Source organism: Caloenas nicobarica, chromosome 1, assembly GCF_036013445.1.
Source record: "Caloenas nicobarica isolate bCalNic1 chromosome 1, bCalNic1.hap1, whole genome shotgun sequence".
Lineage (NCBI taxonomy): Eukaryota > Metazoa > Chordata > Aves > Columbiformes > Columbidae > Caloenas > Caloenas nicobarica.
Window position 1 is genome coordinate 122,780,279 of NC_088245.1, and position 288,358 is coordinate 123,068,636.

General features: G+C 40.8%; 5 protein-coding genes and 1 long non-coding RNA gene across 13 annotated transcripts; 2 read left to right on the plus strand and 4 right to left on the minus strand.

The window, feature by feature from the left end:
• Window positions 1–8,441: 8,441 nt before the first annotated feature.
• On the minus strand, window positions 8,442–28,518 carry CHAF1B (chromatin assembly factor 1 subunit B). Of its 2 annotated transcripts, none has more exons than XM_065638918.1 (14): window positions 28,452–28,518; window positions 27,529–27,659; window positions 24,675–24,807; window positions 23,827–23,944; window positions 22,237–22,340; window positions 19,868–19,964; window positions 18,085–18,169; window positions 17,006–17,099; window positions 16,339–16,408; window positions 16,170–16,261; window positions 14,527–14,689; window positions 12,975–13,397; window positions 11,317–11,408; window positions 8,442–10,833 (listed from the first exon to the last, which is right to left on the minus strand). In XM_065638918.1, exons 2-14 carry the CDS (start codon window positions 27,652–27,654, stop codon window positions 10,712–10,714), a joined length of 1,719 nt encoding a protein of 572 aa, XP_065494990.1. In that variant the 5' UTR covers window positions 27,655–27,659; window positions 28,452–28,518; the 3' UTR covers window positions 8,442–10,711. The 2 variants fall into 2 exon arrangements, with proteins under 2 accessions (XP_065494990.1, XP_065494999.1); XM_065638927.1 differs by lacking the exon at window positions 28,452–28,518 and adding an exon at window positions 28,156–28,237.
• Window positions 28,519–30,939: 2,421 nt separating this feature from the next.
• Window positions 30,940–59,930, minus strand: MORC3 (MORC family CW-type zinc finger 3). Of its 3 annotated transcripts, XM_065653919.1 has the most exons (18): window positions 59,773–59,930; window positions 54,475–54,547; window positions 51,536–51,668; window positions 49,580–49,794; window positions 49,159–49,306; window positions 47,015–47,162; window positions 45,661–45,792; window positions 45,266–45,385; window positions 44,748–44,845; window positions 41,844–41,948; window positions 41,610–41,732; window positions 41,418–41,492; window positions 40,524–40,566; window positions 39,024–39,211; window positions 37,615–38,443; window positions 37,006–37,169; window positions 33,726–33,801; window positions 30,940–33,096 (listed from the first exon to the last, which is right to left on the minus strand). In XM_065653919.1, exons 1-18 carry the CDS (start codon window positions 59,809–59,811, stop codon window positions 33,010–33,012), a joined length of 2,796 nt encoding a protein of 931 aa, XP_065509991.1. In that variant the 5' UTR covers window positions 59,812–59,930; the 3' UTR covers window positions 30,940–33,009. The 3 variants fall into 3 exon arrangements, with proteins under 3 accessions (XP_065509991.1, XP_065510010.1, XP_065510001.1); XM_065653938.1 differs by lacking the exon at window positions 54,475–54,547; XM_065653929.1 differs by having other exon boundaries at window positions 33,004–33,801.
• A 111-nt stretch (window positions 59,931–60,041) lies between these two features.
• Window positions 60,042–67,664, plus strand: LOC135984552 (uncharacterized). The gene is made up of 4 exons (XR_010605655.1): window positions 60,042–60,370; window positions 61,720–63,485; window positions 65,188–65,242; window positions 65,635–67,664. It is a non-coding gene; the product is annotated as an uncharacterized LOC135984552 (long non-coding RNA).
• On the minus strand, window positions 65,746–114,489 carry DOP1B (DOP1 leucine zipper like protein B). 2 transcript variants are annotated; one of them, XM_065626949.1, is made up of 37 exons: window positions 114,427–114,489; window positions 111,425–111,599; window positions 101,659–101,840; window positions 101,400–101,570; window positions 99,206–99,395; window positions 97,920–98,018; window positions 97,053–97,176; window positions 96,224–96,324; window positions 95,655–95,769; window positions 93,584–93,704; window positions 92,071–92,190; window positions 91,368–91,473; window positions 90,698–90,889; window positions 89,157–89,850; window positions 87,347–87,615; window positions 86,425–86,577; window positions 85,311–85,411; window positions 84,431–84,621; window positions 81,090–82,701; window positions 80,346–80,457; window positions 79,694–79,882; window positions 78,914–79,039; window positions 78,159–78,293; window positions 77,362–77,417; window positions 76,154–76,258; window positions 76,004–76,070; window positions 74,498–74,639; window positions 74,014–74,096; window positions 73,675–73,784; window positions 70,970–71,116; window positions 70,479–70,540; window positions 69,031–69,159; window positions 68,408–68,544; window positions 68,010–68,065; window positions 67,381–67,530; window positions 66,768–66,897; window positions 65,746–66,075 (listed from the first exon to the last, which is right to left on the minus strand). In XM_065626949.1, exons 2-37 carry the CDS (start codon window positions 111,560–111,562, stop codon window positions 65,818–65,820), a joined length of 6,873 nt encoding a protein of 2,290 aa, XP_065483021.1. In that variant the 5' UTR covers window positions 111,563–111,599; window positions 114,427–114,489; the 3' UTR covers window positions 65,746–65,817. The 2 variants fall into 2 exon arrangements, with proteins under 2 accessions (XP_065483021.1, XP_065483020.1); XM_065626948.1 differs by having other exon boundaries at window positions 81,090–82,704.
• Window positions 114,490–120,431: 5,942 nt separating this feature from the next.
• LOC135992680 (carbonyl reductase [NADPH] 1-like) lies at window positions 120,432–131,007 on the minus strand. Of its 2 annotated transcripts, XM_065642028.1 has the most exons (5): window positions 130,892–131,007; window positions 130,211–130,587; window positions 129,092–129,411; window positions 125,055–125,162; window positions 120,432–123,264 (listed from the first exon to the last, which is right to left on the minus strand). In XM_065642028.1, the coding sequence occupies exons 3-5, from the start codon at window positions 129,375–129,377 to the stop codon at window positions 122,828–122,830; spliced, it is 831 nt and encodes a 276-aa protein (XP_065498100.1). In that variant the 5' UTR covers window positions 129,378–129,411; window positions 130,211–130,587; window positions 130,892–131,007; the 3' UTR covers window positions 120,432–122,827. The 2 variants fall into 2 exon arrangements, with proteins under 2 accessions (XP_065498100.1, XP_065498091.1); XM_065642019.1 differs by lacking the exon at window positions 130,211–130,587.
• On the plus strand, window positions 130,985–141,611 carry SETD4 (SET domain containing 4). 3 transcript variants are annotated; one of them, XM_065641990.1, is made up of 11 exons: window positions 130,985–131,108; window positions 131,880–131,982; window positions 132,434–132,529; window positions 133,461–133,498; window positions 135,032–135,120; window positions 135,899–136,328; window positions 137,095–137,269; window positions 137,937–138,018; window positions 138,373–138,453; window positions 139,464–139,587; window positions 140,472–141,611. In XM_065641990.1, the coding sequence occupies exons 2-11, from the start codon at window positions 131,913–131,915 to the stop codon at window positions 140,604–140,606; spliced, it is 1,320 nt and encodes a 439-aa protein (XP_065498062.1). In that variant the 5' UTR covers window positions 130,985–131,108; window positions 131,880–131,912; the 3' UTR covers window positions 140,607–141,611. The 3 variants fall into 3 exon arrangements, with proteins under 3 accessions (XP_065498062.1, XP_065498070.1, XP_065498078.1); XM_065641998.1 differs by lacking the exon at window positions 132,434–132,529; XM_065642006.1 differs by lacking the exon at window positions 139,464–139,587 and having other exon boundaries at window positions 140,472–140,534.
• The last annotated feature ends 146,747 nt before the right edge of the window (window positions 141,612–288,358 follow it).

Consider the following 288,358-nt stretch of genomic DNA (forward strand, 5'->3'; position numbering starts at 1 on the left):
TGAATTTATTAAGCACCAGAAAGCAGATTGCATCTGAATTCTGCTGTTAAAACTAAGAGGCAATATTTAAAGTTATTTATTACTGTTATAGAATTATCTCTTTGTTGCAGTAATGATTTATGTAGCAAGAATGTCTGTATGATAGATAAGGTTATATTACTCCTTCCACTGTGACCCTTATCCTCATGGATTTATAGCTCATATTCAAAAAATGACACCAAAATTAATCTTGAGTTACTCAACCAGAACTATATAAGTGAAAATCACTTCTTATTGTAGAGAGCAAGAAGGAAGCAAAAAGGACAAGTAGTCAGTTTAGATGCCCTTCAGATTTGAAATGGCTTGTAAGTAAAGTTTTAATGTTCAAACCCCTGAATTACTTCATCTTATGACTGCTATAATAAATTGTTAATTTCAAAAATTTTATTATATATTTTCTTTCTCGCTCCTCTCCCAGTCCATGCTCTTCAGCATCACAACTAGCTCTTCTACACTGATTGAAAAACATACAAGGAAAGGAATTTCTACAGCTTATGTCAGAAGAGTTGGATTTTCCTTTGTTAGCTAGCTAAAAAAAATAAAATCCTCTACATTACATCTACCAAAAATGAGGTCAAATCTTGTCACATGATAAGATATCTCAGCTCCTGGCAGGAATTAATATAAACAACATGACTTTTAGATTTTCAAATTTTGTAGAAATAGAAAGCATGAATAAACTTGACAATACTCCTAAGTTGTTGCAAACTCCCAATGCCATTTTGAAAATTGCTTCCCTATTTCTGGTAAACCAATGAGTGAAACAGAAACAACGCTGTATTTACCACCAGCTCCTATTCCAGCAACTAATATGTACCAGGTATTTGCAAGGTACTCCAATTTTCTTGGTTGAAGAACACTATCTAGGTACAAAGTGCAGTTATTTTATACACACACTTTCTCACTACAGAGGATTCACTACTCCAAGGGACATATTGCCATGACCAATAACTCACCTCTGTTACTATACTGTCTACTCTAAATTACACACATTGTATCTAGACGAAATATTGCAGCAGCAGACTCTTTTGTGTTATTACTGCATATGCAAGTAAGAAACACTGATTTAGCTCGTTGTTGGCTCCAGACATTGCTGCCTTCTAATAATAGATCATACACCAGAGATGCACCATTTTCATAGAGTCAAAGCTCATATTTAAAATACTGGAGCACACAGCCAACATATCATCCCTCCTCTACGTGCAGAGTAAATCCATACCTTCTTTCCTGTCCTGCTATTTATTTGTAAGTATATCCAGCTGGTGCAACCCCACTGGTGCCAAGAAAAGGGAAAACAAAAACATTCACGAGGCTCCTGCAGCTCCTGGTATGCAGGAGGCAGCACTCAGTGATTTAGCTCAAACTACCATTTTAAACTAGTTCAATTAAACAGGCTAAGATCACACAGATAGCCATAGCCTTTCCCGTTTCAGTCTGGCCCGTTTCCATTTCCCTTAGCAAACAACCTTTAAGAATTCCTTATTTCAGCTTTGCTGAAATCAAAACAAAAATGCTTGCCCAGCTTATTTATTTACTTTCCCTGGCCAAGTACACGGAAGTTTATCCTGAGACAAAATCTGCCTTTATTTATCATCATCATTGTTGTGCCTCAGAATCACATCATGCAAGAGAAGAATCTACAAAAGAATGTCAGCGAAATACGGCCTTTCAAAATTAAGCTTTCCTGATTAATGTAGCTCATAGCAAGAAAAACATTCTCAAGGGAAAATGTTGAAGAAGGACATCCATATATTATAGTAGGCAAGAGTGTGTATGTGTACTTGATATATAGCATGAACATAAAGTGGCTGCAGACAGCCAAATTTTAAATGATTGGAGACCAGAAGGAAACTCCAAATCCGGAGACTTCGGGGAGTTAAGACAAACGCTAATTAGTCTATACAGAAAAGATACTAATAGCTCCCCTATTAAAAGACATAAACAGGTTCTTCTCCTTTCAAGATCACCAGGATCAGGTTTTCACAGTCCCTGGACAAGCCCCGATTTATGACCAGTTTCCAGACAGAAAGAAATCTGTGAACCTTTTTAATTATTCATGCTCTAAGAGGCAAACCCTCTCGGGTTGCAGGCCAAGAGGCCTCGGGGCCACGGCTTTCTGGGGCTTTCAGTTGAGGGAATAAGCAGCCGCATTCTCAGCAATATCACTTGGCTGAAAGCGGCCGTCAGGCTCAAGAGAAACAGCAGCATGCATTGGTTTGGCAGACATGAAAGGGAACCGGCGAGGGAAAAACTGAACTGCTCCCCGTTTGCACATTCCAGCTCTTCTGGTGGTGTCGCAGCACCTGCAGCCCGGGCATGGGAGCGCTCAGGCAGCGGGGCAGGCAGGTCGCAGAAAGATTATTAGAGTGCATGGAAGACCTTCTGATCCATGGAAGGGGTAGGAAGGAGGGCAGCAAGAGTGGTGGCAGAGAAAAGGCCGCCGGGTAAAGGCCTGAGCAGCCCGGTCAGGGCAACCTCAGCACCCGCAAGCCATCTCTCTGCAACAAGCAGTTCTGCCAACTCCCCAAAGAAACAGCATTGAGGAAATGGCAGCCCCCCAAAATCCCGCATGTGAGGAATAACAGAGCTGCTGCGTGGGGCGCTGGGCTAGTCAGAGAGAATGATAATTGGTACCAAATGTGGGGATTTTGCTTCAGAGCTTATTGGCAGAAGTCCTGCCAAGGAAGGGTTGAGAGATCTCCTGAGCAGGCCTGTCTGGACATGGTTTAGTGGTGCACTTGGCAGTGCTAGGTTAATGTTTGGACTTGATCTTAAAGGTCTTTTCCAACCTAAATGATTCCATGAGTCTATGATTCTAAGGCACAGAATGGGCAAAAATACTTGGTGAATGTAGTACTGTTTTGCACCTTGAATGCTCTTTGCCCAGTAGATCTCTCTCAATACCAAAATTCATGTCAATCTCTCTGTTAAGACCACCAAGACCTTTAGCTGGTTGCTCCCACAGCCAAAGGTTCTGCTGGATGTGTATGCAACAAGTCTTTAATGTTTCTGCAGCCTGGGCACGTGTGTCACCTCAATCCAGGATGCTGGCTAATCAAAGGTCAATTGCTTGGAGAGCCTGCAGTGCCAGCTCCTGATGCAAAAGCCGTCAGACTTGCCTGACACGTTGCTGCTGAGTGCAGTAAGAGAGGCTGTGCTCTGTTTCATAGCCAGCAGCATGGGAGAGATCTCTTGACTGAAGTCAGCCTTTTTCTCCTGAAAGAACTATTTCCTGTAGAAGCCTAGTCTCAAGTTCTCTTCTTCGACAGGTGAAGAGGAACCAAAAAGAATCACTTTTTAGAAAAACAAAAACAAAGCAAAACAAGCCAACAAACAAAAACCAAACCAAAACAAGAATAAGATACAAAGACAATGAGAAAAGTCTTTAACTAGACGGAAGTCTGGAGCAGAGGTGAGTTTCTGCTCAGTTTGAGAGCATTCCCTGGATGCTGTCACCTGCTGGCAAGACACTGCAAAACTAAGTGTTTTGTGGCAAGAAAAGAGCCTTCTTTTTCTAGAGGGAAAAATTAAAACCAAAACACAATAATAGGACTTTAACCCAACCTGGAAAACTAGGTGCTCTTGGATCATCACTGGGCTGAGAGTCCTGCACAGGAACTCTCAACAATACCAAACTCCCTCCATGCAACCAACCACTAATCAGGCTTTCTGTACTCTCAGCTTCTCATCCACTTCTTTTTCTCAAATGCCAGTTTCTTCTCCTTTTGTTACCAACCCTCAAATATCTCTCTACATCCCAGCTCAAAAAAATCCACACCTGTGATTCTTCCTCTCCTAGCCATCTCCATTCCTACCTACACCCTTCTCCTCTTCAACATCTAAGGCACTTTCCCACCTCTCATGTAGCAAAGAGAAAATCAGGAGGTACCACTGAGTAGGAGCATTGTCTCACATGTGTCTGACCATGATTTCCTTTTTGTATTCAGCAGAGGGAGCACTCACAGATTTGGGGTTGCTATAAATGTCTATCTGCCTGTTGTTTTAAGAGCTTTGTCCTCATCCTAGGGAAATGTAGAGGGATGAGTCCAGCTGGCAGTCTCAGTGCCTTGTGGATATTTCCATTTTGTCCAAATGGGAGCATAAAGTTTGGAGAAGGTACTTGATGGTGTTCCCTGTCTGTCAAACAAGATTTTAAGTAGTATATCTGTTATATTTGCCCAGACATACAAGTATGTCTGCAAAAATCATTGTATGGTCAGAAGCAGAAGGAGGATTCTGTTTGTGAGAGATACTCACTGATCTATGAGGTGAGTTAGAAATGGGCTGGTGAAACAACCACTGTTTCCATATAACTCTTCATGTTAAAAAGCTGTACCTTCTGTTTGTAGGAGCTTTTAGATACTGACAAAACACTACTGCTCAACACATCAGTCCACAGCCTCTACTTATCACAGAATCATAGAATGGTTTGTGTTAGGAGGGTTCATTAAACATCATCTAGTCCAACCTTGCCATGAGCTCCTAGTGCTTCTGAAAATCTGGCCCTTGTATGTTATGTTTGGGAATGACCTCTCCAGTTTCATATGTGCTTGTAATACTATTTGACTACATATGTTCCACAGTGAAATTTGCTATTGCCATGTAGCAATGATTTAGAGCCTTGGAACTGCAACAGAAAAATCATTTATAGTAGCACGAAGAAAAGAGCATTGTGAAAAGTAGGTAGGTTTCATACAGCAAATCCTGTTATCATGTAACATATGATATCGTGCATTATCAGGTAACTCCAGTCCGCCTCTTCTGCATGATCCTGCAACTGCTATAACAGAAAACACACATGAAATATAATTACTTGGCAGGCCTGTTTTCCTTTATAAGAAATGAAGTTTATGTAAACAGAGAACGTGCATACACAATACAGAGATTCTGTTTTGAATCCATAAGCAAATATCAACCAAATTTTGACAAAAATACAATAGTTAAATAATTACAAGATGTATTAATACAGGTAGCTGGATAGAAGAAAAATTAAAACTAACATCAATAGCACAGGAACATGATGTCTAGCTGTCTAAAAATTAACTATTACACACCAGAAAGTCTTCCCAGGAGCAAGATAGTCATGAATCCTCCTCCATCTAAAAAGTTACAAAATCTGTCTGAAATCCCTAGTGCAATTAGCTGTATGTCCATATGAAACAAGGCCTCACTAGTCTGGTATCTCACAGAAGTATTTGGTTTTTAAGGTGGTATGTTCACAAATATTTTTGTTGAGGAGCAAGAGGTCCTCATGACTTTAACTAGCAATATCTCAACAATGGAAATGACACATAATTGCCTGGGTGGCACTAGCATGACACATGGTAGAAGCAGCAAGAAGTGCTTTTCCAGAGAGAAATAAAAAATGGCACAAAAGGAGTTGTACATCTTTTTGCTCTTGCACACAGGACACATTTCGTGTAAGGGTTGCTTGCATATTGCCTTTAGACTTGTCACCTTCCTCTCCCACTCTCTCTGAGATTCCAGCAGCTTTGTGTGATGCTGCCCTCATCTTTTTCATTTCATTTTAATGGGCTGGAAGACAAATAACATGGTAGTGCAACCTTTTAAAACACATTATGACAGATAAGATGGACACACATGATTAAATTTTTGTTTTGAGTGGGGCATACAAACACTTTTCTTTTTTTGCCAGCTCCCATCCAGAGCGGGAAGTGCTAGTGCTGGTGGTGGCAGCAGCAGTTCCTGGATGTTGAAATGCTTTGTGTACCTGTAGCAACCTATGCATCACCACTTGGGAACTCGAGGCAAGACAATCGAAAGCTGGCTGAAGCTGGAGTTTATTCTAACTAGATGGTCTACACACCTTCCAGTTCCTTCCCATTCCCTCTTCAAAGAGCTTTCCAGCAGAAATGATGCTTAAGAAATCATTTGAAAGTTCGGGGCTGCATGTGGCATTTCAGGTTCGTCATTTTACCTCTCCCAACAGAGAAAAACTATCATGGTATGGCTTACTTTCCTTAGCCAATTATGTCATTCTTGAGAAAACTGACCCCATCTTCTCAGGAGGAAACTTGCAGAAAAAAAAAAAAAAAGATGTTATTTGATGATAACAGACATTTGCTGTATAGATTTACCTGCAACTTGTTTTAAAAGAAAATTGTGCGTTCTTTCCCCTTCCTGCTGCCAGTAGCACTTTTCCTCACAGCCCCGGGAGGAGGAATCCTGTTGGAAGAGTGACATCCAGTGGAGGCTGTGCACTTTGTTTCTACACAGAAATCTCACGGTTTGCACTTCAGCCTGGGCTTTCAGCCCTTCACTGAACTTGGGGAAAAAGGCACATGGTTTAAGGTAACAAACAAACCATTTTTCTAACATGGAAAGATGATTAGACATTTATACAGACACATATATTTTAATATGAAAGTATGTAGAATTGGGACAAATATGACCTTTTAAAGTATCTACTGCCAAGACAGAGAAGTACATATAAGACACACAATCTGAAAAAGGGAATGGATCACTTGCCTGTAGCTTGAACTCTCCAAGATATACAGCCCACATAGATATTTACGCTATCAGACAGCGCAGACTTTATCTGTGCAGCCACTCACTCTCTACCTTTCATTACGCTTCATGCACCGATGCAAAATCCATGTGATTCTGAGGAATTTGGGAAGAAACAGCACACGAAGACCATGTATCTCGGTGACTGCCCATGACTGGTAAGCAGCTTCTCCACCTTATGTTAAATCGCAGAATGGGCGAGGTTGGGTTGTGCCTCTGTAGGTCACCTGGTCCAAGCCCCCCGCACAAGCAGGCCCCTCTGTCAGCCTAGAGCTTGAGGAAACCACTTTGTGTGACTGTGCTCTTTTTTTTTTTTTTTTGGTTTTTCAGGAGACTGGCATGTGGGACACTGACACACACTGGTAACAAATGTGCTGGTGGGCACAGGGCTTGGATACCGGAAATTAGGAGTTTCGTGGTTTCCTGAGTTAAACAGCAGTTTGCTGCCTCTTACAGATGTTACTTCTATGAGTTTAGTTCCCTCTTCTTACTGCTGTGAGGTCAACAGTTGCACATAAGGCATTTTTCCATAATGCTATCTCAAGATAATAGGAGCAGGATAACAATCCTTAGACGGGGTAAGATCCTTACAAAGGGCACTGAGCAAAACATGACTTAAGATGACATCATGTTCAAAGCTGGAATATGAACCCAGGGTTTATCTGAAGTATGAACAATTCAGCTGGCCAATTAAAAATAACATTTAAGTCAAACCTGGACTAAAAAGCACCCTTGAAAGAATAACATCTACATAATACACCAACTTACTGTCCTGTCCCACCAAGTGAGATTAGGGATAGTTAACTCTGAATGCGCTGCATGTCCCATCCCACCAGGTGAGACTGATGAGTTAACTCTGGGTACTCTGCGTGGTAACAGTGACGACAATCACCCAGAGGTCCAATTCAGTCATGAATTTACTAAAATCACTGAGCAGAATTACAGATTACAGCAAATAGTGACTTGGCAAAAGTTTGTAACTGTATCATAAAACTTAGCAAAACTTAGCAGAACTTGCAATGATATTACTCTTATATACCCAGAAATAAGGTTAGGAAGAAAGGGGAAAAGTCATAGATCAAGATATCAGAAGGAAAGTAAAGATACCACCGCTCCATGGGTCGGTTGATCCCGTGGCGTCCTCTGGAGGGGGGGTAGATGCATTCAAGACTTTGGTAATGCTGTGAAACACACCACATCTGAGTCCCAAGTGAGATCGTGTTATAATCTAGTCCATTTGCATGTGAGATGGGAGAGAGCAGCTCATCTCCTCCCTGCGCTCGCTCTTCATGCTAATTAAGATCTTTCTGGAAATGAGTCGGGTCAACAAACTGGGGGAAAGGTCACAGTACTGACCAGAAGTGAGTTGTTTTGTCCGTAAGGGGTAGCTGTTGGTTCGTGGTTTCTTCTAGGGGCTGGTTGTCTGCCAGGTGGTCCATCTTTGATCATTCCAATCAGACCAGGAGGCCTTGACAGCAACACCGTTAATTGTCTTTATCTCAAAAATGTATGCCTTCGTTTCACAGAACCTTGGAAAAGACAGACTGTGTCCCTCCACAGCCATCTATCTTTTCTGCCCAAAGTAGCAAAAAACAAATGTTCAAGGCCTAACACACACCGCTAATGAGTCCTTTGTTTTGCAAGAGATGATGGGGTTTAAACTGATTTACAAAGCGGTAAAGAAGGAGCAGAAATAGTACTGGGCATGTTCTGTCTTGGAGCAGAGCGAGACTGAGAACAAAACACAAACCCATGTTCTATAAACAGTGTGAGAATAGTTTTCAGTGTCTTAAGTATGAATGTTATGTGGGGATGGCCCCTTGGAGACTAAAACAGGGATCATAAAACCCAGGAAATCAACAGTTCTGACTGTCATAGTGTTAAAGACTGTAATTTATTACATGAACGATGGCATCCACTTATAGAAACAGGTTAAAAACCTAGTGCTGTATAAAATTTATAACAAAGTAGTAAATAACAGAATAAACAGCGAAGCTGGAAATCATACTGGCAAGAGAGAACTAAAGGAAAGAAAAAAATCCTATCAGGGAAGACAAAACACCAGGTAGAGCATTCTGACAGATATCATGATGTGGAAATAATCTCCAGTCAAGGAGCCACCATATAAACAAATGCGGATGTCACCTGAATAAGGTTATGGTATGAAATAAAGATGAACACTCTGGCCATTAATTGCATCTGAAGACCACAGAGACCAGGTATGCCAATAACACTAAAATAATACACCTAACGTATTCATTTTCAACAGAAAATGTAGTTTACTTTGAAATACACTATGTTAAAAAAAAGGAATAAAATTTTAAAAAACCCATGAGGATAGCTTTGTAATTAGTATTTAGAAGTGTAGGTGTGAATTCAAAAGATTCTTTGCAATGCACAAAACAAAACATTGCAGTACTGTACTAAGTGGGTCCCTGTCCCACAGAAAGATGAAATACTAAGATTCTTATAACTCAAACTGAACGAAACATAAAATAGCAAGTCCAGTAATGCATATCTGCTTTAGCTATCAATTCAAATAGCTCTACAAACTTTAAGTTAGAAATATCTGTAAACCTTTTTTGGGGAAAAAAGGTTTTAGATGCAGCTTTGATTGGTAATTAAGTCTTTATATTCCTCACTAGAAGAAAAGAAGGAAACACAGGTTTGGGTAAGTCTAGTGAAGCTCCATTCTCATCTCTGTGGTTGAAAGCAAAGATACCATTAGTTTCCTGCAACTCTTTACTTACTAATTTATGTTGAATTGTAGGCAACATACTTCATTTGCTTGAAACACTCTGACATAGGTACTTTTATGAATCACTTCTGAAGCATTTGTATTTCTGCTTTTCTAAAGTATTAGTCCACTTCCTTAGAAACTGACAGAAAACAAACACTAATTACACATCTCAAACCCAACCAAATCCAGGGAAGAATGAAAGACGAAGAGCTTTAACGTGAATTGCAGCTTTCTCCTCCTGTGTGCTGTGGAATTTCAAATGACAAAAGAGTAGGCCAAATGACAAAAGAAAATTCCTATAGTTGCTACTATCAGCTAGAATGACTGTTCACATGTTAAGAGTTATCTTTTTAAAGACAAGTACATAATGTTAAAGAAAATGAAGTGGACAAGGTCAGAATGTTGTGGCTGAGCATTCTATTTCTGGAGGACAAGTTTGCATGCCACAGAAAATCAAGTGTGGTGATGTTCAAATATTTTGGTCTCATTGTTTTCAATCTACATGTCTTAGTTCAGTTACATAGCAAGTATTAAACGCTAAAAAGAAAATAACTTCTACAAGGCTACTGTACACTGGATTTATATTACATTTTATTGGCTAAGGGATTTAAGGTTTGGAAAAACAAAAAGGGGAAAACTTCTAATGCATATGCTCAAACCTTGCTGCCTCAGCAAAATCTCACATCTGCATTTTTTTAAAATACGGAAACTAAACAATGAAGAATTTTATTCTGCTCTTTAATGCCTAAAACAGGTCTTCAGAGGGTTTCTTCCTTTTTCTTTCTTGTTTCTTGCAGTTACAGGTCCTGATTTCTGTTTCAGTCATAGCAGTCATATTGTATGCTGCTGCATGCAGAGCACGTGAACATCAGCTTCCATTCCACATATACTGAAGAGCATGAATTAATTTGCACATTGTTAAAACATGTAAGCCAAGATGCTTGAATGAAACTGTTTCTTGATTTTTTTTTTTAATCTTAAACTACATCAAATCATTATGAATCCATTTAAGTACTTAGAAATTCTATTCTTTTGCCAGACAGGTTGCTGGAAGACATAATACTTCATAAACATCAACTTCAGGACAATGATGGAGACTCTTACGTTACTGAATGACTTTTCAATACCCTGATTTCCTTAAGCTGTGGCTTTTCTTGAAGAATGCTGCCTTCGAGAAGTAGAAATGCACTTAGAAGTCACTTCCCAACTATTTCTTGTTCTGCAAAGCTACATTCCTGAAACCTGTGTCTTCTACTGCCAGCTTCTTTCTTCACAGTGGTATGTCACATATGCACATGGTACTTTAATCAGGAACAGAGGCTTTAACATTTGTGAAAAGAAATGCACTCTCAGATATGGCTACATTGCCTTCAGACTGTGAAGAGTCTACTAGAAGCTCAGTCTTCATTTGTTTGAATTGCAACCGATTTGATCTTCAGCAGATGTAGGAAGAGACATCTCCTCAGTTCTAGGACGTTTAGATGCTGGGGGATTTTGGAGACTGTCATCAGATGGTAATGGCCTCTCTGAAACAGGCAGATAAGAAATCATTTAAGTAAAGTCACATTAACAAAGTAAATAATTTTGCTGAATTCACAAACGATCCAGCACTCACAAAAGAAACTGATTTGAGAGAGCCCAGCATCTTAAATAATAATCTGCTGAAAGTACAAGGGTCTTTAAAACCTACCAGTATGACCTGGTAGACATTGCACTCAAGTAAATTTGCTCTTCAGTGTTCCAGTGTCAGCTAATACACCCATTACTAGAAAAAACATTGTGATATATTGTCACATAAGTAGATATCCAAGAGCAACTGCAGTGAACACATTTCGTATTGTCAAAAGCACCTTCCAAACACAGCAAGACAATGAAGAAGCTTCAGAATCTGACACTAGGTTTAGGTTTGTGCTTGATTCAAGAGCTTCATAGCTTAGAACAGAAGTCTATGATGGAAAGAACTGATTGGCGAAAGACTTTGTTGGATATTACTAGCCACAAAAGCTTACCATGTTCTTGTTCTGAGGAAGAAGGTACAGGAACTGTATCTGTGTATGCAGAGGTTGGTGTATCTGCCTTCAGTGGAATCAAGTTTATTCTCCTTTAAAAGAGTAGAGACAGTTCAAGTGCTTTAAAGCCACTATTTCCACAAATACTTTAAAGATTGACTTTAGATAGAACCAGTTAAATTTAGATGTAGGTTAGATATATTTTACCGTGCTTTTTTCCTTCTTGTAATATGTCGAACTGAGCATTTTCTAAAGTATTTTAAATACCACTATTCATCTTTCTCACGAGAAAGTACCTTTGCATATGTTACATCTGACACAATGCTTCATGTCAATTTTCGGAGCATAGTATCTTAGTCAAATGCTTTAAAATTAAGACTGGCTGCAAAGGCAAGGTTTTAAACCCATTTCTTGGTACCTGGTAAGGCTTCCAGTTCCACTGGAAGAGCTCATCATTCCTCTGCTAGCCCTGCCCATGTTAATACTTCAGATGCATTAAACTCTAGGGAATTCTTTTGCCCACTGAGGTCCACTAACAATTACTGGGACGAAAAACAAACAACCACGACCACCACCAAAAAACCCACAACAAAACAACCAACCAACCACATGTCCTTTCTTTATGTCACATTTTCTATTTTCTTCTGCTGAATCTCTTCTGGATGGCACTTAAAAATTGGCAGAGGATTAACTAAACCATATGAAAAAAAAGTATCTTACAGGTAGCATCATGCTACTACAAGATGACAGTCATGGCATCATTATGATAGGATTAAATATAATTCCTTTCTCTCAAAATGATTAATTAACTCCATCAGTCACCCCACCGCCCTACAAGCAAAAGTCACTTTCAACTACCTACGACCCTTTGATTTGTTATAACAGTTCCAGTAGAGATGAACATCCGTGTGTAGAAAGCCATCATCTTGTAACAATCTTGTCCAATATTTTTCTTTGTGGTTGTTGATGAAATCCAGTATCCTGCTTTTGTATTCACCACTTCCTCCCTAACCACCTACATTAAAGCACTCCTATAAGAAATTCTAATAAACTCCTTTAATTATAAAGTAGCCTTGTTTTGCTGACAAAGTCTAGATCTTCATTTGCATGACTGTTTCACTACTGTTGCACACCAGCTCAGGATCTTATATTGCAGGCTGCATGACAATCAATGCAGGGATTACAGGTAATTTCTAAAAACTTCTAGATCTTCACCTTAGGAAATAACCTCAACCAATGCATCAAGTCCCACATCCATGACTGTGCACACTGACAGCCTGTCTAGAGTTGCACTCTTCTTAAAATATTTCTTCTCAGAAGGGTTTTTAAATATCCTTGTCAGCTGAAGGCTTCAGGTACCATCTTTGTACAGAAAACAGGACCTGAAGACAGACACCTGTTGCTGCCCTATGGACAAGGCATAACAGATTAGCTTTGCTAATGCCTCACTGTTTCAGACAGAAATATAAAAGGATTCAGGAGGCATTTTGACCTTTCAGTTGCAGTACAACCAGAACAAAAAGTTCCATGTCAAGGCTGCTACCACCAAGACACAGGGCTGGGAATTTATGTCTAAATCTCAACCCTTGAAACGTAGCACAAGCACAGCTTGTCTTGGCCTTCGTATTTATGACTGGAAACAGCAATATAAATCTCACCTTGGCGTCTTGCTCCATGCTTGTAAAGTGTTGAGAGTAATCCTCCTGGGCTGGTTTACTTTAGTGCTCTGGCTGGCTGGCTGGCTGATTTTCCTCTCGTCTGAGGATGAGACCGGAACACTTTTTATGCCAACAGGTGTGGAAGACACATCCTTATTGGCAGCTGTGGGTGTTCTAGGTTGCAGAGTTGGAGTGCTGGGATCAGTCACCCTGCTGGGAGGGGTCCCCTCTGTCAGCCTAGAGCCTGGGGAAATCACTTTGTGCGACTGGCCCTTTTTCATTTTTTTCTCTGCTGCCCCAGGAGTCCTGACCTTTATCTGTGGCTTCTCCTTCAGTGGTATTCCCAGTTCATCTTTCTCAAAGGTAACAAATGAGCAGTATCCATCCGTAGAAGAAATAGCAAGAAAAGCTCCATCGCTGGACCTATTTGTGATAATTTTTTTTTTCATTAAGAGGAAGGGTCAGAACTTTTCTTCAACCCTTGACCCACCAATCTATAGCACATGCTGCATCTGTCTTTTCCTCTTCTCTTCCTCAAGTAAATGTATACATTTAAATAAAACTACGGTCAAGTGAAAGACATTCAATTCAAATAAACAAAAGACCCTAAATTTTGGCCCTCACACTTGATTTAATCTCTCTGGTGTCTTCTGTGATCACGTGTAATATGCTGCTGCCAGCACCCACATGCATTTGAGCTGGCACAAAATATGGTTCAATTGAAGGTACACAAATCTTCAGCCACAGTTTCTGAAATACCGCTGAACTCTCCTCATTCAGACCAAAAGAGCAGTTCAAGCTCTTTGGCTGTGCTTCTTGTGCTAAGAGGCAATGCTCAGAATCACCGTAGTGCTCACCTGAATGGGCCCTTCATGCTCATTTCACCAAGAAAGGTCTATCACTGATTAAAACCACTTGATTTTCTACTCTCTTCCACACCCCTCCTCCTAGCAGACAATGGTTTTCACAGTGTCTGAGCATTCACTATAACTTCTGAAAAAGAGGCCTCCACATGGTCCTCAGCTTAGGTATACTGGCTAGAAAGACATGAGAGAAGAAGCCTTGTCCAGCAGAGGGGTGTAACCTGATTTCAAGACTTGGGTTCAATTGGCAGCTCCAGTCCTCACTTCCCACATTAAGTCAGATAAATTACTTTTGTCCCACACATGAAGAACCACTAAACGGAGTTGTGCAGATAAAGCAGAATTTGGCCAGCATACAGACACCCGAACTCAAAGATAGGACTTCCAAAACCTTCAAATAACTTCATTATTACTAGTTACACTGCCTGAACAATGAGTACTTTTCATTAACTTTTATAAAAAGAGCACATCTGCTTGCCCTCGGGGTGTTTGCACATTGTTTCCCAAGTGATAAAAGAACCATAACTCTCCAGTTTACAGGGCAAAAAGAGGGGTCTTGCTGTTCAGACACTGTGATGACAGTGACCACATATGTGCCATGAAAGAAACAAAGACAGACAAGATGTGCAGAACTTCAACATTTAAAAAGCACATTTCCATCACAACAAAACAACAGAAAAATCACCTACCATGAAATGTCACTCAGGGTGTGATAATGTATATTAGAAACATAACCAAAGGGGAAGGACTGCTCGGTATCATAAAAAAGCACAGAATCTTCTGAAGCAACAGCAAACACCAATCGATAGGGCAGATTAAATAGAGTAGGAGCTGATTTCTGACCGATTTCATCTAGAATGCAAAGAAATGAACACATTGAGAACTCTCTCGTATTCAATGCAAGGTAGTAACTGCACTAGCTTAGTCATGAATGTTAAGAAAGATTTCATTATTGATCAGTATAAGATAACAGTTGAGAAAACAGCACTTCTATAAAATGTAAAGTTTGATGTCAAGCATAACATTTCTGTTGCCTGATGTTTGCCCTTGTCTAAACTTAAGTCAGAGAAATTGGCAGGTTTGTCCACCTGGATCACTATTATTTTGTTTTGCAAAGTTTGTCATATTTTCCAACTGAAATTTTTCAGCATATTTATATGGAATTTAGTATAAAAGTCCAAACAAATATACCTTAGGATATAGCGTAAGTCAAGGTCACAATAAATTTCTGTATATTTATTTATGCAGAGTTACACCCTGTGTGATTCAGTCAAAATAATGGATTTAGCACTCTTTCTGTTATCCTGGGTTCAGCTCCTACCTAGTATTTTCATTGCAATGTTAGTTCTTTGTAAAGTCAAATTATTCCAACTTCCACTGGTAGCTGAGTGCTAGCTAGCTAGCTGCTTTCAGAAATTCCTAACACATAGAGCTCCCATTCAGTTCTATTTGATTATGGAAGCTATGCATTAAAATAGACAGATCATTAACATAATGTAAGGTACTCATATCTATAGACCTCCATACTAATGTAGATTTTCACTTCTCTAGGTGTATGTTGCAGTAACTAAACACTCCATTTAGAGGAACTACAAAGACCAGCAACAGACACTCAGCTCCTTACGCTGCATCACACCATTACAATGAATTTAAAGATTATGACGAAAATACGGACACAACAACAGGTTATCTCTAAACTCTGTAAGGAATACTACAAATTGGCCCCCTAAAGAATGCAGCAAAGCTCTGCCTTTTCACCAGAGCCAAGACTGGTCTTGTTAATGAACACTCTTGGACCCACTGGACTCACAGTAAGGTTGGATTTCAATCTCCAGGTAAGTTCTCATGCAACTTCATACAATCCTTTCCCCAACTCAGAACTCCTGTTCTGGCCAGTAACAACAGCACTGCTTCAGGTTTGGCCTCCTTGAATAAACAGCAACAGTTGCTGCAAACTACACCAACTCTCTGGTGCTTCTGTGATGTGGGTAGTTGAGACTAACACAAAGTATTTCACTGGGTTGCTCCTTTAGTGCTAAGCCAAGTTATTTACTTTTACTCAAACGAAACGGTTAAAAGTTAAAGAAAAATATTAACCAATGTTTCTGTAGCCTAAGAGGCCAAGTCAGAATATTTATCCACTACATCAAAAGCTACTCACAAGGTACATAAGGTGAATGCAATGTCTTAGAATCAGGAAACAGCTTCTAAGATGTGGTACAATGCTATCTTAATGGAATGTTAGAAGGCTGGGGCATAAAATTGTAAACAGCCACATTGGCCTTTTCACATATTTGCTGTAAAATCATACATTCTGAAGGATTTACAGTACCTTTATTAAATGTTCGTCTCAACTCAAAGTAGACTGGGCAGCAGCGAACAGCAAGAGTTGCCTTTCCAGGACATGGCAGGTGACCGACAGGCCTTTTATAAAGAATCAGTATTTCAGAAAACAGCATTTTTTTAAAATAAAAAGATATTTTGATCTTATTAAACTCTACCTTTTAAGATTGTTTCTGGAGAAAATATATGTGGTGTTTGTTACATTTTCTCCTGATTCAACACAGCCAGCTGCAAAAATAAAGGTTAAAACATTACTCATCAACTCAAAAAGGTACTGAGTACACACTATGTCCACAAACATTGTACTTCTCAGGAATCAGGCTTGTCATTTGGGCAAGAGCTGTGCAACATGAACACAAAATATTTATTTAGTGCTGGTTTTGTTTCCCTTATATACTTCCCCCTCAAAGCTTCTTTTTGATGTTGCCAGACATCTATAAAAGCAGTGCTTACAATGGCAAATTGATGCCCTCCTTCAAATGTTATTTTTACTATGACTGCAGAATGTTCTTCAGAAAGGATACAGACAGCAGTCAAAAGAAACCACTCATTATTCTTCATTCCTATTTTAACAGAGCTGTATTGTTGCAATTTACATGTTTCAGCTCACAAAAGCATCAGAACTTTTATTATGGTAGAAAGTTGATGTTCTGGACTACTAACGGAAGAGTATTGTGGAGCCGCTACTTTGTTCACTGGGAAGAATGAGGAATGGCATATTTAAGATAAATAAGTGTCCCCTAGCAGTTTGAAAGCAATCTTGATGCACATTCAAACTAGAGCATAATAGAGACAACGTAAGTTATAGTATCCGTTTTCACATACCTGGAGTGAGTAAATAGGAGCCATCAGCAGTAAAACTAAGCCTGCGGAAAAATGACTTCATGCTGTCATCATGAAACATCCGATAGCTCCTAGCCTGTAACATTGAAAATATGATTGTGTAAAGTGCCAAGAACATGTCAGCTGGAATTCAAGTGAGAAAAACATCCAGTTGTACAACCCACCTGATGGAACTTTTATTTTAAAAGATAAATGTTTTAAAAACCACAGCTCCTTCAAACTCGCTTTCTGCTGTGCTGTAAATTCTTCACAGCTAAGAAAAATAGTCCTTGATCCCTCTTCAGCTACTAATCAAAACACTCCAAGAGCAGTCACATTAGACCGGTAATCAAAAAGTGGTAATAACCTGGAGAACAACATTATTTAACGGTCAACGTAAAAGCCTGTTCCTTTGGCATTTAATTTTAAGTCTAGTATTAGATGTTTAAAGAGGCAAGATGGCAAAATGCCCTCTTTCAGGCCTCTTCTTGAGTTTCTATAAAACTGTTACAAATGTTTTCACAAAAATAAAAAAGAAAAGGAATAGGAGGATTTAAAAAGGTTATAGCCAGCTTGAAGGTGTTATTTTACTATGAGTTAGAACTGTTTGGGGGGAAAAAAGCTCTTTGTTTTCCCTCTTAGGGTTAGAGAGAGAATTTCCTACGTTTTCACTAATTCATATTTTTCCTAAAAATCAGACTATGTTTTTGAAAATTTCAGGCTGCTGACTTTAATAAACCTACAGCTACTGACAGACATATTTGAAGGTTTTCCTATTAAGAATTCACTATGCAGATTATTTTTTCCACACAATTTTTAACATTTACAACCAAAGACACTGTGTTACTACTTTAATCAACTGAACTTGCAAGTGTTCTTTCTTAGTAGTTTCTGTAATGTTTAAGGAAACCTGAAGAGATCCCTATCTACAAAATGCAAAGGTGAAATAGAGACAAAAATATCTGATACACAGATAACTTGAATGCAAAAATATTTGCCCCTTTGGTTTCACAAAATAGAACACCACCTACAAAATAGCACCCAGTGTATTCTCCAGTACCACTAGTAGCAAAACAATGTACCTCTCCTTCAGCTCCTGATCCAGATGGCATCTTGGTAACATTGAACGCTACACGCTTGGTTTGTGTGTTGTACACCCGCAGGATCCTACATGATGGAGAGCAGAGTTAGCTACAGCTTCCTCTCACCTCAAGTTTCACACAGTGCTACAGCATCTCACTTCTCAGTCAGGACTGCCAAATACAAATGACAATCACACATTAACTGTAACTCTGATCATGAGACACCATCGGGTGGACATGTTTTGACGGCTAAATAACCAACAAAACACTGACAATTATTTGATTCAGCAAGGTTTGTGAAGAACCAGCCTACGCATTTGTGGAGGACTGAGGGAACTGGTGGACAGCAAACAGCCATGCCATTACTACCTGTGCTGTAATAGGCAGTGTGTTCTTGCAGAGTGTCAACTCACCACAAAGACAATTAGCTACATCTCTATGCTCCAGTTTCCTTTGGAATAAATGAAAACTGGAGTACATCTCCGTACAGGACATTGGAACTCCCCTGACCTCACCTCACTAAAAGAGCAGGCAGCCTAAGCAAACCAAACTGCTCATACCACCACCCTCTCCTTCCTGCCAGCTCTGGCATTCGCCAAGTTACGTTTGTTTGTTAGGCTGGCAGAAAACCAACCTAACACGCACACACACAAAAAACCAGCTTTCTGCTGATTTAATGTTCTGAAACAGCTCCACAAAAAAGTCCTGGGCAGAGAAAATAGAATGCGAGGCTCTGGCAGACAGCTTGCGACAGTTGTGGAACTACTGGCTCTGGATGTCATACAGCTAAGCTGGTCTGCCAAAAGGGGGAAGAGGTCTTCCCACCCCAGGCTGGTGAGTGCTCAGTCCTGGCAAATGGCCTGGCTTCAGTAAGACTCCTGTTGAGCCGATGCTACTCACTAACCTTGCAGAAAAGCATCTGAAACCTGAAGGGGTGGGAGATTTCCCCTCTTCAGATTAATTCATGCCCTCGCTTGCAACTTCACTCTAAGAAAAACACATGCGTCATTCCACTACTTGTGTTTCTCTGCTGTTCGTTTTAATAAAGGCACACAAATCTCATGTAACTGATTATCAGAAGATAGAGGCTCACAATGACCTAGTAGCCATTAACTTACCACTTTTCTGAGCCTATTGCAAATCTTAAATCAAAACTACTTTTCCACTGCTACAGCAATTTTATTTGCAGCGGGTGCCAGATGATATGCATTTATCAGCCAGCTGTGAACCCCTTCAGAGAAGCACATGTGCCGTGAACAGTTTAAGCTCAACTCAAAGTTCTGACAAGGGCCAAGTTTATGAAGTATGTGTTTTGCTTTCCCAGTGACATCACTTACAAAACTGTTGGGGATGGAGGGAGCAAGAAGACAAAAGAAAGGTATCAGCAGAAAAACATTTTAATTGATTTCTTAACCTGTTTATATCTTTGTGTAAAATGACAACGATTAACTTATTAGTTCATTAACAACCAGAGAATGCAGCGCTCTCTTAACATGTATTTGGCATCTCTAATGACCAATATAATGAAAACTTATTTTCTGAAGAAAAAATTCTACAAAATGTTATGCAAGCTTATTTGCTGCTTAGAGAGGACACTCAGACTTCAAGAATCATTTACCACAAGCAGATTAACTGAAGTATCATTTTAATTTCACATCAACCTTCTTACAAAACAATCTGAATAAAATTAAAAGAAAAGCCATGTTTATCTCAGACACTTGCTTTTAATTTATCCTCAAGTAAGAAAGAACACTAAGGCAAAACACTTAGATGAACAGCTCACCTATCACAACTCAGAGTTGCAATGTACTGGCCTAGAGGATCCCAGGTTATTCCTTGGACATAACTCTTGTGTTCATTTAGTATTGAAACCTTCTGTCCTGAAATCACAAACAGTTTCCAGATTCTAAATTCAAATGTATTTTAAAACATTTCTTCATTTCAGAAACAAGACAAAATGTTTCAAAATAATTTTTTTAAACGCACAAACTATTAACTTGGTGGGACCTGATAAGAATATTGGAAATAGCTGCGTTATTTCTAGAATCTTCACAAATATGGTAAATTGTGACACACCAGTTTAAGGCTTGTTCCCTACAAACTAACTCAGATAAGCAGCTTGGCTAAGGCATTAAACATGCAAGATGAATGTATTGCAAAACCAGAAGTATTTCAAAACTTTTTTGAGTTAGAAATTATTTTTTTTTCAGGCTAGTCTAGCTGTTCCACAGCTAACTGAATTTGGCTGAATACCGAGCCAGAAATTCCAGTGTTAAAACATAACTTTCAGCTGAGGCTAGACAGCCAGACTCTCCTATCTAGGGCTGTATAAACTCACCTACTCTGCAGAGCAGGTGGTGAAAAAAATTTTACTATACACATGCTGACTGACAGTTACACATGGGCAGCTTTCAGAAACGATTTTACAGCAGTGCTAACTCACGTTCTTCCACAGCTTACTCTGTCATGAAGATCTCTCAAAGATATCAGCTCTCTAACCCCACTTATGTTCCACAGTTGAATGTCTCAGATCCAAAGGATTGTGATGAGGTAAAGTTACAGATAATCTCACGAAATACTTTGCTTAGAATACTAGGGACAGGTGTGGGTATGTTTCTTTTTTTTTCCTATTAGTATAGTGTTGCTTTATGGCAAGTAAGTACTATAAGCTGACAAGTTTCAAAGACAACATGTCTTGAAAAAGACTACACAAATAGGGTTAAGGCCATGCTACAGAATATCTAAAGTCCTTCTGTTGCAGTACTCCATTTCAGACTGTGGTCAACAACAAATGCCAGAGTGTAAGAACAGACCAAACGCACAATAATATTTCTACGGGATACAAACTGTTGGCAGCTCATAGGGTACCTCAAGGACTTCTTAAAGCCAGTGATGCTCTCTTTGTACTAAACAGCCCTATGTATTTTTACTATTAATTTTCTTCCAAACGTATATATTTTTTAAAATCATGCAAGCTTTTAACCCGGGGTATTACTGGAAGCTATCCTTGAAACTCTTTCCTTCCGTGTTCCTACAACTTCAATCACAAAACCTATGTTTTCCAGTAATGATTTCTTACTTCCAATTTACTAGCTGTCTCTCTGCCTAGAGACAAAATGCCCTCCATGGCATCAATTGCATGATAAAAGAAAGCAGTGAGAATGGAAGACATTATGTATAAGTAACATATCAGCTTAAGAGGTCATCCACCTTTTTTTAGTGATAATCCTAACAGATAAATCCCTTTAAAGTTGTCACAAGCAATATGAGACGCAAGAGACTTTTGGTCATAATACCCATACACGTACTTATGCTCTGAGCACACACACTTAATTAAACACTCATGTATTTATGGTAAAGACTTTTGGAAAGGAGTACATGCGACAGTTCAGATGGGGGAGGTGTTAAGCACCCAAAGCAAGAACACAAAAAACATCAGCAGCAGAACATTTGTATTTTCACGTGTCTGTGTGCTGAAAAAGTAACCTAGACTCCATTTTATTTTTCTTAGACACTAAATATTAGAAATGTGAGACGAAAGGTTAACTTTAGAGAAAGTTCAGTATTTCCATATTAAATAAAAAGAAAGTAATGATTACACTGCTAATAAAAAAACCATCAAGCCATCGTAAAGCAACCTAACCTAGCTGGGTACTACCAGAACTTTTATAGATGGACCTTTCTTGGAGAATACAAACACTTCCACTGCAGTGGGACGAGCATGAACAGAAGTGTTTTGCTGAATGGAGAAAAAAAAAAAAGTGTCACATCTTGCAAAACAGAGCCTGCATCCTACACTGACTTCCTGTTTTTGACTGAGGTAGTTAGTTACCTGATACCAGTCAAGTTTTGCTTGTTGGGGAATGGTGTGGAGTAAGTAATATACAAGATGCTTGTGTAGGAGTTTGGGGGGGAAAAAAAAATGGGGTGAAGTTCACTTCCTGAATACTCAAAGGTAAACAGATAACTGAAGTGTAAATTTTGCTGGCCTGAGGGTATCTTTATATGCTGGGCTATCTGCCTCACAATCCCAGAAGTCTAGCAATTAAGTGGACTGGTCTCTCACAAAAGAAAAGATGCTTTCAACTCTTTCCGTAAATACGAGACACTTCCATCAGGACTGGAGCTGCAAGTGATAAATGTAGCATTTACCTTTACTGACATCCCACATTATAGCTGTATTATCTACAGAAGCAGATGCCATGTAATTTCCATCTGAGGTCCAACAAATATCATATACATCTTCTAAGTGGCCTCTAGAATCCAGAAGAGAAAAATTATTTAAAAATTAACAGCTACTTAGTTTTGTGCATTTTTAGATTAAAAACAGAGGCAAATAAAGCATCACTGAAGTAAAATAAACAGCATGACTTTCAGCTTTTAAAAAAACTTCCATGTTCGGAAGGTGGTAGAACATTTTTAAAAAGCACATCCTACTTCTAATTCAAATAAGACTGCCTTTTCAACAGGTGTTTTTTCACAGACAACGAAAACCCTGCTTTTGAAGGCATTTATAAATTTGTACCTAGAGATCTGCAAATGTACAGTTCTAGGACTTGTACAAACAGAAAATAAGACACTGCACAAAAGAAATTAGGTGTCACTATTCAAGAAAACTTTCCTATATGAGTTTCATAAAAGAAGTAACCAAACATGCATACTCAGCAGAACCACATGAAAAATAGAAAATTAAGGTTGATTTAGATACAGTTGAACAAACATGGCAAGGTACTCATAACCACCTAGACGGGCTCCGTCAAAAACAATTTGTATTGCTTGTTGTTTGAAGACTTATCATACAGTCTAATAAACTTAATAAATATTTGCAACATCAAGTTTAGGGAAGAGGGACTGAGTTTGTTTGTTTGCTTTAAGAGATTGACTAATGTTCCTAAAGGAGCATGATGGTTCTTCATGCAATCCTACTAGCAGTTTTGAAACTATTCTCACATATTCCTTGTAAGTGCTGAGATTTATATTAGTTATGGATAGCAGGGTTGTTTGTTTTTTTTTTTGTAAACACATGTAAATTCTTAATGATTTTATCAGTATAGACAGATAAGAGGCCAAAACTTTTAACAGACACTATGCAAAAAGCAAGGCAGTTACACATTGCTCATGCAAAATGCATTTCAGAATCCAGAATCACTAATTTCTTTCAGATTCCAGCTGAGAGTGAGAACAGAACACTGTTGTATTCCAACTGCCAGCAGTGGTTTGATGCCTTAGCCACTATCAGCTCACACATACTTAGTCTTAGCAGGCATTGTGTGTCTGTTTTATTAACAATTGTACACTTGAAACAAAAGCTGTACAATCCAGCAGATTTTCAACTATTAAAATGAAATAGTTGAAGAAGATTGGTCGAATCTCAGAGATATTAGTATCATCTGGCAAAACCGCATGAACCATTTTATCTACTGATGCTTTTTGCTTTAATAATGATCAAAATTTCCCCTATAAAGCTAGTAAATAAAGCTTCACGTTTACTTTATATATCTCTGCGCTAAGCTTTAAGTGACTGCAAATCTCAGGAACCAATTTCAAAGCATGTCAGTTTTGTCACATAAATGCCAGATCTTCTGCCTCAAGAGAAGATGTAGGTTGGCACTGTATCAAAAAGTTAAAGACAATAAAAGGATGAATATTAGAGCAAGCAAATTTTAGACAGCATTGAAGTCGAGAAAAGCCACTAGGGAATCAAAAACACTGAAGAGAAAAACTCATAAAATATTAAGCTACCTTAAAGTTTTAACAACTGTCCAGTTCTCCTTGTTGAGCTGAGCTTCATCTTCATCCTGAAAAACTAGCGGTTCTGATTCTTTGCTATCATTCAGCTTCCACAATAAAATAACAGCATCTGTAGAATAAATAATATAAAGCTGCTTTCTTTCTCACTATTTTGTTAATGCATTGCATTTAGTTCAACATTACAATTACCTCACATAAAGAACACATGAAAAGCCGTACCTGTTTCATGGTGGGGAGGAGTAGGTGGTAGACTGCTTTAGCCTCCAGTGTGAGCTACTGATTTTAAGCAATGTTGTTTTTTTAAAATTATTTAATTACCTACTGAAAAAAAAGGTGAAGATTCCCAGGTGCAAGATGAGAGTTAAGTGCTTAGCTTTCAATCTGTTTTTTGATTAGAGCTGACTATGGTTCTGTACTACAGGCTTTTGAGAATCTCGCACTAAGGTAACACTCAGCTCAGTTTCATGAAGTACACACCTATCTAGTGCTGCCCTTATGGTGACTGAAGAATCCAGGTGGCCCTGGACAGAGAGGCCTAAATTTACAAATTCCGCCACAGCTTCCCAGTATGACGCTAGGCAATCCATTCAACCTCCTAATCTAAAAAAAGGGGATAGTAATTATTTTATATCTGGAAAACAGAGACTCTCAGAAACATAGCCAGAAAAAAAGTTACTTAGAAATTGCATGACATGCATTAGCTAATTATAATTGGAGTGTATATGTGAGTCCAAAACTGGAAGTGTGAAAGGGGTACAAAAATTCCTGTGTTCTTTTTCTTTTAAATCCTTTCACTCACCAGATGCCTAAATGTAGCTTCTTTAGACATTATCACTCACCATCTCCTCCAGATGCCAGGATCTCACCACTTGGAGAGAAGCGCACAACATTTACAGCTTTCGTATGGCGGGCAAGGTTGGACAAGAATTCCACAATTGCTTTTCCATCTGGTCCTTTTTCCACTTTCCATATCTAGTTACAGAAGCATTACAGACAGTTTTCAGGAACAAGATGTAATATATATGCCCCACTTCAGTAATCCACAATTTACTCCTTGGGCAGTCATTCTGAACTTATTCTCTGAAACTTTCAAATCTAAAGCTGCTGTTGCACCACAAATTTTCCTTCTATAGGATACAGTGGTGTACTGGGTTTATGTGGCAAGGTTTTGGTAGCTGGGGGAGGCTTCAGAGGTGGCTTCTGTGAGAAGACACCAGAAGCTGCCCACATGTTAGACAGAGCCAGTTCCAGCCAGCTCCGAGATTGTGCCACTGCTGGCCAAAGATTGCCCCATCAGTGACGCTGGTGGCACCCCTGTGACAACATATTTTAAAAAGAGTAAAAAACACGGCATAGCAGCTGTGAGAGAAGAGTAAAAAAACTGTAAAAGAAACAGCCCTGCAGACATCAAGGTCAGTGAAGAGGCAGGGGCAGGACATGCTCCACGTGCTGGAGCAGAGATTCCCCCGTAGCCTGTGGAGAAGACGATGGTGAAGCAAGTTGTCACCCTGCAACCCATGCAGGTCCACTGGGGAGCAGGGATCCACCTGCAACCCATAGAAGACCCCACACTGGAGTAGGTGGGTGTGCCCTGAAGGAAACTGCAGTCTGTGGAAAGTCCACACTGGAGCAGGCTCCTGGAAGGAGCTTGGGCCTGTGAAGCCCATGCTGGAGCAGGTTTTCTGGCAGGAACTGTGACCCTGTGGGGGACCCACGCTGGAGTTGTCTGTTCCTGAAGGACTGCAGCCCATAGAAAGGACACATGCTGGAGCAGTTCTTGAAGAACTGCAGTCTCTGGGAAGGATCCATGTTGGAAAAGTTTGTGAAAGACTGTATTCCATGGGAGGGACCCCATGCTGGGTGGCAGGGGGAAGTGTGTGAGGAACGAGGAGTGGCAGAGACAACATATAATGAGCTGACCACAACCATTGTTCCCCATTGCCCTGTGCTGCTTGGGGGAGAAGGTAGAAGAGTCAGGAGAGAAGCTGAGCCTGGGAGAAGGGTGTTTTTAGTTTTGATCTTATTTCTCATTATCCTACTCTATTATGTATTGACAAAAAATTAAATTGATTTCCATAAGTTGAGTCTGTTTTGCCCATGACAGTACCGAGTTAAGTTATCTCCCTGTCCTTATCTTGATGCATAAGCTTTTCCATCACAGTTTCCTCCCTGTCCTGTTGAGGAGGTGGAGTGATAGAGCAGCTTGGTCAGCACCTGGTGGCCAGCCAAGGCAAACCCACCACAAGCTGTATTTGTGTTGCAGTGTATTTTTAGTCTGATTGAATATATTACTGACTATTTCCAACAAATTAAAAAAAACCCTGACCAAATACATCACATCATTATCTCTTCATTCATCGACAACCTCTAGCTTCAAGGAGATTTGACAAGTCTATAAATACAATGATTCAATAGTATGGAATTACAATATCTTGTTAACAAATCTGTCAACCACAAACAGTAACAGTCTGAAAAAAAAAAACCAAAACCAAACCCATGAGTACCACAGGAGGAAAAAAAACACATTAGCTCACTTTAGAAGTCCCCACAAGTTGAAGAGTTTTGCAATATACCCTGAATGTCAATGGATTTACTGGTTTCAAATAGACGATTTGAGCAAGAATTATAATAGCTCCAGTTCCCCACTAATCATAACCACAGCATTAAGACAGTTGCATGATATGGACACCATACCAGCAATACTGGAACGCACAGAGCATAATGACGCTACTTCTACGGCTCTACTTGTGAACTAATTCAGTCATGACAGCAACACTGTTGTGTCCCTATATTGTGGGACTAAGGCCACAGATAGCTAAATCCCATCAGGTGTTTCAAATAATCTGCTCTTGCATACAATTAAGTTCAGAGAAAAACAAAACAACAAAAAACCCCACCAACACCCAACAAGCAGACCTTGATAGGAATATACCAAACAATGAAGCAAGCAGCCTGAATAAAGACCTCCGCAGTTTTGGCAGCTTTCCCTCCTTATGCAATAGTCCTCCAAAAGAAGACGTAGCAGGGGTATCTTTTATGTTAAAGAACACTGAAAAATTTCTGGCCCTAGAACTTGCATATTTGTAATATATAAATGGGGACAGTCCTCATGTGCATTAAGAATCTGGAAGAGAGTAAGCAATTGCTTGATTTTGCAAAGGTGAATCTTACAGCCACATCTTTTGGGGCTTGTGCTACTCAACATTTTCATAAGTGCTTCTCAAAAGGATGAACAACAGATTAACAAAGTTTGCTAACACCAATACGAAATTACTTCAGAGAGTTGCCTGTGAAGCTGAGTGACAAGGGCTGTAGAAAGATCTCATACTGCCGAGTGACTACTTATAAAATGGCAGATAAAATTCAACTTTGATGAACATAAAGGTAATAAATTCAGTTGTTTCTCCCTATCCCACAAGACTTGCCTGAAGTTGACAGTTACTACCCAGGAATATCACCCAGCACTGAATACAGGTAATTTTCTAAAAATAATATTTACATCACTCAGCAGCAGTCAAGGACAGCATGCAGGGGGAACAGTCGTTTTGTATACAGCCATACAATCTCATACTCTTTCCCTAAACCATCCACCATGGGTATCATGTACCAGCCGGTAATCTCACACCTTGGATAACATGCCATTTCATGTGCTGCCCATGCTATAAAACCAAAACAAACAAGTCTGAAACTTACACGAACAGCTGTGTCCACACCTGCTGAGGCCAGCCGATTGATCTTCCCATCAGCTCCGTGCTGGAAGTCTAAGCTGTAAACAGGCTCCTTATTATGCCACGCTATTTCACAAGTGATGACCTTCATGTTTGCTAAAGAAAACCGAGCAAATACCAGGTAAATTCTCGTTTCTTATGACTAAAGCAATCAAAGTTAGCACAGATTTTGCGAGCACTGCAGACAGGTCCCGTAACAATTTCACTGCAGAAATCGACAGAAGGATGGTTTAAGGAAGCCAATTTTTAAGCACGATTTATTACGGCTAAAGTTACTGCCTGGGCACTGCGTGAGAAGGGTAATAAAGCCACGTCTCTCAGCGGCATCAAACGCCGTGACAGAAGCGCAGGGCAGGGTTACAACTAACAGCAAACCCCGGGAGCAGCCCCCGCAGCTGCCCCGGCCCTGCCCGCGCCCCGCTCCTGGCAGGGCCGAGCCCCCGCCGAGCAGCGCCAGGCTCGCACGACCCCCGTCCATCAACAGCTACTTCCGAACCGACAGCCAAGCACCGAGAAGCCCAAACAAAGGCACGGAGGTCCCGGCAGGGGCAGCAGGAAGGCAGAGGCGCAGCCGCTGCTCCGCGGACGGTACCGCTGGGAGAGGCCGCTGCCCAAAGCCCCGGCGGCCTCGGTAAGCCGGGACCAGCGATACCCGACGGCTTGAGAGGATCAGCCACACGGAACACGACGGGCTCGCTGGCGACAGCCCTGCGAGCACCGAGGAGAACCCCCCGCCTCTCCGCACGCCGGCCTCCCGCCCGCTGCCAGCCCGCCCCCCGCTGCGGCCCCTCTCCCCGCAGCACCGCGGGGCGCTGCCGGCCCCGCCCGCACCAACCGCCACTAACGGCCGGGGGCGGGGAAGCGGGGGGCGCGACCCCCGGCCCCTACCTGCGGCGCCGCGCGGCCTGGCCGGGCTGCAGCGCGGGCGCGCGTTTCCCGCCCCAGCGCGCGGTGCCCGCCCCGCGCCTGCGCGCTGCCGCCCCGCCCGCCGGCTGAGGAGCGCCCGGCGGTGCGGCTGCGCCCCCTGCTGGAAGCGGGAGCGGCGGCAAGGCGGTGCCCCGGCAGGCCCCGCCCCTCAGGGGCGCAGCGCCCGGCGCGCTCGCCCCCGACCCGTTTTCGGCCCGCGGTTTGGGGAGGTGCCGGCACCGCCGTCGCAGCACCTGGCGGCCCTGCCCGCCCCCGCTGGAGAAGCAAAAAGTGTGAGTGTGGGGGGAGCGTTGGGGGAAATCCACGGACTCCGCAGCGCTGCCGGTTTGGCGCTGCGGTTTCTTCTGCCTGGGATCGTAGAATCATAGAATAGTTTGGGTTGGAAGGGACGTTCAAAGCCCATCTAGCCCAACCCCCTGCCACGGGGGACATCTTCAGCCAGATCAGGTTGCTCAGAGCCCCGTCCGGCCTGGCCTTGAGTGTCTCCAGGGATGGGGCATCTGTATCTGCCCTGGCCTAAGCTTTCTTCCAATTAAAAAGCCCCGCAAAAACAATGAAACAAAACAAAAACTAAAAAAGCCCAGTGCTCTCCCGCTCCCCAAAAGAAAAAAAAAAAGGCTTTGCTGTATTTGAGATGGTTTTACATATAGTCTGCTTGACGGGCAACCAATCTCCCAAATTCCCATTTGTTTCAAATGCGAACCTTTCCATTTCCAATACTAATTAAAAAATTACGTCAGTAGAAACTGGCATCTGCTTTTCCTTCTTCCCACACCACCTACAGCTTCGCTGCTTCTCGCCGCCTTCCCTGTGCCAACAGGCAAAAGAGCCACTGGCCAAGTGGTTAAAGCCAAAACTTGCACTCCGAAGGCCTCACTGTCTAACACAAGTGTGAAAGCAGAAGAGAACAAATGAAGATTTATTGTATACAGATCAGATTTATTTTATTTTATTTTTTAAAAAAGGAAGAGGACTTGTAACTAGAGGGCCATGAAAATCTCCATGCAAGTATGACTAGGCTTAGAAAGCCAGGACAGTGCAAGTCCTTGCATGTTGAAGAAGTTTCCCCACCCTTGGTTTCCCAAAGCAGAGTCTCAGGCATGAATTCCATAGATTCCTCTTACATAATTTATTTGAAAGGTATAGAGGTAGAGAGCACCTCGAGCTGGGCGCCTCTGGAGAGGCACTCTGAACACAAGAATTCCTTGGGCATTTACACCCTTACAGTCTAAGTTTCCCACCCCTCACACACCAGTTTGGGCCAATTGTAATATTAGGGTTTGGGGTCTCCCTGTTCTACATTGGATCTCTTCATTTTTGTGAGCTGGGCCATTTCTTATCCTTGCAGATGGTTTTTGTCTCTCATTGACCTGCCTGGATGTCAGTCCAGGAGCTGTCTTGTCTATTCTCCCTCCCAGCCACTATTTGCACCTGCAGTTGGAAAGCTGAAAAACTCCTTGGTTTCTGTGGCAATAGCCAAAGCATCAGCAGGTTCTCACATTCTGCTGTTTCTTGTCTCTAGATGTGCCATTCCTTTACATATCTCTAGGGATGCAGCTTCTGATGATGATCACAGCTCCCTTATCTTCTGGCTTGAACCGGCTTTGAGGGTCCACCTTTGCTTAACTAGGTAAAAGTGTATGGAAGTACACCCATATATTCAAACCAGGAATTTCCTTAAAAATCAGTTGACACATACCCTGGATTATAACAGCGCTGCTTTTTCTATATCCAGAACATTTCCAAACCTGGTGCAACCCTGTCCACAACAATACCTTGCCCACTGCTGTCTCTTTATTAGTTGTCTTTATTAGATGATCAAGTACTGGCCAGGGAAGACCAGTCTGGCTCAGGCACAAAAAAAAGCCACAAAAATATCTGCAAGAACTTGAGTCTGTCATGGTGGGGAACTGATCAACCAGCCTAAAGGGAAAATTTCAGAAGGAGAGCTGATCGGATCTGATTAGAGAGCTTACAGCCACCCGAAGAGGTAGGTGGTCCCAACATCCTACCTCTTACCTTTGCGTTCCTGCCACTTCTGCCCTAGTACCACAGACAACAGCTCTCTAACAAGGCCTTGAAAAAGAGTTTTGTCCTATTACAGTAGCAATCCTGTCTTTGCGTAACAGAATTCCCCGTAAAAAAACGACTGTCTGAAGCAGCAGAGCCAGCCAGCTGGTTTGGGGCTTGCTTGGGATGGCTATGTGGTCTGACGGCATGCTTGGTGTCCCCAAGTCTTCTGCTCAAAGCCAGACTGAGCCAGCTTTCTCATAAGACTGAATACTTAAAATAAGCCAAACCCATTAGCCATTCTGCATAGTGTTTATTTATAAACAAAAACATTGCATTTGATCACATACAAGTTTTGATCCAGCAAATTCAGATTTATATATTTTTTTAATTTTTATTGTTTACAAAAAATACATTTTAACAAGTGAATAAAACCCATTTCTATTAGTCCACTGTTCTCCAAAGTGCAAATGTACAGTGTAAATTTGCCATTTTTAATATAGACATATGCTATATTTTGACAGTTGTCTATAAGAAATTCAGCTACAGAATCTGATGAAACATAATAAATAATGATTAAGAAATGGAAAACTACACACCAATAAATGGAAAATATAAACTTTTAAAAAGTTATACAGTTATATTACAGCCAACTCTTCAAAAATCAAACATTCAATTTATCCATTATAAGGTACAACAGTACTGCATTATCCTTATTGGCATATTAGAATAGATAGCATGTTAAAATTGAAATACTGTCCATCGAAAGAAAGTGACTGAACTACAATGAAAACATAATCTAATTAAATCAGGACAAGAGTGGTGCAAAAGCCAAAAAATGTTTGCTTTATAGAAAAAGACACTTCATGGGAATGAACACATTGAACACAATTTCATGATTTTAAAAATTTTTTTAAAAGCAAGAACCATTTTGCTTGATCACTGTTTGAGTGACAAATACCAGCATAAAGTAAAATGTGGACTTGATATCTTTGCCACCTCTCTTCTCATTCCTGATGACTTCAAAAGAAAACCTGTCTGAGAATACTGTCACCATTCTAACAGCGATTTCTCTCTGTACTATTTCTTCCAGGAAGTTTTTCCATGAGCATTAGAGCACAGAACTAGTGGCTTAAAAGTCACTATAAAACATCTACAAAAAAAAAAAAAAAAAAAAAAAAAAAAAAAAAGTGGGTGGGTGGGGGAAGAGGGACTCCCCTATCTTGCCTATAATAAAAGATGTCTAAGCTTTAAGATAGCATTGAACATTTTCACCTTTAGCTCACTCTGTAGTAGTTAACACCACTGATACAGAAACATGCCTCCTTTTCAAAGTACTTCAACTGGTTAAATCAAGAATTTAGTAGTCTGACTTATTCATACTCAGCATGGTATATTCCAATAGGAAGGTAAGTTTTGGAGACGAATCTCAGCCCTCACATCTCAGCCTGAAAGACTCCAAGGCAGACTGTATGTTTAATACTGCAACAATTTGGGGTTGAGATAATGTATATAAGCATTTGCATACATCATAGAAGCTCTGTGTCAATCCTCTTCAGCACTGGGCTTCCCTGAAAAAAGGCCCTTCGGGTTTCAAGAGGTGGTGTTTGATGCCAAGCAGAGGTCGCCCAGGAATCCCACCTAGCTTTGGATATCCCACCCCAGCTTGTTCTCTCCAATGGTCCACCAGGATGCTCCCTGTTCCACCACTTGCCTTTGACTTGGAAAAATGTAGGCAAGAGCTGTGTGTGAAATCTGACCATTGAAGCTGTGTACTGGTACATACTTGTGAACCAGCACTGCTGTGACTTGTGAACCAGCACTGCTGCATTCAAAGGGGAGCTATAGGGTAGAGCTGAAGATCCCTCTGATTGCACTCAAATACAGACAAGTTCTTGGAAGCAGGAAACAACAATCGAGTAGCAAGGGCATGATGCAAATAGGCATGTGGTTTCCATCACTGAAAAGGATGACATACCCTAGCCATAGCCCATGCAGTTGTTTATGTTGCAAAACTATGTACAGATAATCTTCTTTAGTGACATCAAAAAACTCAAATAGGAGCCAAAGATCATCAGTTTTCAGGATAAAACCCTAAAAGAATTTTTCTTCTTTTGGTAGTATGTCCTGGTTTCGGCTGAGATAGAGCTAATTTTCTTCCTAGTAGCTGGTATGGTGCTGTGCTTTGGGTTTAGAGTAAGAATAATGTTGGTAATACACTGATGTTTCAGTTGGTGCTAAGCAGTCAAGGACTTTTCAGCTTCTCATACTGCCTGCCAATGAGAATGTGAGGAGTGCGCAAGAAGCTGGGAGGGGCACAGCCGGGATAGCTGACCCAAACTGCTCAAAGGGATGTTCCATACCATATGACAATTGCTGCTTGGGGATAGGCTGGGCACTGATCACTGGGTGTGAGCAATTGCACTGCGCATCATTTGTTTTGTACATTCTTTTGTTATTATTGTTCTTCTTCTGTCTTCCTTTACTATCTTATTAAACTGTCTTTATCTCAACCCACAAGGTTTTTTTTATTCTCTCCTCCATCCCTGGGGGGCGGGGTAGGTGAGCGAGCGGCTGTGTGGTGCTTGGTTGCTGGCTGGGATTAAACCACAACATAGTAAAACACAAATATTCCTCATATGGCCAAAATTTTCATTTACTAGTTACATTTCTATCCCATTAATGCAACATACAACATTGCTGATAGCAATGAAACAATACTGTAGTACACAACACACTACTAAGGTTTGTTCGGAGAAGGAAATCAAGGAAGGTTCTTTTTTTTGCATTTTTAACATATTCCACTACTTAGATTTCCAAAGAGGAAATAATTGCAAGTATTAATGCTTGTATAAGATCAAACGTCAACAAAAAAGCTTTTGTAGAAAAGTATTAAGATTCCTAATAAAAATATTTGCAAATTTAATTACAAATACATTTTAAAGCAAAATCCTTAATTAAGTACATCACACTTGGTCAATATTGACAGTGTTCCCTTAAGAGCACGTGAAGATAAGACCCACTGCATCTGCGGGAACACCTAAACGCGTAGAGTATGTCAAATATATAAAGTGAAGACGCAGTATATACAATTTTGAACCTACACAAAGATTATAACAGAAGATCAAGTAAGAGCCTGCTAAAATCTTAAGTACTACTAATTTCATGCATTTGTTCTACAACTTGTCCTAAAATTTCATCTACTACATCAATATCATAATTTACTTGCTGCAAGTCTAGATCAGGCATGATTGTAGTCAGAAGTTGTCCAACATTCACTCGAAGAGAGCGTAGTTTCAGGCTGTGAAGAAATAGATATTATTAGATGTAGATAAAGTTTTAAAATACACCGTAGTTTATTTAACAAAGCTGTACTAATACTCTCTACTGGAAAGGCTCTGTACAGTACTTCCATAAACCAACAAAAAACTGATGCAGTTAAAGCTGCATCAAGATAATTTCAAAATCTACCAGTTTTTTCAAAGCTAAGCCTCTTGAGTTTTCATTTTGAAGGCATATATTCCCTTAATTTCAAATAAATACACTAAGGGCTAAACTGAATTCTGCCTTTCCCAAAACAGAACAGAAATATTTCTGAGTGCTTTTATTTAAGGTAGCAAATAAGTACCAGCACAATCCTTTATCCCACAACACCTTCTTATTTCTCAAAACAATGTTAAACCTCAGTATTTTTAAACATTTAGAAGCACAAACTACTATCACCTATGGGAACAAAGAAAAAGAAGAGAGAAGGAGGCGAGAAAGAGTACTTTGTTCAAAGGCTTTAAAATATAAAGAGGTAAAAGTTAAGTAGTAAGGTAAGAGTTATAGTACAGGGAAAACGCTATGCCTCCTCTTTTTGCTTTCTTTCCTGGATCCCCTTGCTCTGTGCTCCTCCTGTCCGAATTGCTTCCAAATCACCCATCCCTTCTCTTGAGCATTTCTTTCTACCATCAGTTCCTTCATCACCTCCAGTTGCCAGTCTTCACAGTGCCATCCCACCACAAGTCCTATTGGGATGTAAGTTACTTATAAGGCCTGCATATATTTGCTAATTATTTTAGGAAGCACAAGTCAGATGCTCTAAGAGGAAATGAAATGCTGGCAGATAAAGGGGAGATTTAGCCACAGAAAAAATTAGATTGAAAGGGGTCTCTGGAAATCATCCAGTCCACTCTTCCCTCCTCTAAAACACATTCAAAGCAGGCCTAACTCAGACCAGGTTGCTTAGGACCTTCTTGTATCTTGAAAATCTCCAAAACCTGAGATTCCACAATCTCCCTGGATTCCTTTTTCAGGGTTTGACTACCCTCGCTGTGAACACTTTCTCTAATATTGAAACAGAATTTCCCTTGTTGCAGCTTCTGTCTGTTGCCTCTCAGCCTGTCACTGTGCTCATGGGAAGAGGCTGGCTTTGTCTTTTCTATACCCTCTCATTAGGCAGCAGAAGAGAGCAATAGGATTTGAAGATGACCCACTCTTTGTAAGGCTATTTCCCTCAGCTTCCCCTTCTATACCAGATGCTCCAGGCCCCTGCCCATCTTGGTGGCCCTTCAGTAGACTTGCTCCAATATGCCAGTGTCATTTATACACCAGGGAACCCAAAACTGGAGACGACAGTCCATGTTTGGTCTCACAAAGACCAACATTAGGGAAGAACCACTTCCCTCAAACCGCTGGCTGAACTCTTGCCAATACAGCCCGGTAGCCATGGGGCTGTCCCACCACAAGAGTGCGCTGCTGACTCACATTCCACTTTTAAGTCCACCAGCCTCACAGGCCATCTTCCAAGCTGCTCGCTTATGAGTAGTCTCCAGCTTGCTCAACTTCATGAGGAAGGTGCAGAACTTTGCAGTTGCCTTTGTTGCATTTCCAGTAGGTTTCTTTCAGCACATTTTTCTAGTTTGTCGAGGTCCCTTAAGAGTACCCCTACCCTCCAGAGCATTAATGGTTCCCTCCAATTTGATGTCATAATTAATTTACTGAGTTAACTTTGCTCCATCATCTAGGCCATTAACGAAGACATTTGCCATTACTGGCCTCGACGTTGATCCGTGAGCTCAGCAGTTTGGCCAATTTTATGACCCACCTCCTAGTCTACCTATCCAAACCACACCTCACAAGCTTTGCTATCGTGGTATTATGGCAGCCCACATTGAAAGCTTTGCTAAAATGAAGGTCCACAGAGCTGGTCATCTCCTTGTAAAAGGCAATGAGGCTGCAAAATCACCACTTGCCCTCAGTAAATCCATGCTGGTTGTTCCTAATCGCCTTGACCATCATGGGGCTGCAGGTAGCTTCCAGGTAGATTTGCTCCATGGTCTTCCCAGGGACTGAGGCTATGCTGACCAGCCTGTAGTTCTGCCCGTCCTAAATATGGGCATGGCAACTACCTTTTTCCAGGCATCAGGAATATTGACTGCAACAACCTTTTGGAGATATCATTGCAAGGCCAACTCTCCATCAATTAGCCAGCTCCCTCTGATGCATTTCATCTGGTCCCATGGACTTGCGTATGTCAAATTTATTAAATGGTCCCTTAATTCAGTCACTTTTTAATCACAGATAATGCTTCACTCCCTAAAATTACCACTTGGCTCAGGGACGTGGGTGACCAGAGGGCAGACCTCACCAGTAAAAAAACAAGGTAAAGAAAATACTGGGTACCTCAGTAATCTGTGCCTCACATACCTCATGTCCTTTGCTACTGAGCACCTGACCCACTGAGCAGCAGGCCCACATTTTCCTTAGTTACCCTGTTGCTGCTACTGTGCTTACACAAGCCCTTCTGGTTCCCCTTCACAGCTCTTGCCAGCTTTGACTCCAGCTGAGCTCTGGCTTTCAATTCCATTCTATGTGCCTAGGTAGTGTGCCTGTATTCCTGCTGGACGGCTCATCCCTGCTACCATCTGGTACGTGTACTTCTTTTGTGTGTTTGCTATTTCTATTATATTAATTGAGAGGTGTAAGCTCTCTGTAAGTTAAAAATAATCATTTAGTTCAAAAATATGCTCTGGACGCAACCTAGATCCATAGGATTGGTCTGCAGCAAGAAGTTATTACTGGAAAGGCAAGTTTCAAAACCAAACTCTTTTCAGTAGAGTACTATTGATCCAAGAAAGAAAAACAGAATATAAAAATGAAGCTCAGCTACACAGCATAAGCTAATGAGCACCTTCTTTCTTGCCTCCTTTATCTCTCCTTGTTCTGCAAGTTGTGTCTAGAAATTACATAACATTTTTGATATTTTTAAGAAGTGTCAGTATGGCATTCTATCGTGCAATGGCCAGCCCTGCTCACACAAATACCTAAATCATAAAAAAATTAAATAAATCACTCAATTAAAAAAGTTTAGTTAGGAGTCAAAAGAGGCAGTAGAAAGGAATTCCAAGCATCATGTTTTATTATATGATTATCAGACACAACCTTCACGAAGATGTTTTGGTTACAATCAGCCAGTCAAAATCTTGCTTGAAATATAGTCTAGAAAGAACAAAATTGATACCTTTCTCCATCAGAATAATTTACAGAGTCTTCTACATTACTGGTGGTAGAATCATTTGCACGTGCTACTGCTTGTGGAATTGAAGCTTTTAACTGTGCGATTTCTGCTTTGAGTTCTTCACATTGACAGGCAATTTGATTTTTTTCCACTTCTAGTAGTTCAACCTGGCAAATAAATAAAAATAATTAAAAATATCAAATAAAATTATTATGAATAAAGACAACTTAAAATTAAATGATTAAAATTTGTATAAGTTGACTGCTTTTAATTAACTTTTCACTGAGATTTTAAGATATAACCACCTAGACAAACTGCTTTAAAATAGCCAGCTGTCAGCTGAACCACTGTATGTGTGCTCCAAGCCTGCTCACTCTTGCCTGGCAGTCAGAGCCACTTGAAGCCTTCCAGTCTCTCCTAAGTTCGCTTATTTCTATCTACAGAAGCAAAACCCACTAATTTAGTATTTCTTCCCCCATTTAAGTGGCTTGATTAGTTAGTGGACCAACCTATACAACACATTGTGTACTAGAACTGCTATGAAATACCCATTAAAAAATAAAAATAATTTAATTGTTAATTTGAAGAATATTACTGTTTTAACAGACATACCTCACTTTTATATCTGTCTCTCTCAATGCTGCACTTGTCCAGTTGCCTGAAAACATCATCCAGTTGTACAGCAATCTCATCTACCTCACTCTTATTTTCACCATCAGCACACTTGCTGCATTCAGTTTTTAAGTTCTGCAGGGTACTGCATTGTTCCTTTAGTTTTGCTATTTCTTCTAAGGCCTGTTCATGGAGAATGGTCACTTCTGCTAAACTTCTTCCATGGATGTTTTCCTCTTCAAATGGAATTGTCTCAGTTGACTGATGGCACATTTCTTTTTTTACATACTTATTAGTCATTTCTAAAATCCTCTGTTCCAGTGTTTCTACTTGTTTGGTTAATGCTTCACATTTGGTTTGGTACATTTCTTTTTCTTTGTTTAATAATTGCAGCTGATTTTTCAGTTCATTTTCAAGATTTACAGATGTCTCAGAAGCATCATTAACATTGTGCTGTTTAGTTTCCATCTCTGTCCTGGGAACTTGAATCTCAGTATCATCTTCCACCTCCTCCTTTTTAACGACTAAGGTCGGGAGCTCTGTCTGTGTCGCTGAGGTCAACTGTTCACTTTTTGATTCTGAAGTAGCTGCACTGCAACCGTCTCCGACATTGCAGTTTTCTTGCTGCTTCTCCTCTTGATGCAAATTAACACTTTCAGTTTTTACTACAGGAACATCAGAATCTGCTGAAGGCTTTGGAGTACTGCTCTCCTCTAAAATAATGACATCTTCATCATCATCACCACCATGGTTGTTGAATGTTTTGTCATTTAATCGAGGTGTCTTTAAAGACACAGGTGTCACAGAACTAGGTGCCTTCCGTTTAACACTGAGAACCAAAATATTAAACTGATTATTGTACTGCTCAAATACTGCAAAGTCATTTGTTTCAAACAGTGTTTAGTGTTTCTATAAGCACTATTAAAAACTACCACACAATAACTAGAAAGGGATGTCTCCTTTCATAGCATTTTAAGATGTGTTGCCAGACTAAATACCTTTCCTGTAAAAACAAGTGGCTGCCACCCGCACACTAAATTATTACTTTCATACATTATTTTGAAACTGACTCAGTATTTGCAGGAACATCCTCCTGAACCCATTCCTTAACCAAGAGAGGTTAAGGAAAACATACAGCTGAGCGTGGTTAACACAACACAGTCTTTTCCTAAACAGACAAACAACTAAGCAATTTTCCTTGCCAGTGCACAGTATTTTGTACTGCATTCACTTTTGTACTTCACAGTGGTACCTTTAATCCACTTGCTGCTTCCTATACTCCCAAAAGTGACACATGAATTTTGGCAGCTATCACCTGAAGATGAGACTGCACTCAACACCATCATTTTCATTAACAAGTTATTTATTTTAGAAATAAATAGGAATCTACTTTCTATAGGTTCACTAACCTGTTATCAGAATCAGAATGAGGTGAAGATACTGATCTATTTAAAAGCAGCAGAGGTCTTTTGACAGAAGCATTTGATATTTCTGGTAAAAGTGATCTTGGAACAGCTTCCTTTCCACTCACAACTGAGAATGTTTTGAAGTCTTTACTTGTAGAGACAGGTGTTTTTAAAAACATTTCATTATTGATCTATAAGATAATTTGGTTAAGAATGAAGAGAAACAGACATTAGTAGATTATTCAGAATAGGTTTAAGCAGTTCTCCTAACTATCTGCCAACACCTAAAATTCTGACTGACATTTCTTACGCATACTATAAGTATTTCCTTGAACCCAGGCTCAGTATTTTGCAATAAGAAAGGTCAACTAGACTCCACGTTGCAAACCCCAGTTTTCCTAACTTACTGATTACACAGCCTCCACCCCCAAACTCTACTGATGTGTGTGAAGTATTTCCTTTGTGCTGGTTTAAGACATATAACGTTATTAGAAAGCAACAAGTTCTGTATCACAATTACAGACTTCCAGCAGATTTCCCAGAGGACTTTGAATTTTGTACACCACCTGCATGCTCCTCTCCATGCACAGACTTGCTGCTGTCAGAAAGCAGCTTTCTGAACTTACAAGTTTTTTCTCTAGAAACAGCTATTTTAAAGTACCATGTTGAATCTCAGACAAGAGCTTTCCCCAAGCTTTATCTCCGTGCGAAGTTTGACCATCATACACAAAGTATGGGACAGCCACCTCTATTAAAGCTGCTCATAACTAAATCAGTTTGTCTCACATGAACAACACTTTACTTTTAGAAATTACTTTTGTACTTGAGTAAAAGTAATGGCAGAAGACTTAATACAATGAAGTATATAGGTTAAAGTGGCAAATGCAAAATCGCTCCTCCAGAAATGCAGTGATCTTAGATTAGCACTTTACTTTGAAAGCAACTTAAGCTAAATCACATGTAGAAAATTTGATTCTGAGTTACAATTTATACATTCTCATCACCCAATTGTATTGATTTGCATCTGCGTTTAATCTGAATTTGAGTGTCTCCTTGCAACAGTACAGCTACAAGTCTGTCCATCCCCACCCCCTGCCTCAGTTTTAAAGGCATCTTTACTTTCATAACCTCATCACATCTCTCTACAACAAATCCACTTTCAACAATTAGATGTCATGCCATAAAAACAGGTATGAGTGACTGACATATTTTCTAGTACTGTTTTATGAGGGCTTTGTCCCTCTCAAACTCTTTCTTAAGTACCACATGGAAAGCAATGGTGTATTTTCCATCGTTGCACAGCAAAGATGGGGGATTTTTTGGTTTACTAATAGTGAGCATAACTTGTAGCGCAATCAAAACAAAACAGGATGTTGAACCAACTGGTTGGCCTCCAGCTAAAGCAAACTCTAACTCAAAGCCTGGCCTATTTGATCAAAGTGCGTATTTATGCTGCCAGCAAGAAGCTACTGAAGTCAGTTTCCCATCAACTTCAAGAGTTACCTGGTTGTTGTACTCTAGTCGTTTCTTCAGTTTTTCCCTGTCTCTGCACAGCAGGAAGGAAAAAAACATGACAGCTTAGATTGCAAGTGTTAATTCATTATAAAACCAAACCAATCACAAAACCTAAAAGTAAACAATACTCATTATCTCAGCTAAATACAATGAAGTTCTAATCAATTCTGGTTTACTGAATGAAAATTTTCTTTCTGCATGAACTCAGAAGCTAGTAGAGCTTTAAGTCAGCTTAACTTCAAACAAGTTCTCTCTCAGATTAAGATTTCTTTTAAAAAAATTGAAAAAAATCTCACCCAAACTCCCACTTTTAGAATGCTAGCCAACATCAGTTAAAATTACTCATCTGTTTTTTCCATACACCTCAGCTAAGAATCCTCTTATTCTTAAATGAATGTATTGCGATATTCAGATGCTTCAACAGGGACCTTAAAAATAATAGTTACCTAGACAAGGTCTCCTAACAGTCCTAGTAGCTTGCTTCTCCAACATTCCCAACCATCCTCATGCCACTTACTACTGTGAAACAACACCCCTCTGAGAGCTGTACTTGAATGGCAACTGCTGCATTGCTCTTCCCAGTAGTTATTAAATGAGACACCTCTTTCATTATAACTTTCGTAATTTTGATTTAGGAGGGCAAGTAGGTTTAAAGTCAAAGAGAGAAATTTGAATGTGATGCCAATATGCTAACAACAGAAATGAACAGCGCTATTCGTCTATTCACTGCTATAATGAAGTCTTGATTTCAGGGCCTCATCTTCTGTTTGGATATATTCCCAGAGAGCTGCAATTATATCATAGGTAAGAGAAAAGGGCATTTAGTTTTCACATTCCATTTCTAGTGTTGAGACACTTGTAAAAAAAGTCTCTAGTACTCACTTTTTCTTGTAAGTTTTTTCATATGTGGGATGTATCAAGTCATCATCTTCTGGTTCTTCTGGCACATTACAGTCCCTGAGTTAAGGAGAGGAAAAAAGAAGTGACAAAAAGAGCTTAACATCCATGCTTATACCAAGTGATAAAATTAGAACTAAAAGCAGTATTTAGATATTCATTGAAATCTAATTTTACCGGAATTGTGGGTCAGGGTTCAGTGAGCAGTACCACTTTTCTGGCAACTGGTCTATTCCATCTGGCAGCTTCCGCCATTTCAGACATCCGTCACATTGTACCCATGTCTGATCAGGCTGTTTTCTGTAGTGGAAAAAAATATAAGAACTTTCACATGAAAAGTTCATTTTCATGACTGAGTGTAAAACAGTAATAACAGTATATAAAATCCTTTTATTTAGAAGTGATACTCACTGTATCTCCTCAACTGGCAAAGCTAATGGATATTCTTCGTTTTTCTTCCTTTTCATTTCATTCCAGTAGTCATTAAGCTTTTCTCCTAATGCTGCTATTGTAAGTCTGAAAAGTTTTTAAAAGACCACCTTAAATAATCAAATCCTAGCACAGAAATAGCCTTTATAAACTACAGTGAAAGAATAAACTTATGAACCACTCTAATATTTCTATTTGCACAACAGTAAGCTTTTTGCTTTTAGAAAACCCTAGAAATGAGGAATTGTGTGAAGGCATGTTTGTCAGCAAAGAAGTTACTGAAAATACGAGTTGGTACACAAAGACTGAAACCAAGAGCGCTCAATTCAGAAGCGCTGAGTGTACAGTGCAAACTCTGAGGCTACCTAACCAGTTCAGCCTCAGCCATAGAAGAAACAAATACAGACCCACCTCTGTCAACCCAGTACCCAGCTGTGTATTTGGCTTATGTTTCTGTACTGCCATTAACTGCAGTTCATGACTTCTCTACGTTGACGTACAACAATACTACATGGAGATTGCAAACATATGACCACTTTAACGTGGTATAAATCTACACACTGCTAAAATAAGCAGGTCAGTCTTGCCCTAGGTTAAGAGCTGGCACACACAAGAGGGAGTGGTGCGGAAGAACAACAAGCCCCACAGGTGAGGTCAAGGTAAGACTGTCTGTTGCCAGCATGCTGAATTTATGTCCGAGGAAAGTGCCTGGGTAACCAGAATCTGAAAGTCAGCCCCTCCCTGCCTGGCTTTTTCTACTTACACCACTCCATCCCTTTCTGCAATGAATTAGTCTGACCTAGAGAGTTTTGATCTAGATCACCTCTGAACCCAAAGAACAAATTTCTGTGCCAAAAAAAGAAGTACCACACAGGCAGAAATGAGCAGCAATGCACGTATGGGATCATCTCTCTTCTGGAGAGAGAAGGAGGACAGGTCAGCTTACACTAATAATGAAATTACAACATCAGTTTTATGTTTGTTTTGGGCTGGAACATTACCTTTTGAAAACCTGTAGCAGTCTTTGTAGAAAAACCTTTATAAAAGATCTTTCAAGTGTAGTATCGTTATGCCCACACTACAAGTACTTTTAGAAAAGAAACAAGTAAAAAGCATTCAATGTTCACTGTGCCAGCCTGTGGGAACATAGTGCAAACCTCGGTCAACACAAATGACTATCCTGTGGCATTCTTGGTTCCTCCCCCTCTGCCAAGAGAACTGTTAGTGCCACCACAGAGGAAATGGTTCCGGGAACATCTATATTGAAAAACCCAACACAAGAGCTTTTTTTCAGTTTGACTGATTTCCCTGATCTGCTTTACCATGTGTTCTCATTAATGGCTCTGCGGGCACAATGGTGGTAGGAACACGGGAACTGCTTAAAGCTCGCAACATCACTGCAAAGAGCAGCACGAACTGTAGGTGCTGTTTAAAAGATACAGGGAGACTGAACTGTAGTGGCTGTAGCAGCTATCAGCCTTGTTGCTGTTCCTTCTCCAGAAGACTGCTGTTTCAACAGCAGGAATCACCAGATTTATCTTGCTATAACCTCTCAATTGCTGCAATTAACAGCTCTGTTTATTACAGCATTCTGGTGTGGTTTCTGGGTTATCTTTATCTGCAGAGCTGCATATAAATCCGCAATTCAGGAAACGCGCTGTAAACAGATCAATTTGCCAGTGGAAGCTGAACCACAGCTGGTTAATGGGCAAAACATGCACCTTGGAAAAGGTAATGACTTGTCCTGCAAAAGTTTACCCCAACTATGTTTGCAAGTCAATACCCTGAATTTCTAAGTCCACATTGAAAGCAAGTGTTAGGGCACATAAAGGGGCAGGCACTTTCCCTCTAAGTGCACAAAGGAGCCATAAACAAGAACACAGGCAAACCTGACAAGGTGGGTAGTGATAAGATCAAACCTGGTCAGTCACACTAACTGTTATGGGTATGTGGAGTGCGAGAATGTTTTTTGTTTTTTTTTTTTGTTGGGAAGATAAGGAAAGGGAAGTAATACAGAGTGGAACAATTCTCAACACAACTTCAGGAAACTTTCCCCGGACAGTTTTTACACCTCAGCCTGAAAATTGGTTCAGTAACTCATCCCCTGTAGCCTTTCTTTCCTCATGTTCCTTCTTCCCCAACGCCAGCACAACTGATTCACAGCAGAGCAGTGTAAACAGACTAGGAAATTCACCTGGCTTAAAACCAAATATCACCTCCAAAAGTTTTAAGTCAGACTAGATTCCCAATCTGGTTCACCGTTTTAACTATAGGAAATACCACACTAGATACTGACTGGTGGGATGCATGCAGATACGTGAAAAAGTGGCAATCCTGAGTTAGAAATAAAAACCAAAACAATGTCCCAAATCACTGCTGCCTTCAGGATGTCATGTATTTTAAATGCTCTATTGGAGCAGAGGATTTGAGGGCATTGAAGTCAACTCTTAGGAGAAATTGAGAAGAAGGGGGCAAAAATATCATACAAAGCTCTTCTAAAAAAAGACCAAACAAAAACGTTCTGAAAAAAAGTTAGTGTGGGATTCACACATCACAATTTTAGTCACGTGCCATACAAATATCCACATTTCACCAAGGTATTCTGTGCTCATTTTACGATCAGTGAGGAGCAGAATTGCAACCAACCACTTTAGGGTCACTCACTTTAAAGTGATGTGTATAATACTCTAGGCTGCACAATGAGTGCAGTATGACCAGTGTAGATGTAAACATCCCACCCCTACTGTTCAGAACAGTCATGCAGTTTAATGATGGAACATATGCTTTTTTTCTTACAACTTAGGGAAAAAAGAAGTCTTTATTGTCAAGTACTTCACAGTGAACAACACTATTCAATACAAAGTCTACCTAAAAATGTACATTTACCTGTATTCATTTGTGTAGTCAAAATCTTGCTTGTTATGAGTTGGTTTTAGAAAATTGCATTCAATAACCCCAACTACACCAACGCCCATGTTGTTTGCCTGTAAGAAATTAAGATCTATCAGGAAAAACAACATCTATTCCATGCTAATACTGCAAGAGTTTGTCAGAGGTAATTATAAACCATATATACTAGGAACAAACAATTTTATGGCTTACTGCTCCTCTCCAAAAAGAGAGTCTCGACACAAGCCACCTGAATAAGGAATCCTCTCTTCCACCCCTCTTTTGGTCCTGAAGAATATGCTCAGGCCTTTATGTATCAAGCTTAGTTTCAAAAACATACATTATATTAAACTGTATGCAGTTTTTATTTTCAACTGCTGCACAAACCAAAAAAGGTGCTTTCATAAAGAATATATCAATATCCTAGTTTCCATGCGTATTCTTTTTAAAAATCAGCATTTGAGTGAAAATTATTTCTAAAGGTGTTAAAACACTTTTGAGCTTTAATGTCTTACCTTTAACTGACAGCCAACTCTTTCATAAGCTTTGATGAGTCTGTTTTTATGGTACATCATTATTCCATAATGATCCTTGTTTCTGCAGTTAAATCCAAAAGTAATTCTTACTGTTTTAGCCTTTTACCAGCTATTAAGGAAAAACCTGGTTAATCTCATGTAACACAAAAATATAGTTACTCTGAGTGTTCATTCTAAACTGGATCCTGGAACCTTCTTTTTTCAAATTGAGATAATTCCTTCAGTAAGTCTTCACAAAAAGAAGAACCAACACAAACAAAGAAACAAAATCATGAGTATAACTGCAACATACCCAGCAGAATCCAGACAACTTACATAAAAAGGTCGCATCATTAAATTCAGTATGCAATGATGTAAATATTAGCAGAGGATACATTCAAAAATTTTGGTCTATATATGTCACGTTCAATGAAGGCAAGACTTTTGGAAACCAGCTGTGTTTTCACTTTTTGTCCTCGCAGAATGATCTGCATTGTTGGCTTCAGATACAATATACTGCAATAAGCCTACAAAACAAAGTAACTCCTGTTACTAAAAAAAACCCAAAACCTTGAGATACAAGTGTTCTACAATATACATTATGTTTAGGAAGACAAACTCAAGTTCTAATTGGATTTTATGAAATGTGTTTTTTTTCAACTTGAATCCGGAAAAGTAGGAAATGCAAGTGTGTATAATAAGCATATGTATAGCACAAGTTAAATGAACGGCAAAGAACAACGTTTATGAATATGACAAGTTAATCAGGTGTCTAGGTGTCTGAAGATGCAATTTTACCACTACAAGAGCTCTCAAACACACAAGTCTCTCGTTTCTTATCGCCTATTGAGAGCTTAAAAATTCTACCACGAACTTTAAAATAACAAACAAAAGCAAGTGTGTTAACTTTGTTCTAAACGACTGCATATTATCATAGCTTGATAATATGTATGCAATCTTCTTAAGAACATGTAGATATGTGAATTTTAATTTGCATTTCATTTATCATTATATTTACAACTTCTAGTAATTGAAGTGAATATAGGACTTCAGAAAGTCTTAAACAATTGAAGGTTTTAGTTGAATAATACTTCTGAATATTATCCACAAGAAGTGCCCAGAACACCTAGTAATTCCAGATGCACTTACAAAAAGCAGCCTTCAAAGCTTATGAATCAATAGTGGAGACAATGGTCCTATCAATTACTGTACAGAAAAGCCTTGTCATCATGCAGGTATTAAAAAAAAAGGTGCTTCCTCCTTCTTAATTCCTCTACCTCTTTTTGAAACCTAGAAGTGACACTTTGCCAACCAATACCTGTGTTTTAAAAGATCTACATGGGCATAGTATCAGTACTAGATCCATATATACCTGGACTACAATGGAATGTTTACTGACAACCACACACACCCATATTTAATTTTTGAAGATACTGACTGCATTTCCTTCTTGCTCCTAAATGGATAACAATGGCTACATTTAACAGTCAAGTTTATTTGCAAGACTACATAAGCCCCAGTAATTTTCTTCTAAATAAAAAGAAAATGTTTACACAAGTTCACAAATACATTCCACCTTCAACTTTCAAAATTGATGTTGACATATTGCCCTAACATTCAAATTCTGGCATTTCTTCTCAAACCCAACCAACACTTTTGTAGTATAGTAAATGATATTAAAACAAAAACATACACCCTCCAGTTTCCAAAATAAACAAACAAATTAATTTTTTAAAATGTTATACATACTCGCAGTGAGTAGTCACTTTCTGGAACAATCTGATCCATTCTCTCTTGTTTTTTATATCCTCTTTTGCCTGTTTCATCTAAGTCTTCTGGAATTCTTATATCGTATTTATCCTTGTCAAAGTCAAACTCTGTTTTTTCATTTTTATCTCTAAGAAGTAAGATTTTAAAATATATATTAATTATGGGCAAAAAAAAAAGACAACAAAAGATATTGTGGTGGACCCCGCAGGTATCACAAACATACACGAGAATGGGAATTCCTTTGAGCCACGGTAGTTTTCCTCACTGATTTGCTAAAATTCACAAAGTTCACAAGTTCCTTTCTGATATCTAAGGAATACAAGAAAAGTGATAGCAAGTGAGACACTAATGAATTCTAACCTAATTCTAAACAGGTCACACTTCAAAACTAAAAGCAGTCAGTATCAGCTTTAAATTCTGGATGGACCAAGACACACGCATCCCTTCTAAATGCAAAACTTCTGAACACTACAAATTGCCTTCCTAAGATTTTTTAATGCTACAAAAATGACACTCGGCACAGCTTTCCAACTCAATAATTACCACAATTTCTTATTGCACCACTCACCAGATGTATACAACATATTGAGTTGCAGATGTATGCCCTGCAGTATACTGGCAGTACCTTTACACAACTTTTGAGATATCTCATAGCTGGCACAAATATTCCAGAAATAGTCTTCAACTACTGAAATAGGTCTTTTCTTAGTAGAATCAGTTACAACATACTAGAAACAACATGAACACTCCCCCCCAAAGTGTTCTTTCCCACAACTTCCCATGAATGCACTCTGAAATTCAGAATGTGAAAGTTTTCCTGCCAAGTAAGTTGAGTTCACTGTATTTTCTTTTGCTGAAACAATGAAGTGATGCACATTTCTAAAAATGTTCATATCTAAAAATAAATGAAAATCTACCTGGGCAATACAAATTAGTTTCTAAGTGCAAAGGAGGTGAAGTTTTTCTTACAGAGCAGGTAGCAAGAGGAAACAACCAGAATTAGTAAAACATTCTTTACCTCCAGCTTTCTTGTATTAAAATCTCCTAAGCTAAAAGTGATTCAGGACTCTAATTCTCACAAGAAACTAATGAAATAAAAAACCCCAAACTTTTCACCTGCTATAATTGATTGAGAACCTTTTCCTGAAACATTTAACCTATACTTATCCAGATATGGTTTCCTGTCCCCCTTCCTCACTTTTTCTGATGGGCAACAACAATGGTAAGAAACTGAAGAACAGGTTGGTCTTTTGCCGAATTGACAGGACTTTAACAGTTCAAACTTGCTTACTATGGATACCTTCTTATTTTAAGTATTTAAAACTACAGCAAGCTAAACACTTAAGAACGTAGTACAAAACAACATCTTTCCAACCAATTAATGCCACCACAGTTAAAGGCACGCTACAGCTTTTCTGGACAGACCATCACACAAGTTCCCTGCTAATAAGGCAGCAGCAAAGATGTGAAGGAAAGAGAAGGAAGATGGGAAGAGATGACACCCATCTGCCACTGCTACAGCAACAGCTGCTTAAAAAAAAAAAAAGGCAACAAGCAAGTCAAAGCTAAAAAAGGCTGGAAATCTATACTGCCATGAACAATCCTACAGATGCAACTAGATAAGATATATACACAGCTGTATTTATTTATTTGGATTTCTATTTATTTTATGATTAAAAGTTAAAATGTTTGGACAGGTCTAGATCCCTCTAGAGGGATACTGCTGACTCGAAACTTTAAAAGGTCAGTAATACCTGCCTGTACACACCAATATTTTTTGTTTCAATTTTTGCATTCATAATTTCACAGGTCTGAAATAAGAGGCTTATAATTTATCTATTTCAATTTTCCTTCTGGTAAAAGCAACAGTATCTTATCAAAGGAAAACATCAAGTCCTTTACATTTTCCTTCTATCTGCTTTTACTTGAGATATTAGCAACCTTCTCATGCAAATTACAGTCCTTCGATCATGCAAGTTTTTGACTCTAGTTTCCCAGTTAGAGCTAGCTGCCCACAGTCTCTTGGAATTACTCTACCAAAAAATCCTTGTATGTTTGCAACACTAAAAGACATCATCAACTAGATGAGAAATATTAATACAAGAGACTAGACTTCATCTTACCTTCTAAGGTTCCAAATTATAATTCTTGTTCCTTTTTTCCCCATTATAGCATCCAGCTCTGCCAGTAACTTCTTCTCAGTAGAAAAAAAAGTATGCGTTAATATGGCCTTCAGGCTGTTTTTGGATTCTGTTGGATCACTTATCTGTCGTAAGCATTATGTTAAGGTGAGTAACTTGGAATGAAGTGAGCTTTCAGAAGATGAGAAAACTTCTGCAACAGTATCCTGTACTCCACAGGTTCTCGTTCCCCATCTCAAAGCTCCTACAAATTAAAGGCTTTAACAAATTATAGCCTTCCTTGCATCTTACAATTTATTTATGGTATCCATAAGACTAGACAAGGAGATTTCCTTTACTGCTATTATCATTCAAGTTTTGCATGTACCCACAACTTTTCATTCAGAAATTGTTGAAAGGATATCTTGGTTGTTGAACGTCACTATAGGAACCATGACATGTTCCGCTTTTGTGACTTCAAGGTAAGTCTGAGATAACAGGCCCACGCTCATGGTTTCTCCATTCTTGGTGAAAACTATTGCATCTTTTCCCAGGCGCATGGACCCTGATTTAAACCCATTTCCATACAGTCCCACTGGAACACGGCCATTCATCACAGATTTCTCACTGAAGCCAAAGCTGAAATATATGAAAACATTAGAAGAGTGTAAAAAGCCCTATAAAACTTGAAACCCAAAAGATGCATATGCAAGACTTACTAAATTAGACTTAAGCACAATGAGTTAATCCCTTGTTTTAAAGATCAGGGACTACTATACAATTAAACAATGTACAGTTAAGCAAATCCTGGAAGTTGCCAGTATAACATTGCTGTGATGGACATGGTATGCGCCTCGTTATGGCCTAAACAGCTGTTTCTTGCAACTGCTGGCAGTGAGGAATAATAGATAAGTGCTGTGGAGACAGGACTTATGTCTTCCTTGAGGCCTCCCTATTCTTTGCAAAACAATGGCCTCATTAATGGTATCTCTTCCTTAGGCTCTCACTAATTGGGCTGGAACAAAGGCAGGGTCATTCAGATATCACTGGTGAAATAACGAATCACCAGCTACCCCTAGAAGACCAACTCACTTCTGGGCACTTCTGAGACCACTGACCCATTTCTGGAACAATCTCCTTGATTAGCATGAGGAGCAAGCAGAGGGAGGAGATGAGCCGCCCTCTCCTATCTCACATGCAAATGAACTAAGTATAGAAAAACTTCTCACTTGGGACACTGGCATGAAGTTTCATCACACCCACCACCAAGAGAGCTACAGAGATCGTTGTTGAATCAACAGACCCTTGGAGTGGTGAAATCTTACCTTTCTTCTGATATCTCAGTCTATCTGTCTATTCTCTCACTTTCTCTCTTCCTAACTTTATTCTGGGCTCGCAAGGGTAATATCATTGTGAGTTTTGTTGTTGAAGCCTTGTTAAGTTTTATGATATAGTTACAAACTTTTGCCAAGCCACTATTTGCTGTCATTCCGCTGAGTTTTAAGTAAATTCGCGATTTAATTGAACCTCTCAAGTAATTGTCATTACTCCTGGTTACCACACAGAGTATTCAAAAGTTAACTCTGCCCTCACTCTACTGAGTGCGATGGGACAATTGCTAAAACCACACCCCTCCACTTGATGTACAAGTTTTCCTTTAGTAACTACACATTACATTTAAGGTAAAACAAGTAGCTGTATATGGAACACAGAATTTAGCAAGCAAGCTATCAATTATGGTATCTAACAGAAAAAGAAAAATAAGAGTTTGAATTCAAACTTGCTCAAGTTTAAACCCAGGGATTTATCTGCAGGTGGAGCAATTTTTCATACTAACAGAGCAACTGAACAGCAAACTCTTTGCTAACTGTAGAAACAAAAGTTGCAGAAAGATCAGTTCAAACCCGATAGAATATTTAAAGACAAATAGACAAACCACATCAATATAATTACCATTCCCTTAAGTTTTCCACAATACCTTCTATTTTCAGTACTCCTTGGGTTTGAACTAAATCTCCCTTCTTGTCTTGCTCGCTAATCTTGAATTAGAAAAAAAAACCAAACACACCACCAAATTGTCTTTAGATCCACTAAAGGGCACTACAGAGAGTTTACACAGCACAGCCATTGCACGGAAAGTTAAATGGGAAGGTTGACAGGAAGGATAAAAGGAAATCATGAGATAAAACTTCTACACAACTTGCCCTGTTTATTATCATCTATCTATTCTGGAGTCTCACTTGGATAATTGCTCATCTTCAGAAATGTTGAGTTTATGAACAAAATTAGTGGATTACATATAAGAAAAAAAATGAAGAAGCTGAGCAATAACAGAACTAGAAGTTGGAATTTTTACAATAATGCAAAAGAGATTATCCACCTTAGCATTTTGTGCAGCTTCTCCGAGTTCATACCATTTCCGTTATCAGTGAACGTCAAGCATATATTGTCATTTATCACCGTTTTGTCTATCCATATCTGTTTAGCGCTCACATCTGGATCATATGCATTATCTGAAGAGAAAGAAAACAAACAAGGGTGGGACACTAAAAAGCAAAAATGTAACAGTTGAAGTGTGAACATATTTTGAAGTATTTAATACCAGTGAAGATATCAGATAGCAACTCTTCCAGTTACTTAAATCCATATGTACCACATAAGAGAACCTTATCTAGCAGGAATATATATATCATCAATCTGCCAAATGCTAGCCTTGCAACACTGCCAAACAGTTATATGAAATAGCTGTCCCTAACTTTACTATGGCTTTACACTTGCACATATATCCATTTAGTGAATATGGCAGCTTAACATAGTTCCCTAATTGTGGGCCTATGACCCTGAAGAGTTACACACTAAACTAATGGAGCTCTAAAATTGTGGCCATTTTTCAACTCCACAGTTATATACGTAACACAGTTGCAGAAATTTTCTGCTGGCACAGATATAAATTTCTCAGCTATGTCTCTGAATATTAGTCAACTTTTGCACAGAAGCAAGAAGCCGTAGTTGTTAATAAAGTAAATGTTATGCTAAAGCCTAAGGCTCCTAAAACACTATCTTCTTTATAAGATGGCAGCAATAAACCAAAACATGATGAATCAGCTGCATCAAAACCTGGCAAACCTTGCCTGAAAACAACAATTTCCCAGCTATTACGGATGGCAATAACATATAGGCAAAAATCTAGGTGGAGCTGAACAGCTCAAACACAAGAATAAAAACTGAAACCAAGACAAGTTTCTGCTTTAGTTTCCTGTCTCCCAAGTAGCTGTTGCAATATGTACTTTCTCCCAGCCATGCAAACATCTCTCCTGACTGGCAGTCGGGGGTTGGGTTATTGCCCACAATGCAGACAACAGCACATCACCAATATCCATGGCCACAACAACATCCTGCAGGCTTTCTCATTGAGAAATCAGATTTGAAATACTATCACAAGTTCAGACAATCAAATTTGAGACACTGAAGAGGGGGGAAAAAAAAAAGAAAAAGGCAAGCAAAAAAACTGAAGCCCAACTCCCTGGATCCCAGATAGTTCTGTGAAATTTTGAATTTTGATTCTATGGGTGCAGGAGAGATTTAGGGGGAAAAAATGACTGCTGCTCTGCTACCACCTCACTTCCATGTTACCAGAGCTGAGTGTCACAAATATGTATTTTGCCAGTGCAAGTTGTTCAAATCTAAGGTATGACTTTCACAGAAGGAAAGTACAAAATGCTTTAAACTAAAATTTTTATTTACAGGATTTTAAAAAGCTTGCAGTATTGCTACTGCAAGTGAAACAGAAACCATGACTCCACAAACCTTTCTTGGCAGCAAAGCTAGTTTAAATCTCATCTGCCCTAACGCTACTTTCTCACAGGTCTTTCCCCTCCACTCTCCTCAGCACTGTGCTACTCACGGAATTTGTGAAGGGGGAAGCACACGGAGGAGGAGGGGTGGGCCGTGATGGCACAGCGGGAGGCAGTGCCCCTGCCTCACTGCCCGTTTTGCAGGTTCAGCTGAGGGCCATAAATAAACAGCTCAAGACAATACTATGGCCTATAAAAGGGAATCACAGCTTGGTAGCCTGCTTTCTATAAGCATGAAGTACAAATTGCATTCACAGTGAAAAAGTTCATAAAACGTATTTCAGTAGCAACAAAATAGGACATTTCAAATACAATTGAAAGTTTGCAAGTATTGTTCTAAAACCATAGTTCGTGCAAGTCTTCTGATTCGCTAGCTCACCAGCTCTCTCTAGATGTCCCATTTACCCTCTTTCAAGTATCACCATTAGTTCACCTAAATTTAATCTGACTGGGGACTAACGAGAGAAACCAGCAATAAAACCAGCAAAACGTTGACAGGAAGGACTAGAGCTTAAAAGGCAAATTCTAGCGTACAGACCATTACCATTTTAACTCTGCATAAACTAAAACTCAGGCCTCCATAATGTAACCCTATTTATATTATTTGATATTTGGTTCCTGGTATAGCCTTACATAGCATGTGAAAGGCAGATTACAAAACTAGAAGCCTCTACAACCAATATGTTGCTACCATACTTTTGAAGCTTTGTTAAAGCGACACATATGACAAACCAGATGCAAAAGCAGCAGACGAGTTTGCATGCCTTGCACAGCACACCTACAGTCATTCCAGACAGGTATGGCGAGGGGTCATAAAACAGCTGAAATGACTTAATATTTTGTTACCCCCAAAAGAGCAAGCCCTTCCCACAGCCATGTGGTTCTGGTTTCCTCCTTTGTGACAACTCTGGCCTTATCTAACTTAAAAATTCTTACTTTCTTTTGTTAGGTTAATTTTCTGGATTAGCAACAGCAAGACTCATGCACAGGAAGCGAAGGAATGTGTGATCAGAAGAGTTGCTCCTGTTGGCAGCAGCAAACTGCTTGATAAGCTTGGCAAGTCTTCCCAAACCACAACTGTATTTTGGGGAACCGGTTACAGAAAGTCTGCTAATTGTTCCCTAAGTCAGTAAACAAGCAACTCTGAAGACATCCAGTTAACAGCTATTCAAAATCAAAGGCAAGACGATCAACAGGAGCTAATAAATTAAACAGATACAAAAGCCCTAGCTACCAGCAGATGACAGAGACAATAACAAAAAGCAGAACTGTTAGGACACAAAAGGAACCACTCAAGTATAACCCTGAAGATGTTCAGCCAGAAATTTGGTAATCCAAAAGAAGAAAATTAGGATGTTTGAGGGATATTGTGACCATGTGCAAAAATTACTATTGGATGTTTTGAGGAAGCACTGAAGAAAAAGGAAAGGTCAAAGCAGATGGAAGAGGGTATTGATTCACATACCTATAAGTTCTGCAATTGCACTGAAAGGCCAGGTGTGACTGGTAGAGTTAGTATGCAAGAACTTCGGACAAAGCTGAAATAAACCACAAACAATGGCATTAGTTCGTGCTCTTCAACAATATCAATCCAGAAAACGGTACACTAAAGTAACATTAAATGAAGCTCTTTTGTACAACACTATCAAAAGACTGCAATTTAATTTACTTCTAGATATTGGCATAATAATAACACCTTTTAAAGGGAACATTAATACAGCTATTCAAGACAAAAAAGCAATACAGAATTCAGCACAGTATCATACTATATTCTGAGCATGGGTTATATTGTTATCCTGTCAAGCTCTCTTTATAAAAATATAAGGAACTATCACTACATACTGATGCTAGAGGTTACAGAACACATCAAAGCCTTAGTCCAAAACTAGTAACAGAAGCACATGCTCTGAAATGTTAAAAATGTACATCCTAAACCATGAGTATTAAACTGAACCTGAAAAGTGAGCAGCATCTAATATACTCAGTGACTTATTGTACAATATCATTGCTCTTTTTGCCCATATTGATCAAAATCACCTGTCAGATTCTCTCAGCCAGTGGTTTGTACTTTTAGCAATTTGATCTGTCACACTTCACGCTCACTTATGACAAGATGTAACCAGAGAAACGTAGCCACTACAAGGATTAGACAAGAATATGCAAATAAAGTACCTATTTATGGGATGTATCTTATAGACATCAGTAACGAAAGTATTCTCAAGTAATTTATGAAAGCCGGGATTCATATATGTTTACCTAGATCAAAAGACTAAGAAAACCTGAACTAAATATCCCTATAACTTAAGGATTTGTCAGTGCAATGTTTGCAGAAATTTAACTGCTGAAACTGATACAGTTGCATTTGCACTACCACTGAGAATATCTGTAATTACACTTTTACAAAGCCTTTAGCACAAACCCACTGCACATATATACTTATGCCTTGCTGGCATAGTTATGTTGATGTGATAAAAAGCAGTATCTATGAATACATAACACTGGAAATAGCCCATGTACAGTGCAGTTACATGAAAAAAATATAATATCCACATTATATTAAAAAAAAATCAGGAAAATATTTTAAAATAGTGTGTATATATCCATACTTCACAAATTTTATAGAACCACTGACAAGCACTTTTATATAGTTAAAATCTAAATAAAAGCAAGCAACCACTTCAAGTCTCCATGTTCATTTATCAGTGAAAAGAAATAATGCTACTGAAACAAAGAAATTGACTCAAGAGTAGTTAATTACACTTTTAGGCAGGCATTCTTTATTAGCAGCGCTGGGGTCATGCTGGGGACTCTCCACCCGAAGTGCTCCCAACGACTGGACACTCTTGTGTTGCTTATATTCATTAGAATTCTCGGAATTTTTTAACATACAATATATCTATACTAAGAAATTATTACATAAACACGAAGTTAGTTATTTCATGGTCTTTGCTGCCGTCTGGTGTCCTTTTACAGGTACTGCAGGCTCTTCGGTGGTCGTGTGCTTCTTTCAAGGGTCTTCCCATAGTCGTCTTCACATGTCTGCCACTCGACCTCTCCACATTGGCAGATCTTCATGCAAGCGCAATTAGTACACGCTTACAGAAGTAATTAATTAGTTCAAGCCTTCAATTATACTTCTCTGTTCTATAGCTTACTTCCTTAACATCTATTAGTTTCTAGTGAAATATAAGTTAAGCATTCTGCTTCTAAACAATGTATTACTTAAATGTTCTGTCTCCATCTCGTCACGCAAGAGGATCTGAAACCTTGAAAAATATCGCTTCATTTTGCAGGTGGTTAAGAAACATTTATCTTGATTAATCATGTTATTGTTTAATGACGGGTACATCCTTTGTAACTTAATCACAAAGTACATTGATTCAGCAGCTTCCCTTCACTACAAGGAAGTTCCAGACCAGGAGCCAGGCAGCAGCAGCCCTAGTTCAGATCAACATAAGCTGCCAAGAAACCTCACCTTGATTCTAAGGTCACAAGAGCACTAGACACACTTTCAGACTGCAACTCAATCCCTGCATTTCTCCATCGAGCCAGAGTACAAGTACGAATAGACGTTCTCCATTGCCATCTGTGCTTTAAAACTCCAGTTTTATTAAATCTGGTAAATTGAGTCTGGCTAAGTCACTGTGCCCCTTTCAAACTCCTAATAGATGCTTACAAGTAATTTAGAATCCAAGAAGAAAATTACATTAAGCCTATTGTAACTAAGTAACTCAGTGTATCTAATGAGCTTTGTATTATTCTGTTCACTTTAACCTTTCACAGTGCTGGCAGCACTTGTTCTTTTGCTTTCTAAGCTTCATTATCAAAATATGCAAGAAACAACTGGTTTGGGTTTTGTTGTTGTTTGTTTTGTTTGTTTTTTTCCACCTGAAATCCCTCATTGTCAAAACAAACACTAGCATTCAAACCAAATAAACAAAAAAAACACAAGACGAATGCACATTCAAGCATTCAGCACCTTCTCAACTCACTGGTAAAATACTTCTCTGCTGCTCGGCAGTGAAAAGGCCCAACCGCACAACCCAGCTAGACCAGGACCTCTGGAGTTACACATTGTAACCTCAGCAACACAGACTTGGCGAAAAGTCCTGACTGTAGTTTTCATAAAGGCATGAACTCACAGTTGTGAACCTCCCCTGCTCACCAGACAGTGCTGATGAAGGAAGAAACCTCAGTGTCACTGACACTGGCACAATCACAGATAATTGTCCTTTTTTTTTTCTGTGAAGCAAAGTGTACATGTGCATGGCAATAAAATACCTTCACACATTGCCTGCGTAATGCAATGCTTCTCCGTATCTTGTTTCGCTGCTGCATACTAGTGATTAACTCTGATAAGAATAGCCTTTTAGAGAAACAGCATCTTCTATAAACAAACACAAGAAATATGCTGATCTTCTCTGGATTTGCATTTCAAGTGGTAAGGCATTGAGAAATGCTGGAAGGTTGTACACAGAACTGGGAACTTGTGAGCTATTTGTATGAAATTAGAAGATATGGATTGGAACACAGGAATTGTAAGAAACTGATTTGCGGCTGTAATATCTCCCCTGCAAGAGGTGAGTAAGTATGCCACAGGGCAGCTCATGGGCAAGTCACCTCAGAGCAGGTACCACCATTTGCCCATGTAAGGCATTGAAACATGACAAAACCGGACTACAAAACGGAGAATAGTGGTTTAAGGGTGTTACCTTGGTAGCTTGCTTCAGAGCATACCCAGCTGTCAGCAACAACTAATTTCCTTGATGAGTTTATCAGGAAATATTTAAGTCCATTTTGTCCCCTAACACTTCATTTCACCAAACCACCACTTTAAGTAGCTCATGAATAACTGAAGTTCAGTAAGAACAGTAGGAAAGCGTCTGTTCCGTAGTGAATGCTCACTTTTGGCCATGTTGGCATGACCATAGCTGAGATGATTCAGCTGCTTTGCTCACTGAGTGTAATCGGGTTTTGGTCACTTTCACTTTCCCTTTCCCTTCTGAGACCAAGGGCAGCTAAATGCTTTTTGGAGATACAACTAAACCTTCCTCTCCTTCAAACTGCATACACAGCACATATTACAAAAAGACTCAGCTGCACTAAGAGGAACATCTCCTACAATTACAACCAGCAAATATTTAAGAATAAAGCAGATTATCTCTCAAATATGACAGCTTTGGGAATTCTAATTTCCAAGAAAACAGGAACTCTTCCATCCCTTGCAGAGCTTAAGGCATGCACAAATCAAATTGTCACTGAACAATCTGTCTTGTCTTATACAAGTACTTTGCAATTTTTTTGGGAACAACCCCACTGCCATTTTCCTCCTCTTGCTTTTATCCCACCTAGCTGCTTGTTTCTTTTATCATATGTTCTTTTTTCTTCCTCTCTCCCAGTTACATTAGTCCACTTAAATGACTGGGTAATGAACCACCTCAGGGAGCTGATCCAAAATAAAAATAATTTTTAGATTTTATTTTTAACCTGGATAACTTCCTTGATCTTTCTCATCACGCAACCGAGCAAAAAATTTACCAGACCAACAGAAGGAGATAAATGCCAGTGTGAGAATGAGTTACCAGGGCTGCTCATACTGCCTGTGTTGTTTATATATGCTTCTGAAACTAATGGAAATATTTTGGTGAAACCCAACATTTCCAAAGAACAGCTGCTGACAGAAGAGACTGTGAGCATTAGTTCTTTATTGTTTTCTATCAAATAGAGCCTTTTACACTGTAAGACACAATCTGTTAAAAAACTCTATCAGCTGCTTCACTTCTTTAGCGAAAACCTACAAAACTCACAGCTTTCACTGGAAAAAGACTCAATGTCAACTTTCAGTTATGACTACCGACAAATGAAACCAAACAGCATCCTAAAAATAATTCAGAAAGTTACCACTTGCACCAACTTTAGCTTAGATTTCTCGTCTGTATCTGCAAGAGTATTGTGTTGTATTAGCACAAGTAAGGCAATGACCAGTTGCCAGGAAAGGCCAAATACTGGTATTGAAAAACACAACGCAGTCGTGGATTTAACTGCACGTGCATTCATCACCCTTTAAAAAATGTAATTAGGCACCTTGCAAGAAGTAGTTAAGGTTTTAAGCTTGCAATTAGAGGTCATTACGTTCACAGCTACCTACGTCCCTACAACAGACCGCGGAATCCCCCTCCCGCCCCCAAAACCCACCCCCCCCCCAGGCTGCCACTTCCCCCCCCGCACAGCGAGAGCGAACCCGGTACCGGCAGGAACGGCCGAGCCCGCCCCGCACCCGCCGCTGCCCCCCGGCGGTCCCGCAGCTGCTGGGGTGACCCCCGGCTCGTCTCCCCGGCGAAGCGACCCAAGCACAGGGCACCAGGGGCTGGGTGAGGGCACGGCGGGGACGGCGTGAGGCGAGAGCGAAGTCTGAGGCAGCGAGGAGCGGGGGGGGCGCTGGTTTATTTTAGGCGAAGGGCTCCGGAGCCCGCCCTCCCCAACACTTGGCCGACAACTTCGTACTCCCGGAGAGCCGAGGCGTCGCCTCCGGCCCGCGCAGACGCCGCTCTCCGCCTTCACCGAGGGAAAGCGCCGAGCTCTACCAGCGGCGGCCGCAGCGGCTCCCGCCTCCCTAGAGCGCCAGCCCCTCGGCCGCCGCGGGCCTCGTACCGGCACCCCCGCTGCCCCACAGCGCCGGCCCCGCCGCGGGGGAGGGAGTTCGTCTCCCCAGGGGCCCTCGCCCGCCCCCCCGCCCGGGGCCCGCTCGCCCCGCGCCACTCACCGCGCTGAGGCGGATGCCGCCCTGTGTTTTCGCCGCCATCTTTTGTGCCGCAGCGAGCGCCGGGGCGGGAAGAGCGGGCGGAACGGCCGGGGAGCGCCCAGCGCCTCCACTTCCGCCTCGCCCCCTCCCCGCGCGCCTCCAGCCCCGAGCGCGCCCGCTCCCGGGGAGAGGCGGGGCCTCGGCGCACAGGCCACGCCCCCTCCCGGCGGGCGGGGCAGCGCGGAGGGGAAGGCGGCGGCCCCGGGCACAGGGGCGGGCGCTGGGGCGGGGCCGGGAGCTGCTGCCCCGCCGGCGGCTCTGAGGCAGCGGGGGAAGCCGGGCCGGGCCGGGCTGGGCCAGCCTGGCTGCGGCGGCCCGAGCGTTGCCCTTCTGCGGTGCAACGCACCGTCGTCCTGCGCGCCGGAGAGCGGCGGGCAGGAGCGGCGTGGCCCGAGGGCGGGTAGCAGCCGCCGCGGGGGGCAGAGCTCCCGCCAGCAGCGGCGGGGCGGGGTCCTCCGGCAGCAGCAGCGTTCGAGTGATTAATTGACACGGAATTTAAATGATTGACACGGAGCAACGCGGAAGGGCATCGGTACCGGCAGCTGCCCGGGAACGCGAGGTGAGGCGGGGAGGTCGGTCAGGGGGGCCGGGCTGCCCTCCCGCCCCGCGGCCGGGGGCGCTGGTACCGCCGTGGGTGGCCCCGCTCTGGAGCAGCGTGAGGCCGAAGTGCAGTGCCGCGGTTTGCTGCGGGCGTTTTCACCGCAAAAGTCACACAACTGGGAAAGTGAGAAGGAGCCTGCCCGGTCCAAGTAACAAGGGCCTGAACAGGCAGGTTTACCTCTGTTCTACAGAGCTGTGTACAAGTAGCACGCCTTCTGCAAGAGGAGTTGAGGCCGGAGTCCATGTTTCACGTGCTGTTTACTTGCAGAACTTAATTCCTCAGGTGTTTCAGTACATTTCATAGAATCATAGAACAGTTTGGGTTGGAAGGGACCTTCAAAGCCCATCTACTCCAACCCCCTGCCATGAGCAGGGACATCTGCAACCAGTTCAGGTTGCTCAGGGCCCCGTCCAGCCTGGCCTGGAATGTCTGCAGGGATGGGGCATCCACCACCTCTCTGGGCAACCTGGGCCAGTGTTTCACCACCCTCATTGGAAAAAAATCTCTTCCTCATGTCTGGCCTGAATCTCCTTTTCTTTAGTTTAAAACCATTACTCCTTGTCCTGTTGTAACAGGCCCTGCTAAAAAGTCTGTCCCCATCTTTCCTATAAGCCCCTTTTAAGTACTGAAAGGCCACAGTAACAGATGAGACATATTTTGAGCTATGCATGGTTACTTACCTAAGTCCAGATTATCAGTTTTCTTCCCAGAGGACTTTAAAAACCCAACTGCTTTACATGCTGGGAAAGCTCCCTGGTGCCTATTACAAGCTTGGTATGTGCTGCTCTCCACCTCCTTTTTTTGCCCTCACAATTTTTCATTCTGTAATCTCAGATTTCTACAGCTGGAGGGGAGCTGTGGTTTTGGTGGCGGACAGATATAAAAAAAAAAAACCAAACCAAACACCCAGAAATGTAGGTACACATGGCAAGATGAAATAAAAAGTCGGAGATAATTTATGGTGCCTGAACCCTTACAGGTCACTTACTCTTCACTTGAGGAGCAGCCTTGAACAGACATTGAGGAAAATGCTTTCCCCGCTATCTTCCACAAAAGCCTTTTTATTTTATTTTATTTTCCCCTCCGCCCCCGCCTCTAGGTGGGCCCTCACAACCCTGCCCACCAACATAAATGAGACTAATGACAGTACTGGGATTGCAAGGAATGCATCATGCCTGCATGGTTGCCCCTGCTCAGGCAATTATCATGGAAAACATACCTCAGCCTCTATCTGGAAGTGCCATCAATTTTGATCAATTGTTTTTTTCTATCTGCCTGCTCGCTCCATTCCTTTGATCTCTTTGCAGAAATGGGATCTCATGACCTGATCTGCTGAGCAATCACTGCTGCCCTTGGCCTCACCTGAAGCTCTGGGAACCGATCACCAGGGGACAACCAGTATTTAAGTAGGGGAGCTGCACCGGGACAATAATTGCAAAAGATGGATGTTTGCTGTTACTGCCAAATGCCAATGGCCAACCCTGCTGTTCTTGAATGAAGCAGACACTCAAGAGGATTTCAGTGCTTTAGTATTACTAGCTGCTAAGCTACAGTTATTTCCCAGCATACCTACAGCACATATCAGTGATTTTCAACATATGCAGTGTAATCAAACATCAACCTAAATGATTCTATGATTAGCAGCTTCCGAGGTGCAAGGTACATCACTCAACGTTACAAAAGGTGTATAGACTACAGAGAAAGGATAAAATCTGGAAAGCAGTTTTCACAAAGTCATCAAAACCATACTTCTCTGGCCTTAGATTTTTAAGCTTGGTTGTAGGGAAGAGTTTTCTTCCAAATGAAAAGGCAGCACTTGCAGGGCATTTGTGCCGAACATATAAACGTCTGAAATCTGGGAAGCTCTGGCACACGGAGACAGTGTTATCCAACAATCCAACAGCAGCCCCTAATGTTCCAGGGAGAGGCGCTCCCTCTGTACAGGGGCTCAGTGCCTGCCAGTCCATCAACAATCCCCTGATGCTGCCAGCAGCACCTTCCTCCATCTGTTCCACGCAGTTCTTCCAGACACACAAATCCTGAAAACTTGTCCCACAGGACTGGGATTCCAGGGTGGAAAGCTCATGAATGCAAAACACAGCGACGTACAGACTACAGCAGCAGGGGCTCGTGATGAGAGGATTAGGGTGGAGGTGGTGGTGTCTTTCCCTAGGCAAGTCTAAGGGGTAGCACAGACTAGCACTGAGCCACTGCTGCTGGGATCCAAACTGAGGTCTATAGAATTCTGTACAGGCCCCTTATCCATTGAAATTGCATTTGAGAGCTTTTACAGAATCAGATAAAGTTGGTGCGTGAGCAGTAAAGGTAGTCTGAAAAATGAGAATTGCATTTGAAAAGGTATTTCAAAATAACATTTAATATTAACTAGAAGAATTACATTCAAACATAGTATTGAATACACTTAACCATTACTTAATGCTCCATATTTCAAGTTCTGCTGTTTTTTGGCAGTTACCTTGGTTGCACCTATTTTTTTCCCTTCAGAAAAACGAAATCCTTTTGAGTATTTAAATATGTCTCTGTGTATCATGCATGGTTGCTATGCCATCTCAAAGCTGAAGTATCCAAAAGAGAAAGCCAAGCTTGCTTATTCTGAAAACAAGCACAGCAAAGCAAGAGAATTTTCTCTCCTGTTCTTGATACTGAGTTCTAGACAAAAGTTTTTCAGATTCATCTACAATTAAGTTATTCTGCTTTGGCAGTACCAGTGTTAGAGCAGTACAACCCTCCTTTATGTGGATTTAACAGCAGTAGCATAAGAAGTAAAATGACTATAGTTATTCCAATATAGAAAAATAATAAAATTACACAGTTAGAGATACCTTTAGGCCTATGTAGCTGTGCCACTCCGCCACCCAAGTTAGACTTTTTTAGTTAGAGGCTTTTTCTCCTTATTCAAACCCTATTTATAATGATAGAAGATCTGCTTATATACTACATTTTAAAGAACTTTTCTTATTAAGAATTAGATTCTGCTTCAGTGAAAGGATTCTGCAAGTCACAAATATCTGAGGCCATTTAAAGCAGCCGTCTGCAGAACCACAGGACAAAGGTAAATGTGCGTAAAAAGGCAGGAGTTACAAGCAAGTGGTATTTTTGCAGAAGGTAATATCATCTTAGAAGTTAGAGAGTTATACAGACCAAGTCACACATTCTCTTTTTAAAGTTCACCACCACAGCTGGGGGGAATTGACAGATGTCCGATCCCCTGCACATCCAAAGTACAGGCAGCCAGAACGGGACATTCCCTTCCAAGGGGAGGGATGACAAAACCCTCCATCTAACTTACTGGTTCACCACCTCCAGCTAGTGAGGAAACTATGTGAAGACACAGGTTTGTAGCTTATGGGAGAATGTAAAACAAAAGGTTTGATGGCAAAAAGTTGTCTTAGATTTTAATGGCATCTTTAGCAGCATCTCATCGGTATTTTAAGAGAAATGCCCATGTACAGAATATAACCACCAGAAAGCTGAAAGCAAAACTATCAAATCATCATTTACATTCTCTTTATAAATTATTGAAGATATGTAAGTAATTAACACAAACATTTAAAAAATATCCTGCTCCAATTTTCAAATAATGGTTTAAAAGGATAACTTTTTAATTGTGCGCATTCCAATAGCAAAGATCAGTAATAAATTAATACAAATAATTCACATTCTTAGTGACTACGCAATATTACACTTCCGTCTGTCACTTTCCTTCACTGTAAAAATGCACATAAGCTATTTAGCATAAGCCTATTATAGTATTATCTTCATAGAGCGTTACAGCATTATCATAGTAAAGCATACTGTTCAGCGTTTCATTATTTTAGTTTATAATCCAAAGATGAAAACTTCATATATCTATAGGTAAAAACCACTGCAGAGTAGCCTTCTGTGCAAGTTTGGAAAAAAATAAATCCCTGACCTCATAACCTGGTGACACTAAACCATACATTTTCAGTGTCCTTTTTTTATTTAGCAAAAACAAGACTGGTGAAGTCCAATAACCAGCACATATACCTCAGTTGCGATATTCCAAATAACACAAGTAGCATGCACCAGTCTGCAGGCATATCTTACAAAACCAATTTCTCTGGAGGTAAAGGTGTTTTTAAAAAAAAGAATAGGCAAAGCTTTTCACCATGAAAAACATGATAAACTTCCCCTCCAAGACAAATCAGCACTGCAGATTAGGTCAGATAGTCCACTAAATGTGAACACTCAATGGAGTCCACCTCTTCACTTAAAAAGTTCCTCTAAGCCTTTTGTTGTACCTGTTGCTACAATGGTGCTTATCCACTGGCCGTCAGCAGTGTCCCTCAGACCTGCAGCTGTGCTGTTTGGCGGAAGAACTCATCCTTCTCTCCCAGGTCCTGGGTGGTGGTAGAAGTGCAGTTCTAAAATCAGCTGCACCTTGAACGTTACTGTAGTCATGGCACCGTGATGACCTCTCTACCTCTTTTAACACCTGGGAACAGCCAAATACATTCATTTTTATAAAAAGTGGTCTTAAAAAAAAATCCTTTCATTTTAATTAGGCTGCTGGTATACAGCAATTTATATTTTTATGGAATTGTCTTCATTTAGTTGCATGTCAGAAGTTGCAAAGTGACCTTAGTCACTGAAAGAACAGTTTTTATATTTAAAAAACGTAATTAGAATCCTTTTAGTCAATTGATTAAAATAAAACCCCCCTCAATTAATGTAAATTATAAAATGTTACTATATAAGTTCGTCTTTTATGCATGTGTTTGTCTTTTATTTAGGAATCACTAATCCTGAAGAATACTATTATAGTACAGAGTTGAAATTACAAACACGGTAAGTCTGCAGTTATTTGCACAATGCTAAGACTTATAAAATAAGTCTGTTTGAAATTTAGGTGATTTGTTTAGAAATTTTTTAGGACAAGTTAAAGGAGAAGTAGAAGCTAGTTTCATCTCAGGCAATGGCTTATCTGCAAACTGATTGTACACTGACATGCAATATTAGCTTTTTCTTAAATTTACTTTCAGAACACAGTTCCAAAAGCAGTTGAAAATACTTACTTGAGAAGTTACCTGATAAATGGTACAGTTGCTACTTTCACCAAGTCAAAAATATTCTTCCTTTATTTACAAAACGTCTTTAGTCCTTCACATTGAAAACAAGTAAAAGAATACAGTAACTATGATAAATTACCACTAAACCATACTTTCCCCCTCCCCCAACAGGAACTGAAGATTCCTGCTCCTTAACACCAGCTTAGAAGCCTGTATTATTGAAGACCATTCCACAACAGCAGGAAGAAAACCGAAAATGTAGTTTCAAAACTGGGGTAAAAAGAGAAGAATTGCAGTAAAGTTTTCTCTTTTTTTTCTATTTATTCATCATGAGCCAAGTGTCCGACGTGTAGCTTAACTTTCCATGTTTTCAAGGAAGTCACATTCAACACTCTCTTCAAGCTGTTGCAAGATCTTTATGCTGTTACTGCTCACATAGTCCATAGAGAGAGATGCAGCAGTGTGTGAATTCTGGGACTCGCTCCCATTTCCTGTGAATGCGCGACACAGAGTCTTGAAGAAGGGCATAAGCTGAGTGATGCTCGATATGGAGCGGCAGTTCAAAAGAGGATGCTTGTGCTTCTTGGAAATTCCCTCAGTGGTGTTTGTTTCCTGTAAGCAAACAAATTGAGATTTACTAAGGGTTTTGCATTAAACACAATGTTGTTGTGGCTTGTCTGAGCCCTGTGGTATACACTTTTTTCATAGTAAGTGATCCGCAGCCTACAACTGAATCACAATATAAAATGTATAGATGGTATCCTGAGTTATTTCTGCGTTTGGATTAAAGGTTCCATTAAACGAAAGTGTCACAAGTTCAGAACACAGCAAATTTGGACTAGCTTTCAGAATCAGATATCAAACAAAAATAGAATAGAGATCTCTGAGATATTTCCTTTTCTGGAAGAATTAATATTAAACCTTAATGATAATTTAAAAGGCTATTATGGTAAACTTTTTTTGTAGAAGTACAGCATGGTAATTTTTATAAATACCGACCCTGTCTGAGACAAATAGTTTTAACTGGGTGGTTGTGGGCACATTTAAGGGAACAACAGAAAAAGTGCCTGTTGTTCCCTCACTCAAAGGCAATCTGACATCTTCAAGATATATATATATATGTGTATATATATATATATATATGAAAGCAGGCAGATCATTTTTAAAAGCCCCATGAATCTTACTAGGATATCTAAAAACCTCTTGCCTAACTTAAAATCTTGTTACTTGCTTATAAAAGTAAGTTAATGTATTAAAAAAAACCCCAAACAAACAAAGATTCAAGTGAAGCATTCTTTCTTTACCCCATATTTCATCTTCAGCAAATCCATGATTCTTAGAATGTGTGGTTTGCATTCCTGATGATTTTCTACCAGATGAGAGGTCACAGTAGATGACTCTGTGTCCACCTCTGGGACAAATGCCCATTTGTACCTGAAACAAATAGATTACTTGATAAGAAGACAGGCAGAAAAAAATCCTTGTTTGCATCATACATAATTTAGTAGAGCACTGGTTTGTTTACAGAAAGAGCTGTCATAACTATGATTTTATGCTATTACCAGAGCCAAACTTAATGAACAAGGACATTACTATAATGTCAGTATTTAAATGCAACTGGCTTCAAAAAATTCCCAAGTGTGTGCCGAGGGAAAACAAAGAACAGTCTCCATGTTTCTCTTCTCCCAGTTTTTCCAAGTTAGAGAACCTCCTAATGGAGATGGCGAAGTCCTCCTACACTGACAAGACCAATTGTTTTTCCAAATACCCCAGATTACATTTGTCTGAGTATCAGCATCTGCGCTTGTAAAAGGAACTGATGGCAAAATTAAGTTTAGAAGAAAATAGATCTGGAATTGCTTTAAATGATAAGAATGGTAACAAGTTGGAGAACAGGCAAGTAATTAGAGGACTTACATTTGAAACAACTGCATCCTGTCAGGTGGAAATGAAAGTGCTGTATCCAAAAACTTACAAGCTGATAAGTACAAGGACAGCTCATTCTGCTGTATATCAGATCCACTGCCATCACCTGAGGCTTTCTGTTTGCTTATTTTGCTGTTGCTCCTGTGTTAGTTACAATTAAGAAATGTACCATTAAAACATAAATGCACTAAATGTTTTTCATTCAAGAGAAATGTATACATTTATACAAATGAGCACTTAAACCTGTGTGCAATAAAAACTATTGCTATTCTGTATTAGCACTGTGATTACTATAAAAGGCTGTTAGAAGAAAAAGTAATCTAAAATACTCAGAAAAAATGTCAACATGTTAAAATATTCAAATGCCGACTTAACATCTCTTCTATTTTTGTATGCAACTAAGTAGTACTTATGTCTTTTGAACATATCACTGTTTTAGCTGCTGAAAAAAATCCTAAACTGATTTATCAGTACTAGAAACACAAAAGCTAGATAACAAAAAATCCTGTTGTCTTCTCCCTATCCCAGAGAATTAAATACATAAAGATTTGCAGATACAGAACAAGCACAATTGTTACCAGCTTTCACAAGTTCTCTATCAGACAAATGGTAATTCTTACTTTGATGGTTCATCTTCCTCAGTTAAATCTTCTTCCAGCTGTAGAAATGTCTGAATCTTTAAAGAAATACATTATTTATGGGGATGCTGAAACATTCATACAAATCAATCACAAAAAAGATATACTTCACATAGTATCAGGAATGACAGACTCAGTTTACCTTTATGTCTTGCAATGAATTAACAAATCATGCAAGAGATTACACTGGCAATAACAACAAAATTAATCAAAAAGGTATTTCCTAATTACAATGTTAATACTTTTCCCAAATTATCAGACTAACGTGAAACTATGAAAACATTTCCTTTTTCAAACAGCAGGTGCATTTGGGAGGAAGAAAAACGTGAAAAGGGAAAAAACATACACTAATTAGTTTCAAATTACTACTTATTCCTTACCAATTCAGTTACCATAATTGGCCACAATGAGGTTAGATGCTGAGGAGAAATCCTTAACAAAAGAACTCTGAAGAAGAGAAACATCTGTGCAGCCACTATAGAAGTCTGCCCAACACGAAGGTTCTCAGTCAGTCGTTCTGAAATAAACATTAAAAAAATAGTATTTTCCTGAATGTGTTGTTTTTAGAAATAAAAAATGTAGAAGGTCGCAAAACAAAAACTGACAATAAAGCACGAATTTATGTTGAGTCCCTTGCACTCTATTAACAGAATTCAGATTCAGAAAAAGTCTGAAGACGTGGTAGTTTTATATTGGACAAAATTTTGTCAAAACTGACATTTAAGGAGAACATCAACAGCCCAAGAGTGGCTGAAAGATTGCCACAGGATAATCATGTTTCCAGGTATATTTCCAGACCAAAGGCTTTGGAACCCAAATTCCTGTCACCCTCTTAACGAGATTATTTCTTTGTTAGAATTCAGAGATCCACAGCATAATAAATTTTGTAAAAACTTTTAACAAATGAAAGTACGTGTTGGAAAATAGGTGACATTCCTTTCTTACACAATTTATATATGTGTTAACAGCTGAAAAAAAAGGCAGGTGAAATTACAGATCTTACCTTGTATTAAGGGAAGATAGAGATGATACTGATCAATCTCTCCACTAAAGACAGCGAAAGCTTGCCGCTTTAACAACATTGCTTTTTGCTCAAAGCTTGGGTATAGTTTTAAGGCGCTGCTCTGCATGTCTATAACAGAGATAAGAATTATCTGCCATGTAAACACTTCCTGGGATTTGGGCTGAAAATAATTCTTATGTCATGAAATCTTTTAAAATGAAAAATTCTCTTTGGGTCTACTGATTAGCGAATTAGTTCTTGCATTGTACACCTTCAACTATTCTTTTAGAAGATCTGAAAAAGAGACTAAAGCTGCTTTTGCTTTTGAAGCTCTAGGCAAATGTAATGGGTCCTATCCCACCCTTTTCCCCAGGACTTACTTGTCTACACTCTCCTCGAGCTTGAATTAGGGGTCAAAGCATATTGCTCAAAGGTTTGCTGTACTGGTGCACCACATTCCTACAGCTCGTAAGAGACTAATAATATCAGAAACTAATTACAAGGACATGTCACAAAGATATGTCTCAAAGCTTGCCGTAAAAAGACTAACTGCAAGGATATGTAATGTCTCAGCCAACCTTGCCTAACCCTGCTAAATGGAACAAAAGCAGAACCTTGCAACAGTACTGAGATCTTGTACCACTGCAGGCTGTGGCCTGCAAGATGCAACTTGCTCCAAACTTAGCAAAGTTCACCTGCCAGCGCTGCAAAACTGGTCTGTCAGCAAAGGCAGAAAAAGAAGAGAGGAAGTCGCGACTGAACTCAAGACCGAACTCAAAACCAGCTATGTTACCAGCTTTATCAGCTGTGTCTGCAAAAACAGACCTGGTACGTGACAACCAGCTCTCCCGAACTGCTATAAAAGAGCAGCAAGCCCCGTTGACTGTGTGCTTTCACCACCGGTGGTGTGCACCCACCACCAGCGACACCTGGACACCTAGAAGACCACGCTTCAGCTGACGGGACACTGTTGAACCTGATCATCATGGTGGTGAATCTATCTTGCTTATTCTTCTGAATGCTCGCTTTGATTTTCCCCCTAACTCTTCCTACTTTCACTTTAGCTCTATCACTTACGCTACCAGTCAATAAAAGATGACCTGATTGATGGCATTTGATCTCGTTTGTGTCTTAATATCACTCTTGGGATCAAAACGATCCCCTATCCCAAATCTGGCCCCAGATTGGGAACCCACACAGCTCGATGCCAGTAAAACAGACACCTGCAAAGCCAGCCAAAGCCTCCACAGGGAACAGCTGCCAAAAGTCACACTTCAGCAACTTAAAATTATGGCAAAATGTGAACGTGGTAGTCCAACACTAGCACTTCTAAATGAAAAATACTTATGGTGTGTTTTAGACATGACCAAAATAGGGAATTAACTCAGCACAGCTTATAATAAAGTTAACAATATAGTAGAAATAAGTTACCAGTAACTGATACTTACTCATCAAATCTTTAAACATCGTTTTCTCATGTGTTAGAAGATGATCAATAATGGATCTCCAACTAAATAAGATACAGAAGGAATAAGATAACCAATTAGATAACCAGAGAAAGCTTTGTATAGATTCACCTCAAAAGATTTTGGTCAAACATTTCATACAAGGAAACAGTTTCCAAATTGTATTCAATATGCAGAGTCATCTGGTTTAACATATACTGCATTCTAGGTCCTCCAGCTCTACTGTGTGCAGTTCCCTAATCACTAAGGGGAGTATCATCATAAGACAAGTTTAATCTTATGCACTATAATGAAAACTGAAGTGCTTATAATGCGTTTAGTAGAATTAATGGTTGAGACCTGTTTTTAACATTATTACATTCTGTAAGGCAGTACTAAACATAATTTTCTTCCCTATATTAGCCATTCTCCTTTAAAGCCTTTCTTTGCAAATTCAAAATAGAATCTTGGAGTGCTACAATCTCATGTCTTACTGAATGCATGAAGTGTCCATCTGGAAAAAAGCTGGATCCATATATAACTCAAGAACTTCTTTCTTCCAGGCTCGCTTGGTATAGGCGTATCCACTCAATGAGCTGAGCAACTGAGCACCAGCACGAAAACTAGGAATATTGTAGGCACTGGAGGAAGAGAACAATAATGATAAATATATATATACACATATATATTTAAAGTCGAGTTTATGTAACCAGAGAATAAACTCCAGAGTTCCCCAGAACTTCTAACCAAATTATCTCAGTAACAGGCTATGTCTGCATTAGCTCATAACTCAGAGCAGCAGGAGATCAGTAGATCAAGGCAGTTTGTGCAGAAGCTCCTCACATTTCCAGTGTACCTGGTTTGGGGAGATATTTTCAGATTAGATGTATTACAGCACAGCACTGCCCGTCTCCGCTACAGGTGTGGTTCAAAACTTCTCCCCAAAAAGGTTTCAAATAAGCTTTGCATCCTTGTCAGCAGACCCCCTATCACAGTAAGCTTCATGTATCAGACAGATAACACTTATGTGTCAGTTCTCATGTCATCGTCACCTGAATAAAAATCTCACACTGGAGCCTTTTTCTCCTTGTACTGCCCTATCCACGATCCCACTCCAAATTTGGACACCATGCTCTGCAAGGCACAGTAGAGAAGGAATGTTGGGCTCAAGACAAAGGGACCTTTCATGAACTAATGCTTGTCCTCTGGCACTTGAGTTTCACTGAAGACACAAACGCCAAACAGTGCCCTGCTGTGAATCCTTGCTAGGGTAACTGCTTTGCCCAGGGCTGAACAAAGGTTTCAGGCTGGGGAGGTGATGCTCAGACTGACAGGAAGATGACTTTTAGTTGAGAAGGGATGGTGGCAAGGTCTTCTGTTGTGAGCTGGCACCACAACTTCACAGAAGGCTTCAGCAGCCCCTGTGTTTTCAAGGTGGGTGGGGGGAGGCTACTGCCTTTTCGTTGAGCCCTGCAACCAAACTCCTGCCAATCTGAGGAGGACAGTGGCACAAAGACAGTCTTGGACGTTATAGTCCAACCACTGAGCAGCATGTATGAGTGGCATGAAAATCATACAGCCCATCTATGGGCTTGATGGGGGCTCCGCATTCTTAACCAGTGACCATCTTGTTATGGTTATGGCTACACAGATCACAAGAACTGCTAGCCTTGCCAGGCCGACACTGGAGAACCATCAGGGGACATCTCTAGGCATCTAAGCAACTTCATCAGGACTCTGATACCCATGTCTTTTGAACCATCAGTCTCAGACCACAGGGCATGGTAGTATCTTTTTGCAAGAAATTAAAAACTGGCTGACTCCTGGTGTTCAGATTTCCACTTGCATTGCAGAAGTCATAATTTATCCCCTGCCCCAGCTCACATGGACATCCTGACAGCAGTGGTGTCCATGACAATTCTAACTGTGTTTCCACACACGGGGCAGAGATGGAACGAGTGTTTGGCTTGCAGCCACTGGCTCGCGCCATGCCAAGCACAGCAGCATGATGCCAGCGTTTCCAGGAACAGTTTCAGGGGTGGCTGTTTGCAGGGTTTTCCATATCTGCTGCAAATAGTGAGGGCACTGCATGCATGTGCACAATGCTATATGCCCTGGTCAACAAGAGTGACATACACTCCATACATCAAGAATCTGACTGACTTAGTTATGGGTGAAGCAGGCAGAAAACATTGTAATAGATAAAACAGAAAATGCACAAATATAATGAATAGAAAATGATAGCTTCTCCACATTTTTCTGCATCATTTTTAATACATCCCCCTTGAGAGGGAGCAGGGAAATGTCCTCAAACTCTGCTGCCCCTTGAGGCTTCCTGACTTTAATGCTCACTTCCCAGTGACAGCCAACCCATCATCCCTTTTAGGTATGCCTAGTTATATCTTCTCCGACTCCCTATACCAGGGGTGTCAAACTCATTTTCACCGAGGGCCACATCAGCCTCATGGTTGCCTTCAAAGGGCTGAACGTAATTTTAGGACTGTATACAGTCCCTGCAAGCTGTGGCTGATGCTCTCCCACACCTCAGTATAGATTGGTCTGCTCAGAAAAATGTAGTAGCCAAAAGGCAGCAGCCAGGAGGAGGTAAAGCTGGATACGTACTACAGCAGGAGCAGCTGCAACTCAGAAAAATGGAATAGGTGGCGAGTAGGGAAGGGAAGCGTTGCTTCCTGACACTTGGTAGAGAGCTGCTAGAAAAAGGAAGATTTGCTTTCTAAGAAATCTGTGAATAGCCCTTGGAGAAAAGCAGGGAGAGATGCTTGAGGAAGCAGGACCAACTGATAAGGCCCTGGAAGATGGAAAGGAAACCCTCCTTCCTCCTGTTCCTGTGGGAAAAAGGTTAAACTGTTCAGCTGACAGAGAATATCATCCATCTCTCCCACAACTACGCTTTTGGCTGAAAAACTAGGCAGAGTATAGGAAGATATTGTACTCTTCTTACATTATGATGGGTCTTGTGACCTGCCCAGTGCTCTGCTGCCCCATGCCACAGCCTCTCTCCATTACCTAACATACACACAAAGGGGAGCTTTAAGTAAAGGCCAAAAACCCAGATGGGTGTAACACCCACAGCTAAGCAGAAACAGCTGTCACAAAGCTCAAACAACAAAAGGTCTTACAGTGTGCTAGAAAAAAAATCAGACTTAAGAAAAATCACATGTGCAGAGAGAGAAGTCACCTGTGGTTGCGTAGATAAGGAAATACATAATAAAGCAAACGTGAAATCAACGGCACAGCTTTCTCCTTCTCGTCGCTCCGGTAAACCATGTCCAAAAGAGAAGCAAGAACCTTAAAAATGAAAAAAATGTCTCTTTAAACCTCAAGCTGGTACTTCTGACAAAAGGGAAAGCATGTCATATTTCAGGATAGAATGTATGTGCACATGGGATGCCTCAATAAAGATTTAAGAGCCCATTTAATCTACCAGGAAAACCTAATGTATTCCTCTGCTCAATAATATCAATAAACAACCACCCCCCAGGTGAGAGAAGCAACTACAAAACTGGTTCCTACTTACTTCTGCAAGGAGAGAAAGAGCTTGGACACTGTATATTGAAGGAGCAGAGGCAGAAACCATTGAAGATGGTGCCACTGATGCATCTAAAAGAAGAAAAATCATTTAGTTTTCCCTTCAGACATGTTTAAATTTTGCTGTTTCCTAATTTTCTTCCCAAACAGAACTGTTATTTGCATATTGGTAGTACAGTGAAATGCTTCTGGGCACATTGCCACAATGACATACATCATGCCCCATGCTGTTCTGTCCCAGGTATTGCATGCACCCGCAATACGTCTTCCTCTGTATTATATACAATCTGCAGATATTTACCCAATTTGCTTAGGCTGACGTTGTTATTGGAGGATAATGCATTTTTTTTGTTTTAATTTTTGTCTGTATTACTCTTGTCTCATGCAATCTACACATTATCTAACACCTTGTACTCTTCACTGACTTAAGCAGAAGAGAGACAGCAGAAGAAGGTCGGACAAAATCACATTACCATTCACATCTTCAATGTTGAAGTCATCTGGTAAAATCTGAGGCTGAGCTTTCACTTCTAAGTTCCGGCTCAGCCAGCTAGTCTGTTCCAGAGAAGAACCAGCAACAGTCCCTACAGCCTCCAAGATTTTTTGGGTCACCTCCTGTAACATAACCAGATAAGGTGGTATCAGATGAAAGCTATCATCAGTTGGCCAATCCAGCAAAGTCATTTTTATATGGAATGTGTCAGGAGGATTGGAAGTAGGCACTTTTATATCTTCGAAACATAAATACTTCCCCAGTTTAACTGTCTGTGCTCTCAAGATAAGTAACGACTGTTCACTTCAAATAAGAACAGGCAAGAAAATGAGAAGCAGGAAAAACTTTAAGTTAGCTTAAGAGGTTTTAGTCATGATTTTCCATGCAAGTCATAACCATTAACATAGTATCCATTTGGCATCAGTCCTGCCAGGCTTTACACATTGGCTGTCATCTGTCAAAGACATGATCTGAGTTGTTCAGCCCCTCAGAAAGGGCATACCAATGCCTTTGTTGTTTTGAACACTGTTCTTTTTTATTACTTTTATATTTGGAGAAAATTAAGTGAGGTGGAGCATTAAGTGAGGTAGGGTTTTATTTTATGGCAATCCATCCGTTCATATTTAGGTCTTTCTATTAGGGGTAAGTATGACATAGCATCGAACTAGGTACATAGTCACACTTCAGCATATTTAATTCCCAATGAAATGAAAAGCTGGTCACTCTAATGAAACCAAATCCCAAATATCCAAAGCAAAGCAGAGGCCACTTTTGAAGAGGCTATAAGATGGTAAGATGGCAAAAATGTCTTTTTATCATCATTGTCATTTTGATGGCAAGTCTCTGAAGCAGAAGTGGAGACCTAATTTCTCTGTTGGCAGACAAAAGTACTATAACCATAACACTGCCTCACCTCATACATAGCATGACATTGGCTCAGAGCCAAAACTGCACCCACACAGGTAGTATTTAAACCGTTCTGGTGAATTTACAATCAGTATAGGAAGAGAATCCGGTTCTACTGCACCTTCTCCGTATATAAAAGGTGAGCTGACAGTCATTTACATTGCCAAACACAGCTATGAGCTTCAAGGATAATTACACTACAAATTTGCCTAGATAGTTTTGAAATTTCAATACTTAGACATATGATATAAAGTCATGACATCACACTTGTGTTATGATTTAATATTTGGGAAAAATCACAAGATTACCCAGGCAAAATATCTTTGAAAAGTCCATAGTTACCACTATGATTTCATGTATTTTTGATAAAATTTTGATAGAGACATTCTGTGCATCATGTCCCTCATATGTGGGTCTGCCATGTTTACCAGGCCTAAGCCAAAACATGTGGATGCACATTCACACATTCTAAAAGCACAGGGGAACTCAGACACAAAGTACAGATCAGGCCATCTCCACTTTTACTTAGAGGTACAGTGCCAGATTTATGAACTTAAAGGAATATATGTGTACACTGTACCTGCAAGTCTTTTTGGTCTTTTTTGTTTTCTAGAGTAGGTGTCCTAGTCACAAAGTCATTCAGCGTACTGTGGGAAAATCAATTCACTCCAAGTTAGTAAGTGGACAAGTCTACTCCACACATCTATAAACCTTCTCTCTTACACACTACCTGAGAAGAAGAAAGTGTCCAGGAGGAGCCAAGTTCAACTGCACAGACTCTTTGAGAAGTCCTAGTAAGGACTGGAAGTTCTCCTGCAAGGCTGAGACAGGCAGTCTGCCAAAAAAACAATACCAAAACAGACCCAAGTCTGAAGTTAAAGAAAAACAAAAAACCATCATACATGGGTAGCTTGGCCGTCTAAAAGCTTCCATCAAGATCAGTCCTTTAGATCCTGCCCCTTCCTAACTGATCCAACAACATGGTGTCAACATGTTGTTGGTCTCTTTTCCAAGTAGCAAGTGATGGGATTAGAGGAAATGGCCTCAGGTTGCACCAGGGAAGGTTCAGATTGGATATTAGGAAACTTTCCTTCATGGAAAGTGTTGTCAGGCACTGGAACAGGCTGCCCAGGGAAGTGGTGGAGTCACCATCCCTAGAGGTGTTTAAAGGACATATAGATGAGGTTCTTAGAGACATGGTTTAGCGCCAGAGTTAGGTTAATAGTTGGACTCGATGATCTTAAGGGTCTCTTCTACCTAACATGATTCTATGATTCTATCTGGCAGCACAGGCAATATGCATACATCAGTAAATGCAAGCAGCACATGCATTATGCCAGCCAGCACTGTAAAAGGGCTGGGTCTTCAGGGGCAAGAAAAGGAATAAAGTTTAGCTAACCACTTCACTGCATGCCAGCTTACTTTATCTACATAGCTTATTGCATACTGTATATTGTACAGTCTGATATAACTCAAGGCTTCCATCTGAGAAAAGCCAAGTATGTGACAAAGAGTTTTAATCAAAGGAGTATTTCCAATCAACTGCCTTGACCCACTATGTCCAGCAGAGACTGCAGCCATAGCAGTTTCATTTGATTTAGAAGTTCTCTATCCATTCATCTGGCAACACAGAATAGATAAGGAGAAAGATCACATGAAATTATACAAGTATATTGCTAATGAGATCCCTCAAGTATGCCTCTCTTAGTAGGAAATGAGGCTTTCAGACTGGCATTATCAACATATCAATGGCACTTAATGTCATAGCCCAGTTATTCTGTGTCTGTTACTTAACAATGAAATGGCAATAACCATTTCCTACATGAAGGTGTTTTGTGACATTGTGACATAAAGATCAAAGTAAAGCAGAAATAGTGATGCTGGCTGTTATCCTAACTGAGTAAACCAGAAAATTCTCTTTTATAATGACTGAATTACCTTTGAGTGAAAGCATAACTGAACTGCAGCATTGGAATATCTACAAGAGAAGATTTCTGAAAAATAAAAGCAAAACAACCATTATTTGTCATCAGGAAAAAAAACTCACGAAAAACGAAGGTCCAAGCTGTTGAGTACTTGTGTTCAATGGTTAACACATCATTCTTAGAAGCCACTTGTACTCCAACAGGTGACCAACTATGACAAAACTATCTATACAGCGGTATAAGGGAATTCAGAGCTTCAACAGAGGACCCCAGTTCAGAAAGCTGTCACATTACTTTGAAATATCTGCTACAGTTTATTCAGAGCTGTAGCAGCTCCTACAATGGTGTGCATAGTGGCAAAACTGGTTTCCTTGAAAGCCAATTGGAATGTAGCGAACTCAATGTGAAGTATTTCTAACTGTTCAGGTAAGCGTAGAAAGACAGAAATGTGTCATTGAGTTGTAGATCTGCAGCAGCTTTATGAAAATTGTCGGCATCTTCAGTGCTGGAGGACCCCACACCTTTTCATTACCAGCAACTTCTTTAGCAAAATATTGTGAAGAACCTATTTACAGTGATAGATCAAAACACAAACCCTCATATTCTGGAAAGTATAACTTATTCAGCAACAAAAGAGAATCACACATTACAAAAAAACCCCAAACCAAACCAAAACAAAAACCCCACAACAAAACTGAAACAAAAACCAACCAAACAAAACAAACTCTCAGTCTAACAATATTTAGAAGACACATTGGAATAGATCCAGGATAGAGTATATTAAGAAAAGGAAATTATCTTCATGGTTACCTCTTCACCCTTGATTTGCGATGGTTTCTTGACTACCTCTTTGACTAGATGTAATATAGTGTCAATTTTCAATGTGTTAAGTGCACATATTAAGTCCACAAGAATAAGCTGAGATGAACTAGGCACTGGAAGAATCTAACGAAACAAAAAAAAGACACACCTCTCAGATCACTGTACCAGGCAAAACATGAAGTTGAGAAAACAGCTTTTTGTCTAACTAGTCAGATAGCAATATTTATACAAAATGTAAATTAGACAAGTTAAATCAAGCATACAAAAATTTGCCATATACTTATTTTCTCCCAATGCCTTCATGAAAACAACTTCATTATGCTCAAATTAAAGTAGAAAAGAAAGAGGTGTTCTATTCAGAATAAATACTTGGTTCCAGAGAATACAACTCCTCTAATCTTTCTTTGGAAATGCAGCTCATTCAAGACCTTTAAAATATAATTGGCAAGTTGCAATCCTAAGATTATAATTCAGTATTGAATAAAAGACTGACTAATACTATCAGACTCAAACTGCCACACTGTCCTTCTTATTTGATTACTTATTTATGTTTAATTGCATTCCTGATGCTTTGTGGAATTATGTATAAATAAGAGTGTTTCAGATTTTTCAGTGGCTTGCCATTGTCACATGTAAAAAACCTCCAAAGAATCAATAAACAAGACCAGAGTTTAGAACTCATCATATAAATGTAACATTTGCCTTTACACTGGAAAACTAAGGGTGCCTTTCTTTAGTTTCACCTTGATTTTACTTTGATTCTTATGGGGTTTCTTGCTATTCCATACTGCTGCAATTGCTGCCATCAACTGAATTCCAAGTTGTGCTGTCAACGGATTCATGAAGTCCAGTATTTTATTTCTTAATGTCTATAGAGAGAAAAAAAAATAACTGTCAATGCTAAAATTTGTAAGGCAAAGGCCATCTCATGGTCTGTAAAATATTATTCCTTTTGCCAAGATGTTCAGAAATTACACCACAACAAATGAATCTCTTTATATACTTCACAGTCAGACAAGTTTTGATAATTTTTTTATGAGTTAGTATATCCTTCTTACAGATGGAAGTCACATTTGTTGGAAGACAGATTGCAAAATAGAAAAAATAAATTCTTGTGTTATATTCTCTCTTCTCCTACAAGTATTTGTCACTACTATGATTTAGCAATATTGAAAAAATAAGGGAAAAGTCTAGTATTTTTATTTCTTCAAGTACATGTTCTACTGCCTGTGGAAGGTGCAGACAATTCAGAGGCGGTTGGCTCTAGAGCAGCTATCAACAGAAGCTCACAGAACAAAGCAAAATATTAAACAAATCAGGTAAGGGTGCAGATGGGCAAAAAGAACAGCAAAAAGTCTGCTTTTGTAGGTAGGTACTGTGCAAGCCTGTAGCTCATGAGAGTTCTTAAAAAATTCTTTGTGGCCCAATAGCAAAACTATTCCTATGAGCTCTATGTAAAATGCACTGTGAGGGAAAGGATGACAAGGATGATGAGATACGCAGCAGTTTAAAAGAACTCCTACCTTGGTTGCTTTAAAGTAGACTGAAGAGGAGCCTTTTGTTGTTCCAAAGAAGTCAGTTGGCCTTTTTTGAGAGTCTTCCCTCTTTATAACGCTCCAAAGAAGGGACATGGTATTGATAATGCGAGGCAATTCTTCCAAAATGGCATTCCTAGCGTTTCTCAGGTTTGCAGGTTCAGCTAAACATGATGACTAGAAAAAAACAAATATATGAATATTAAAATACATTATATTAGGTACCACAGAGTGACTGTTTTTATTCTATAATTAGGAGAATTATAGTCAACTTTTGTAACGACAACTTTTAAAATAATTCAATCAGTCTATTCCTTAAATATATTGCTTCTATTAGAGTCTACTGAATTTGCTGTTCGCTGTTTTGGCACAGACAGACTAATATTTGTGTGACCAAGATCACCATTAACATCTTCTGCTTAAAATTAACATTCCTGTCTCAAAAAAATTAAGTTCAGTTCCCCTCTCATACACTTTTACTTAGTTCATTCCCTTTGGTGTGCTGTAAGGCTTCCTTAAAGTTATCTTCTTGTACGAGTGCTGCTTTACTACTTACATTCACCTCTGGATGAAAAAGGGATGCATACTTTGACAAACTGGTGCTGAGGTGTCAAGCAAGTGGTAGATGTTGAGCACTTACCTTTTTAGTTTGATTAGGGTGATCTAGAAGGCAGAAGTGACCAATGGTTGTCAGACCTTCCAAAAGGGTCAGTGGGTAATCAGGCGTAACATTTTCTCTTTTAGAAGTTAAGCTTTGCAGGGATGGGGGGGGAGGGGGAATAAAAGAGAAAGTTAACAGGCCAAGTGGTATTTCATTGATTAAAAATTGCAGAAGAAATCTGTTTCTATTCAATAGTTAAAAGAATACTGGAATGACCAGCCAGGAATATCAAAACAAAGGATTCGCAAACTATCCTTGGACAACCCCTTTTCCTGTCTAGATCTTTTAGAATGTTATTCCCCAGCTGACCATAAATCTTTAGCATCTGATTATTTTCCCCTACTCCCTTCACTTACTGCCTGTTCTGAACAATATCACTGTATTTTTCTTCTCCAGGGTGTCTCTCCTCAATTAGTCACCCAAAATCCTCAGTCTTGTCAAAACTGGGAACTTGTTTTCTACTTGGACGGCAGGCAGGCAGAGGAGGACATGAATTATCACAGCTGCTGGTTCCCTCTCCTCTCTCCCTCCAGCCGCAGGCAGCCCTGCTGCACTGATACTGCCTCCGCCTCGCCTGGGCTCAAGGGACAGCTGGCTGCACGGGCAGCAGGGTTTGAGGATCAAACTCTGGGAGCTACAACACTAAACCAGTGAGTTACTATGCACTGCTCTGTAGTAAGGGGAACCTTTCAGCATAACAAATCCCACACTGCAGACTCTTACCTTGCAGACGTTTTTGCAGATGTCTTCACAGCTTCATTTTCATACTGTTTGACAAGATCATCCAGGTTTTTACATATCTGTACAACAAATGGTGCCACAGTCCAGCCTAAAGACTTCCCAAAATAGGGCAGGGAACATGTGACTAAGCCTACCCAAGTGGGATGCATCCCGTAGCCATACTCTGGTTGCAAACCTCTAACCACAGCAGAGACAAACAATCCCTGTGAAGTTATTGGGTGTGGATAGACATACTGCATTGCACCGATAGCCTGCTGGAAATTAAGAGCCTGGTGCCATTCCTTGGAGAGGTCTGGCTGATTCTCCTGCTCCTCACGAGTCTGTCCAAGATGGTGCTCCAAGACAATCAATACCTGCAAGAGCTTTAGCAGCTCAATCTGGAGTGGGTGTTCGCTCCATATTTGATCTTGCCCAAAATTGATGACGCTCTCTTCAAAGAGTTCCTCATCAGGAACATTATTAATTCCATCTGCCATGAGCAGTTCATACCGTTTCTGACTTGTATACATAGATGCAGACAAAGAAAGAAGAACAAACTCTTGAATTTTGCATCTTCCTAGCAAATTGCGTATGAACTCTACATTCTTACTCTCTGCTGCCTTTGCCATGGTAGCTAGCTGGCTCATCACTCTAATCAGGACTTCCACACTTTTCACCTGAACGTCTCTGTTGCCAAGCACGTCTCTGTGTGTGACCTTCAAGTAGCATGGATAATATGACCGCAGAAAACTGAGACAGAGGTAAGTGAGCAATTCTATTAGAAGAGAATGGGGGTACATGGTTGGGGACTGAGTCTGAAGCTTGCCATAAAAACTCTGCCCTACAAGAGCTTCCTGATGGCGAGCTAAGAGATTGTAAATAAGATTCAAATGTGCTGTGGAACTGGTATCCATGCTTGTACTAGCTACAGCTTCAATAAATTCTTTAGGGTTTGTTTTAAGCACTGCCTCCAGAACAGAAAAAGCATACAATACTCTCTTGGAATCATAAGGCTGCAAATATAAGAGCATGTGTTTGAATAAAGCCTCAATCATCTCCTGTTTTTCCTTCTGCTGCTTGAGCAACCTAGAATGGGTAATTTCCTGGAGCTCCAAGTCCACCTCTTCATCACTTGACAGAGACTCTGATGCTTGAGTCCTCTCAGAGTCAGCACGCACAAGGTTTAGGGCTACACTGGATTTGGAACTTTCAGGAAGAAATGCATTGAGAGACCTCACATGGCTAATGGTCTCTTTGCCATCAGTTGCAGCACTGTCATTGTCTTCATTGCTCACTTCTTGCAGCTCCAGAGAAGGAGAAAAAGAGGACGTATTTTCACTGTCATGGCCTGTGCTGGTGTCTGCTGATTCTGTGTGCTCACTATTATCTTCATCACCATCTGCTTCATGTGAAGTTACTGGATTAGAAGAGCCATTGTTTTCAGACTGTTCAGTTTTCAACTCCAGCTTCTCTGGATCTTTTTCCACTTCTGCCCAAATTGCTTCTCTATCCACAGTAGTAAACTGGCTCAATGGAAGGTTTTCCTCAGAATTGCTCTCAGAGATGCCAGACTCTTTCAAAGAGGGCTTTTTCTTGCAAAGCCAATCACGTATATCTGCTGAAAAAAAAATTATTTTTTATCAAAAAGAGCATGTATTTATCCATTTCACACAACAGATTGAATAAAATTCCTAGGAAAAAAAAAAGGTTAAAAGAATACTCTGCTCTAGTCTACTATTAATTGTAATAACTAGAGCTAAAAAAAAGCTAGATTAAGGCATGAATTATCTTTTTTTTAAGTGGTAAAGCAGTTCTAACCTACTGTAAGCACAAGATAATAGGATAAAACCAAAAAGCACATGCTGTTTCTCTTATGCTGTGATTCCCTAGATGTGAAACTTTTTTATGCTTCCTGAGCACAACATGTTTGTTGAGATCAGGAGGGAAATGCAAAGGATAGCAAACAAGGATTTTTTTTTTTAAAGAGCTAATGTTTTCCTTGATTACATGCTGTGGAACAAGAAAGGAATATATTAGCTCTGTGTTTGTATAGCATATAATAAACAGGTCCCTTTGGATGCTATAAATGTCTGCCACATAACTATTTGGCAATCAAGACAGAAAAACAATTACGCGAGCCAACAGCTAAGTTAACAGTAATGAGACAGACAGGTGACACAGAATTTTCTTCATACAAAAGCACCAGACACTTGTCCACTGTCTTCTTGGATTCCTCCAGGAAAAATCCTTGGCTTCTTGGGCCAAATGTTGCATTGTATCATATCCATACCACTTCCAGCAATCCCAAATCCAAACAGACTTCCCAGCAATCCCAAACCTGAACAGACCTTCCTGTCAGCCTCTGCAGGACTCCACACTTGGAGTGAACCCTGGCTCCGTACCTGTCTCAGTCTTCCTCAGCTGCTCCCCACAGATCTCTGTCACACTCGTCTATTCCACATTTGACAGATCGTATGTGGTTCACAATGGTTCTCATTACAGGTCTTAAAATGGACATCTTCCAGCTGTCAAATTTATCCTGCCAAGGTAAAGACTACCTGCCACATTCCTAAACTTGGGTGGCTGCAGGTCATCTTCAATTCCAAACATCTCTCTTTGCTTCTACATCCTAGCTCTGGGATACCTCAAGACTTATGCCACAAAGGCTCAGCTCTCCTCTTGAATCAAGATGGATATTCTTTGGGCAAAGCCATTTTAATTTTTAGAAGTTAGCAGAATTAGTTTTGTGTGTGTGTGTGTGTTGTGCCCTAAACAGCGAGATCTCCCTAAAATGTTCCTCACAACCTGTATGATTAGTTTAACATGATTCCAAATAAAGAAACCTGGTATGAGGGTGCATGGTGTGCTAGGGTAAGACTGGGCAGAGAGAGTAAGATCTGCCTGTCCATCCTGCCTACTGGGACAGTTCCTGGACTGACGTAGTCACCAAACTGCTCCTGGATTTCATTTGGTTGCAGACCAAGTTTTGCTTGAGAAGGGATACTGTGAACAATGAACACACATGCAGTGTGGATCATCTAGGAATGGCAACGAGAAGTGTGGGACAAGATCTCAGAGCAAAGCAGGGAGCAATCCAAACCAACAAAGTAGGTGCAGCCACCACAATAGAAATGCTCATTAGGCCTTCAATGAGCATGACTTACTCCTGAACCCTGTTTTAGGCATTACTAGAGATACTTGGATGAGGAGGAATCTATGGAACTGATACAAGACAACTCAGGGTAATAGGATGCCATTGCACTTCAGAGACTACCTTCAGTAGGTGCTCAGGAGTATGCAATGCTATGTTAGCACTTACAGTTTCAGTCCAACAACAGTTTTACCTGCTGAATTTTTCTGTTTGATGTAGTGGATGGACGTGCGCTGTGTCTTTGGATGAAGCAGCAGCAGCAGGACTGGTTCAAGAATCCGTGCAACATCATTAAGTGAAAGGGCACGGATCAGCCAGCCCTGTGCTGCAGCACCAATTGCGCCATCTGAACAATTGAGGCTGTCCAGTACCACAAACAGAGACCTGAGTGGAGAAATCAGAACGAAGAAGTACAATTGAAATTCCTACAAAAGTTAATGCAAACTACCAAATAGTGGCAGGGAACAGACACAGTGCATGTTCAAGTAGGCACCAGCCAGTGGCTCATGTCTGCTAACAGCAGCTTGATCATGCACATTTTCCTGAGTTGAGGTCAAGTACACATGTGTTTGTAGAAGCAAGGCCATACATATACTCACACTCTAGTAGAGCTGCATATTTTAAGTTCTTTCACGTATTTATTTAGAAAGACTGTTAATGCTTTTGTCTCATTTTATGCAAAGGTTATGATCTCATAAATAGGAAGTAAAACTAAAATAAGTTGTGTTTTTGTTTTTTCCACAAGTATTAACAGCTGGTTCTATTTTCTTGGGCAAAAAATCTGACCCACTCAGAGAGAAAAAATGTCTGCTATGTAGAAACTTGTCTGCAAGCTACTCTTCATATATGAAGCTCTTTTTATTTTTACAGAAAGTTCCTTCGCACAAGAAAGTGCACCATGCACACAGAGTGCTTTGTGAAGGTAATAGTGGAAGAAAGTTGAAGATCTTCCTTTTGCTCATTTTTTGTTCTCTGTACAGAGTACTTTTTCCCACCTCAGAAAAAAGAACAGAACATGCATGATATAGTTAAATATATAAATGTAAGTCTAAGCCAGTGGAAATGGAAAATACCTATCAAACGACCGATTGTGAGAAGTCACTCTGCTGCCTTGGATCTCTCTGGTCAGATGCCACATGACGGAGAATCTGAACAGTGCTTCCAGCCTTGTCCCCTTGGCAAGGAAACAAGACAAATACATATTTTTTGCATCATTTATCTCAGAGTAAGGTTTTACTGGTTTTTAAACCTCTAGCAGAACAACAGTTACTTTGCAGATGACTGCTAATCCTTCTCAGGTAGTTTGAGAGCACTTTTCTATTTTGCAATAGACTAAACCAAAATGCCATATATCCATGAATACACAATCAAAACTTAACAGCCACAGTGTTTCTAGGAGCAAAAAAAGACATGTCAATACATCAAAAATGTATTTCAGGGCTCTTGCGTATAAATATTTTAGTCTTGGTTTGTCGTTAGGGTGGTTTAAAAGTTGGATGACAAATGGGGAGACATTGGTATATCAGGTAGTGTTTATTATTGGTAATTCTGTTTGAAAGCTTTTAAAAGATTTTCAAGCTTGTAAGTTAAAAATTGAAAGAGCAAAGATATGAAAACAATGCTGAAGACTGAGGGTGGCTATTTTAAGTTTTATTGTGCAAGGCACTTCTCACAAATATACTGTAAGTTAATAAACAACTGTTCTGTGATTAAACTAGAGAAGTAAAATAATTAATAATTGGCTCACTTAAAATATAACTTACTATGAGATCTAAATACTAAGGTGGACACGGGGTCAACATTCTGTTGACATACACTTAACAAGGTAATAAAGCCTTTTGTTGGAATATGAAGTTTACAAAATTATTTTAGAGTTATTGGTGGAGCTGGGTCAGTTTGGAAATACTGACAAAAACTGCAAGTTTTTAGATAGTGTATGATTTGGGCTGAGACTAATAAAGGTCCAGCATTGACTGATACAGCTTGTATCCAGAGATTAAGTTTAGCTGTATTCCCGTGATTAATAAATCCCAGGGACTGTAAAGACGTGGACAGAGTCTGTCAGACTCTTGGAAGACAAAGAGACCATGGGAGTGAAGACATGAGGTGGAAGGGAACTGAAGGCAGTCTGGGAAGCACTGGAAAACTCTGAAGTGCTGAAGGGGCTTCACTGAATACAGGACTTACTTTATCACGATCCAAAAGTGCATGGCAGATGATGTCTTCACAGATGTTTGCTGATGGTGCCAAGCAGTGCAGCCTGTAGAACAGTTCTACACAGGCAATATGATGCTCCCGTGTCTCTTTGTTCAGCTGATTCCAGAGCACACAGGCTACTCTCTAGGGAAAAATAACAACAATTTATTATTATTACATGCCATTTCTTCCCTGACTTGCATAAATGCCCTCTATTACCAAAAGGGATTTCCAAATCATCTCAGTTCTTGCAAAGAGCAAGAATTTAAGTCACACTCAGACCTAAAGGCATGCAACTTTCCTATCCTACTAGGACAGATAATAAAAATGTATGTGCCTAGAAGTTAAGAAAAGCATTTCTGCTTCTATTTTCTGGGTCAAAAATTAGCAGATTGTACATGTGACAGGCACAGCAATTGGAAACCCAGTAACTGAGAAAAATATCTTGGAACCAACCCTCATACTAACACTAATATCAATAAATGGTCAGAAAAAGGAAAACAGCTTTGAAATATATATACACAGAACAAGGAGTACAAGATGTTTTCATTATTATTCACCCATTAACATTTTCTCTTATCTGAAAACTTAGAGGGGTATCAAACTTCTAAGTGTAGTTTTCAAGCTAAAGAAACCAAACCCTTCAAATCAGAAATCAACTATACCTACCCCCCAAGAATTTGGGCATAAAACCAAGTAGAAATTTGAAAATAACCTTCCATTTTTTAACATCCTGTTGAGAAGAACATGAAGAAGAATGCAATTGCTTTCAAATGATTGTGGAAGCAAAAAATGGCAGTGTAACACAAACCTGCTGTCCCCAAACATCCATGCAAATAACGTTTGCTTTCCCACCCCATCCTTAGAGGTTCAGTGTAGTTGGGCAGTAAAAAAAGAAAAACAAAATTGACACCTGGTAGAAATCTGTTTTCTCTGAGATGATCCTTAGAACTCCAGGAGCGATGGGCGGAAGGGTGACCATTTGTAGCTTTCCAAAGAAAGGGTTGTGGCCAGACACTTTGTACCGCTTCATTCTGTCTTCTATCACAAGTGCCAGGGACTGGGAATGGTTGATCACCTCCAGCAGCGTGAAGATGGACACGTTTTGAACGTAGCAGTCATTCACACAACAGCATATTGTCATTAAGGACTTCAGCCACAGAGGGAAGCTGGCATCACAACCTTCTCAGAAGATAAAAGAGAAAAAAGTTTTTGAATAATCTCAAGGTTATGGTCATTTTTCCAAGAATTCTTCAATCAAGCTTACAGGACCAAGAGACTAAAATGACTGCCCAAATCCAACTGTCACGCTATCATCAAGTCCCTTACTTCAGAAAGGACTTGTTTCAGAGCAAATTATATTCTGTTTCAAAGCAAGTTATATTCTTTTCCCTATTTCCCCCAGTAGAAAGTTCTTGCAGGACCCCAGTAACTAGTGGATTTCTGCTTTCCAGTTTATGTTTATTCACAACTAGTTTTTATAGCTGCTGTTTTCCAGCTGTCATTGTCAAAAACAACAAGAGAGGTCTGCTGATCCAAAGATGCTCTTTCGGGTAGCATCGAGTTGTATTTTTTCAGAAACCATGAAGCACACAAAGAACTGATATGGCTAACATCAAGTCAAGTTATCTTTGCCTCTCCTGAGTGAATAATCAGATGAAGTTTTATTAAGGCTTGACTGGAGATGGGCTGAAGTACAAGTTCACACCTCTGGCTTCAAAACCAAATGTTTTAACTGCTGTACTACCACAACAAAATGACCACTCTTCTTTCTCCACATCAGACAACTTAGCTATCACATTCAACCCAGACCTTCATTATTAGAGGTCCTTTCCTTTTTGCTTTAAAACTTTCTGTATTCCTCAGGATGTGCAGTTGAAAAGAATTTTGAAAACAAGCTTCTACAATCCTAGGATGATATTCCAAGGAAACACAATTATGAAAGCAAACCTTCTAAGTTCAACTACATTGCTGACCACATGGAAGGCACTGCAAATATACAAAAGTGTCCAGACAGCTCACCCATGTAGATGACAGGCATATCCCTTTTCTAAGGAAGACAGCAGAAATTCATAGTGAAGTGAGGAAGAGAATCTGATTTTCCAGTTTCCCACTTCTCCATTCATTACAAATGTACCTTGTCAACTAGCCTTCAGGCCAATAATTGCTCCTGCTAAAGCTAATGAACTTGAATTCCCAGAACAAACAGGCTCCCTAATTATACAAGGTTATTGTTATGTGTTAGCTTTGGACTCCTTTGAATTCTGAAGGTTAGGGAAAGAGCTGTTGTTGCTTCTGTTATGGTTTAGAGCCCCAGTTTCCCATCTACACCCACCTTCCTCTAACACACCCTTTTTTCTTTTGGTGGTTGGGGGAGAGCAGGACACAGGACATAGAAGGAGGGAGATGGATTTTGTGAAAATGCTGAACCATGACACAAGGCTTTACAGGCTAGGTCTTTTCATCCTTTCAGCTACAAGTTTTGTAGTGAAAGCTTTCAGAAGAATGTGAATTTTAAAAGCTTGGTAAAAATAGTCCTTCAGCTGCAAGACACAAAACACATACTGATGTAAGTAAATCTTTAATTCACATGTAACTTGCCTTTAGCCCTGTCAAAAGGTATTGCTACTGGCCATGGTCACATGTCTTGCAAAGAGCCAAGCTCACACTGCTATTTGTATCCTCAAATACTCAAGTTGCCCAGTAAAGGAATCTTTTCTTACCAGGAACCTGAAACAGAGAGAGATACAACTGTTCCATCTCGTCCTCCGATAGATAGACTGGGAATGTGGTACAATCCAACAAAAGGTGACAAGCGGCAGAGAAAGCTTCCTTGCAGTCACCTCTAAGGGGTCCCAAGACAAGCATCACTTGTTCTAAGTCCCACTCTTCTTCCTCCTTTTCTTTTTTATTACTAGAGTTGCAGTCAGAAGGAAGAGAATTAGAACCCTTGTTCTTGAATGCTGACCCTCGAACTGAGAATAAGTCTGAAAGCATTTGTTTAAATTGAGGTACAGTGATTTGCTTTGCATCCCATGGGCTCTTTTTCTTGCTAGCACTTGCAGGTAATCTGTAGCCATTCTCTTTTTTCTCTTTTCCACTCAGATTCATTGCTGACATGCTTTCATTACTTGTTTTTTGAAATTGCACCCCAAAGATGTATTTACTGGAAAACTTGGCAATCAGCTCTTGGATGCAATACAAAGTCTTCTGAATGCTCCCCCCTTTCTTCCAGACATCATCTCTCTCAAGGGTCACAGTTGGCATCCTCAAGTGCTGAGAGAGCTCCGGGGAGGAAGCACTTAGACCGATGCCACTGTCTTCTGACTTCAGGGGAGGGAATGGAGTCTCATCCTCCTCCTGCAGCACAGACTGAGTCTCCGAGGTTATGTCCACATTTTCCTTTTTCACTGGGCTCTAAAACAGGAATGTTAATGTGGTTAATGTGGCACTGCGTAGATCATTTTAAACTATGGAGAACTGTGGCAGGCACGAGGGAACAGCTACGACAGAAAAAAACTCTCGTATCTGCAATTTCCAGATAACAGCTTACTTTTACAAAATCATGAGACAGTTATTTGTAAGCAGTTCAATTCAATTGCATTTAAAACTTAACAAATGTTTATATAATCCCCACGCATTGACTCCTCAAACACCCACAGATCCATAGCCACAGATACTTAGCAAAAGGAAATGTTTCCTTAAAATCAATTCACCACTAGAATAGTATTACTTATGTTGGATTATTTCTAGTCAAATGCACATATTTGTTCTACAGCAAAACTTTGGCAGGCTGTGCTTGTGTGACTGCTTTATGTCATCTACTCCTCGTTTCCTGTCATGGTCTCCTGCACACAAATAATACCACATTGTGTTAAACTAAAATGTTAATTGAAAGCCTTGCAGACCTATTCAGCTGTAAAGCTGGGCTTGATTTGGTAACCCAAGTCTTTGGCAACTGCATGATGCTGAGTGCTTTTCAAAACCATTAAGATCAGGTTCTTCTCAGGAGGTAGGATTATAGCTCCAGTTTCAGAGAAGACTATACTCCTTCACTGTCACAAATAATTCAAACAAGTCAGAACTGAATACTCATAAGAATAACAAGGCATCAGAGGGCTCTGGAAGGGGCCAAGGAAGATAAGTTTCAAAAATCTTTAATGATGCAGTTATCATCTAGGTTAAAGTTACGAGAATTACCATTTTAAAATAAGTTATGTCACTAACAATTTTAAATGTCTATGAGTAGTTGAAAAACACTTACCCCACTTCCACTTCCTGTCTCAATGTCCAAATAGGAGGGAGGCATTTGCACTTTGCTAAGTACCTTAAAACAGGTCTTTAAGGCATGAGTGAGTTCTGGTAAACCTAATACTTCCATGTTTTCCAGAAGAGACTGTACCATATAACTGAGCATCTGTGGAAGATACTGAGTCTGCACTTCAGAGTAGAGTTCCTAAAATAAATTAAAATAGTTATCATATATTATTATTCATTCATCTAGCAACACTGATCAATAATTGATAAAGTCAGTTCATGAATGGTTAAGCTGTACAAACTTGCTTCAGTGCTATTCCTCCTTTCTCCATTCTACATGATGAACACTGATTCACATCCTAAAAAGCTTATGATAGTCAGCCAGCTACCAAGAGACCAAAAAATCCCAGGAAATTATTTACCCAAGAAGCAAAAGGTACACTTCTTCATTCCTTTGATAGAATCACTGCATTTTAAAATGCAAACAATTTTTATTTTGCTAGGCAATAGCACAGGCAGTCATATATAAGTCAGCACATAAGACTATACTTTGCAGGATATAGCAAGCATATGCGCACATGTCAATTTGCCTATTTTCATTTTAGGTAACCATAAGATGAATTATTTGATTTTAAGTTCCTTAAGACTTTGAAGCAGTTAACTTCAGGTTGCCTTACCAAAGGAATCACGTCAAGAAGAAACACCAATAGTGTGCAGAGCTCTGAAATTGTAGGAGGAGTGCTAATATTTTCAAGAGGATATCTCATCTGTGTGGATTTGTTTCTGGATTGAGAGAAACATTATTTTGTAAGCTCTTTTCCTGTCAAAATTCTTGTTATCACAAAAAGGCTTCATTAAAACCAGCACAAAATACTGAACAGCTAGGACTTCCGAAGCAAAGTAAAATGGGACTTCTAATACAGCAGGATAGAACATTCTGTCAAAACCACCTAAATTGTAGCTTGCATGTGGGATGCTAAAGAGCTCCTAATTTTCAGATTGAATCTCCATACATAATCTTACTACTTAAAGTACAATCTTAAATCTTAGAAAGATAAAAAGATAGATATATCTATTTTTCTTCAAAAACCACTTGTTCTTCTAAGGAAGACATCTCCACTTCCCCTCCCAAACCTCTTCCTTCTTCAGGTGTCATTTTGAAAGTAATTTATTTGGTTTTCATGTTGCAAGTTTCCATCTAATAGTTTAGCTGTTTGCCTCCTTGAATTATTTTAGGATGCAACTTACATATCTGCCTGATTCTAACACACATTATGTCCCTTCTAGAATTTAAATGTTTCAGTAAACTTTACTACCTTACACAGATAGCTCTTAAGTGGCATTTTTAAGAGAAGTACTAGTGTTTGACAACATAAACACCTGAAACAATCTTCAAAACATTTGGTCATGTAATCCCAAAGAAAATCCGTGCTTAAGGATGTGATCAACAAATTGACTGTTTTGACAATTTCTGAAGCATTTTTGTTCTCTTTGATTGCACTGTGTGAAAGGGAAAAAAAAAGGAAAAAAAAAAAAGAAACAGATGTTAGTGAAGTTTCTAGGAGCAGGCACATCTCAGTATTAGCTGATGAGTTGTAAAATCTTTTTCCCTTTTCTCTACAAGCTAAAATACATTGATAGTTTTAAACCCAGGACTAAGTAATTCCAGAATAGCTAGAGTTTGAGAAAATTTCTCCTTGGTGAAATCAAGCCTTCAACTTTGAAAATCAAAAGGCTAAGAGTTCTGTCATCAGATTGATTCTTGGCCAGTATAACTGGATTTAATCAACATCAATCATAGGCAGTGTACTTAATTTTCTTCTCTGCTAATTAAAGAGAAATCAAGCATACATGGAGGAAAAGTCATAGAAAAATCTCATCGCACATACAGGTCACTTTCCCTCAGTAAGTCTGCAGAGAACACCAAGCTAGGTGGGAATGTTGATCTCCTGGAGGGCAGGAAGGCCATACAGAGGGATCTGGACAGGCTGGATTGATGGACTGAGGCCAATTGTATGAGGTCCAACAAGGCCAACTGCCAGGTCCTACATTTGGGTCACAACAACCCCAGGCAGCGCTACAGGCTTGGGGAAGAGTGGCTGGAAAACTGCCTGGTGGAAAAGGACCTGGGGGTGTTGGTCAACAGCAGCTGAACATGAGCCAGCAGTGTGCCCAGGTGGCCAAACAGGCCAACAGCATCCTGGCTTGTATCAGCAATAGCGTGGCCAGCAGGACTAGGGCAGTGACTGTGCCACTGTACTGGGCACTGGTGAGGCTGCACCTCACATCCTGTGTTCAGTTTTCGGCCCCTCACTACACAAAATACATTGAGGAGCTGGAGAGAGTTCAGAGAAGGGCAACGAAGCTGGTGAGGGGTCTGGAGCACAAATCTGAGGAGGAGCAGCTGAGGGAACTGGGGCTGTTCAGCCTGGAGAAAAGGAGGCTGAGGGGAGACCTTATCGCCCTCTGCAACTACCTGAAAGGAGGTTGTAGCATGGAGGGCGTTGGTCTCTTCTTTCAAGTAACAAGTGCCAGGACAAGAGGAAACAGCCTCAAGTTGCACCAGGGGAGGTTTAGATTGGATATTAGGAAATATTTCTTCACGGAAAGGGTTATCAAGCATTGTAACAGGCTGCCCAGGGAAGTGGTTGAGTCACTGGTTGAATCCCTGGAGCTGTCTAAAAGATGTGTAGATGTGGTCCTCAGGGACATGGTTTAGAGGTGTACTTGGCAGTATTAGGTTTATGGTTGGACTTGATAATCTTAAAGGCCATTTTCAACCTAAATGATTCTATGATTTGTTAAAAGTGACCTTAAATTGGTTAGCTTTCAGTAAGTTAGCTTAATATAAATGATACAGTTTCAGTTAATAGTTGAAAAGCTGTAGTTATACCTTGCAAGTATGTTGCCACTTTGATTGTAGCTGAGTTTGAGATCAGAACCAAGCGCATCTCTGCAGTAGGAATAAAAGGCTCTCATAACTTCAAGGAACAGATCCCCAACAACCTGTGGCCCTACAATTGAAGGAAAAAATAACCTAGTAGTTGCATCAAAGTGGTTGTTAGGCAGCTCAGTTACAAACTTGTATAGAATTAAATTAGGGGTAGCTAGACTAAAAAAACATGAACACACAAGTAAGAAGAAAATGCCTATGTGACTTTTAAAAATGTCAGATTTTCCAGTTAAAATAAAATTAAATATGTAGATTTTTTCAATAATAATAATAATAATAATAAACAAACCACAAACCAGCTAAAAACCAGCAGAAGGAAACATTAGCACCACTGTCTTATAAGCAGACTAACAACTGCTTCTACTAAGGTAGCATTCATTTATTATAGAATCACAGAATCACAGAATGTTAGGGATTGGAAGGGACCTCGAAAGATCATCTAGTCCAATCTGCCTGCCAGGGCAGGAACACCTAGATGAGGTTACACAGGAAGGCGTCCAGGCGGGTTTTGAATGTCTCCAGAGAAGGAGAATCCACAACCTCCCTGGGCAGCCTGTTCCAGTGTTCCGTCACCCTCACTGAGAAGAAGTTAGTTAGGAAGAAGTTAGGAAGAAGTTAGTTAGGAAGAAGTTAGTTAGGTAGAAGTTAGTTAGGTAGAAGTTAGTTAGGTAGAAGTTAGTTAGGTAGAAGTTAGTTAGGTAGAAGTTAGTTAGGTAGAAGTTAGTTAGGTAGAAGTTAGGTAGAAGTTAGGAAGAAGTTATTAGATAAACAATATATAATCCTCATTTTTCTTGGCATTGCTTTGATAATTCTTTGACACAAAAAGTGCTTAAACGGACTTTCCTGACCTATGAAAGAGCATAAGCTTACTAAATACAGCAGCCTGCAAAACCAGCTGCCACTTGAGTTGTTTAGTCTCAGTACATTAGTTTTATTGTAAGTCTACAGACGTCATAAATTTTACCATCCCTCTTGCACCCAGGATAATACATAGAACAACACTTTGGGATACAGTCGTTAAGACTCTATTAGCTTCTTAGAAATACCAGTTAACCAGTCCATAGGCTTCTCATACCTGTCAGATTCACAGAATATAATTTCAAAGATCTATCTGTACATGGTTCTTACAGGGTATTATTACATCCTAAAAATCTGTCAAGTCACTGGCCTAATTTTCTGATACAGAAAAGAGAAGTTGCCCTTTAAAATAAGAGCCAGCAGAGCCTCACCCTTCTGGTGCTGGCAGCTTCATGTATGCAACAGGACAGACATGTGACAGTCAGGGGAAAGGAGGAAATTCTTCACAGCTCAGTCATGAAGTTTAAAGCTATAGCTCCCACAGCAGCATCAGGCCAGCACAAGCTGGCAGCACCACTGCCAGAGTTACCCCAGCCTCCACACTTCCACAGCAGGTTATTTCCAGCTGGAGCACCTGCAGGTAAGTGGCACTGCCCACTTTGGCAGTGGTACCACCACAGGTTAGCTGCCTGTGGGACTACAGTGCCTGGAAGTGCGACATGGTCACAAGAGTCTGATGCAAACGTGCAGGAAGGCCTGCAAGCAGAGCTGAGCACGGGAAACAAACCCAGGCAAGAGCACTACTGGTGGTTTTCCAGATAAAGCTGCTTTATAAGACAGAACAAAACCAGGCCTGACACTATTTTAGAGAATACGCTCCAAGGAATGAATTGAGCAGAATATTGAGAGTAGAGCAGAAGTGGTTCTTTTTAACTGGCCCCTCAGATCGAAGTTCTGGGCATGGCAGAGTGTTACCCTCACTAGGATACGTCCATGCCACACAGTGGAGTGCTATGCAGAAGAGCCAGAGATAACCTGGAGCGGGTGCTTGCTCCAGAGCACCATTCTGAACCAGGTCCAAGGTGCACACTAATGCACAACACACACATATACAGAATTGTGCAGGGTGTTGTCTTGAGTCCTGCTGTCAAAGGCAAAGGACAGCAAGTTGTAAGTCATTAGCAGTCATAACAGAAGCGACAGGCAACATTACCTATTTCAGGTTTGTCAAGGAGACTGATGAGGATGCGGAAGGGTTTCAAATAAGTTTGATGCTGTTCCTCTGTATCAGACTCTGGGAATTTCTGATGTAAAATTTCAACCAAACTCTAATAAAAAGAAAACATCAAAATGTTATACATAGAAGAGAGACTGCTGTTTTATTAAGACCTCGAGTGTTTCTAAATTTGATTTTTTTTTAGTACCAACTAAAATTGAACTTCAGTTTTCCATACAGGGTAAACAAATTGATGACATCTTCTCATCATCTATACTCAAGAGCTGATCTTACTCAGAGAAGCATTTTTAAATAATTCAGGTAGTTCATCAAAGATGCTACCCTTTGGTTTCATTAGATTCCATTTGTATTGCAAGCACATACAATATTGGGATAAATATAGCACAGCAGGCATTCAGTAAGATAAAATATAACCACCAAAAGAATGCAATCTTTAGGGTCAGAAAGCGAAGGACAAATGAAGTGGCACAGCGAACAATTATAGACGCAGTTTGCGCTAACATGTAAAACAATGACAAATAAATCTGTATATGATGAACACCAACCTCAACCAAAAGATCTTTAGAATATTTTCCAAAGAAATAAATAGCATGGTCTTCAGAAGTTGTTGAGTCTGGAGCAAAAGTACCACCTTTAATATCAGAGCCTACAAGATAAACAGAAGCATCAGGAGTACAGAGGAACACTACAGTACAGAGAACTACACATACCTTGTTCATACAAATATTGAAACTACACTGTATTTTTAACTTTTGTCATTTCAACGCTTTGCTTGAAGATAACACATGTACTGCCCAAGGATGGCCCACATATTGCAGTTTGAGGCATCCAGTTGTGCTATACTGAACACAAATCAAAACCAAGGCCAGGTCCAGACACAGGGACAGCAAGGGCAGCCTTTATGCAACTACACGGCTGCAGCTCTTGTTCTCTCACTTTTAGCCTCCTCTTATGCTGTTAAAAGGAGGCAGATGAGGAGAAACTACAGTTCACTTATAGCCCCTCCTTGACAATTAAGACCACATGTGAATTAATAGACCATTACTTCCAGAAGAGCAAGGTTAAGTAGAGCCCTGATCCTTTCAGTCCACTGAACCACTTCAGAATGAATTATGGACAGGACCAGAAATAACTCATCAGGTACCCTGTGATTCAGGACAGTGAGACGAATTCACCTCTGAAGAGAAGACCTGTTTGCCAAATGAATGCTTAAGTTTATTAAACAGGTACTTAATAAATGGCAACTAAACAACACTTTATTTAATCATAATTCATTAACTGCTGGCAAAAGTGTCTTATAATACATTTTTAAGCACTCATTTTTTTCCTCTTAGGTATTCAGAATATTGAATATCACTGTATACTGTACAGTACCTAGCAACCATGCATATAATCTTCTATTAAGTGACATGTCTCTCCTCAGCAATGTCTGTGTAGCTGCTGACAGAATATAGACTAAATCAGTCCTGTGCAATAGAATAGGGCTTTCGTTGCAGTCCTAGGATGAAAAACAAAGACACTTTACCTGTTTATGAACACTGAAACAAGCCAAACTGGTAATGAGGGGTTTTTTAAGTGGTAATATTAATGTTTTGGAAAAAAAAGCAACAAACCACCACCAACAAAATATTTTGTATACCAAAAATCTCAAGAAGGGAATCTGATGCAATTGTCATCATTTTAATATTTAAGGTACAGTGCTACAGTTAAGGTAAACATATTAAATTCTTCATTATATTATGCTTTTAGACTTAAAATTACTTGCTACTTTCAAAATACTGATTATACTACTAGGTAAATTAGAAAACAATAGGGAACAGCTCCTGTTTCAAGGAATATTTTCTTTCCTAGTCTTCAAGAGAAGTATCTTAGCTTAGCACAGACAGTTCCAAATGCTGAAATCCTACTTAAAAAAGGAGCTCAATATCTTTTTCCATACGTAGTTTCTCAGGCCTGAATACTTCAAGCACATTCCAAATATCACACAATATTCACTGCAAAAGCACATCTTCATTTGAAGAATTTTGATGATGTAAAACCAAGTTAGCTGTAAGGATTCTGAGAAGCAGCCATCTCTACTATCAATTGATGAGGGAACAAGAAACTGCAAAATCTGTTCATTGATTTTGAAGGTACAAAATTCAGACATTTGGCAATAAAAAAGGTAGGAGCTGGATTGGTTTCACAGAAGACACCTTCCACACAAAGTGTGCTGTGACAGTACCAAGTTAGTCCTCTTACCAAAGCTATGTAAAATGGGAAGAAGAAGAGAATAACTTCTAGAGTGTTTCTTTGCACAAGGACGTTCGAATCCAATACCGCTACACACAAAGACTTTATCTGTAAAAGGAAAAGACAACAATGATAACATTTAAACTACAAGCACTGTTAATAATGACAAGAAAAGAAAGCAAACTTGGACACGTGAATAATTTAGTTTTAAATAAGAGCATAATTACTCAGACATTTAAGTCCTGTCCTCAAAATGAGTTAAAAAAAAGGTTTTGTGGAATACTGTTAAAAGAATCTTTAATATTTACGAAATACTTGGTTTTGTAATAATACAGAATGTCACAGTGTGACATCACCACCCATCAAACAGAATGTGAAGCCTCACAAAATGCAGATATTAAAGTACTCTAACTAGCATTACAGTTATTCCATAATTCAAGTTTAACGCAAATTAGTACCTACTGAAGATTTCCATTTTTCTGAAAAAATAAAAAGATACTAAATTTCAGAATAGCCTTTCAGGACTGCAAACACTTCGAGAAATCCACATTAAACATTGTATATACTGTATTATAGAAAAGCTGGTCTTCAGCCTTAAATGTAAATTGAGAACAGGTAGAGAAAACATGTCAGGTTTATCTTCTGATTCGAAACAGCGTCAATCTTTAAAAGCTGTATGTAGTGCTGATTGTCAAAAACTGCAGAAGCTTCAGAAGACTTGCATTCTGCAGACTAACCAAAATCTGTATGAGAGATTCTGGAGCCCTCAGTACAGGAAAGACGTGGATCTGTTGGAGAGGGGCCAGAGGAGGCTACCAAGGTGATCAGAGGGCTGGAATACCTCTGCTGTGAGGACAGGCTGAGAGAGTTGGGGTTGTTCAGCTTGGAGAAGGCACCACGGAGACCTTATTGCAGCCTATAGCCCAGAGAGGTGGAAGATGCCCCATCCCTGGAGACATTCAAGACCAGGCTGGACGGGGCTCTGAGCAACCTGATCTAGTTGAAGATGTCCCTGCTCATGGGAGGGTGATTGGACTAGATGACCTTTGAAGGTCCCTTCCAACCCAAACTGTTCTATGGTTCTACCATTCTCTGCCACATTTCAGGGAAGATGCTCCCATGACGTAACCATATTAAGTAATTCCAAAGTGTGGAGCTTTCACCTTCCCTTTCTCTCTCTCCAAAAATATTTTTAAGAGCATGTAATTCTAATTTAATACTGAGGAAGCACAATCTGCTAGTATGCTGGTATTACGGTAGACAAGACTTTTCTATGAGGAGAGTAATGAACTTACTGTGAGGTTATAATTGGTGCCAAGCATGTACTTCTGCTGTTTTCCAGACAGCTCTCTGTTGATATGACTGACAACAAAAAGAGAAGCAGGCAGCCTGATGGACGGGCTGACCAGCACACTGCCCCAAAGTGCTCCATAGAACACTTCTTGGCCCATCAGTAAGGAGAGCTTCACAAGCAGAGCATCTGTTCTATATGGAAACATATTTGACATGAGAAAACACGTTTTTATTAGTTCAGTTTTATACCATAAAAAGACAATTATACACAGAATTTGTACTGTAGTTGACATAATTTATTTAATTTCACAGAATTAGTATTGTAGTTGACATAATTTACATAATTTCCTCACCTTTGTACTATCAGTATTACCATTTTTACATGATGATGGCCGGCATCTGATTGTACAAAGCAAATCAAAACCCACTCAATCCTTTGTCGCTGTGCATATTCATTGAAGCAAAGTTTCTGTGCATACTTTGGAAACTTCTCCGGTAAATATCAGCAAAAATTAAGCTCTGACCAAAATAATGCAGTAGCTCTGACTGCAAAATATTTGTGGCGAGAGGTGTCCCATACTGAATTTGAAATAATTTAAGCTGATGCTAGACTCTGAAAGTCAATTTCATCAGTCTGGGAACTGGAAGATACCCTACATATTTGTACTTATAAATCAATGGCCTCAATTTGTAAGTCACTGAATGAAAAAAAAAAAAAAGCTGAATTTAAAAGTAATATAACACACCTTCCAACAAGATATGTTGATCTATCTTTCTTACATCAGAATCATTACGATAACTAAAAAAAAGCCTCTCTCATGTAATTTTTGTATTTCACAAAAGAACATTAAATTATTTTTAGCATAAATCTTTCACAGTGTAATATATGGTCAGTTCCTGCCTGTGATCCTCTTTGTTCAAGGCAAAGAGGATAAGAGTGCCATCAAGAATAGAGAAAGAAGGTATAAAACCAGAAGTTGGAACCTGGAAGTTAATCTGTACCTCCTATTAACTCACTAGTTCAAATTTAGTCAGTTTCAAAATAAGTTCGGTCTCCCTAAAAAGGCTTTAGATAGACGGAGATTTACTTCCAAGGGATCCCCTTTCTCCCCCAAGTCCCCAGCAACTAGTGCTGTAGGAAAGAGAAAACTATACAGCGTCACTTGTAAGTCTGCCTGACAAAAAACACATACTAAATTAATATTTCTATAGGAAATGTATAAGAAGTATATACTTGTCCACAGATTCACTGTTCTGGAATTGGCAAATAAATGCTACTCACCAAGTTAGGAACACATACAATTTACTCTTAGCCACTCCAGCAATTGATATAAGCCTTCAATTTAACACTTGTTTTGAAAAAGGGGCAGTAGACATAGAAATATTTTGCTTATCAACTGTAATCTACACAGCCTAGCATATCTTGCTCTTTTTTTTTTTCTCAAGTGTACACACAGCGATTTAAGATTCAAAAACGGCAGAGAAAACAGCCAGCACATCCAGACTGGTAATACAGAAGGAAGTACATTAGCAATGTAATGTTTAGTGACTCTTTAAGCAAAGAAATATTTGGATGAAACCTACAGCGCCTGAGCTCTTATGAGATCTTACAAAACAGTTCTGGTAACTGAAGAAAAACCACTACACAAATGGGCGCTGAGCTGCTCTTCTCAGCATTCTTCCTGATCCCGACTATGGTACTGAATGCTGTTGGCGTAACTGCCAAGAGTGAGAGAGACAATAGATTTTATAAGAGTTGCCTCTTGCTCATGGTTTCAGAACCTGAAGGTAAGCAAAATATCTTTTACAGAAAGATTGGAAAGAATTCAGTTTCTCTGTCATGTTACAATATTTAAATAGAATTTATTGACAGAGCAGTGGTTTGGGGAGTCAGCTTAATTATTTAGAAGTTCAGAGGCGCTTTAAGAAATAGTTTTTGTTCCTTTCTCTCAGAACACCTATTTTTAACCTTCCTTTTCTTCTTTTCTCCTCTTCTCCTCCTGAGGTGAAAATAGAAGGGGAAAGGGTTTTTCTACTTTAGCACTATTTGTTGCATCTTTCAGTGACTAACCATTCTTCCACACTTAGAAGCTCTTTTATCAAGCCTTCTACACAGAGAGCTGACAGAAATTTCCTGAGAATTCCATAGGAAAGCAAAATACTGTATATTGTTTTAAAATTAATATTAGTGCTTACCTGTCATAAACTTCTGATCCTTCTTCCAATCCAGGTAGTAGTCCTATTACAAAGGCTTGAAGACCAGGCAGGAGGGACTTTTGGAGAGGAAGAAAGTATTTCTCGTACAAACCAAGGAGAACTGGTCTCACTGACATTGCTGCATTTGCCAGCAGAGGAAACAAACCAGAGCTTTAAAAAAAAATTTAAAAAAATTAAAAATTATAATAGTTAATTAAAATAGACTCGGAAAGGCATATGCTTTTAAAGAAAAAATTACCTGTACAAGAATAAATCCTTGGCAAGCCATTTTGTCCCAATAATTTTAAAGATTATTTCATAGGTTTCTAGTGCCTTTAAATGCACTCCACTAGGTAGTGCTGGATGCAGACACTGAGATAATCTTTTACTGATGATCAGCCGTCTTGGCAATAGAGAATATTTCAGGTTACTCTGAAGAGCCTGTAGAAGGAAGATGAGAATAAATAGCTATAATGATGCATATAATGACTGCATGTCAAAAGTTTCCTACTAGCACTTTGAGAAGAACTACATGCATTCCAGAGTTTTCCTTCATAAATGTATTTTGTTAAACTAAAACAGCAGAACTTTGCAACTGAGTTTTAATATGGAAATAGTAATGAACAATCTAGAAAAGTCTGGTATTACCTTGCTTAGGAGCTGGAAAAGGAAGTCAAAGGACAGGACAGGGACAGGGTACCCTTATCCTATCTCCAGGGGAAGGAGGGAAGTAACGAAAGGGCTTCTCAGCTTTTAAGTACAGGGAATAAAGTAAGAACTAAATAACTATTTTTCCTTGTACATTTTCACTTCACGTATAGCTGAAATATAAACAAAAAACCTGACCAAAGCAGGCATGATTAAATGGGACAATAACATCTTAGAAGCTATTTGTAATTCTGTGTGGCTACATTCAGTAAGCTTTATTAACAATACCCATTGTATTGATGTATAACATCTTCAGGACAGGACATAGTTAACCAGGTGTTGCAGACAGGTCAGGTCTCTGGAAGAAATAATCTGTAGCACCTTTCTTTGGAAAGATTACTCTTTTTCTTGAATCATGCATGCATTTCAGCAGGCTAAATAAGCATGTCTCTTCTATTCAGAGACAAAACAAAGAATTTGCAACTAAATGGCACTTTAGCCTTTGATCACTGTCTGCTAAGCAAACAGATGTTTCACAGCAGATGGACATTTGGGATGTTCTCAGGATTAAGCAAATTCTTGACTGTCCCAAAGATTAAGTCATGGTCTTAGCCTACATACTTGTTTTAAACTTGAGGTTCTTCTACCCTGCCTGAAAAAAAGGTTTTCAAAAAGCACCAGACAAGTGAACTAACCCTTTCTTGCTCATTTCCAAGGAAAAAACAAAACAAACCAAACCCAAACAAACAAAAAAACACACAAAACAAACCCATACAAAACCAAACCAAACAAAACAACCAAAAACCACCCCCCCCAAAAAACCCCCCAAAACCCAAAAATCCCCCCAAAAATTAAACCAAACCAAACCAGCAGTAAGAGGAAGAGATAAAAACAACCCACCATCTTTCAAAGGTGTGTGCAACTTTTCATTTAAGACTTTGCAGTTGGTGGGCATGAGAAGCTAGAATCTGTGAGAATACTAATGTGTTATTTCTCCGTTTAGGCAGGGCAGCAAACAGGAGAGACCAGCTGTTAGTAAAGAGCTTCTAGTAAATAAAATTTACTCAAGAAGAAAAAGGCTGAGAGTTCGGAACAGTAAACAGATATGTTGCACCACTCTGAAATACATATGGCACAGATGTCACCTAGAGCCAAATAATTTCCTTTCTTCCCTACTCCACTATGAGCATGAGATCTGCATTTTAGTAGGTATTAAAAACTAGAATCCAAGAATACAGCAATATTTCACATATGAAACTAAACCAGGTTACACTTGCAGAGTTATCTTTTATATTTGAGAGATTTACTCATATATTAAATGAGCAAAATTATTTCAATATTAAAGATTGAAACCCTTAATGCTTGTAACAACTTTGAAGACTGCTTGAAAGCAGGACTTTGAAACATTCTGTTTATATTGGTTGGTATGTATTTGCCCACACCCTCTGTATATATATAAGAAAGCAATTGAAAAAAATATGCCAATGGTAAATATTTTTCCTCTCAAGATTAAACAAATACCATCTTAATATTCTATCAGTTAAATCTGAAATATCAGCTAGGTAGAAAATGAAAATATTCACTGTTTATTACACAGAGAATCTGATCCATTACGGAAACAATATCATCTCATAAAAAAGTCTTGTTTGGCTTATTTCATTTCCTAAGGATGTGAAGTAAATCTCCACCAGCAAATAAGAACTCACCTCTTCCCCAAACATGAAAACATTTAGTCAGAAGAAGAAAAAATACTCCAGATATATTAGGAGTTGAATGGTGGATATTTAGGGATAACTCGGTGTTAAGTATTTCTCCTGGGTAATTCTGAAACCTTCCTACGTCCAAATTCCAGCAGGTGAGACTAATTTAGAACAAGACTATGCTCATGTGCATGTTCCAACTATACTGCTTCACCTAAAGAATCAGAAGACATCTCTGTACAGGAAGCAAGATTTGAAGACATTCGTTATGATCCTCATATATGAGCTGTGGAGAGTTTCTGCCCATCACATCAGAATGATTCTGAGATGAAACTCCCTTCTCAAAAGTACCTTTTTTTTTTTTTTCCCCTGACTTGGGTTGAAGGAATACACAGTAGGACACAAACTACAACTCTCCTCAAGAGTGGGTGCTCCTGGTTAACAGTTGTCCCTGATCTTCCAGCAGATGCAAGGGATTTTAAACCACACTGCAATATATTAGAAGACAATGGTTGCACCAAGAGGCACTCCAGCAGAAAGGTGGGCTTGCTGCTATTACTGCTAATACTTTGCTGAAAGGTTCAGATTTTTAACAGCTTCCCCAGAATTGCAGGGCTCAAACAATTTTAAAAGGGTTGAAAGACATTAATTAGCAGATTGAGCTAAAACCATTCATTGAAATAAGTGACATGATAATATACATATTTCCAAATGCTAATTAGTTCCTGTGAGCCAACAGGCAAAGCTAAGAAGCTTGATTTTGAAATATCCTGAGCTACAACTGAAAAAAAGAATCAGTTGTCTGTGAGAACTAGGACTGCTGAAATGCCATTACAGGTTCAGCTCCTACAGTTAGTTAAATGTTGTGGTTGCAAGGCTGGTATCATTGGCACTGCATGCAGATGAAGATCCCATTCTAAACGATGGCTTCCACATTCAGAATCCAATACTAACAACTGCAGATGGACAACTCTGCTCACAGGTTTCAACATCTACTATTCACCCATTCTTTTGATTCCTGTGAGCTTAATTTAACCATCTTTATTTACATATGGGTGGAAGCCCATTCATGATCTATTTTCTCTCTTTGTCTCCAACTGCTTTCCACATGAGCAGTTATGGTGGCAGAAGTGTTAAATATCACTGGAACTGCTAGTAAGGGTTGGCTTGAAAGGCCCAAACTGCCAGCAAGCTCTCCATGCTTAATGTATCATCCCAGGGTTTGGTTTTCACAGATCAGCAGGAAATCAACAATCCCAGAAAACCAAGAAGTATTCAACCTACCAGTGGCTTTTAAAATAAAGACTTTAATCAGTAAGTCAGGAAAAAATGAGACATGCAAAGTAGTGACTAGCGTTCATGTGCATGTCCAGTTTTCAACTTTTTATTTACAGGTTATTTTTCCTTATGACTGACTAGAAAATATCTTAAACATACTAAGCATTTTCTAATGCATAAGCATGCTCAGAGTTTCTTTGAATGTGGGCTATAAAGGTTAGAAAGAGAAGACTATCTGTTCTTTGCAGCAGTGTATACATATGCCTTAAAACAAAACAAACACAGGCACACATACACAGAGGAATATTCACATTTCCACAGTTATTGGTTTAAGTTATTTTGTACTGCTTTATAGCAGCAGTAGAGATCAGCTGGATCAGTTTGCCTAGATATGAAAAAAACAAGCAAATCAAGTACGTATTTTTATTTACAAAAGTAGAATTCCAGAAAAAAAGCAGCATGTACATCAATTTATGATCTTATCTTCAACTAGGAGATACCCTAATTCTTGTTTTAGACAACAGTGGCTGGGAGGAGAGGGGGAGAAGGAGAGCCTGTGATTCCATTTTCCACTGATTCATTTTCCAAGTAAGTAAAAAAATTCTAAACAGAGCTCCAGCTTCCATAAAAATAGCAGCATAAAGGTGAAAGATGGTTGTGAGGAAACTGTGAACTAGGAGCTGGAGTTATATTGAAAAAAGGGGGAAAAAAATATATATAAAATATCCCTAGTTCTGCACATTGCATTTGTGCATCGGGTGTGGTAAAGTTCCATAAAGCAATTAAGAGGCAAAGCTTCCCTTCTCCTCAAAGACAAAGTTTGCCTTCAACAGAAGGCAAGTGGTGCTTGTGTTTGTAATTTGCCCAGCAGTTGTTATAAAGGCCAGAGTTCTCATATGAAACAACTGGTGTAATTAAAGGCTATGCTCATTAAATACGCATTTCAGAAGAATTCTTCTCTTCTCTCCCCTCAAGAACAGACATACTGTAACATTAAGTGTTACTACTGGCACGAACAATAGTTGTGCAGCTGCAATGATTTCTACGCTCTGTCCTCTCCCACTCCAAACAGATCAAGTCTTTGGTTAAGATCATATTCACCTTCAAGTTTTTGAAGCAAGAAAAGCCTACAGAAGCAAAAAGTAACATACTTATTTTCTATTCAAAGTCAAATTAAAAAAAAATACTTTGAAATTGCAGACTAAACACTGAAAATTAGTATTGTAAGAACTTATAATCTGTGCATGTACACACTCATGCTATGTCCCAGGATAAAAAGCAGTTTGAAAGTGCCCTTTTAGAGCAAACATTGCTACCATTACCGAGCAAGTCAACCATGCTGTAAAGCATAAAATAAATCCCCCTAGAACAACTGATATTTCAAAGATTATAATATTTTGTTTTCATGGTGAACAATAACTATAAATGAAAATGTTGCTCAGAGAAGGGACACTGGCCTGCCAGCCAGGCCCAGTGGCAACAGTCACTAGTAAAGCTTCTGTGCAAGTTTCACACCACTGATATCCAAATACTGCTGAAAAATTGTTGGTGGAGGTATTTCTGCCAATAAACACGGCAAAATCCTGACTGTTATTCTTGTCAAGCAGATGCAGGTTGGAGGGTTTTTTTTGTAAGCTGGCTGGGGTTTTTTTGTTTGGGTTTTTGTTGTTATTGTTGTTTTTTAATATATACGGATTAAATGAACAAACAGGGGAGTTTAAATATTCACTTGCCAAAAACCCAGTGAAATTTTGTGCTCTTCTGTGAATCACTATATTTCAGAGATTTTTTTTTAAAGCCTCCTTTCATAGTTTCCTTACAAAGGCAGGCTGTGGAATCCAATATTTACTACTGCTCTGTTCTTCATTTTGCAAACCGTGTCACTCATCTACTGTTCACCTGCATCCAGACTTAGAATTTATAGAAAAGATATGCCTATAATCTGAATTAAAAACCCTAATGCAAACTATGCACTTGGATTTTCCTAACTTCATCTTTTTAGCCTCTTAAATACTTGAAGTTCCCCCTACAAGAATACTTTTATACATATTTTATATAATATACCTATCTGTTTAGACTCTGAATAGACAGTGACAAGCATTTTGGATATGACAACGATGTTAAATGCACCCATTTAGCTGACAAGCCCACATAATGCTGAACCACCACCTATTCCTAGGTTTAAAAAGACAACATCCCTCCCCCCTTGCATTTTTTTATATCAAAGTATTTAAGTGATTTTGCAGAGTTGTATCCTTTTAAAACATTGGAACGAGCTGGCAAATTCAGAAATAACACAGTCTCATTTTAGTACAGAGACAATTGAAAGAGATTACTATATTCTGGATGGAGCAATCTGTACTGAACGTCTGAAAACCTTAGTCACAAAACAGTGCTTTTCAAACAGTGAACATATGCAGATTTGCAAAAACAACAAAAACATGGTTCACAGCTGTATCCAAGAACAGTACTGAGAAGAGAATAATCCTATTTCTTGAAGCATGGAGCAGCCTAGGCTGCAGCTAGATGACCATCTTATAGTAACTAGAGCTCGAACAGAAGCTAAGCACAGAAAGATATTTACAACTGGAATATGAATGAATTTCAAGGCAAAGCTGAAGCTCCTCTTTAAAACATTAACATCCTCATTTACTGCCTGTTTAATCCACCCATTTTCATCTGTCCATTCATGTTCCCTATACATCTTTATAAACATCACTTTCCATGGTTTCTCCTTCACCGTGATGATGCGTAACATCCACACTATGTAAATTAAAACTCCCAAAATCTTTCCCTTACAAACTTGGGGTGTAGCATAAATTAGCAAATTCTAGCTTTTGTTAGAAAACATAGTTTCTCTCCATCCTTCACTCATGCTCACACTTCCTACCTGAAGTTCTGTTCGGAACACTGCAGTAGAGATTCATCTTACCTAACCTTGGAAGCCTATGTCAGCTAAAAAACATGGCCAAAACTGCAGTAACTCACCTCAGGTTCCCTACAAAACCAGTAAGGAACACACACAATTTTAGGACAGCGTTCATCTGACCTACTTTAAATAGCAAGAGATGAGTCACAACAACAACAACAACAAATAAAACCCCTTATTCCTCTCTCTGCCTAAAAGTGATTCAACATGAAACTGTCCACACTGAAGTCATCTGAAGTTAGATAAGCCTCATTTCCACTAATTGACAAAAACCAATCATTCTAGATCTACAAACCGACCTGTTTGGCTGACCATTCAGATTAAAGTCAACTGGTTTCTCTCTTGCTTCCCTGGTTCTACAAGTCACTGTGAAACATCAGTTAGAACCAGGGAAGCAACAGAGAAACTGTGGAAAACCACTCTCAGTGGTAGCTAAGTAGTAATAAAAGAAGTAGTAGAGCTGTACTTCTGAAACCCCTTGACTTACTCATCCTCTTTTGCCTCTCTCTTTCTCAGCATTTCTGCATTTTCTTTATAATAAGCATCACTGTGCATCAGTTACTGACACCCAGGTTCCTGAACATAACCATGTGCACTGTTTAAAAACATTTTTATCACGGAGATACTGTTGATCTCCTTCCTCCTACACATTCTCTCCCTGCTCATTCATTCACCCTCAGAACTGACTGTAGAAGAAATTAGGCTCTTATATTAGAAACACCTCCCCCCATCCCCAACACTAACAGAACTCAACAACAATATTTATGTTTCAGGATGTAAGACACCAAGTAATCATAAGAGTTAAGACAATAGCTATTGACATCTTATTTCACAATCTTCCTTTTGGTGGCACACTCCCCTGACACATCATCCTTATTTTCATATAACAGACAGAAGCAGATGAACATGGGATGATTTGTTCTACTGGTTCTTAAGCTCCTAAAACAATTAAGCCCATGTAATACCACAGCAGATGGACTGATGTAACAGCTAAAAGCTTCTTTGCTTCGTTTGTACTATGCTGCTACATATTGTCGCAATTCTGTACCTGAATCAGAGTTTCAGACAGGTGCTAATCAGTTCAGTGTATTCATCTAGGTCAAGACAAAAGATCAAGGTCTACGTCTTGCCACGGGTAAGAAATCTCGCACCCTAATTATTTATTTTGTCTTTTGAGAGAATCATGCTGAAGGCCTCTAACTTTATTGACTCAACAGCAATCAGGGTGAAACTGTGAAGGCAGAAATGTGTGACTCCTCCTGCCAGGGCAATATCCAGCTTCTCAGAAGAGAAAGAACATGGCCATCCTTAAAAAACCTCAATTTGGCAAATGTCCCAATTTTCAAAAAGGGTAAGAAGGAAGACCCTGGTAATTACAGGCCTGCTAGTCACATTTCAGCACCTGGTAATATTACAGAGGTTATTCTGGGAGTTATTGAAAAACACATGAGAGACAACACAGTCATTAGTCATAGACAGCATGGGTTCATGAAGGGAAAGTCCTGTGTAACCAACTTCATTTCCTTTTATGACAAGGTCAGCCTTCCCGTTGACCAAGGGAAGCCAGTATATGTGGGTTTTTTGGACTTTAGCAAACCTTTTGATACTCTCTCACAGTGTCCTTTTGGATAAACTGTCCAGAACACAGCTAGACAAGTCCATAAGATGCTGGGTGAGCAACTGGATGACAGATTGGGAGCAAAGGGCTACATCGGTCTGGCAGCCACTCATCAGTGGGGTTCCACAGGGCTCAATTTTAGGGCCAGTGCTCTTTAATATTTTTATAAATGATCTGGACCAAGGAGTTGATTGTACGTTAATTAAGTTTGCTGACAATACTAAACTAGAAGGAGCTGTGGACTTCCTCAAGGCTAGAGAGGCCTTACAGAGAGATCTGGACAGACTAGAGAGCTGGGCAATCACCAACTGCATGAAATTTAACAAGAGCAAGTACCGGATTCTCCACCTGGGACAGGATAATCCTGGTTATACATATAAATTGGGGGACAAGAGGCTGGAGAGCAGCCCCACAAAAAGCAATCTCGGGGTTTGGGTTGATGGCAAGTTGAATATGAGTCAACAGCATGTCCTGGCAGCCAAAAGGGCCAACTGTGTCCTGAGGTGTGTCACACACAGCGTTGATAGTACTAGTCAAGGATGGTGATTGTCCCACTCTGCAACACATTGGTGTGGCCCCACCTCAAGCACTGTGGCAGTTTTGGGCACCCCAATGTAAAAAGGACATCAAACTATTAGTGTGTCCAGAGGAGGGTGACCAAGATGGTGAAAGGTCTTGAGGGCAAGACTTAGGAGGATCAGCTGAGGTCACTTGGTTTGTTCAGCTTGGAGAAGCCTGAGGGGTGACCTCACTGCAGTCTATAACTTCCTCAAGAGGGGCAGCAGAGAGGGGTTGCTGATCTTCTCTTTGGTGACCAGAGACAGGACACGAGGAAATGGAATGAAGCTGCATCAGGAGAAGTAAAATTGGACATTAGGATAAGGTTCTTCACTGAGAGAGCGGTTGGTTACTGGAACAGATTCCCCAGGGAAGTGGTCACAGCACCAAGCCTGTCACAGTTCAAGGAGTGTCTGGATTATGCTCTAAGTCATATGGTTTAGTTTTAGGTAGTCTGACGAGGAGCAGGGAGTTGGACTCCATGATCCTTATGGGTCCCTTCCAACTCGTGATATTCTATCATTCTAGGGATTTTCCTGCCCTTTGACACCTCTGTGGAATTAAGGCTTAGCAACAACAGCAAAGGCACATGAGGCATCTATCGAGTAACAACAGATGTTTCCTTACGAATTCTGCAGAAGTTGCCTCCTCCCACCCCTATTTCCTTAATGACTGTAACTACTCTTGCCCCGTGTACACTGAGGAAGAGTTTTATTTTAAAGGAGACTAAGTGGGAGACAAACAATGTACACTTCGTTTCTCGGGCAGGAGGAGAGGACACATGTCCTAGGTGTTTTCCCGTAAAAGTCTTTATCTTTCTTCCTATACTCAGCCATATTTTTCATGGTCATACAGAAGACACCATCAGCAGCAAATCAATTATTTCACCAAATACAAGGGAGGGATATGGTCAAGTAAATGTGATCTTTAAATACAAATTTTGACTTGTAGTATATACTAATACTTGTGACCTCCTGTTCTATATAAAGACTTTTTTAGCTGCTCTGGAGTGAGTAACCAGCATCCTGAGGGTTTCTTCAATGCAACCCCAAAATTAACTTAGCAGAAAAAAGGAAACAAATAGAATTTGAAGGAAGCCTCTGTTGTTTTTACCAGCATTTCTCACACTTTTATAAAAGATACTGACTTAGCTGCTTCCAGTACGCCTCCTTGATGAACTAGTATTTTTCCTAATTGAATTTTCAATTCTGTTAAATACCGTAAGTTACAAAAAAAGTTAATAACAATACAAAGATAATAAGCAAATGAAAAAAGTATTCCTGTGACATTATACCTTATTGAGTTTGCCAAGGGAAGATATAAGATCCGCCCATTCACTTGATGATTCAAAGTTTCTCAAAGCTTTCTCAATCGCTGAAGAATAATTTCTGTATCTGTAATCACCAAGTAACTCCTGCTCTTCTGGATCCATCTTTAGTTCTCATAGCAAGGTACAATTTCCTGGTAAACTAAAACACACACACAGTTACAAAAAGATAACCTGCATTTAAGTTCTGGCAAATATAAAGAACTGTAAGGCCACAATAAATATGTAGAAGCACTGACAGATCACAATAAACAAGACATCTGATCAAGTTTCAAAACAAAGTTAAAAATAATGTAACCAGCATGACTCCAACTTCCCACTGTCTGTTTTAGAAGTTTTGCAGTCAAATTTTCCTATTTATGAAACATGTATTTCCTTGCATGCACGTGGCTCTCTCACACAATAACAAAGGAAAGGAACATGAAGTCTCATTATAAACACTCAAAGTGCTGACAAGGAGTTAGGGAGAAGTAAAGAGTTTTCATAACTTATCATCTGTGCAGTGTTTTGAAAGGTTACCTGTATCCATAGAATGTGAAATATTTCATATCAAAATTCAACCTTCCAGAGGAATCCCACTAAAGAGCCTCTCAGCCCACAGCAGAAGTAATCCTCAGAATTCTGCATCTCAACTGGTCAGCAGCAGATGCTGAAGTACAAGACTAAGGTGCTGTGCCAAAGTGTCAAGGCATGCATTCAAATCTTACACTTCACCAAAAAGTATCCGTATATTTTTATGGAGGAAAAATAAGTTATTCTGACCTGATTTTCTCGTATTCTGCAACACGGATTAAAAAAGCAAACCACATCTGTTTTAGAACAACGGGAAACAGGGGTTGCTGGATTTTATGTACTCAAAGATCATACCTTCACTCCTATGCCACCTACGACACTAGTTCTCCTGTTAGCTAATATAAAAATATTCTTCTAGAGAGATGCTTATGTTTAGGAATGCCAGGTTTAGGTAAATCTGTGCTATATATATACACAGAAAAGAAAACTCAGTCCTATAACAAAACACTTTGTAATGTTTCTGAAAGAGACCTGCTTTTATTTTCCTACTGTTTATACACAAAAATAAATCTAAGCAGTCTTCTATATCCTTTCAAAATATCTCTCACAGCACTTAAAATCAATGGAACAACTATGTATCATTCATTAGCTTCAATGAACAACGATAACTGCATCAAGATTTTGGTGGTAAACTCTCAGAAAAATGCCGGATGCACTCACAAAAGAAAAAATATTTTAAAGGCAGGTTTAAGCCACTTTTGGTCTCATTGACAGGAGGATTAGGTCATTCTCTATGTCATTCAACCCAGACCCACCTCTATGTAAAAAAAAAAAATTCTAACACAATATCATCAGGGCCATGTTTGGTTGGGTGGTTTTGTTTGTTTTGCTACAGTAAGGGTTTAATTTTCTGTTTTTACCAGGATGTACACAGTGTTTCTCACAGCAAGGTATAGCAGTGATCTGGGATACAGCTATCCTTCCTCCAACATGGGTATAAAAAAAACGCCAACCCTTCCATAAAACCTAATGAAGCAGCAAACTTGTAATACAGTGTCAGCAACATTTACGAGTAATCTGATATAGACGCTGCCCCAAAACATGCAGGGCAAGAATTTTTCCCTCATCTCACTTAAGCACTTTAATCATTGGACTATCGGATTGTATTCATACTCTGCCAAGTCAAGAGTGCTGCCACTTTCATAAATGAGAGATTTGCCTGGATCATTTAGAATTGGGCAGCTGTTTTGCTGACAGAATACATCAAATTTCTTCATTTGTAAAGGCAATATGCCCACATGAATCCACTTAGAGAACAGGAATCAATCAAAATACCAACAGCACTTGAAGATGTTCTAAACCTTCTGTGAAAATTATGTCTTAAAACATTCTCATAGCACTAAAACCTGGTATATTTAAGTAAAATCTAATTAGGTTCCGAGGGTAAAATAGAATGTACTATTCAAGAAAGAACCAAACCAAAAACTTCAATTGGGGGAAAAAAATGTCTTATTCAGTTCTTAAGACACTTTCTTTGGACTTTGCTGTGAAAAGACAGGTGAATAATGTATTCCCATCCAGAAAAGCAGCGACGGACTTAATGATTTAGCGTATATTGATGTTCATGTACCTACGTTGTCAGATGTCAGTAAGGTTTGCAAAAAATCAATAATCGAAACATGCCCAGTAGATCGTATTTGTGCTTATATACAAAGGCAGGAAGATTAAACAAACAAACAAACAAGCAAAAACCCCAACAAAACCCCCACGAACCAAGCAAACAAAAAACAAACCAAACCAAAAGCCACTTGCCAGTGACCTTCAGTTGCATCTCCCAAATCCCAGGCCACAAACTTCCTCAGTCAATGGAGACGTTCATGGTTACTCATCAACTCTCAGCATTGTCTTACGACAGGTTAACGAGGCGGGCGCTTTGCCGCTGACCCCAAGGGTCGAGACGCTGCCTCGCCGGGGCTGCGGGGCCTCTGCGGGCAACCCCCGCCCACCGCTCCTCGCCGTCGGCTGCTGGCGCCTCCAGAGCCCGGCTGCGGCTGGGCAGGCCCCCGCATGGGGGACGCTGCCCCCCGGCAGGACCGGCCGCGGCGGAGCGGGGCCCCTTTCAGGGCCCGCCCTGCGGGAACGGCCCGGGAGGCTCCCCAGGACACCCCCGACCGCGGACGGGCGAGGCTCCGCCGCAGCTTCCCTCCAGCCTCACCTGCCAGGCGGGCACCGCCGAGGCCGTGCCGGTTGCGACAGCGGCGATGACAGGGCGGGCTCCCCCGCCGGCGGCGAGCGGCGCTGCCCCCTCGGCCGGGCCACCAACGGCCCCCGCCGCCCGGCCGCCCCCGGCGGGTCACCCTCCGATGCCCGCGCGTTTCCCGCCCGCCCCTCCCCAAGCACAGGCCCGCCCGCCGAGCCCGGGCGCGACGGCGCTCCGCTCCCCGCCACCGCCGTACCTGGCAAGGGCCCCGCAGACCTCCCGGGCCGGCGGCGGCGGAGGCGGCGGCGACGTGTCCCAGCCCAGCGCGGGGCGGGGGGGGCGGCTCCCCGCGGTCGCTATGGCAACGGGAGGGAGAAGGGGGGGGAAAAAAAATAAATAAAAACACCCCACAACCACTCCCGCTCCGCAAGGGCCGCGCCGCAGTCGGCAGCTGGGGCGATACCACTGGACACAGCGCGGGTGGAAGGAAGCCCGTAGACCGGTGCAGGAGGGCTCCGGGTGTCCCCGCCCGGCGGCGGCCGCTCTCGTCTTTCCCCGCTGTCAAGCCCTGAAGGAAGGCTGCGGGTGTCAGTGAGCGCTACTGCCCGGAGCAGGTCATCAGCGAGCCCCCGCGGGGAAATGGTACACCCCGGCCGCCCGGCCCTGGTGCCGAGCGCCCCCTGGCGGCACCGGGCCGGACGGCCCCGCGCTCCCCGCCCGCGGCGCGCCGGAGCCCCGGGGCCGCTCCCCGCTGGAGACCCGCCGGAGACCCATCGGGGACCCGCCCGGCCGCGGGGCTGCGGGGGAAGCGTCGGGACGGCGGCCCGGGCCGCTCCTTTTGCTTCGTTGCATCATCCTCGGCGGGTCTGGAAACAAGGCGGCGGCTGCGCGGAGCCGCAATCTGGCGCGTCCGCCCCCGACGCTGGGGGGGTCGCACCGCCGGCCGCGGGTGTGCGCGTCCATGCGCGAAGAAGGTTTCAGCGCCTCCGTTACAGTGAACACAGTGAAGGCAAATTTAAGAGTTTTGCTTCTATTCCATCTGGTTTTAGGCATGGAACACTTTGACAAATTTCGGAGACTCAGCTTTCACGGGGACTGAAGTGTCACATTTATAAAAGGCTCAAGTCCAATATAAGAAGACCTCTGTTCTTTATAAAAGGCTTGAAAGAAAGTTGATGTGCTAGATTTTTAGTACTCTAACGGAAAAAAAAAAAAGAAAGGAAGGAAAAAAAAAGAAAATAAAAAAGAAACTAGCAAAATACCCATGGAAAGTGATTAACCTCAGGTTTTGGTTTGCTTTGGTTTTTTACGTGCAAACAGAACATAATCCTGGTAGTTCAAAGTAGCTGAAAAAGTCAAGGAAAACCCACTCGCTCAGTTATTTTCAAGATGAGAGAGTAGAAACAGTGGCTTTTAAGATTATGATGGATACTGTTTCAGCAATGATCTCCAGTAAGTTTCATGTTAATACACTCTTTTATTTTTCTCACACCACCCGTTTTTCCTCTTTCTAGCTAGATTTCATTTAGACAATATGGCATGTTTTTCTTCTAGCAAATAAAAGCTACGGTTACTGGCAGCTAATGAGACTGCTTTATGCTCATGCTGGAAGGATGGAAGCAAGATGGGAAGACAGGAAGGCTTCCATGTGTGTTTTCACTCCCCAGCTGTGTACATCTCCAAAAGCTGGACCAGGTACAAAAAGCACCACTGGCACAGCTTCAGCATGTGTTACCTCACTATAAAACCTGAGCAGCTGTTCACAAGCTTTCATACAGCCTGCGCAGCTCCTGCACATTCCATCCCTTTGGGAAGTCAGTATTGACTGAGATCAGCACAGACATCTGAAAGGCTGGGTAACCTCAGAGAAGTGTGTAACACATGTGGGGAATGGGTGTGACAAAAAATTAAAATGTTTGACAGTGATTTACAGCTTTATTGCAGATCTGTCATAATTTAAAAATAAATGGGATGGTATTAGAGCATACAAGCAATCAAGTTCTGAATTCAGATGAGTCTCTCAATAAAATAAACTGACTTGATCATTTGAATATACCACTTTTCCTTAGGTATACACAGCAGTAGATATATTCAGTATAATGGGCATCAACATGGCTTATCTTTCCAAACTGCAATGCCATCAGTTTTGATTTCAAAATTTTAGGTTATTATAACTTTCAAAGGTAGTGTAGCTTAGTTCTTGGATATGAAGGTCAGTGCTTCTGAATACGTGCTCAACTGAGCAAAGAACTTGCATTTTTGATACATCCATAACACAGATGTGACAACCTGGAAGCGCTCCTCCCATCCTTAGCAAAATGAAGGGCTATGTTATGCCTTAAACATCTGGTTTTTGCTACTTTGGGCAGAAAAGATAGGGGACTGTGGAGGCAGACGCCTTGTCTTTTCTTTCCCAAGGTCCTGTGAAACAAAGCATAAATTTTTGAGATAGAGACAATTAACAGGGTTGCTAGACATAATTAACAGTGTTGCTGTCAAGGCCTCCTAGTCTGATTGGGATGATCAGAGATGAACCACCTGGCAGACAACCAATTGTGAGGAGAAATCATGAACCAACAGCTACCCCTGACGGACAAAACAACTCACTTCTGGTCAGTACTGTGAAATTCCCACTAGTTTGATGATCACAGATCCATTGCCAGAAAAGTCTTCTTAATTAGCATGAAGAGTGAGCAGAGGGAGGAGATGAACTGCCCTCTCCTATCTCGCATGTAAATGAACTGGGTTATAAAATGATCTCACATGTGACATGAGGTGGTGTCGTGTGCATTGTGCAGCATGACCTAGGTCTTCCGTGCATCCACTCCCTCCAGAGGACGTTACGGGACCAATCAGCCTGTGGAGCAGGGATATCTTACCCTCTTTCTGATATCTTAGTCTAACATACCTACCTCATTTTTCTTCTCTGTTTTTCTCTTCTTCCTGAACATATAAAAGTAATATCATTTTAAGTTCTGCTGCTGAAGTCTTGTTAAGTTTTATGTTATAGTCAACAACTGTTGCCAAGCCACTGTTTTTAGTCGGGTTTTGTTGTTAAAGTGTTGCTAAGTTTTATGACATAGTTACAGACTTTTGCCAAGTCACTAGTTGCTGTAATCGGTAGTTCCACTGAGTGCTTTTAGTAAATTCATGATTGAATTGGACCTCTCAAGTGATCATCTGTCGTCACTTTGTGTTACCACGCAGAGTACCCAGAGTTAACTCATACCTGATCTTGCCTGCTGGGATGGGACAACAGGATATTTATGTCCTAAAATATCACATGTTACTTAAAATATTTTAAAATTGGTCTCTGAGAGTTTGCTATCTATTTAGAAGTTCTTTTTCTGTAATTTTTTGTTCTTTGCACCAGTTTTATATGGGTGCCTAACTATACTAATTTCATTCTGATTTCCACCTAACTTTTGAACCCATTTGATACTTTTACCACAAGAAAGAGGTCTTCTAGAACTTCAAAGAACCAGGCAGCCAGGTGGAGAGGAGAGATTCTCCTGGCCTCCTGCTGTGTCAGGTCAGCTGCCAGCAGGCATCAGAACATCTCCTGATAGAGAGGCCAAAGAAGTGCTCAGCCTGCTTTGCTCAGAACATTCACCAAAACTAGCCAATGTCCAGACCAATCCACTTCCTCAGCTCTGGTGCTTCCAAATGTGCTGATTGGTAAATAATTTGAAAAATAACTCTGAATGTTTTTTTCTGTATCAGAGGTTATGCTAATTCAAAGCATGCCTATCACACCAACTGTTCAAGACTTCTTTTCAGGAAAGGCTATAAATCAGTTTGTTATATGCACCATGGCAGCACTGGCCATGCCAAATCCTGGCCGTTGGGATGGGATCAAGTAATAGATTTACTGATGTAATCACTCCTGCAGACAGCCAGACTGTATTTCAATCTAATGAACGTTCACTTTGACTTCCATGTGACATTGTCATAAATCTGTTTGTTTTGTACTAGAAAAGTCTACTCCAATCATAGATCACTTCTCAGATTTTTTTTTTTCAGAAATATCCCTTGCAATTTAAAATATGAAATTTCTGCCACGAAGCTGTATGGCATTTCTATTATTTACTGGAAGAAGTTTAATAAGTTGCTTGCTTTCAGTATTTTATCTCCCTAGCAGAGTCTAAAACAACACATTCACAAATATAACACCACTGGAGCCACTACTGCCATATGTCCTCTAAACTGTGTCTAACTCAAACCAAGCAATGCCCATCAGATCAGGGTGTGTGAGCATGCGGGTACATACCTGAAGAGAGCAAGGGTAGGATTTTAAGAGTGCTGAGCAACCACAACTCTAGATCAGTGAGCAGAGTCCAAAGACGAGACAACAATCCAAACTGGGAAATGTGAAGTTGGGTATTGTTAATTCAAATGTAAGTGCTATGAATAGCTAACCTGGTCAGGCAATCTATAGACAATGAAAACTGTTCTCCAAGATCAGAACTTCATCCAGCTGACAGTTTCCTTTATCAGGTCCGAAGTAAAGTCTTTGCAGAACAAAAATGAAAACTGAAGAATCTCCATTGTAAAATATCATTGTTATTCCTTCTTTTTTTTCATTATTTGAGATTAAAAAGCTAAAAACATTCCTATACTAACATGAAACTGGAGTTTGAATTATATTCTGCATTTAAGCGATTTAAGCAATACTGGGCAGCATATATAATCTAAATTTTCTTGACACATTTTTAGGCTGAGAGGAACCTCACAGTACGCAAAGTCAGGGCACTGCCTACATGTTGTATCATATCACTATAGGAGTATGGACATAATTAATTCTCAAGAGTTCTTGTCACCTTTATAACTTATAGAGGAAACCACTTAAATGGCAAATTTAAGGAAACAACGTGTTAAGCTAGATACAGTCTCTTCATCTTTTCAGGTAAACTGACCTCAAACTCCCTAGGCACGTCTACAGTGCAGTTTTGAAAACCAAATGCACTGCACTACACTGCATTGGAACCATAATGGATACGAAAGTCTGGTCCATGCTGTAGTTACCAGCATTGCAGGAGATTCAGATAGACATTACCTGGCAGTGATCCCTTTTAGATTCAACTAGGTTTAAAGCAGACCTGTTTCCTTACTGATTGCTCCCATGCTTTTAGATCACTGGATTTCCAAAGCAAAGCTCTGCCAAACAGCCGGCCTACTACAGTCTTTGAAAATGATGGCTGCATTGTTAACCAGCACACTGGGATGTTTATAGCATCTCCTTCAGAAAGTCCCCCAGAGATCCTCCACACTGTTTATATCCAGCGGATCTGGCAGCAGGTTCAGTCTCCATTCCCAAAGTCTTGCCACTGCCGCCTGTGTCCTGCACAAGCTACGGCATCCCCAAGAAACTGCCTCCGCTGAGCTCTCACAATTGTGAGTCCAATTCCTTCATTGTCCTGTGTCACCACAGCTACTGCGTTGCCAGACATTTTCTTTGGCTAATAGATTCTGTATTAAAAATGTTAGTGACACGATGTAAAAAGAAAAACAGTAAATCATGCGTAGAAGTTTTATACAGTAGAACAGACCATTATTATTAAATCCCTTTCCTAACCCTTAAACTTTAAACAACAACTACTCAGGAAGCGTGCCAGAATCTGAAAGAAACAAAACACTTCAGACACAAGGGACATGGGAGAGAAGCAGGGAGGTAGCTTAAAAAAAAAAAAAAATATTGTTGAACAATGCAAGCTCCACCCAAAGATCCAGCCCGCTACACACACTGTACAGCCTGTCCTCTCATTCTGCTCTCAGCAAACAGCCCTCCCCTGGCTGGCTGCCCAGCATGGTCCCAGTGCTGCTCCCAGGACACAATCCTGCTGCCACTGTCACGGGGGAATGTCCTTCTCCTGCATAAGCTCCTTCCTGACTCTGACTGGTCCTGTGGACAACGAGCATTTTCTGCCTCTTGTTTCTACCTCCTGCAGCTGAGGTTACTTTCATACAGCTGATTTTCCTTCCTCGAGTACTGCACCACAGCTGCAAAGGTTGTGGAAAGATCTGTCCTCTGTTCATACCAGAGGAAACTGTCTGTATTATAATCAATTTCAGTGTGAGAAATTATATTTCTGAAGATGACCACTTAGCCATCATCTTCCACTTTGCTTCCTTACCCTGAAGCAGGGTTAGTAGGTTTAGCAAAGAACAGGCACTGTGAAAGGGCTTGATATAAGAATTTGAAGTACATCTTTTGTAAAACTTTCAAACTTATAATTTATTTGGCCTGAATGGAAAAAAAAAAAAAGCGCAACAAAACAGATCCTGAGTTAGACTTAAGAAGGAGCTTTATAGAGTAGAAGAGATAGTTAGAAACTAATTTGTATTTAACAAATACTATCAGACATGGTAAAGGTACCTAGGACTCTTACAGTCTGGTCTTTGCACAAACCATACAAAAGCTGGGTCAAGGTTTGTTTGGAAAGTTTGTATGTGCCAACCAGAAGGGCACACAACTTTTGAAAGTTAATGACTCAAGCAGCATGTCAAGTATAAAGAACTAGTTATGATTCTCCTCTTTTGAATTACATCTGTTAAAGTCGTGCACAAACTACCAAATCAGAACAGTCATGTTTTATTTTGCTGAGATGCTATTAACACAACTAGAAGAGCATGTACAAACCATGGTTCTTTCTGTTGCACATCAGAATGATTGTCAAATTACTGCATCAACTGGATGGCTTTTGGAGCTAACATACTACAGGCAGTCTGCAGATAGTACATCAAGTGCATTAAAAACCTTACACAGGCATTTTGTAACTGATCTGTTGCCCTTAAACTAAAGATCTCAGAGATTTTTTTTTTTCTTCATTGAGTATAGATTACCATGAGAACTTTTGGGGCAGCATTCATCTTTCACTTTAACAAGCTCTGGGGCATGACTATTTGGCAATAGTTCCATCTTCATAAAAACAATAGCTACTGTATCCTTAAAAAACTAACTAATAATCACACCTTTGTTCTGTGCTGATAAGTGACTACTAAAACCAGACATATTATTTATATCAAACGTCTTTTGATCCAAGGCTTCTCTGAACACAGAGGGAGCCAATGTAAAGCCCAGTCCGCTAAGCCACTTTGGCATTGTCTTGTTCACTCCTGATTAAGAATTAACATGCCCATTACTGATTTGTCACTACAAATGACAGGTTTACAGGCAATTATGTCCAGCTCCTTCAGCTTCTCACAGCAAGAGGAAGAGGAGAGCAGCCTGCCCGTGCAGACCTCAATGCTGTGCACACCCTGCTCTGTGGGAAAAATGGGGCAGGGCCCTGGAGCCCCCACCATGGCTTTTGTGCTGGCTGGCAGGACAGGGTGGAGAAAGATCCGCAGGGTTATACCCTGGGGCTGACCAAGTCCCACCTCACTCCTGCCCCTACCCCACAGCTTGGGGCTGTGCCAGGTACCCTGCCCTACCCCCAGGCTGCCTCTGCTGCCAGATAGCCTCACCTTGACAGCTTGAAGTGCTCCGGCAACCCTTCAAGATTAAGCATTTAAAATGTAGTAACCAGCATTTAAAGTGGGAAAACAAGTTGGGTGCTCTCCTGTCATTGCTTCCTCTACTTGTGATTTTGCTTGGATGACTTGTTTTGGTTACCATGATAATTATCTATTTCAGTCCTATTTGCAATACTATTGTAACATTTTGAGTTTGTTTTCTCTACTACATGGAAAACACTTAATCCATGTTTTTAATACGGAAACTTCTGTATATGCAACAAATGAACTGCAAGTCCTGAGGAACAATATAAATTCTGTAGTTAATTTTATCTTTATATTGTCCAAACACTGTACATTCCAGCTACAAATTTAGCTACAGAAAATGAAAGTGTATTTTCAAACCTTACAAATTTTCAGTACCAGAATAAGCCACTTGCATGAATACAAATTAATAAGTAATCATTTATTGACATACATATTAATTAAGCCAACTGATTAACTTTTCATATTAATAGTATGCCACTGCTATTTTTATTTTCAATTAATTCCATTTTATACTGATAATAAGGAATCTCTATACAGCAGTGATTCTGTTCTGGTCTTATTAGCCTCCCTCCAAACCGGTCAGACTGTAGATCTCAGAACAATTCCTCCCCCTTTAAGAAATCCTGTACAACCTCGAGAAGCAACTACAGTCTCTAGAAATAAATCTGTTGCGCTGAGAAAGCGTAAGGCATCTGTTTCCTCATTCCAACTCCATGTCAGAGATCTGTCTCAGAGGAGTGGGAAAAGGACTGGCAATGATTTAATTAAGAGTAAACTCGGGTAAACAAAGTCAGACACCCCTACATTAGGGCAACACCAAATTAGCTGTATCATCTGGGCTGGAACACCTACAAATCAGATTTCAGGGTACACAGTCAATGCTGTGAACAGGCTACTGGACACTGTTGGGAAGTGCACCCTCATGTAGACCTAATCCCAGAAGAGTACCATAACTGTAATAATAATAATAGTAAGAATAAGAATAACAACAATAGTAATAACAATAATACTAATAATAACAATATTAGTAATAATAATAAAAAAGGACCCTGCTGCTGTGGACAGGATGAGACTGCTCTGAGTAAACGTCCCCTGCCAGGGCACAGAATAATCCACAGTCATATTACCACTTGCACGGGCCCACATACATAAGCTCACCAGGTTTGAACAGTTTTGTCACTAAGATGCTGGCCATGAGGACCATCAGCATCAGAAGGTAAAAGGGCCAAATAAACTGGGGTCTCAGCCCCTTCATCTGGTGATTTAGTGGCGTTAGGACCTGCCATGTCTGTTCTCACCCATCCAGGACAGCAGGAATTAAGAAGGATGTGGTCACCTTTTCTTTTTTCATTTAACATCCGAGCCTGAATTTTGGACAAGACTGTGACACCAATTTTGGATACCCCATAGGCAGTATTTGGCCAACCTTCTTTCTCGTGCACACTTTTTTTGGTATCTTCCACAAATTTGGTCATGAGTTTCACTAACTCATCCTCAGTGATCATGTCGCTGCGAAACTTTTGCTGTAGTTCTTGGCTGCAGCCTCTCAGAGCTGAGTTAATTACCATACTAGAGACATTCACCACTCTACCTGTTAAAAGAGAAGAAAGACTGATTACTTTTACACACACTAAACAAGCCCAGACACTGAAGTGCGCTTGCTCTACTGTATACACTACTTAGGTAAACACCTGTAAAATATCTTGTATAGGCTATTTTGCAGAGCTTCTGGAAGATCATGGTTAACTCAATGTCAAGTATTTCTACGGAATTCAATTACAGAGAGTAATTCAAAGCGTGAACCTGCAAAAGCTCCCTATCAAACTTCACGTACACTTCCAGGAAATAGCCTGTTACAATCTGTAGGCATATTCATAGTAGTAAGTGTTTTTTTCAGTAATGGAAACCAGACTTCACTCTCAAAGTTTGGTGGAAAACATTTTCAGTCTGCAACAGCTCAAGTAAAGTGCTGTAAGAATGTACCTCAAAAGCCAGAATAACACTGAATTCAAGACAAGCAATCTAGTTATTAACGTGGTGAGACCATCAGCTTCACTACAGAATACCTGAAGACAATCCCAGGACGCAAAACTGCAGTAAGCTATTTATCTCCCAGCACTTCAGTACAGAGGAATGAGTGAGCTGAGTCAGTAATTCACTCCTCTTCCCCAAAATTATGTTACACTGTTTCCCTCTTTCTTGCTAGTTCACAGCCATTCAGATAATGAACTAGGGAATGAACGCGAGGATTTACATCTTAAAAGCCACAGAAATTAATCCTTTGTGTTAAAAACTTTATCCACACATTTGTCCTTCACCCTTAGCACAAGAGGACTAAACTGCAATTTCAGCACTGTTTATTCTCTCCCCACTGCTGGCCTCCAAAATTCATTTACTCTGTCCTTTCCTTCCTCCCTAGGGAATAACAGTTCCCAACTTCTCACTCATCTACTCCTTTTCTCTTAAAAACCTAGATGTATTTAAATGTTAATACAGACTGAATTTCATTTGTAGCAGCAAGAACTTCTCCAGATTTCCATTAAAACATTTAGTGATCACAAGTCTTGAAAAGACTTGTATATATAAAAAAACCCAACCCTTAGATTTGGTGTGGGTATTGGATCAAAACATCCTCCTTCCAAATAATCTGTGGTATGTCAGTAGCGTTCCAGGGCACTTTCAGTGCTCCAGGTTTCCAGAATAGGAGCATTATGTGCAGGACAGTCATCCAATGAGTACAGACTATTTGCATGTTGCTAATAACTCTTTATTATTTCCTTTGACCCTGGTCCATCCTATTCATCATTTTTGGTAAAGCATTTTCTTCCAGTTCCTCCTAACATCACCAAATCACGATAACTGAATGCATGTCTTCAAGTGCTATTTATAACTATATCACTAGACACTGCAAATACAGCAAAGGCTGTGATCTAGAACAGAGAACGACCAACAGCCTGTTGAGCAGCTTTCTTCAGCAGTAGCAAGAATAGGCATGTCATATCAAACTCAGCTGAAAAACTGGTTTTAGGTACTTCCTTATCCTGGTTGTATCATCAAAAGATACTTTCTGAATCAATAACAATTTCCATATGCAGATATCATGGACAGAACATGGGTAAGTTCTTCATGTTTCTCGAGGGCACCATGAGAATTTCACTTCAGTCCATAACAGAAGAATGTGACTGGCTCAAAAGTAGATTTAAATATACACAGCAGAGACATTTTTGGGGGTCAAGAAAGGCCACCTATTCTTTTACCTACAGTGCAGCAAGGTACACTTTTGCTATGAGGCAACATGCTTCTGAGACAGGAAAGTATTTTCCCATTTAATAAGAACCCAAATCCATATAAAATTATTTCTCTACTTTTTGTTATACTTACCATAAGGCTTCACAAGAGGCAACAATTCTGTGCAAACATTCCTGGTTCCAAAAAAGTTTGTCTTCAGGGTAACCTCTGCTTGGACTGCAAATGGAGTTGTGTCTTTAACTTTTCATAAGACATGGTAGCAAGGTGAGAGGTAAAAAAAGAAAAAAAATCAGAATTTTACTATGGTTTGAAAGGAAGTTAGCAAGTTAGCAAAACCCAAAAGTTTATGCTAATCCCTGCCACCCCCCCCTTTTTTTTTTTCAATAGTTAGGAAACAGGCATATGATCAATTAAGATACATAAGAAAAAAAAGCAACATCACTAACTTTCACTTTCTTATGCATGAAAAGACCCAGCTCTGCAGTATTATATTAATAATGACGTAATTATGTTTTTACTTCTTCTTAGCTAAAGGTTTTAGCTTTGCCCCAAGAGAGTCGTATCACCCTGCAGAGTCATTTGCCAACCCACAGGCCATTTTTCTTTCTGCCTTTTATTATGAAGAGACAAGGAAAGCCTGCTCTCACATGGTGTGCTGCCCAATCTGCCCACTGACCTGCTGGTGCTTACACCTGGTGCTCAGAGTCTGGGCTGCCACTACCACATGCAATTAAACTTCGAGGTGCCCTCTCCTCTTAAATGCATAGCACAACACTTCGCCACCATCCTGACATACCAGGGGAGGGGAGGGGGCAGAGGGGAAATCAGAAAGGATGATCCTGAATCTATGATGTTGCTCCTGAAGATGTAAAAGTTAATACTACCTCCTTGGTACTAACATCCAACAACATGGCAGACCGCTCTTTCTATGTCCTGGCTCTTTTGCTGTCATGTCTTGGGTTCTTAGCTGGGACTTGAAGTCAGAGCAGTGCCAAATTGCAACAAACACTGTAAAAGCTTCTATAAAGAATGCAGGGGTAAGATGTGGTGCAGTCTGAAAAATCCCAAACAAACAGAAAACCCCAACACTGATAAATACTTGTGTCACAAATCACCCCCTGAACTGACAGATCTGTGCTAGCACAAGAGTGGGAATTAGCAGCTAGGAAAGGGAGCTGATTTAGGTAAGCATAAGCAGACCATGGAACTGCACCATACAGGTATGATTTCATCAGACAGATTTGACAGCTTGGCACCACCAAAAGTGGGGTAGGATGTGTCATCAGCTGAAAATTTGGCTCAGCAATAAGCCATATGCTAAGCGTCTTCCACTTTGAGGGGGAAGTAAGAGTTCAACAACATTCTTCCTCTTCTGCTGCAAGGTCTATCTCTGCAGTGATGAAGGCCACCTACATAGATTAGGCAGGTCTTCACTTGTCTCCATAGCCCAGATCAATGTAAACTCACGAGAGAAGCATTAACAGGTCACTTAGTATTTAATGTAGTTGTATTCTTATCGCAAAACACAGCTATAATGACTGATTTATATATACTCCCAAGCAATGGGCACTAACGGGATCAAGTTTTGCACATCACTTGCATTTAAATCCGAGACATGAAACCAGATCATGACCTTTTTATTGCACGAGTTATGACAGCAGGAGAAGAAAAGAAACTAAAAATCTACACAACTCCAAACTCCTGCTTCAATACCCACCTTGCAACAGCGAAGCTTCCCTACGCTCCTAAACCCACTCATTTGTCTAACAAGATATGTTACTTGTAACATCTGACAGATACATACTCCCTTGATTTAACAAGCGTTACTAGAACCACTGTTCTCATGGAAACTCATCCAGAAGGCAACGCATAGGTACATTATCACTTCATACATGAACAGTTTTTGTTGGACTAAGGACTTTGCTGGACTATCTGTAGTGCAGCACAAAAACTGAACAATAACTTCAATTTAATGGTAAATCTAACCCTTGACAGACAGCAATAATAAAGAGTACTACGATAAAGAAAGCATAAATTCTGTGATGCTAGCAGAAACCTGGCAAAACAAGAACCAAACTTGGGTTGAAATACCAATCTGAGAAGCAAGAATTAAAGCCAAAATAGGAGATAAGCATCACAGCAAGTTCTTACACAGGTGTTAAACCCTCTAGCCTCTGTGCTAGATACTTACTCAACACCAGTTACAACTGGCTCCTCTATCACATTTCTTAATTGTATGACCTACCACTGACTCATAGTGAGCTGTCAGCTTGAAGAAAGTCTAGGCTAAACCTCTGGAAGCAAATTCTGAATTAAAAAAACAAAAACAAAACCAAACACAAACCTATGATGTACAGGAACTCCACTGGTCATGTTATTTTACCTATTTATCTGTTCAGTGGCTCCACAATAATAAATCTAAGATAACTTACAGATGAGCTCTAGCAAATCTTGCTGAAGCAATTTGAGGAGCTTTTATTTTACCCATCCAGGTACCCACCTCAATGGAGGCTACAGCTGCTGCAGTCAGCAACAAGAAAAACACACTGCACTTCAGTTGCTGTAGTTGTATCCCAGTCTTGCTCAAACTCACTGTCACAAGTAGGTTGAGCTAAGGCCCTGATTATGAATTGATGAAATACTGGTCTGAACACCTGCAAGCTTTGTAAGTGGTAAGCATGGACAGAGATACAACCTTTTAATTGTTGCTGCAAGGTTTTAACACCTCTCTATCTTGAAGACATCCTGAAGCTCAGTCATATTAAGAGTTGCCTCCTATTAAGCTGATCTTGAACACAAGCAATCTTCCTGCGAGGTACCATGCAAAATGTACAGTGCTCACTTCGTGAGAAGCTGTGCTCACTTCGTGAGAAGCTCCATCTTCAGCAGCAGGTGAGGTTTAATCCATCCTGCCCTAGACAGGCCACCTTAACTCATGTTGTGAGCAGATGACTCTGCACAGCACTGTGCTTGAACAGCAACATGTCCTAACTGGAGAGCAGGTAAAGAGTTTAAAAATTCCAGAAAGTGTGTAAAGAACAAGTTTGTACTGGCAGGGAAATGAACTAGTAGTTCATTTAAGCCTGTGATTTGCTCTCTCTGGAGCTAATATGATTCACAGAATCACAGAATGTTAGGGATTGGAAGGGACCTCAAAAGATCATCTAGTCCAATCCCCCTGCCAGAGCAGGAACACCTAGGTGAGGTTACACAGGAAGGCGTCCAGGCGGGTTTTGAATGTCTTCAGAGGAGACTCCACAACCTCCCTGGGCAGCCTGTTCCAGTGCTCCGTCACCCTCACTGAGAAGAAGTTTCTTCTCAAATTTAAGTGGAACCTCTTGTGTTCCAGCTTGAACCCATTAACCCTTGTCTTACTGTTGGTTGTCACCGAGAAGAGCCTGGCTCCATCCTCGTGACACCCACCCTTTATATATTTATAAACATGGATGAGGTCACCCCTCAGTCTCCTCTTTTCCAAGCTAAAGAGACCCAGCTCCCTCAGCCTTTCAATCTGTTTTTATGAACACCTACACAGAGAACACATTTTTCTGCCTTACAACTGTTGTGTTGTATTCCTTGCTTTCCCTGCCCTCCTGGTACACGAGAGGAAGAAAGGGTTAAATTCCTGCTCAGCACAGCAAGATTTACGTGAACTGTTTTATAGGTAACTGAATGGCCCGAGAAAGTTAAAGTAAAGCTGACAAAATCACCTAGGGCCAAAGATTCTTTTTTTTCAACTGGAATCCTTGAGCAGATAATGCATAGAACAAAGTATGAAGCTTGCAGAAGAGAGAAAACACAGATCCCTAAGGAGCATGGCTGATAGTCACACAGATGGTTGGCTCCCATGGGCCTGGTGGAACTCACAGGCACTGAAGCAATAAACCCAACTCTGCTCACGTGCACTGTTTGCCTAATGTATTTTCATGCCCTGTATATGATGCAAATACAATACTCCAGGAAAACATCTTTACACGCACAGTTAGCCCAACAGATGCTAGACGAAGAGCCATTTCACATTGCCCTCTCACCATGCTGAGGAAGGTAGGCAGCTTGCGCAGCCAAAGAAGTAGCATGCCATTGCCATACAAGTCCTGTATAAGAAGCTACTATCCTTTTCCACATAGTTTTGTGGCACATACAACTATCCCAGACAATCTGATTCCTACCTTTGAAAGCGATCCCTGCGTTATTAACCAACACATTCAGCCCTCCATATTTCTCCTTGAGGAAGTTACGGAGAGCTCTGATGCTCTGCAGATCATCAATATCCAGCTGATGGAAGAGAGCACGCAGCCCCTCCTCCTGGAGTTTTGCCACTGCTTCCTGGCCACGGCTGGTGTCTCGGGCTGTCAGGTACACGTCCCCGGGGAACTGCTTGCATAGAGCCCGCACAATTGCAAATCCGATCCCTTTGTTGGACCCGGTCACCACAGCCACTGGCGTGTTGGACATCGTCCTCTCTCAATGTATGCCAAAGTGACAGCAACTGTAAATGGCAAAGAAGAGAATTTCACACTTGAATGGAGAAAGACATCTATCTGAAAATGCATTAAAGTGTTTTTTTCCTCTACAGTCCTATTAATAATTCCACTTTGAACTACGCAAAACTACACTAGAGTGCATAGTAACCTTAACTTACAAAAGTAGCTCAATGATACCAAAGGCTTGAATAATCTTGTTAAAGCAGCTCTGTGCTTCTCAATATCAGTACTATACACCCTGTGCGCTACTATAATTAACGTATACATTAGATTTCTTGGAAATAGATGGGACCTCTGTCATGGATGAGTAATGTAGGGTTCTGCTTGTTGCACAGCAATGTTTAGATCACTTAAAGAAAAGCGCGACTTAACAGAGTTCGATGGCAAGGTTCACTCTGTGGGGGAGGGGCTCGAGTGCATTCGCCACAACCTCTCAGAAATTGCATGAGTATAATGTACTTCTCAGAAACTGTATGAATATTCATTCTTGTAGTGTATATAACAAATGTGCTTCTGATCCTTGCTGTGCATGTCAAGAGAAAAAAATCCCCTGTGCACCCTGCGCTGCAATAAACCAATGATGGCTTTGTAAACTGTCACTACATTTGGAGAGTTTTCTTGGTTACTGTTTTGGTAACATCAGCAAAGGAATACAGGTTTGGCGTTAATGCTTTGAAGAAAGCCCAACCCCGGTGATTATGTAAAAAAACCCAAACAAACAAAAAACCAAACTACCACCACCAAAACTAATCTTTTGCACTAAATTAACTTTGGATGGGAGTGAGCTCTTCTGCACACACACACCTCACAGGAACACCGCTTCCTTCTTTTGAGGATGTTCAGCTGGTGCAGTTCAGGCACTGATGCACTCAGAGCCGACAAACCAGGGCTCAAAAAAGGGGGAGGAGTGGCTTGATCTTCAAGTGCCGGGCAGAAGAACCAATTCTAGCGTTTTCAGAGAGACACAGCGGCCACAGATCGACTACAGACGATGTTTCTTCAGTTTAACACACCAGCCGGCTCTAGGTACAACGCCCGCTTGCTGTTTTTCTCAGACACAGCAGGTATAAAGAAGCTGCATTTCCCCCATAAAAGCGACTTTTAAACGCCGGTTTTGTTCACTTCCGACTTCACTGCTATTTCTCTTCTAAGTTAGCTTGCAATTAACCACGAGCAGACACCTAGCAAGGATGAACACCGGCTCCTAAGAGCCTGCCCAGCTACTGACAGACACCCCCGGGACCAGGAGCCGCCCTCCCGCTCCACCATCGAAATCCCACCTCGCCGCGAACCGCCGCATTTTACCCCCTACCACCTCCTCGGGCCAGCTTTTCCTTCCTAGCGAGAACGCAAAGCAAGCCCGCGGGCCACGACGGGCCCCGACCCTCGGGTCACTCCCGGCGGGACGATCCCGGCCGGCTGAACGCAGCGAGGAGCTGCGGGACAGGAGCGGCCCGGAGGGGCGGCCGGAGCTCCGTCACCCACCTCCAGCACTGCGTGCTTTCCCCCTGGCCCCTCAGCGCTGCGCGGTGGCGGAGGAAGGACGAGCTCACCGCCAACCACTGACACCCCCACACCGAGCGGCGGAGGCGACCGCACCCAAGATGGCGCCGGAGGGACCCGCCTCCCGCGGCGGGAGGGGCGGCGCGGGCGGGCAGGGGCAGTTGGCGGCAGTTGGCGGCCTCCACGTCGCCTCCGGCAGGTGGGCCAGGGGCGGGTGGGGGGCGTCGGGCCCTGTGTCCGCCTTTGCCCTCTCCCCCGTCGCAATTCTAGCACGGGAGGGAGCTGCTGCGGGGGGTCTCGGGGTGGAGCGGGGGGGGTGGTTGGAGTTTCTCGCCACACGATCGACTCTCCCCCGCATTCACACGCGAGGGGCGTGCAGGCCGCAGGCAGCGCTCGTTTCTCTCGGGCGACCCGGGGTTTTGTCTGTCAGCTCAGGAAGCGGGGGAGCGCCAGGGCTTTCTGGGGCAATGGCCGTGGCCAAGGTGGCGTTCGGAGGTAAAGGCTTCACCTCTGCCCTTGCCCCTTTGCTCTCAGCCGCCCTCGTTTAGGGGCTGGCTTATAGGACGTTTTCTAAACTTCAAAGAGGCAGCTTGTTAAGCAAGCAGTACTCTGGTTTCTCTTATGGAGATAAAAGAAACATGCAGTATTTGAAAGGGACCAGTGACAGTACCCGAGGGAACGTCAGGAAGATGTGCCAGGGGAGGTTTAGGTTGGACATGAGGAAAAGGTTCCTCCCCCAGAGGGTGGTGGACACTGGAACAGGCTCCCCAGGGAGGTGTCACGGCCCCAAGCCTGACAGTGTTCAAGAAGAGACTGGACAAGCCCTCAGACACATGGTGTGACCTGTGGGGTTGTCCTGTGCAGGGACAGGAGTTGGACTCGATGACCCTTGTGAGTCCCTTCCAACTCAGGACATTCTATGATTAAACATTTTTAAGTTGTATGTATATATTTTTAAATTCTTATTCAGGTTGTCTAAACAAGGCAAAATCTATTACTTAACATGAAGAAAAGCAGAGGTCGGACAGGTCGGAAGAGAAGAAGAAAACACTTGCAGAGTTTTATGGATGGAGGTACTATCCGTGGAAGTACTGATAAATAATAAAATAACCGATTGCTTGCCAAGGTGTCATTCTATGGTGTATATTCGACTAACACCTTTGAAAACAACATTCATAAATGTTAGCTTTTTCTACGCAAATATTCTAGCATTAGTTTACAATCCCAAGTACAGTGTGGTGAATATTGTGAGCTCTATTTTCTAGCTAATGGCAAGTACATAATTCTTACATTCCTTGACCCTTAAATATGCTGAATAACTCTTACAGTTCTGAGAACTCCTGGCATCCAGAGGCCCAGAAATTAGTAAGCTAGTTTGAGGGGAGCCTTTCTTGCTATTCCATTAGGCTATACTAAAATGTCCAAAATACAGTTTTTCTGACTATATAGTAAAGTTTTTCAATTTCCTTTAGCTTCCAACAGAGTGCTATTTTATAGCATTAATCTCTTCCTTTTTATTTTTAGTCAACTGCAGTCACAAGCTGGAATACATTAAACTTAAGAAGTGGCTAAAAGACAGGGGATTTGAAGACAGCAATTTAAGGCCAGCCGAGTTCTGGGGTAATGTTTTAATTATTGATCGATGGTACAAATTTCTGATTCTTCTAAGAAGGTTAGATTCCCGTTTTCATTTTCAGTCACACACCTGGCTGGCATCAGGAAAAAAGCCAGTTACCATCAGTCTTGTAAGGACTTGTGGCAAATGCAGGTGAATGTCATTTAACATAAACAAGTAGATGTGGAGGTTTGAAGTGGTGTAAACTGTTTCTTATACAAAGATGATCTCCTGTAAAGCTTTTGTATGAGAATACTCTGGTATACTGCAAAACATGCACACCTATGCTGAATTCCTTGTAGAAATTGAGATTTTAAGTGTTAGTACCACAATTTTAAACAAGAAAGTAGTATCTTTTGAAGTGTTTCCAGTAGCGGAACCTAACCTTGTTATTATTTCTTCATCTTTTCTTTCCCATGCAAGTCCAGCAGATCTAGTGATACAGATCAGTAAATTATTTTAGAGCTAGGATTCACATAGTACTGTTTACAGTAAAGGTATATACTTCAATTTTTTCTCTTTAAGTAGATTATATTTCAAAACTTTTGCGATATTAAAGAGAGAGTGGAGAGGATAGGATGAATCAGAGAAAAATACTGTGAATAGAAATTCTAAAGTTTAGTTAAAACTCTGAAACCAAGAACAGCAGCCAGTGATGAATGATTTATTTAAAGAAAAAATTGTGAAAAAGAAGTTGAATAATTGCTAGAACTGGACAGTGAGTGTTGCAGGGGATGCAGGGAAAGGGCTTTCACAGCATCCTGAAAAGTAAAGGGAGAATCAGAGAACAAAGAAATGAGATATATGTCTGGAACAATCCATAATATATGTTTTTTAGAGCTTTTCCTTGCTGGCCTCTTAAGTTATTGCAGCTTATAGTCTCCTGTATTTTACATATATACATGTATTTAAGCATCTTCTTTGTTCCTACTTCAGATACAGGAAGAGGACTGATGACAACAAAAGCTCTGCAGGTTAGTAATGTGGATTCAAATGGGAGAGCTCCTCGGGTTCTTTTGAGATGTAATGACTTTTGCAACCAGCAAAGCTTAAAATTCCAGACAAGGTTTTTGCAGTCCCTCTTGTGAATGTAGTTTCTGGGCCAATACCAGAATTTGCAGTGTTGGCATATGTGTAGGATGATGTCCTGTGTACCCTGAGGGCTTGTTGGATGAAAGCATTCCTGTACTCATTTACAGAGACTTAGTGTGTTGTCTCATGTTTCGGTTTAAGGCAGTCAGTGGCTGAAACCAGAAGGAGCAGGCTCCTTACCTCCTGTATGCCTTCTCCCTCAGCCACTGGCTCCCACAGGTTCCTTTGCACTGACTGTAACAGTCTTCCCCACTCTTGTGGTAAGTTGCATCAGGAAGCCAAATCAACAGAAAACTCTTTCTTCAAAAAAATGATTAGCTTTGATAGCTTCGATCCTTGAAATCTCCCACCTTGGTCAGACCAGTGCTGCTACAAAGAGAGGAATGGTGTATCAGGGGAGTGAGGGAAAGAGATGGGGCTTTAAGCAGCGTTTGGCTTTAGATTATCTTAGCCATAATGTGAAATCACAGCTTTAACCTCACTTTGATAGCCCTCTTCTTTGTTGGTAGACCAGCTAAGGGAGACATAATTTCTCAGACATTCCTGGCAGAAAAGGGGAATGATAGAAAAAATACCGTGCCCTTCAGATAGCGGCACAGAAAGACTGAACTCCGACTGAAAAGTGTCTCTCAGAAAATAGGCTTGTTGGAGAAGTTTCCTAGCTGATACGAGAGCAGTATATCAAATACTGGGGAATCAGACCGAGAAACCTTTGCAAAATGGAGAATACAGCAAGAGGCAGGAAGGAGATGCAGTGTGGAACTCAGGAGTAGAGAACAGTCAGTGTATGTTCTCATGCTGGCTCAGGGTTAGAGCCACCAGTTGAAGCCAGAGGCCCAGGTTGTCCACAGTGCTGGGAGTCTGCAGTAAGTGAAATGAGAGCTGGAATCAAGTGGACTTGAGCAAGATAGGGAAACTCAGGAGATGAATGGGAAGGGGAGAGTGTTGACTTGATTTGTGCTATCTCCCTACAGGCATGGACACATCTGGGTCAAGTCAAGCCAGGCATGAAAGCTAATTTACGCATTCAGTAACTTGACAAAGTCAGGATAGACACGACCCAAAATATCCCTACCCCATACTGCTATGTTGATAGAAGTTGAGCTGTTTGTGGGATTTAATCTAAAATATATTTCAGTACAAAGAAAGTGAGTAGCCAGGCACTGAACTTTCTATGAAAAGCTAACTTTCTCCAGATGGCAGTTGCCACTGACTGCAATCATCCTTTCCTGTACTGTGACTGTCTTAAAATTGTGCCAGTTTCCGTCAAGTTCAACATCACATCTGTTTGCTTCCTGACATTTCTGTTCTCTGGGGAATGTCTCCCTGTTCAGAAATCACATAGTAGATGAGTCATTTACACTTGACCTTTACTATCCTTTGTGTCTGATGTTTTTTTTTTTCCTCCCTCAAAGGCAGGGGATCTGATTATTTCATTGCCTGAGAAATGCTTACTCACCACAGGCACTGTCCTTAGTAGCTGCTTGGGAGAGTACATTATGAAGTAAGTGAAAAGTGACACTTTATGGGCAAGCTGGCCTTTACTGTGTGTTGCTCATTAGTAGATTAATCATCTTAAATGGTGGTAGGGCCTTAAACTGCATACCCGAACTTGTATGAGTATTTCTTGTGGACTTTCATGCATGTGGAATGCTCAGATAAGTAAGGTTTGGACACAGAGCATCCCCTTTTTGGTAGGCAGTGTTGGAGGGATGGTACATACTTGAACTCAACCTGCTTCTAGAGCCAGCTTTGACCTAAATGCCAGTTATGAATGGTTTCTTGGGAATTTGCGAATATGCTTCAATAGGAGGAGGAGGATAAAATAGAGTTGCAAATAAGTCATGTGAAAAATGGCCTTTCAGAAAATTCAGGCCAAAGACGTATGCTGGACATTGAGTACTTGTTATGTATCCTAAACCCTGCACCACACCTCCCGTTCCCCCCCCTCCAAAACACCACAACAACAACAAAAACCAAACAAAACCAACAACACCAGAGAAAAAAGGCAAAACCCCAAAAAACCCACAACACAAACCCCCCCCCCCAAAACCCCAACAAAACAAAAACAAGAGGTGGGCCTGAAATTCTTACTTCAAACTAGTTTTTATAGCCCCTTTGAAATCATCAAAAGGACTTGGAGATGAACTACAAAGAAGTTTAAATTAGAAGCTGTTTATAACATTTGAAAGAACTACAAGAGTTAAAATAGTGCTGCATCCATTTCCCATCTCACCTCTGTGTATCTGCTGTGTTGGTATTTTTATTTTATTTTCTAATAGATGGAAGCCTCCTGTATCTCCTTTGACAGCACTGTGCACGTTTTTAATAGCAGAGAAGCATGCTGGTGAGAAATCTCTGTGGAAGCCATATCTTGATGTTTTACCCAAGGCATACTCTTGCCCTGTTTGTTTGGAGCACGATGTAGTAAGCCTTCTTCCTGAACCTTTACGAAAGAAGGCTCAGGAGCAGAGAACGATGGTCCATGAATTGTACACGTCTTCCAAGGCTTTTTTCTCTTCCCTGCAGCCTTTGTTTGCTGAGAACACAGAAACTATTTTTAACTACAGTGCTCTAGAGTGGGCCTGGTGCACTATTAATACCAGGACAATATATATGAAACATTCACAGAGGGAATGTTTTTCTCTTGAGCCAGATGTTTATGCATTGGCACCGTATTTAGATTTGCTAAACCACAGCCCAAATGTTCAGGTAAGAAACTAAAAATAGATCACTTCGTTTCTTTATTCGTAAATGCACTATCTCAATACAATATGCATTCATGTGATAGATTAAGAGTGCCTGGAGGGCAGTGAGATATCTTATAGTGGGAAAGATGCCTATTGAGGACATGTGCAGGCTGAGTACTTATGTTTCATAGATACGTTGGAGCTTGTTGTTCAGCCCAAGGCAGTTGAATAAAGATGATTCAAACGTTCCAGTTTATGTAGCAAAGCAAAGTTACAAGGAGAGCCCACAATACCTGGGTGAAGTTTTCATCCAGAGTAGCTATTGGGAAGAGCCACTTATAAATATAACCCTACTCTACTCTCCCGTAAGGCTCAGCCCGTGAGACACAAGTTATGTGGTCCCTGTGTTACTTCACCTCTGGCTGAAGCTTCTGAGCAGCCTCAGGAAAGTGTATAGAGCAGTTCCACCTTACGTCAGGGACTATGTGCCAACAGAGTTGGGATAGCACAGAAGTGGCCAGCTCTGCATGAAGCCATTGTTATTTGCGGATTTGGGGCCTCTGTAGTAAGTCTAAGCAGTGGGTAGCACATCCTGTGGACTAAGGTTTTGATGTATGTTTGTTTCTTCATGCTAATGGATTGCTGTTTCAGGCATCTGTTACGCTATCAGTTCTCTTCCAGTGCTAGAGAAGTGTTCAGTACTGTTGGATTTTAACATTTGAGGTCTGATTCCTTTTTCACTGTGCCTTCCTGCCAAGAGTAAAACCTTTTTCCTTAACTTCTTGAAGGTAAAGGCTGCATTTAATGACCAAACAAGAAGCTATGAAATTCGGACAAATTCACAGTGCAAAAAATATGAAGAAGTATTTATCTGCTATGGGCCTCATGATAATCAGCGACTGCTACTAGAATATGGATTTGTTGCCATGGATAACCCTCACAGCAGTGTTTATGTCTCATCAGGTTGGATTTATAGATTATCTTGACATTGAAAGGCACAATAGTGGAGAACAGAGCATCTGAGCATGTTAGTACTGTTTGTCTTCAACAGGAGATGTCAGTAAAAAGGGATAACTAAAGAATAGTGAAGAAGTTCATGCACATGCATATACATATATGCACAATATGTACAATGCATATTAAGGCATTATGATTTTTTTTAGTACCATCAAAATATTTATTTTTATTTCCAAGAAGTGGAATAGGGTTTGAACTGCATAGAATTTAAGGACTGGGGTTTTAAAATTGCTAGTGTTCTTTGGTAAATTTCCACTTGTAACATTATGATTCTTAGAAGCTTATATGTAGAGATTGCAACTGGATGTCTTAGATTGTTCCATTGACTTCAGGATTGAAGTCCTGATCCCCACAAGCTGAAGTTGCTGAGAGTGGTTCATAGCTTCAGTTTGATCCAGGATTTCCATTATAAGAATACAATCCTGGAGATTGCTGTTAGCTTTTGAGAAGTAGATACATATTTGATTATGTTAAAGTTCACCAAGATGTAGCAGGTTATGATCTTTGTCCTGTAGCTACTTGAAAAATACGGTTGAAATGTCATTTCAGAATTGAAGACTCTGTTTTCTTCTACATACCATTTATTTAAATATCTGTGATTTTTTTTATGCAGCTACTCTCCTCAAATATTTTCCACCACTGGACAAGCAGAGAAATGCAAAAGTTTCCATTCTAAAGGATCATGATTTGTTAGAGTAGGTATCAGGAGTTTTTTCTTTCCCTGCGGGCTTTCTTTTCCATTTTTCTGGGAGTCAAATTTTGATTCTAGTATCAAAATCCAGCATACTTTTTTTTTTTTTTTAAAACAAACTGTTTTCCTTGCTGTTTGTGAGAGAACGTAGAAGTGGTAAACACCAATATCAAAGCTTGAAATTGGTGACAGGCTGTACCTTGAAACCTATCTGTGGATAGCAGCAGAGTAAGGGGAATCGAGGAGTCCTCTAGTTCTGAAGAGCAGATCTTCCCTTGTTGACACTTGTCAGGAAGAAAGCTATCATGCTGTAAAAATCAGCTATTCTTTCTGCATCTCATCACTTCTGACTTTTTAGAAATCTGACCTTTGCATGGGATGGACCATCATGGAGACTCCTCACAGCCGTCAAGGTGTTAAGTCTTGGAGCAGATGAATTGTAAGTTTCAGTACTCTGAACATTTAGACAATGTGCATGTGCCATTTTCCTTTATTTGCTCTTTTCTGACTGTATGTGAGATACTGGGCAATTGTTTTGAATCTCCTGTGTCTATGTCATTGACTTCAGGTGAGAAATGAAAAGAACAAAGGCAGAGATCACCATATAATGTAAAGTCATTGCCTGTGTGCTGTTTTGGTCTTTTGCTTTCTTGTATTAAATACTAGACACACCCCATTGTTTTCCCTTTCTATTTTGAGAATCAGATATTACTTGAAGGTTCAGACTCCAGACCTTTTTCCTATTGGTTTGATAGGACTTTAAGTGCTATTGACCTTGCTTGATTTCTTTGAAACATGTGTTCCACAGGCTGCTTCTGAAATTCCAGGGCTAAGTTAGTCACTGAAATTCATCTCCAGTGACTGTCAGTGCAGGCTTGATCATTTGTTCCAAATGGCAGATCTACCTCGAGCAGTATTAATAGAAAATGGTTACCTTGGCTTTGCTTGAAATAACAGATTAAAAAAGAAGTTCTCTCTTGTTCAAAGCTGCTTATGCTTTGAAGATTCATTGCTGAGTGGCATGAGTTTATTTATAAGAACTGAAAATAAATCCTCATGATACTTGTTTCAAGCACAGGTGATGTGATGTTTAGCAGAAGCCATGCTAATAAGTTCTGAGTGAAGAGCTTTTACTCCTCACTGGTGCTGCTGAAGTTGGTGGCAGCATGACAAAGCAGTAAAGACCAGAAGCATTAGTCTAAGTGCAGACCGTGACTTTGGCTGAAAGGGTAGGGGCAGAGGATTGGGACCACTGCTCCAGACCGTTACATCTCTCTTCCCTTTTACTTGCCTTCTCAGTCTCATATCTGAATGCTGTGTGCCCTCTTCACGTATGCTAACCTTACTTGCCTTGTGCCAGCGATGTTATTCTTAGCATAACCATATGTTTATCATTCAGCTGGGGAATACAGCAAATGATTGTGTGTTGTTCAAACATTTTGGTTCTAGTACTTGCTGGAAGCGAACACTGGTTGGTGATGTAATTTCAGCCAGAAACGAACAGCAGGCTTTGAATATAACAGCAAAAATATGCCATTTTTTAATAGAGGAGACGCAGCATGTCCTTCTCCAGGTAATTTGACTGAAGAACAAGGTAGCCCAGATTCCTTTCTCTTCTAGCATAAATGTACAGCAGTGTAATTTTCTGGGGTGAGAACAGAGTGACAGAGGGAAATGACTACACTAGGGCGGTGTAGGATTTGTTTCCAGAGTGACTGACAGCACTGAATTGCTCAGCAGAATTTGTGCTGCAGCAAATAAAGGAACCATGTTACAAAGCTTGTATGAAGCCCTGTAAACATGTGAGAAGTATTTAACCTTTCTTTCCCTACAATATCAATGTGTTTATTGAGGTTACCTCTTAAAAGAAAATGCAGACTTGCATGAGGTGGGCACATGAGATGTTGCAGACCTGCCATGAGTGCCTTGTTGCAGAAAATGAAGGCTGTATTCATTAATGCCAGTCAAGCCAAATGAACTAACCATGTCAGCCAGTCTCCTGTGAGGGAGGTCTGCGGTCTTAGGAAAACAATCTCTTCTTCCTTTTTGAATTTTGGCAAAGAAATGTGTGCTTAGTGTCAAGTTGGATAGCTATCATGGAAAAGGGTTATTAAAACCACATTTTTGCAAAGGAAACACATATATGCACAGAGTATGAGGGGAATATGGCATTGAGCAATAGCTTGAGGATAGTATGGACTTAGGAGCCTGATATCAGGTAAACATTTCCCTTCCCTTCCTGTCCTTGTTTTTGATCTGCTTCCTATCCATATGATGATTGTTTTCCCCCTTTTTTTTTACTGTTACAGTTTCTCTTGTGTAAAATTGAAAAAATACTATTTTGACATAGTTCATGGAATCTCTACCACAAATAAGCTTTCTGCAAATTTTATGTTCATGTCCGATATTAAATAATCTATTTTTTTAGTGATTTCATCCCATTTGTATAAACTTCAGATTTCACAGTTGAAAAGGAGCAATGAGAACCTCAAAAAACACCTGGCTTTGGTAGAAGCACTATGCTTGGAAGACCTGAAGATACTAGAAAAATCAGCTGAGATTCTTTGCAACGTGAATACGGCAACAACTTGATTCATCTGTGACAGCTGTGGCTGGTTGGAGATCATTTGCCATGGGTGTCCCTTGCTCAACTGTTTTAATGGGCCTGAGCAGCAAAGAATAATGTAAAAAGTCAGCAGAATATGCCTAGTTTTGTTTACAGGGTCACACAGGACCCAGAGTCTTATTTTGTTATTTGCTAACCTTCTTTAGCTGTGAGCAAAACAGCTTCTGGGGTGATTTGAGCAGCCCTAGAATTGTGGGCTCCAGCAGTCCGAGACTTTACAGCTGCCTGTGTGGCTAAAGCATGGATTATAGGGTCAAGCAGATACTCCTCAGCATGTATTTGAGCTTTGGCACTTGACAGAGAGGAAGAGGACAGAGCAGCTTATATTTGCCCTATACTGATCGTTTTTCCCTGAGATCTGTACATGTCCCCAAGACTTGCAGTTCATGTAGTGCCTATTCTTTACTAGAGCACAAATCAGTCCAATTGTGACCAACTCCAAATCATTCCTTTTGCAGTTTCAGCCCAGGTATTTCTTGAACTTTGGGAAGTGTGAATTTCCCTTCTTTGCTCTCAAAGCTCAAAGCTCTTCAGACTCACTCCTTTGTGCTTTGACTCCTCCTGCTGGGAATGAGAGCTGAAAGGATGTTTCACTGAACTCTTGTTTCTACTTTGGAAGACCGCCCAGGCAATTCATTGTTTCCATTCAAGTTCTGGTGATTATGTTGAGAAATGTTCCTGTCCTGTCTGCAAGGGGATAGTCTCATGAGCTGCCTTTCAGTATTAGTTCTGGTTAAGTGGGGAGCTTTAGCTCCATATGTCATTTAGAGAAAAGAGAGACTTCTTCAAAGGACGTTTCAGGGCAGGACCCTTATTTAAACTGTATAAACTTAACATATAATTGTGGTTGTGTTGTGATTGTTTTCCATTTTGTGAGTAGTCACATAGAATTTTTCATTACTTTTTGTAGCATTTTTTAATAACTGTATTTTTAAAGAGTGTTTTTTTAGGTAAATATATTGGCTTGTTTTCTACAGGACTTCTCTATTTTTGAAATAAATTAAATTGTATCCAGCAGTAAAAGGCATTCTACCTAATGGTATAATTTAAAGGGAAAAATGCAACAAGTGAAAACTGTTAAGTATTCAAGCTCCAATGCTCTTTCAGACTTTCTTTGGTACCTTGTAAACAAGAATGTTATTGTGTAAACTTGCTTGGATTTGGGGATTCCAGGTTTTGTGGGTTTTTTTGTTTGTTTGTGGGTTTTGTTTGTTTTTTGTTGTGTGGGTTTTTTTTTTCTTCATCGGTCTGTTTGGGACAGGAAATGTCTCAATATCTGGAGCTCTGAGAAGGGCCTTTCCTTCTAGAGGGATACATTGGTTTTGGTTCAAAAGACTGGAGGAACTGAGAAGGGTAACTGTACACTGTTACTCAGTTTCCCAAAACCAAAGTTCTTGGTTTTGAGGTGCCATCTTCGTAATCTTTTCCTAGGATTAGGAAATCCTGAAACTAAGGTATTTTCTATGTTGTTTACCCTAATGCACTGAGACTCTTTTATACTCTCAGGCTTTCTGTATTGTTCATATGGAGACATTGACAGTGTGTGGTTACTTTACATTTCAGAGCAGAGGGCTGGGTGAATAAATTGGGAGAGGAACTAAAGTGCCTTCTGGAGCTAGAAGCACATTTATTACATCCTTTGGGCAAACTTAATTCAATATTTGCCTAACCTGGTTTTAAGCCCTGCAAGTCACTTGGCACCATATTTTATATTCTGATCAGTCCCATTATGAAGTACCTCCTGGGATGAGATGACTGTCTGGATTTGGGAATGCAACCTCTGCTAATCTCACCCAGGGCAATTCTCTCATGTAAGGATCTTTCTGTACCACTGAAGCTGGCTAACGCAGAGATTGTGGGGCTGAGCCCCTGACCCTGTGACTGCTGCCCGTTCATTGTGATTAGGTCTGCAAAAAGGTCTGCGGAAGTCATGGATGACATGAAAAAGGTGGATAGTGACTGAGCATTCACAGTGCAAGAAGTAAAGGCTTTCAAAGGAAGCTTGAAAAAGTCAGGTTCGAAAGTAACAGAATGTGGTAACAAATCCATTGCTGTTACTAAGGAGTATGGATACAAAAGTCCAGATGGGTACAGAGCACATCTACATGGAAGACAGAGCTGTTGGTAGTTACCAGGCAGACAGACAACTCTGGTCTCACACAGTCCCTTGATTACAAAATACTTGAAGTCTGGGAGGGTATTGATGGTAAGTATTGTATATGCTTGACCTGTGCTGGCTGTGTTAAGGTGTTGGTGGACACTGTGGGAAACAGGGTAGTGGGCTAGAGGAGAGCTTGTTTTGAATATGTCCTGCAGTTTTGATTATTAGAGCTGAACTGTTTGACCTCCTACTTGCTTTTAATAAAACCTTTTTCATTCTCTAAAAACATATGTGTTTCCTATTTTAAAATTTTATAATGAGCTGGTATAAAGAAGATTTTTTTCTTGTCTTTTTTTTTCTTTTTTTCAAGTGATGGTTATTTTCAGAACAACTTCTGTATGATGTGTCTTGCAAGATGAATACTAGTTTGATGGAAGTTTATTTGCTTCAATACTGCAGTATAGACTACATATTTATACCAAGTGGTTTGAATATGGGCTCCCCTTCTGTAACTCCTGTACTCCCTGGAGGGAGTGTGGGAAGGGGATCTGATAGCACAGGAGTAGACAGTCTGAATTTCTGAATTGCTTGTCCGTCTCTTGCCTGTAAGCACAGCAGTAAGCCCCCAGCTTTACCTTAAGCGCTGCAGCAAGTGTTCTGAATAGAATCATGTGTGTTTCATGTCAAAATCCTGTCTGAATAAACTATGGAATTGGAACTAGTGCTTTTGTACCACACATCTGTAGCAATGGATTTTTAACTGGAATAACGTAGCATAACGTAGGTTGTGATTCAATATTTAGTATATATATGCAAAAGCTTAAATTCTAAACTATGTGCACAGCAGGGGCATCCTAAGCTGGGCTAAGAGCTAGGGTGCCTGCAGAAGTGACTGCACTGGGAGTGCTCTCCAGCTGTCTTACAGAACACTAAATCAAGTTTTCAAAGAGTGAAAGTGCTTATGCTCAGCCTCTGCTTTAGCTAGAACCCCTTTGAGCTGCAAACATCTTAATCACTCAGCTTTAGTGAGGTGCTGTTAACATTTGGCTCTGTCTCTCTGTTGGTCTAAGAAGGGATTTAGCCATGCTCTTAGTGTGGAAAGACTCTGTTTCCCTCCTTGTATAAATTTCCTTTCGGATTATATCTGCAAATCTCAGCAATAGTAGGTATAAACTCGAGCTTTTTGCCATTGGCAATACAAACCTTGTATAGGCCATGGCAGTGAGATAGATTATCCTCCATCTTGTGCAGTATTACTCAAAGACAGGTAAAGTGGGAATGCATTCTGTGACTGCAATGAAGACACTGGGTTTGGGTTGGTATACTGAGAGAAGCTCTATTTCTTGTGGTAAGAGTGTGAGACAGAAATAGCACAGCTTTTTTTTTTTTTTTTTTTTTTTTCCAGGGGGTGCAGGGAGGGGTGATTTAATGTATTCTGAAGTCACTGAAAAATGATAAACATGAAACTTCATGACAGTATCTTTCCTGTGTCAATTTATGTAAATACAGCAGGGATTTTCTTTGATCTACAGAGAGTGGCTTCTAGTTTACAGTTTTCTTCAGCTGTAATGTGTGGAGATCATCCATCATTGCTAAGTGCCTTTAGACCTGTGTTTCAGGACAAGATAAGGGAGTATCAGCTCTCATACCCTGATAATTAAAGCTTTTAGGTACCCTACGAAAACATTTCAAAGATGACATTCCCAAAGAGCGAGCTTTTAGAAATGATGTCTCCCAAGGTATATAGCCCCTCCCCACCTAGAAGGTAAAGAATACCTCTTTAAAAATCCCACAATTCGGTGTAATTTGCAGTGTTTGTTTGCACTCAGCGCATCTGTGACTACAGAGATGAAGATAACTCTAAGACAGAGGGAAATTGTCCCAAAATAAATTTATGTGTTTCTTTGCACAATAAATATGAATTAAAGTTGTTAAAAGATTTTCAAATTTTCCCTCAGCTTGGACTAGCAGTAGGTTTTGAACCATGTGAAATTCATTATTTTTATCATTTCAGCACAAAATCAGGAAAATTACAGCTCAGTGACTGAATTCAACTAGAACTTGATTGTATTCCTATCTGTAGCCAGCTTAGGTGGCATCAACCTGTTGCATATTGGCCTGAAAAGAAAAAATACATTTCCAATTCATTCTACTGAATATTTTATTTGATATCTGTAATTCCAGAATTAAGTTTTTGAAAGCACTGCAATGAGCTATGTTCAGTGGAAAAGCAAAGATACTCAATGAACTCCAAACTAAACTTTTTTTTTTTTTTTTTTTTACAAACTAGTGTAAAACTAATGCAATCTCTGTGTTGCCCACTAGGTGATGCAACTGTACTATAGAGAAATAAGAAATTACAGTATAGCCACATGCAATTGTAATTATTTTTACTGTATGATATTTTTAAGACTAAAAAGTGTTGTCTTCAATGATACACCATGGTTGGTATCAGATAAATAGTTGAAAACATGGTTTTCCTTCTGCTGGTTTCAGGTGGAATGTGAAGCTTTGTAATCTTTTATCTTCTCCCAGTTTATTGTGTTTTAACTTTGTTGGAGTTGCACCTCTCTCAAGTTGAATCACGTCCTTCTTCCTTGAAATTATCACCCAAGACATAACTAATGGTTCAAATCATCTTTGTTACATTAACTTAGCCCCATGCAATGGAGAACTGTCTGCTCCTGTGCTTTTTCTTTGGAGATTAGGGGCCAGATTCATCTTTTGCACAAATCTCTTTCCACAATGTCCTTTGATGTTGCTGATTGAACTCCAGTTAAGACATTTCCCCTGTGTACGAGGATTTTGTGGACTCTCCATTGTGTTGGTTCTCCAGTGTCTAATAGTAATAAGCTGATGTTTGACCCTTTCCTTGGCTGGGGATTTCTTCACTGCCTGTTTTCATGACTTGTGACTGCTTGTTACTTTTAATGTATGCTGCTTGTCTTGCTCGCTTTTCCAGGGGCTTCCAAAACAGCCAGCATGCATCTAGACTGCATGTCCTTAGAACCCCTTTACATTGTCCCCCTTGCCCTATAGCTAAAAAGAGGAGGACTGGGGGGATCTGCTGCTTGCAAAGCTGCTGTTTTCTCCCAAAGCCCTCCCTCCTGTTCCTGAACTCTTTTCCCCTGCTTCCAGTGCTGGATCATACTGTGACATGCTGATCTTGAGAGCACTGAAGTGGAGTGGGCTTTAGTACCACCCTGTGCATGGCAGGAGGCAGGTATTTGCAGTGTGTATTTTTTGTAAGAATGGTTTTCCTCTTTACATACACCTGTGCTTGTTCCAAGTCTGACAGGGCCAGCTGTGTCCAGTGCTTTACCTCTCCACTAGGATGCCAGAGTTAGGCTGGAGAAATTGTTTGATGAGCACTGTATCCCTTGCAGATACATCCAACAGGCACGGGATGTGCTATTTTAGTAGTTTCCTCCTGCTGGGGCTGCTCTGGAAGGAGCTGGCAGTGGCAGTTTGGCACTTTTGACCCTTGGCAGTCAGTGCAGTGGTGGCTATGGAGAGGACAGAGGGACATTCTCAGCATGAGGCTGGTGCCATGCTGTCTGTACCACCCTGCCTGGGCCAACATCCAGAGCCTGTATTTCTATCCATAAGGAGCCAGCCCCCTTTGCAGCAAGAAAGTGCCAGAGAATCTGTGTATCCTTCCCATGAGATGAACTTCGCATAGACAGAGATGCTTTGGTGTGGGTGGGCTGGCCTGCAAAGGATGTTGGCGGGAGATCAGAAGGGACCGTGCCATCCCGAGATGATTCATGCTGCTCTGAACTGTTTCTGATGAGTACTTAGATTCTGGGCTAGCCAGTCCCTGGCTCAGGAGTGGGAAAATACTGCCTAGGTCATGGGAGACTCCTAAAGGCCTCCTAGGAGAGCAGCATGGGCTGGGCTGTGGAGGTGGAAGGAGAAGGGTGGGCTAGGACAGGAGAGGCAGAGTGGTCCCACTGCAGAGGGGGTGTTCTGTACACTGATAAAGAGCACACACTCCTCTTCGGCTTTTCTCTGCCTCTAAATTCATGTAGATTGGTTGTTCCATCAGAAATGGTGTGGTGGTCAGGGTGGCCATTTCTGTGCCCTTTTGGGAAGGAGTGGGAAGGTGAGAGGTAAACATACAGCCTGCATAGTAACCCTTAGAAAATCATATGGTGTTAGGCAGGTATGTGTGTGCTATGCTGTGGCTAGCCAGTGCTATCCTACCTTCATGAGAGCAGGACTACCGGGTTTACTTGGCTGTGTAACCCTGGTTTGGCATTTTTTCTGCAGTATTAGAGCAGGCATTTTAGGGTGAAGGACAGGGGAGAAAGAACCATGTTTATACCAGAGCTGCAGTGATAGAGGAGGTCTTTTGGTTGTGCTGGTCCATCCGGGTGTCCGACTGCTCCCTGCTGTCATGCACAGATGGAGGTGGGTGTGGATGCCTCAGTGTTGTCAGATGGGAAATCTCTCATGTCAGGCTTCTGGTACAGCAGTGTAGTCAACCTTTCTGTCATGGAGAGACATGTAATGCCTCCCAACATTGCTTACTGGTGGGTTTTCCCCACTGTATGGAATGAGTTGGAGAAGATGAGTTGCTCTGGCTGGGATGCTCTTGGTTGTGGAGCTGCCTAGTGAGGCAGGGAATGTGTATTGGAGGAAACAAAAAGCAATGAGCAGTCCCCAGATTTCCTCTGGCATTTCAAATGGGGTGCTGTTATGATCACCCCTTTGAGTATTCTCCTAGGCTAAGATGGTGTGGATGGTCAAAGACCTGGGCTTTGCACATATAGTCAAAAGCATCCACAAAGACAGTGTAGATGTGGCCTTTGAGACTGCTCTTTTATGTTACATTTGATAGAAATTGGCTATGTGTTCAGAAAATATGTGAGAGTGGAAGTGGGGAGAGTATCATATTGAGATATACAGAAATTTGTTTTCTCATGCATCGAGGCTAAAATCACAATAGAAAGTCAGAAATTTTGAACCCAACCTTGAGCTTAACTGTGCTGGACACAATGGCAATGATGGGTGCTGGTACTCCTCCACAGAAGTCCCTGCCTATGGGAGTCATCATTCTCTTTCTAGATACAGGCAGAGAACCACATGTGCTTGGCACAGGCCCTGAGGAGCACAGCAGATCAGTCTGGTCTGAACCTTGGGAGACTTAATATGGTCTCTGTCCCTGGCTGCTTCCAGCAAAAACTGTGAAGCATCGGTTCATCCTGTGTCTGTTTTATGCTGATTTAATTCCACTTGGCTTGAACCGAGTTATACCTTGCCTTTGATATCTGGCCTCAGGGCTTCGTTAAGGCATAGTTGTGCTCTAAAGCTTGCTAACAGAAATCAGTTTATGTGGAGTCAAGCTTCTTTTTTTATTTTTTTTTTTTCCCCAAGTAGAGAACAAAATGCATTACAGTTGCAGAGGAGTTACTACAGCCTGGTAGGTGTGAGAGCTCAGATTCACTGCTGTGCAGCATGGCTGGATGGGGTAAGGAGTGCCCAGGTATGGTACTGCACAGTCTGTCAGCAGACATATGCCCTGGCCTTGGCTCTCTTGAAGTGTGACACACTTGAGTCGTGACTGGGATAACATCCTGCGGTGTGGGTGGAAGTTTCATGGTCGCAGGGTCACAGGTCACTTCAATCTGCTCACTCTTGGGGTAGCTCCTAATCTACTCCAGTGCAAGCACCAAGGCAAAGCCATAGACGAGCAGCAGCTGGCACTAAGTGCTGTGGTTAGGCTGCCATATGCCAGATTTTTTACTGACAGAAATGTTGTTCAGGTGGAAAAAGCAGAATTTGGTTCTTACTCTAGGACTTAGAGAAAACAGAGAGCTCCTTTGGTGCAGCAGTGACTGGAGTGTGCCTGCCCAGCCACATCTATGCAGTTGAGTAGCTCAGGAAAGGCTTTTTAATGTCCAATGACACCTGCACATGCTGGTTTCAATGTATGTGTGCCATGCAATCGATCTGTCCCTGTGAACTGTCTGATACATGTCACCTGGACAGGCTCTGCCCACCTAGGCCTTTTAAATAAAGCCACAAGTGCACAATAAAGCCACCATGTTCGTGCTTGTAGGGCTTGTTGGCAAGTGAGTCCCTGGTTTATGCCTCCCTGAGAATAACCAGGGAGCCTAGAGGCAGGATTCCTTTTCTGAAGTCTGAAGGAATATCCCTGCTGAAGGCTTGAGCTGTAACATCAAAAGTAGGTGGAAACTCGTATCACAGCATTGACTATTTTTATTGACATGTATTCCAAAATTCTTGGGAGCATCACCTGATGAGGATAAACACCTGTCCTCACCTCAAAAAAGAAAAAAAGAGAAGTGGCAGCAGAAAAACAATGGGTTAAGCATTCCTAATTTCAAAATAAAATGGTTTTGTTAAAGAAAATGTGCAAAGAGTTGTTAAAGAAACCCCAGACCATTGCAAAGTGAAACAGCATGAAAAATGTTCTTAATGTATCCACATTCTCTGGAGTTTCCCCCCTGCCTTCCGCACTGGTTCAAGATGAAAGTAAGATTTGAATCTAAGTCAATAACAAGATGCAACTGTTGCATGCCAAATAGGGGAGAAAATGTGAGCATTACTCGGATAATTCAGAAAACAGCTGCTGCAGCTGTGCAGCATTGTACTAGTTAGAAAAAGATGCTACTCCCCTTGGGAGGAAGAGACAAATTTCTGTTAACTTGGTGTCCTCAGGGCAAAAGGCAAACATGGCTGTGATGCTGTGTGAGCCCAGGCCAGGCAGAGATTGGGATGGGGGCTACCTCTGAGGGTTTGGGCTTTAGAGTCTCTGTACCACACTTCCTTCCTCCTAGACCCTTGCCTGCCTCTGCTGAGGCTGTAGAGTAGAGATGGTGAGGTGAGCAGATTTTGTGGTACAAGGACCTGAGACAAATGCTCTTGACAGTCTTAGGTAGTAAACATAGAGCTAAATGGACCACAATCCTGTGTTTAAAAGGAGAAAAGGTCAAAAGAGGACTAATAGTTGGTTGTTTAAATCATTCTTTAAACACCTCTTCCAGTCATACAGCATGAGCTATTTTTACCTGTCTCAAAACTCTCCATGTCTCATAAATATTTTAAAAAATATGGTATATGCTGGTTGTTACTCATTGCAGGTTGCAACTTATAGGTAAATCAAGTGCCACTGACAGAAAGCTCCACTGTATACCCTCTTTGCACTCTGACCACTTCAATATTACAGAATCATTCCCTCCATTAGTGCACTTACATTATGAAGGATGATGTGGAACAGAGGTACTAGCAACTCCTCCTTTGTTTATAGCTAGAAAATATCTGACTGCTTAAAAGAACGTGAAAACGAGTTTTGTCTTCCTTTCCTATTACTGTCAAACAAACTTCACCTCTGCGCTCAACATCACATGGAATTTGTCACTGGCAGGAAGCGTAAACCCTACCTTGTGAATATATAACTTACAGTCACTTCAGAGGGAGAAAAAAAAATCCTTTCATCATGTTTAGTTTTCTTCACTGTTTTATTTCACTTAAAACATCACTCAATACCAAATGGTATTTGTCAGTAGTAATTGGCAAATGCTGGAGGCAGTTTTCAAGGCTGTCTGAATGGAAAATCTCAAAGCAGTTGTCTGCACTGAAAGAAAATATTACATTTGATCTTTTTATGATTCTCACAGACATGATGTATGTCTGCATTCCTTTGCCTGAAGAATTCTTAGTGTTTGGGTTTCTTTTCCTTTAAATGACAGGAAGTAACACTTCACTCTTATTTTGCAGTATTGTCTGAGAATTAACCACAACATAATGGTAATGTACATTTTTTTTAATACTTTACAGAGATCCATTTTTGTTAGCCATTTATTGTGGTTTTTCTTGTTGGCAAAATTCAGATCCTGTGAATGATAACTGTGGCTATTGCATTTCATCTGCATTTGCATTTAGACATGTATTTCTCCTGGTGTCTTCTTTCTAAATAATGTCTCCCTCAAAGATTAGCTTTCCCCTAATGCAATTGAACAAATGTGTTGTTGCTCTTGTCACCTCTGCCCCTGTGCTTTTTGGTCATCAAGAGAAAGGATAGATAGCATGTTATGTTAACACCATGGTTCAAGTCCACAGAGCTGGGATGTTCCCAGCGCCAAGAAAAGTCCGATACCAGGGAATGGAGGACACAATAGTGGGTGTGCAGTAACTCTCAGAGACCCTGACAGCCTCAAACAGGACTTAAAAAAGCCACTGGCAGGATTCTCAGTGTTTTAAAACCTTATGGCCTGTAAAGTGTAACTGATTCCCTTCTTTTAATCATTTTAACTTTGGTTTTATATATGACTAAATGCCCTTTGCAGGATTCTTTCACCTCTGGTGTTGGTGATGGCTAATTCTGCAGCACACTAACAGCCTGGCAGAGCAGATCAGATGTGCAAAGTGTCTGTCTGTCCCTGAGATGAGCAGGTTGTTACTGGCTGCAGCCCTGCTGCCTGGCACCTGGAGAAGTCGCTAGTGCCTTGGCTCGGTGATTCCCAAGCATCTGAAATCCCAACGTGATGCCTGAGCCCCCTCAGCACCAGGGCAAAGCCCTGAGGGCATCAGTCCTCTGCAGCAAAAGTGACCTCTTCCAGCCAACTGAAGCACAGCCATGACTGGGTGGTACCATGGTGATCTCAAAGAAAAGAGACAAGTGAGCATGTGGCTTCCCATGGGTAACTGCTTTGGTGGGGGACGGCTGCCTAGCTCCTTTCTGCTGCTCTCAGCCCCATGAGAGGAAACCCCTCCAAGCCCTGGCACCCCGCAAGGACGATTTCTCCGTTCTTGCTGTGGTGAGGCATCTCTGGGCTGGCCTCTGCTGTCAAGGTCTGTGTGACAGGCAAGGCTCTTCCCTTCTGCCATCTCCTGCTGGCTGCTGGACCACAGAAAGTTAGCACTGCTTTGAAGGCTTTCTAGAAAAGGCAGAATTGCTGAAAAATTGTTCAGAGAGCACCTTTACTGTTGCCTAAGGGCCTGACATATGCCTCTCCCTGCCATTGTAAGGTTGGCCTGAAAATGCCAAGTTTTTAAGAAAACTAACTGTACTGATTTTTTATTTTGTTTTATTTGCCTTCTGGTTTCCAGCTCTACTAAACTCAAATCTTCTTTATGATGATCAGAAGCAAAGGGTGATTTTTCCATGCAAGCTAGAAGCTTGATTCTACAGAGGCTTTAAGCTCTGCAAAAAGGAGAGGCTGTGGGCAGCTCTGAGGTACTCTGTATCATCATCAATGAATGAAATTTTAAAATCCTGGCTCTCTCCTGCAAGAAAACTGTGCTATGTGGCTTGGTTTGCTAAACAAAATGCTGTCATTCATGTAGATGATGCTCTGAGAAACAGTACTCATAGTGAGATGAATGTGTGTGTACAATACATACACAAACACACATGCATATACCTGCAAAGTCCTTTTAAATGTCAACACACCATTCAAAACATAGTGCAGTCCCATGGGAGAGAAATGACAGCTTATTTTCAGACAGTGCTGTGTTTGTTTTCTTTTGCACCAGAAATGAATTAAGTTATTTTCCCTTCACGAAGGATTGTGGATTTTCACTGAGTCATGGTGGGGCTGTTGGCCAGAGGAGGTCAGATAAGGCTTGTGTGGCTGCAACCAGAGACTTGGCAAGCTAAATTAGGTGTTTGGGGGCCTGTAGTGACCTCTCTGGGGTGCCTGCAGGGTATGTGGTGGGCTGCAAATGGACAGAGTTAGCTCACGGGTTGGGAGAGGGGAGTGAAGACGCTAACTGAGGTAGGTCGTGACTGCTCCTCAAACCATTAGAAAGGCTGCTGGGGTCCTGGGGGGCGTGGGGGTGTCACCTTCCAGCCACGCTGCTTCCACCCGCTCGTTGGGGTGCTACCATCCTTCTCCCCCATGCCACAGTGCAAAGCCAACCTGCTCCAAACCCAACGAGCCCATTCCCCCTGCGCGGAGGGGACACTGGCTGCTGGGAATGGCAGATCCAGACCCATAGGAAATGAGGGTTTGTTAATTTTACTGTCTACGGAATAACTTGATCTTAGTGCAGTGTATTACTTGGTGTTTTCTCTCTCTTGTTCATCTGCGATGAGACCTCACGCTACTGTGCGTAGGGATGTGCTCCCACTCTTGTTGGGCAGAATTCAATAATAAATTCCATTTCTTTGCAGCTGTGACTTGAGCTATTTAGCCACATCTGCTATGGCTCTGATGATTCTTGCTTTTCCACAGTTCCCAAATTAATGCCACATCAGAGATTGCTAATCCAATAGCACAATTAGTTAACAAAACTAGGCAAGATCATGAGCAAAATTAAAGACAGGCTGCGACGGTCTTGTATCCCCAAAAGTTTTTTGGGCCTTGTTCTATTATTATCCTCAGGCAGTTACTATTGTCTTCTTGTAAATCTTGTGTGAGAGTATTCAGGAATGTTTTGTTTTATTTTTGTTACTAATCAGCAGAACAATAAATGCACAAAGAACCCTTCACTTTTCTCCCCTCTGTTGACACACGGAGCCGAGGACTCAGTGATGTGTATGAGAAACGATCAGTCTTTTATTAAAAAAACACCAGTCAAATGTTTTCACCAGAAGGAGAGGGTGTGATACCAGACCCAGCAGAATAGTTCTGCCTTATGTCATTTAAGTTCTTACTTCATGCATAATACTTGTGGGGCCACGTGGTCGGTGATAAGGTGTGGGGAACCACAAGAGGCCCATGGAGATGCTAGAACATCCTTCAGACACAGAAGGCCGCAGCAGACATGGATCCAAATAAGGGCTCTGGGCCTAAAACCTGAAGGTGCTGAGGTGTTTCAAGTCAGCCAAGATTCGGTAGTCTGGATCCATGTCTAGGTGACAACTTGGGAACAGCCTTGTGCCAATGAAAAGTGCTGAAAGTTGCGTCCTAGTGTGTCAGGGGTGGAGGAATGGAGAAAGAGAGAAAGACAGAAAGAGAAAGAAAGAAGAAAGAAAGAATCACTGTGCTGAAAACACAGGTGGCACAGGAGTACAGACTGATTCTCCATATTGAGGAAGATACAGATGTGACTGCGAGGCCTATGGGAAAGAGAAGAATGTATGCAATAATCATGAGGGTTTCAGAAGCATTAGTCTTGATTTTCACACGAATGGTCACTTTTGAGTGTGTGCTGAACTTTTTCGCAGGAGAGGCATTCTGCAGAAATGATGGGCTGCTTTTGTGTAGCGCAATATCAGAGTTTGCTATGTAGCTTTCCCCAGGTCCCAGCCAATGGGATATGTTTTTAAACAGCCTTTTAAATAAAACCTATAACCTGGGCTGTGATTAATTGATCCATTGTACCTGAGAGCATATTGAAGTTCCAACCACAATCAAGACTTCTTGATTTGAGGCAGCTAAAGTATAATTTTTATCATTAAGTGTGTGTAGTTTTAAGATTATTTTAGGGTCCACTTCCAAATGTTCATCTCCCTATCACAATGCATACAACTGAACTCAGATTAAAATATTTTATTGATTGAATTAATCAATCTTAGTGCCCCTCCCAGGCAATGTATGTCCATGCTCTACAGTATAATTTCTGTATTTAAGAACCATGCAGATCTGCAGAAAGCAATCAGGACCCAAAAAAAAAAAAAAAAAAAAAAGGAGGTAGGGAGTGCTTCCTCCTTTCCTAGACCCGTTTGTTTATGGTCAGAATGAGCAAAAAGCATTTGTATCTGCCAAATGTGCACTGCTTCTGACCTTTTAAGGTTAAATAAACGAACCAGAGTGTCTCTTGCCAAATTCATGCCAACTAGAGCTGGCTGGCAGTTCAAACTATTTGGGGTTAAATTCAGTTCTATGCAAAATACCTGTTCTTTCACTTACTTTCAAACACAATCTATTTGAATAGGAGCTAAGAGATGTGCAGGCCATATTTTGTCCCTTTCTTCAGGAACAGATTCACTCCATTGCACATTTGTTCTTTGGTTGAGACACTTTGAAGTCAATGGAATATTTAAATTGGGGATTTGACTGCCTTCAGAATACTGGTGTCACCTTGTGACTGTTGGGTTGTGGTATATGAAAATACTGGTTCAGTGCTCAGCAGCAGTCAGAAAGGCAAATAGGTTATTAGAGATTACTGGGAAAGGGACAGGAAATGAACAGAGCACTTTTCAGCCTCTGTATAACTCATGAGCGTGTCTCCTTTTAGATAGGAATAACACAGCATAGTATACTATAGTATAATATAATGCAATATAATATAAATAATACAACACATTCTTCTTTGGTTATCACTTCTTGAATACAGCAAAACGAGCAAAGGTAAAGAGAAGGGCAGAGACCGAAATGATCCCTGCAGAAAGTAAGTTTTAATGTACCAATTTTCATAAGTTTGGGAAAACAGACAAATGGGATAGGAAAGGGTTATGATAGGAGACTATAAAATCCTGAATAGCGTGGGGCAGGCACAGAGGGAAAGATTAAATATTCTTTCTCAAAACACAAGCAGTAGGGGGTGCCTAGTGGGATTATAAAGCAAAAAACAAAAGGGAAAATTATTTCACAGTAGTGCGTAATTGGTTTATTGAGCTTATTGCTGCAAGATGTCCTGGACGCCAAAAGGAGAAATGGTTTCCAGAAGGGTCGAGACAAGGACAGAGGTGGTGGTCTGTATGCGGACTGGAACAACACCATCACACTTGTTCCCTGTCTTATTCTTTTCCCTTGAGCATCTGTTTCCCTTGAGCATCTGGTTGCTGTCAGAGACTGGACATTAGGACAAATCATCTTAGTTCCCGTACAGAATTGCTATTTCTTTCTATGTTTTTGTATTCAGAAACTGCCAGATGGTAGCCTCACCAATGTATGTTTTGCTGCCCACTCCCTTCTGGTTCTATAACCACAAAAGGTGCGTTATATGACTGTAAGCCACAAATTGGGCACAGGAGATGATTTCCACTTCCTGAATGGCTAATTTGTGCGCTAAACTCTTATTCAAAGCAGCTGAAAATGTGAGCATGCCATTATATTTTTCAGTAATGCAGCTCACAATAGAGCTAGTTCATCACACCTAATTTCTGAAAGATGTCCATGGGGCTGGACTAGCATAGTGCTTGAGGAACATGCTGATTGAGAGTGGTAAAATAGCTTGGTTCTAATTTTGCAGAGTATTAACTTGAGAGAGAGCTCTGACTAACAAACCAAATTATTCATGGCAGAATGAAAGGAAATTATAATATAGCTTCCCAGAGTGATGGACTAATACTGTGGTACTGCAATAAGTTTGAGAAAGTTGAAACAAAAGAAGGAATTGGCACTGACCTGTAGTTGTTTCCAAAGGACCAAAAATGCAGTGCAGAGCCCATGCGTTAGCAGGTGATAAGGTTGAAGGTTGGAAATTTGCGGTGTCTACTCCTTCATCTAGACAACTGTGCTTATTAAAATGTACAAGTCTGCTCTAAGCTGTCCAAATTTGTGACTTCAGAACAGACTTAAGAATTGCTAACATTTTTATTATTTAAGTTTTAAGGAGCCATTCTTTGGCAAATCCTTTTGGGGTTACAAATTTTGTTCAGTCAGGAGAAGCTTTTAAGGGAAAAGCACTGGCACTCTAACAGTGTCCTACTCCTTCTTAAACTGTACGTAGTTTAAAATCCTATAATGTTTAAAAGAGAAATATGACCTATTTAGTGGATTTCAGTGGCATTTCAGGACCTCAGAATCCTGAAAGTCCATCTCAAAACAAAATGGTGTTTTATTTCTGTCTCATAGTTCTCCTCCGTATGTGTTGAGACCTAAATGCAAGTTTTTAAAAATTGTATTAGTAACCTTGGCTCAGTGTGTCTCTTACTCAAATGTTAATTTCTTAATCTAAAATTATTTAAAATAGTAAATACTAACAAAGAGTTGGTTTAAGATTCCTGGTGTGTATGACTTGGATCTGGTGCTTCATCACTTAGCTGCAGACAAGCCAATTTTTAGAAGCTCTTGTAAGACTTGCAGGAAATATATACGGGATTTAAATGTCAGGTCTCAAGGGAGCTGAGAACTATGCACAATTGTTTTTAGTTTTTGACTTATGTGATTCTACTAATGACGTGAATGATGTTTTTTGCCTTTTTCTGCTCCTTCCAGGATGCCTTAGCAATGAGATGCGTTGCTGGAAAAAGATGCTCCTGTTTCTGTACTCCGTGCATTATTTTAAAAAGAAACTAAATGAACAATTATGGAAATGTAACTCTGGGGTGCTAGTGACAAGGAAGATTGAGTCCCCCTGTTAAACAGGGAACAGGAATCAGAAAAGCTGACTTCTCCTAGGCCTACCACTATGTGCCACTGAGAGCTACCCTTTGCCTGTCTCTTGTCTGGTTACCTGCCTGTGAGAACTGGAGTAAAACCAGTACAGGATCCTCTGGATGCTATTTTGGCTGTAGGGAGAGCAGAGGCTCCCCCTCTGCCCCCAGCAATCTCTGCATGGCATTCCCTCACAGTTGTTCATATTTATTGTTCATTTTGGGGAGGAATAAAAGCACTTGCAACACCTGTTCTGATGAAGTGATTACCCTGTTGAGTATTCAGCAGTGAGCTATGAATCACAACATTACACAGTACTGTTTGCTTTCATAAAATATACATGATGCAAGAGGGGTCACATCAGATATTTGCTTATCTTTCGGCTTGTTTGAAGACCAAACCGCAGCCATGTTGGGATAAAACAACTGAGGTTAGATAGTGCTAGTAGCATGCTGTTAACTCCTCTCCCAGCTTACCACGAAAACCTCAGTGCTGATATACTTCTGCAATGTCTACAGACCAGCAGAGTAATTAGGAAAAGCAGCCTACTGTAATGTCGTGGTTGGCTCTTGCTGAGTGGTGTAAGGAACCACAAGTCTGCACTGGGAGACAGCGAGAGGTGTCCTGCCAGTGCCTTTCCTAGCACGGTCACACTCTCGGGGGATCACATCTGCTTGGAAAAGCACAGTAACTGGGGTTTTCAAAGGTGTGGGGTGTGCCCAAAGAAAATCAACGTGTGTTGAGTGCCTGATTCCCTTAGGCACCTTTGAGAATCCAAAGCAAAGGTGATGTCACAGCTTATTCTTCCAACGTATGTATGGAGCCAAAAAAATGTCTTAAAGACAAGTATTTTGTAGCTTTTTCACTGTAATGATATTTTTTATTACCCTTCTGACTGATTTATGGAGGACTGTATCACAGAAATAAGGCGTGGGATATGTGTAATGACATCGTCTGCAAACATACCTGAGCTGGTGCAGCGTTGGCTCCAGTGCTGACAGGAGCACAGGGAAGCAGCCTGCAGCACTGTTCTGAGACGTTGGTCAGTTCTCAGATGATTAGAGATTGTCAACAAACTCATGAATTCACAGATGATTAGAGCTCCCTCCTGCTTAGCCATCCAGTTAATCAGAACTGGATTTAGCTACCTGACAGTTAACTTGGTTATGCCTACAACAAGGCATAGACGTCTCTCTTGACTGCAGTATCAATGTACTGTTGTACCGACGCAAGCTGCTGCATTTTGGTCAGCATTGCCTCAGGCCTCATACTGCCTTGTGCAACCTCTTCAGGGTTAATATCCAAGCTATAAGGATGGTTGCATTTCATTCCTGCATTACATACACCTAAAGGTCTGCATGAATCACAAAGCAACCATCTCATTTTCTCTTGCATTGCTAGGGTGTCTTCACTCTATGCCAAGTTTTAATGTGAAGTCTGCAGGATTCAGGCAATTTCTGGGTTCACCAGGCAGCTGAGCACTGCTCAGTCCACAATGCTTGTCCGAAATGCAGTTATAGAGAATCATAGAATAGTTTGGGTTGGAAGGGGCCTTCAAAGGTCATCTAGTCCAACCCGCCCTGCCATGAGCAGGGACATCTTCAACCAGATCAGGTTGCTCAGAGCCCCGTCCAGCCTGGCCTGGAATGTCTCCAAGGATGGGGCATCCACCATCTCTATGGGCAACCTGGGCCAGTGCTTCACCACCTTCATCATAAAAAATTTCTTCCTTCTATCTAGTCGAAATCTCCCCTCTTTTAGTTTAAAACCATTACCCCTTGTCCTGTTGCAGTAGACCCTACTAAAAAAGTCTCTCTTCATATTTCTTATAAGCCCTCTTTAAGTACTGAAAAGTAGCAGTGAAGTTACCCCAGAGCTTTCCCTTTTCCAGGCTGAACAACACCAGCACTCAGCCTTTCCTCATGGGAGAGGTGTCCCATTCCTCTGATCATTTTGGTGGCCCCTATATTTCAGGTGCGTACTAATGCAGCAAATTTCTGGATGTAGCTTCATAGCTCAATGAAACAGATGCCATTTTACTGTGTCCTGACTTCATACCACCAAATGGTGAGAGCCACATCCCTCTCTAGGAATAGAGTTATATTGCAGTTTCATTTGTCTTAGCTCTGTTTACATGCAGGATATTTTGGACCTACTAGCCTCCTGAGTCAAATGCCTCTTATGTCACATGCATGATGCAACAGTCATGGCATAGATATGTGCAACAGGCCCTAAGATGTGTATGGTGTGGATCTTAACCAGGTTACTTAGCATCTGCAAGTGCTCTGTTGTTATTTTCTGCAGAGCTCATTCTTTCTGTTAATAGAAGATGTGCTTTTCACAGTGTCACGGAGAGCAGCACTGACTTTGGGATTTTAAAACACGGATTTCTTTAACCTGAGCTTAAAAAATAATAATCCTAGCTCTTGAAGTAGTAGCAGCCAGACATGTGGCCCACCCACTGTTTAATGCTGCCAGAGCACCACGCTGAACATGTGCAGCTGAATGAGAAAAAGCCACTCTGGCCAGTGCGCCTCTTCCCGTGTTGAGTTTTCCATCTGTTTTCACTTGTTCTGCAGGGATGTGGGCAACACGCCTCTTGAATATTTGAAGATAACTACACACTTCCGCTCTGAAGAGCAAACAGCTCCTTGATGATAAGATCATTGACGACATATCGTGGTTTTCTGCAATGAAGGATTGCTCATGTCCTGTGCTGTCAGGTGCTGCACATGGAAGAGCTGCTGCCCTGGCTGATAACGCACTCAGTGGATGTGAAAGGCCGATAGCCTCCTCCTTCCCAATGCTGTGGTGGAGACCTGTACATCCCGGTGCTGAGGAAAATGGCAGCAGGTGGCAGGGAAGATGGTCAGGACCAAGGGTGAGTTCGTGTGCTGAGACTTGATCTGTATTTTGGCAACAGTGCTATTCACTTAAAAGGGCAGTGCAATTTTTTTTTTCTTGGGATTGTGATGTTAAATGTGGAATTTACCACAGCATTTTCCAAAATAAACACACCCACGCTTTTGCGTCATATGAATTGTCTGTACCTGCTGCGATATAAAACATGATAAAGAATTAGCTCAAACAGATCATGGGTCAAATAAGTGGCAGGGTTAAGAAAGATAGCTGCTGCTGTTCTACTGAAGTTTTCTTTGAGATGAATGTACCTCCATAAGCCAGATTTTTATAATTTTACTCACTTTGAACATTAGATTCTTACCCCACAAATAACTCTGCTGGAGTTGGTGAAATAATCTTCTACATCTTCTCCCAGGATAATCTCACTTGCAAACACAACATAAATCTTCGTACTGATGAGTCAGAGGTACACCTCTCTAATCCAGGTCATCGCCTTCTGTCCAAACAAAACTCTTGGCTGCCTTTTGGCAATCTCCTTATAGGTATCTAGCTGTCAGCTCAACGACAGCATCACCGTGAGCATACAATAGCATCATTTTGCGTGTCATTCAGTTTATAATCTGCATATTTAGATGAGGCCAATTTCTTGTCTGATTCAAACACCAGCAAAATCTCCTCTCCCCGCCTCCCCCCCCAAAAAAAAGAAAAAAACCCAAACCCAAACCAAACAAACCAAAAAGCCCCAGAGATATTCAGGAGCAACTTTAGCACCTTACTGTGACTTTAATAGGTCTTCATCTGTTAACTGCAAACCAGATTACTCACAGGATGAGATGCCTATACCTGACAAGCCACCTTGTTATCTCTCTTTTGCCTTGCTGCTCACAATTAATTGCACTTGCTTCCTTGTGTTTCTTGCCTGCATGTCTCTTGGTTTGTACTTCAGCTGTAAACATTTTGGAGCACGGTGGGATTTTGTGTACTAAGGTTATACAGTACTGAGCAGGTTTGGGTCCAACAGAAAAGCTTGTGGACGCTTAAAATCCAAAATCCACATAAGAGTCCATAAAGAGCATTGTGGAGTATTGTCTGTTAAACCATGGTGTAGGGGCAGAGCCTGGTCATTTTTAACTTGATGATCTTCTGCAATTATATATGTGTCCTTAATTCAGTTCTCATTTATGCAAAACCCCCCCACTTAGACTGAAGGACTGGGTCTTCTGTGCTGACACACTGCTGCTATGAAGCACTCTGAGGTTTCTTGGCATTGCAGGTACCCGGTGACACAGGCTGTGTCTGAAAATGTTTAACTGCTTCAACCTACAGGTCTTAATATGTCTCTGAAATTTCTCTGGAAAACCCTTTTAAAAAATAATCTTTCAGTTTTCAACCAACCTGAAAGGCATTTTTCCTCTCTTCCAAGGCACAACAGCAGGAAAAGGGGCACTGAATGCTTTTGCTGTTGCTTGTAGTTTACAAGAGATCCACTTTGCAAAACATCACTACCATTTTGTAATTCAGAGGGCAGATGACAAAGGCAATCTTATACTTCTTTACAAAGCAGATGGCAATGTTAACAAATGTATGGGTAGCATCACAACACAGGGCTCAGCCCACACTCTGAACAGCCAAAGTGTGATAGACACCAGCCTTTGGATCCTATACGATTTAGAGTAAAGTGGCCTTGGATATCAAATGGTCAATATGCGGCATCACTGTGGGCCATCAGTGAACTCCTTTGTGTGCCTGGTACCTTTCCTGGGCAGTGTGACTCACTTATCTAGCTACCGACCTGCTGGAGCATGTAGTTTTGGCTTTCCAAGCATCTTTTATTGATATTCTTTCTGTGTCTGAGGCAGATCAGATGTTGCATTTGTATCCTCCTGGGTTCAAGTGCCAACAAACTAAGGAATAGCTGGTCTTACTAAATTTTTTTCTCACTATTGAAAAGGAGAAGAGGTAGAGACCTAAGGAAAATAATGAACCCCTGAATGCAATTCTGCAAATTCTTCCCTGATCACTTCCATGACCATCTAATCTGAGTCTCTTCCTACGTGGCTACCTTGCTCTCTCCCTAATCCTTTCTTAGCAGGTAACAGTCCTGTTTCCTATCAGCCATGGCCACTGTCTCCATCCATGCGCTTCGCACAGTTTCTAGGCGTTTTTCCTCCTTCTCTCTTACACTTGTGTTAAAAGTTGTGTCAAGTCACCGTGGGTTAAAAACTTGGCTCCTGTGCCAGATCGAGGCCTCCAGCATTACTGGTCCTTGACTCCTCTGCCACCCTTTCCTGAACTTAGGTTAGGTATTACCTCCCTGTTATGAAATGTATGCTGTAAAGTCACACCGAAGACGGCTTTTTAAAAGAGGCTGTCATGGCTTTTTGTAATGAGAGTGGCACCCATAATCTGTCGCAATCATTTCCTCAATTCTTCACATGTGGGAATAGCATAACCACATTGGCTTATAAGAGAGCTGGCCTCAAGGCCACAGGAAGATGTGGTCAGAGAAAACTCACTGGAGGTTTGATGTTGCTGTTTGGACCATTTCTCTTGTTCATTCCCCATTTAGGAAAACATCCCTTAGACCACAATCTGCGGATTTCAAAAGGCAGCTTCTGCCTTGGCACAGAAAAGAGTTCAAGGGAAGGGAGTCCCCTCTTGTGGTTTGGGTACACGTTCTCTTTCTGGAAGCCCTGAGGTTCAGTCAGAGGAAGAAACCAGTCAGGTTCATTTTCACTGTTGGGAATGAGTTGTGGTAGCTCAGCAACAAAAGCTGGAAACACAAAAGATAGGACGGCTGCCCGCCCGCTTTGTAAACTCAGTGCAGGTGGCTGAAAATAATACCCGAGCAAATATCACCAGTCACTTCTGAAACTTTCATTGTATGAACATTTGCTGTAGGTGGTTCACACATCTATTGACGTTTGCTTGGCAAACAACCTGCTTTGGAACAAAAGAAAAAGGCTTCCAAGGAACAATTATGCATTAATTAACCTTACAGATAATGTTATCAACATTAATTTTTCTGCCATTATGAACTGCAATGCTGTTCTCCATTTTAATCTTAACATCAACGCTACTTGAGTAGCTTCAGTGTTTAAAAGTGGTGAATTTTTTGACCTTCATATTTTGGAGACCCCTTAATAGCTTCCCCTTGTCCCTTCGTCCCCAAGACTGCATTTTGCAAGGGAGGAAGAGTCCAGCTCATCAGGCAACAAACCATGCAGTGTCTGTTCACCTCCCTGATTCTCCACTCTGGATGTGGGAAACATTTTAATATTTGTGGGTCTCAGGTTTCCTCTGTAAAACTGGAAAACTCCATTGTCCTCTCTGTAGAATTACCCATAGAAAGAGATATATGTATTGTGGTTGCATATTTCTTCCTGTGGGTAGATTTAGTTCAAATAGGGTATTCATATTTTTGCAGGCCCCATTTTAAATTAAAAATCATTAATATTAAGCGAAATGGTCTACAGGGTGACCTGGGGAAAGCTTTCTGTAACTGAAAAATCTGTCCTTCATCCCCACCATTTATAGAGTGGGTGTTTGGAGAAGGAATTATAATTGGGGTTTTTTTTCTTTTTTCAGTAAAGAAAGGGCTCTGTAACAAAGCCATAGTTTGTTTTAGATGGTTGAGTCTTTTCCTGTTCAGGTTCTGCCCTGAGTTACTGGTTCTGTAGTTTTGGGTTTGCAGCCTGATTTTCAGAGGCCCACCAGCAGCTTCTTTTAGCCCTCATATTTCAGCACCAAAAGTCTCTATCCCTGAATAAGGCTGTGGCAACTTTAGGGTGAATAAAGACTATAAATATAATTTGAAATGTGCCATATAATTATTTTGGGGCAAAGATATGGCAGACCCTTCAGAAGGTTTTAAAATGATATCTATTTCCTTGTTCTGCTCTCCGAGGTACTGCATTTTGAGGGCCTGCCTGAAGTGATCCCTGTAGGATCAAACCTCCAGGTCCCCCTCCCTCCTCGCCTCCTACACCAGAGGGAAGGCACCATCCATGGTTTGGGTGCCTGTGGCTGTGCCCAGGGGCTGAAGAGGCAGGAGCCTTCCTCCTCCTGTGCCCGCAGCTGCAGCACTCCAGCCCCAAGTCACACCGGGGCTGTATCTGCTCCCCTGCTTGACTACTGTGGCTGCCAAGATTAGGAGAGGAGGGAGCCATGGCTCCTTGGTGCCCAGGTCACAAGCAACAAAAAGACAAACCTTTCTTTCCTGCTCTGACTAGTGCCGCATAGCGATATTCCCATAAGACCATGTTCTGCCTTTAAAATATCTTTTTTATGCATCTGCCAAATAGCCGGAGCTTCATGCTCGCAGATGTGAAAAGCAAGGGTTTTTTTAATAGGAGAAATACAGCTCCTGTGGGGATAATTTCATCTTCGTCAGCTTAAGCATTGCCTGCACCAGTGCTTAAAGATGCTCTCGCTCCCTTTTTTAGATAAAGAAAAACTGGCTCCTCAGGCCTCTTCCCCCAAAGCTGAAAGCATTCGGGACCGCAGGCCTCTTCTCTAACTGTTAAATATTTTAGGATTTGAGCTTCCTTTCAAAAACACATTTGCAGAAGCAAAGGTTGAGATTCCAACACAGTGGATCTAATTTCTGAGGTGAGCTTCCCATTCGGTCTAGTGCTTGTCGCTCTGGGATGAACGTGAGCCCAAAATGGTGGGCATGGTCCATGACACTGGCTGGTGGCTCCTCGACATGGGGCACTTCAGCACAGCAGGGAACATGGGTACTCCAGCACGTTTGGTCTGTACTTGCACAGATATGATGCTGGCAGCAACAACAGCCCCAAGAACTTCAGTATCTCCACAGGCTTTGAGAGAGGTGTGGATAACCATTGCATCCACTAGTGGAATAAAGCCCCAACAACATAGCAAGAAACAGTTCTAGCTTCACAGATCTGTGATTTTTTAAAATTTATTTGCTAAAAATACACTGGGTAGCTTTAATTTATTGGTTAATTAGAGGACAGATATTCATATTTAACATTTATATTTGTCCATGTTGGTAAAACCCTAGAACGTGATAGTTTATCTTTTTCCTTCAGCATGTCTCTGTGACTACTGGAAATGCTCACCCTGGTAAACCTCCTCCATAATAGAAACCTTCTGGGAGTCCTCAGGAGGGGAGCAGCGTGATTTTGTGATTCTTGAGACAGTTGCTAGTGGATGTCCCCTTTTCTTTGGAGGTCAAATGTGTATGGACTTTGCTGCACCATCAGTTTTTCCTAGAAAATCACATGCTAATAGTTGTGAAGAAGTAAATTTTTTGGCAGAAATCATTACCTGACCTCACCGTTATGTTTTTCTGATGCTTTTGCTCTTGTTGGCTGAGCCGCAGCAGCCACTCGTGCAAAGAGGGTTGTGTTTGCCATGGTCATCCTGAAGACTTCAGGGCAAACCTGGGCCTGGGGCTATGCACTGCTTCGGCAGTGGAAACTGGACCTCAGCTCTGCAGACCCCGCGTGTCCTTCCTTCCCGAGCCTCCCCTCCAAAGCTGGCTTTCTTCGGCTGTAGGTGGGGTTTGTGCGGCCGCATTGTTCCCAGGGTCCCCAGCCTTATTTACCCAGCTGGTGTCAGTTCACAGCACTGTTTGTATTGCTCTGTAGAAAGATTTGCCTGAAAGGTTTGCATATTCCAAGAAACCACAATGATTAAGTACACATGAAAGAAAGCATTATGATGAATAATCAGGACATAATCAATGATACCCTTTTTGCATTATAAATGATGACGCTTATACTCAACAGCTTTTAAGCAGACTGTGGGTGTGACAGTTTGAAAAACAGCATATAGCATGACATGAGACTTGTCAACTCTTAAATGAAGTAATTAATGACCTGCTAAGCATGCAGATTTTAAATGTGTCAGTTATTTTTTTGAAATATCTTGAGAGTAAAAAATTATTTGCAATTTATCATTCTTAATAGCAAAAACTCAGAACAAGAATACACAGGTGCAATGAGAAATAACACTAACTGTTATGACAAAAATGTTTCATTCTTTTACCACTAAAAAAATAAAATCAAACCTCCCTCTGAGATTCCTCTCACTCAACATCCTCTTCAGTGTATCACTTCAGAGACAGATAGCTTTATTTTTTGTACAAATGGACTGGCTATATTTTAAGACATTGTCCTCAAGACCAGAACCAGCTGCTTAAAACTGAGGCTCAAAAGACAAACATGGATCAATTTATTTTACCAAATGTCTGATTCTAATCCTGCAATATCTGAATCTCTGCAACCCTTTTTCCAAGACTTGACTGGCATTAAAAAACCACAGGTTTCAGTTTTAAAGGAAGTTTAATAAAGCATCGTTTTTCAGGTGTTTGTCAAATCTGTCAGGGAAATAAGACACAGATCTACCAGTGTCTTCTTGCTCTGCTCCTGAATGCACTTTTTTTCTGCTAGCTATGGCTCACTAACCACTGCAGCTTCGTGAACTTTTGTATATATATATGTATTTTTTTTTGACAACAATGAATACAAGATGCAAAATGGACAAATGTCTTCTCCACAGAAGACCTTTAAATGCCTTCTTGTACTTTCTAGATTAAAGAAGGTTTTTAGCAAAACTCCAGATTATGGGCTATGGCACTGGTACCCAGTGCTGGAAGCTGGTGATGTGGGAACTACTCACGCCAGACATGATCGGGGGCAGTATGTCAACTCAAACTTCCATCTGTTGATACAACCCACTTTCTGGTCTGTGTCTCTTTTTAGCAGATATCCCTATGAGCATAAACCAAATATCTCTAAAGACTGCCTCTTTGTCCCCTCTCTCCACCAGAAGTTAGCAAAGTCTTCCTCCCTTTTAGTTGTTTGTTTTTTTTTTTTTTCTTCTGCCCTGCTTTGGGGACTACTATGGGGGATACTGGGTGGCTGCGGGGGAGTTGGGGGTGTCACATCAGCCCCTACACTTACATTTGGCCTAAAATGACCATTTAAACCATTTATCAGAATTTATTAGCATTAACTGTCTCAAGCCTGGCTGTTTATAACATGCCCTGTTCTTATGAGATATTTATCTGCAAACCTCATTGTCCATTTTGTTTGAGTCCTTGTTCAGGTGGCCGTTCCGGTTGTATCACTTGGTAATGATGGATGTGGCGTACACATGTCACTTTCCTGGGAAGCCTGTACAATAAGGAGAACTCAGAGACTCATCATTGCATAAGCAGTGTGCATTGTTGCTTGCGTAGGTGTGATATAACGTCCTCATCCAATGCCTGGGGATATGACAATTGACCTTGAATGAATTCTTCCATTCCCTAAACTGGGTCCTTAGACCTTGTTTCACTGAGCATTACGGTCCTTCTTTCTCTCTTGTATTTCTTTTATTTATGTGTTCTCCTTCACAGCATTCAACTTAATTTATTTAATCTCTTCTTGTCATTCTCTGATCTCCCACAATATTTGAGTCCTCATAATTCAGTCTATCCTTGCCCATGGATTCTCAATGCTTTCTTTGCTCCACTTCCCTTCCTGTCTGCCAGTTTTCCCTCCATTCTTTAAGCTCCTTCACAGTTTTTCCCCACATGCCCATGGTAGCATGGACTCTGGCATCTTCAGGGTCCTTCTGCTTGGGTAGTCAGGCCCCTTGCTGCTGTACATGCCCCTGCAGAGGGTACCTGGACTGTGCAGCTCTTCTGGTGTGTGGACACGCATGGTGCTTGCCTTGCCAGCACCATTAGAAAGGGAGCAGGGAGGAGCTGCAAGCTTGCAGCACCTGTGAAGGGAGCAAGGTTCTGAGGGGATTTGGAGGGTCTGAAATGACCCATGAGAATATAAGGGGGGCCAAGTGCAGTTCCCAAATGGAAGGACAGCACCGGTGAGTCAAGGGAAATGACCACTGTGCTGAAAATACCAAATGCACCAGAGAAGCTGTGTGATTTCCTCAAACAGAAGAACACCCATGACCTTTTCCAGGGTTTGTGCACAGCTGTTTTCCATTAGCGGTAGCCCAGAAAAATGCACACTGAGTGATGTGCGTGCCCTGTGCTTGAAGGCCAGTGGTGTCCCAGTGTGTCTGCAGGGCACTGTCTCCTCCCAGGTGGTTTGAAGGAAAGCTGTGAGGCTGGGGTGTCCAAGGACAGGCACAGAGATATCTGATCTCCCCACGAACTCATGGAGACACTTTTGTGGGTGGCATGGGCTGCCCACAGGCAGGGCCAGGGCCCTGGAGAGGGTCCCCTTGTTCTGGGACAATGTCAGAGCAAACGGTGTGGTTGGTCCCCCAGAGGAGGAGATTCAGATGGTGTCTTGAAGTACGAGGACCAGGCTGGGATCAGACCATGTCTCTGCCATGATGTCGAAGCACTGTTCTGGCTTGTTGCACTGCTTATGTTGGTGACCATAGCTGGTATCTTCTGTGTCTGAATGTATGGCTAAACTCTGATCTTGCATCCTCCAAAAGAAAAAGAAAGAAAAAAGCTAGAAAATAAGTGAACCTTAACTGCTCTTGTATATTAAGAAGGCTTCTGATGTCTGAAATAAATGTATGTGCTACTTCCAAATTGGGGTTAATGTATCAGTGGCAACATATACAGAGACTTTCATTGTCTCCCTCAAACAACATTATGCATTTGTGTTTTGGTACAGTAAATCTTACCTTTTATATGGTTATGAATTCTGAATGTTTAAAATAAACAAGTCAGAGAAAAGGTACACTTCAATCTCTCTAATGACAGCTGGAATATAGAGTGAAGCTCAAGAGATTATAATTTAACAAAGACCATTTCCTAAGTGCTATCTTAAGATTGTGTTTACCCTGTGCATGCATGATGAAATCTCATTTAGATGCTTTAATAAATGAGAGGAAAAAAAAGAACACGCTGGTATGGTCTTTAGAGCACTTTGTGCTAACAATCCTCATCACAAAAAATATCTTTAATCGTGGTTTTAAAATCAAAATGTATAATTTTGTTTAGATGTCTGTCTTGCAATGTTCATGTGACCAATTACAGAAGCTTCGCCATCCCATTGTAATAAGATTTCCATAAAGATTAAACAACCACATCTTGCAAGGCTCGATGGGCATTTTCTTCTCAGGGAAGAAGAAAGGATGCAAGTGTTCTTCTTATGTCCTCTTCCATAAGTACTGTCTGGGGGCAGAGCTGCCTCGGTCTGTCAGGACAGCGTGCTGTAACGGGGTGCCTCCGACTCTGAGTTTTTGTTACCAGCATGACAGTTAATTTATTAGTTTGAGGCATACAGATAGAAAAGGCATCAGCAATAAAATACAACACAAAAACTATGAAAGCAGTGGTGTCATAGAAAAGATGTGATTTGATAAATATATTTCAGGGGGTTGTTGTTGGCTGCTCATTGTGGAAATATATGAATCTTCAACTATGCCAATGTGTAATATTAATGCAGTCTAAACTCCTGTCAGCTACAGACTGATCCAAAGCTACACTGAGTAAATAAGAGCCTTCCTACAAATTTCAGCAGGCCTTGTATCAGAATCCATATATCTGCACACAAATAGGTGGGTGTGCTCCTTACATTGCAGAGAACAAAACTAATTTCTTTGGGTGTTGGAAGACAGGTTATATCATATAGTGCATGAGCCAGAAGGCTGTCAGCTCCAGCTAGTGCATCACGACCAGCTCCTCAAGTTCATAACTCTGTATGTTAATGTTGTCCTTTGTCTAGTTACTATGTGCGCTGGAGATCCTTATCAGACTAATAAAATAATGGATGTTTTTTAAGGTATAACGATTTTCATTGTTAATGCCCAGCAATTTCTACTCCTATGTCAGCATGTACAGTAGCTGGTGGATACGTCTAATCTAACTTTTTCTTTCTTTTATTCCTTTTTTTGTTACTTCACCTGACACTTTAGTTTATATATCTTCTTGCAACTGCAATTTGGAAACTAATCCTTCAAAGCAGCATACTATATAAACTATATAAAATAAAAACTGTTTTATCCTATAGTGCCAGTAGAGTAATTTTACTTCAAAATATTCTACAAATGCTTTTCATTGCACTACATATTCAGATAAACTCACTTTATGCAGCATAACCTGAAACTCTTAAGGTGGATCCAAGCTTGCCATTGATTTCAGCCATGTACAGTCACGAAAGACCAAATAGATTGTTGACTTACTACTTTGAGTGGTCTTTGAGTGAAGCCCAGAGTCACTCTCCTGCCTTCCTTTTCAGATGTATGATAGTTTTTCCAGTGTCCTGTAAATAATACTATGATGCAAGATAAAATGGACTCCAGGCCTTCCTTCTGATAACTGTGGTAGCACTGACTAATTAACATCTGGGAACATCAGGGTACTTCTTTCCAAAGCTTCTAAGCTTCTTGTGTCATTGCGTGCAGGTATTGGCATGAGTGAAGGCATTGGTATTAATAGCACCTTGCCCTCATGAAGAGGCAGTGTTTGAGGCTTCATTTTATCTAGTACTTTCCAAAATCACATGCTTGAACTTTTGGTTGAACACAGTTATGCTGTGTTTCTTTTCCCTCTATTCAACATCTATATCTATTGCTTTTCTCAGCTGTCCAGGTTCATATTTGTTTTCTTATGTTAAACCATAGACAAGCCAACAGCAAAGTCCTCTTCATGATTTGGGTTCTCTCCGAAGCTGACAGTGGCATGCTCATTGGGATATATGCTTCATATTTCCTTAGAAAGTGTACAGGCCAAGCATTGAGATCTGCATGAAAATCCCAGATACTTGCTTGCAAGATTGCTTTGAGTTCAATGGAGCTTCATGGTTTTTTTTTTCCCCTTGTTTAATGCTTGCAAATTAAGAAACAACAACAAACCCTTCTGGGAATGTGTCTTAGCAACTGCAGAATTTGGTGGGAATTCCATACTGTGCTATGCTGTACTAGCCTAGCCTAGCTTGATACTTCCCCACATGTTTTATCCATGTATTTAATTGCAGGGCTATGCTGTTTTGACTCATTCTGATCTCTTTTGCAGCGTGCTGCTCTGTGGCAGTGATTAGGCTCTGCAGTGACCAAAGAATTCTGTACTGGCTCCTATGTCCAGCCTGATCTCTAAGCGACAGATTGGTCTGGAAGCTCCCAAGATCCTTCCAACCTGAGTTATTTGAGGAAGTTCTCTTCCCCCCACCCCAGCAGTATTGCTGCAGAACACACTTAACAGCATAATCAGCTGTAAAATGTCACAACATTAAGAAGAAAATCTTTATCCAGTTGTAGGCTAAAAGGACTTAGTGGCAGTCTAGCCTGTCTGATCAATTTTTCCAAAAATGGCTGAACTTTGAGCAAGAACCAGTGAGGAAGAGCCAGCACAATTGATTCCCCTTGGTCTTTGGTGAGGAAAGAATGAAATGAAATGTATCTTCCATTGCAGAGCTTGTCAATGACGTGTCAAACTGCAACCACAGTGGTACAATAACTGGAACATCATGGGCCAAGTCTCTTCTGAGCTCATTTAGAGCCTATTTAGAGCCTGTCATTCCCCAATGACAGTACCAAGAAGATCTAAGGGAGACTAGCTTTCTAAATTCATCACCTAGCTGAGGTCTAACTCTCTGCTGCAATGCCCAGAGCAATGTTTTCTGAAAAATAATGCTCTGGAGCAGCTTCCAAAAGTTGGTGAGAATATCCTATTATCCGCTTTTTGGACTCAAGCATTTGGGAAGTAGTTTGGGTCCCACCAGGTGTTTTCCATTAGAAACTGAGGCTTGAATCAATGTCTTATGTCTTTGGATCAAGTGAGAGTAGCATCTTTGCAACAGATTCAAGACTTTACTAACAGTGCTTGCTTTAAAAACTCTCTCAACTTTTTCTCTGCACCATGCTGCGACAGCTCCTGTGTTTGGTGCTTCATTGACGCCTTCTTAGCTTTTCTGATTTTTTTCTGCTATTGATTCCTTGAGATTCCTAACAAAAGAAAAAATAAAAGCAAGCTCCATTAATCAGTAGCCTAACTGCTCCTGTACTTAAACCAAATGTCTTTAAGCCAAATGGTTTCTACTCAGGACTAGCTCTATGCTGATGCTTTGACCAACACTGGGTGCTCTCACTTTTAGTCACCTGGTTCTATAAACAAGCTTAACAGCTTCTTTATGTACCTGTGCATCATGCCTGGGCATTAATTTCACTTTTCACTGATTTAATCTATAACATCATTTTTTTGGCACGTCATGGATTTAAAAGAGTACACTTTCTCTTGCACTAATTGCTGTTTCTAACATACAAATTGTTGGTGAGCCATTTCATATCAATATTTCATACACACTAAACCCTGAGCCTGTTTTGGCAGCCATGCCAGAGCTGTGGTTGCCTGTACCTCTTTCTGCGTAAAAGCTGTTGTGAAGAGTGCACCTTTTGCACCACCAACGCTGTCTGGAGAAGGCTGTGCAATACATCTCTGGTGTGGAAGGGTAATGTAGTCACCTAAGGGGCTTTGGCGGAAAGTTAATACTCCAGAAAAAAGCATACTGCAATTTTCTTCCCTCTAACTTGCACAGTTTTGTTGTCGAGGGGAGGGAGTGAATATTCCCCAGAGGACTGCTGAGATGATGTGGATGCACACTGGCTGGCATGGTGATGGGATGGGAGCTCTGTCCAGAGCAACAGGAGCTACTATTCATGCAAATTGGCTTTGATTTCCAGACTGAATGTGAATTTATTTTGATGCCCATGCTGGTGACGCTGTGGGATCCATTTTGGTGTTTCACTTAAAAGTGTGTCAGTTGAAACATTTTTTCTTCTGTTGTTCAGGTAAATTACAAATCAAGTGTGTGATGAGCATTGGTTAAAAAAAGAGACTATTGTAGTGACATTACAGCAGTGGATTTTCTAGAACAACTCAGTTTGCAGAAACAATTCTGTTCTGCATCTGCTCTATGCAGCGGTAACCCTAGTGTGGAAAACAACACAACACCCTTGAAAACCAAATGAGGCCTCTTTCTTCTGAAGATGACAGTTGAGTCTATTTTTTTATTATGTCTTTTAAGGCTGCTAAATTGTTGTCTAATCCTTACCTCAGGGCTAAAAGCCTTTCAAGAGAACAAACACATGTAATATCAAAAAGGAAAGGTCTGTGCTGCACACTCTCTAAAGCAGCTTGTGTGCAGATAACTCCTCAGAGGTTGCATTCAGATGAGCAAATGTGACAGAAGTGCATTCAGTAATAACAATATCCTCAATCAAAGGCATCAGCTGCACTCATATGCACTAAGCCTGACTTCTGAAGTCTTTGAAAGAATGAAAATTGGCACATGTGGATGCAGTGCAGCATTTGAAAGGAGGTTTGTGAATATCCTCATGTTATCAGAAAAGCATCTGCCTGGGAGAATTTGAGATGTTTCGCCTTCCTGCCCCCAAGAAGTACAATAATTAAATGTTTTTTATTTTCTAGTTGATTGGATGATATAATTTTGTGACAGCTGTATTATTTAACAGTTAGATTAGCAGAGATTTTACCTCATATACATGGTGATAGTTAGATTTCATAGATCTCAGATACTTATTCTACTTGGATTTTTCATTTTGTTCTGTTTTTTTGAGACTGCTTTTTATAGTGAACTACCCAGGGGAATCTTTCCACTCTCCAAAACTGGAGTTTGATCTGTTCTGGCAGACTAGTCAGCCTTTGGTTTTGAGTGATCTCTGGGCAAAATCATAACAGAAATGCCTCAGAATAACTTCCTTCACATATTTAGAAACTTCTGGAGACTGGAGGGACTTGGATCCCTCATCAGATGTGCAAAGATGTGGAGAAGGAAAGTCTAAGGCTCTCTTTCAAGGCTGGATATCAAGGCTATAGTATTGTCTGAGATATCCAAGCAGAGGGCGTACATGAAAGGACTTGTAAAGCTGAGAGAAGGCATTTAGAAATGATGGGGAGAGCCTCTGGTGCAGAGCAGTGTGCTGTCAAAGCCTGTGGTCCCACAGAGACAATTCCTGCAGATCTCCATTGAGGGCCCTCCACCCGTAGCTGTGGAGCATGGCCCTGCCTAGGGTTGGTGGGCACTTCTGCAAGTGTTTCGAGTTGGTCAGAGACTTGGCTGCTGTCAAAAGGGCAGCAGTCCTGTGCTGCCCCTGCCACAGGCTGCTCCTTGTGAAGCAGGCAGAGGTCCGCAGTGATCCGTGAGATGGCACTCCTGCTGTGGTGTGAGGGGCTGCGTGTGCAAAAGGTGACCTGGTCCCTCAGTCAGGGATTGTGGGCAGAAATGAGAGTTATCTCACCAGGATCAGGTGAGCAGACCGCAAACCTGAAGCTGTACCTGATTTGACCAAGTAGGGTGTATAGCTGGACTCCTGCATCCCCTGACTGCCTCTTAGCGATGGGTTCCTGGTGCAGAAGCTCTTGTCTGTGGATGCAAATTTGCCTTCTGATATATCCTGCAGCGTTAACTGGAGAGTTGCTGTCTTTGTGAGCATTTTTGCCAGTAAAATTATTTATGAGAACGTGTTCAAAAGGTCATAGGAAATTAATTTAAATAGTCAAATGAATTTTCATGGGAACTTTCTATTTCATTCACCCAGAGCTAAAAAGGTCAACAATTGTTTAATGAGTTGCCCCACGTAGCCAGGAAGGAAAAGCTCCCTATGAAGTAGGTGATAATCAGGCTACTCATTCACCTTTAGAAATATATATATAGCACACATCATTTAGGAAAATCGGTGCTTCACTCATGGTGGATGGAGGCTAATACGAGTCTTTGGAACATACCAAAAATACCTTTTCTGTCTTGCCAATAAAATGCCTGAGTTTAAGCATATCCAGTGCTCTGGCATAAGGTGTCTTCAACCTTCAACTCATCCACACAACACTGACAATCTCACCTTAGATCACTTTCCAAGATTTCATTTTTCTCCCAGGCTGTCATTTTTTACACCTAGATAAAGAAAGAGATGACATGCATGAACAAGATGTATTTCTAACAACAAAGCTGTAGAGAAGCTCAGGGAGCAGAAGCTATTTTGGGTAACAATGTCCAGGTAGCTTAGCTCTTGAGAGGGACCTTTCTGACAGCCGAGCAGGACATTTTAGATGGTTTTGGAAGCTCGGGGCTGGATTGTGGGTGACCCATGGAGGGGAGGAAGACTAGACAGAAAAGTCTCTCCTGTACCTCATTGGGGTAGTGGTGTTGTGATGTCAGGCATGTTTCTATCAGGTGTTTTTGTTTTCCTTTCTGCAGAACAATAAAAATAATACCACAGTCAAAACATTTTGGACTTCTTTTGCTGGCTTTCTGCAGCTACAGGGTCCTATTTTTCAAGCTTTCCCTGAAGGGTAGGCAGAAAATTCTTTTAAAAAAAGCTCTTTCCTTTCTCTCTTTTGCCTTGCCTTGCCTTTCAGGTAAGAGTGTGAAAGGGCTTGTGTCACTGGCCTGTCCTCTGCCCTCATGTCCACTTCTCCTACCACCGGTGGGGCACTGGGTTTTAGTGGGTGCAGACCTGCATGGCCTGGGTCGTGAGATGTTCATTCTTGCCTGATGATATTGGGGCCACCTGAGTTTTAGTGCTGTTAGTGCTACCCCTGGGCAACTCCCATGTGTATTTGGCACACAGACAGGTAGGTCCCACATGAGTGATGGACACAAAGGTGGCTCTGCTCCTTCTGGCCGACAATGTATCATTCATAACATTCCTCTACTAAACAAATGTAAAACTCTTCCAAAGTAGGCTCCTACCAGGAGCTTTGCCATGATTTTGCTGTGGAGAAATCAGCTTGTCTTTGAGTGTCTTTGCACAGAAACATGATGGAAAAGAATCACCATGCAGGGAAGCAGAAACTCACCAAAAGCCAGTGTAAGAAAGAAACATAAGGGGAGCATAGCCACGCTAGAAAACTGCTTTTCCCAGAACCTCCACTTCTAAATTTTTTATACAAAAAAAGCCAAAAACCCCACCAAGATCCTCATTGTGTGCCTGTGCCTGTCCATCCTTTTGAGTCACGCAACTCCATACATTCTTTCTGCCCCATGTTTTGGGATTGATTTGGCAGGTAAAAAAGGCAATGGAAAAGCCAGCAGACAAGCTGTGCTCATTAATTTGCAGCTTTTAAGCACAGGTAAGAAACATTTTTCCCTGGGGGTATTAGCACCTGATGTGGAGGCTTGGGAAGAGGCTTAGAAATTTGTATCACCCAGAGGAAGCTTTGACTTCACAGGCCAAAGCCACATCAGGGGCCTTTTACATATTTTGGGGGCTGAACCATGCTTGTGGTCAGACCTCCAGCATCCAGGAGTGCCATGAGGCAGCCAAGCTGGGAGGGAAGAATTTGTGACACACTGGGAGGAGATATTCCCAGTCTGGCTCCCTGTGGCTTCCTCCTGGGATTTTTATAGTTCAGTCTGCCCCAGAGGACTCTTTTGCTCAGGTTCCTTCTGGGAGAACCATCCTTGAAAGGTTATTGTCATTTGAAAAATGATAATTCATTGAGAACAAGGCATTGTTATTCAGAGCTTAGACTTGTATATATGGGGTGGTATCCAAGAAGGGCTATTCTGGTTTAGATTTTTATCCTATCTTAGTTGGGATTAATTTTTGAAAGTTGACAAAGTCTTAGGTTTGTGGGTATGTAACAAATTCAGAACTAGTCCCCAGGGATTTATATCTGAAAGTGCTGACGTACACAGTCACGAATTTGCCACTTCTGTCTTTTTGCTGGTAATTTGTTTACTCAAGGAATTGCACATTTTTCTCCACGGGTCTTTGATGAATTTAATATGGGAAACAGCTGGTCAGGGGAACTGATTAAAAAAAGCAGAAGATAGTTTTCTGCCTCCATGTACATTTTCCATCAAATAAAAGCAATATTTAAAAAGTAAAAAAAAAAAAAGAACAAGAAAAGAACAGCTCTATTGCTTACGTATAGCACCCATACACAGAGTCAGCCACCATCTGTTAAACATATTGCTTAAAATGTCTTATTGCCTGTGTTTTAATAGGTTATATATTAAATTCTGAACCCCTAAATAAAGATCATATCACAGAGATCTCAATGGTTCCACATCATGGAATGCTCATAAGCAAGGTATGATACGCAGATTTTTTATTAATGTAGCAACAATTTCCAATAATTTCATATCCTTTTTTTGACCTATTTGGTTGTATGGAATTTGGGATTTTTAATTTTTTTAGGGAGAGAAAGCTTGAATCTCATGCATTTGATGCAGGAATGAATAGATTATTAGCTGGAAGAAAACTTTGGTGAAGTGACAGCATAAAAATCAGCTTTTTATCTTACCTTCCATTTCAGACTTAAGTGTGTTTGTGTAGGAGCTCATTTGTAATATTTTCCTGCATTAGCCTGATCTAGTCACTAGATGTTGCTAGGTATCTATGTTAGTAGTAGTTTTGGCTGATTTGACTATAGGGCTTTACAGGTATAAGAAGAGAACATTATTATCCATAGCAAATTAAAGAATTATTTCACTCAGTTTATAAATATTATCAGTAAAAGAGCCCTCACTTTCCTCATTTCATGATAAAAATGTGTCCTCCTGTATTAATGGACTCTACTGAGCAAAGAAGATTACCCCATGGCTGAAAGCTTCATCTACATTTTTGACACTTCAGATGTTTTGGGAAATGTTATTTTCCCTGTAGAAACAAAGATTTAGGCAAACAGGCCTTACCACTTAGGACCTGAGCGTGGCCCATGAGGAGCAGCAGGCATGACCTTACTGTGGCCCAGCAATGTGACCAGAGGACCTCTCACCTTCCCCCAGGCTGCTGGAGAGTCAGTTGTTCCTCCTGAGACCTTTCTCCTCAGTGGCTTCCCAAGTAAAACATGTTTAATTTTCCCAGTACGTGACTGCTTCCCAGTACTGCTGGATAAAAGCAGTTGTACTTAAGTATATATAAACTAGATGTACTGAACAATCTCTTTAATTGCTGATTGCTACTGGTTTAGAAAAGGGATTTTGCAATAATATCACTGTTGTTTGGGTATCAGGAGGATTTCGGGCTTATGGTCCTATAAGGTAGGTGGGCTAGCTATCGTCTTTCATCTGACTAGTCCTTAGGAAAGGCATAACGATGGTCGCTGTTCTCTACCTTGGAGTCACCAGACACCTGTGGAGATATTATTCAGGTACTTCCTGAACAAATGTGTTCCTTAAATCTTAGTCAAACATTGAGATCTTACTCAAAGTTTAAGCTAAGCTTTGTTTCTCAATTAGTAACTCCCATACCATTGGACTTATATATGACAAACTTTTTTTTTTTTTTTTTTTTAACTGCTGAGACATGCCCTTTTCTTGAAATATTTCCCATATCAACAGCTTGCATACAGGTGACATGTCTTGAAGTCAATGGAATACTTTGGTGAAAAATAAACAACAGAACTGTGCAAGAGTAAATTTTATTTCACAATTCCAGGAAAAATTACAGAACAGTTAAACAAATTAGGAAGTGTGGAGCAGAGCTTTTGTATAAGTAATTTTGGATTAAATATAGAAACAAAGACTTACCAGTTAAAATGCCTACATGGTTTGCTTAAATGTACTCAAATGGTTTGTGTCAAAAACAGTGATGTATTTCACAATGGGTGTATTCACTGTGGATAGAAATCCTCCAGCCAAACTTTGGCTGTCTTAAGGTTCAGGGCTTAATCTAAGCCAGCAGTTCAGCCTTCCTGGCTGTAGCAAACCTGATTCATCCCATCCTAGGAGAGGTAACTGAGATTGAGAGGATTAATTCACCTGGGCTCTGTTGACTATACAGGAAGCCCAAATGGCTGGCTCACTAAATGTCTAACTTCTGGAAGGCAGAAATTAGTTGAAATGAGGCTGAGTCTTTCTATAAAATAATGCCAAAACATGGCAGTTAGTGCTTTTCTTTCATTCTTACATGTTCTCGTGTTGAAAATACTGAAACAAAAAGTTTTGCTCTTTTTTGATGAGTCTGTTTCCTAAACCAAGAAAAACCTAAATGGCCATTTGCTCTCAGGGGTCAGGGAAAAGAAAGAAGAAAAAGAATAAACGTCTCTGACCAGGGAAAATTGTGATAGGCAGCAGGGAACTGGGAAAAAAAGGGAAAAGGAAGGACTCAGAGGAAATCTTGTGAAGAAGCAGAAAATACCCAGAATAAATCTATACACTTTGAATGAAATGCACTTTTTCAAATAAGTTGTATCCGTCTGATGAAAACCAGGTTCTCTATTTTTCTCAAAACCAGCTATCATCAGAAAAAGCTCACTGAATTGGGCTATCTGAATCTTTTAATTTATTCTTTACCTTAGAAATGTCATTTGTCTCTTCTTCTAGAAAGATGGTTTATTTGAATCAGTCTGAAAGGCAAGAAAAATCTGAAAGCACATTCTTCTAATTTATTTTATTTTATTTTTTTTTAATCCATGATGTAAGGAAGTGCTGAAGACCAGGACACCAGGAAAAAGTATATATTACAGGGCTGGTAATCACAACATCCATAGGAATGTTAATCCCAGCATTCAAACACCAGTATGATTTCCTTCGTAGGGCTTGATAACATGCACTCACTTTGCTCTCCTTTTCTAAGGGGACTGTAAGTAAATGTGGTTTGCATCCCTCCTGAGAATCTCAGGCTCTCTCTTTCTAATTGATCCTGAGACCATATTCAGCAAAAGACCCCCTAAAAAAATAAGTTCTTTGCTCCAGGACTTAATCTGGGGGCAACCGTTTCTCTTCTATTGCTGGGAGAAAGGGAAATAGTATTGACTGGCATTTTTTTTAGCCTGTAATCTGTAGGCATCTGTGGGCTTCTGGTCTTTATTCAAGAAGTCTGCTAAAGGTAACAGAATCTGTCAAGCACAAACAACTGAAAAGCACTTGCTTATGAAGTTTGTATACTCGTGAACAAAGTAAGGAAACATTTTCTCTCTGATTTAATTTTTTTCCCAAGCCAATAAAGAGCCTATAAAGGCAAGGTTTATTATGTATTTTTTATAGTTCTTACATACGTTAGTCATCAGCAGGGTGTGTAATGTTTTGCAAAGATGGTGTTGCTCTTTTTCAGGTGAAGTGACTGGAGCACAGAGAGGCATACTGTGACTTACCAAAGGTTGCAAAAGTAATTCTGCAGCTCATGTATGCTTAATTGCCTCTGTTCAATGATAGTTTTGTTTCAAAACAGGCAAAACTGGCTAACCTGAGCTCCCCCTCTGGGTTTCAGTGCCCAGGTTGCCCTTGGACGAGAGGATGGGGCATTCAAGGGGAATGTCAAATTTTTTCACTTTGCTCTTTCTGCTTGTCATAATATTGGCTGTTCAGTCACTGTCCTCTTGTCTGTATTTCCAGACCTCATTTTTCCCTGCCTCTGAGCGGGGAGAGAGGAAGAGCTCAGCAGCTGGGGTAGATGGTGCTGCTGGGAGATGGTGCTCACTGGTACCTCTTGTAGAGTCTCATTGTTTCCTACAGTACAGCTAACAGGTTGTTTGCTCTTCCCTTCAAGGGTATGCTTCCCAAAATTGCTGACCATAACATTCTTTCCCTGGCCTCCCAAATCTTTGATGCACCCACCTTTGCAAAGCTGCTTTTCTTCAATAAGCGATATGTATGCTGCTCTTTTTTTTTTTTTTTTTCTTTTCTTTTAAATTCAAAGGAGAAGAAAAAAGAAAACTTTCATTTGTACCTAAATTTTGTGTATATGGAGAGGTCTACAGATTCAAATGTGTTAAGTATCCACACAGTTAACAACATGTCACTTCATGAGAGAATTTTCATAATTAATGAACTGGTTCAATTTGCTCTGCCGCTTGACTTTGATTAATACATTTTTGAGTGTTCCCACTGGGACTCTGTCCAGTTTGTTTAGTAAGCTCTTATGTCTATATCCAGTTCATGTGTATGGATCAAAGTGTTGGCACTAAATACTGGCAATATTAGGCTCTGGTACAGCCATTCTGACTCCACTTAAAAAGAAGATAGCAATTTATCTTAAATCAAGTTCTTTGTGACTCATTTAAAAAAAAGAAAGGAAAGAAATTTCACACTGTATTGTGTGGAAATGCTGTGATTTAAATGTTCATCTCACACAAGCTTTGCCAATTAAAGAGGTATTTATCAATCCAGACAGTAATTGTGCAGACCCAAACCAGCAATTTGTTCAATATTAAGCACTGAACTGCAAAACTTCCATAATTAACAAACCTAACAAATGTTACCCTTCTTTGCCCAGTTGCTGCAATGGCGTAGCACACTTATCTCACAGTTTTGCTTTGGAAGTCCCCCCGCCAGCTCCCCTGTACAGCACAAGGATGTGCACCAGGTTTTAAAAAGGGGTCGAACCCTGGACTGATTGAAGGCAGGAGGGCGGTGGAATTCAGGGTGTGTATCGCCTGGGACAGGGGCTGTGGCAGGGGTGCAGGGGGCTGCCCACGGGGGTGTCACCTAGGGGGCGGTGGAAGGTGGGGGCTGCCCCATGTGTCTGCCCCCGGATGTTTCCAGACCCCCATCCAGGGATGTCCCTTCTTCTGCGGCTGTCCCCCAGCCCCCATGGGTCAGCCTCCAGCCAGCTGGGGTACAGGGGCTCTCATTTCACCTCTGCCTGAACAGGACAGTCTGACAAAGGAGAAGGAACTCATGGCTTTGGGGTGTTAATCCGCTCCTTGGTTAGTGGGGCTACAAATAACCTGTTTCTGTCAGGAGTGATATTTAGCATTGGTATGATCCCAACAGGGTGCAAAGGGGGCACATATTGCAGGTACAAAAGTTTCTTTTATAAGTGAAAGCTCTATCATAGCCAGGAAAACAATCCATTCCTTTAGTTTTCATCTTAAAGGAGATTGCTAAATACCATTTACCTCCCAAATGCCATGGGCCATATTCTATAGTTGGTGTAGGTGTATGAATGTCGCAGTTCTTGATTAGCATTAATGAGCATGAGGGGGAAACGGAAGGTTTTGACATGGAGTGCAGAAGGCCATCACCAGTCTGTGTGTTAACTCAGGGCTACACTAGCCTTGTTTTGAAGGCTGACATGTGGAGCTGAAGTGCTTCTCTGGTTCTGTTTTCCGGGCTAAATGTCATCCCCAGAGAGCTGGAGGCATGAAGAGGATCAATGACGGTGTCAGAAACCCCCCAGAGAAATCCTCTGTAGTAAGAAAATATAAGAAGGCTCAAAACAAGTTTTCAGTAAATGCTATGGATATATATCCACACAGGCTCAGGGCTCCCAGCTCTGTGCCCTTGGCTCATGGCACTGTGCTTCTAAATGTTGGCAGTTGGAGAAGCATATCTTAAAACCTATAGGGTTTAAATTAATTACAGAAATTCCCCTGAGCTCAATCTCTCCTTTCTCTGGGGGTGATGTGGACCAGGCAGTCAATCACCAGCAGTAGCAAACTGTCATGCCTGCTGCCCTGGTTTTGTTCAGATGTTATAAGGCTGAATGATATTGGATAATGAACAATGGGAGACAAGCTGATGGAAACACAGAAAACACTGGCAGATTTAAGTGCACATTGTTTAGCTACTAGTAGGAGAACAGCCTCAGAAAAAAACGTATTCTTTTAAAATTTTCCCATGGGGTTCCTGCTCCCATAATACTCCAGTGGTTTTTATAGCTGTTTATTCCCGCTCTGCTAGGACGCCAGAGCAATGTTTTTATGTAGCGGCTCCATCGGCAGCATTTGTCTTACAATTTATGTCTTGTCACTTAAGCACTTGCAAGCAGTCCTTGGGCCAGTGAAAATAATGCATGCAACATGCTGCACGTAGCAAATAGACTCTGCAAATAACTTCCAAGGATGGCTCTTCATTTATTCAATGCATTTAGTTATGTTGTTATTTTAATTACATATGCTACAGGTGACTTGCCAGCAAAGTGTGACTTGGTTAATGGCCATTTTCCTCTGCTAAATATTGAAAGAATTGTAAAACAAAACCGCTCATTAAACTAAACACGGTATCACAGATTTGTCTACCAATAGCTTACACATTTGAGAGACTCCCTCCTTTTTAAACCCTTGCCTGTAAGCACTTTCAGTTCTTCTGAAAGAACTGAAGCAACTTTGATAATGTAAGAGTGAGATATAACTCTGTATTTTCAGAACAGTGTACAATATAAGGTAGCCCATTTAACCATTTAGCTGACTTTTTAAACTTTCTTTTAAATGAAGTATATATGAGTTCTGAAACAGGGTGCAGAAAGAGTGCTTTCTTTTTGTCAGTTTATCTGATTTATGTGTTTGGCAGATGTTTTTCAAGGGTCCATTTTATTCTTTGCACTGGCTATTGATCAGACAGTAGGTTTATCCTCTTCTATGTCTAACTTTCAGTAGTAGTGATATGGAGTGTTTTAAAAAGAGAAAAACAAACCTGAGAAAAATAAAGTGCTGTCAGGAAGATTCAGAATCTGGTGTGAAAGGTGAAGGAAACTAAAAGCATGACTTCTTTTTAACTAGCAGGCTAGATTTCAAATGTGTTTTCTGCCTTTAGCAAATCCTCACAATACTGCAGGGGCTGCTAAAGACTGGCTGCCAACCCAGCAGCAGAGGCAAGGTTGCTAATTTGGGCTGCCATTTCTTGGTTGTTACTTTTCTTCTCCAACTACTGCATAGTTTGGTCTGGTTGCAGTGGAACACGTACTTCAGGGAGGATGCTAGCTTTTCGTTTGTCTGTTTATTGGTATTTCCGCCCACCCCTAGCAGATTTTTTCAGCATTTTGGCCAGTGGCAGCCCAGTTTGGCAGTGGAGAGGTTTCAGGAGGTGGAGGCAGTTAACTCCTTGCCCTTGTGCTTTAGCCCATTAGAAAAACTAAGTAAAACCAAAGACTGCTGTGCTACTGTTGAGTATGTGGGAACTACTGCTTACAGGCTGATGTTTGGGATTAATATGTCACCCCTGGAGGGGAGCAGGATCTGAAAGGAGCCCAATTCAGGGACTGTGCTAGCTGTCCTCTGTGAGGTCCTTGTTAAGTGTATGAGAATTTGACAGTTCCCACTTTCAGGTTCTTGTCTCACCGTAAGTCAGTTATGGTTGTTTTACTTTGATTCTCTGTGGCATTTACCACAAAACGTACCCCCTTTACATCCCCTCAATCTGGGCACACCAAGGGCCCAGATCTGCTCGCAGTGTGGTTAGTGTCCAGCCCTCTTCCCAATGTGGGTGGGTGCTGGATCTATCTGGGCACATGTATATGCTATAATGATATGCAGGATATTTCAAAAAGATGGACCCTATTTGGAATCACTATATGTTTGAAATTGGGTCCATCTTTTTGAAGCATCCTGTATGATACATATAAATATAATAATAATATATATATAATACTATAATAAAATGCTAAAAAAATCTGAGGTTGGTTTTAGTGTTATTGTCAACTTTGTGTAGGCTCTTCCACCAATAGAAAACATGAGGTGTCAGAGGAGATGTGATTTTAAAAGGGGGAAATACCAAGATGTTTAAGAGAAGAGGAAAATTGGCATTGGTGACTGGAAAAGCCAATGAAGTCCTGGAAAGTAAATTAACAAGGCTGCTGTCTTTTCTGATACAAGAAGCAGGAAGGGAGGAGGGGAACACAAATCAAACTAGCAGATGGAGGATTTACAGTCAACAAAAACATCCCAGTGCAGTGGTGTGGGGTGAAGCTGTGGGGCTCACTGTCACAGAACAGTGCTGACAGGAGGAATTTGCTGTGTTCAAAGAGACAAACATGATGCACAGGCACATGTCTGTCCCAGCCCCCAAACAAGATCCTTCTCACCCACAGGAAGAAACTCTTGCTGGATGAGTTGAAAAGGGGCTTTTCTTTGTTTAAGGCAGAAGCAGCTAAAATTCTTTTTTTGTGCATCTCTGCATTTTGGGATTCAGTTGTGAAGCATCCTAACTGATTTAAGTGATTGGTACTTTTTTTGTAATTAAATTCAAGTGTTCCTGTAGTGTCATTGCTTACATCATAATACGATGTTACTGCAATGCTTAAACACCATTATTATGCACCCTAATTGATTTGGCAGTGTGAAAACAGAGGAAAAAATGTAGTTGTTAAACTCCAGAAGCACAGTTTCTGGTCAATCTAGTAAGGGTCTTCCTACTTCAGGGAAAGCAGTGTGTTAACTTAGAAAATGTTGTGCTAACTTTTCTGGTTGCAGAAGCATATGTGGAAAAACTAGAGCTTGATCAAAGCAGGATCTGTCGCTGTCGTCTGCTAACGAAACACTGCGATTGTCATTCTGTGTTTCCAAGAAAAAAGGAGAAGGGCTGGTTATATTTCCTTGCTTCTTACAGAACACAAAGTTCAGCAATGTGCAGAAAATGGTATTTCATTAACTAGACATTTGTATTATAGACATTATTCCCAGACAAGCAGGAAAGTCCCCAAAATCTGAGTCACTAGTGTTTGAATAGATGTTTTGTAAGGCCAAGTGTGGGCCTTTATAAACAAAGCATTGGTGAAATAAACAGTCACTTTGTATCAAAAAGGGAAAGTTTTCTATATACACGTGTAGTTTTCATAAAACAGTGCCATGATTTGGAAACTTTATTTTAAAAAAATATGTGTTCCTATCAGGAGTTTTATTCTGTCTAACCAGCATCTTAGCTGGTTGCTAGTCAAAGACGTGTATTTTTTACTGAGAGCACATCTGCCGCAGCTTGTATCTGTGCCTGATTTACAACTGCATAGTCTTCCTTCCTCTTGATCTTAGTTATGATCGTGGCCCTTAAACAATAATTTTGAGCTACCGCAATGATTCAAGATGTGTCCATTGTATGAGAAGAAAGGTAGACGAATCTCAGGATTTTAAAACCTGAAGCCAGTTTTTGTTGCTTGGAAAGGTACTTCACCCTGTGCCCTCTGACTCCAGGCAAGTTATCCCCCGTGCAAGGCTTCCCTGAAGACACTTTTTATTGAACACTAGGATAACATCACTCAAAAGCTCAGCAGATGCAAACAGGGGACTCTCAGATATTTGTCCTGCCCCACCAGGGTAAGTAAGGTGTAGGACGAGGAAGATGCATCTAGTGGCCATTACACTCTGCTCAGCTGCTGGCCTGCTGAAGTACCATGTGTGGGACTCCTTTAGCACCTCTGCTCGTCTTCTTGCTCCTTCATCCCTCTTGCTGCAGATGCAAACAGAACCTCTGCCCATGCATTCGCTCAGTACCTGGTGCCTTCTTGCCAAAGGCGCCACTGAGTGAAGCTTACTGCAAAGAATAAAAAACCAAAAAAAGGATAGGAAAAGTTTCTCTTGCCTCCTTTTTTACAGTGTCTTCATTCTACCTTGTGCTTATGCCCTGATGAACTCAGCCTGATTCTCTGCTGCCTTGTACAACGCTCTCCTTGTGGTTATGGAGAAGGAGCACTGAGAGAGCTATGATGTCGACAGGATTTTGCTGTGGATAGATGTGCTGTAGCAGTAGTAGGGATTTCTACCTTCCTCTGCAAGATGTATTGGCAAGTATTTCCTGTTATTTACTTGAGAGTACGAGAATGCTTCTCCCATTGAAATCATTCAGATGCTGAACTCATGAATCCGATCCTGCTCTCATTTAAGGCTAAGAAAAGTGTCAGAGGGAAGAGCAACAGTGTTGGGGATGAAAGCTCTTTGCCACTGCAGAACAGCTGACAGCAGCAGATGAAACTATGCGGTTAGCTTATAAAAGCTGGATTTAATGTTGGAGGGCTCAAAGTAACCTGCATTCCAACATTATATTTCTTTCCTTTCCTTCATTTACCCCAGGAGAGTAGATGACGCAAGAACAATTAGTTTCTCTGGTAGATCAAACAGGAAGAGTAATTCTTGCAGGGAAACCAAGAGTAGTATGTGCCCGTACAACTCCTGTATTGGGACTTTAAATGTCAGGAGTTTGCTTACCCCCCTGCCAGAGCAATGCCAGGAGGTGTGGTGGGACCATCCGGGGAACAAGCAACACGTTCTTTTTTCTCTGTCACAGGAGAGTGTCTCTTCTTTCCTGTTGGTTGGTTTACTTCATTAATTTTTAATGATAGCAGGTATTTTGCTTTTGTATATAAAGCTAAAACATGTAAAAAGTTACTGGAGTCGTGCAGATATACAAAGAGATACTTACCTGTCAATCTACCTTTCTTTCTTACATATTTATACTATTTAGGAACAAAACAAATAACACTAGGCCCATAAGTGGCTGCTAAAAACACATTTTCCAAACGCTGTTAATGGGAAAGTGTGCTATGGGATGTGGTAACAACCCAAATAATAACAAAACAAGAATAGCCTATTTGCATGGATTTCATTTGCTTGCCTTTTGCTTGATTGGACAATTTGGGGCTGAGATTTTAGGCACAACTTCAATCAGCTAAGAATAAATATAAAAACTCCTACCCAGAGGGCATAAGCAATTAAAGACAACTGTGGGAAATGTCATTTGCAGAAGAACATTTCCTTCCTTTATAAAGTGTGCTGTAGATGTGAAAGGGCATTGTGTGAAAAGACAAAAAGTCAGATGACTGGAGACTCGGTGTGTATGCTTCCTTCTCCAGGTGAACAGCCTCTCTGGTCTCCTCTAGGCTCCCTCCTGTTTTCCATGGTACTCTTGGGTGTTGCCCTCATCACAGCTTGGCTGTATTTGTAGGTGCCCAGAAGCAAAGGGGTTGGTGAACACAGTCTTCAGATACCTTTGCAGGTTTTTAGCTCAAAGGTATCTGTCAGGAGCCTGTGCACTGCAATGATCTGCATTTCAGGGCATTTCCCCCCTTATCGCAAGGCGGTTTTGCCTGAGGACTGGAGGAAAGCAAATGTCACTCCAGTCTTCAAAAAGGGCAAGAAGGAGGACCCGGGTAACTGTAGACCCGTCAGCCTCACCTCCATCCCTTGAAAGTGATGGAACAACATATCCTTGGTGCCATCTCAAGGCATATCAAGGATAAGAGGGTCATTAGGGGCAGTCAACATGGCTTCACCAAGGGGAAGTCATGCTTGACCAACCTCATAGCCTTTTATGAGGACATAACCAGGTGGATAGATGATGGCAAAGCAGTGGATGTGGTCTACCTTGATTTCAGTAAAGCATTTGACACCGTCTCCCACAGCATCCTTGCTGCTAAACTGAAGAAGTGTGGACAGGATGATCAAGTAGTGAGGTGGACTGGGAACTGGCTGAAGGAAAGAAGCCAGAGAGTTGTGGTCAATGGGGTGGAGTCTGGTTGGAGGCCTGTATCTAGTGGAGTCCCTCAAGGGTCGATACTGGGACCAGTACTATTCAATATATTCATCAATGACTTGGATGAGGGAATAGAGTGCACTGTCCGCAAGTTTGCTGATGACACCAAGCTGGGAGGAGTGGCTGACACACCAGAAGGCTGTGCTGCCATCCAGTGAGACCTGGACAGGCTGGAGAGTTGGGCGGAGAAAAATTTAATGAAATATAGCAAGGGCGAGTGTAGAGTCTTGCATCTGAGCAGGAACAACCCCAGGTTCCAGTATAAGTTGGGGAGCGGCCTGTTAGAGAGCAGTGTAGGGGAAAGGGACCTGGGGGTCCTGGTGGACAGCAGGATGACCATGAGCCAGCACTGTGCCCTTGTGGCCAAGAAGGCCAATGGCATCCTGGGGTGCATTAGAAGGGTGGTGGTTAGTAGATCGAGAGAGGTTCTCCTCCCCCTCTACTCTGCCCTGGTGAGACCGCATCTGGAATATTGTGTCCAGTTCTGGGCCCCTCAGTTCAAGAAGGACAGGGAACTGCTGGAGAGAGTCCAGCGCAGGGCCACAAAGATGATGAAGGGAGTGGAGCATCTTCCTTATGAGGAAAGGCTGAGGGAGCTGGGTCTCTTTAGTCTAGAGAAGAGGAGTCTGAGGGGTGACATTTATAAATATGTAAAGGGTGAGTGTCATGAGGATGGAGCCAGGCTCTTCTCGGTGACAACCAATAACAAGACAAGGGACAATGGGTACAAACTGGAACACAGAAGGTTCCGCTTAAATATGAAAAGAAACTTCTTCACAGTGAGGGTGACAGAACACTGGAACAGGCTGCCCAGGGAGGTTGTGGAGTCTTCTTCTCCGGAGACATTCAAAACCCGCCTGGACACATTCCTGTGTAGCCTCATCTAGGTGTTCCTGCTCTGGCAGGGGGATTGGACTAGATGATCTTTTGAGGTCCCTTCCAATCCCTAATGTTCTGTGATTCTGTGATTCTGTGATTCTGTGATTCTGTGAAAATGATGCCCTACCCATCTGCCTTTCTTCCAGAGAGAAGATGGCACTGATAATGTCACATCCTTCCCTCTCTAAGTGATACACACCTGTCCCTGCTCCTAGCGATGTGGCAGGTGCTGCTGGGCCTTGCATCATCATCTTCTCTGCCTCCTTCCTGAAGGAAGACAGCGTAAGAGACATGGCCACAGCCTGGAGACAGGCTGGCTGCTCCTTGTGCCTCTCCCAAGCCCTTGGGAAGGCTTCACTCCTCTCTGCTTTGACTCCTGAGACCTGTCCTTGTACATACTGCATATCAGGGAAAAGATTCAGTTTATTCTGAAGTTCTGAGAGATGAAGGAGCTTTGCAAAATGCTGTGTGGTTGGAAAAGGAACAAAGTCAAAGATACTTCAAACACCCAAAGAGAGGCAGCCCAGGGAGGGAAAAACAGCAATGTGGAAATCCTACCTGCAGCTCCCTGATACAGCAACTGGCTGAAGGGGGATCCTGATGCAGGGGTCAGGTGAATGTAATCTCATTCAGAGAAGGAGGTAAAAAAGGGACATCAGAAATCTGTGCAGCCCATGAGGCTGATGTCCCATTGTGGAGAGTGGCATTTGACACATGAGCAACCTGCAGATTTGCACTGCTGTGGTGCCTTCAGGATGCAGCTCTGTTCACTAAGGTGTTTGGCAGATTCCTGTGCTGCTTTGATAGGACTGGCAAAATAATGCCTCCTCATTTGATCTCTCTAGACATGCCCATGGTGCCTTACTGTGCAGAGGTGAATTATTACACATCTCTCTTCTTAGCTCAAAGCCTGAGAGTGCTGCATTTCATCCCTTACCTTGAAACATTTGCACGCCACATGAGTGGATGAATATATGATTTGAAGGAGTTACATTTATTTCAGAATGGTCTGATGCTGTATTTTAAAGACTTTTGATGGATATAAGCAGGTAAATTTTCATAACGTATAGAAAGAAAGAAGCTGAGTTAAACAGCACAATGTGAAAAGATATCAATGGTGGCAACCTTGTGATCAACCACAAGAGTGTGTATAAGCTGTGAATCACTGTAGAGTGAGGAAGTTCCTCCATCCCACCTGAAATAAACTTCTGTGTTCCTTGATGCAAAGACCATAAACACCTCCTATCCATGCTTGCCACTAGCTGTTCAGCTTGACTGCTTTGCCATGACCATCCACAACACATGTGCCTGATAGATGCTTTGCTGGCATCAGCCTCAGCCCTGAAAGAGGGCATGGGATGGTGCCCAAATCTTCTCTTGCCTCTTGTGTTCAGCATGTTTACTAGGACTTCCACTTTCTAAAATGAGCACCGGGAAACAATTGCCCTGTTATTTATGTAACCTTTGTGCTTTCTGAAGCTTAGGCTAAAGATGGGATGGAGCTTTTAGAGCTACTGCTGTGCTGTGAGATGATACCCACAATTCTGGCAGATTCTTTGATAACAAGGAGGTGGCTAAAGCTTGACCTTCTTAGCTCTGCTGTCTAGGCTGCTCGGCACAGGGCTGTTTCAGGCAGCAGGAACCCTCTGTCACAGAGTGAAAGAAGCAGTTCACTTGTACTCTACTGCAAATGGTTTTAGAGGAAAGGCTGGGCTGTATGGAGAAGATTAACTTTGTATGAAGTCCTTGGCTAAACGCAGATCTTCCACTGAAGTCAGCTCAGTCCACTGTTGTGATTCTATGGGTGAAGTTGTCCTGTGGATAAGTTACCTTTTGAATATGCATAAGGAAACATGGCTTGAGGTCCTTCTTACAATACTGAAGTATTGGTTCAGGAGAAAGAGTACAATGTCCCCTTGAGTAAAGAATATGTCCTCCAGGTAGGTCTGTTTTGTTGTTAGATTAGCCGGTTGGAATAGCATTTCTCTCTGAGATTGGATTCCTCCTAGTGTTGCAGGCCAGAAGTTTTATACCTCTGTGAGAGACAATTAGTTCTTACCATCACAAGTGTTTTTCTTCTTTTGGAAACAGTGGTCTTTGGAAAGGTCTAAGGTAAACCACTGACATATCACCCATGATATGAGCTAAAACTGTGTGCTCAATATGGAGAAATTGATTGGTACAAAATAAAGCCATGGTATGTTCCCCACCCCCAGACTTCATAACTTCAAACTAAACTTAAACTTGTTTTGAATTCCCCTGCCACTTTGTCTTTCACTTTCTTATTTCTCTGGGTCCTGCCTGTGAGTTGAAATGTACACCATACTGGAGGAAAGAGGGCTGTCACAGCATCTCTGAACCATCTTCAAGGAAAAGTCTTACAGGAGAAAGTGTGTCTATGAAATCTTCAACCTTCTTTTCATTCATGTAACAAAGATATCTGCAGTGTTTTGAGCCTTCCCCTTTTTAAAAGAGAATAGCTGAAGAATAAATAACTATTTGAACTGGATCCAAGAAACGTGTAAGTTGCTCTAGTGGTACCTTCCTGATGGAGAAAATGAGCTGATTAACAGTTTGCAGTTTCCTGCAAAATGACTTACCTTCATTAGTGTAGGAGTGTTCTTGATTTCCTGATTCATTGCTTCTACCCATGAGGTAGAAACCTTGTAGAAGTTTTTAAAGAGGAATACCAACTCAAATGTAATGCTTTGGTCTTTATCTTCAGAGCACTTATCAACCTGGACACAGGTTTTCTAAATATTCATTTAAACCTCTGGAAGGCAAACAGCTATGAAGCTCTTTGAGAAGGCGGAGACTTTTGCCATCAGCTCTGATTTATATTTTTTCAGAGGCTAGTCTGAGACTTCAGGACAATCCCTTGCAAGAACTGAGAACGATCCTGGGCTACACTATCTTTAATTCCAGTTATCTCTTATGTGCCTTTTTGGACTTAAATTTAAGGTGTGCTGATATTAACTCCAATAAAACATAACAACAGATCTAAAACTTTTCTCTGTAGAGCTGACAGGAGCAAGAAGAAGCTACAGGTATCAGGTGTTAAACATGACATAAAATACTCTACATGTTCTACTACCTTGGTTACAAAGGTTGACTCAAAAATTATATAGAGCAAAATATTCACGCTAGAGGATCAAAGCTACTGGGCTTCAGGCAAGGATATGCAATTGAAGGGAAGTATTAAAATGATAACAAATATGAATTTTCAAGTTAGTGTTTAGAAATATGGGAAAATTTTAAGATGTTCTGTGTTTAATATTAACTTGAGGCTATGAAAGGTATCCTGATTTGATAAGCTAAATGTAAAAAGCCTGTGTAATGAGGAATTGCTGCTTTAGTTCTATTTTCTGTCTTGCTTTCTGAAGGACAGCTCCAGGAACCACGCCTTCTGTCTGCCCATACTGGTTTTGGTTAAGCCACAACAGTGCCTTAAAACTGGATGAGTATCACTTAAATTTATGAAGGAAGCTGATGTCTCAAACGGAAGATGTTCCGTAGATATTTGTGAAAATTGAGGGTTGGGTGGAGAAGAGAGATCAGTTTTAATGCCCCCACTGAGAGAAGGGCCACAGCACAAACTCCATGGTTACATGCTCTGTTTGAATTGCCAGCTTCCCGGTCAGCACGGTTCAGGCTATGGCTCCTGCCATGTTGTTGCCAGCCAGAAATTACATCTTAGGGAGAGAAGACAAATCTAAGGTCTAGTGGCACGGAGGGAAGTTACAGATGGGGCAGAAGGAGTAAAGTCAAGAAAGTGAGTGAATGCAATGAGAAATTGCAGGTACCTGTAGGGATGGAGGGCACACTTCTATAAGAAACCATACTTTATTAGTTCCTCTGTTAAAAGTGTGGCTTGTAAAATTAAATGTTAAGACTCCAAACTGCATCTGAGCTGTTCAAAGGACCCTGAAGGAACTGAGTATTGTAAACTCATTGAAAGTCATTGAGTTTGTAAACTTCACAGGACCTTGTATCAATTGCAGTCAACAAAAGTGCTGTTGGGCTAGCAATGAAGGAATTTGCTGAAGACTTTGCTACGGATAATTCTTTAGGTAGCATTTTAGTAGATGACTTCTTCTCAAACTTAGTGAGATCAAAAAAATCAGAAGGTAAAAACTCGGGGGGATTATACATGATTAAATAAACCATGATTCAGATTTTTTTCGACAGTGAAGATTCTACTCATATATGAACTTTGATTGTTATGACCCACTTTGAGGAGAGGAGTGTAATCCCTGCTACGTACCTAAGGAATGTGGTGGATCATGGCCACTTCCACTTGCATGTATGACAGGAGCCCACTCGGGAGCTGAGTTTGCATTGGCACTCTGGCTGTCCCAGACTGCTTTTTCTACAGGTATGATTGTGAGACTGGAAGGAGGGGAATTGTTTTCAAATTTTCTTATTCCTCCAATTGCCTGTAATTGAGCAAGTATAAAAGGAAAGTGCAATGTGATGTTGATATTTTGCTATGACCAATACAAGCAAGATCATTGAGAATCAGGCCTCACAATGTCTTGATATGAATAGCCATAAAAAAAGTAAGAAAATTGTAGCGAGCCAGAATTTCAGGATGTGCAAATCATGAAAGCTTTATTGCAGTTAACAGATCTTCATTCTTTTCACCTCCTTTTAAGTGATTTATATAGCGGAAAAGCAGACACAGCAGCATGCAGAGCTTTCTGGCCTATCTCTGAAATATTTAGCTTGCCCTAGAGTTGTCTGAAACCAGAGATATCAAGAGCTGCCAAGTCTGGAATTTGGATTATGTTAAATCCTGTATTGTCCCCTTGCAAGATGGTGTGATTGCTACATGCTTCTCTTCCTTTTGCACACCAACAAACTGTAAATCAGCCTTCACATGGATGGTAAGTTTAGCTGTAGTCCTGAATTGGAAAAATTATTTTTCTGCTCAAGCTGTTGCATTCAGTTTCAAAAAACTGTGCAGCTTTGCCTCTGTCTGCACCTCCAATCTGATTTACAGTGCTTTATCTTGCTCCTGCCAGATTTCCAGCACCAAGTGTTGTGGTGGCATCACCATCTCCCTCTTTGCTCCTTCTGCCTGACCATCATCTACAATTATTTCCATAAAACTCCCATATGTTCTTGCGGTTCCTTACATTCTCCATGTTCAAATATTTCCCAGTGGTCTACTGCTGCTCCTGTTAGTGATTCACAGCTCATTTTTTATTCCCTTACTTTTCTGGTTGTTTTGATGTTTGTGTGTTAATCTACACTGGGGAAAGGGTCACTGGAAAAACATAGAAAACTTACATCTGCTTCTTAAGGGCTGAGCACAAAGGGAAATACCGGAGATGAAAAATAACCTAGAAAAATACAATTTGAAAAATGAAGTTCAGATTCTCAAAATGAGTTTGCGTTGATGTTTCTCTTGAGAGAACTGTTGTTAGAAACTTGGCCTGCTTGCATGTAATTTAGAATATGATCTACTGATGTTTATCATCTGCTAACATGATCCTGTAATTCTGAGACTTATTAACCACTACTCAGTGTTACTTATTTGGTTAGGTAAGGAAAAGTCAGGATCCTGTGAACTGACAGCTAGTATGATTTGACAGAAAGATTTCTGGTGTCCCTAGGGAATAGATTTCCTACTCAGATAGGCTTTGTTTCTGAATTTCCTTGAAGTAATGCCAAAAGGAAATCTCTGTTAAAAAACTAGAGGTTTCTCTGCATTTATCAAGGTGCTATTTAGCCCAAGTTGTTAGATTCTAAAGTCCAACAACTTTTCAAAACCAACTGAATGAGCTGGGTTCCTTCCCTTCCCTTCCCTTCCCTTCCCTTCCCTTCCCTTCCCTTCCCTTCCCTTCCCTTCCCTTCCCTTCCCTTCCCTTCCCTTCCCTTCCCTTCCCTTCCCTTCCCTTCCCTTCCCTTCCCTTCCCTTCCCTTCCCTTCCCTTCCCTTCCCTTCCCTCCCCTTCCCTTCCCTCCCCTCCCCTCCCCTCCCCTCCCCTCCCCTTCCCTCCCCTCCCCTCCCCTCCCCTCCCCTTCCTTCCCCTCCCCTCCCCTCCCCCCCCACCTCCCCTCCCCTCCCCTCCCCCCTCCCCTCCCCTCCCCTCCCCTCTCCTTTCATTTCTTTTCCTTTACTGTTTCAGAGACCAGCATAGGCAGAAGTAATCTTTTGCCACAAAACATTATTGATTAATTCAATAGTTATTTTAATGTTTCAAAAATCTCATCATAATTCATATGTCATGCTATGCTAGTTTTTATTCTCTTTTAAAACAAATACAAAGATTGCAAAACAAAGTTGTTATGCTGGTCTTGTTTTCCCTGGAAAATAAAATATCTTTTTAAAAGTCTTATATAACAGTATTGGGGATGGCCATTTTTATCTGTAAATAGAGAAGATGCAGTTTCTTGCACTGCCACTGCTAACTCCTTGTATCTCTATGTGTTTTACAGGTTAGATACTGCAATTAGATGGTCTTGGCCCCAGTTGCATGATATAAGTTTAGAAAATGTTGAGTATTCATACTCTAAAAGTCCTAGATAGTTCTGTCAATGTGAGCACTTAAAAATTAGAATACCTGAAAAAGGTTTGTCATTTTACAAAACCAAGCTATACAATCAGTGGGAAGAACAACCTAGTAATGCATTATAGTCTGAAAACTGTGTGGTTTTATGATATTATTATGTATTGACCGAACTGAGATTTTGTTCTGAAAAATAATTGCTGTTACTATTATACTTCATAACATTCTTGGATTTATGCAAGCCATAATATCATGCTGATGGGATCAGCAAAAGTGTTTTCACATGATGTTTTTGGGGTGTAGCACAATTTTCTTAAAGCAAGTATGTAAAGACAGGGAAACATTTGTACCATATCTATCCCTGGGGCCCAATGTTCTAAAAAGAGCGAGAGATTTAATGATGAAGTTACCGTGTGAATTCCCACCCCCGTACACGTTAAACTTTTCAGTCATTTGTGCAATATGCAGAAGCCTGAGATACAAAGCCCACAAAAAATCTGATTGCGTGTAGTATTTAGAGTTGCCTTTGCAAAACGTATTATTTTTGACAGTGGCAGCGTTGCAGGCATGGTGGGAGAGGGAGGAAGAAAGTTATCTACCAGTATTTTCACCCATCAGTGTTTTTGCTTCAAAATTTTTGCCCTGTCTGGAGTATAAAGGTAGAGAGACATTTGTATCCTGAAAAAACAGGTGCACACATTACTGATGTGATCCTTGACATCTTCAGAATTGCTTTCAGCCGTACGTAACCTTTAAAAATGAAATCTAGCTATTGATTTAGATCAATGTTCTTCATCACTTGGAAAGTGTTGGAGCAGATTCGTTCTTGTTCCTGAAAAATCAAGGTATCCAGCACAGTTTTCGTCAGAACACATTGATCTACCATTTTAGAATTAAATTCATTTTTAGCTAAGATACTGATAAAATGTCTAACTGGCTGTCCAGCAAACTAAGTGTTCTACATCATCACATTTGGAATAAGGCTGACTAAATTGGTAGAGAGAAATTATTTATATTAGTAAAAAGGTGGAAAATTGTGGGATATACTGTGAAAATATTGGCAAAATTGGAGACTGGTTTGAAATAATTTACCCCAAAAGGGAATAACATGTGGAATAAGTTAACAGAGGAAATAATTTCATAAGTGTAAATCATTTTAAGGGGTTGCCTTGATTTGTTTCTGCAAAAAAGTAAAGGTTAAAAAGCATAACAATAGAATAAGGAATTAACATATTCAGAGCATGGCATCTCCAGAGGGTATTTTTTGTGCCAGCTGGGGCACATCTGGCTTTGTATTTTTAACCATATATGTACAGTACGAATTCACCTTATGCAAAATGATCAATCTTTACAGAAGACTACTGTCTTTAATTATTCTGTGAACAAATGTTATATAAATTGTGTGGCTGGTTAGCTAAGATAGGTCAAGTCATATCACTATAAGGCTGTGAAGTCAATGGTCCAGCTTTCAGAAATTAATTCTCTTGCCACTTGAAATTAATTATATTTTGATAAATGAGCCTCCATTTATTGTTACATGCATCTGAAAGATGCTTTCTCTGAACTTACAGGGGAGCAAACCGGAAAGTTCCTGAAAATCAAACAGCTGCTGCCTGTATCAATATCGGTTTGAATGTGCAAATAATGATAAGAAATACTTTTTCCTTTTAAAAGCTTGACCCAAAATGTGTTAATATATTTGATTTTCTGTCCAGTTCACCAGATGTGTTTCCCATTGGCTTCAAGAAGCTTTGAGTAGGACTTTTGCATGCTCAGCTTTCTTTCCTGGCTTGCCTGAAGGTGTTTGGTGTGACAAGCTCCTTCTCCCTTCCTGGGTTGTAGCAGTGCTGATGGTCAGAAAGTGAAGGCTTGCCCAATATTTTTCATCCTATGCCCTTTGTGTGACCCTTCCATACAGAAAAGTTGCAGAGAGGGCACTTGTGGATGATGTTCTACCACTTCAACAAAAATTGTGTAAAGGACAGGGCACACTTTGCTTAGCTATTAATAAATGTGGCTAGTGTGGGTTAAAATACTAGTGCAGCCAAGATGAGTTGCTAAGCTGAAGTCACTACCTCCTTTTGGCCGTTAAATTGAGCTGCTACTTTTAGTGGTCAGAACCAAATATTTTGTGCAAATTAGATGTCTCCTTACCAGCAAACTATGTTTTTGGATTTTTTTCTATATTAAATTGTAGTTAAGTAAGAATTTTACACACCTAAAGCTTTCTAGTAAAATATCTTGTACTGTAACAATCCATGTACTGTGAGTTGTAGATAAATAGATGTTTCTTGTCACACTTTTCACATATAGTAAAGGAGTGAAAAACCATTTGCCAGATGGGTTCCTACTTTTTTACTTTTGCATTGTTAAAAAAGGACTCCTCGAACTTGGCTCACTTGATTAATGTTGGATATGGAAAAGATAAAAATTGTCTTTACAAGTGAAATGTGCATTACGGATGACTGGCACTTCAGATGGCAGGCTACCCGATTTATTCTGAGGTTTGCTGTGTGCTCTTACCGAGACTGACTCAGTGGGAAGCACTTTGCCCAATCTCTTGATATTAAATCTTTTGGAACGGCTACCTTCATGCCTGGGAGCAACAGTTAGAGCCTGAAACTGCACTTCTCGCTATCTGGGGAAGAGCAAGCAATGTCAGGTCCCCAGTGGGTGGCATTGTGTGTCTTGGACCTTGGCAACGGATGGGCAAAGATTATTGGCAGAGTTTGTTTTGTCAGACCTGAGTTAATCATTGACAATACCCTGTTCTGGGGTAGTAAATGCTGAATAAACATCTAAGAAGGATATAAAAAGGACAGCCCCTTCCCTATGGGAGCTGATGCAATACCCAGAAGCAGAACAGAAGTCAAAGCAACAAAGATATTTATAGACAACAAAATGCCAGCTTCCCAAATGGTCTATCACCAAATGTAAGCATCTTTAAAATTGAACCATGTCTATTGGTTTAAGACCACTGAATCATACTTTGGCTTCTGCATAGCTCTGCTTCTTAAAAAGACAGTTTGTCTCGCAACCATCTGTTGCTGGAGTGTAGGACAGGACGATTCTGTTCTAAAGATAATTATGATAAATTGCCCGGAATCTTTCAGGTTTTCCTATGTGTTTACTTTGCCTCCCTAGGAAAAAAAAATTATTTAAATGCAGGTAATGACATCTTTCTTTTCTTTTTCTGCCAGTCATAATGCAGCACCCTATGCTCTTTTTTGCATGCAAACAATCAAAATCTCAGCATTTCTATTACTGCAGTATCATTGGAGTTTGCTGTCTTTAGGGCTCATGCAGGGTGCTCTATGCTACACAAAATGCAAAGAAGGCTGTGCCTCTCTCTAAAACTATTTGTTATGTAGATCTCATAATCCTGTGAGTTGATCCAGATTTTTGAAAGAATGGAGCTTCCATTCGTACATACAAATAAGGTTCAGATTTGCAGAACTGCTCTGAACCAACAGCACTTATGAAAAGGTTTTCTTCTCCCCAAATGGTTGCTCACACAACACGTTAATACTACTCATCACTGGAGTCCTGATCTTTTATTTTATTTTATTACCTGAGTAAAAGCTGAATGTTTTTGTACTCTACCTAGTGAGAGTTGCTTTCCTCCACTCAGATGGTTTTGGATATCACTATTTGTAATACCTTTTCCCACAAATTTCTGTCAGAGAAAGACACTTCCCTAGGCCACTCATGTATAAAAGGAGGTGGATCATGTTGCAGAGGAGGTTTTTTCCAGGCTCTCTTCCCAGTCACTTGCCCTGAGCATCTGTACGTGTTGCTCCTGGGCTGCCTGGATATTGGTGGGAAGGACTGAAATAATTTAGCTACTTACTTTCAGCTTTGGAACAGGGTGGGTAAGGGTACATTGAGTCTGCTCCTAGCTATCCTCCACAGCATTGGCTTTTCCTTCTCTTTCTCGACACAAGCACCTTGCCCACATGGTGAAACAGGAAACACTTGGCTCTGAACGTCTCGCGTGTGGTGCCTTTATTGAGATGAGCCTTTGTCAGACTTGTAATTCCCACTAACATCCCTTTTCCAGACTTCCAGATTTCAAATAAGTTTTTTAAGGCTTGAAATGAAAAGAGAGACCCACCAAAGACAATGGGAAAATCTTCTTTTGGTTTCTGCAAGTGCAGGATTTTTGCCCAACATCAAAACAGGGAGGCTGTTATAAAAGGGATCTTGTGTGAACAGGAAAAATACTGGGGTGAGTGTGAAGCTGTAAGCTCCAGCTCTAAGCTGCGCTTGAATTTTGATGGTGATGAATGACCTTTCAGTTTTTAATTTAAAAATATTAATTCTTGTTCTTCTAGGAGGTACCTTCTAAAACATTCAACGTCATTCCAAGGCTGCAGCTTTTCATTTCTTTACCTTGGCAATGCAAAAGCATCTTAAAATTGGTAAGAATGGCTATGGCAGATTGCTTGTTCCCGTCTCGCCCTGACTAAGGCAGAGGCTGCTCTCGATGATCAGGGCAGACACGAGGGCAAGGGGATGTATGGTGGGTGTCAGAAATGTAGCCTGAATACTCTGCACTGTGGCTCTCTTTTCTTCTATCTGCGGCTCTGGGAATGTGAGTTTATTAGACCTGGAAGCAGTAGTGGAGGTGCCCACAAGCCAGCAAGAGACACGGACCAGCCCTTCGTGCCACCTGAGCGGAGCCTGGGGCTGAGTCAAGTGCGACTCAGGGATGTTATTTTTGCAGGTGAACAGCTTAACTCAGTCACAACATCAGGGCATGGAGCCAGCAGCCACGTCACTCGCACCCTTGGGTGCATGAGTGCCAGAAACTACAAGGCATCACCTGAACTTTTATTTTCTTGCATTTCTGCTTGGGAGTGTGGCTCAGGCCAGCTTGTTTGGCAAAGACTGTTGCTTTTATTTCTTTATATATTGATATGATGTATTTAAAAAGGGACCATGTTATGCTAATTAGTTTTGGTGGTGTACACAAGCAGTGGGTTGGAATGAGGTAGCTGGACAGACTCTTGTAAAGTTTTCTTGGTGATATGGACCATTATATGCTCAGACAATAATGCTGCCCTTCCTCAGCCTGACACAGCTCCAGTTGGCTGGAAGCTCCTCAGCTACAACACAACATGCTGAGCGCAACGTGGCTTTTACTTCTTTCACTTAAGCATGAAGGACAGTAGCTAATACAAAACAGAGAACGTATGAATGCCTGCCTTTATTCCTCTCTGCCTGTCTGCATTTCTTTGCTGCTTGTAGTAATACATTTTGCTCACAATGATAGTGATGTAAAGCCAAAGTAACTCATGGGACACCGTCACAGGCATTAGTTTGCTTCTTCTTCGGGCTGGTGAGAGGATACAGAATACATTTTTTTCTTTATTTTTGAGACAATTGGGGCAAAAATCTAGTTTACAAGTATATAAAAAGCTTATTAACTTACTTTAGAATGCCTGTTGCAAATAGCTGGCATTGTGTTGCTGAATTTAAACACTGACATAGTTGCAGTATTTTCAAAGTGGTTGTAACAGGGAAGTAGACAAATAGTACTCATATTAGCAAACTTATTCAGTGAATTCTCTCTTAGGCTCCTCATCTATGAAAATCAGAAATATCTCCATCTTAGTTGGTGGAGTTACTCTTGTGAAACACAGGTGGTTCACCTGAGTTAAAAAAAAAAAGAAAAAAGAAAAAAAGAAAAAGATATAAGAATCAGGCCCTAGTTCCTGAGTTTACAATCTGTTTTTATGTGTACATCAGGAAATATTTTAAAAAAATCCCGGGTATTTCCAAACATCTGACTTCTCAGAGGAGTAAAAATGCAATCAAAGTATTTCCTTTCAAAGCCGCATCACTTTATGATTAGTCAAGAGATTTTTGTGACATGAATTTCCTTTTCAGAAATGTTTTCATTACATCTGTTTATTATTTTTTTTTTAGCAATCCAATTAAATTTCTTTTTCATCAGGATGGAAAAGTTGGTGCTACTCATTAAAAATACATATATATGTATCTCATGGCATGCGTGGCTACTATAGCAAACGTTTAAATATTTTCTGGGTTAGCTTTGCCTTGTCTGTGCTAAAATAGATCAGAATTTGATCTGAGTAATTGTGAATATTCTTTTCAGAATGTTTTTTGGTTCCCTTTCCTTCAAATATAAAAGCTTTGTTATGAAACATACAGTGTCACAGATTGCATTAGCCCAAAAGATTCTTGGCACACCTGAATGCACAATTTAGATCATCTTGTGGTTTAAGGTCCTTGTCATTTTCCGTCATCTTATGCATTTTACTGTATGCGCATGTGCTGGTACACTTTCTCCAATACATTTTAAATACAGACCATTTAAATAAAAATTATTGCCTCAATTGCACATTTCAGAAACATTCCAGGATTTATGAAATAGTTTTGTCTGGATTAAAGGACCAAGATTTACTTTCTTTTACTTTAACTGATTATGGCTACATTAACAGGTAGAGTCTCACAATATTGCCCCTTCTTTTTCCAGTCACTGCTGAGAATCGGTTCAAATCATATTGTAATATGAATATTCTTGGCCAAACGGAGGACTGGCACCCCCAGCAGATGTGGTCTGCTCTTTGGTCTCACCAGGGGGCTGGAAGGACCATCTTTTTGCAATACAGCCTCCTGCAGATGCTGCTCCCCCAGAGGAGCTGCTGCTCCATGCACCACATGTGGGAATTTTGTGGTAAGTCTCATTTTTAGCATCGTTCATCTGCTGCCCTCTCTCAAGAACACCGTGCTTGGGCAGGGATGGCCACATGCAGCTAAGTGCAGCTTTGTTCGCAGTAGGAGAACATTAAGGGGGTCTTTTTTGGGTGGGAGGTAGAGGCTGGTGGAGATACTATCCACAGCATTGGTGACTGAGGCATATTGTCTTTCCACATAGCAAATGAAGCAATGAGACCAGTATGTAATGAGTCTGGGTTTGCGTCTGGGTAGGTTATTGCACAGGCAGCCAGCATCTGACCTTTCTTTCAAGACATACTGGCAAAAAAATAGATTTTTTTCCCCCTAGTTTTGTCTTAGAGGCCAGGCAACCATGGGTCTGTGGCTTATCATGAACAGTAAATGAAAAGTATTAATGAAAAATGAGGAGAAATCCTTGAAAGCATACTTTTCTTTTTTGCCATTGGCTAGGAGCAAAGTGGCAGTATGGACTCCAAAACAAGTATTCAGCATATTGAAGACAATTTGGGAAGCTCCTCAGTTGGAAAACAAAAGAGCTAGAAGCCATATACGGGGCTCTTGAAGCACACTGCAAGCTGCCACAGAGAAATCAACTCTCTAAAGAAATGTACCTCTGCGAGCACTGGAGGGGCTGGACATGTGCAGCCTTGCGTGGCAAGGCCTGGCTTGGTGGGGCTATTGGTGCAAAGCCATGGAGAACCATGGCCACCACAGCTGGCCGGCAGCAGCAGAGGGGACCCTGGGTGCCTGCATGGACCCTGCAGGCTCCTGCTGCATGGCTGCTCTACATTGCATCTGCTGGCCTCCCCACTTCTCCTGGCAGACCGACTTTGGCATTTTTCATGTTTGAAAGGAAAGGCTCATTCACTAGCTGGCTCCCTGAAAATGCTTTCACATGGCACGTTCCTTACTATGTCTTCCCACGTGGCTGTGATCCTGCTTGTGGCAGGGCTGTGGCTGCTGAGGGGGGGCTGAGTGCAGATCTTTGGCTGAGGGGCTGTGAAGTCTGATGTGCAAATGGCCCCAGATTTATTTGAACTGGCTTTAGCTCCTTGTGCCACTGGGTGAGAGTGCTGTGGGCTGGCAGCAGCGCTGAGGAGCATCGAGTGGGCTGCAGCCCTGGCAAAGGAGGAACTGGTGCTACTGGGAATGGTGGCTGCTCTGGAACAGAAGAAAAAATTGTAAGTGGTGGAGGAGGATTGTCAGAGTGCTCTCCGAAGTTCAGGACACTTGAGGGAAGAAAAAAAAAAAAGATTCAGTAAACCTTTCCTCTTGCAAACGTGTTGTTACTGTTGGCAAAACACATGGGTTGCAAAATTTTGCTTGCTTCTGCTAAGATGTGAGTCATGTGCACTCTTCTGAGAACACCTTAAAATAAAGGCTGACTTTGGCAATAACATGCTTGTAAATTAAGAGATTTACTTTTGAGAAATGTTATCCCTAACTGGAAGCATTTGAACAGAGCCCCCAAAGCTATTTTCCACTATATACAGAATAAAGACTCACAAGCAGATCAACATGCTTTTGCTTTTTGAATTACAGTGTTTCTCATGAACTGGATGTAGCTGAAATCACTGTCCTGCAATCCAGTGCCACTTTCCAGCAGGGATCTTTGACAAGATGTGTATATATTGCAAAAGTGCACACTAAGCAACAGGGACCTACTTCAGAGCTGGCTTAAATGACAGAGTAAATTAGGTACACAAGACAACATAAGTAGGTATGTGTACAAGACGCAATTTGTCTGCCATGTTGGTAGGAGGAGAGGGCTGTAGCAAGAAAGGAAGTGGTAGAGATTTTCCACCTACTTGGATGGCTTGATTCGAGAAGCAGTGGCTGACTTTATATTTTAATACATGTTTTGTCTCATAACAGCACTGCTGAGTACTGAAACCTTAAGTTGTGAACCCCAGCCTATTGGCAAAATGTCATGGCTACTGCTGGACTGTGTTCTCATGTCTTACGCAAAGTCATGGGAAAGAAGATGAAAAAAACCCCACTTTCTAGGCTAGATTTCCAGCAGATCCAAAGACAAAAGCCAGTTTTAAGTCCAGGCGAAAAGCTTGGGACTGAGCATCTGAAACTTTGAGAGATACACACGACTGGTTTAGAGTCTTTAAGCTGCACATCCCAAGTAAACCACAACAAAAGCTTAAAGAGGAAAGGTCAGACCTGTGAAGTGCTATTTGTTTTCACTGAAACTTCATCTCCCACTTACCCCCAGCCTAACCAGCAGCGGAATCAATTACCACTTGTCAGACTGAAACCTGACCCCAGAAATGAAAGAAGGACATGACCTCCGGGAAAAAGAAACCACGAATGAACCACTTTCTCCTACAGTGAAGGGTTAACAGGCCTGATCCTCTTCTTTCCCCCTTTAAGAAAAGATCAATACTGCTGTTCTCTACGCTTACTCTTCCTTTCACTGGGGATGGCCAGTAGGACAGTGAGGTTATTGAGATTAGGTTTCATAAATTACTCCATTTAATAATTGAAGACAAAGAGGTTCCATACATTTTAATAGCATTTAGCATAACCGTTCGAATTTGTAGGACTCATAATAGATCAATTTCAGCTGCCATTACCACTTGAGGTAATGGCGCTTTCACTTACCAAGCTTCTGTTAAGTATAGGATCGGCTTGTCAAAGAGTGGGTCAGGTTTAAGGCAATATCTCCCACCCTCCCATTTCGTAGAAGCCTAGAAGGGCATTCCCAAAGGAATGTCTATGACACACTGGGAACATTTCCGTCAGTTTAGCTCCCCTGGAATCTCTGTGGCAGCTGAGAAATGTGTTCATTTCACTCTATAAAATGATGTAAGCACATTGCTTCTGACATCTGGGAACAGCCCAGACTATTCCTCAGTCAGAGCATCAGAAGTGAGTCTGGGCAGGATAGGAAGAGTATCTTCTTATGCTTCCATTTCTGAATGTAAGAAAATACGAACCATACACAGAGCCAAAAAAAAGAGCTCTTTCTTGGGAAGCGGTTTCCTTGAGCAGTGGGAGTTAGGTAGCTTGTGATCAACAGCAGTGGCTAACAATGGTCTCACAGGATTGAAGACATGACTTTTTTTTTTAAAGCATATCCATGGAAACTACCTTATTTGATCACTCCATCATTTAGGTTTTGTTAGCACCCATGAACCCCGAACCCACTGCCTACGAAGTAATTTAATTTCAGCTATATTCCTGTGTCTTGACTTTGCAGATACCATCCTGGGAGATGTCTACAGATGTTTTAGCTTTATATTTCTGGCATATTGGTGTTCTTGACTGTAATCTGTCTGCACACTTTGCTACATTATATTTTCCTTAAACTATGCTATTTCTGCCACAGAGGATTCACATTTTTGTGTGGTCAGCTTTATTCCCACAGCCCTGGCTCCTTCCAAAGATGCTCAGGGTCTCTCACAATTCTCCTAATTTTCCCTGGGAAAGAGCTACCTATACAGACACTAGCCACCCCTCCACAGTAGGTAAGAAGCACATATTACTCTGGTGGTACATGTTGGGTACTGAACACAGCACACAAAACAGTCTGGAGAAACAGGGTCTCCTAAAGGGGGTATTGAATGCATACAGATATGTGCTCTATTTTTGAAGTGCTGCTGACAGGACCCTGCTGACACATCAGGCATAGAGAACTGCTTAGCATCAGCCATTTCTCTAGCAATTTCTCCTCCTGTGTGTTATAGAAAATGTTGGCCATTTGCATATTTTTTTTTTATGCTTCTATGTGTAAACAAAGGAAACTTCATTTTTTCTGTACTTTATTGTTTCATTATCTATTTTTTCCTATAATGACTGGCCAGAGAAAAAGCTTTTCTGAATTTTCTTACCCTACATTTTCCCCAATAAAACAGTTTTCCTTGCTGCCTCTGCCTCAGGAAAGAAGAAATTTCTCAAGGATATTAATTGTAGAAATATCATCAAATCAAACCCAGTAAAAAGAATGTAATTCCCTTCTCCCATTCCCACTCCCCCATTCACTGAAAAGCAAACAAACCAGGCTGTATTCTGAAGGAGGCAGGAAATGAAGGCAAGGAGGGATGATTCAGAAAATAAAATGCATTGTATTGAGCTTCGCAGAAAAATGTCTTTTGTGGTCCCGATTTTGCAGTCTGGTGCTCTACTGGTAATGAGATGATTTAGAAAAGCATTTGTGCATAGTGCTATGGAGGAGAACCTCTCTGGTTCCCTATTAAATGAGCAGACTGTGTCAAACATGAACAAGCAAAAGCGAAGAGGTGGCCCATAGGGTCTCTGTGCTCTGGCTGAAGAATATGTGGGATGTGATCTGGCATGGATCAACACAGGAAGGAGAAAACTCATGAAGTGTGTGAAACTGGAGGTGTAAGCATCTTACGTTCTTGTGGCCTTCATCTCTCTAGTCTGCATTTATGAGAAGGGCTGTGTGTTTCAGCAACCTTAACCCTGGCTACGATTTCTTGAAGAGAATGGATTAGCCTCTCCAACCTGGAATTCCTTACAGAGTCACAGAGAAGTGCTGCATCCAAGATAATTAATCAAGGACAACAAAAAAGGATTGCTTTACACCTGAGCCTGGCATGGCTTCTAATTAAAATCATGAGTGCAGTCACTTTGGAGGGATTGAAATGCTTAACATTTGTCAGTTACATCCTGCTAAACATATTAATTTACAAAGTATGTCCAGAAACGGACCTGTGAGAGAAGAGTCTCTGAACTGTAAAAATAAAGCTTTGGGGGCAAATATTTTAGAACTTTTGGACTTCAGAAAACAGCAACTGTTTTTCAAAGGAAATGTCTGAAAATTCTACAAAAACATGTTTTTCAAAATAGCTGAGATTTTTGGCATAGAAAGATAAAGACACAAGAAAAGTTTCAGACTCAATACCTACTTGGCTGGTCAATCCACTTTGTGATGGATGGGTCCTTCAGCAGGATCTTTAGGCCCCAAGATTTCCTTCTCCAAGACTCATCCTGTATTCAGGGTTGGATTTACTCCTCCTTTTTTTAGGTTTCCAGCATCTCAGTTCTACTTCCTCTTGCTCTTTGCTCAACCTTCCAATGCTAAGCCCCTTCTGGGCTTCTGTCAGTCCTTTCTTCCCTGTCAAAGGGTCAAGTCCCTTGACTGACGTGACTACCTCTCCATTGCCCAGTGGTTTGAATGGAGAAAGCTGTGGAGAGGCCATATCTGGAGTGCTCTGCACTTTCCCCCACTCTCACATTCGCTTTTGGACCCATGGATGTCTCCTGGGTTACCTGCCAGCTGGATCTGGGATGTTGGCAATGGAGTGCTGATGTGCTTCACTTGAAGCCTGACCTGCAGCCTGTCCTCAGGATGCCCATGCCAGGGTACTTCAGATAGAGAAGAAAAGTGACGAGAGAGTTACAGCCACTCACACAGCTGCTCCTTTTACATGGATGCTATTACCACTTCTCATCAGAACCAAGAGGCAGACCATCAGTTTCCATTTTCTATCTGCCTCTCATGTTGAGTTTTGGCAGTACCTCTTCCTTAGCTTTTCACCTGCACACCCCAGATACCAGACTTTATCATCTGTTCATAGTTGTTACTTTGGTTTATGAAATACCTGTAAACTGATCAAGATTTTTCATAAAGCTATCCATTACTTGCAGATTTTTTGTTCAATAGTTTATTCTTAGCTTGTAGGTTGCTCAAAAGCAATCTCATGAAAATAGGAATTGGACTTGATGATCCTTATGAGTCCCTTCCGACTCAAGATATTTTATGATTCTATTGGGATGTCTATCCTAGAGACTTATGTGCTATCTTTTAATGTTACAGCATATTGGTATCTTGCTCTTCATTGACCAAGCACGACTGGAATCATGTTTGTCTCACATAGGGATTTGAAATTTGCTCTAAAAAGAATTCTGTGCTATTATTTCCGAACTGTTGTGTTTGGGAAATACTTGTCTGCCTATAAAGATCCCTGCTAGAATATTTATTGGCAGTGAATCCAAAACCTGCGCGAGCAGAACTGGAGTATGGACTTTATATTCATGAAGGTTTCCTTTGCCAGCTTTTGTCCTGTTCTACTTTTATCTCATCACATGTCTGGGTAATCAAGTGACTGCCTGGTCATGATTAATAATGCTGATTTATTTCATCTCAGGCAGATGGAGGTATAGGGACTGCAGTGTAGGAAAGCTCTTGAAATGTGTGCTTTTCTCTGTCCCTGTTGCAAAATAAGACAAATTTCCTGAGTGGGACATAGGGAATGGTGATGCAACCCACAGATCTTGCCATTGCCTACAAAAGAGGAAGCACTTCTGCCATCCTCTGCAGATGCTCATATGCCTAAATTAAAGTTAGATCTGACATTTGGATGGGGAGGAGATGATGGGAAAGGATCAACGTGATTTTTATTGTATAATCCTTTTCTCTTTGCTTTGTTGCCTCTCAGGTTTGCCAAGGAGACATAATTCAGCTCATCAGCCACAGTATTTTCCATGTCCTCGTTAGGTATGCTGGGGACAGACAGGTCCTTGGTGCCAAGGCCAAGTTAAGTGGGTTGGCTGTTTTCACACTGCTGTGGTCTGACCATCCTTTGACAACAGCTTTGGCTTTGAGAGGGCTTGTTAGGGCGGTCTCACGGAGAGCCAGAATGTGAGGTAACATTCAAGTAGTGTGGGCTAGCATAGCCCTGGCACTCCAGCTCCCTCCTGGACTCCCTCTTACTCTGTGGTGTAGACGCATGTCCCCCTTGCTAAGGAGTGCCTCTGGATGATGTTGCATACCTAGAATTAGGCTCTGGCTTTGTTTAAAACAGTGTTCCTGCACTGAAGACGAGGGAATGACAGGAATATGCATTGCATGAATGCTGTGTAGCATTGTCAATAATTACCAACTAATCATACCAGTATGAACAGTTCATACCAGTATGAACAACCTGTATTGTCTGCAAAGTTTTTCTCCTTTTATTTGGTGATGCATTCTAGCTGACAAAATATTGTCACGGATATACAGTGTGTGAAAGTAGTGACCATGAGATGTAAACACTTCCAAAGTGTATTTTGCTAATCCTGACCAGGAACAGGAAAGATTTTCATTTTCCTGGAAACTAGTATTTTACAAATGAATTGAAGACTCTTTTACTTGTGCAGAACTACAGACTTTCCAGGTGTGACGTGATGAGTCATGAGTTTGAAAGCAAGCTCCTCCTGCACTGGCAAGGATTAACTTTGTGAAAATAATTTTGGCTACCTGTGGATTCAGCCCGTGTTACAACTGCTATGGGAATGTCAGTAAAAGAGATGAATTTGTACTGCTGCTCTTCAGGGTGCATACAGAACTCATGTGGCAAGAGGCTGTTCTTGGGCTGGAGGTATTAGGTTTGGCTCCACGGCGCGTATGTGGCAAATCGCCAGTTTCATGCGGTCCTGGCTGGGTGGATGAAAGGTATACCACTGCCTAGTCCTATTCACAGGCTGTTTATTGGATTTAACTGGGAAATATTCAACTAGATAAACTAAATAAAACAAAATCCCTCAGTACCTTAGTGCCTATTGCTGAATTCAAGTGGCATTTGGAGAGAGCCAGGTGACCATAGTACTGATGGTTCTTGTGTTTTCTTATTATCAGATGTATATTTATAGACAAATACTAGTTGTAGAAGTAATCTAGAATATATTTTAGGGGATAAACAGTAATTCTACTAGAAGTTAATTCATGCAGCTAATGTTAAACATTTAAATTGAAATTATGTCTGACTAAAAACCTCACTGGAGGGATGATTTTAAATTAGTCTTCACCTTTCATCCTCCATCACAATTTAAATTTCCACACCGACTATTATAATAATTCACTTGCATTGTTTTTTTCCTCTGGTTCTTTAGTGTAAAATATTGGCCTTTTGATCCCTATTATTATTTAGATAACAGGTTTTGTTCATGGCTTTCTATATTATGCAAGTGACTGAGCTATGAAACTGGAATGGTTGATTCTCAAAATATGGGCTTCAATTTTATTTGCAAAGTGTGTTTTTTCCCCTCTGATGCGGTAATTGCACTTGTAGTTTAGGAAACTGGCTTATTAATAGGAACCCACTGGAATGAGTGAGTAGGATTTGGGTAGTTTGGGATTTCAACCTCTTGCGGGAGTCTACAATGTATATATGCATATATTAGTAACTCCCATGAGGGCTCCTTTGTAGTCAGTGAGGAGAAATGAGCCCTGTCAGGGTGCTATTCCTCTTGCTCCAACACTGATGCCTAAAATAGATGAATTGTAAGGTAAGATGAACCGTGCCTTAAAAGTACAGAGTTTCATTGAGTGTAAAGGGAGTCTGGACACAAGCCTCAATGCATCCCACCCCTGCTGTCTGTCACTGTGCAAGCCTAAGTCATTAGTGGGGAGCATTTGCATCATTGTCAGAATGCCTGCTACACTGTAGTAGCAAAGGAATGTGTTTAATGGCCTCTCTGCATGGCATTATTTCTGGAAATACTGTCTAGGAAATAATGATACCATCACACTTGCACTTTCGTATCATTTAATATTTGTGCCTTATTTTTACCATATAAATGAATTAATCCTCACAGCCTCCTGCTTTTACCTCCCCTTTAGAGGTGGTGAAACTGGAGCAGAAGCACATCAGAAACCAGAGATGCTGAGCTTCCTCAGATTTCAAGCGAAAGGATGTCCCAGAGTGACTCAATCAGTGTTTTGAATGCTCCAGCATCATTTCTGGCAATCTGTCTGTGGTAATACTTGGGATGATACAAAATGCACCCTTCTCCATTTGGAAGAGAAGAAGGTGATGAAACCACATCCTCAGGCTTAAACTAGAACCACATATATTTGTGCATATTATCTCATTTCCTCTGTGCAATTTTTGAGGCTATGCATGGAGGTCATTGCCCAGTCAGCAAGCACTAGTTTTACCCTTGAACGTACTGCTGTTCCTGAATTTGTTTGTCCTAAAAGAGACCATGAATTCCTACCTTCCTGTACTCCAGTCCTCTGGAAATACCTGGCACCTTGCAAGAGCAAACCTCTGAAGAACATTTTCAACGGTAACTGCTTTTTTTTAAAAGGCTGTTTCTCTGTGTCAGGTCCTTGCTGAAAATTTATAAGCTGTCTTTGGCTTTATTTAAATTCTTCATAGGAGAATGTAACACTGCCTACAAGGATCTCAAGGATGGGTTTGAATCCTTTAACAGTCTTTATTTGTACTTTGTTTGATAGTAAAACAGTGCTTAGAAGTCCATTTGATATCTATATGCCTAGATAGCCTTAATATTAATTATAGTATGGCTTAGATTCCCCCTGCCCCGCACCAGAAAAATGCACAATCTAAATAGACAAGTATTAGAAAAGGAGCATTGAGTTGCACGGGTTTTTTTGATCAAGTCATATTTGCAAAAAAAATGCTGAATTAAATCCACTAAAACTACGTGTACATCCATGTCACATGATTACAAGGGTTTCAGACAAAAAGTCCCTAATTCTGTTTTTGATGGTAAAACTGCTTGTAACTTCCATTCTGAAATAATTTTTCTCTCAAAGCTTGTCCAGGGTTAATTTAAAAGAGGCAAAATACCAAATGCAACTAAAATCTCCAAAACTTAAATGCATTTGACTTTTCTGATTTTTTTTTTTTCAGCAAGAAAGCGATGTTTTAAAAATTTCAGGTAAACCTTAAGCAGGAGAAGGTTGTTTCTTTCTTGAAACAAGAAAGAAACCTTAAGCAGGAGAAGGCTTGTTTCTTTCTTGACCTTACAGGTTGCTTCTGAGTTAAAAGTAAATTATTTATACAGCTCTAATCACTACCATTTTATGGACAGGGAAATGAAAGAGAGAAGAAATGACTTGTCTTAATCACATGGGTAGTCTGTGGCTGTTCTAGGTAGAGAGTCTCGAATCCCATGTCCCAGTGCAGCAGTCCAAAGCTTCAACCACAAAATAAACAGTCAAGCTCTTTTTATAGCTGAAAACCATCAGTGACATATGTCGAAAGACCTGCGTAGAGTCTCACACTTTGAGTGTATAAAAGTGATACCACTTCTCAGCCAGATGGCAGTCTCTTGCCCTGGGTTAGAAATCCTGATTTTAATATAAAATGTGTTTTATCTAGTTTGTTCATAATCAGGACATCAGACCGCCCAAACCTAAGGATTTCTCCAGCCACTGGGCTGAACCCAGGGCTGGTGCTCTCCTTCCACACACAGTCATTACCACAGCAAGAAGTGCATCCCAACACTGACATGGTCACTGCCCAAAATTTCAGCTGATCCATGATAGTAGGATGTGGTGGTTGCCTCTGATGACTGGGATCTTCTTTTGAGGTCTGTTATGGGACCAACACTCATGTGGGCTTCAAGTGTTTCGAGCACATAACAGTACCTTGTTAGGAAGTGACATCAGGGCTGAATGACAGGGTGTCAATCCTATGCATTATTTAGTGTGCCATATTGTTGTGAGGAAGGACTGCACAGTGAAGAAGATATTTTCTGAAGGAAAATAAAGGAAGGCAGAACAGCTGATTAGTTACTATTATCAGACACTAATGGGTGTCATGTTGATAAGATGGTAACCAGATAGCATGTAGAAAGGGTTTTAGTGCTAAGTACTCCATTGCCTTTGTGTGATACCTCATTACTGCAGTTGGATTCCCTCCTCTATAAATTTTTAATGACCTCACCATTTTTCATGTAACTCTCACTCCTTGCTTTACTCTCTTTTTTGTCCTGTCCAGGTTCCGAGCTAAAGTGGAAACATATTGTGTGTTTCGATATAGAGACCCCAGCTTATTGTCTTGCAGCACACACCCCTCTTGAGAAGGTGGGAAAGAAAAATATTTTTGAAATTCAACTTCAAATGTTTATTGCATTACATACAGCAAAGGAGTTTTCTTAAATCTGTTCCATGGTGGTTAACAATTTCTTCCTGAAGCTATGGGCTAGATACAGCACAATTATGGAGTAATACAGTTGCAAAGGGGGGCCCAAAGGCTTCTTCTACTGACATGGAGGATGTGAGGTTTGTTCTCACTCTTCTGTGCTTCCTCTGGTGTTGGGGGTGCTTCGCAGGGAGCAGAGCATAAACTGAGGGTGGCTTGCAGGAAGAAGGCAGCAGGTGGAGAGGAGGTAGGCACAGACAGGCCAGTCTCCTTGTTCTGGCCACAGTGCCAAGGCTCAGAGAGGTCATGAGAACCAAGAGTGCGAATCACAGCATCTTTGGTCTTGCTGTAGTCTGAGACAAGTGCTGAATCAGCCCAATAAGCCGGAGGGGAGGGGGAGCTTACACCATTTCCTCATTGCCCTGAGCCAGCACCAGCTGTGGGGAAGAGGTAAAATTCCTTACTTGGATGACCCACAGCTATCATCTCCTAAAAAGGGAAGCAGATATATTTTTAATATATTTTCAGAAGATGGCAGTTAGACAAATGTGTGCTAATTAGTCAAAGAAACAGCAATCCGTGCCAAATAATAGGGCTCGGTAAACTCTCTTGGTTGAGGTACATTTGAAATGGGTAAATTCTATATGGTCTTATTTATCTCCAGTGACACAGCAGATGAGGACCCAGATCTTTGTCATGGGAAGAAGGACGGAGTGGCTGAAAAAGCACCTCAAGTCTTTCAATGGTGTGTTGTGCTTTCAGTTTTGTTTATAAACTAGAAAATCTTGGAGAGAGCCTCCTTTGGATCTTCCATCTAACACCAGCTGGAGGAAAACCCTTAGGCTTTTGTCTGGTTTTGGCTGTGTTCCTGCCCTGCCACATGGAAGTTCTTAGCCCAAAGGTTGGTCTTGGCAAACACAGCCTCGAGTCATGAAACCCGCAGCTAGGCACAGTGCGTCTCTCTCTAGTGTTTCTCGAGTGAGTAAGACCTGTCTGGAATTTCTGAAGGAGTTTCTGCTATCTCAGGCTCGTACTATCTGCTGAGTTGTGGTATAATCATAACAAATTTTCAGTGGATCTATCATCAACACCATTGGTCCTTCTATAGATAATGGATGTCTCAGAATAAAGTTCTTCAGGCCTGCTACCCAGGCTTTTCTCTTAGAAAGGGTCTTTTATGAAAGATGAGACATATGGTCTCACATTTTAATTTTTTCCTCTGAAAACATCTGAGTCACACTTGCATGAGTAACAGAACAAATGACAAGGAACAAATGACGTGTTTGGTACAAGTGAGCTCACTGTCCCAGCTTGCTAGACAAATATTTATACACTCAAATAAACAGCACATTCAGCTCCTCAGCTGATCCAAATGTGACACCTGATGAGCTCTTTGATTACGTCATGGTGGTGCGGATGATGACATGGAGAGAGCAATGCTGTAGAAAAGAGCCAGGCAGCAGAGCCCATGGTCTGTGGCAAGCTATTGTGCACTCGAGGAATCTGACTGCTGGGTGCAGGACAGGTATAAAAAAGGATGTTCATGTGGTAAAATTTAGCTCCATAGTCCCAGTCACTGTATTTGAACAGTGTGAATGTGTGCCTTTTTTTTTTTTCACAGCATCTCCCTTCTCTACAAAACCTTTATAATGATAATGATAATAATAATAGTCAACATCATCAGCAGCAGCACCTAATAGCTTGGAGACAAAAAATCCTATTTTTGTCCTGCAGACAAGTGGAAAGTTACTTAGTTTTCTACTTTGGAATAGTTATCGACATCATAGTCCCTCCTTGCCTTTGTTCTAGAAAACTGGGCAAGGATCTCCGCAAACGCAGAGCAAAAAGATAGCTCTTAACCGAGAAAGCTAACAAAATTGTGACAGATTTTTGGAATAACCATGTTTTTATTTTCTCACCCCTCCATTTTGCCAGATAAATTTTTATACCAGAAGAATATCAAAGACTAAATGTTAAGTATCAATTGACCCTATTTTTAAAATTAAAAATCACAAGGAAATATTCAGATTTACAAACATTTAAAATCTTCTGGTCATTGAAGGACTTGGAAACCATGGAACCTCTTCAATACTTAATTGTTTGGGAAAGTAACATTACACCTTTCCCTCTCTGTGCTCATCCCTTTTACTAGTCAGCAGCTTCAGCTAAATCCTCCTCAGTAATCCCTGTTGAGCAGAGATTTTAGTACAGAAGTTAATCCGCTTGCCTTTAGCAATTTCAATGAACAATTTGGCATTATTATTTCAAAGCTGACCAGCAATATTCTTAGGGTCATATTGGTGTCAGAGGCCAGATTTAATTTGAGGATTGTCCAGGAATTTGCAGCCTTCAGCTAATTTTTAAATTCTAATTTGGTCACTGATGTCAGAGCTGGAAGCGAAATTCCAAGAAATTAAACTCTTATGAATATTTAAAATCTACAAACCATTATGGAAAAAAAAAATATTTGCTAAAATGGAACATGCAGATGTCTGCACTGCTAAAAGCTGCCATGCCAAATACAGAAAGAAATCAGACCTTCATAAAATACTGTTGACCTTAAAGCTCTGGAGTGAGACTCCAAGATTTTCTAAATCAGTGGCAGAACTGTATAAACCATGGAAAAATGTCTGCTCCTGCCAGCATCTTCATCCAGCCTGGGGAAGCTATAGATCTCCCCGGCCAGTTGAAATGAGCTTTGTTTTACTCCCAGCACAACATTTTTCTGACACTTGGGTGTCCTCATGAGCAGAATGGTCATTAGCATACCAAGGCCATCGGCGTGCCCTAGTGCTCAAATATAAAAGAACTGGGCAGGACTCTGGGGAGCCCTATAAAAGAGGTGAAGAATCCTCCTCCAAAGACAGGGAGTGGCTCCAAGGAGACTCCTTTTGTAATTCTTCTGCTTCTTTCTGCCAAGGAACATCTTGCCGGCTACTTTAATCTGCAAGATCCATCTTACTTTAACCATATTGAAAAGGACTGATGTTTTGGGGTTGTGCTGTGCTATATTAAAATCCATATTTCAAACAATAAATGCTTTCCATTTATCCAGGCTAGTCTCTTTTCTATTGAGCCGAACTTTCAGGCAGTTAGCTAAACCTTTCAGTAATGTGAAGCACCTTTTTCATCTTGTGCCAACACTGTAATGCCTCTAATAATTTATGTTTAATTTTTAATACAGTTATCTATCATGAGTAATTATGTGGGCTGCTCACAATATTCCATTTTCTGTTATGTGGTTTTTCTGAAGATCGTGGACTTAAAAGAATACCACAGTACTACTACTTCTCTGCTGAATTTCCTCTGAAAAAGAAATATTGAGGCATACTCGAAGATACTGTATGTCAGATCATGAGAATTTCTTTGCTCTGTCTTTAGGTCTACTGATACTAATATGAGAAACAGTGTAAGCTGCTGTGATTTATTCACTGCACAGCTAGAGAAAAGGTCTGAACAGAGTTCTTTATATTCGTGGGGATATTTTACTGGTGCTTGTGTGCAGAGTTCAGGTGTTTGGGACAAAATTTCCCTGCTGACACTGATGCTGTTGGTGGTGCAGGTCAGTACTGGGAGAGGCATTCATGGTGGTCTCCCAGGCTAAGGAAAAGCTAGGTCTACCCCACCTTTTCCTCACCATCTAACAAACGTTCTCCTCTGGGCCACAAAAATGATCAGAGGGATGGAACACTTCTCCTATGAGGAAAGACTGAGAGAGTTGGGGTTGTTCAGCCTGAAGAAGAGAAGGCTCCAGGGAGACCTTATTGCAGCCTTTCAGTACTTAAAAGGAGCCTATGAGAAAGATGGGGACAGACATTTTAGCAGAGACTGTTATGACAGGACAAGGGGTAATGGTTTTAAACTCAGGGAGGGGAGATTTAGGCCAGACATGAAGAAGAAATTTTTTCCAGTGAGGGTGGTGAAACAATGGCACAGGTTGCCCACAGAGGTGGTAGATGCCCCATCCCTGGAGACATTCCAGGCCAGGCTGGACAGGGCTCTGAGCAACCTGATCTGGTTGAAGATGTCCCTGCTCATGGCAGGGGGTTGGAGTAGATGAGCTTTGAAGGTCCCTTCCAACCCAAACTAATCTATGATTCTATGAATCTATGATTCTGAGCTCATAAAAGAGTAGATAGCAGCGGCTGATAGTTGTGCAGCTCTGCCGCTGTGTAAGGGTCATGTTGCCATGCCCCTGAGGACACTAGCATTGCCAGGTTGTGTCATCTGCATGGGGAACTGCCTTAAAACCGCAGGCACTCTTCTGTAATATCCCCTTCTGCTCTTCAGAGAGAACTGGAAGGGTATGATGCTTTCCAATGGCAAAATGGAAAATATCCGCTTACCGCCCAGAGCTGCTTACACCAGCAACTGCCACGAAGCGTTCGCCTGCCTTGAGTGACAGCCTGTTTCACACGTGCTATAGAAGCAGCTGGTTTTGTTAATCTATGTTTGGCAATAAACGCTGATATCAGTACCAGATCTGTGTGAGGGACTGGAAGCTAAACTCCTAGAGGCCATATAATTTTTCTGTCCAAATCTACATTTTGAGATGTCTGTGTTATTTCTCTCAGGCTTGGGAGCATTCTGTCTGAGTACTGCTCTTTTTGGAGGGAAAAAAATGGTTCTTTCCCTTTTTTCCTGGCCAGACCACAGCTTGTCCTGACATGCTCCTGCTCTGGGAATTGGGACTGGGATGTGTATGGGATTGCTAACGGAAATCTATACCAAGGAGGCCATTTGAGCACTGGATACTTGTCAGGGCCATTTCCACCCTCTTTGTTGGCGAAGAGGCCTTGGGACAACAGCAATCCTCTGAAATGGCGGTGCTTCCAATACATTAAATTCACACAGGTCACAAAATCTCACAGCTGTCTCTGTTCAGAAAAAAAAAAAACGTTAAGCCAAATTTCTCCTCTCAGCAAAAATGTCTAAGTTGTTGGTTCTTAGACGAGTACCTGGATGTAATTGTACTTTGCCATATACACCAATTATTCCCATGGAGAAGACACAGGTTAAACCAAATGGGCACTCCATTACAGAACTTGCACAGACAGTTGACAAGGGACAGAAACATCTTCCAAGGAAACATTTTCTGCATACAGTTGCTTGGGCCCTGATCCTCAAAGAAGGCCTAGATAATATCTTCAAAAGACAGAAACTTGGAAACTAAAACTAATACTCTAAGATGCTACAACTCATGGGTTCAGTACAGTTGTTGGTACAGTCCCCCTAACACACCACCTTGTCCTCTGCTAATACAAGGTCAGGAGTTTTCCTCCTAAGCTGCTGTACTTAGGTTATACTCAGAGCTGTTGCTCTCTGCTTGAACTCATTATATTGCTCTCTGAGTCTTTGTCAGACCTAAAGGAGATTTTGTATGTCCACAAATTTATTTTTATTTTGATTTTTTTTAAATTTCAAAATGATTTGGCCTAATGGAAGCTATTAGCTGCCCTAATGAATGCTGTGTCATAGGACAGTTGCAGCCACACCGCTGCTATTAAAGGCAAAAGGGCTGCACGCTTGGCCTCATCCAAGTTCAAGGTATAACTTCCCTTGATGTCAGCATCATAAGATTTCACCCAGATAGCAACGCAGTTTATTTTGGTAGCAGTTCAAGATTTACTCATTGTATCAGATGTTTCATCACACATATAGGCAGCACTGAATAACAGAAGATGCACAGGTAAATCTCAGGCTGTAATTCAATCAAGAACCTTTGTTGATGTCTTAAGCTGAGAGTTGAACAGCTTAAGTAGTTTATGACCGGCAGTAGAACTCCTTTGATTGAATTACTGCATAGGCATTCAATTGCATAAATGTATTGTTATTTATATGATGTGCCAAAGCCAGATTTTAAAGTTAAATGTGGCAGGCTGTAACTAATGGAGAAAGAGCAGTATGGCATTACCGTGCCCCTTAAGCAAGGAAAATGAATGATGTGCACTGTGTTCTGTGCTTATGTAAAAATAATTATTGTGGTACTGTAGGGAATTAATTCCTTCATGTTCATGAAGGGGAAATTGAGGCTGTTAGTCAGAAACAGTCCCTGGTCCCTATACCAGAGTGTAGGGACTGAGCAATTTCCATTAATTTTAGGGACCTGTCTAAAGACTGGGTCCACAAATTTTAAAAACTCTCTTAGACTATAAAGGAAAATATATGAAACAGAGTGAAAATAGGCACAATATATAAGAATGTTATCAATACAAGAGGAGTACAATACTGTGAGAAGGATAAAGTGGGCTTACAGAGGCCTCTCTGGCTCTGAGCACCCCTCTGCATAGGGACGGCATGGGGCTGCAAGCCCCGATCCCTGGGGAAACCACTTACAACAGGTGGGAGTAATTTGCTGCCTGCAGCCCAGCTCTGCTCTTGCATCCTCACAGAGGCTGCAGGTTATTTTGCTCTTCCCTTCCGCTGGAGAACTGGATAGCTTTGCCAGCAGCTTTCTAGGGGAGTGACCAGAGAGTGTGCACATTCAAATAAACCCTTTTCGGAGATGGTCAAAACTGCTCAATAGCAGCACAGGCTGTCTGCATCATGGGCTGTCATGGCAAATTGGAGCTGACAGCTAGAAACTGCTCACATAGATTTCCTATTGCCCCTTTTAACCAGCCTGTATTAGATTGCACCAAAAGGGCTGACAGCCTTAAAATCCATGCCATTATATCACATTAAGGGCTGCAAAAATCCGCCTGCTTTCACAAATTTCAAAGTCAATTGATATATAAGCCCAGTAGACATCCTAGAGCCTAGAGACACAGTACAACCAGCACATGTATGTGCATGTTCATTCTGCATCCAGCCCCATCTGCAATTCTCAAGTGTTGCCCCATATCAACATTCCTCAAAACCCTACACATAATGGAAATTATTTTAATATAGAAAAAATAATTTCAGACAGGAATATTTCCTTCAGGAAGCCTTCTAGCAGGTCATGGCATTGAAAGCACTATTAAAGCTTATCTTGGACTCATTAATTACAAGAGCAGCCTGTATGAACACTCCTGTGGAGGAAAATGGTGTTACCTTTATCAGTAAGGAATGAAAATGAATACTTGCATGTCAGGTAGAGTAAGGACTCAGCCCTGTGTATAATTTTTGATACACAACTTCTGCAAAATTTTTCCTCTAACACATCGCCATGACCTCAGCAAAAATACTGAGCACAATAGATATAATAGTATTCCATAATCAGTTTGGCAGAGAAATGCTCATGCCAACATGCTGGTCACAAAATAAAATTTTTTCATAAAGCCTGGGATACATTGCCATTCCCATTCCCTGGTGGTGGTGGGACTGGCAGGGGGATGAATTATGGCTCTGGTTCCTTACTTTTTATATCAAGCATGTTGCTTTTACTATCCTGACTGTTATGAAGTCAGCAGGTTGACACATTTTAGGGAATATCTGCGGAAGATTATTTCCTTTTAGGTGTCTAACTAGCCTTCCTCCAGGTTCAAGTGAACATAAATAACCTGTACCAAGGACTGGTAGATAAGTTACTTCTCTCACATACAGAGACTCTTGGAATCTAATCAAACTTATTTCCTGAAGGGGAATTTATCAGAAGCCAGACAACCCTTAATTTGACACTCAAGACAAAAAAGAGAGTTGAAGACACTTAAACCATATTCCTCTTGTCTAACTTCATTAACATATAAGAAAGAAAATTATTCAGGTCATCCATGTCACATGTTAAAAAATCCCTTACACAATCAAGCCTCAACACGTGTAAAAAATGCTGCACATGAAAAGCAGTTCGTTTTGACATTGTGTATATTATGGTTTTGTCAGTTCCTTTGGTCACTGAGCCTGGGAGCAGTCTGCTCCAAATCCTGAGAAAAGCATCGGGACTTCCATAGGTCACCCCAGTCTGTAGCAATGGCAGCCTGACCTTGGCACTACTTGAAAGGAAAGTGAAGACTGAGAGGGCCACTTCACTAGTCTCCAAAACTCTGTGGCCTAATAAAGTAGAAAGGCCCTCTGCAGAGGAAAATAAACAATTAACAGAGCCGGCTATGTCCTCAGCTGGGCTAGAGAGATTACATCATGACTTATATACAAACACACACATTATTTAAAGATATAGTCTAGATTCATGCTTTCTATCCAGAAATCTAATTATCAGTCAATGTGCATTGGTCCTCCTATTTATTTATTTTTAAAATGCTGGATTTGGATAGTAATAAGATGTGATTTTAGTAACCGCTTAGCCTTCATGGATTTCATTTGTTATCAAAATCAAATACGTCTCTTAGAGTCTCTTTCTAATTCTGAAATCTGTGTGTATGGGTGTGGCCTTTAAGGCCATTATTGACTTCTTCTATCTGAAGTTATGTTAAGGAATAATGTTGATTTTGTTAGGGTGTGATAATTTCCACTGTGCAGTTCCATACCAGAAACAATGAAAAATCAGGTTAGTTGATTTTAATATTGCTAAAATAAGGTTCTTGCACTAAGCAAGGGGGTCAGCTGTGGCTTTTCTTCAGATCATTAAAACGGGAATGTCTCCAAAGCAGCCTGGGAGGTCATTTGTGACTCAGAGTCCTGCACCAGCAAATGCATTGGCTCTCCCTCACCCGTGAGAGTCATCACTCTGTCCAGGCTAAAGTCCCAGAGATTTAAGAGCATTTCCATTCAGAAGGCCAACATTCTTTGGCATCCTCTCTTTATATGACCCACAAGGCACTTGAAATCACAATGTCTGATTTTGTCCACCAAGTCATATAAACACATTCACTATTTATAACACTAGCAACTGCAACAAAGATTTAATCCTCAAGTTTCCAGAGAGAGAAGAGCCATATATATATTTCAGCTCCAGCTCTGCTGCCTTCAGTAGGCCTTCTCCAAATAGATGCTGGGTTGATGCCAAGTAAGTGGTTCATCCTTGATTGAACACTGTCCACATAGCTTGGACAAATTTGTGTACAGCTAGGTCTTTCTACATTAGGAATAATGGGGTATAAACAAGCCCATGGCTAACAATCAGGTTGTTTCAATCAGCCATGACAATAAAAAGCCCTGAAGGAGACCAGGAAACATGGTTATCAGACACCTATTATGGAAATGTGAGGAACTGCTAAACGAACTAACAAGTCTTAGTGAAATAAACCTTTTTTTGTACTGCTTTCTGCGTTTTTCCAGTCTGAGTTCAAAAAATTGAATTAAATATGTTCCAATGTAATTTCACCTTAAATATTACTTCCCTCCCCACCTTGGCAACTACCTATTCTATTGCTTCTGACAATGTTAATCAAATGGATTTGAACTTTTTGATGGAATGCCTAAGTTGTTGAAAATGCTATAGCCCACAATATGTGTAACTGCAGTAATTGTGCTGCCTTCTTTTCTTTCTGCACAAATTAATGCATAATCTCAAAGAATTTTGAAGTAGTGAATGCAAGATGATCAAGTAGGTTTTGCAGAAGTAAAATGAAGATACTGAAGTAACAATGATGAACAAAACTTCCAGGCTCTAAACAAACTTGGAGAAGAATCATTAAATCAATGCTGGTTTTAATTTTGTTTTTCGTACCAAAGGAAAAAAAAAAGGGTCATGAATTCTTATCAAGCTTCCTTAAAGGACAGCTTGGCATTGGCTCTGACTTCTTAAAATTAAAATAATATTGATTTTCCATTTTATTAAATAAATGTTCCTCCCTGAGCTTGCTTTAGGAAAAGAAAAATGTTTTTAGTGCAATTTTCTCTTCAGCCATTGCCTGGACTTTTGCTGTGGAACGCACATCTACATCCAAATGAAGAGACAAAGGGATTACCTAGAACAGCCCTTGTTCCAAGCCCCTGGTGACACAGTTGAACTTCCGACCTCTCAGACAAATAAACAAAATGCAAGTTCTCTTAGGTTACCCTGCACGATACTTCATTTTAAAACTGTCCATGAATGTTTACGTTCTTTAGGAAAAAATTGGTGCATTACTCAAACGCATTGTAAAAGACCAGCTTCTCTCCTCATCTTCTTTCCCGTGCACCTCACTGTGAACAGCTTGGAACACTTCGGTCTCTTGCCTCATACTAAACATGAACCATGCTAAAGGTACTACTGTGTACAGTCTGCCTCTTGCTTCCCAATTTATTTTTACATGCACTGCTGAAAATGGTAGTTGTATGAAAGTGGGACTTTGATGCTGTTGAGTCCTTCTGGATTAAAGCTGGTAACTTCTAAATGGGGAAAGTTAGGAATTATATCCATTAGAGCTTGTTGTCTTCTTTTGGATCTTTGTAGCTTAGGAAGACTAGAAAGATGTTTTCTAAATCTGTCAGCTATTAAAAGTGCCTCTTGACCTCAAGGGCAAAGATACATTTTTGAAGTGAAAGGACTAACCCAGGCTGTCCTGGTGCTTTATAGTTAGGATGAAGAACAAGTAGCTGTCGAGTTGAAACATGCAATGGAGTCTGGTGCAAGACATCTTATTTCCCTCCCTGGTCTTGTGGCTGGTTTTCCTGTAAGATAAGGGAAGAGCTCCAGACAGGTCAGTATTGAATAAGATGGTCTCCAAAACAGCTATTAGTACTTTCTGTACTGCTATGTGTGATTGAAAATGAATAATTTGGTAAGATGGCTATTATAGTATTTGCATAAAGGTTTTTAAGACACATTTTAAGTCCCAGAGAGATGCCAAAACCCCTTTCTTTGTTTGAAAAGCCAGTTAATATTGTTAAGCAACATAACATTCTTATCCCATCGCATAATTTACAAAACTCAAGCACTCAAGAGCAAGGAAATGAATAATTTAGAAGATCATTAATCTCACGCTACCCACATGATAAACACAATTATCAATCTTATCAACTATAGAGAAGTGAACATTTCATCACAACGCAAGGACCATCACTCTGACTCCTGCTACAAAATACTTCATCAAGAAACACTACATCAAAAACATAAAATAAAACTGTCCTTAAGTACAAGTCAGCTATGAACACATTGGTGACACAGACTGATAAGTCCACGTGCAAGCCTAGTTTCGGTAAGACTCAGTCTTACATTTTGGTTCTTCCTGTTTTGCCACATCTATTCCACTTTTAGACTCTTTTTTTCTCATCAAGTTCCTGTGTCAGTTGATAAATACAGTTACTAGGTAACATTTCTAAAGAAAAGTATTATGATACCAAGCTAAGTATAAAGCAATAGAGATACACTCCACAGGTAAGAGCCAAGGCTGTTTTTTTCTTGTGGTGCAATAACCAATTCCTTGAACTAGACTTACTAGTGGATGAGTTATTGAGCTCACTAAATCAAAAGAAGCTGGATGTCACTCAGTAAACCTCAAGATGGGAATAAACCTGAATTCTGGCCATGGTGAAGCTGAACTCGAAGTGTGGAGGACAAGGTGACTGTGCCAGCTGTTACTGCAGGAGTGCAGAGGACATGTTGGGATTTAATAAATTACAGCTATAGCCTGCAGGTTATGTTGGGAGCAGGACATGGCCAAAGAGCATTGCTGCAACACCATCCACCGATACAAGCTCCTGCCAGGCTTCCCAAGTGGCTAAAACAGGTAGGTAAGTGGTGGGAAATCAGCCACAGATGGCACCATTTGAACTGTCTGAGCTTTATACATTTACGTACTGGCCAACATAAAACAAGCAATGTTGTCATCTGTTCATTCCCTTACTTCTACATCCCTGGCTTTTGCAAACATCATGAGACGTACTTTGCGAACAGCATGAGAGGTACCTTTCTTTTTCCCCCTGTTACATATCAGCTTTAACTAGCTTTTGAATCAAAATGAATTTTTTTTTTTTGTGCCAGTGTGATGGTATTCAGAGATTAACAGAAGGTTAGAAAGTGCTGCCTGAAACCATGCTCTCCTGTCATAGATTTGAGATGAATTTTTGGTGGAAGCAAAATAACACCACAAGATCTAATTTTAACCACATTTTAGAAGGGAAATATAATTCTGGTTTCTGAAATAATAATAATTCCTTTCCAGATTCATTCTTCTTCAGTGGAATTACATAAGAAAACACCTTCTCTCTGACATTTTTACAGGAAATACCAGGAAACTGAGCATTCCTTACCTTACAGCATTTCCATAAAAACATGCGCTCCTGCAATATTTTATTTAGAAGTAAAAACCAGCTTTTCTTGTGTTACAGTGTCTTCAGCAAAAATCTCAAGAATATCCTTCCCAGACTTACCAACCATGTGGATACTCCAAATTATACTTATTTTACTATGCTTATTGCTTACATGAAGCAGTCACGTAAAGCTTTTATAAACATGCTTCTGGGATTATTTGGCTGGCAAGGGAAATCTGATGTTCCTGGCTGTGTACTTTTTTCACCTGGGCTCATGGGTTCACGAACAGGTTCCAGGAGCCCAGTGTCTGTGCTTTTCTCCATTGCTAAATGAAGATTATTTCTGATTACTTTCTGCTCTAGACCCTGCAGAAGAAGTCTCAAGCCTCTGCTCTGTGTTGACCAATTAGCATCCAAAATTATGGCAGCTGCCAAGACTATTGTCACTTTCTCTTTTCAGAACTGCCTTTTTACTTTTCCTCTACTGTTTGCCTTTCACACTGACATTTTACCTTTTATCAGAGTTTTCTCTTGTCTTCTCACTTCTTCTCCCTCAACTGTAAGACCTTTGCCTTGCCCAGAGAAAGCTGCTAATGCTCTAAGGTTGTGGGTCCTTGACTAACCATCTTGTTTCAAGATTTTTGATCGAAGTCAAAGATCACAATATCTCAGGTCTGAGAACTTATCATATTTGTGCTTGTTTTCACTTTCAAACACAGTCTCCTTCTATGCTCTGAAAAGATCCTATACAAAATATATTGGATCTGCATGGGAACCAGTAACGATCAGTAAAATCCAACACTACTGGGATCAATGGATATTTTGCTGGAGACAAGAATCTGTTCCCTTGCTTGTACTGAGCTGCAGAAGGACATAGCTAAGGGCAGCCTCTGAAGAAGAGCTTGAAGATGGCTTGTCCTTTGTTGAATGCCTGTGCAAATTACGCAAAACTACTTGGAGGGTAGTGAGCTTGGATGAGGGTGCCTCTTCCATCTCCAGTCAGCATGGCAGGCTGTGGCAACAGGGCCTGTCCCATTGCCTCAGGAAGCAGAACAGCAGCTGGGGGACACTGGGGGCAGCCCCAGCCTCAGGCATCAGACACCTCCCTGGGGATGGGTTGAGGCTGTGCCAGGACATGGGCCCATGGGTGGAAAACAGGCAAGCTGTAGCAAGGCAACTCTTGATTGGAGATCTGGAAAGCAGTTTTCACCGTGGGGCTGGTTGGATGCTGCCAGGGGTACGCAGGAAGGCTGTGAAATCCCCCTGCTTGGCAGTATCCAAAGCACGGACGAAACAAGACCCTTAGCAACCTCATCTATATTCAAAGTCTCGCCATGCTACACACAGGGGTGTTGGGCCAGATGACTTCCAAGAGATCCTTCCCAATGAAACCATTTAATGATTACAAGCCATACTACTATGAGTATGGAGGGAATTAAAGACCAAGAGTAGATACCTGCTGGTTTTGGGTGGTTTCTTGGAGACAGTACAGATATAAAGATGTCTCAGTAGATCTATTTGAAACTGGCTGTTTGACTCCTGCCTTTCCTCTAGTATTGCTCAGACTTTCCTTGTTCCATTGTTTCCCAAGATCACTCATGGACTGGGAAGAACAAAGGGTGCAGATGCTTCCTGTGGTGTGACAGAGGCAGTAAGAGGCTGGTAGGTCACGTACAGGGGAGGTTCTTCATCCCCATCCAAGCCAAGGAGTTTCCATAGGACTAGAATTCCTCTCCAACTCCTAGGAGAACACTCTACCTTGCAAAACCCACTTGATCCTCTTCTGACAGATAAGATGGTATAAGAACTTGCGATGTTCATGCTGCAAGGCCATTAGCAATTCTTCAACTTCTGGTGACTTATTAATATCTTATTTGACAAGTCAGATTTAAATGCATGTTGAAAAATGACTTTATACTGTCAGAGCTCATTAGGTTTTATGCACAAAACAAAATCATTATTCAGAGATTTGGAACTGCTTTACTAAAGTGGGCATCTATTGAATATCCCCAATGCAATTCTTCCTTCTAATATGGTAATTCGTTATCTGTATTTAATTATCTGCAAGGTGAAAGGTTGCTGGGCAGTGTTGTTCAGCAATAGCCCAATGGAAATTTTTAAGTACTTTCACTCTGGGCTGACTGTCTTTACAGATCAATCTTACTGCTAATGACAACCAATACTTTCAGATGTGATTACCAACTAGCTCCATCTTTTCATGAGCCGAGACTCTTTGGAATCATATGTATTGATCTTTTTAATAGAAGTCAAGAAAAATGAAATTACCGTGGCTTCTTTTTGCAAAACTATGATAAATGGGAACTTGGAAAGTTACAGAAGATTTTTTTTTTCTGTTGTGGATTATTTTAATCACTAGAAATGATGGTCTTTTTAATAATGTTTGTCTTTCCATTATGCGCATTTGCAGCAAAGCCAAAACTTATTTTTGTATTACTTTATATAACCACATTTAAGCAAAGACATGTCAGAATTGCCTGCTGGTATATTTAGGTTAATATCAAGTAGACTCTAGGCTAACGGAGAAAGTTGCTTTTAGATGTCAAGAGACTGTATTTTCTCAGCATCTACAAGTTTAATCCAATTTCTAGAGCAGTGTTTTCGGATGTCTACAATCAAGTATTCATTTGTTTCTTATATAGAGCTTACCCTTCACTGAATGCAATATTGTGACAGGAGACTTTACCTATGTACATTTTCTTTCTTCACAGAAGTCTCATACTGGCTTTCACTTATCCAATTTTCAATGGAAATACGTGTCACGTGGCTCTGTATTTTGCCTCATTCCCTTCCCTATGTTTAACCTCTAGTATCTTATAAGGAAATGTGCCTATTTTACCCTGCCCCTGAGATCTAGAGGACGGTGTTTTGGCTTTATATTATGCCATAAACATATGTGCACCCCATTGAGACTAACATTTGCTAATTTGACTTCCCATTCTTGTGCCAATAGAATGGTAGTAAAAATGTATTGGATCCCACATTAATTGTAGCTATTCCTCTTGGATAAATTTCATTACAAAGGTAGTGGGTAAGATAAATCTTAGTGACACAATGGCAAAAGAAGAAATATGGATAAATCATAGGAGTGGTGGAAGATATATATTGGTGGCTCTCACTGGTATTAATGTGGGCTGGAAGATACACACATCACCTACAGATATTTAAAGTCAGAAGCACTGGCAAACTCTCCTCAGTTTAAAGGGCAGTGTCATGTTTTCTTATTGCCTGATTGATCCTCAATTCTCTTCAGTCTCCTATGTTGTAAATCCATGCTCTTTTCAGTCTTCTTTCCACTAGGTAATTTCCCTTTTTTCTAATCACACCCCCATAATTTTTTAACTTCCTCTTCACTTTTCATTATGCCTCTTGTCACAGCAGTCTTCAATACTCAGTCATTTAGTTTTATTACTGTCCTTGAAACTCTCAATATTTTTGAGCCAAATTACTTTCTGAACACTTTGGTAACATGTATCCACTGTTTTTAGAGGTCCAGATTCAACACCTTTTGTCCGTATTGTCAACTTCAGAAGTCTGTGTTTTTTGAAGTCATGATACACAAAATTTATGTTTAGTACAGGAAGTTCCTAAATGGTACGTGACTAGGAGTGCACACCAAGGGTGCTGCACATCTGCCCTGTTTTGTTTGTCCTTGTTTCATAGCCTACTCCTGTTGGCCACTGTTGGGGACATATAACTGAGTTGGATGGTTTTGGACAGATGCAGTGTGAAGGTCCTCAGCTGACACCTCTATCCCACAGATTCTTGCTCTAGCTGTTCTTGGTGTGCCTACTTTTCTTTCAATATCCTGTTCACAGGAATTATTATACTTACAATGTCGGAAAAACCCTCAAAACCTCACTGATTCCAATTCTATACTATATCTAGATTTTTTAAAAGCAAACTTTTATATTTCTTATAGTCTAGGGACTGTCTGCATTGCAGATGAACTAAGCCAGGTGATAAAAACATTTTGTGACATACTGCACTCAGCTGCAGGCAATCCAGTACTTAAATGAGAAGTCTGAGAAAGAAAAAAAAAGGCAAATATCTAATAATTGCTTTAGGTATGCCTTAGTATTTTCATTAAAAGTAGTGGGTGATGTTTCAGCATGTCTTGCAACACTCATGCTCAGTCAAAACCAGCCATTTTTTTCCATGGCTTTCCTAGACTGTTTTATAGAACTGTGCCTGACTGATTTTACCTAGAAAAGCTGTCCCTTTGTTATTTAGTGAAGAAGTAAAACTAACCACATTGGGAAAAAGGCTCTAGAACTGCATGACAATGTATTTATTTCAGTTTATCTGGAAAAGTCAAGTTATTCTAACAGTACATTTTCAGTAATAAAAAAGTATTTCTTTGCAAAAACAACAGACTGGCTCAAAGATGCCTTGTTTGAACACTGGAAGTTAATTTGTTGGCATGTTGAAATAGAGAACACTAGAGCTGTCATCCGAAAGATGATTAACATCGTTGATATAGTTTTGGGGAACACTGGCTTTGTGAAAGTTTTTTTTTTGCCAGTCGATACCATGTGGTGTATAATACGCAGACGCATAAATGTTCTTCCATCCTGTTTATAGGAACTTGCAGCTCATTTGTTCAGGTTAAACACTTTTTTAAGCAAGCATGGTAAGGTACATGTACTAAAATTTGTTATCACATGTCCAAAGCAGTAGGGATTAAAGAACTCAACCATTCAGTTTAGTCCATCTAACACTGCCGCACATAAGTAAATCTGCTGATGTGAACATATTCTTTAAGTTCAGATGTCCAACTACTCCTGTGTTACTGGATCTCTTGAAGAGTCTCCTTATTTACTTGAATAATCCCAATAGGTTCCATCTGGGTACCTGTATCGCTGTCAAAGGAAGGAGGACCTTGCTATTGCTTTGACTTCTTTAATGTAAACCTTTATGGGAGGAGCCTGAAACGAAGGTTAGCTGTACAAATACCTATGCATGTAGCACAGCTTGTAGCATCAGGCAGGATGCAATTTTATTTTTTTCTTTGGTGCGACTGTGTTTCTCATCTGGGCAAGAAGGAAAGACTGCTGTATTGAGATAGAAGGACAAACCTAAAATTAAATAGGGTGATATAAGCTAGGGACTATTTTCAGCATGTTTGTTTCTGAGCTCATCTCAATTCCTTTTTTTTTTTAGGCACTCTATAATTTTTGTTCCAGTCTACCCTGTTACATAATAAATGTACTAGTTTCTGTGCTAGAGCAAGTAAGGGGAGGGAATGCACCATTTTTCTGACTAATTGTTGAGAAACTTGGCTCTACATCTCCTTGAAATATCTTGCACAACTCAGAGGGAAAATTCATCAGTTTTAGCTGTCTAAAGCCTTATTCTCATTCTTCAGCACCATTGCTCTTTGCTATGTGAAACACCCAGGTTGTGTGACAGTTAGTCACTATTCCATTTCTGTGAAGACTTTGCATGCTATTATAGAGTCTGACAGATCATTACCAAAGCTTATAGCACAGTCCAGAAACACACAGCAATTATTGCTAAAAAGTCAGCATTTCCTTATAATTCTCATGTAGTGACATCAAAGATCCATGGTTATTTCACATTTGAATGTCAGGAAAAAATAGTTTATCTATCCATCTGTCTGTCTATCCATCTATCTATCTATCTATCTATCTATCTATCTATCTATCTATCTATCTATCTACAGGTAGTGCTGCTTGGTAAATTTTGTCAATTTTAATGTTTACCAAATTATAAAAAGATCTTATTTTCTAACTTTAAAAGAAAGATTAATTTGGACAAGAAGATTGAAAATACATAATAATCTGGGAATTAGGAATATGAAGGAGGGAAGGAAGGGAAAGAAAGAAGGCATTTGGCAGAAAAGAGAAAGGGCTGGGCTGAACATCTGCATCAACAGCTTTGCCAGATCTGCATGTCCTATTTTGGTGAAGAGTGTTTGACATTATTTTGGTCTTGAGTGCTGCTTAAGCTTCGCAAAAGGTTAGTTCAAAGAAGAGTAGTCAGCTTTCAACACGAGCTCTAGTTCATCTGAGGTGTCCTCTTTCTCCAAATTAAGTGTTAAAAATGACTGACAAGAAATTAAAAAGTTGGGCTGGGTTTACAATGTATAAGACTAGAGTTTTGGTTATCTTGGAAAGATCTGTAATATTCTGATATGGCAATGAAACAGTTCAATCTGTACTGGGTATCCCCCAAAGAATAAGTTGAACACTAGTTATTTAAAATGGGAAAATGTTTGAGCTGGTAAAAGATTTTTTCCATTCAACTATTTTTTATGGAAAACTTTTTTCTGATTAAACAATATTTTATTGAAAAATCTTTAATGGAAATCAGCTGTCTTTTTCATTTTTCTTTCTTTTGAAACTCAGCTTTTTGTTGAAAGAAAAAATATAAAGAAGACAAGAAAAGAATAATTCAACAAAGATCCTCATATTCAGAATGTAGAGGTGGCTACTAATTGGTTAAATATTCTGCTGTCTAACAAGTCATTCCTAGTGACAAATATCAAAGCTGGTATTATCCAAAAGAGTGCTCGATCCTGTGCATATCTAAGCATAAGTGGTCAGAAGAGTGATGAAATGTCTCTTTCTGGTGAGGTTTCCAACCCCACTTCCACTGAGATAAATGAAAATATTCTTTTTGACTACTACAGGAAGAGAACTGGGACTTGGGATCTGGGGCTTGTATGAATACGCTGTGTGCTGAGGAAATGAATATTAGGAGACTGGCTGCAGCTGATGGCCAACAAAGAGAAATTCATGTCTGCAGATGGAAATATGACAGTTGGCAACAGACTCTAACAGAAATTGTTTTCCCTCTGGAATTTGATAACTGTTAATTCTTCATATACTTGGCTTCCACCAATGGACACACTACTTTTCCCTGATAAGAAATTCATATTGTTAAACTCCACATGAACTCAAAAAATATTAATATATAAATGCCTACCAGCAAATATGAACAGCAAATGTCAGAGAAAATTTAATAATTTGGCTTAATAAAATAAGCTTGGTTTTGGAACCCTGCTTTATATGTTTCTGAAAGAACAATCACTCTTATGAAACTAAGTCAAGAATGAAATGTAGTGTATGGCTAATTGGGAAAGGATCGATGTATTTAGCGAAGCCATAGGCATCCTAAAGAAGCATCAGTTTAAAACAGTGTCGATTTAACAGTGTGCTCTGTTTATTTGCCCTCCTGTCTTATGAGGGACCAAACATGTCCTTAGTGGAAGGTACAGTTTGTCAACCAGTCTCCAGTGTGAGGCCCCGAGGGAGATAAGATGGTGATTTGAAATGAATGCTGACAAAACCTTCGTAGCACTGTAGCCTGCCATCAGATACTTCATCTACACAACTGATTTCCCATTTGTTATGTTAGAAATGGTTTGTAGCCTTACAATCTATGAATAATACTGTTTTTGTGTCCCATTGAGTTGCTGATGGTTATAGCATGGAGGGTGTTGGTCTCTCCTCCCAAGTGGCAAGTGATAGGATGAGAGGAAATGGCCTCAAGTTGCACCAGGGAATGTTCAGATTGGATATTAGGAAAAATTTCTTCATGGAAAGGGTTGTGAAGCACTGGAAGCCTGGGGAAGTTGTTGAATCACCATCCCTGGAGGTGTTTAAAAGACATGTAGATGAGGTTCTTAGGAACATGGTTTACTGCTAGAGTTAGGTTATGGTTGGACTCGATGATTCTATGATTGTATGATTTAACTCCAGCCTACCTTCACTCCCATGAAGAAGCAAAGGACAGAGAAATGGCAGCAGCTCCAGTCTCTACCTCCACAGCCTGGCACGGTCTGTTGAGTGCAGCCCACAGGTACGAGTAAGGAAGGTGAAGCGAGGAAAGAAGGAAAAGAAAGGTAAGTATCACACAACTGCAGTAAACAGGGAATTGACATGGGATAAACTGTAAGTCACAGGAATCCAGTTACACAGATTGAGATAAAGAGTGAGAATGAAGGAGAAGGGACAAAAACCTTGGAGAGGTAAGTAGAAGAGAAAATGATTGTGTATGGGACTGGCGAAGAAGACAATGAAGACAAGAGCAAATATAAAGGTAGTCTGAGCTGGAGATCATATGCTTGTGAAATTAAGAGGTCCTGCTACAGATTTTGGAGGTATTCCTGAAAGCTGGCCTTAGTATTTCCTAGCATGGAAACCAACAGGTAAATGTTGGGCTACTACTCCCTCTATCATTAGAGTAAGGCTCAAGAAATTATCTGCAACAAAACACGCTTGGACATGCTAGTGAACCACCTCCAGCTTCCTGATAAGGATTGCCTCATCTGTTCTGTAAAAAGGAGGATCCTGTCTTCACATTGGTTCCACAGATGGTCCAGCGCAAACTTTAGGTCAGTGAAGATGAAACTCCACATCACATCACATCACACCACATCACACTCTGCCTTTCTTAGCCCACCCATCACATGCTCTGAGAAATATCTCACTTATGTCTCTCGTGGTTTTTGTCCTCATACTAGGGTGAGCAGAGCTACCGTCACTGACATATTCGTACTGAGAGCTTTCATTCTCAGTAGGAAATTTGTGTTATTCCAGTTACTTTAAAGATGTCCTGTGCAGTTTACACGGTATGCACAATTCACTAATACTGACAGTCTCTTTCTTCCTAGCAACATGTTGATGAAACAGGTGGCAAATATCAGGAAAGTGTCTGAAAAATGTGATCCAAATGAAATCTTCTTTCCTGTAACATCTCCCAGTATCTGTTGATTGTAAAATCTAATCAGATGATCAAGAAGAGATGACAAACTTTGCATTTGACATGATCTTTATATTTTCCTTCTAATTATTTCCATATGCCTCTTATCTGAAACAAGTATTTTTCATCTGCTTCTTTGGCCTGAATAATTTTGTAGTATTATTGAACAGGGCTGAGACAGCTTTAGCCAAAATCTTCTTTGTGACAATGCAGTGCTGGAGAGCACTTCAGTTAGCTGCAAAATGAGAGTGCTGAGGAGAAATTAGAACTAGTTTTGGGGTAGCTAGCCACATTTTCTATTTATGAAGATGAAATCCAAGAAAATAAGAAATGCTTGATTCCAGAACCCCTTCAGTATACCCTGGTGCATTATTCCTGAATGCCACATAGTTTCTGCCATTCCTTTTTTTTTTTTTTTTTTTTTTTTTTTTCCTCCCAGTGAGGAACTACTCACAGAATTTTGGAGTAGTAGCAAATTTGCATGTTCTACACAACAAGAATAGATTACCACTGGCAACTCTCTCATAGCTGTTTCAGACTTCAGTCTTCCACAAGGTCATAACATCTGTTATGCATTTATAGAATTCCTACTAATATATTAAAAAGACTGAATTTATTATGTGAGTGCTGAATTGTGGAGATTTTTCCACGTGCTGAAATTGGTCAGTAGGTTATCCAGAAAAAGCTATATATAGCTATTTCTATATTTTCGCGTATAATCGCATGCTCAGTGCTTCTATTTTGGTCACTCAGCCCAAACCAGACTACACAGCAAACAATGGAAAAACTCCCTTTGTTTGCAGGACTGGGCCTCAAGGCTTATTGTACTTCCACTGAAATCATGTGGAAGGAAATTTACTGTTGTCCATGTTCCTAGAACCAGAATACAAGCTGGTAGGAAAGGTTTCAAGGAAACATATCCAAGTCTTAAAATCAGAATTTATTTTCAGAGAGAACTGAGCAACTTTAAGAAAGCATTTATAATGAGAAAAGTTACTGAGGTCCAGGCTAGACTCTCTGATCAGACCTAAAGCTGCTCAAATCAGAACTGCCCTGATAATCCAGGAACTGAGCTGAAGTGAATGGTATGCATCTTCTTTCAAGCCCTATGGATGCATTTTATATGAAGTATCTTGCTTTTTCTCAGGGCAGGAGCAGAAGCTCTCTCTACAGCAATGTTTAAGGGTCAATTGTGATTCAGGCGAATGAGGAACAATCAACAGAACTCCCATTCCCCACATCCTGAGGATGTGCCATGAGTGACTAACTTCTGGCTGTTTTGATGGAACATGCTCTTCCCACTAGCTTGTCATGAAAGTCTGGGCTCTTTTTGTCTCTTAAAAAATGTCTGTGGGTTGGGAGAATAACTTCCCATTTGTGCTCTAGTCGTAACCCTTAGTACAAATAGTAACGAATGGTAATCCAGTTTGCTTGTGCCTCTTCTGTTACCATCTTTATTTGCCTAGTGGGTGGGTGGTGATGACATTTCCCTACAGGAAAATATTAACTGCGTAACCTTTTCCCTCTCTCGGCTCATCGTCATTAACGTCATCACCATTGTCAGTCACCAAGTGCCCTGGTTAGAAGTCAGCAGATACTCCTTCTGTCTGGGCATGCACCACTGCCAGCAACGCCCTGGTGATCCCAGCCTCCTGAGTGCCACTCTTTGTGTGACTGCTAGCCATCTTTGACAAAAAGAATGTTTTTCACGAACGACTAAGGAAATCCTTGGTCAAGATAAACAGCTTCCCCTCTACTTGCCTGCTGCCAGGAAGCTCTAAATAGAGTCTCTGTAGTAGTTTGGGTTTTTTTAAAAATTTTTTTCATTACTTTACATTGGAGTTCAGTCCTGAACTCTAAGCCAGAATATCTAAGCTGTGTTGGAACTGCTGAAAGGCCACAGACCTTGCTAAAAGTTCAGGTATTTCAAAGCCCTGAGAACATGTGTTATCACTTACATCACATATTTCTTTGAGAGAGAGCAGCTCTGCTGATACCTTCTCTCTACCTCTCTTAAGACCATCTTTGCCTGGTGACAGATCCTCTGAAACATACCTTTCCCACTTTGTTCCCACCAAGTCTTTATCAACTTCACCTGTCTCACCAGTGCACAGTCAGTTGCATGGCAGCCAGTCCCGCTGTCTTTATGAAGCCAGTAACATTCTAGCTGCTACCTTTGCAGCAGAAAAGGTAAAAAGTCAAGGAAAGCACTGACTTCTCTTCTTAAAAAGCCAAACTGAACCAAGCCCCTTTGTGATTTTTCCAGGCTGGTCCATGAGTTCTGCATGTTAATACAATTGAAGAGTTTGAAATGCAGCTTTGGTGACCAGGCCAGGTGTATGCAAAGATTTTTGAAAGGAAGATCATCTTAGTTACACTGGAATGTGTGTTGTCCAGCAATATATTTGGGTAGTTTTCTCTTAAAATTCAACATTTTCAACAGATTTGGAAAAGGCAAGAAATTTGTATGGGGAAAGAATAAGCCCCCCCCTTTTTTTTTTGCTACCTGGAAAATAGCTACCTGAAATTATAATTTGTACATGTGATAAATTATGAATGGATCCTTGATGATTTCAGTAAGCAATATGTTAAAAACATTCTGACACTCACGACAATGGCACAGAGGCAAGCTAACTTGTAAAAATGTAATAGTGGTGGCAAATGTAAAGGTACTAGACTGAATAGTGTGTTATTTCTGGTGTTACTGAGAGTACAAGTTGACCCATTGTAGCTGTAGTAAGACAGCAGGACCTGGAAAACAGCAGAGAACCTGGGAGTGAGATTGAGATAAGAAGATAAGGTGGAGTTACGAGAGCCCGAGAGAGAGAAAGGAGAGAAGACTTAGATGCTGGTTAGGGATTGTGAGAGGAGGAGCAGGGGAAATGGGTGCCAGGACTGAAATGATGAGAGTGAAGTAGCTGGTGGTAATGGGAGCAGCTATGAAAAACGAAGTGTGATAAGAAGAGGAAGAACAGCTAGGGACAAAACACTGAGGCATTCAAGAGGAGGAAAGTGGGTCATAATCTCTCTAAAAAATACAGTTGGGAAATCAGTTCATCAGGAGTCCTCAGTTTCTTTCTTTCAAAGTTAGTTTCTATTAACAGATGTTGCATAATATTGCACAATGCCCAGATGTATTCGGTTTCCTCCATCCTATTCCTGGCATAAAGTGTTTACTTCATCATGTGAGAAAAGCTGCTTTGCTGTCAGAAGATGCCAGGAAAGAGGACTAGAAATGTTTCCCCAGGAAAGGACTGGTGATGCTGCCTTCTCACCTGCATCAGTCTGTGATCTCTGTTAACACCAGACCCAGGTGCTTCTGGGGGATTTATTTGAATGCCTTTGTTAGGATTTTCATTTACAGAGACATTTTCCAACAGAAAGCTGGTCCTGATGTTATAGATCATCCTAATCAGCACAGTATTGCTTGCAGGTGTCCTGTTTTTCAGAGATGTTTTCAGTTCTACACGATGATGGAAGACCTTCAGCGGATTTGCTTTCCTTATACTCAACCCTACAGTGAGGATCCTAAAACTGGGACAGTATTGTGCTTTTTGCCTTTAGGTGTTTTGCTTTTTTTAACAGAGCTGCTTAGAGCAGGGAAGGATACAGCTTTGTCAAATGCATGTGGTGGAACTGATCTCCCCACCTTCTCGATCTTCTACTCTGCCTGATGCTACAGGGTATTAATCTTGCTTCCTGAAGTGTCTCATACGTATAAGCACTGCCCTGCATGCTTACACAGAGGTCCGAGTGAAGCCTCAAAAATAAAAGGAACTAGGTCTTTTTACATGCTTTATGATGTTTTCTTTTGCCCAGTTAAAATATAAATGAATATGTGGGAGTTGGCAGATAGTTCCTATAGTGAGGGCTAGGATTGAAATTAGTGGGAAGAAGGATTGGACAAAGAACATGTGTGTCAGACAGGAGAAGTATAAGAAAAATCTCATATTTTGGAACTTTTAGTGAATTCTCAAAAGCTCAGTGCAGATTTTCTTCATCAGGGCAGGTAATTATCTCCCAAAGCACTCATCAAGTTGCACTATAATAGCACTGCCTTCTGGGGAAAACCCAGGTGAACTTTTTCTTAGGAAGTGGCATAAAAAAGCTTCCAACATCATGCTTAGATTCAAGGATAACAACAAACGCTGGTCTTGTGGAAACATTTTATTTTAATTCCACAATATCCTCTTACATAAACACTGAAACACATTGAATCAATTTTTCAAACTTGTAAAATCAGAAAATACACCAGCCTCTGATAGGCAGCAGCATTAATTGCCAGGAGCACAAAGAGGCATTTAAACATTGAAGCTTTTTGGCAAAAATACAAATGACTTATTTTCTTTCTATGCCCTTGAAAACAGCTTTTCTAGACTCTGAGCTTCCTATGATGGAGGGTTCACCATTAATCACCTTTATGACATCTCATATGTAGGCTGTGGATAAATCCATGGGCCCTAATCAACCACTTTCCTGAGGAAATTGGTCAAATCCCGACTCTTTGAGGAGGGAGGCGGGGGATGAATCACAACAACTTTGCTATTCAGACAAATCTCTTTTCAAGTGCCCTTAAAGCTTTTTTTCATATACAGCGAAGACAGCCACACAGGAAACAATAATAGTTTAATCTCTTGAAAAATTTCCTTCCTGCACTGCAGCAGCCTTTCAGACAGGTAGTCAAAGCATGCCAAAGAAAATTAGCAACAGCCCATGCCAAGAGCAGGCTGTTACATTAGCCTTTTAGCTCTGTCCCTTTTCTTTCCATGTGAGTAAAGAACGAGAAACTACTCATCTCTCCAAGTAAACACCCTTTGAGCTACATTTTGTTGTACATTAGTAACACTTATGGGCCTGGGGAACTGATAATGGAGAAGACACAGAGGGACGGGCCCTGCGAGCACTTAACTGTGGTACCTCTACCATGAATAGCCTCCCTGATTCACATCCCAGGCCTACAAAGAGAACTGTGTTTGTAGCCTCCCACACATGTGCATACTTACTAGTATTTGCAGGATTTTTTACAAGTTGTCCATTGTGAGATTTTTGCCTTCAACAGTTTTTTTTCCTTCAACTTTAAATTCCTAATGTGGACTAAGGAGGAAGAAAAAAAATCATTTTAACACAGAGCTAGATATGAGTCAGGGTAAGGCATTGGCACATGGAGTTTTGTTTTGCTTGGGGTTTTGTTTTACTTGAGTACTTTTGTACACATGGCAGGCTTCATTCTTGATTTGTACTGCAGTGGCATGCAGGTTAGCATGGGCCCTGAAGGAGAGAAAGAAATAAGACATCACCCCCAGCCAAAAGCTAGTGTTTGCTCTTATCCTTGTAGTCTGGTGCCTGGTATATTAATACTGCCTCTTAACTTGATGATAATATCACTGTTTGAACCAGATTGTAGTGTTTATACCTCTGCAGTGCTGTTTAAAGAGGTATGAAATAAAATAGTTAATATATAGCACCCCGTACACACTTTACACAGAGCATAAAAGGATAGCAGAAAAAGTGCAAAATGGTGGAAAGAATTTTGCATTATATTTTAGAGGTGTTTCATTGCAAACATCGTAATAGAAAATGTTGTTTGCCTGCTCTCAGTGCAAAGCTTTCACTTTAAGTCAACCCCGTGTTATTCAAATAGTTGATACTTTTGTAGCATCTGTATGTAGAAACAATTTTGTTTAGGGTTCATGTTTAAAAGCAAAAAACCCCACACCTGCTGAAGCATTTTCTAGAAATTACTGCAAGATGAAACAAGAGTGTGTGTTTGCTTGTTTTAGGGGCAATCACAAAAACAGGGCTAAATCCTGTTCCCAGAAAACATGGGGATTTAAATTGATGAGAAACGCTTCAGACAAGGAGAAAAGATCTTCAGCAAAAGTGAAAGGCCAAGCCAAGCGCCGTGGCAATAGGAGAGGCAACAGTGGCTTCTCTCACCTATGAGTTCCTCTGGAGCAGCAGCAGAAGAAAAGGGCCTTATGAAGCTCTTACAGCAGGGCAAACCTGCATGGTCCATGAGCCAGCTTTCTTTTGGGCTTCAGGGCTGCTATGAGGAAGGCTAAAACACCTTAGATATGCTAGACCTGCTCACATGTCAGATCAGTAAGCTCATGGATTCATCCTGACCAGTGCTGGCCAAGTTTCTCTTCCTTCCTATTCTCTGGAGGTTGTCCCCCACCCATGTAGGGGGGCAAACTGAAGTGATTGCTCTGGACAACAGGGAAGATATAGTCAGAGTACAAAACTTCTCCTCTAGCTCCACTTACTCTGTTCGTAGATCCAGGGAGGTTGTCCCAGGAGTGCAGGGCATAAGATAGGAGGCCAAAGTGAAATTTCTCTGCAAGTGACTACTACAAGTAACTGGTGTGAGTGGAAGGACTCATAAAACAATAATTCTGCAGAAAGCCACATTAGATTATCCCATGGAAGTGCTTTCGTTAGTCATGAAGATACCATCTGAAAATACAAACCAAAATCAAGGCAATCCAGAATGAGGCACAGTACATACTATTCTACTATAGTAGAAGAAGGCAGTTTCTGGTCTGAGGTTATTGCAGTGTAAGGACAGCTGAGATACCAGTGGATTTTGGAGAGACAGAAGTCTATTTCACTGCGCTGTCAACTTCTTGGGTGCAATCTGGGAAACTTCCATATATTAGCAGAAAGAGGAAGGCCGTGCAAGCTGGGAGCCTCAAACACTTTTGCCTGCCACAGAGTTTGTAACACTTTTGACAAGACATATCATCTTATGTGAAAGATCTTTTTCGTTTTCAATGAGATTTTATAAAAGAACAGGTCTGTAGTTACTGTACAACCAGTATCCAGGGATATTTTGAGTTGTGAGACATGTCAAGCTACGATACCTCAAGAACAGCATGAGGAAACCCAAATCCTGCTGTAAATCAAAGGATTAATACGGTGCTGCTAGGAACTTTGCTTTGGTTTCCCAAGCCACATGTTGAACAGCTATTAATTGCACTTAGTGACAAAGATTCTCCCTGTTATTTGCCAGAAACAAGGATGAATCCTTGTTACTGAGTGCAAAACCCAGCAGTCCCATGTTGCATTTTCAAGCCAGTACAAGCTCTGCATTTGCCTTTGGAAGAAATGAGAAAGAGTCTTTTGTTTCTTCAGCGTCAGTATGCGTAACAGTGGCTTCACATCTGTGCACGTTTTGCATATTTTAATTACATAATAACAGCAATGAAATATCTACATGTACTTGTTATTTTTCCCATAATGTGTCTAATTCTACTTCAGCTGTGTTATGGAAACAGTATATGCTTATAGTGAAAAACTTGACACAAGTCAGATGATGTGAGATGTTTTCCATCAGTATTTTTAATGCTTCCTGTTAATAGAACAAAGTGTTATAAAACTATACTTGTTTATTCCTGAGCTGTAGTTTCTTCTCTTTATAAAACATGAGCTTGATTTTGCAAAACAATGAGAAGAGACTAAATAGCTATATTGGCCATGTCATAAAGGAAAACCTTCCCAAAGAGATTATGTTTTCTTCCCAGAAAGAAAATGGCCTGCTGAGCAGGGGCTGGATCCAGTGCCCACAGAAGTCAGTGGAAGAACTCCCACTGATGACAGTGGATGTTGGATGAAGTCCCATCTCATTCTCATGTTTAAACGCCAAAAAATGAGTTGCCAAGTTCTAATGAGTACAGTGAGAACCTTGTGTTATATAAGTTACTTACAATAGATTATTACAACCATTAAGAAAAGCTGAGTATTTTTATAAAAAGCATATTTTTCTTGGTTCCTTTTAAGCTCTTCCCAAGGTCTACACATATCTTTCCTCACTTTGCTTTTTGGAATCTCTATTTTATAAACAAAACACAAACAAAACCATGATTTCCTGTTGGTTATTAAAGAAAGACTGTGGATTTACTCTTTACATGGAAAAACGTTTGTTTGCTGAACACATGCGACAGCACATGGCCTTGTTCAAACATCCTATCAAATGAAAAGCAGATTCCAACTCTAATGTTCCAGATGAAGGGCATGAGGCTGGGACAGGCACTCACATGAAATTGCGTTGCATTTAAGAGGACAGTGATCAAAGCGCTGCACCTCATACAATAAGTGAGTGGCAAATCTGTCTTATCTGAGCAGCAAGGAGTAATTATAGAGAATTATTTGATCTTTCTCTAAGGTAAACCTCACAATTACAATACTGATTGAACAGGTTCTTCTGTTTCAGGAAAGGCAACAAGTATACTCAGTGCTGTAATGCACTTACCAGATGGTACTAAAATAACATCTTGATGCTTAAGTAATTGACAGGACAAGAGGTAATGGATTTAAAATAAGGAGGGGAGATTGAGGCCAGACATGAAGAAGAGATTTTTTACAGTGAGGGTAGTAAAATACTGGAACAGGTTACCCAGAGACGTGGCAGATGCCCCATCCCTGGAGACATTCAAGCCAGGCTGGACGGGGCTCTGAGCAACCTGATCTGGTTGAAGATGTCCCTGCTCAAGGCAGAGGCATTTGACTAGATGAGCTTTGAAGGTCCCTTCCAACCCGAACTATTCTATGATTCTATGACTCTATGACATATTCTCACATTTTTGTTTATCACTCCCTACTGAGGCCTGGCAACATGTGAGATATTTTCTGTTGATTCAAGGTGGGCAATCCTAAATTCTCTGTGTGTCTGGAGATGACAAAGGCAGTGCAAATGCCCAGTTAATGGTACTCTGAAACTAAGTGAATAGACCAGACCTTTGCCCTCAGTATATGCTTGTCTTTTGAAATACAGTTAGCTTTTTCAAGCTATAGCTTGATTTTGCAGATATGTTATGGAACAGACATCTTAAAAATAGAATTCACCTCTGCTGTTAACAAGTTTTGACCTTTGCTCACATTTGTTGGGGAAAGTAGCTCATAGTACCAATTAACATGAATTATTAACTCCTACATTAATAATTAATTTATTAGAGGGCTAAAGGCATCATTCTTTGCCAGCTAACTCTATTGAGAGAAAATGAAGAAAACAACACAACCCTAATTAGAACAGCTTAATGAGGATGTCTGGAAGAAGTGATGTGATTCAGTCACTCTAAATGCTCTTTATTTCCTCTCTGAAACCACACTGGGTGCAAAGAATCAGGCAGTTAACTACAGTTCCTGTAGTGCAGGGTTTCTTCCTACTTTGTGAAGAGAGGAAGCCCACTAAGGAAGGCTCAATTTAGATATTATTAAGGACTGATGAAGGATGCCATCACCTAAACTATGTGAATGCTGTCTCTCTCAGTAATGAACTGTTCTAGTGGTGTCTGAATCACTAATGGCCACAATAGGCTGCTAAGAAAACTTCTCTGTCTCAGAATTGTGCTGTGCAGTGATTTATTTGTTTCACAGGATCCTTTCTTTGTAATGTGTATTTGGACATCAACTGCAAAGGTTGACTGTAATGTGATGGTACTGGTTGAGATGTCTTTACACATTTTGGTCAGAATGCAATGACAGCAGTAATGAAATCCAGTATAGCTTATTAGGAAACATCATGCAATGGAAAACTGTTGAGCTGTTCCCCTTCATAGATACTGATGCTTCCCAACCATCCCATCCTCAACTATCTCAGGCAATTGCATCGTGTTTCATGTTAATGAAACTGGTCCATCTTTCTTCTCCTGCCACTCCCACTGAAACACAGAAACTTTCCTGAGATTCTTTGCTGCAACACAATCTTTGCTAGTGCACACTTCTTTTCATGCCAACATTGTTCATTAACATACATCTCTTTTCCTCCCTTCTGAAGTTCGTGGACGACAACTACAGGACTATGCAACTTCCATTTAGCAATATTATAAAGCCGAGGTCTCTTAAATCTGCACTTGTTTCCCAGGCTTCCAGTCACCCTGATCATCTTGATAACACAACTTTGCATATATTCCAGTCCGAGTTAATCTTTCACCATCACTCCTCATGTGCTCTTTGAGACCAGCTTTCAGATAATTCTTCAGATACAGGAGTGGCAACCATGAGGTGGGACAATATTGTGTACTACTGCTCCTGTCAGACACTGGCATGTTTTTCTTCAGAAATAAATGGCTGAATTAAAAAGGCAGGGTAAACTCACAACTTTCATCATCTCCATGAGCCCTTATTTTTTTCTTTCAGTTGAAGATGCTTCCAGTTTGAAAAATGCTGGAGTATGGAATAATACCTTACTTTCTTTTGGGTCTTGGCCCACAGACACACCACAAAGGTTTCCTGAGTAGATAAGCAGTATTAGAATGACTTAGAGAGACTAAGATGAACATTAAATTAATCAGACAAGGGTCTTGGGGGAAATTGCCATCAATTTCAGATTTTTAATCTCCCAGAAATCAATTATTATTATGTTTATTGATATTGTACTTGTCACTGTTTTCAGTATTTTTGCTATGGTGACAGAGCCTAAGAGAAGAAAGAGGCAAGGGAAGATATAGTAAATAATTTAGAGCTTCTTCCTAAGATATTAGAACATACTAACCAGGTATGTGTGAGTCAGTAGATAGGAGTAGTAGGAAACATGGGAAGATTTTACACATGCACACATCTTTTTGATGGAAAAAGTTTACCCATCTCTGTTCACAAGTTGTGTGGAATCCAGCCAGGAGTTAAAGATCTGTGGCATGTCAGAAAACATTTATATGTTTCACTGATTTTAGCACATGAAAGATTAAGAACATCGTAAACCACTTTTTGTGAGCAGACATAGTTAAAAGTTCTTTAAATGCCCCACAGAAGTTCATGAATACTTCCCAAATACAAATAAGATTCTTCAAGAAGTAAGTGGAAGGTGCTGAAACCTCAGTTTGATGAGTATGACAATAATGTAACTCTGAAAATAGGATGATAAATATGCCAAGCCAAAATACAGAGTCAGCTTTCTAAGGTATCTGTGCTAGGTCCCCTGTTGAGGTTTCATTCAGTAATGACACTGGTTTGGGGCCTCATGGTGACAAGTTCAGGCTGTACTGCACCTCTATTCTCCCTCCATGAACACCATAATGTCAGAACGCAATGGGTACCATGGATTGCACCATCTGTCACATGCAGTGAGTCAGGCTAACTCATCTGAATGTTGCTCCTTTGAATCATTAAAATTCTCTGCTGGAAACTGGTTGGACTTGTTGAGGCAAGCACTCTTTAAACCATGTAAAACCATCAGAATTTGGCATTTTGAAATTAGGACTAATTTAATTTCTGTTAGTAGGGTTCAGGACAAAGAAGAGTTAATGTTATGATATTGCAGTCATGACTTCTCATTAATTCATACTTCCTACCTTGCAAACATTAAGTTCAGCTTTGGAATTTAAGAAGAAATTTGACTTTAATAATAAAATATAGAAAATATTTCTATGGTTACAGACTGATAACAACCATTACTATGGCAGTCACTGCATACTCCTATCAATCTTGTTAATGAAATCCCAATACTGGAGTCCTCCAATGACAACACAAAAGTTAATGCTTAACCTTTCCCTGGGATACAAAGCAACTAAAGTCTGCTGCAAGTGAAGATGCACATCTATTAGATTTAGAAATTGTCATTCGATTAAGTCAACATTTTTTTGGTTTTAACAACATTAAATGGCTGCCCCCGTGGCACTGGCAGGCATATGTTATTGTTTGTCTGTATAATATTTAATTTAGAGCATGCCTGTACTGTGTGACTGAGATGTGAGAAGTGAAGAACGGATTATGAGCTCATTACAACTACAACACAGCCTCCTTCTAACAGGCCTGTATGGCTTCTGGGACCTAGGCTAGCAGCTCTTGCCTGGGACCTCTGCACTGCATGTGGTGAGCATTAGCATTAGCTTGAGGAATACCAGAACCTTGTCTTCACGGGTTGAGTAAACATACCCAAGGAGGACAAGCTCCTTATAAGCTTGGCAGATCAGACAAATGTGTGTTTACATGGCACACTGAATAGAATATTTCAGTTGGAAGAGTCCTACAATGATCATCTAATCCAACTGCCTGACCAATTCAGGGCTGACCAAAAGTTAAAGCATGTTATTAAAGGGCATTGTCCAAATGCCTTTTAAACACTGACAGGCTTGGGGCATTGATGACCTCCCTAGGAAGTGTTTGGTCATCCTCTTGGTAAAGAAATGCTTCCTAATGTCCAGTCTAGACCTCCCCTGCTGCAACTTTGAACCATTCCCATGTGTCTTATCACTGGATCCCAGGGAGAAGAGACCAGCACCTCCCTCTCCAGTTCCCTTCCTCAGGAAGCTGTAGAGACCAATGAGGTCGACCCTCAGCCTCCTCTTCTACAACTTAGACAAACCCAAAGTCCTTAGCCCCTCCTCACATGACGTGCCTTGCAGCCCTTTTTACCAGTGTTCCTCCTCTGGATGCATTCAGGGACCTTCACATCCTTCTCAAATTGTGGGGCCCATAACTGCACACAGTACACAAGGTGGAGCCACACCAGTGCTGAACATGGCAGGATAATCACCTCTTTTGATGGGCTTGTGATGTTCTGTTTGATGCACCCCAGAATGTGGTTTGGCCTCTTGACTGCCAGGGCACACACTGCTTACTCATATTGCCAACGAGCACCCTCAGACCCCTTTCTGCAGCACTCCTCTCCAGCCACTCCTCTCTCAATTTATTCTTGTGCCTGGTGTTGCTCTGTCCCAGGTGCAGAATCTGACATTTGGACTTGTTAAATTTCATCCCATTAATCATAGCCCAATGCTCCCATCCATCTAGATGCCTCTGCAAGGCCTTTTAGTCCCTCAAGAGAGTCAACAGCACCTCCCAGTTTGCTATCATCAGCAAACTTGTTAATGGTGCATTCAAATCCTGCATCTAGATAGTTGGTAAATATATTGAAGAGAACTGGCTCTAGAATTGAACCTTGAGGAACACTGCTGGTGACTGGTCACTAGTCAGATCATTCACTACAGCTCTTTGAGATCTGCCCTTCAGACAGTTTACCTCAAATCAAGATAAAATTAATCGCCATCAAAGAAATGTATTTTTGCTTCTCATTGTCACTTTTATGCTGTTTCTTCAGGTGAAATGTATGTCCTATATCATGTTGAGATAAGGATGATTCCTTCTAATATTGTTGCCAAGGCACTTACAAAGATATGGGTTCATTTTCTTATTCTACCAACTCTTGCTCTGTTGTGTCCTTAAACAGGAAGACTCTTTCTTTTAGAGGTACTTCACAAAGGCATCCTAGGTAGAAACTTAACCACTTGAAGTTTTCCTGTGCTAAGTGAAAAGAGGTATCTGTGCAGGGTGATGCAAACATCTGGTGGGCTGAATTACTCACTAGGGTCCTGTTTCTCTTAATTATAAAGGAAACATCATGCAAGTAAATTCTTAAATTAGGCAACTTGTTGTGTCTCCTGGAAATAATTTCTGGGAGGGAGACTCAGTTTTAAGAAAAACAGGATGCAAAACTGGAGAAAATGGCTCACTCCTGAGCAAAAGTCCCAATTGTAGAGATATCTGCCACATCCTTTAGAGACTATCTCCATTATTACTATATGGTTGGGAAGCACATAACAGGGTATAGATCTCTTTCCTTCTGTTTACAGTGTTTTACCTGTTTTGGCCTTGTATCTGCCTTAAATTAAAGCCCTGAACAAAGCAATGCATGTAGACTCTATTAAAAGTACTTTATCCATCCAAGGCAAAGATACATCCTTGATCTTCCTTTTCTTCAGACAGCAGTAATTTGTCTGTGAATAATCCAAAGACTGTGCTAGTTTCAGCCATAGGTACATAGGAGAAAGGACAGTTTAGCCTTATGTAAATTTTTCAAGCCTTAATCTCTGTTCATATCTCCAACAGGCATCCTCATGACAGATAGGAACGGTGAAGGCAGGATTGTAGAACTGCTTTTATTATAGGTAATCTTTGAGTAACAAGGGTTTGGCTAAAACTTGCCTTCCTTTTATTGTCTACTGTGAAGCCTGACATTGCTGTTGGAACAGACTTTGCTTCTGGTAGAATTTAATCAAATGCCTGAACCTCCAGGCTTCCGATGTGAGAAGTAACTTTCCAAAATAGTTATTTATACATTTCTCTTGGAGGTAATTATTTCTGGGAATTGACATTTGCTTAACAGGGAAAGTCCTCTTAGCTTCATTTGTAACCTAGACCTGCACTGATGATTAGCCAGCTGTGTAGTTTTAGTTGGCATTACTTAATAGGGGTGTACTTCATGAGTCAAACAAATGACTCTTTCCATCTGCCATCAAATGCAGAATCTTCCTACATTTATTTTAGAATAGCTATATCTTGACTAGTTAACACTCTGGACTTGTGCATACAGTAGATGAGGGAAGAATTTAATTTTCTAGTAGATCATGTGAAGACCTGCCAAAGAGTTGGGAACAATTTACACAGTGTACTCTCAATATGCAAAAGCACTGGACATATGGATTTAACCCTGAGCGCTAAGGGCTCCTCACTGAAACTCCTGACCCTAAAAACCAGGAGAGGAACTATGTATGGGAACTTCCTTCCTGTTCTGGTGAAGTTCAAAATTTCAGGAGGATCAATCAAGGATGATTCATATTGCCTTCCCTTTCAAATTTCTCTTGAAGTCTACTCTTCCTTTTCAGGATGTCTTCTCTTTGGAAAAATATTATCCTGTCTTAAACTCTTTCTAACCCCTCAGATAGAACCACAGGTTTTTGTCTTGTAAAATATGTGTAAAAGAAAAATGAGAAATAGTTGGTCAAGAAATTTTCTGTGTACTTTACCTACATCGAAAGGATCTGTAGAAAATACTATGCTTTTCAAAGACTTTTACAAATTCAAAAGAATAGTATTTTTGCAATTTGTATGTAGGATAAATTACCAAGAAGAACTTCCCCTCCTGCAAATATAAGACAGTTTTGCAAGGTCCTTATTAAGTACCTACACTCCACTTTTTTCCAGAGATGACCCCAAAGTTTTCAATAGAATATCCCCATGTGAAATGACTGTCCTGAAAAATTCAGTAGGAAAAAGAAACACACTGGAGAGCAAAAGCGTTGGAAGCTGATGTAGCTGAACATGGATCAATTTTTGATAAATCGTGGGGAGAAAAGTATTTCTGCCCACCTTTTCTACTTGAGAGGATCATATGGCTGAAGAACAGTGTCACCAAAAGCAACAACATATGACTTTGCAAAATAAAACTGAAAGGAATTAAATCACATATGAAGACGAACAGGTGAGGCAAGAAGATAATGTTTTGCTTCTGACATCTTCAAACCTCGACTTTTAATATTTGGCCATAATGAAAATTAATAAGGGGAAAAAAATCCCAAAAGGATGAAAGAAGAAAGAAGCAGATATTATGTGGTTGCTGTGATCTACCTTTGTTGTGACTTACCTTGCTGGCTATGCTAGTCTACATCAGCCTTTATTGTAAGAAACATCACCTAATCACCTGTCAGTGACCTGAGTAGAGTAAAAAAAAAATAATAGTGTGGTCCAGTTTGGCCATTCTGATACACCTTAGTCATAATATTTACAACATGGTGCTACGTAGAACATTAACTATCTGAACAATGATGCAAGACTTCACATCAGTGCCAGAAGTGGATAGCAACTAAAAATCAACTAAATGATATATTTTGGTGCTAGCGAGACAATAATTGTAAAGACAAAGAATGTACTGCACAGAAGAGTTGTCTTTTCATTTGATCTTTAGATTTCAGCCATGAAATAGGAACACTAGTTAGGCTTTGTGCAGGCCCTTTGGCATGGAAAGTTATGGAGGGGAAAGGAAGAGGTTTTCTTCCATATTGTAACAACAATATGGAATAGTCAAAATGCCAGAGCTGAAAATTATTTTGTTCAGTCATTCAAATGTCCCAGTTTGCTGGCTCATGGGTGTCTCAGAGGTCAGAAAGTGTTGCTGACAGAAGAATTTGTTTTTTGTTAAATTAAGATCTCAGCAGAGTATAAATGATTAAGAGAAACAGAGAAGGAAAGGCTGTTTGTTTGGGCACAACAGAATGTTGTGCCAGCCACACACAAGGAAGAATGAACATTTTCATTTACGTTTTCATAGCAGAAACTAACTACAGGTGAAGAGTTGTCATGCAATCACCTCACGGCAAGCCACATCTCAGTTTCTAAAAAATCCCCAACAAACTGAGGACAGGTAAAAATGTAATGAAGGGCTAGAGAAGATGTTTAAATTAAGAAAGCCCCACAAAAACAGATGACAGTATTGTAGGGGTAAATTTTTCCCAATTGTAGGTGAGAAGAAAAGTTTCTGACAGTTTGGGGAAACACTAAAGTGAAAGACCTTTTCTGACCTTTGCTTCTGGAGGAAGAGCCTACACGTGCTTACAGACAACATTTTGGAGGGGAGCTCCCCCGTGGCTCCAGCTCGGTTGGGTGGCAGCAGAGGGCGGGCGGCTGCGTGTCTCCCGGCTCCTTCAGCACCCGCCTCCCCGTGGACAGTTCCCAGCCGGGTCGGCCAGATGGGGCCGCCGGGACCTCCCGTTGCCCAGTTGGGCTCGGGGGCTGATGGCCAGGGGCCAGTTGCGCTCTTAGTCACAGCCAGGGCAAAAGAGAGCATCGTGGTGAGATGTGAAAGGAGCCTGCAGAGTGTAATTTTACTGCTCTGCTCTGTCTTTTGCATGGGGGTGAAGCAGGGAGAGAAATGGGGATAACAAGGCCCAGGTCGGACCTACGGTTGTGAGGAAGAATCAGAGAGGGAGAAGTATGGGAAATAGTGGACAAGAACTAGGTTTCACTGGTAAACACTAAGTTAGAAACACCTTACTGATAGGAGAGGACAATGTTTGAGCAGAGCTGATAGGAAATAGAAACATTGAGGCAAAGTTTTTTCTTTGTGGAAGCACATTAAATTCCCCTTCTGAGTTGGATGAAGACACAATAGAAGGAGTCTTTTGTATGATGAATCCCCTCATATTAATTCATGAGGTTAATGTTGTGAATGCTGATTTAGTATTCTTGTCACTGTGCAGCTGGGGAACACTGTTCTAATGGCTTCAATTTTAAAAGTTGGGGCGAGGACAGGTCTTCATCTGTACTTTCATCATTCAGTGTTACAAGAGTTGGCATCTCCTGTGGAAATGGGCAGGAGTTAGAGTGTAAAGGTCAAGCATTTCTCTTGCATCAGGAGCTCTACCTTTTCTACATATAGTATCAGCACAGCCACCATCCTGTAGTGAGTGCACAAGGGGAACTGGAAGTACTTATCTAGAAAAATCCGGACTCATTTTACCACCTATAGTAGCTCAAATACTTTTCATTCTAGATGCAGTTCAAATCTCCTTGGAGAGTGGGGTCATCTTTCTAAATGAATCTCCATTACAAACTGCCAAATTCCTTTACCCACTGCACTCTGCCAGGCTGTGCCTTGATTCAGTCTTTCTAATACCTGCCTCAGCTTTCACTCCAATCCACCTGCAACTGGGATGCACACAGAGCAGGAGGCCAACTGCATGTCAATACTGCAGTAATACACACTCTCTTTACCTTTCCGGCTCAGAAATCTTTATTGAATTTTCATTTATCATTATGAGGGAATCATTCAGCACGGCAAAGATGCTATTTAGATGTGAGCATATTCAGTCAAAGCAGCTTAAATTCTTAATTTATTGCTTGTTAAACACATCAGTTCTGCTATCAGGAGCACTCTTGCTGAGGTAGTACCAACTAGCTCTCACAGAAGGCTTGTGTAGGAGCCAGAATTGGAGAACATGAAAATGTAAAAGCCTATGGACCTCATCTCCTGGCCATGGAAGTCGATTTACATGGGCACTGGGTGTAAAGGGTCACACTGGTAGATTTCAAAGCCCGTTTCTGGTGTAAGGACGTAACTGCCCCCAGAAGCAAGGAGCTGTAGAAGGAAGCCCACCTCCAACCAAATGTCAACTTGCAGTCAAAGTAACCTACAAGAATTAGCCCTGCCAAGTAATAACTGTCTGTTTTGCCACTGTGGGGTTACCGTTGTCACACACTTGGTATACGTGAAAGTATTTCATGGGATCATGAGATTCCCAAGAATTCTTTGGAGACTCTCCCTTAAGAGTATGGTGAATATCCCAGCTTTCAATTTTTTTTTTTTTTTGAGGTATCCTACAAAGGAACAAAGATCTTGAAGGTCTTCACTTTTGGACAAAGAATGAAATACATGTCAATTCTGTGGCTAGAAACCTTGTCTGACAGGTACTGCTGTTGTGTTTCATGTGTGTGCCTTGGCAGCAGTGGCCAGGGTGGTGAGTAAATGACACTTGTTAATCCCAGCACTCGCGTGTGGCTACTCAAGAGCAAGGGGAAGCAGGCCTTTGATTTAACCATTTCTGTGTCATGTGACTTCAGAGAAGTTATGCTTCTTGTTGGTTTGATTTGGGTTTGTGTCTGCTTTTTATTAGTTTCCCCTTTTTTGATTTATTAAATAGAGCTAAGAAGTACGTATGGAGTACCATCAGACTGGGACAGGGAAGACTCACTCCATGTGTTTTACTTTTGGTTTTGCTTTCCTTGGAAATGGAAGTCACATTAGGAAGGGTTATGAGAGTTTCTTTATTTTCCTCAGGCATAACATGGAGTTAATTATAAACAGAAATAAAATTGTTAGTTCAGGTTGAAAGATAAGAAAATGCAAACTAATGACAAACCCACTGAAAAATAAATTGGTTTTAATGTCCATTTTTGAAATAAAAAAGACTGCTATTAGCAACATTTTTTTGGTGTTTCTTATTCTAAGAGATGACTTTACCTTGACAGAATCACTTTGATTTCAGAAATCATTCTTGAAATTAAGAAGACCAACCTGCTTTAAGAAAATGTGGTGTAATGCACTGCTTTTCATCTTAAGTTTTTAGCTCTACAGTAAGTTTGTTTTGTACTGCACAAACCCCTGCTTGACACTTGAACTGTGGCAAAGGTGTTTGAGTTTACAGTGCCCTGTTCCCTAGCCAGAGGTTACTGCTGTCACGGGGTTGTTTGCCTGAGTCAGAAAAATCATTACAGCTACTTTGTGAAACTTCTTCAGATATTTCCTTCTAATGACCATTTACAGTTTTATTTTTTCCTAGGCATTGTGTCTGTTTCCCTGTTCCTTTCAAAGAGACCTTCACATCATTCTGGGGTCAGTAAATGAATGTGGAACCTTTGCTTCTTCAGATGCTTGAAAACCCTGCAGGTGATTGCTTTCCCTGCTCCAGAAATCTCCTAATTCAGGCTTTTCGCACACATACACATATACATTGATCCTCTTCTTCAATGTCATAAATTTTAATGTAGTTTAACATACTTAGTTGTCACCAATTTGATTTTCTAGGTCAAAGAGTTCAACCTCCTTTAATCACTGTGTCCATAGCTCTCCATTACATTAAAGAGTTCTTCTGTGCAATTTAAATTGCCTACCGTTAAGTTACAATCTTTGCCTCAGCTTTCCTTTCAGTGTTCTCTTGGACGAACTTAGTACAAGTTTCTGCTTAGGGCTCTAAGAAGCCTTCTTCAGCCAATTTATGGCAAATTTGATGCTGTTTAAATATTTGCAATGACTGTGAAGGCATCCCATGATTTTAACGGGACAATGGATAACAGCTTGCAATATATGTGCAGTTAAATATTCTTCTGCACCCACAGGTTTGTTGCTCTGCTAATTCCCTGGATTTTTGGCTCTAAGACTCTCTGAAGAAAAGACCATATTAGAAGAAATAGGCTATGCCAAAGACACTGGATATGTCCATGCTACAACAAAGTGATCTTCCAAGTAGTTTGAAATGGAGTAGCTTGGGTACTAAAAGATATCTAGCTGCATTTCACTCTGCTCTGTCTGGCATATAGCCAAGACTTGGTAATGCAGGCAGCTTATCAAGGGGGGACTTACTGGGTAATAAACTCAGATTCACTTCATGCTGAGCATAACAACCTTGGGCCCAGCTCTGCATCAACATGGCTGAGCCTGTAGCTGGTGTCTTCGGGGTCTTCAGTCTCATGTGCACTGCCTATACACTGAGAGTAATTTGACTCCCATCCTTTGAAGCTAAATGCAAAGTCATGGAGGCTTTTTCTGTACATCAAGGTAAGCTTGTGTGTGCAGACAAACAGGCAGCAAGAGTTCACTGTAGAAGGTGTGGTTCTCTTCTCTTTGTATGGCTCTTATAAGAGACAGGAACACTAGAAACTATTTAGTGAGAGATGGGCACAGACATTTCTGATCTGATTTTGCTCCTTGAGAGTTTTTCAAAGCAGCATGAGGAGAAGAAAGGGATTATTACACATAATACTGTGTTTGTCTTTTGTGGGAACTAATCAGCACCACAAATACTTGTAAGGTTTTTTTTTTTTTTTTTTTTAAAAAAATCTCCCATTTTGAATGGGTATCCTTCCATCACAACTTTCAAAAACAGAACACCCATGTCAATTGTACAAATTTCACTGAGAATCCAATAATAATCCCTAAAAATCTTAGGATGAAGCCTGTCATGTTGTTGAAGAAAACAGCCAAAATTCCAGTGATGTTAAGTGGTCTGGACTTCAATTTTTAATGAACAAGGCATAGAACAAATTGCATGAAATAGTTTTCCAGCTGTCCAGCCATATCATTCTAAAATAATGTTTTCATCATTTTTAACTAGTATGATACCCTGGAATTTAGAATAAAAATAAGATTTCTGTGATATGGAGTCCAAACCCCACACATAACAGCACAGTATATCTTCATTAACAAGAAACATTTCTATTGATTTCATTTTGCAATGTTTCATATTACATATAACAAATATGTATGGTCACCTAAATGAATTATTGCAATTCAATTTGGAATGATTGCATAAGCTTATTGTATTATCTCTAGGATGCCTTAGTCTCTGGGTGTCAAAACTGTTTTTATTTAATGGAATAACATGGGAAAGTTAATCAGAGTAGGTTAGCCTCTACGGGATTCAGGGTCACAAACACTCAGTCTCAGCTGTAAATGGGGAGCTTGCATTATATATTTATTTATATTTTTAACTTGGAAAATATATTTATGCAAGAGAAAAAGATGATGTGGGATTTCTTAAGAGACTCAGTCCTGGTAAAAGTGTTATTGGGCTTGCTTTTTTCCACAGAAAAATCCTGCAAGGCAAGTACTGTTAAATGAGGAAAATTTGTACCACAATCAAGTCTTCCCAGGAAATCTCTTCAGTTTGTCATCTGTCTGAGATTTTATATCACCTTTGCAGAAAATGAAAACAATTGGTTCTAAGAGGACTGTTAGTGTTATTCTGAGATTGCAAAATACAGTGCTACTCTGTTGTTTCACCAACATTTTACTTTTTCTTCTTTGTTGTGTTTACTTTATCTACTTTTCTCTCTCAAAACAGAGTAACGTTTTGAATTAATTGAGTCAGGAATTGCTTTTTGTCTCCATGTGGCTTCACTGTGCTTAGTGCAACCTGCCTGCGTAGGGTCTGCTAAGGCTGATGGAACAGAAAGCTGAGTCAGCAACTCTGAAGTAACTAGTTGTGTGTGTGTGCAGCAGGAGCAAAGCAGTTCCATAAAGAAAAATAAATTTCCCATTCAGGGGCCCTTAAGAAATAAATCTGATCTGCAGATCTTTTGGAGGGCATGTCACCCTGCATGTTAAACACTGTGCGGCTTGGTAAGAGACGAGTCAGGAAACCAAAAGATCATCTGAAATACAGCCTACAAACCAGAAGAGATGTCTGTGAAGTGCCTTTGCTCTTAGCTGATCTTCTCCCTGGTGTCATCCTCTTGGCTTTTCACACTTCATTGGCTAGATAGCAATGGGGGAAAAGGACTGTGAAAAAAAGTTGTTCTCTGTTCCACAAAGTAGTTTCTTTCAGGCAGATCATTTCCCACCTCCCTATCTCTAAACCTGACTTTGCTCCCCAAAACATCATCACTGTCACAGTGAGTTAAAGCAACAGTTCATCTTAGCTTGGTATTTTGTCTCTGAGAATGACCAGTAGCAAATACTTCAGGAAGGGCATTAGAGAGAGTGGATAGAAAGGGCAATGCTTCCCTGGCATATCTATCCTCCCGTCATCTGGGATTATCCTTGCTATACCTCCCCCATTCCAGACCAACCATCTGGGGTTGCCTTGTCCTGTGCAGAGTTTGTTGAACAGAAGCCAACAAAGTGCTTCTTGTTCAGACTCAGGTGCTGTCTCTGCCAAATCTGAAGCTGTGGTACAGCCTCCCCTCTCCAAAGCCACAGAGTTTGGGGTAACCATCAATACTGAGTCCTCAGCTGATGACAATAAATAGACACAGAATCCCTAAGCTCTCTTGCAAACAAAAAGGAACTGCCGCATGTCACTGTCACGCAACAAATGATTTCCATTCACCCAGAGGTTTGACTGAATTTCAATCACAGGCTTAAAGAGTCAGCCTTGGTTTACTCAGGGGAACAGGACTGTTTTCAGTGGTCAGCAAAATGAAGGCCTAGACTGTTCATTAATATTTAAAAAAGCCAAACACCAAAATGACATAATGAATGATGCATTGTCTCTGCTGCCTCTACATTAACACAAAGCAATCAGGAGGCTTCTAGCTGAGGGTCAGTTAAAAGAAAGCTCCCTCAGAATCCAGCAATGCTTCTGTGGTCACATTTCTTTCCCCTAGAACTGGTAGCTGAATCCTCCACTGGTCTTCTTCACTTTGTCTGCTGGGGAGCCAGTGTTCCTCTGTGTAGACTTTAAACCTTTTGGAGGTATGTATCAGCCCTGCCTCTAGAGAACAGAAATTCTTGTCATCGGCAGAGCTGTGATGTTTTGAATTAGGCCCCCTATACAGAATAATAAATTGTCATCCAGAAACTTGCGTATGGATGGCACTGATGACAGCAACTGTGCCTGCAGACAGCACCCGACTCGGGCCTCACACCCTGCAAGCCCAGCTTCACTGGGTCTGAGCTCACTCATCCACGCAACCCTCAGCTGCGCTCACTGGTGTCCCAGGGTCCCTGCACTGTTGTAGCACATTAGCAATCCCCGTATTACTCAACTCTCCATCAGTCGCATGGTGACTCCTATAAACCTATAAATCTAGATTCCTTTGTAAACGAGACTTTGCATCCTTCTGTATCCTTAGGTACCTGATTATGTCCATGCAGCACCTAACTGGCTAGGAAGGTGAAAGCACTTAATGTTCACATTACAGGGTTTTTCTGCATGTGTTCACCATGAGGTCTTCCGTAGTGGAAAATGTCAGTGAGAAGAATGATTTAACATCAAATATAGGCACAAACATAGGCAAGTATTCCCTAGTTTCCTTTATAAATCATTGTCTAGTAGGCAAGCAACACTTCTGTCACAGTAATATAAGGATTACATTCTTATTTATAAGTCTAAACTCTGAATATATAGCATTTTTGCAGGGTGAAAATATTGACTTTAAATTCCTGAAGTGGTACTGACATCATTACTGGCAGATTCGGGAACCTGACACTTCTACATTTGCTTGTTTAATGAGATACAGATAGGCAGACATTAAGATAAATGTTTCACAGTATTTGAATAATATTAATTCAATACAACAGTTGATGTCTGAAAAGCACAGCAAGTTTTGAGAGCATATGTTTGAAGGCACAGACACCTTGTGGTGTCCACCCATGTGGAGGTATGTACAAGTGGGATTCCACCACAGTGTTCCTGCAGAACCCCCTCCACCGACCTTAGTCACCAATGTGCCTCACACCAGATGTGGAATCAATGCACTGTTTAGCGTGCAAAGCTATCATTTTGGTTTCAATTTTTAAAAGTGGTGTGTTACCCAACCTGAGATCTCTTAAAGGGTTCATTTACACATGAGTTAAAAAATTTCTGATTGTCTGTCAGTACTAACCAAAGTAAAAATGAAGTTTTTTTGTGATAAAATATACATGTTCTTAATTACTCAGCTTTCAGACAGTGTGTTATGGAAATGGTTATTAGATGCCATTAGATGCCATAATAGCTATTAAGACTCCAACTGCATGTTTCACTTTTAGACAGACCAGCTAGATTTTAGGTGCTTGGTGATCAGGATCACTGTGCTCTGAGGATATTTCCTGGAGAGAGAGACTATGGAAGAAAAATGTGGATATAATGCAAATTTCATTGTCACCTTAGTTGTGGAGAGACAATGAGCACTTCATAGCACTACAAGTTAAACCTTGTCAGTGAAACCACAGGCAAACACTTGAAACAGAGCAAGAAAGAAAGTTTGTTTTGTGAAAAGTGATACTAGGATTTTTCTACTAGGAGTAAACTGAAAGGCTGTGAATTGTTACAAATGAGCTGAATTGAGTAAGGTTGTTTTCCTAGTGAATTAAGTTTTAAAAAAAGTGTCATAATTCAGCAAAGCAATAGAAATGTCAGCACCAGGTAGAGACTCAATGTGGAGAAGGAACTAATGACCTTAGTCTTCCCAGAAAATCAAAGTCTAAGTTTTAAAATATGGGTTCATTTATTTACTTCATTCTTGTAAGATGCTTATGAAGTCTGGTCCTGTCTGTTAGGAAAATTTATCCTAAACCCCTTTTATGTACTTACTGGAAGTATGTGTAAGCAAGAAGGAAAGTAAACTGACGTCTCATTATTATAATTAGCCCCCTTTTTATAGGTTCTCTGTGTGTGTGTATAGCACAAAAAAGAAAACAAAACTTCTCAAGGAACGTGTTAGGAATCTGTAGATATATATTTATCAATGAAGACAGTTTGTATTGCAGCAGATTCAGAGATACATTTTCTCATCCTTTAAAAGTTTTGCATAACCACTCTGAAGTTTGGAAGCAGGCTGTCTAAGAATTTTTCTTATTGATGAATTGCTCTTGTCTTTAACTAGAAGAAGGCTCCAAGGAGTTCAGAGGTTTGGATCAGACTCATCTGTGGTCTGGAAATCCCTATCTACTTGGACCGCTTGAATTTCTGTTAATGAATTTAATCTGGATTCAGATTACTTCCAAAAAATATAAACCAAAAAAAAAAACTATTTTTTGTTTGAAGGGACTAAAGAACGATGAGTTTCAAATGAAAATATTGGTAAAACCCATGAAGCCTGTAGTTACCTTTGTATAGGATTCACTGAGGCATGATACTGTTTGTTGACAAAATAAACATCCTTCCTAACACCAAAACCCTCATCCAACATTGAAAATAACTTTCTTCACAGCAATGCAATATATGTTGAACATCTGCTTTTTTGTGGACTGCCTCTTCTGTTTTTATTCTTTCCTCCTGTGTTTACTGTTACTGTTCACCACAGATTCTCCTCTCTTACTCCGTCCATCCCCATTTTGCCCCATTGCACCCCATCTCTGTGTCCACAGCTTTCAGGTTTGGTGGAGCAAATGCTACTTAGTGACTGACATTCTGAGTTACGAAAGTGTTAGCACTTTTGGATCAGGGCCCAGGAGGAAGTACTCTGTTAAATCCTTATCTCTAGAAAAACAAACGTGGTACCAAGTATGGTCAGTCTCAGGAGACCTGGGTGAAGTCAAGATATGAGACTCATACTCATCACTTCCAAACAACTTGCAATGCTATATAGCTTTGCCTTGGACTATCTCTTTCTAAGGTCTGAAAAAATGTTTAAGCTTTTACTTTTTCAAGGACATAGTCTTTCATTGCAAATACTCCATAACTGTTGTGAGGCAGAATAATATATTTCCTAGGACAGAGTTAATAAATTGTGTGGGTAAAGTCTTCAATATTCCTATGCTAATTGTTAAAGATTAAATTGTGTCCCCGTAGAAATAATCAGCAAAACTTCATTCGATATGAGTAGGTCAGGGTCTCCTCCTTGACTACTGAGCCTCAGAGGCAGAGACAGATGAATGCCAACATGTTTTTCTTGTTGTGGAAGCCATGAGCCATTATTACATTTTTTCAATGCTTCTGTGTATTTCTGAGTTTCCAAAGGACAGCCTAGTCAGGACTCCCTTCAGTCCCTCATAGTAAGAGTCTTTGTCATGTTTTGTATCACCATGTCCTTTTCACGGAGAAGTTTTGTGATAAGTTTCACTCCTGTGGAAAACTTTATTCTTGAAGTACAAACCTCTAAAAATAAATTCTGACCAACCTTAAAAGGCACTTCCCAGCTACCTCAGCCCTATTTCAAATGCTTGTGATAATTTCCTTGATTTTTGTTTTAATCAGGGAAATCTCCATTATGCTTTTCTTACTTCTCCCACACATTAAGAAGAGAGAACAATGTGAAATTTCAGTGGATGAAAAGATGGATGACTTTGTTCCAATGAATTTCCTGTGAAATGAATGAAAAATCTTCATAGGGAGGATAAATTGACCAATTAGTAAACACAATGCACGGAACACTTTTTGAGATTGCAGATGCTGTAATCTGACGGGAACCTCTACCTCTCAAAACAGGAACATGATGGAGTTCTAATTATTCTGCAATTGGAAGAGCTGATAAATGAAACTGTCCATCCCCAAAATATGCAGACTCCCTAAAATGCATCTGATTCTGAATTTCAAATCAATAGGGTTTAATATTTCACTAGCAATCATACATTTGAAAATCAATGCTGTCAGGGTTGGTAATGCTCTCCTATAGAAGAGATAGTTACAAGTCAAGGAGATTGAAGACAAACATTCAGGGATGAACTAACAAAAGCTGTTCCAAAAGTCTTGTGTATTTGTTTAAAGAAGTGACAACCATTTTACATAGTAACTGAAAAAAATTAGGTCTTTGATTTTCAAACCAGTAGAGCAAAGTAGAGCCATCACAAAACACAAGAAAAAACACAGGAAGCGCAGTTGAACATTTTCAAAAACTGTGGTAGGTAGACTTCTCTGGAAAGGAGCTGTTCAGATCCATACTGACATTTTCTGGGGGAAAAATACCCTTGCTATAGGTATTCAAAACTTGTTATACTGACAAGCACAAGCCCATACTATGTAAAACTTCATTGTGAAACATTGCCATGTCTTGGAAAATGGGTGAGGTATCCAAGGGTCCCTAAATCTGTACCTCTCTTCAGGCTGGCCTTCTTACAGCACCAGGTATGTCTTTGATGAGATGATTTTCTCTCTGCAACCCTCTCTTCTTTAATGTGCTTCTCCCATGTCTGCCACACAAGAAATGGGCTTTGACAATGATAGGATATTTTAGTTTGTATAGAAAGAGCACTGACATGGTGTGATGGACTGATCCCAAACACTGTTCCACCAGGCCAAAGCAAAGCTTTCTGCTGTGTTTTCTTGACCTCTGGCACTAGCACGTTGTGAAGAAAGGAAAGGATTTTTTTTTCTGAGAGCAGATCACCTTATAGCTTGAGTGAGCCTGGAATTGAAGGACTATCTTTTTCATGTATTTTGGCTGAAAGAGGAGATTACCGTAGGAAATACAGCATGGCATTAAAAAAAAGTGCCACAGAAGCATAGAGCCTAGAAAGCAAAGAACTGCATTACAGCAGGTGCTGCAGCTACCTGGATATACTTCTTAAACAGCATATTCTGGATTGTTACAAGTCCTCGGAGAGATAACTCTTATCTGTGGCAGTCTTATCTTCAGATCCTGAATTCTCTGAATTCTTCCCAGGCAGCAAAGATGAGCTTGAGGACTCATCCACTTCTTGCTTTGAAAGGGACTGAAAGACAGTGTCTGACGGTAACCCAGAAGCTGTGAGAAATTATTGTTTGGTAATATTTCTACACTAACTATTCTGGGGTCACTGCAGTTCCTTGGACTTGATTCTTTTTTTCTGGTTTCGATATTTTCTTTCTTTGTAATTTTCAAAAAGCTGATAAAAGGGGACAGTTTATCCACCCTTCTGCTAACTGTGTTCTGAAGGACAAATAACTAGGCTTCTTTATCCCAAATAGAGAACACAAATAGTGTGTTCTTCTTGGGAGAATAGATTTGTCCATTCTACCACAATATAAGTAAAGTTTTCTTAGCTGGAAATTATTCTTTATTTGGAAATTGAATTTTTGTGGGTTTCTGATTATTTTTACATTTAGAACTCATCTAAACTTGACCCTACAACCAGACAGCTCTATCATAAAGAGTATGCATGCAATTACCCTCACTTGGGGCTATCTTGCAGTACAGACTTACGCTGTTCCAAACAGCACAAGTACGAGAATTTCTTCCTAACATTCCCTGTTTCTTTGGGACTGTAATGTGAAGCAAAGCCCATGGCAAGCAGAACAAGTTAAAAATCTTACTCTGTGTTAAGAGTTTTTCTGAACTCTCACCCTCCTTCCCCTAAATGAACAGCACTGTTCTTTTCCTTGCTGGTCAGAAAGAAAGGCAGCTGACAGCTACAAGTCTAAAAGGCACATGTCCCTCCCATGGCCTGCCTGTGTCTGTGAGCACTCTTTCTCATCGTTTTCATGGTTGTGATGTTTAGAACTATTGTACTGGTGTGGCTGTTGCAGCAGGAACATCAAAGGGCTAATATCAACCCAGATCTCAGCCAAAATAAAGTAAAAAGATAAAAGGCAGTAAATAAGTTTGGTTCTTTCCTTGCTTTGCTTCATTTACTGTGTTTCATTCTTTTAGCTTCCTTCTCAACTCATAGCTCTTCTGTTTAGCCTGGAGACTTCAAAGCTTATCTGCATCTAACTGACCATGAATGTGGTCTGCTAGAGAATGGATAGCATGAGTATATTAAAGGCCATGTGGTGCTTTCCCACTGGGAGAAGCCATTTTTAATATGTGTACATTAATAATATGACCTATTTGTATAATTGTAGAAAGATATTAAGGGCTTGATGATTTTTGACATTGTTACACTATATTTCCACTTGTAGGGATACAGGAAAATAAAGTCAGCCCTTGTATACCTCTATATGCTTATTGTGTGTTAGGCAGTAAACAAAGGAGAAGTGCAATACTACTGCTGAGTCCGAAGATGGGGACTGCAGAGCACAGTTCACTGAATGATGGAGAGTTTCAGGATTAGGGCTAATAAAAGAAAGGTTGTGTCTGGAAAATTGTGCCTTGCATCTCGCCTGTCCTGTAAGGCATAATGACTACAGTGTTTGGGCCTCATTCACTCATGAGAAGAGCATGCCTACATTGGTAAACTGAAGCATGCTAGGTGGTTCCTGGTCACTGAAATATGATTGTTCACACGAACAGATTGTGAGCCTGATTGTTGGCATCACCTCAACCTGGTGCATTAGCTGTTTTCCAGGCAATTCCAGCCACAGTTCAGGGTTAACAAAGGAAGGGCAATGCTCCTACCTCCTAGTAGAGATGAGTCTGTGCCTCATCTGCACTGGCTTTCTGGTATGGTCTCCAACACCCACCCAAAAGGCCTCTTCATCTCCTCACATGAGTCCCACTGATGTTCTCACCCAATGTCCAACAAAATCTTGGTGCCATGCTATAGAAGGACCACTCTTACTATTTTGGGGGCCTCAGATAAACCAAAAAAAAAGGCAAAAATTGTAGTGACTGGACACTGGAGTGGGTCCACACAGTCTTGGCAATGGCAACTCTCTGGCCATGCCTGATGGTGCAGGGGGGAGGATCATAAGGACTGAGCTCTGCCTGGATTTGCTTTGTTCTGCATGATGAGGTTAGTGAAGAAGGTGGCTGCAAGAACATCGCCTAACATGGATGTGCCATAAGGAAAAAAAACAATGGGCTGTATATACAGAACAGGAGCAGAAGTCCTTCAGACCAACTCCTCTTCACTTGATCACCCTCAGTCTCCCAGACTGAATTAATCTGCCTTGAAGATGAGGGCCAGAATATGAAGGACACTAGAGATGATAACTCAGTGAAAACCCAAAATGCCAAAAAAGTTTTAGATATTTCCTAGTAGTGTTTGTCCTCAAACATATTTGGATCACACCTGCTTTCCACAGGCACATCAGCTGTGTGATTTCCAGTTAAATAGCTAATATATCAAGATCTCTTAGCTTGTGTATTTTCTAATTGATAAGCTACTGATTCTTATCAGAGTTTCTTGTTGTTGGTCCTTACTAATTTTCATTTTCATTTGGTTCACAAATCTGATCACTAAATTTCATCCCAACACAGTTACTATCAAGATAATCCAGTTCTCCCTGGAGGATGTTCTAATCCTCTTACCTTTACGTTTGTAGCACACAGATTTCATTTTACACCAGTCATTAATGTATAACAGAGAAGGTTGTCTCAAGCTGGGTCCTTGTTACAGCCATAGTAACTTTACAGCAATCCAAACATTCTTCTTTCAGTGGACTTCATTATAATTTCTCTTTAACTAGTTTCTTATGGTTCTCTAATAGTCTTTATCTGCTCTTATTACCTAATAACTTCCCATACAGCACCAAAGCAAATGTTTTACTGAAATAGGAGTAGATCCAACAGACTCCATTGACTTAAAACTGAATAAATCAGTCATCACGTAATGTGAAAGGTATTAGATTATTCTGGAATGATTATATTTTCCAATGTCATGTAGATTTAATAACATTTTCTATTTTCTTTCAAGATTTTAATTATTCTTTCCTTCAAAATTTGTTTGAAAGCTCTACTTACTACTCAAGTCAGACTAATAAGACCAGAGATAGCTAAGTTAGGAGGGGGCAAACTCCTTAAGTGATGCATTTGTTATTCTCTGTAGATTTGCTATGATCACTGATTTGACAGGTTTATTAAAAATCCTTCCTAACAATGTCCAACGGTATGCAATTCCACCTGCCTCTTTGAGCTGCATTCTGGGATGGACATTGCAATGTCTCCAATTGGAGGACATGAAGATCTTTGTAACTTGCTTTCATCTCAAAGACTGGCCTTTCTTTTCCTGTACATTCATTCCCATTAGCTATCCTTCATTATCCATTTTGTTTTTAATTCAATGATCCTTGCTGACCGTGAGGCAAATTATCCTTTTAATGTTTTTTGGTTTACCTGCATTAATTTTAATCCTTAATCCATGCCCAGCATTGCAATTGGTCCTGCTTCTCTTTTCACTACCTTTCATTCTTCTTTATATAACAAAAGAAGTTTTTGCTGTTCTCCTTTTCTCCACGAAGTTTAACTAGAATTTTGGCAGTTTTCTTTTCACCCCTGTGCTTCCTGACCTCCAGCATGCAGCTGTCTTCAGTCACTTTTTTTCCTTCCTTGCCTGGGTGCTGTTCTTGTGCAGTGAAAAATATACATCCTGAGCTAGACTCTTTGCTTACAATTTTATGTGCTATCCTCGTACTCTCAGAAAAAAAGGCAGTGATTGGGTTTCTCTGTCTTGCCATTACTCAACCCGCTTATACGATGTTAAATCAGGTTTATAACGATGCAACAGAAAACAACTGTTTTCCAAAACCAAAGCATAAACCTTACAAGCATGTTCCCTTCATAAATTTCTTACTCAAGTACTTACACTGGCTTCTTTGCTTAAAATTATGAAAATACCTTATTTCAGGTGAGTGTCTAAGGCAGTAGTGTATATATACACACACACACACACACACACACACACACACATATATACACTGAGACAACAAGCTCTCTAAGACAATCTGAGTTTCAGACCTTAGAGGAAGAATTAAGGAGTCAGACTCCATTTTCGCTGTGTGATAATTTTTTTTTTCTTTTCTTCCAGGGACAGTAACTTTTCTACCGGTGTAGTCCAGGCTAAAGCCCAGCGGATCCACTTTTTCTTCTTGGGACAGATCAAGGACAATTCTACAGAGGTCAGCAGAATTGGAGGGACATTAAAGGGTTACCATGAAAGCAAATCCAAGCACAGCAGAATGCAACATTTTAAATGAGCTTTTTCAAAAACTACTTTGTTTAAAAAGGACCTTTCCTAGTTTAGTGTTTTAAAGCAAGTCCAAGCAGAAAGAGAGAAGTTTGTTGAGGCTGGTTATATACTTTAGAATAATGCAACTTGTCTTTTTGCTTTCAGTTATTGTGGTTGCAGCTGAGCAGGAAGAAACAATGCCTTTGTTAATATAATTACTGTGTCTTCTGGTTTACCTCCATTTTGGATCAGTAGCCCTTTTGATATATTCAGAAACACTTCTTTGGAAGCATTATTGAGTAACAAAGTACTGTCTGGAATGGGTTTTGTAGGCTTAGCAGGGAGTGAAAAGTTATCTCACATTAAATCTTCCTTAATTTAGAGATACACCAAACAGTACAAGCACCACTGGGCATTCCTCTTATTGATCCACAGATTTCCCTTTCCACAGTGGTTACCAGCTGTGTCCTTTGCTGCTAACCCCATGTCATTTGTGGCTAGAAAATGAAGACACCCAAGTGTGCTATTGTCAGTCCCAGTCCTCAGCCAGCGTGCAACATAGGAGCCTGGGGAATCCGAAGTCTGCTAACGCCTGGCTCAAAGAGCATCTCCAGTGCTGCCAGGCAGCAAGATGACAAAATGAATTTCTATGATGCAAAAATTAAATCTGATTGATAGGATCCTAGTAATAAAATGCCACATCTTATAGATACGGAAGGACCACAGTGCCAGTGATAAAGTGAGATTGGTCAGGTCTGACAAACGTGCATTGGAGCTGTATTATTGACAGTGGGGGATAGTATTGATTGAGCTGCCAAGCTTATCATATTACACAATTGTGATATTAGATTTGCATATTTAATTCTTTTAGAAGAAATTGGTCCAAGGCAATTACAAGAGAGAAATGCTGTGATGGAGCCTACTGGTCCAGAAAGGAGGAATCATAAGCTTTTAGGAAAAAGCAACCACTGTCAAAGGAAAGTTTTGTCTAGCAGACCCATGACAAGGAAACAATGGGAACACAAAACTAATAAAGTTTTAAAAGATTTGTTCCCAACAGTGTTGTCTCAGGGGACAATAAGGCCAAGACAGATGACCATTAAACCTGGGCTAATAAAGATGTGATCTACAGGGTAGATGTGCCCTCACAGATGTGCAGCCTGTAGAGTCCTGGAGAGTTTGCACAGAAAATGTCTTCTCTTTCTTACATCACAGTGTGCAAAAGAGTTTCCAAATCTTTTAATCTTAGGCCTCATCTGCTTGCTGAAGCCACTCAAGCTGTGAGCCAGACATGTAGCTCTTTTTCAAGCCAGTGACTAATGCCCAAGAGAATGGATGAGTTGGACATAATCTCCTCACTGACATGCTCATTGCATAAAGTGGTTGTAGGAGTTAGTTCTGGGATTCTCTCCTCAAAGGAAATCTCTTGAGGATAATTCATTGGTCTAACCCTCCTTGGCTCATTCTAGCTGCTGTGAACTGAACATGGGGCTTTTGCTGCCTTCACTGTTCTATCAGTGGAAAAGACACTGAGCATAATTATTCTTCACTTTCACTATTGCTAAATGGAAAGAATAAGGCTTTTGCAGTGTCTTGAGACCTGTAGATGACAAGTTCTGAGCATTACATTTATGACTATCTCCATTTTGGAGTACCAGATTTTTCAAGATATTTTCTGTGCTGAGGAAGATAAACATACTAACCAACATTGTATCAAAAGATTCTTTCTTCTCATCAGTCCCAGCTTATCTGCACCCAGATAGCTCTTCTTTCACTTGTTGACAGCTAGTCTTCTGACTTGGAACTACTGGATGATTTCTATTCAGGGACCACTTTTTTTTTTTTTTTTTTTTTTCTGGAGGCAAGAAATGTGAGAACCTTATGATCTTGTAAGGACTGGAAAATTTCAAGGGTAAGTTTTCCTCTCCCAGGTCTACAAAAAGGCAGCAAATACTTCCTTGGAAGGACAAGTCATCAAAATGCTTAAGGCGTAAAGGAAAAAGAAAAAGGAGGAAAGAAGCATGTAACTTTGTTTCAGAGCCTGATACAATTTTTATTAGGGTCAGACTTGAACTGGCAAAGTGAGACCCAGAAGCTTCCCACAGCTCAGGGCTAATGTCCACAGCTTGGGTTACAGTTAAAGCCCACCTTTAACATTTCAGAAAACTGGCAGAGGTCTGTTTTTGTGTATTAGTGAGTCACCTTGCAAAGACCAGTAGTTTGAAACAGGAGCAGGAAGCCAGGTTTGGGCTGAGAAAGGAGCAGGCATTCCGGAGGGGTCCCTGACCTCTCTCCATCCCTCTGAAACCTCTGCACTGAGCAGAGGGATCATAAGAACCAGCTCCCATCCTCACCAGCCCAGCAAGTGGAAACACTTCCAAGCTGCCCCGTGCTGACCTCTACTAATGTGCTTCTGAGTCATCATGCTGGTGCGGTACCGTATGTGTGATTATAGGGTTAGTGTGAGGAGGGGTTGTTGATACTGATGAAATGAGCCTTTTTACGGGGTCAATGGCTTTGGTATTTAATGCCGAGATGTTGTCCAAAGGGCTGGTCAGGGCTTCTGGGACGCACTGGAAATAGTTCCGCTCTGCCAATTATGGGAACAAGCACCCCAAATATATACTGTGGGAGAAGCTTTTGTTAGGATTAAAAGAAAGGTGTTATTGAAATACTTTATAGTTCTGTATCACTGCTATTATGGGTAACTCGTCAAGATAAGGGACAAAGTAGATATTAAAGCAATACATAACAGAGGTCATTTGAAAGACATATTATCAACTTAAAAACCAATCCTCTACAAGTTCAGTTTTTATTTACTATTATGATTTGAAAAAGGAAAAATTTTTAAAATACATACTTGAATACAGCTGTTGTTTAAATTGTGTATTGGGCAGTGCAATGTGGTTAAAGAGTTTTATGGTCATCCTTCCATGGTATATTAGTCTGTTTCCCTTCTGGTTTGCATGAGTGTTTCAAAGAGCAGCAAAATGGAAGGATATATTTGAAATAATTCTGATTGTTAAGGGACAAGTAAAGGTCAATGGCATTCAGGAGCAATGGAAATAATTTAAATGTTTTCTTTTCCCTTTCTGATTTTTTTTTTCCCTGTTGATGACAGCCTTTTCTCATTAGAGTGTTAGCTACCATCACTGTTTTAAAATACTTACCAGAGATGGCAACTTAAAAAATACCTGAGGTTGTTGTATTATCCATTTTACAAAATATAATATGGTCTTGGTCCAGGGAAAATATTTCAGCTTTGAATTCAGCAGGACTTGTGTGGATCAACGGGGTTTATGGGCTTTCCTAAACCATGATTCTTTCTGTCCTTTCTGAGCTACATTATTTTCTTTTGCAGGTATGGCATAGATACTATGCATGCTGCAGGACAGCTTTTTTATTGTTGTCAAGTACATTGCACTTTGCAAACAATAGAATCAGCAGATCATAATGGAGAAACAGCTATCATAGAATCATAGAATCACAGAATGGTTTGGGTTGGAAGGCACCTTAAAGATCATCTAGTTCCAACCCCTCTGCCATGGGCAGGGACACCTTCCACTAGGCCAGGTTGCTCAAAGCCCCATCCAGTCTGGCCTTGAACACTTCCAGGGATGGGGCACCCACAGCTTCTCTGGGCAGCCTGTTCCACTGCCTCATTGCCCTCACAGTGAAGAATTTCTTCCTTATATCTGATCTAAATCTACCTTCTTCCAGTTTAAAGCCATTAACCCCAATCCTATGATTACCCAGCAACATATATTGTCTAATAGCAAAACTTAAAAATATAATGACACATTCTGTGTCCAGTGTCTTCTGTATCTATTCAACTATTGTAGCATTTTGAGAAAAGTAATTAAAAAAACCCCCTAACTCAGACGATTATGTCATAGGTAGCAAAAGACAACAGATGACCTATTGGGAGACCCAAGCTCATGTGAAGTATTAACTGTAAGTACAACAATAGGGATCAGAAACAGGGAGAAGTGGGAGGGTAAAAGCCTTAAATGACCTCTGTTTTTTACCCATTCCTGGTAGGATTATTGCTTTTCCTTCATTCTGTCTGTTGCAGGTGATCCACAACAAGACCCTAATTAATGGCTACAGAAAACAGCTGCACCAAGAAACAAAAGCATAAACTATATAAATTTGCTTCATACACACATGCACACATACAGAAGAACATCAACACCTATGAAATAAAGATGTTTCATTCAGAACCAGCTCACATGAAGAGAATTTTTGCAGCGCTGCCGGAGAGAAAAAATTCAGTGTCATGAAAAGTTTAAGGTTCCAGAAATGTTTTTGCTCCACACTGGAATGAAAACAAATTTTTAATAACATTTTTCTCACTTGGAATTGTGTCAAGAATTGGTATTTTCAGATTGAAAAGCTCCAGGTTTTGGTACAGACCTCCCCCTGCTTCTAACCAGAAACGCTGGACTTCAGCAATCTTTGTCAAAACCAATATGTCTCCACAGAATATTTCAGCTTTGATAAACAACATATTTTAATGAAATGACATTTTGTTGAAAATATTCCAGCCAGCTCTAGCTGTAGCCTTTGTGAGACTGGGCAATTGAGCATTATTAATATTGCTAAATCATTCTTTTCAAAGGCCACCATGTCTCTTGATGATCCCTGGACATAAGGAATTAATTACTTGAGGGTGGAGGGAAGATGGGGAGAGGGTGAGTAGGTTAGTGGTATATTGGACCCAGGCATGGGATAGTAATAAAGCTACCCACAGCCAGGCTGCAAATCATATTTTGTGTTTTTGATGTAATTACTTAAAAAAAAGAAGAGTCCCACCTCAGCTGGCTGTGAATGCCCATCCCAGATGAGAATTGTGGCTCCCCTGATGAGCACCTGAGAAGCAGGGTTGGGGCAGCCTGCCATTGGCCATGGACCTGATATTGCCACCTCTTTGGCTGTGGTTAACAACACAGCAGCCAAAGATGTTGCACAGCTGTGAAATCCCTGCACACCAGGGGCCCGATCTCTTTGCTTTTGCATCAGTATTTTGTGGAGCTCCTTGGGATGGGATGGGATGGGATGAGATGGTGGTAGAAGACATCATCTCATCTCTGAGTTGATGGATGCATTGCTAATCCTCCTCTGTCCTTACCTCCCTGCACTGCCAACAATTTGGCAGTGGAGGGCTGCTTTGCTGGATGGAGGGAGGGAAGGTGTTTGCTTTGAAACACGTCGTATGTACAGCAAGGGTCTGTGGAGCCTGTGGTCTGTGGGGAGCACCCTGGGAGCTGCCTGCTGTCCTGCAGGTGCCTGCAAGGGTCATGTTTTAAGCATATGTGCAAAGCTGGACTGTGTCACATATATTGGCTTTGGGGCCCAATATGCTACCAAAAGTATCTGGGTTGGGATGTAGTGCTTAATATCCCTTGTCCTCGGCATGGCAAGTGTGGGAGGTAAGAAATGTGCCATGTTATACTCTGGTTGGTTCCCCCAGGAAGTGCTCTAGTGATCCTGCTCAATAACCAAGTGAGAAAGCCAAAACTGCTGAATGTGAGCATAGAAGGAGGAGGAGAGATCGCTCATGAAGTTTGTCCATCCCCTGAAAAGGGACTGCATATGTGGTTATGGGAGCATGGGTGCATCAGGAGACACTCACTCTCTTGGAAACACTGGTGCTTTTGGCAACACTGTGCAATGGATTTCTCTCCCTCCAAGATGCCACTGGGCATAGAAGTTAGACCGCATATATCATCTCTCTGGTTTGAGTTTTTGGTCCACTGTGTAGCAGAAATAAGAGAAAAATCAGGATTTGTCTGTGGCCTTCCTTTTCTTTTCGGTGTAACAATGTCAGCTTTACTGGTCCTGCAGAGCTATCAGTACAGAAAGGGCTGTACACTTCACTCCTCTCCCACGCTGTCACACACTGGCCCTGATTACACCACCTCGTGCACCAAAAAATCCTCTATAAAAGCAGTTTGGATGTAGAATGTAGTTGGTTTGTATGGCTTTGATCACCATGAGTTTACATACTGAGTTCATAGCAAGATGTAATTAGGTGGCTGTAAAAAAACAGTGCGCTGCAAGAACAGTAGGGTATTTCCCACTTCATCTTCACTATAAGTTCATTTGTGGGCAATTACTGCATCTTGAAACACTTTCATTTGTAATGCAGGAAGCCGAAGGTTTTTTAAGTTTTTTTTTTTTTTTAATTAATTATTGATGATTCAGATCTGGAGTCATTTATTACCTTCTTATTTTACAAAAATAACAGAGGCGTTTTCAGTGTAAGGGTATGTGTGGTGCTTATGAGTACACATACACATAGGTAAACCATTTACTTGGCTAAGAAATTGGTGTGAGGGAAGCGGTCGTGCTGATCACACCTTTGATTTTCAAGAACAGGGGAGATAGGTTATTGTCAAGCCTCATCTGGCTCCAAATTATGTTATTGCAGTGCTTCTCTTGTCAGATGGAGCACAGTTATTTGCTGTTGATAGTATACAGCTCACGGCAGATAATTGCACTGACAGATTTAGGGAGATCAGGCAGAGTTAAGAGCCAGAGTGTTATGAAGGGAAAAGGAGGAGAAGACTGCAGTTTCACTGACAAGCAGAAGCCACAGAGAAACAGCCTTTCACTGGACCTAGGCAGCTAACATCCATTTACAACTAGTGCCTTCATGATTTGTGTTAGTTCACACTTCAGCCACAACACTCAGTGAGGATCACAATATGTAGCTTCTGTGACCAAGTTATTTTAGCAATCAGTTTTATAGTGTCATTCTACCTACAGACCATACGATCTTCCTGTGACAAAAGATAGCCAACCAGACAAATCATAGATGATGCAGCCTCATTTGCTGTTAATTTCCACACCTGAGTGTGCAGGAGGACGGGGAGAAAGGGTAACACAAAATGGTTGCATCTATGGCACTTGTCTCACGAGGTGAGACTGGCAGAACCCACGCTTGCCTCTATTTGTACAACAGCAAAAATTTCTTTTAGCACACATTTTATTTATTGTCTATATAAATATTTGGCTAAATATAGGTACAGGAAAACTTAGATGCAAAGATGAGGCAAAGAACTTTTTGGCTAAGGAGGCAGGTTCTGTGTTGAAATTAATATAGGAACTGGTCATTATGAGCTTCTCTTGCTAACATGATAGGGTTACTTGATTTATTGCTAAACTTAGACGTTTTTGATTTTCAGCTGAAGCTGTACCCGACTTTGATTTTGTCAGTTATGCAGGGATGCATTGGTGAGAAGGTGAAATGAGCTTTTCCTATATAGGCACAGCAAAAATTATTGAAAAAATCAGAGCAATTGTTGAGATAGAAAATGGGATTTATAAAGTGAAGTATTAGACATCTGCTTATCTATGTGCCAGGCATTTGTAGATGTACCTTTGTGTAAAGGTGACTGTTTTTGAGGGATGCTTCAGTCCTTACACAAACCTGATTTAGTACCATTGAAGCAAATTGAGGAGAGTCATAATCATAAAATACCACGTTGGAAGGGACCACAAAAATCATCTGGTTCAACCTTTCTTGGCAAAAGTACACTCCAGACGAGACGGCCCAGCACCCTGTCCAGCTGAATCGTAAAGGTGTCCAATGTTGGGGAACCCACCACTTCCCTGAGGAGATTATTCCAAAGGCTGATTGCTCTCGTAGTGGAAAATTTCCCTCTTGTGTCCAATCAGAATCTCCCCAGGAGTAACTCGTACTCATTACCCCTCGTCTTTTCCATGTGACACTTTGTAAAAAGGGAGTCTCCATCTTCTTTGTAGCCACTCTTTAAATACTGGAACATGGAGAGGTCTCCTCTAAGCCTCCTTTTCTCAATGTATTGTTTTTGTCTGAAATGATACAGTTGTGGTTTTTTTTTTATTTGGTGGTGGTGCAAACAGAAAGCAGATACAATTCAGATTCTGTTTAATTATTTTTTTCCCCAAATAAAGTGATAAAAAGACAATGAATATAATACCCTCAATCATTAAAGTCTTCCAAGTCTCAGTCAATACGTTTATCACCTTTCAGCTCTTCTGCTCTTGACTTAAAAGCGTTGGAGTGAAAAAATAGTCTAACAAGTGCTCTTGCTTTAACAAGACTACTAGTACTATTGATTTTCTAAGAGGAAAATCCCTAGCTAAAATTCAAGAAAGAGATTAATACAACTACCTTTTAATAATATGAACTTTCTTGAAATCAATATGTTTTCTCATATTACACTATACTTTGCTGCATACCAGCCACTGTACAAGTAATCATAATCGATACAGAGCCTGTGTGCTTGCAAGGACCTAAAAGGCTGGTGTAATGGACAAGAGTTAGCCAAATCTGGCCTGAAAAGTCAGAGTGCCAGTCTGATCTCAAACAGCAGCAAACTGCCATTTGGGCGGTCCAGATCCAGAGGGCTTTTGAGGTACTAGCAGCTAGGCTCATCGTGTATGGTGACTAGTGTATGATGATGGAAATGACACTTGGCCATGGTGGAGTCAATTGTTCCATAACAGCACTGTACTGCAGAGGCCAAGCAGTAGACCCTCGTTAAAATACTGCAATTGAATTTGTAGAAAGTTTGAGTGATTTCCAGTCCTGAGTAGAGTTGATTGATACTATGGATACAGAGTCACAGAAAGACTGAAGTTGGAAGGGACTTCTGGAGGTCATCTGTTCTGACCCCTCTGCCGAAGCAGGGCCACCTACAGCTGATTTCTTAGGATCATTTCTAGACAGCTTTTGAGCTGTCTAGCTGTCTAGCTTTTTGAGCCAAGGAGGGAGACTCCACCACATCTCTGGGCAGCCTCTGCCAGTCCTCAGTCACCCTCACAATGAAAAAATGTTTCCTGATCTTCAGACAGTCTCCTGTGTTTCAGTTTGGCAAGGACAAGTTTCACATACTACTTAGTTACATCTGTTGAACTCCTCGATGTTTAACTTACCAACAAGTGGATGCAGCCCAAGGACATTAATTACCGCTATATGCTGACGGGAAACCTCAAATAGGGATTGCTTTGTTAATTGCAATATAACACCACCCCACAGAGAGGCCAGTGAATCAGGACATTTTGTGGACCCTGTCAGGTGGCCCCAGAGAAACTCAAGAGCCTGACATATAGCTATCACAGACATTGTGATTGTGTGCATGTTGGCTAAATCAAGGGGAGTCCCACACGCAGCTGCCATCCGTTAGCATGCCTCACTATGTTAAAATCTGTGCCATTATCACAGGGCTTTCAATGTTTCTTATCATCTATAGTCTTCAGGATGTACGAGGAGTATGGAGAGTGTGTATTCACTGTGATGTTTTCTGAAAATCAGTCACTCATGACATGTACTTGAAAAAATAAAAGATTTGGGTAATCTGCCTAGATAAGTTTTGAGAAACCATACTGGGATATTTACGGATTTCTTTTTTATTTTTTTTTTTTTTAGACAGATTCTAGCGTTTGTGGTCAAATGCAGACACAGAATGTTGAAGGATGTCAAGGATATTGAAGGTACAGGGCCAGGCAGTTCAGCGACCAAGGCTCCATGATGGATAAGCTCAGGGACTGATGTACCCATGGAGTGCTAGGGGCAGCACTGGGGCTGGAGGAACTCCATCCCCACCAGGCCCAAATTGCCAGCAAACAGAGCAACTCTCACTTTAGTGCTTAACCAAGGTAGAGATGAAGTGGGGCTGGACACAGGGCCACAGGCGATATCTAAACACTAATAATCTCAATTTGGAGTCCTTCTGCAATTTGACTCCCAGGGTTGATATGTTTTTGCTGGAAAATGAGCTTGGGCAAAACAGCTGGAAAACTTCAGATCCAGTAAACTCTGTCTCCTAGCTCTTCTGCCAATATAGTCCCTTAATGGGCAAAACCACTGTAATGACTACTGTGGGTTATAATGGAGGCTCTACATACCCTTGCAGTGGACACTACCTAAATATAGGTATATATGATATAAATATTTCTGTCAGTCTGTCACTGAATTTCATACTGAGTTTTTCTACCAGCTTTCCCTCTTAATCTGAGCTAAATTCAGCTAACACTTGGACATGGTAAAAAAAAATCAGAGAAGTCCTAGGAATCCAGTGACGATTGACTGTAGGGGTAATAACAAGGAAACTCCTTGTCCTCCGTACTGTTTTCCTTCCCAATTATTAATGTGTGCAAAATGTTGATATGAAGCCTTTGCCAAAACAGATATTTTTCAGAGAATGATGCTTTAAAAAAGTGAGATTTTCAAGGTTATGAAAATAATTATGTCAAGATTGTGAGAAATTGCCTTATAGCCTTCAAAACTACTGCATTGTAAAGATTCAGTTTTCTGAGAAAATAATATTTCTGTTTTGTAATGCTTCTGTTTTGGATGAAAGTCTTCTTGACAAGCTACATTTCTGACTTCTGTTCAATTCCACTATGAAACTCTGTTAGTTACAGCAGCTAGGACAGAGACCTAAATGTCAAAGCGTAGAGAGGATGAAATGAAGAACATTCCTTCTCACTTGCAGGCATAAATTATATGCCTGAAAATAAACAGTTATTTGGGTTATTGTTAGGATATGCCAATTGTTCCGTCCCTTTCTGCATAAAATTTGCTTTTAGCTATTGTACCTGTTGGAAGAGTGGTATTAGATACATTATATTGTGAATTTCTGTGCATAGCAGAGTTACTCTCATGTGAAAACCATTGCCTGCATCATCATGGACTGTCATCCAAATAGGTGGCGTTGAACTTCAAAAGGATGAATTTGTGGTTTTGGGATCCTTCTTGCATTTCGCTGTACAAGTGAGTGAGTCTTGAGGGCAGGGAATTAAACAGTGGAATCAGGCACAGAGCTGAAAGTAGTGGGGTAGCTGCTGCCAATCTTTCTGCTATGCATAACGGATAATGCTGTTTTCATGCATGAACAAAAGATGAAGAGAGAACAGCAGAGTGGGGATTCATGGCAGGGTTAGGGAAACTTTCTTCTCGTCTTTATTCACAGTTGCTTCCCCTTTCTTATTTCTTTTTCCCAGTGCCGATGCTCTTCTGCCTTCCTTAGTATGGCTTTGGTATTGCAGATGTTTTTTGGGGGCAGGGTGCGTGTATGAGGAAATTAGTTGAGAGGAATTAAAACCAAGTTGTTTCCCAAGTGCTTGTGATATAGTCATCATAAATAAGACCCTGCTGATGTTTTCTGTAAGAACATGTTGCACTGCTTTCACAGCTTGTCAAGAAAAATAATCTAGCAAAAAAGAAGGTAAATAGAGACCGTTTAAACAGTGGTCTGAGAGACAATGATGAATCCCAAAGGCTTTTTTGTTGTTGTTTGTGTTAGTGATTTTTTTTCATTTCTCCTAGTTTATCATCAGCATTCCTGTGTCTTTCCCTGCAGTGTCCCTTCTGTAGCAGCAGAGACCAGATCCTGGACTGTGCAACCACAAGGACATGCCAGTCCCTTTAGGCTTCCTTATTTATTAACCTTTTCTAAACTTATCAAAGTATTTTTCATTTGCTACACCTCTCTGTGCACAAGACATGTTCTACAAGTGCCTACCAGCCCGCAGAGGTGGCAGTACTGGTGGGGCAGGCCTGGGTCTCACCCGGGTGATTGGCACCGCTGCCTTTCCCACACTTGCTACGGGGAGCAGGGGGAGGGCTAAAGCTCTGCTGGGCCTCCTTTACAGCCCCAAATCCCTGCACTTGCGGTATTTTCCACGTGCAGCAAAATGTGGCTGTGAATGGCAGGAGCTAGTGACAGGCTGGGTTTGATGGGGCTGGTGGTTGTGGCTGAACAATTTTCAGTGCCTATGAGCACCTACCACCCACCCCCCCCAGAAAGTGAAGTTCTTTCTCTGTCCAGCTTAGAAAGACACTGTTCCCCAAATGAACAATTAATGCTTGAAAAAAGTCTGAAAAATGGATATCCCTTTGACCTTTCTAAGGTTTGTCATTTAGTTGACATACCCATTACCTCAAAAATCAAATGTGTTTGTCTAAACATTATTCTGATGTTTGGTTTGGGCACCAAAGGTCAGACAGCTGACCACTAACTCGCTGACAGTGATCAATTCAGTCTGAAATCTTGTCACTTTCCCTGTTTATTCTGCTATCCATCTCTGCTTTGCCAGCTACCACCACCACTTTCTGCTGTTGAGGCGCTTTTAAACCTAACAATAATCCAATTTAGAATTGATCAATGGGAACGTGTGGTCAGCAAGCAAAATGACAAAGTCTGCATACAACCGCTGACCACAATCTGGTGGTATTTTACATAGAGCTGATTGCAAACTTAATATGTGTAAACGGCTCCCAACCACAACCGTTCCAGCAGAGGGGAGGTGGTAGGGACGGAGGTTTCATGTGCTGAGGGCTGACACTTGTCTCATGCAACAAATCTGTGATGCCCTCTGGTTCCTTATGTGGCTGTCTACGCTTGGCCTGGCACAAAAGCATTTCCCATAGTCAATGACAGTGTTCCAGGTTTTGCTGTGGTCCTTTTCCAACGAAATTCTGCTGTGAAATTCAGCCTTGTTAGTGGGAGAAGTTTGTGGCAATTATTAGGAATATCTCGAAAGAAAAAAGCCCACCACACCACACTGAGCTTTAATCACAAAGTATCGAGGTGAGAGAAAGAGGACTTCTAATTCTCAGTGTTTATAGGCTTTTTATTTAAAGGGAAGGAAGATGAAGTACGATGGGGTTGTTCCCTTCATCTTAGGTAACATAGAGTGATAGCACAACAAGAAGGAGGAACAACAGTTTTAAAAGCTACTTCTTGAGCTTGCATGGAGAACAACATAATGCCCAAAGAAATGCATACCAGATAGATAAAAATGGTATTTAGGTAAACATCTGAGGTAAAAATCCTCCCCAGCTTTCTAGGCACTTTTTGAACATTGTTTTCATCCCTTCTGCTTACCTCAAGAGAGCCCTCAGTCTTCAGATTACAGCTTATAGGCCAGAATGGTGCATGACAAATGATCAAAAAGTGAAACACCATTGTATATTGTGTCTGACAACATTTGTCATTAGCTGCTAAATGTAGCCCTAAATCTACTTTGCTTGGCTGCCTGTATGACTATGTGCAGGACAGACGACTCCAGTCTTGTAAAGGCTACACCTAAACATTGGTAGGGGAGACTGATTGACAAAATGTGCTCTCAGTGGCTGTTCAAAGTGTGCTTTGAAGTTCTACTGGGAAGGAGAAGAGAACTCTACTCCAGGTATTTGTTTTCACACATGTTCAAAGTGTGAGCACACCTATGCCCCAGTGCTCAATACTGGAGATGTGTTTTGCCTCATCAATGTGTGCAAATTTCACAGCAATGCTTTGCACAGCCTATGTAACATTGGGAAGCGTGTAACCCATACACACATTTCCTCTGCTGAGATTAACCTTCTCTGCTGTTGAATGACATTTTCTCCCTCTTAAATGCCAGTTTTTATATTTCTGCTCTGATCTGCTCACTCAGCTGGCTAGATACAGTTTATTTTTGAAGGAACTTGCTGTTCAACTATGTGTCAATCCTTTCACTTGTCTTGCAAGTTTCAAGTGTTACCTTCCCCTTGAGGACTAGTTTATGGGGCACATGTGCACTGGTTGTGCTACTTGTGTGCAAATCACCTGTTCAAGCATTGAACTGTAGCTGTCACACCCCCGTTGTCATTGACGACCTGTGGTAATCTGTCATAGTGAAGAACAGCCTCTGTCCACAGTGTTTTCAGCCGTGAGCATGTCACTTGGGAAATGCTGGTTGCTGTTTCTGAGATGATACCACCTATTCAGCCAAGGAGTGTGGAAGAGACAGCATCAGACCCAATGACTTCTCTTTGCTTTGGTTTGGAAGTGGGACAGGCTGATGATGTGAGCCTTGGCAGCAGTTTCCACTCTCAGGCACCCCCAGAACGCAGGAGAACTGAAGGTGGGTGCTCTGATGTGCCCCCTCCTTGTAATAAGGCAGGAAAACACCACTCACAATGCAGGAGAGCCTCTCTCGTGGCGGCTCTCCAAGGAACAGGAGAGGACATGAGCTCTTGGCAGAGCCACAGACCCGAACATGTCTCAGAATCTCTGCTCCAATAGGCGCGGCACCATTAATGGGAGGACAATAAGGTGTCCTCGGTGCCATTTTGTCTGCTGCAGTTGTGGTTTTGCATACTACAGAGTACTGCTCCTGCTTGGGCTGCACCTCCCTCCAATCTGCTCCCTGGCTCTGCAAGAGACCTCAGGCTGTCTCACTGACTACAGAGTTGTGACATGGAGGTCATTAACACTTTCAGCATAATTGTGACCTGATGACACCAGTCTTTCGTTGGCAGACTCAGGCATTTTAGATGTCTTGCATCTCACCATGGATGATTTTGATAGGACATTTTCTGAAGGATGGTGGGAACGGTTTGGACTCCTCTTGAGAAGGGCACTCAGATTCCCCAGAGTGTTGTGGACCCTTGACTCATTCCTCCTTCTGAAACTGCCTTTTTATTGTGTCGCTGCTTAATCCTGTAAAATTTATGAGGCAGACTCTAGTCTCAGTGCTACAGCCAAGTTGAGGGACAGAGTTTCAGGCCTGGCAGATTTTCTCTTCTTCTATTGTTTCGCCATCCTCCTTTGTCATAATGAGGACCAAAGGGAAAATTACCGTTTCAACAAGCATGGCAGACTAACTTCAAATAAATAGTTTATTGAGATAAGCTTTTAAATCTCTTGTATTTACTTCTTCTTTTTGTTAAACTCATCTTTCCTCCCTATCCTCACGCACTTGAGGGAACCTTTACACGATATCTTGTTTTGACAGAAGGATGAACACTTTTGCCTTTGAAAGGATAAAATTAAATTAATTCTTTATTTGAACTTCCTCCTAAGATTTCAACTTCAGATACTCTGACTGAGTATGCTGGAAAACAAATCAGCTGGATATCATTTGGCTTGAGTACGGATACATAACTTCAATATCTGGGATAAGAGTTGTCTTTTACCATGGAATCAGTGTACTTCTGAATTATGTGCAGTAACATTCAAATGCTTCAAAAATAGCTCCTGAAAGGTGTACATAGAAATAAGACTAAGCTGGGAAATGTTACAAAATATTTTTAACAAACACCTTAATTTTTTTTAAAATTATCATTAACAGTTCTTATATAGAAATAATTCACTTTGTCTTGCTTCATCCAGATTCTCGATGTGCAAGATCCATTGCTAGTATAAATTTATGTAGGTTCATGAAACACAGGGGTGTTATGCTAACAGGTAATAATGCTGTGGCTCCAAACCCGTGTATTGTAACTGCCTACCAGATTCTTCCCCCTGCACCCCCTTTTCTGTCTTCAAAAAGATATTTTAAAATTTAACGTTTATTCATTAGGAAAGAACTTGTGATTAAGTTACAGCATTGTTATGCCTATGCTAGTGTTGCCACAGATCCAGAGATGGACTATGTGGAAGCAATGGCTTTCCATGTATGATTTCTTTTGTTCTTCATTTTTGAGTACATTTGTCTGATTGGAAAGTTCAGATAATGCTGCAGTATGGCAGATTTAGATTCATATCAGCTGTGCTCATTTAAAACTCTGCCTAGATCATAATTTCATGCATTCCTCCTACTCAACAGACATTGGTTTGTTGTTAAAATAATAACACATCTCAGCAATATAATCTTCCTCTGATAGCCTGTTCAATATATTTTTAGAATGTAATTAAACCATATGAGTACAGTGACAGTAAACTGATGACCTTTTAATTATTTCAGGATAGAGGACTGTGTAATCATTTCTCATATAGCTTGAGAAAACAGAGAGTGCTTTGTGAACGAGTTATAAATTTAAATATGGCAAGCTCTTTTAGTTTTTAACTTTTAAACATACAATCTATTTCTTGTTGTGTGCCAGGGCAAAGTGTATAGATGTATACTCTGTCCCAACATTTGATTTACTAGGAAGGTTTTGTAGCTGAACCCTTCAAATCCTGGAAATAGTGTGAGCAATACATGTCAAATGATTAAGATATGTGTGAGCCATGTGGACGTATTCTTCTGAGCAGTTCTGGGTTTGTACTGTGGGCTGTGAACCTTTGGAGTATGTGGTCCTGCATGACTGACCTCCCTGAACCATTGCTGATGAGGTTGTCACCTCCAGCACGGCTGTAGTGCAAAATAGCTGGGGTCAGAACAAGCCTGTCACCCACTGTGCTCTGCAAGGGCAGAACTTCCCAGAGTAGGACTTTGGCCAAAATACTTGCACTTTGAATCCAAAATGTCTGCACAATGCAGCAGCTGTGTCTCCTGCAAAGCTTTTATTTTTTTTCTTTTCTTTTGGGGGAAAACCAGATAACAGTGGATGCCCAGAAGGCTCAGTTCAAATAAAGGTCCAAAACCAAAGCAACAGAGGCCTGAGCATTTGGTCTTTGTCACCTGCATGGATAAAGATGTGGGGAGATGATATCCATTAATTTAGCTTATAGACTGCTACCATTGACGCTGATCTGTGCAGGTGAGACACAAAATTCTCAGGAAGTCAGTGGGCTCTGTACTGACATAGGAATTAGTACGGTGAGAGTAATAAACCAAGTCTTTTAAACACTTTGGGGAATAGCATTCCCTGAAACAGAAGTTCTTCTAAAGACTTTGCCTCATCAGTCTTTGACCAAATAACCAAGTACAGGGTGGGGGCTTGTACAAAGCTGAAAAAAGACTGGATATGGGACGTGATGCCTTTTTTCTGTTAATGAAATTAAAGTAATCTATTTAATCTTTAGCAGGATTTTTAAAGTCATTAATTCAAGAATGAAGTAGGACTCTCTATAACAAAGTACCTCAAGTAAGTGATCATGATTTATTATTGTTTATGGGGAACATACACTGTGTCTCAAGTAGCTTTTTGCCGGATATATTTTATAACAGAATCAAGCTTACGCTTTGCTGTCATATAGCACACTTTTGTTCTTGCTGAGTTTTTTTGATTTTTCTTTCTGTCTTGACCACTTCCAGCATTCTGAGTGTTTCCACCGCACTGTTCAGGTCAAAGATTACTGTTAAGGGTACAACTTTATGATGATATAGACTTTTAGTTTCCTTTTAAGTGTTGGGAAAGGGGCAATAGGGCTTATATGAAGAATGATGCCCATGCACTTTTACACATCCAAAAACCGGACATAGAGCAGACCCAGAGAAGAAAAAAATCATGGTCTTCCCACGTGACTGCAAGGAGCACAACATGTATAAGGTGGCCATATTCCTCCACTCAGCCTCAATGAAAAATCATTGATTCAATCTTTCTCAACTGCAAGCCCAAGATAAACAACCTAGTTTGTGCATTTCAGACTGGTTATCTAATTCATAATGTTTCTGCTGTGAGTTAGATAGACCACGCAACATGCTTTTGACCAATGCACAGCTGTTAGCTAAAATAGCTATACAAGGAAAAACATTGTCTCCTTTGTTCCAGCAACTTAGCATTTATTTTCCACCAAAGGCAGCAAGCTGCTCACCACAGCTCCTTGCCCACACCAAAGAATCTCTACTTCAAACATTATCAGCTGTGCCCTACCGAGTTGCCACAATTCCTAACAGATGGTGGAATGTCTATAGACTGTATTGTTCGGATTAAACTGTGTGAGGATTGTACGTGAGTAATATTCCACTATGACTTGGAACCAGCCAAGCTGGGAAAATTCAGTGACACCACTGAAATCAACAGTTCACGCTAGATATGGCAGCCTATACATTGTGGTACACAATGTGATGCACTTGCCTGAACAAACCTGAAACAGGGAAAATGACATTAAAGTATCATAACATTTTTTCCAAACTTCTGAATTTCCTTTCTTTTATTAATGCTTTTTGACATGAGCTTCTGTGGTTTAATTTCCTGTAGGTATCAAGTAACAGCGAATCATGCAAAGACCTTAACCTTTAGTCCCTTTTGCATTTAAAGCTGCCTCGTCTTGACAGTGCTTAAACTGATGTTAATTCCCCTCCCTTTCTTCCCCCTCCTCACTTAATGCTTGCTTTTTAGTACTGTAGAATATCAACCTACTTCCGATAATGAGCTGCGTTTTTCAATCGGATAGCTTTTGAACACAACCACCACCAGGACAGGCGAAAGTAAGCAGTTTTCTAGCTACAGTTAAATACAGTTTGTTTTGCTCAAGTGCTCTTGGACTGCTGCGGGCAATAGCTTGCACCATGCAGAGCAGCGGCTGCATTGTCTGAGACAGAGGAGTGATGGCACTGCTCCTTTGAGCTGCTTCACGGTGGTGCTGTGAGAGAAACTAGGCTCAACATCAGGGCCTTGTGTTTGCAGCAGGTTTACTCTACTCTGATATAGCTGTGCTCCAGCTGAGATACCTCAATCTTACAGCAGCATCCCAGGGTGATCAGAGATATCACCTCTGTGAGTTGAGGAACTGAGAAATTACCCACTTCAGAAATTACTAAAAGACAAAGGATTTAACTTATGCTGGAGGAATGAAAAGAATAAATAGCGTAGTTGCATCTTGCTTTATTTTGTACTGTTTTTCACACCTTGCCTTTCATTACTCTTCTTTTAAAAACCCTTCTGTGGAGCTGACTGTCTAACCTGTCATTTATGTCATACTCTGCCAACTTATTATGTTTCTTTCTCTTTAAACACACACCAGTAAAAAAAAAAAAAAAAAAAAAAAAATTGCTTGCTTGCAACTAAGGCAATACCTCAGGAAAACACATATCTGCTAAAGGTAGGGGTCAGGCAAGAAAGCAGCTCTTTAAAGTAACTGAGCTGCCACGTGCCAACATCTGTGCTAACAAACAGCACTTACTTCCTTTCACATTCTTTGATTTGAGGGCTTCATCTGTTTCAGAAAAGTTTAGCATGAGTGATTAGACACAAGGTTCTGGAGGGAATTTTTGCCCTGCAATAGGGAAGAATATTTAGGTGTTAGATTTAACATGTGTTTTAATTTGTAGTTGAAAAGGTCTCGGTGAAACCTCTGTGTTCTAGGTCGAAACCAGGTCGTTTAAATAAGGTGACAGAAACTGTGAGGGTTAATATGTACTTGTATCATGTGTGCAGTAACTTGTAGACATGCACGAAGCCTAGTTATGAGTCTCATAGAGTGGGTGAGTCTATGTTAGCATTTTGTTAGCAGAATCCTGTCGGATTCCTGTTGGACTTGTCCCTTGGGACTGGGTAGCTCAGTCCTGGCGTAGTTTCTTGGTGAGTGAGAGGAGCTAATGGAGACGACCCTGTGGGTGCCTGGGCCTTATTTCTTTATCCCCTATGCTGTGCTGCACTCTAATGCCATGGCAGCAAAACACCTCCAGAGTAGATTGGCTCAGTCTGGACAATTATATCTCCTTTCTTCAGATCTGTGGTGCCTGCAAGGGAGCCCAAACCCAGGGGCCACCTCAGGGCAGTAGCTGCCAGGATCTGTTTCCTGGCATGAGTGGGTTTTGAGGAATTTGAGTTTTTTTCAGGCTATAGGGTCTGAAATAGTTTGGCATCTTCAGGCTAGTGGCTTTTGTTTATAGAGCCTGCAAACTATTTTGATGGTCAGTTTCTACCAGCCTTGTGTATTTTAAAATTGTTTTCCCATATAAATACGTGGAGGTTTGGGGGGTTTTTTTGTTTGTTTTTTGTTTGGTTGGTTGTGGGTTTTTTTGTTGTTGTTTTGGATTTTTTTTTTTGTGGTGGGTTTTTTTTTTTTAAATTTGAGGAGTTGTTCTGGTTTTCTGAAGGGGAGTTTATACCTTTCACAGTATTTTGTATCTCTCCTCCTCTTTGCTTATGTCATACCAGTTCCCACTTCGCTGAACTAGCTCTTTTTCTCTGGATTCTGTTTTTACAGTCTTGTACGTCTGAAAATCCTAAAACTAGAAATTCTCTGACACTCAGAGTGCTTTGATGCAAACTTTAAGGAGTGGCTGAGGAAGGCTTCACTGTCCCCACCCCTGCACAAGGATCTCTGCATGTTCCCTTTCGGCCGCCAGCGGGCTGCGGTGGGCAGAGCGGTGCGGGGCGATGTGCCCCAAAGCAGCACAGCCACATGGAAACGAATCTTCTGGCTGGACGCTGCCTTTCCAAAGGAGCTTAGCACACATTCCCTGCCTGCATTTCTCCTCTTGGCCTTTTGGTGTCGTTCTGTGATTAACAAGGAGAGCGAAGAGCGTCGTAATTGCTTCTCTCCTCCTCCTTTCGGAACAAGGCAGAGTTGGTAGCAAATGATAATACCTGCTGAAAAGGTGTCAAGAAGAACTCATTTCTTTAAACTTAAGGACAGAGTTAAGCCTATATATTGGGCCCAGTTCCTACTAAGGTTACTGAGATAGGTGTGCTCATCACTTTCAGTCAACAAGGTGGCTTCATTGATGAGATGGGCTAAAATTTTTGGAATATCCCTACTTGGCCTTGCTTTGGCTCAGCCCATGCCCTGGAGACCATCTCTGAGGACTATGTTGGCCAGATGTGGTGGCACAGAGGGCTGTTTGGTGCAGCCTGAGTGAGGAGAGGAGGGCACAAATGCTGCCTGGAAGTGCAGGGCTTGTCTGCAGAGGTATTGCCAAAACCTTGAAAGGCAAAAAAAGTGCAAGAGTTCCTGTTCAATGTACTGCTGTTAGAAAGAACTCTAAAACTGAAGTCTAAGAAATTAGTTGGGCAGAGGAAAGTGCCGTGTGATTAGATGCTGTGAGGCTGTATCGTAATGCAAATTGCAAGCAGGAAAATGTCATTTTCCATGTTCCCAGAATCCCAGAAACCTGCACTCTGGTACACACTCCTGTGTCTTGTGGGGAGAAGATGGACATGACAGGTCTGAACCTTAATACACGGTAGAGCTGTACTAATGGCAGATTTTTTTTTTTTAGTTTCCTGGTTGGTATGGGGGGAAAGAAATGGGTTGATAGAAAGTTCTCCTAGCAATTAAAAAAAAAAAATTAAATGGACCATTTCCTTTGATCTAAAAGAAAATATTCCAGCACTCAGAGGTGTGTGTGTTTGTGTAGCTCAGGTTTAAAGGAGAGCTGCATCTGGCCTATCACAGGCAAAATCGATATTCATTTAGTAAATACTTCAGGATGTTTGCTAGTGTGGGTGGCAGCATGTTCCCATAGCTTCTGCCTCTTTAAACAGTAGAGATTTGAAGGCCTGGATATCCTCTGTAAAATGCTTCCTGTCTGATCAGAAGACTGAGCCCTGTCTTTTTTCATGCAGGGTGGCTACTCATGCTGTTTTACCAGAGGAACTTCACCACCCCTCTGCTTGCCTAGAGAGGCACCAGAGAGTTGCTGGCAGTCACGAGTGGTTGAGGAAATGTGTCTGCCGTGTTGCATTCCCCTTTGTCTGGGGGTAATTGTGGCTCAGCCATACAAGGATTCCTCAGTTTCTTTATGGCATTACTGACGTGGGCTGTGATGCCATTCCTGATTCAAACCAAAGTTTTGCAAGATTTACCTCCTTGATTGAAGGATTTTAAAAATGATTATTATTTTTAAGATTCCTTTAAATGATTAAATGAAAAAAGTGCATACAGTGAGTGAGCTGGAGCAGGTGTATCGTGGTTGTACGGATAGACCTGAGTGGCGAGTCTCTGCAAACTCGGACTGAAGTTCACTTTGCGACTGTAGAGAAATTACACAACAGTTTGAGTCTGCTAGACTGAAACTTCTAATAGCTGTTTCAGGATCTACAAAATTGGGAGGCACTTGAGAAATGATAATGCAATCATAGAATCATAAAATCATAGAATCATGGAATAGTTTGGGTTGGAAGGGACCTTCAAAGCTCATCTAGTCCAACCCCCTGCCATGAGCAGAGACATCTGCAACCAGATCAGGTTGCTCAGAGCCCCGTCCAGCCTGGCCTGGAATGTCTCCAGGGATGGGGCATCTACCACCTCTCTGGGCAACCTGGGCCAGTGTTTTACCACTCTCATTGTAAACAACTTCTTCATGTCTATCCTGCCAGCCAATTTGAAAGGAATTATTCCTTTTCTATGGAGCTATCCTGCAGAAAACAATTTAGTTTGCCATGTTCCTGAAACCTGCTCTACCACCTAAAGGCATGGAGGAAAGCATTGTGTTTGTGGTAGAGCATAAAAAAATGTTTTTTCTTTTAGTTCTCTTCTAAAAGTAGTTTTCCTTTCTTTAAGTACAAATAGATATTTATAGCCATTCGTAAGGACTCTGCTTGAATATGTGTATTAAGTAACACCAGAAAGAGCTTCATTTCCCTTCAGACTTTCATTAAATATTTCTAGAAAATTTGGAAATAGTATAAAAAATATTAATATCTTCCTTCTTTTTCCTCCTCCCTTTATGAATAACTCTGTCTTAGGAATAGGAAGTAAATCAATACAGTTGGATACCAGGTGCTACATTCTGCAACATATCAGAATAAAAATACTGAAAAAATAAGTGAAAAGAAAAACTTTAAGGAACTTGGACGAATTTGTATTTTTGTTGCCTTGACTTTACAGCCCTGCTTGATTATGTTCTCATTTTCTTGAAACTCTCAACATGGTGGAAAATACTTAATTGTGAGATTCTTTTTAGAAAAAAGGATTTAGTCTTCATCAAATCACCTAGGGAGAATTTTCCGGTGCACTGGAAAGATTTGATACTGGCACTTTCTCTGCAATAACCAAGATGCTGAAGAACAAGAGTGTTGATTCTGACTGCAAAGCATTTAATGACCCAAATGCAGAGCCTGAGCAGAGTCACCACCAATACAAGAAGGACTCAATCTGCTCCAGAAAATATTTGTAGCTATTTTCAGACATGGGAGTCAGCCAGTCTTTCTTTACTTCATCAAAACAGCAGTGAAGTTTGGAAACCACTGGGTTTTAGCATATGCACAAAGAAGAACAAGCTTGATCTCCCCAGCCCATTTAAGGCAATGACAAGACTCTCATTGACTTATCATAGAATCATAGAATATCCTGAGTTGGAAGGGACCCATAAGGATCACTGAGGCCATTGGCTTCAACCGTCTTGGCTGGTATCTTCTCCCTGCACCAGGCTTGTCAGGGGCTGGGCCTGGAAAATCTTCTCAATGCCTATACCAGTACTGCAGAGCTTGCTTGCCTTT

Excerpts from the sequence above, each read along its gene's own strand:
- CHAF1B (XM_065638918.1), bottom strand. The coding sequence starts at position 27,654 with ATGAAGGTCATCACTTGTGAAATAGCGTGGCATAATAAGGAGCCTGTT. Across the intron at positions 16,262-16,338 it reads TCCAGAAACAATCTTAAAAG|GCCTGTCGGTCACCTGCCAT; the intron begins GTAGAGTTTAAT and ends TCTTTATAAAAG. Across the intron at positions 10,834-11,316 it reads TTCCTCAGAACAAGAACATG|AGAGGCCATTACCATCTGAT; the intron begins GTAAGCTTTTGT and ends TGCCTGTTTCAG.
- MORC3 (XM_065653919.1), bottom strand. The coding sequence starts at position 59,811 with ATGGCGGCGAAAACACAGGGCGGCATCCGCCTCAGCGCG. Across the intron at positions 41,949-44,747 it reads GACTACACAAATGAATACAG|ACTTACAATAGCAGCATTAG; the intron begins GTAAATGTACAT and ends AAAACTTTTCAG. Across the intron at positions 37,170-37,614 it reads GAGACAGATATAAAAGTGAG|GTTGAACTACTAGAAGTGGA; the intron begins GTATGTCTGTTA and ends TTTATTTGCCAG.
- DOP1B (XM_065626948.1), bottom strand. The coding sequence starts at position 111,562 with ATGGATCCAGAAGAGCAGGAGTTACTTGGTGATTACAGATACAGAAAT. Across the intron at positions 97,177-97,919 it reads TCCCATTTTACATAGCTTTG|GACTGCAACGAAAGCCCTAT; the intron begins GTAAGAGGACTA and ends TTTTCATCCTAG. Across the intron at positions 78,294-78,913 it reads AGAATCAAAGTAAAATCAAG|ATTCTTCCAGTGCCTAGTTC; the intron begins GTGAAACTAAAG and ends TTGTTTCGTTAG.
- LOC135992680 (XM_065642019.1), bottom strand. The coding sequence starts at position 129,377 with ATGTCCAACACGCCAGTGGCTGTGGTGACCGGGTCCAACAAAGGGATC. Across the intron at positions 125,163-129,091 it reads CGCAGGGATCGCTTTCAAAG|TTAAAGACACAACTCCATTT; the intron begins GTAGGAATCAGA and ends TCTTATGAAAAG. Across the intron at positions 123,265-125,054 it reads GCCTCTTGTGAAGCCTTATG|GTAGAGTGGTGAATGTCTCT; the intron begins GTAAGTATAACA and ends CTCTTTTAACAG.
- SETD4 (XM_065641990.1), top strand. The coding sequence starts at position 131,913 with ATGAAGAAAAGCAGAGGTCGGACAGGTCGGAAGAGAAGAAGAAAACAC. Across the intron at positions 135,121-135,898 it reads TTGGGAGAGTACATTATGAA|ATGGAAGCCTCCTGTATCTC; the intron begins GTAAGTGAAAAG and ends ATTTTCTAATAG. Across the intron at positions 138,019-138,372 it reads AAGGATCATGATTTGTTAGA|AAATCTGACCTTTGCATGGG; the intron begins GTAGGTATCAGG and ends CTGACTTTTTAG.